Source organism: Rousettus aegyptiacus, unplaced genomic scaffold (assembly GCF_014176215.1).
Source record: "Rousettus aegyptiacus isolate mRouAeg1 unplaced genomic scaffold, mRouAeg1.p scaffold_m13_p_13, whole genome shotgun sequence".
Classification (NCBI taxonomy): Eukaryota; Metazoa; Chordata; class Mammalia; order Chiroptera; family Pteropodidae; genus Rousettus; species Rousettus aegyptiacus.
The window spans coordinates 5,235,375-5,467,848 of record NW_023416288.1 but is presented as its reverse complement, the minus strand read 5'-3'; the positions used below and the strand labels follow the sequence as shown (position 1 = coordinate 5,467,848).

Sequence of the window (232,474 nt, the reverse complement as noted above, 5' to 3'; positions counted from 1 at the left end):
GCTGAGAATATAAAGACAAACTAGGCGGGGCCACCCACCCCACAGGGAGCTTTCAGTCTTTTAACTATCAGGAAGCTAACTCCACAACCAATTACACAGTTGCAGTTATAATAAGAGCTACAAAGGAGAAGTGAGAGAGCCAGAGGTGGGTCCAGCCCAGGCCTGATGGGCTGAGGAGGCACAAATGGGAAAGCTTCTCCTCAGGAAATAAACGGTTGTTGGACTGAGAGCTGAACGTGAGCTAGTATCAGACAGGAGTGTCCGGGCCTCAGAGAATGAGGTGACCAACCCTCCCCAGTTTGCCAAGGACTATCCTGGTTTTAAGACTGTGAGTCTGTGTCCCATCAAACCCCTCAGTCCTGGGCAATCTGGGATGGTCTGGCCCCCCTAGAGGTAAGGGCACGTGGACCAGGCTAGTAAATCTGAGAGCTCAATACACACAGATAACTTGGGGGACAAAGGACGATGAGACTTTGCCAGCAGGAGGCTGGAAAGCCGCAGAATCCACAGGCGCCAACAGGCCTCCCCCAGGACTTGGGCCTCCATTCAAAAGACAGCCAGAGGCCACTGACAGGCTTTCACTGGGCTTTCACCGACCTATTGTGATGAGGTTTCCTGTACATAACTCTGGCCCGAAGTGGAGACCATTATGCTCCCTACCCCCTGCCTCTCTCCCTTGACCTTTAATCCCTCTCTCTCTTCCTCTCCATCCTCTGCTGGGAATCATCCCCCAAACAGCAGCCCCAGCCTGCTGGCTGCTGAGCTGAGCTCAGCCTCCTGGAACTTCCACCTCAGGCAGGGCGGGTCTTTCTGGGAGGGATCAAGAACTTTCATGGGCAAGTGTCTAATCAGTACACAGACTCACAGCTATTATTTTATAGGTTCTCTACTCTTTTCTGCATCATCAAGGTATAGATTGCAGATTCATCTCGTGTTTCTGCAATTAACTCTCACGGCGCCTAGCATATAATAGGCACACAGTGAATACTTGCTGAAGGTTAGGTAATTTTATTTTTAATTGGCCTCATCTCTAAATTCAATAAAGTTTCCCTTAAATAAGAATGGCTTTCAACATAAGAATGGCCCTGACTAGTCAGAGGAGACAGTTTGCAATTTTTCTCAGGTTTGCTGCTATTTCTACAAAATTCTCACAAAGGGGCTTGATATTGTTATATGAGCACCATTCGGGATGAAGGCTAGCTTCTGGAACTTAACCAGGTGCTTTATCCAAATTAAGCCCAATAACTACTTCCCCTGACTTTCTCCTTCTCACACTAGGCCTGGCCTCATCCAAAGCCAGCAACACTTGGGTGGCAACAGGCTCTGGCTCTTATTTCAGGAAGGTAAGGTCAGGACCAGAGCAGTGGTGACAGAGCAGGCCTCCTTATTCCAACCTTCCTTGCTCAAAACCCAGGAGAGACTTCCAACTAGTATCCTTGGCTGAATTCTAGCAGACTGGGTACAGCTGGTCAGGTTTCCTTAGATGAATATGGCCTCCTCACCATCAATGTTTGCTGGAAGCATACAAAAGGCTCCTGTGTATTTTGAACTTGGACTAGTCCAGACTCCCTCTGCCTCTCTGCTCCAATTGCAACTCTTCTCAATCACACACACACACACACACACACACACACACACACACACTACATATCCTATCTGACTTTTTGCCCAGACTCCTGTCACTGTCAAGCAGCTTTTGAGTGACTACTTTTGGCTGGGCTGTTTCAGCCAATCTCAGCCTGCAGCCTGTACCAGGGCCCTGATACCCCTGGCCACTTTAAGGGACTCTGAATTGACTTTTCATGATCAAAGACCTTTATGGTCTACTCTCCACTTACCTTCCCTCAAGATGAGGTAGATCATTCACAACTAATTCTCTAAACATATTTTCACTCTGTTTTTAATCTGAGTCAAAAAATACAAGCCAAATTTTTTTTCTTTGTTATTATCAAGGAGCTAATGGTATGAGAGCTTCGTAGAGTTTTGAGGTATAGTTAGGTATAAGGTTCTTCAAACATGAAGGAGTCATCTGGAACATATTAAGGGGGTGGTGGCAGCCGGGGATGATTTTGTCCTGAATTACTCTGCTAAGATACTTTCAAACAGAAGCAGTGAATCATCTGAACCACTCCCAGAAGACTAGCTGCTCTTAGGAAATAATCCCACCTTCCACTGACCAAAAGCTTATTTATCACTCAGGTGAGGTCAGGACTTGCTGGTTGAAGAAGTAGCTTTTCTTTGTTTAGCGTTTCAGAGGCACATGTTCCTTTCATCCTATAGCTCCACCATCCCAAGAACCTTGCTTCTGAAAGAGTGGTCTGAGCTCCAGCAGCTCTGTCATCCCTTGGGAGCTTGTCAGAAATTCAAGATCTCTGGCGCTGCTCTGGACCTCCTACTGTACCAGCTCTGAATTTTAAGAAGATCCCCAGGTGTGGCTGACTTGTATACACAGACGTTTGAGAAGCCCTGCCCTAGAACCTCAGCACTCTCTGCATCCAGAAAGCAGAAGAGGAAAGAGAGTGTGGAGTGAGCACAGCTCCTTTTTTGCCTCTTGAGGATCCCAGCCTACAAATGATGGGTCACTCCCAATCCCGTTCCATTGGTGAGAACTGGACACATGGCCACAACTGGACACAAAGGATCTCTGGGAAATGTAGTTCCTGACAGGGCAGCTATCTGGCAGCTACCACTCCACACTATGGAACTGGAAGGACAGATTTTAGTGGACAAACCGACATTTCTGACTCGCCATATTTTTTGTATTTTTTCCATGAGAAGAAAGAATATTTTCTCCTCTCCCCTAGAAACTGCCTTGGAAGTAAGATGACACACGAATTTTTCCCATTTTCTTTGTTTGTGTGTGTGTGTTTTTCCCTCTGCAGCTTTACTGAAGAATGACAAATAAAATTATATGTATTTACAGTGTGCAGCGTGATGATCTGATATACATATACTTTGTGACATGATTCTTGTTAATAAACACACCCATCACCTCACATAGCAAACTTTTTGCATTCACGGTGAGAATGCTTAAGGTCTATTTCAAGCAAATTTCAAGTGTACAATACCACATTATTAACTATAATCACTATGCTGCTTCCTTTGCAAAGGTGGCCCGGCCTGGGATAAGTGGACTGAGGTCTTGGACAAGATGTTTTCCCAAAACCATCACTTCCACGAGAGTCTGAAAACCTATGGTTTCCACCAATGCTGCTTCCTTCCTCACCCTAACAGAGAGGGCATCCCCAGATGACCTTGTCTTCTGAACACTTCCAAGGTATCTGGCCGAGGATTGCCAAACTTTTTCTGTAAAGTGTCAGATAATGAATATTTTGAGCTTTGTGGGCCATGCTGTCTCTGCTGCATCAGTTAGCTCTGCCATTCTAACACAAAAGCAGCCACAGACAAAATGTAAATTCATTCTCATTATATAAACACAGTATGGGAGAACTGATTGTAGTTCCTTTCACAAATCTTATCGAGCATTTATTAAGCTACTTAATGTCTCTGATCCCAGTCAAAATGTAAACTCTGTAAGAGTAGGAATCATACGTATCATTTCTTATTATAGTCCTTGAATATAACATCATAACTAGCACATTTATTGAATGAAAGAATGAATAGTAAAATGAATGTCAGACAAGGGGAAATTTACAAATTGGGAAAGGTGTAGCAAACTCTCTGAGGTCCACCCTGACCAGAGGATCTGCATAGTCAGGGTGGCTCTATAGCATAGGATCAGTATAAGACAAGAGAAAGTCATCATCAAGGTCATTAAACTTTGGCTGTCTGGCCCAGCACAGCCCTCATAGAACAGGAAAACCTGAGGCTTTCACCTTCTTGTCCAATACATCAGTCCATTTAGCATCAAGCTAGACCACCTTCACAAAGGAAGCTGCATGGTTACTGTAGATAATAATGTGGTATTGTATACTTGAAATTTGCTGAAGGTAAATCTTAAGCATTCCCACCACGCACACCTCTTCCGAGAGCAGGTGGTGAAGGGAAGACACTGCTTGTACAGCAAATATCACACCCTGCTCCTCATGTATGTGCAGAGGAGAAATAAGAAGGCCTCTATTAACAGAGGACTTGCTGTAGTGAAAGGCTCTGGACAAGCACAGAAGTCACACTGAGGGGATTGTAAAAAGGAGGAAACTTGGTCAAGGTCAGGAGCAGTAACAAATCATGAGGAAATTAACATTTAATTAGTATGGGCTGTGTGTCCAACACTTTTATATATGTTGCTCAGTTTTATCCTCGGCAACCTTCTACGTTCATAATGTTCTCCCCACTCCTGCAAAAAACTGCTTTTGTTAAGGTCACAGTGTCTCATTTCAAGATTTACTGTAAAGCTACACATGTCTCAACCTTGGCACAATTTAAGTTTTTGGCTGGATAATTCTTTGCTGTGGGAGGCTCTCTTGTGCATTGTAGGATATCACTCACCAATTATGACAACCAAAATTGTCTCCAGACATTGCCAAATACCTTGGGGTGAGGGGAGATAAAAATTTTCTCCAGTCGAGAACCACTGAGCCACAATACTCAAGACTGTGAGATGTTGCCAAATAACAGACACAGAGATCAATGGAACAGAACAGAGTCCAGACACACATCCATACGTACATGGCCAATTAATTTTCAACAAAGACTCAATGTCAATTCAAAGGAGACAGAATAGTCTTTTCAACAATTAGAGAATCATATGCAAAAAAAAAAAAGTACCTTGGTACATACATTAAAGATATTGCAGGCTTAGTTCCAGTCCACCACAATAAAGTCAATATTATAATAAAGCAAGTCACATGAAATTTTGGGTTTCCCAGTACACATAAAAGCTATGTTTACATTTAAGTGTGCAATAGTATTATGTCTAAAAAACAATGTACATACCACGATTAAAAATATTTTATTGCTTAAAAATACTAACCATCATCTGAGCCTTCAGGCAATCATAATCATTTCGCTGGTGGAAGTTCTCACCTTCAATTTGTAAAAAACGCAGTATCTGCCAAGTGCAATAAAGAGAAGCACAATAAAACTAGGTATGCCTGTAAATGTCAATTAGATCCCAGTGATCGATTGTATTGTTCAGGTCCACTATTTCCTTCCTGATTTTTGCCTTCTGAATCTGACCTAGCTGAAATTCCATGGTCAATCACCATCCTTCCTCCTTTGCACCTTGCCACTCTCTGCTTCTATGCATTCATTTAACTAAAGCACAACCCTCATTCAGTCCAGTGCTCTGCATGTGTCTTGCCTACCTTCACATATGTTGACTATAGTTGGAAAAAAACACCTCCCATGATGGTTAATCTCTTTAAATTTCACAACAGTTAACCTCAGGTGAGCCCTGCATTCTGCCCACCAAACAAGACAGACATTTTCTGGTGCATTCCCAAGAATGAGCCTATTCCCAGCCACTTTCCCGGATGACCATTTCATACTTCCACATTTCCCCTCAAATGGCTAACACCGCTTCCCTAATCCTCACTCTCAACAGATGACCTTGCTTCCTGGTTCACTTAGACTAAAGTAAAAATTCCCACCAGCGTATCTACACTTGTAGTTGTGCCCATGTGCTCTGCCTCCAGGCCTTTTGCCATGAATTACTTCTTTGTGCTAGTAGCAAATACCAGGCCCTTCACTTCTGCACTAAATTCCTCTTGCTCACTCAGAAATGATACTTCCGTATCATCCATTTGTCTCTCTGATCCTTCTCATCACCACACAGGCTATTTTTTCTTAAAATGTCAGTCATGTTCCTCAAGGCTTTGTATTTGCATTTTTATCTAGGGGAGATGCTCTTCCCCAGGATATCCACATGACTCTCTCCTCTCCTCCCCAGGTCCTTACTCAAACGATAGCCCTCAGGAATGCCTTCTCTGGCCACCCTAATTGCAGCTCCCCCATGTGGTGGATATGCCCAAGGGTAACCCTCAATAAGCCACACCTAGAATTCCTCTCTCCTTGGGTGAAAGCAGAACCTGTTTTCTTCTAACTAATAAAATAGAGCAAAAGTAATGGGGTGTCACTTCCTCGATTAGGTTACATTATATGGCAAGGTGATGGGTTGTCAACCCATAATTGCATGACATTATGTAAGACTCCATCTTAGCAGACTAGAGCAAGAGCTTTTTCTTGCTGACATGAAGAAGTAGCTGCCATGTTGTGAGAGGGCCAGTGGAATCAGGAGGCCCAGAGGAACTGCTAGAGCCCTCTAGGACCTGAGGGTAGCCTTCAGTGAGCAGCCAACAGAAAGCTGGGGCCCTCAGTCATACAACTATACAAAATTAAATCCTGCCAACATCCTGCATGAGCTTGGAAGAGGATTATTCTCCAGTTAATTCTCCAGATGAGATTTCAGCCTAGCTAGCACCTTGATTGCAGCCTTGTGAGACCCTAAGCAGAGGACCCAGCTAAGCTGTGCCTGGACTTGTGGACCTATGGCAACTATGAGATAATAACTGTGTGTGATTTTAATCTGCTAAGCTTGTAGTAATTTGTTTCTCAGAACAAAACAAACATCTCCCATTCACTTCCATTTATCCTTTTGTGTTTATTTTTCACCTTAGCACTTACAACCACTTAACATTTTCTATTTTACTTATTACTTATTGCTTATAGTCTGTGCTTCCCCCTCTACTCTTGAATATTAATTCCACTAAGACAGGGATTTTTGTCTATTTTCCCCCCACCATTATATTTTCAGTGTCTTGAACAGGCTTGACAAATGCTTGTTGAGTGAACAAATAAATTAATGAATGCTAACTTCTGTCACCTGAGCAGAGGAATTCATAAGATCACATATATCTCAGAGTGGTAAGACATGAGAGCAAAGGTCTGTGTTCTTTTTACCTCATTAGTATGGAAATGTTCAAACATTGGTTCCAGAGCCATTGTGATGTGACCAAGTAATGCCATTTTACTAGTCTGGCTTATTCCAGGGGCAAATGACAAATTCTTAAAGCAGCATTGGTTTCATTGACTCACAGTGAAAAATACCTCTCACATTTTGTCTCAGTACACCCACATATACACAAAGGTTTCACAAAATAGTACTTATCCTGATAACAGGCTCTGATGGTTTCCCATTCCATTCCATTCCATTGCATTCCATTTCCTAAAACCTGGATTAAGACCCAGGCAGATAGGTCCTCCAGGCAGTTATCCATTAAGACCAATCCCCCCATCATCAAGCACCTCTCTAGTTGGGATTACTGTTGGTCGTCATTGTTCTTCCAGTTGAGTATGATGAGGGCATCTTGTGTGCTGCCTGGAAAACAGAACCATCTACCTTGGCAGAGAAGAGAGCTGGGGGCGGCGCTGGCTTTTTCTTGTGAAACTGAAGTGCCTGAGGGAGAGCCAGCATCGTCTGCTTGCAGCTGAGCCACAGAAATTCCACGGGGCAAATGCTCATCACTAGTCTGCATGAGCGATGTGTGTGTGTGAGTGTGTGTGTGTGCGCGCGCGCGTGTGTGTGTGTGTATTTCAAAGACTACAATATCCAGTAACTGCCATCCCCAAGTCACTGGCATTTGATGCTTCAATTTCTGATTGTAAAGTGTGTTTTTAAAAAATCACTAAAACATTAGCCACCTTACATGATTCCAAATGGCATAATTCGAGAAGCTAATGAAAAATTATGGCAAAGCGCTTTTCATAGCGCGTGAACTAATCAGTGAGCCCAGACAAGCCGGTGCTGATGAAGTGCCATTAAGTTATAGTATGAAATTCCACCTGCGGGTAAATCTGGGTTTGATTCGTCTTTTCGCAAGTAGTTTTCTATTTATTCGAATGTGAAATGAATCCCGGGAATGGTAGATACTGCCCCTTCAAAATTTATTTGATTTTATTTGTCCTTTTTTTTAAGTATGTGGTTCAAGAGAAATATTCGAAAAAATAACAAAAAACAAAAAATTCTTCTTAAGTTTTAGCTCAGTGCAGCCAGAAGGAGGAAAGGCCCCTGAAACCTTACTACTTTGCTGTCCCTGCTCCCACCACTCTGCCTGCAGGTTAAGGGAGGTGCTAGAAGACCAAGAACACAGAGAAATCTGAGTCACTGAAGGTCACCTGGACGGTTTCCTTTACCCTCTCCTCTGCCCTCTGGCTCCCATTCCTCTCAGCTTCCCTGTGGGCTGTGCCTGCTTTATTGTGCTTCCTTCCTAGGGTCAGATGGCCTCATCTCTCTTCCTTTTTGTTTCCATTAAAACATTCCTTTCCATGTCTTTCTCCTGTAGGACAATATTTCAGTTTAATGAATTTCTCTGCTAAGGTAACATTTTTTGTCACCACGAGGAAGCAATAAACAAACTTGTCCCCATTGGGGCCGATGGTGTCGCCCCAATGGCAGGGGGAGGAGGAGGGATAACAATGGTGCAGACTTGTAGTTAACATTTTCCCTTGGTTCTTCCCAAATGAGGGAGTGAAGAATCACAGGTCATTGAGATTTCATTGTTTTATCAAAAGAATATTGTAGAAAGACAAAGTATGCCCAAGAAGGCACATGGTCCCAGCACTGTAATCAACAAAAAGGCCACAAAAAAGAAAGCCCAGAAGGGCAAAAAGGGCCCAGTTGTGGGAATGTCTGCCATATATTTGGGCAGTGATGAGCGGTTCCAAAGGCATTCCCAGGTGATTGGCAAGTGAAGTCGTTTTGATAGACACCTGGCTGCTATATAACTCTTTGCCTAGTGTGTACGTGCATACCCAGAATACTACTACCATAGGAGTGTTCTTTGGGCAGCCTCTAGGCTGGGCCCCTATTGCTTTTTCCCCCCTGTCATTCATGTCTGACTAGCTACCTACCAAATCACAAAGTAGGACATTCTACAGGACAAACAACCGGGATTTGCCACCACATGAATAGCATGAGGGTAGAGGGAATAAAGGTGTGGTGGGGAGAGAGGAGGAGGAACTATTATAAAATAAAAAAGACAAAAGACATATTATTTGGATTCAATCTTGTCTCACGGTAGAGACAAGAGTAAAATGGACCTCCAATTGCCCATCACCCAGCTTCAACATTTATCAATATTTTGCTTTACTGCCTTCAAATATTCACTCGAACAGATGTTTATTTATTTGTGTTTTGTGGAGAATTTTAAAACAAATCCCAGAGTTTATATTATTTCATCCATAAATACTTCAGTATGCATTTCTTATGAAAATACACTTTGGCAAAAAGTTTTCTCCCTTCAGAGAGGGGCTCTACTGGAACATCCCTGTGATGTTAGATGCAGGTTTGCTCTAAGGACAGTACTGACATTTATAAAAACAATGTTGCTCCTTTACACAAACCCTCAGGATAAAATTCCTTCCGGACTTGTCTAATAAAAATGCAATTTCTCACCAAAACACTAAAAATTCAGTAAATAATCAACTTTTTAAAGATACTAAATGTTCTAGGAAGCTTAGAGACAAATCTGCAGCCAACCATGGCATATATTTGCATGCTGTGATATGAAATTTTGCATTAACATCATTTCCAACTCTCATATATCTCTCTCCTTGTTCCTTTTCCTTTTCATCTACTTCGGATCCAGACTACTGTATCATATCTGTACACTCCTATAAGCAGAGGTGTGCTGGTGAATGTTTCACAACTGGTTCTCTGAAAAAAAAAAAAAAAGCACATATATACACATAAATTTATTAAAATTTTGCTGTTATAAATGATGTATAATGCACAATAAGCAAGTAATAATAAAATACACAATGCCCTTTATTCTAAATTCCATGCTGCCATTGATTTTCATTGAATGCTTTTGTTGATTTTTGCCCAATTTTTTATCCATAGTCAATCTATGTTTGCAATCAACAATCAAGAATAGTCCAGACATGAATGTTGGTTGACATTTTTATTTACTTTAACAAGAAATGCAAAATTGAAACAATGAAGACCTATGTCATATGTCAGAACTTCACTCATCCCTCAATGATGTGAGCAACTTCTTTGCCAAATGGATTGTTTTCAAATGCTGGCAGGGTATTTCCTCAATTCTTTGTGCTGTTTGGAATGTAATTGCTGTAGACATGACACGCTTTTAAGTTTACATTACACTATTGCCTTTCTATTCATCACTTTGTGAAGTCTAGACAATCAATAAAGCAGTAAATACAGCCTTGATTTGTAGTGTTTGCCCATTTCCATAACGAAAATAATCCCATGATGTCCAATTTCAAGATACCAACATGAGGCTGCCGAACGTGTATTTAGGAAGAGATAGATGTGTAGCAGGACACCATTCTGTAGCATTTTCACCATACAGATACAATAGACATAAATAACCTCAACAGTATAAATAATAATGAAACATAAATAGGAAGTGATGAATGTTAGTATTTATTACCTTTATTTTTAATATAATTTATTTAATTGTAAGTTTATTGAATTTAATTTTTAATAATGGCTATATTTAACAAATGACTTGCAAAATTCCTAAAAAATCAACAATACATTTTTCATAAAGCTGTTCAAGATGACTCTAGCACACTACAGTCTGTAGGCCACCTAAAATAATTTTGGAATTAGTTGCAGTATGCAAAATGAATAGCTTAACACACTTGCGGAGATTGCTCTTCTGGTAGGATTATGTATTATTATTATGAAACTCCCTCTCTGAGAATATGAGATACTGGATTAATCATAACAAATATACTTTTTAAAGTATTGCTGAATTATTTATAATAGCCAAGACATGAAAATAACCTAAATGTCCATCAAGGGATGAATAGATAAAGAAAATGTGGGACTATCTTTTAAGAAGATAGGTGAGAGTAGACCATCAACAAGACCTGCACCAGAGGAAAAATATACTTTAGAAGAAAAGACAAGTCTGAGAAAGGACTGTGAATGAAGAAACTGGTAAACATGAAAGTAAGTATAAAAACTAACTATATACAAGAATAACATTTTTTAATTTTTAAAGTTAAAAAAGGAATTAAAAACCTTCGGCAATATCTTGGAAGTAAGAAGAGGCAGATCTGAGGTAGAGTCAAATGTCCTTATATAGACATGAAAGGAATTAAGATATGATCGATAAGTATACAAGTTAAAGTTTTGAGGACAAACACTAAAAAAGTAGAAATAGAGAGTATAACCTCCCAACCAGTAAAGGGGTAGAAATGGAATAAGAAAAATGAGCACACAAGCAAAGAAAGGAAAAATTCACAAGAAGGTAAGAAAGATAAGAAAAAGTAGATGTGTGTTTAAATGGTGAAGTTGAGGCCAGTCACCAGGAGGAAGGGACTGATTTGGGGTGTCTGAAAGAGCAGTATTCCTTCCCTTGACTTGTGCGCAACACCCACCCCTCTGCTTCCTTAAGCCAGGCTAACTCCAAGCTCAATAGCCTCCCAGCAGGCGGGCAGGCAGGTGGGAGGCAAAGAATGGGCAGGCAAGGTATACAAGCTGTAGACATTTTTCAAAGAAGAAGGAGGCTCTGCCCTTTGGATTCCATATTCATACCTCTCCAAGATCTCCTGAGCAACTTTGGCTCAGTCCAATTCTCCCTCTCCCAGCTGCCTCCCAAATCTTTTTGTTGTAGTTACATCGCGGTAACTTGAAATATTTGTTTACAGCTCAGGCTCCTGCAGCACAATAACAGTTAAGTAGATGGGCCTGGACAGAGTCAAGTGGCCCCGCCCAACTCTCATGATGTGTACACTCAGAACACAGGCGTCAAATCTGCATTGATATTCCTCATATGTGCAAACAAGGAGGCTGAACCAGGCAATCAGCCAGGTCTTTTATAGCTCTAAAACCTCTTGATTATGCTCTCCATTAAATATGTATCAGATACACTCAGTTGTAAGCTTTATTTTCTGATAACAGTAATCTCCAAGCTTTGTGCATAGCCCTTGTAACTTACTGCCTATATAACTATTCATTTGCTCACAAAACACAATAACAATACTTCTAATAGCCTTGAATTTGGTTGTTGCCTTTCTTCATTTCACTTTTCTGGGATGTCAAATGAGATCTCTAAAAAATAAAAAAGTAAAAAACCCTCAGTAACTCCACTTCTCTTTGATATATCTCCTTTTGACTTTTCTCGTGTATTCAGCTGCATCAGGTCTGTCGAGTAGGCTCAAATCGTAAGTCCTCCTCTCCAGGGATTTAATAGACCTTTATCTGTCTGGATTTAGAAGCTAAGTCCTACCGACAGTGCACTACTAAGAGTTCCATTTTAATAGTTCCAAAAATGACCTTTAAGTAGCTAAATTAAATGGTCGTTGTCCACCATGAATCTACTTGATTTAAGTGGTGCTTCTGATGCAATTAATCACAGGGCATTGCTTCACTAACTGTCCTCATTAAACTCTCAAGGTTCTGTACTCCCGCCTCTGATGAGTTTATTTCTGTCCATACCTTTCTCTCAGACAGGTTTTGTGCCCAACCTTCTCATGCAGAGGGTACCCCAAAGCCTAATGCTCCCAGTTATTCTCCTTGTTTATTATCTCTCAGGCTCAAATTCATCCACTAGTTTCACTAGAACATCATTTGAGAAATGGAGCAGCCTTCCCCTTGACTGACCACTCCCCACCACCCTTACTAGCCCTCTTCCTTGTGTGCATGCATTGTGCTCAGGTGGATGGCCCAGATGCCACGACGTTCAGAGTCCAAGACCAGGATGCCAGCCTCTCTCCCTGACCATTCTGGATTTCTTCTCCAAATGTGTGAGGGTATTCTCTCTCTTTCAAGGTCTTAGGGGTTTCTACAGAATTCTCACCTTGATCTCTCCACTGGCACCTTGTGTAATCTCAGTCGAACCTCACATGTGATATGCACCCAAGACCATTATGATAACCTTCGCCACTTGGCATTACTGTGCCAACCCCATTTTATTCTTGTAAAACTGCCAAGAGTATTGATATATAGCTTGATATTGGCACCAGTTAGTTCTAATGAGTGATTTACAATCTATATCCATCCTCATTGGTCTGTGACTATGCCACACTAGTTGCGAAATGTATTAAATATAACCTGGAGGTAGATGTCACTCACGGTTTATAAATGAGGAGACTGAGCCTCTAAGTTAAATGGGAAGAGGCATCCATTTTGCTGGTGCAGACTGTGGCAGAGGTGGGGTGGTCCTGGAGCTAGAGGGGTGCAGGAGCTTCCTAGTCATAGTCAAGACAGCAAGTCCTCAGCAGCCCTGTTCTATAATGTGGTCCAGAGGTATGCTCCTTTATAATGCTGCAAAATACTTCCCTTAATAAATGTCTTTGTGTATAAAGTAGTCCTGGTGGATTCTGTATCTGCAACTTAGTACCTGGCCAATATACCCAGTCACAGACATGTTTCAAGGATCAGAACTAAATTATAACCTGGTATTAGAGCAAAGAAGATGGTGGAAGTTATGGCTAGTAGCAGGATAAGGGGAAATTAGAGATAAGAATAAAGGGCATGGTGGGTTTCCTTCTTTTGACATCCTGAAAATAAAATAAATAACAGATCATAAAATATTTTGAGGTCATTAGAGAAAAAAGAAAGCCGTATTTAAGATAATATTAATATGCTCTATTACAATGCATATATTGCTGCACCAGGATTGCTGCACCTGTCCTCTTTACTGTAGTTGTTTGAAAACATCACACATATGCTCCCTTGAGAGGAACACATTGTCTATTCAATTTGGTACCCAGAAACTTTTGTTTTGTCCTCTTAGGATCAATCCCCCAGGGTCCAGAACTACAGTGGCTGTGTGGTAAAAACTTATTAATTTTTATGAACGAATGACAGAATCGACCACAATGCCACACACAGAGCAGTTGATCCAGTTGTATTGCAGAAAAAGATGATGCATATGGTTATTGTCTCTAAACACTTAGGGAGCCCCAGTGGAGAAACATGTCTTTATCCTAGAAAAAGATTGGAAAGCCTGTCAGCAATAATGAAGCCCTGAATGAGAACCAGAAGTGGGCAGAAAGTTGATATAATAAGGTTAGTAGACAGTAAGCAGTGAAGAGATGGTCAGAATAGGGAGAGATGTTTTCAAAATGTGGTCTTCAGGTATCTGGCACTACAATTAATTGGGAAATTATTTAACATGTAGATCCCTGTGTCCATACAAGGCACACTTAATTGCATTCCCTGTCCACCTGATCCTTACCCATAGTAGTTTGAGAAATTGCATATTATTTTCTGGATGTGAAAGTAATGCTATGTTACACCTGGCAATGTTACCTCTGCCAAACATGAGGAAAGAGACGGAGAGCCAAAGCAATGCATTTAGAGACTAGATATTGATCTTATCTCTTCAGACAGAGACCTCCAGGGAATTAAGGGGGAACCTAAAACAGAGGTAACAGTAGGTATATAAGTTAGGTTGGTTTTAGCTCCAAATATCAGAACCCCCGCCTCAGACTGCCCTGTTCTTATAGTAAGTACATAGTCCTCCATAACTAAAAGTCCAGTGTTAGGGTCAAGTTTCAGGATTGGCTTGCACCATAATCCACTCTAGATTCTTCCTGCTGCTATTTGCTGTTTCGGGTCATAGTTTCTAAGCCAAGAGTTACAAGAACCCTCATAGCATTGGATGGTAAGGTTCTTTTATTTTTAAACTTGAACATTGCTCATTGCATCTTCACAAGTGAGTTTCCCTCTTGGTTCCCAAAAGACATAGTTCCTAGTTCAACTATATATCCCTTACTTTGTGTTTTCAGAAATATAATCTGAACCCCAAACATAACTACTCTGACTTCAGTACTCTTTTCCTCAAACCTTAATTTGGTTGATTAGTTTAACCACTCTATTGGAAGAAACCAAGAAAACTTATTGAAGCAGATGAATCAGAACAAATTGAGTGGTATTAAATCCTGAAGTGATCTCAATATTCCCTACATGCAACATCTGCTAATTTCAAGCTGAAATCACTCTTAAAGGTGGGATTAGTAAAACTGAGGACTATCAATGAATTCAGTTATACTCTCGTACATACACATGGTTACTGTTTCTCAACTTTTCCTGTGTAATTTTGTTAATGAATGTATAAATCTATTTATTTTATAATTAAACAAATGTGTATGGAGCAAGGAAACCCAAAGCAAGGAAGAGGAAGGAAATAATAAGTATTAGAGTTAGAAATTAATGGAATAGAGATTAGAAACACCTAGAGAGCATCAATGAAACTGAAAGTCGGTTTTTCGAAAAGACCGACATAATCGACAGATTTTTAGCTAGACTAATCTAGAACAAAGAGAGAAAACTCTACTAAAATCTGAAATGAAAGAGGAATATTGTTACCGACTTTACAGAAATAAAAAGGATTATAAAGGAATACAAATGTATGCCAATGAATTAGATAACTTAGATGAAATGGACAAATTTCTAGAAACTGATTCAAGAAAAAATAGAAAATCCAAATAGATCTAAAAAATATAAAGAGATTTAATTAGTAATTTAAAAACCACCTACAAAGAAAAGTCCTGACCAAGATGGCTTCAGTGATAACTTCTACAAACATTTAATGAACAATTACTACCAATGCTTCCACAAACTCTTCCAAAATATAGAAACAGGAATAGTTTTCATCTATTTTATGAGGCCACTATTATCCTGATACCACACCAGATAAAAACATCAAAAGAAAACTATAAACCAATATTTCTTGTATATATAGATGCAAAACTCAACAAAATACTGATAAATAGAATCCAGCAGTACGTAAAAAGCATACACCATGACTAGGTGAGATTTACCCCAAGAATGCAAGATTGTTTTAACATCTGAAAAACATTCAATTAATATAATATATAGTATAGTAATAGAATAAAGGGAAGGAACCATGTGATCATCTCTATACACACAGAAAAAAATTTTTGAATTCAACACTCCTTGATGATTTTTAAAAAATATATTTAAAAAAATCAACAAATAAGAAATGGAAGAAAATGTCCATCAACCTTATAAAAGGTATCTATGAAAAAACCCACAACTAGCATCATAATAATGGTGAAAAACTAAATGCTTTTCCCCTAAGATTAAGTACAAAACGAAGATGTCTGGGTTTTGATGCCAACATCGTACTGGGCAATTTAGAAAGAAAAAAAAAGGAAGGTATCCAGATTGAAAAAGAAGAGATAAAATTATCTCTATTTGCAGGTGACATGATCTCGTATATAAAAAATCCTAAGAAACCCACTAAAAAAACTATTAAAACTGCTGAACAAGTTTGGCAAAGTTGTAAGATACAAGATCAATATGCAAAAATCAATTGTATATATCTACAGTGGTAATAAACTAAAAGTGAAATTAAGAAAATTTCATTTACAATTCAAAAAAAATATTTTGGTTAAATTTAGCAAAAAAAAAGTGCATAATATACTCTGAAAGCTACAAAACATTGTTGAAAGAAATTAAGACCTAAATAAATGAAAAGAAATATAATATTGTTAAGATGGCAACACTTCCCAAATTGATCTATAGAGTCAGCAAAATCCCAGCTGGCTGTTTTGCAGAAATTGAGAAGCTGACCATAAAAGTTATGTAGAAATTCAAAGGACCCAGAATAGCCAAAACAATCTTGAAAAATAGAAACATAGTTGGAAGACTCACTCTTCCCAATCTCAAAAATTACTACAAAGGTACAGTAATTAAGACAGTGTGGTATTCAAATAAAGATAGACATATAGATAAATGGAATATAATTAAAGTCCAGAAATAGATACTTTGCATTTACAGTCAACTGATTTTTGACAAGGGTGCCAGGACAATTCAATAGGGCAAAAATAGTCTTTTTAGCAAATAATACTGAGACAACTAGATATTCTCATGCAAAAAGACAAGGTTAGACCCCTACCTCACACTACATTAACAAAATGAACTCAAAATGGATCAAGACCTAAATGTAAGAACTAAAACTATAAAATTCTTAGAAGAGAACATGGGCATAAATCTTTGTGACCTTGGACTAGGCAATGGTTATTTAGGTATAGTATCAAAACACAAACAATAAAAGAAAAAAACTAAATTGAACATCACTGGATTAGTTACAAGGAGGTCTTTGATGACCTTGATGAGAACACTTTTGAAGGAAAGTAAAGGCAGAAAGGTTACAAGGGTTGTGTATGGAAGTGGCAATGGACATAGAGAAAATGTAGGAGACATGGCAGGGGGAAAATCAGCAAGACTTGGCAAGAGAGAGATCTTTTCCTGTGGTACAAGAAAGAATAAAAACTCAAATATGGCATATATAGTGGGTTAACAAAAATGCTTTGTATAAAAAAAGGCTTTATATCCTGACTTGGTTTGCCAAGTATTCAACCTCTCCAGTGCTGTAAAAGACAACAACAAAACAACAACAATAACAACAAAAAAACAAGTGGTTCAGTACTAAATGTGCACTGCAAAAATAAATAAAATAAGATATCCTCATGGGATATATATATATCCCAATTTGGTTTACACACACACATGCATGCATAGAAATCAGAAAGTATACAAAAAAAAATTTTATAGGGCTTCTTTTTGATTGGGGGATAATAGACTATTTAATGTTCTTTATATTTTTTAATCAGAAAAGGAAGTAACTTTTAAAGAAAAAAAATCAGAGCTGTTTAAATTTTATAATATACAATAGGAGTAAGTTAGCTTTTCATTTTCTTTCCTCTTTGCTTTCTTGCGTCCTTACTTTGCTGAGAAGTCACAGGTAGTCCAAACCTCCAGAGGTAAAGACATTTCTAACAACTTGGAAAGTTTAACCCTCAGCCGCAAAATAAGAAGGGTTTTATCTCACATTTTTCCGTTTGGAGTAGGATTGCGCATGGGTTAAGAGCAAACCCAGAGTTCCCGACCGGCTCCGCCCCTTACTCCTGAGCGGCCAAGACCACATATGTAATCTTTGTAACTGCAGTTTCCTTGGGTGAAATGGGCTAATTTTATTGGGGTCTTTTGATGATAAATTAGTGAATGTCTATAAGGGATTAATATAGTGCACACAGTAAAAGTTGGCTGGCACCACTATTATTGTGTTATCTGCGTGAGATTATGAGTTTGACAGATTCCAAAGGGTAGCAAAAACCTCTGAATGTTAAAGTGCATGTACCTAATGACAAAGTACCAGAATTTAGAGGTTTTACGATATCCTGTACCTTACTTTACCTGATCAACAGAAGACTAATCGAGCCCTTCAAATGCCGCTCTCCGGCTGCGCTTCCCCCTGACGTCCACATGCCTTTTAATCAACCAACATAATAGGAAACTTGATGATCAAAGTTACCCATAAGGCTAGGGAGCTGCAACCACAGGAGAATTCCTACTTCTAAGATGACTTGAGATTTTAAAGCCTACTATTTAAAAAACTGCTCAAACTTTAAAAATTCAAGCACTCCAAAGAAAAAAAAGAAATGTGATTTTTAATATTAGCAAGGGACTCATAAAAGTGTAACCTGCAGATCTGTCAACCGCACGCCAAATGAAGTGGGGGCGGGGGGATTGGGACTCCCCATCGAAATGAGAAATGCAAGGTAGACTAAATCACCACAAGAGGCCACCTCCAGCATGAGTCAGCCTCCCCTCAGGGACTCCTTGGCTCCTCAGACTACTGAAGGGGGAAATTTCCAGAATTCATCAATAGCAGGGAAGTTAGAAGGGAGAGAAGCGCTCCAGTTTGTCATTAGCTAAGCCCATCAACAGAAAAGCGGAAGACCAATTAATACAGGAAAAGTCAAGAACAGAAAAGAAACTAGGGCTTCCCTGCCCAAAACTTTCCCCAAAGCAAACTCTGTTTTCCATTCAAGGATCTCCACTGGGCGGCTCCAAACTACTCCTCTCATCTTACTCCAAGGGCTCCTCCTCCTGAATGAATATTGCTGGAATCTTCGAGACACTTGCCATCCCCGCTCCCCGGAAGTGCCACTGCGCTGCGCGTTTCCACGTACCAACGTCCTACTTATCCCTGAAAACCCATTTCAAATCACTGTTCTTCACGAATTCATCTTTAATCACCCCAACAGGAAGCAGGGGCTCTCCTCTGAAATTCAGAGAGAGTCCCTGGTTAAGCCTCTGTAATCAACTGAAGAAGAATATACATGAGGAGGGACTCCATTCTTAAATACTGAGGGAGAGTGTGAAGCCATAAAGATTAGGAGCTCTGTTATTGTGTTAATACCTCCCCCACAGTACCAAGCACAGAGGAGGTTCATCATGAACAAATGAATGAGTGAACAAACATAAGTCAGACTTTCATGTTCTATCTTCTCAGCTCGAGACTATAACCCCTTAAAATGAGATAACTCTCCTCTTAATGACAATTTTAACCCAGCGCAGCTCAGACAATATGCTGATGGACAAGAGAGATCATCAAAATTGTGAGGCACTTTGTCATCGACAGTAAGTACAAAAATTTTTTTACTTCTGTTTTTTCCTTTCCTTTTCAATGATGAAATGAATTCCCTTCCCAGCAAATGGCAAATCTCTATTTTTAAAATGTGGTTGAATTTTATTAATTTACTTTGCTTATACATAATTCAAAGAGAGATTTTCATTCAGTGCTGTATTTGTGCCTTCTAGTTATTATTCCTGCTGAAAATGGTTCTTCATATACATTAGTTCTAAAGCTCTACTAAAGAATTTGGGTGTCTGTGTGTGTTTTTAACTACATTCTCTTAAGCCTGCAATGTGGAAGAATCCGTTTGGTTGATTGCTTTGTGATGCTGTTCAATTTCTAGGACAATATGAACCCTAGTGAAGAGTGGGAGAGGATGCAGGATAAAATGTTGAAATAGCAGAAGAATATTGACTTAGGGTTTCTTGGAAAAGATCTTGTTGGTGCCAAAGGTGTCTAATTGCAGAGAAAATGGCCTTATTCAGAATTTAACAGGCATCTTCTCTTAAATGCCAGGAACTACACTCCCCACTGCCTGAATAAACATGATTTCTTTTTAAGACAAAAGAAATCCATCTTACCCCAGCAATGAGAGATGTAGGGAACTCTCTATACTGTGAGGAAACTATGACAAACATCTCAGCAACTTAAGAGAAAAGCAATGAAACTCATAAGAAGGGCAGGCTAGGAAGATAGCCACCTCACCATCTCAGCTTCCCAGGCCACCTGTCAACTTAGGTATTGTGCTGTCAGAGTTTCCTGTGTCTCTGTGAGAGCAGAGATAACCCACAAGAAGCTTGGATAAAACTTGACTACAAAATAGTATTTAATTGCATGCCCAGGGCACTGGGAAGGGTTTATGGACAGAGGGGAGAAGGGATAAAAGAGGCAGATGGTCAGACTTTGGGGGCATTGACTATATTCCAGGTAGTCTGGCTCCTTGTGAGGGGCCTTCTAAGCCATCAGCAGACCTGATAATGCCACTCTAGGTGTCCTTTCACAATCCCTTACCAAACAGTGCCCTCCAGGCCACCTCTATGGTTACCCTCTTATCTCAGGCTTTCCGGAGTTCAGTACAGATTTCCCCTTGACACAGATCAGGGAGTCAGAGTCAGTGGCAAACAACAGGAAGCTGTGGAGACCAAGGAGAGCTTTAGAGACCCTGTGAGAAGGTGAGAAACAGGCTCCAGGTGGGGCAGGAACAAAGGGAGGCTGCACAGTGAGAGCATAGTCAGACTATTATCTGAGAACCATCTAGCCAGAATGCTGCCATGGGATGCCAGATACGTGTTGCTTCAGGCTGACCTCTGTTGCTGAGGCCACCTTAGAAAGCTCTACCTCTTTCTATGTTTTTATGTCTGTACCTCTGCTTGGCTAAGCTCTGGCACATGCTCACATCCTGGCTGCCCCTGCGTTCCACCTAATTTGGAATTGTTCCTCAATAGGAAGGGTATTTGGATACTGAGCAGCCAAAAGCAAGCAAGCAAGCAAGCAAGCAAACAAACAAACAAACAAAAAACAGTCCGAGGAACTACTTTGCAAGGTCTGGGATCTTGCATGCCACTCTCAAGCTAGAAGTCCTTGGCACTGTGGCACAGTTACTCAGTCCTAACCTCCTTTTTGGGGAGGTGACCCAGGGCTCTCTTTGCTGTTCAGTGGTGACCTCTACTAGATCACAGCACCGTAGACTGAAGGGGGCTTGGAGACCACCCAGTTCAACAGCCTTGATGAGGAAACCGAGGCTTCCGGAGATCAAGTTCCTCCTCTCATCCTCTGCTCTCTGACCCCTGAAAGGCAGGGCCCAAATTCCCTGCATGTCAGCAGAAGCATGCACCCTCTGACTTTAACTTGCATGGTCACTGACTATGAATCAGTCTGGACTTGAATGCATTAAAACATAATGGTTTTATAATCCTCAAAATAGAAACCCAATTTCTCTACTGACATTTTCCATCTAACATTCTCCTTGCTGAGTTTTTTCCTTGGCCTTCCGCTTCGAAAGTCTCTTGCTGAGACAATTCTGCCTATTATATTCCTGAAGAATATGCCATAACTGCCTGGGGTGAATTCATTACTGTTAGCCTAAATCTGGAGCTCTTCTGTGACTGGGTGGTGGTTGTGGTTGTGGTATTACCCTAAGGATTTGTTTGAACAAGTGCTTAAGAAGGTAAGAATAAGACAAAATGGCATTTCTATTTACAAATCCTTTGTACACTGTAAGACCTAGCCAGTCCTGCTGACGATGTCCATCTTAATCTGCCAAATGACTGAAGCTTTTAAAAATTTTATTTAGTGCTTAAAATGACTTTAAGATTAGGGCATTCATCGGTGAACAGATCTATTTGTGTTGTATAAGTGAAACATCTATTTTAATTGTGATTAATGCTGTCAAACTAGTCAACTAATGTCTTTAAGTATTAATGGGAGGTAGAAGACACAAAGGATGTTAAAATGAGCTCATCAAACATAGACAGACATACCATATTAGATTGATTTCATGACTTACTTTTTTGCATATAACATCTTCAATCAGTGTTAGTGCTTTTTCTTTCTTAGTAACATACAGCATAAAGATATATTTTACATAGATGGCATTTTAAATTCAATAAATGCTGTCTGGCAAGCTGCATGTTCATGTGTAATTATTGGGTGATTTATGTATGATTTGGAGAAAACTAAAAAGTAGCCATGTCCTTAAACTAACATTTGCATGTAGAAAATAAGATTATCCATAGTGTCTATGATGTAATGGAAATTCCAAGGATGCTTGCCTTTGCCCCCTTCCTCGATGGCCCACTTTACATTTAGCTTCTGGCAAGACCAGGCACTCAACAGCCTCCATCATCTCTAACATGTTTTACTCTATTAGAGAAACTAATTTGTCAAATTAACCAGAGAAAAGTAAAGTATATGTTAACCTAGTTATAGTAGAATACAACAAAAACTGAAGCCCTAACTTCCACTACAGGATCAGTAGACCCAGTAGAGTTTTTTTCCTTAACAAAAAAACAAAATGACTACCAAAACAAAACAAAAAAACACAGTGATACATTTTAATTTTGGTCTAGTAATGATGATCTTCCCTATTAGTACCTGCTATAAATAAACATGCTTAAGCCTCCCAAGGTGATAAAAATCATTCCTAGAATCCAAAAGATAGATGTCAAGCCATTTTCAGCTTGTGTGTTGTAGCAGAAGCATGATAGACAACTTAACAGCTGGCTCAGAAATGAGCAACAAACGGTTATGGTTTTACTAACAGGTTCTTTGGGAAACTTAAAAAATGGGGTTTTTGAGTCCGATAGAAATGGCTGTGTGGACTGACTTGGTATAACATGAGTTAGCATTTACTTGTAATGACTATTGTCATTTATCGAGCAGTTTCTATTGCCAACATCTCACCCCATTTTATGTCTGGTAACCTTTCTAAAAAACTACCCACTTATACACATTAGGAAATTAAGTCTCAGAGTGGGTGAGTGCTTCCCCAGTATCTCACCACTGCTGAGCAAGAGCCGGGTCTCACACCAGGCCTGCTCCCGAGGCCCATTCATGCTCTTAACCTGATGCTGCTGGTGGGCGGTCATAGCCCCTCTGCAGGCTTCTAATTGTGACTTTGTCCTTGAACAAGTGTACTGTACGTCATGAAGAGCAGTCCCCACAGGCTGGAATGGAAAAGATTTGATTACACCACACTGCACTGTTCTCAGGAGCACTGTCACAGACAGGACTCTGTGTGACCCTGTCCAAATACGACATCCAAACTTAGAGGCCTTTGGAAGGGATAGCCAGCGCTGGCATGTGGTGAGTGCAGAATAGGCAAATGCTTGAAGAGAGGGCTTGGGAGTGAAGGGCCTGCTTTCAGGGCCATGTGCCTGTGGCTCTCCCACCTCACTTACAGAGACATGTTCCCACCCCCTACCCTGCCCCTCACTCCCAGAAATTGAGAGAAATTCTCCTTTTTGACACAGTCTGAAACCTTGGGAAGTAGAGACCTGACCCTAAGCTCCAGAGTGCCCTCTGTGCTTGTCCTGAGAGGCCTTAGGGTGCTTGTACAGACAGAAATCCTACAGCTCTAATGGCACAGCAAAGGGACCTGAGGTGGGCATACATGCCAGACTCACTGGACCCTTCCTGCAGAGTCAAGGCAGAATCAGAGTGCCCCTAAACGGGGTTCAGGCCAAGCAGTTTTCTGGGTGCCAGTTTCACTCAGGTATATCTTATTCAAACATAATTTGGTATATACCAAGAACTTTTACAATTCAGCATAGATGGAGCTTTTTAAAAATTATTTTTATTATAAAAGTGGTATGTGCTCATTGCAGAGATCTTGAACAGCAGATAAAAAAGAAATTTAAGATTACACATATTTCCATTTTCAGAGACAACTTCGGCTAACTTTTGGAGTGTTTCCCTCTAGCAGCACACCTGTTTAAGGGTACACAAAACTGGATGCCAGATTCTGTATCTTACTGGACTCTGAGCCTTAGCTGGATCTATGGAAGGCCAAGAGCCTTGTAATTAATTCCAAAGGCAAATTTCTTTGCTAGAATATAATACCTGGCATGTTGCTTTTTCATTTTGATAGCACCAATCTAAATATAACATGCACATGACTAAAATAACACTATAGATCTTATTTTTTAGGTAAACAGACTTAGATTCTTATTTTTTATTCAGTCCTTCTGGACAAAAGGGAAAAACACAGGAATGAGATTCCAAAGTGGATTAGTGGAGAGAGCTTTTCACCAGAGGCTGCTATTTTAGGGAAAGCACAGTTATGTCTTGCATACTAAGCTTTTCTGGAGCAGTGGATAAATCCCACACCTATGTGTCACTCTATTTTGCACTTCCAAGGAGGGTGGAGGTGACTGCCCAACAAAATATTAAATCTGACAAGGACTCCATATCAAGAGATAATATTCTTTGCTTTTTAAAAATGATTTGTAGTCTTTTTATAACAACACTGACTCTACATCTGTTACACATCAGGATTAAAGAAAAGATTCAGGTAGAAAGGATATAGACTTGAAAGGAAGTGTAAATTTGTTGGCAGGAATCGGAGTCACCGTCTGGGAATGCTCTGGGTGCAGCTGACTCTATTCCAGACATAGCGAAAGCTGGTAAAGGGCCTCAGAACAAAGATGAAATCTAAACCATGCAGACAAAATGCCTGAAAAGCAACAGGAGATTAAATTGTTTCTAAGGAGAGAATTGGGGGAGTCAGAAGAAAACTTCAAACCCTCAACAATGCTGTAATAGCCGCAGACCTGTATTTCTTTTTAAAACCATAAACATAACAGGCATAGTTTGCCCAGCACCCTAACGTTCACTGAGCTTCCCATCTCATTCTATGTGGTTCTGATGGGACTGAAAATACCCATTTGTCTTCAACTCCCTGCCAAAGAAGTGGGCACATAACCCAGTCTGGACAATCTTGGTTCTCCATAGCCCTATGGTCACTGGTTCAAAGGATGAGCATGTGATACAAGTAAAGCCAATGAAAGAGTCTTCAAGGCATTGGGCCTGTGGATGCAGTTATAGTGCATCTGTGTTTCTATCTCTGAGCTCATGAGCTCAAAGATCCATGTGGGCTTAGAGCTTCTGGGGGCTTGTTCTGTGGCCAAATGAAGAACAAAGCAAACAGAGGGTGGAAGGGAATGGGCAGAAAATGGGAAGTAAAAGAGGGAGGAAAGAGAAAATAGAGCGAAGTTCTGAGGTACTATTTGAATGCCTGGTTTACATTATCTGTCTACCTAACCTTTTAATAAGATGCTAAAGAGGAAACAAAAAATAAGTTGTAAACGGAAGGTAAAAAAAAACAATGCACAAAGAGCCAAGTGCAGAGGTTCTGTCACTATCTGGCAAGGTGGCATTCAGAGCCTAGTAGGGAATGGAACATGGAGGGGAGAATCCCATCTCCCAATCCTCAGATTCACCTATTTAGAATGAGGCAAGCCTGTAGAAAGTAAGAAAATGTTGCCACCAAGAGCTACATTTTAGATATACGTGGGAGATCAATGGGAGAAAATTCTGTCCCCAGGGTTTTAAATAAGGGCCTACTAATGAAAGATGATCTGATTAACCTCATGGTCAGATGGTAAAATGGCTGAATCAGAAACACGTGGAACTGAAGAGGGTCTTGCCTGAACACCAAGGCTCTGTTTTAAAGTGCAGCTGCCTAATCCCACCAATCCCAAACCAAGAAATGCCTAATTTGCTAAAAAGATGGACCTCAGTAAGAAACAGAAGTGTTCTAAACTACCTATTCCATGAAAAATAGTTTCCCTCAAATTAGAAAAACTGATTAAAAGAGACTTCTGTTAGATTAATGGAGTAGCTAAATTTCTCCACAGGAAAACCTTTTAATTTTCTTCTAGAAACTAATGCTCGTAAACTAAGTATTTACATTAGGAAATTACGACTGCAGTCTACTCTCTGAAAATAAAAGAATTCTTCATTCTTTGGCCTGTAGTAGCCATTTACCCTATATGTGAATAAAGATGGGATGGAAAGCAAAGATACAAACCTAGGTTCCTGATACTCAGAGTAGCACCTTTCTTTTATGCCACATCTCACTGAGATGAAAAACGTACCATTGTAGATGAGAAAAAATGATTTTCAGGATCACCCGCTAAGTGACAAAGGCACGTGCAAACATAATGCCGAGGAGGACCCAATGCATCAAATGAGCCAGTACTGTTTCCAACAACTGAGCTCAGAAACTGCCTAACGCATCTCGAGGGCAGGAGCATCTACAACTCTATTACCGTTCTGTGCCAAGTACTTGATACTTCTTGTGTGTGTGACTAGCTTGGACTTCACAGTGCAATTCGAGTTACTCTCTGGTGCTTCACATCCTGGGGTTGATGAAGAACAGCTGATTGGGACCTTCACTGCAAGCTGCCAAATGCTTTAAGACAAATGTAAGCCTTCCCTTTTTTTTTTTTTCATTCCCATATTGAGTAATCCAAGTGCTTTCTTCCAAAGCTTTTATTTTTCAATCCCTTTAAAAATTTAGATTTCTTTCTTTAGACAGCTTCAGTTTCTCAAGTTCATTTTCCATGTGAATAATTTCTTTAATTTGCTGAGATCACTAAATCCTTACCTATTATTCAAAAGGGATGCTAATAAAAATAATAATGCTAATAATTAATAGTTACTGTGAGATGACTTTGTGCCAGGCACCAAACTAAGCACTTTCCCTATGTGGCAGGATAATTTCGGATACCTACTTCTGGAAGAAACTCAAAAGAATGAGTGATGTCTTTCCCTGCCTTATTTCAAGAAGATAGCCACACAATCTTATTTTGAGCTTGACTTCCTCCCCTCCGTGGTATTACTGCCTTTGGAGCTTCTGGACTGAAAATAGTTGCCAAGTCCCAGAAGGCAACTCCTCAACCAGGCTTTGGCTTGGGAGTCAGATGGATTAAGAGCAGTTAGTGGAAATGGAGAAGGTAAGAGGTGCTGGGACAGGGGCTCATCCCCCAGATAGACTGCAGATGTGTCCAATGGGGCATGGCGGTGGGTTGTGTGTGGAAATAGCCAGGCCTTGAGGAGAGATGAGGAGTCAGCAAGGGAAGACCTCCATGGGGAACATCTCTGAGTGGGCTGAAATATTATACAGACTGTCCCCAATTTCATACCACAAGAATGGCATCAGGCCCCAGTGTTAGCAGCTTTCCACCTTATTTTATAGATGAGGATTAGGAAGATTAAGCAACTTGTCCAAGGTTATACACATGCTGCAAAGAATCTCAGCTCTGCCTGATTCCAGAACCCATGATTCCTATCACAGTGCAGATGAATTGGACTATTCTGCAATTAAAAAAAAAAAAAAGATTTCACTTTGCAAAAAATTATAATTTAAGTCCATCATCCAAATGTGAAGAAACTGAGGTCAATTTAATTACATACATTCTTGGATATAAATTTGTACAATGTCAGTTTTTAAAACTTGCATAAAAATTCTAGCCTAGAGTTCTTAACATGTAGTAAAATTTTAAGTAAAAAAATTAATTCTCAGACAGGAACTGTTCACTAAGTGTCCCAGCGAAGAATGTGACACCTCAGTTTAGTTAGTATTCACCAAGCAACTACATGCCAGCACTGTACTAGGCAGTCCTAATCTTTGAGGATAAAATTTGAATTCTTTGGCTTTACAAAGTCATCTCCCAGCATTACCTTCCATCCCTTGCCAACATACATCATTTTTTTCTAGCCATACTGAACTGCTTGCATGTGACACTTATACTGACAATGCTATTACAGCTCAAACCCTCCGCAAACTATAATTTGTTTCCATGACTCTAGCATCTTCTAGCTTCCAAGTTAAATGAAAAGAGGGACTGTATTTTAATTTATGTGTCCTTAGTGCCTAGCACATAATATTAAAAAACCATTCATGGAATGGATGAAAGAAAAACTGAATAAAATTGAAAATTTAAAAGTACTTGGTCTATTTCCCATATTTCCTAACCTCTCATCCTAATGTCTTCCCCAAAATACCAGAATTCACACTGTGAGAATCTTTCGGCACCACTAATCTGGCTGAGAGCAAGAGGAAGGAAGGGTACAAATAGAAGACAGGATAGCTGCTAGCACACAACTGCATTTCCAAGCGAAAACAAGTAAATGCATTTGCAAACACTGGGTATGTATCCAATGGGATGTAAATTGGCGATGGCCTTTGGCAACAAGTCTATTTTGCCTTAATGCACATCTCTGAGTATGAAACTTGAAAAAAATAAAAAATTCCCATATATAAATAATTGATGAAAACTTGTAAGAAATTTAACTAAGATAACCCAAACTCCTGAAAACCTGTCAAGGAGATTATTGAATAACTACAGAAAGTCAATGATTAAATTTAGCGGTCAGAGTTGGATTTAGCTTTAAAAGGCAAAAAACAAGCTACTTTAAATTTTAGATATTGTTGAATACGCAAAGTTGAATAACATTATAAAAAGAAACAAGCAACACTCTTAGCACTGAGATAATATTCTGTATATATAAGGAGGCCCAAATATGCCAAAAGAGCAGATAGCATAGGTAGCCAAGTACTACACTTTAACAGGTACGAGAAGAAAGATATAGAGGGAGATATAGAGAAAAAATGGGCTTAAGATTAAATAGCTGGGCAAATGTGTGGGCTTGCCCAAAGGTTGAAAGCCATCCTTTGGTTACTTCAGTTTATCATAAGGACATCTGGCCTTCTGAATCAGGACACAAGATGAAGCTACCAGTCTGAGACCAGCTCTAATGAACCAACAGCGCACCTGCCAAACTATCATGTAGTATTTGCCTCCGCCAGTTTGGGGCAGTTTCTGTTAGTTTTCTTCTCCCTTCTCCACTATCACTACTTCTTCTCTAGTACTTTATGGCTTTGCTTTATTCATGGCTTCTTTTGGGTCTTTGCTTTTCTAGCAAGTCTCCCTAACACTGTGTTGACCCAAACTTGCAATAACAGATTCTGACTGGGTCAATGAGTCACTGTCGAGGACAGAGCGAGTGCCCCTACCAGGCAAAGCTCTCATGCCAGTGGTTCTCATGGGTTACTCATAGCCCATAAAATGGCTAATTGCTTTAGGGCCAGGCACCAATCACTGACCCATTCAGCTGTGGCTGAGAGAGAAAAGTGCTTTAGTCCCAAAAAATTTGATGAACACGAAGAAGCAACTTCCAGCTTTGTTTAGGAAGTTGAGACTTTACAGTGCCATCTAGTATGCAATGGTTCCATCCAACCTATCAACCTTACACAGTGCTCACATACTCTAGATTCAAGCATCACCTCTCACTGAAATTTAAATGGTCTGTAACAAAATTGGGACCGGAAAAGATCAAAGATGACGGCAGGGGGAAAACTGAGGAGGTATCCTGTAGTAAGGCAGAGACAGAACTCTGAGCACTACTAGGAAAGCTGGCCCCAGGGAGCAATAGAGCCAAAGATGATAGACTTCATAAGCAATAATTTTTATCTTTTCAGTAAAGTAAGAAAAATGTTGATAGTTATAGGATGAGGGATAAGGTTGATGATGATAAAGGTTAGTAGAGCCACTGTAGAGAGCATAGAAATGGACAAGAAACCAATTTTTAAAAAATTGTCAAATATGGGACCCAGAAGTTCCAGTAATATCTTGATAAGCATGATTTGTAGAAAGTCAAGTCAGATGTTTTCCAGAAACTCAAAGCATGAACAATGAGCAGACAACTTAAGGTTGAGGGCTGAGACCAGGCAGAAGATAAAAAGACCCTAGGTGTTACTCGTGAGGGAATCCACATATAATGAGACAGAGATCTAATAAGAGAAGATATGAATGAAATACGCACCTGAGATTTTAGTGTAATTGCTCAAAACTGGATATGTACGCAATAAAATGTCAACTCCTTGTGAAAGAATTCATGTATGATAATTTGTACAAAGAATGATTCTCAATGAGGTTTCATATTTGGCAAGGATAAATATGACATTTTATATAATATGAATGATTTAGCTTGGAAATTTTGGTGAATTGTTCTAGGCCATTACTTATTTGAAGAAAGAAGAGAACCAGTATTTCTGCACAACCAATACATGTCAGTTCCTGTGCTGGCCGCTTCACATGTTCTCCCATTAATCCTAATAGCCCTTTAATGTAGGTGTTACTCTCAGTAATTTACAGCTGAGAAAACCAGAGCTCACAGACGTTAGTAATTTGCCCAAACAAGTCTGATTCCAAAGTATGTTCTTTCCACAGGCAACACTGCAGAGTTGGATAGGGAGATGTCAAATGATTTCTGACTTTTTCTATTGCCAAAGCCTATTAGTTAATACATGACTTCACTACAGATATGGAGATAACTTATCAATATCTTTGCGCTCCCAATAAATCTTTTGCCTATGATTAAGCATTTTGATCAGTCAAGAGGTACAGACATACTATTACAGACTATACTTTCAAAGGGAATAAGGGAGAGTGTGGGTTCTATCATTAACTAGTTAATGCAGCTTTGAGTAAGGTTCTTAACCTTTCCATGGCCTCACATTTTTTATCTGGTAAAATGTGGGCTTTGACTAGGTGGTATCTAAAGTCCTATTTGATACCAGAGAGTGGAGGAGGGGGGTAGAAGAAGGTAGGTGGGGTAAAAGGGGTCCAATATGTGGTGAAATTAAAGAATTAAAAAAAAATAAAGTTCTATTTGAGTCACTTCATTCACTCATTCACTCACTCACTCATTCAGTAAATAGAGATTTTTCTATGTATCAGGCACCATTTTATGTGCTAGGGATACAGTGGTGAATGTAGCTGAAATCTCAAAGAATTTACATTCTATAAAATTCCTGATCTTAAGACAATAATTCTCAGCGTGGTGAGGAGCAACAGGTGGGAAAAATTTTCCGAACTGCTTGGGGAATATTATTTTGAAAGTATACCTGTACGGCCTCCTGGATCTGCAGTCTGCTCCCCAGGAAGTAAGCACTGTGGGGAGCCAGTGCCTTGAAAAACGTTTGTGGTATCCTTCGTAAATACAGGCTTGGCAGAATAAAGGTTGAAAATTAGTGTTCTAAGTGATGGAGCACATTAAAGGGGTGCCAGTCACATTGCTCTATTTTGAAGTCTGAAGGAAGACTCATTAAAAGAGCCAATTCTGACTCTCACTCTGCCATGTAAGAACAAAGCAAGAAGACAGCTATCTATAAGCCAGAAAGACGGCTTCATTAGAAACCAAATTGTCAGGCACCCTGATCTTGCACTTCCCAGCCCTCAGAACAATGAGAAATAAATGTCTGTTATTTAAGCTGCCAAACAAACAAACAAATAATACAAGTGCCAATTTTAGATTTAAAGTAAGCTTGAAAATGCACTTGAATTAATAGCCCCTGATTAAGGCCTATGAACACTTGTACCAATCAGAATGCTTACCCATCTTATTGTTGGCCAACATCTCTCATGCTGAATTCACATGGAAAAATTGTTTGATTAAAAACACCACTGTCCACTACAGTATGTTTTAATATGTCAGGCTATACAGGCAGTTTTCTATATTTAAATACAAACAAACAAGCAAGCGTTAATGATGTCATAACATTTTGGTGATGAAAGGCCTGCATACATATTATGCATTCATGTTCTGAGAATCATAAAAGAATCTGAAATGTTAGGAATTTTTTAAAAAATCGTTTCCACCCCACTCAAATCTAACAGTTATAATTAAATTTATGCTATAATCAACAGAAATTACCATAAGCATGTATATGACTTATTAAAAAAAAAACACCACCTCCAATTTAATTTAACACTGTCAGTCAGAATGTTTTATTTTAAACTTGCTCTTCAAACTCTCAAATATAACATATGTGGCAAAGAAACAGTTAACACACAACATCTGCCATAACTCTATCTTTGAACTGCCTTTTCTACATTATGTGATATGTTACAATTTCTTTCAATTTCTTACATTCATGGGTATTCTTAAAGGCAGCAATGTCAATTTTTCTGCTTTGAAAACAGTTCCATTAACATTCTGAAATTGCTTAAAATGACAACTTTTTCCCTTTAGAATTCTGCTGCCCACATTAGTGAAATAACTCAACATATTAAGAAGTTGTTGAGAGGTATATGGTACTTAATAAGTCAACTCCCAACTCTAAGTGAAAATGAACTTCAATCCAAAGCAAGCATTTTCCTAAATCAATATACTTTTGTCAAAAATATTTCCATTCTGAAATAAGCTTTTTTTGTATGTGTGAGATACAATAGTTTCATCTTTTATTCCTAACAGAACTCATGCTGTACTTTTTTTCTCAAAATATATTTGACAATTCTGTGCAAAATGTTAAGTTCTGTATAGGCATGTACCTTATTTTGAAAAAGTTTATAAAATATAATTCCTAAAAACAACATCAACATTAGACAAAAGAGGAGGAAGAAACATATCGGACAAAGCCTAATTTTTTACATGAGAAAATAAGTATGTTCTTAAAGCTTCAGGAATACATTCCTTGAAAAAACTCAGAATGCACTTTGGTCATTATTAAACATATCAAAACATAGGCAAGTAAAACAAAATGCTTCTGATGCTTTTTACAGAAAGAAAATTTACTGCGGAGGCTGAATTGAGGCTGATCAAAAGGAATGGTAAGAGCAAAGTGATATAACATGGCTCTGTTCTCTACACATTCCTGATCTTAAGATTATGATTTGGGGATTAGAACTGCACCAATCAAATAAATCATTTACAATTAATTATTTTAAATGTCTTAAAATGTGGTAAAAAACGTGAGGATATTCAACACGATACACCTTGCACCAAGAAAAGTCTAGATTTTTTCAAATAAATTGTTTTAGAAACTAGATGCCGTTTTTTAAAAAATGGCAAAAACATTTTATGTTTCATTTCCTAAAATATTCTTGATTGTACAAATATAACAACTTAAAATCAAGGCCCAATGTAAGATACCATCATATTTGCCCTATTTACCTAACATGTCAACATGATAAGTTCTCATTTGGACACTTGGCAAATTATTAGGGGGTTGTGGTGAATTTTTCCAGGTTTAAAAGCATCTAAAATAGCCCTTATATGACGGGAGGGGGTAAGGAGGGATGTACCAGATTAAGTTTAGAGGACAGAATTTGCAAACTGAAGCTGTTTTTCCTGAAAATTTAGATACACAGTACTTTTAAAATTATCAGTCAGAGAAATATTTTATTGGTTCTTAACCCTAAGTTATTCATTTGAGTATGGTATGAATAGCATACCCTATAGTGTACCATGGGGGAAAAATTACTTTACTTGAGTAAACATAATGTACTTTAGTAATATCAATAGGCACTTCACTTGTGAGATGAGTATATACCTCACTCAAAAGGATACCACATCATGCCCTAGTACACTATAACATATTCCATATAAAGATACGCATTAAAAGTAACAATTTTAAAAAGTGCACATTTTGAGCATGCACAGTTAGAGCTGTGCAAACAGCCCAGTGTTTCAAATAAATACAATTATTACAAGTAAATTTTTATCAAAATATGTTACAGTATGGTAACCATTTACAATTATTGCTCTATTAAGAGTTTTATCATCAAAGAGCACTTTGTTGACCTATTATGTAATACCATATATATTAATACTGAAGGGTGCTTAACTGCAGCTTAATCAGTTTAGATCCTGGCATTGTTCCAAAATAATTCAAGAGAAACCCTGACCGGATCTTGATTTACTGAAGAAACTGCTTTGTGTGTTTAGCTGAGTCCAATGCAATCGTCAGAAGTTAAAGAAGTCTCCCCCGAGTAAGGCAAGTTCACGGCATCGATGGAGAAACAGTGCTTAGCAATGGCTTCATCTCACGATTTGTTGTTTTGTCAATTATTTATAAGCAATTACCAGGATCTCAAGTATCTGGATATCAGTTTTATCACCCTTTCATCAACAACTAAGTACAGCAATGCTAAAAATAAAATATAAAGACTAAAATAAATGTAAAAAAAAAAAAAAAACAGTGAACAAGTAAAATAAATATAAGAATTGCACAAGACAGTCTGATGTAAACACTTCAATTTCCCAGCTGAGACTTCTGAAGCAGCGTCGGTGACTGCTTTCAGGCAGCTTAGTTGGTACTCTTATTCTGGAAAAGAGGCTACATCTTTTTTCTGAATTGTCATGACTTAATCTTCCACAGCTAGTGAAAAAATAATAAAAGTAGTGACCATTAGAGTTCAGTTTTACTACCACAACTTATTAAACTGTATCACATAATACTATTTTTAATCTAAATTTCAACCATGAACACGTGCAGGTTCTACTATTTTAAACTCCTTTATCCTTTTATTTTCAAGAAAAATTCACTTTAAACAAAGTGATAATCAGATTTCTCTTGCTTTCTTTTACAGGGAAGTGGCAATATACATATACTACTTGTTTAATGTGAATATTTTAAACCTTATTCACTAACAGTTGAACAACACTGGAGGACATATGCATTGCTATATAGATAAATAATATAACTTTGGGGCCAAAAAAGAAATAGGGCTCTTATCATCTAAATTAGGTTCAGATTATATGAGTAAAAATAAATTACCTCCACTTATCCTACACTGAAGTCCTATTTGTAATGAATACTGTTCCAAATTAGGAGCTCTGATAGTCTTATAAACCAAGAATGTTTATCGTTCGTTGAAATTAAATGTGAAACTATTTTCACTAATTGTATATACAACATTATCAAAACAATTCCATTACTGTGCATGTGAGATCTCAAAGGAGTGCTAGGGTTAAATAAATGTCACAAAAATGTAACAAGGCACTAAGTAATAAAAAATACCTACAAACTCTTACCTTTAAATTAAATCCAAGCAAGTCACTGATAACACCAGAAACAGCTGACAGAATGACAACCTGGGTGATGTTATAAAGCAGTGGATTCATTGTAAGTCCATATAGTCTAAAGGGACTGTCCAATTCCTAAAAGAAGAGAAAAAAACCATAAGCCCAGATTCATTAAGAATTACCTCTATTCAACTAATTCAGGGCAATATACAATGAGGATTAAAAAACAAAACAAAACAAAAGTTACTAATTACGGATAGTTTTAGAAAGGATAAACTTGGTTAAACCTGAAATAAGTAAATATACTTTTAGGGTTCCCCCCCCCCACCCCAGGTGACTTCCTTTAAAAGAACTCCAAAACCAACTAATAGTTGCCAGATGAGAAGGGGTTGGGGGCGGGGTGGGGCTGGGTGAAAAAGGCGAAGGAATTACCAAGTACAAATTTGCAGTTACAAAATAGTCACTGGGATGTAAAGTACAGCATAGAGAATATCGCTTTCAATATTGTTATAATTATGCACAGTGCGAGGTGGGTACTACACTTACTGGGGGGGATCACCTCATAAGTTATATAAATGTCTAACTGCTATCTGTACACTTGAAAATAATAACATATTGAATGTTGAGTGTAATTGCAGAAAACAAGAACTTTGCAGCCTAAATGTATAACTCCAACTTCTATCCCAAATGAATGGCCAATAAAGTACCGATCTAGAAGCTACAAGGAGGTTTGAGAACATTTTATAGTATAAGAATAGAAAGTGAAAAAGAACAATATCTTTTTGCAGTCTCTAGCCAATTTTCTGCCAATATTAATACATATGCAAAAACTTCCTTTGAGACAATTTCTGAATACATGGATTAATTAATTAATAGACTGATTCAAACATTTAAAGTTTTCTGATATTCCAGGCCCTGTGCTGGGCTCTGGGAAGTTAAGATTCAGTTCCTGTGCTTAAGGACCTCACAGTCTAATAGACATGCAAGTAAATAATTTAAATAGGCCATAGAGGAAGGTCCTCCTGAAACTTAGTGGGTAGGGGAGAGTATGTATTTCATCAACACACACAAGAACATGGTACCTCTGAATTGCTACAGGTTGCTCAACATTGTTAGAGACCAAGTCCAAGGGAAAAATACTTCGAATTTATAAAACTGGCTACTTATGTAAGGGTCATTCTTTAGGCAGACTGTATTGACAGACTGGCACTAAAGGAATTTAATTAAAGGAACAGTATATCGGATGTGCATGTGACAAAGATCACCAGGTTAGCAATGTGGAAGGAGAATGAGAGAGTGGTGAGACCAGAAGCCTTAAGAGTTCAGTGTATCGAAAGCTTGAGAGATGATGAAAGTCTGACTTGGGGCAGTATAGGAAATGAATTGGAAGATATCTGAGAGGCTAAATTAATGTGCCTAAGAATTCCTTGGCTGTGAAGAATGAGCGAGAAGGAGCAATCTAGATTAAGTCTCAGGTTTCAGACTAAAAGACTATGTATGATCAAAAAGAACCATGCTGTTTTGCTTTGTATTTTAGTTATTTTTATACTTCTATCTTCTCTGAGACAGACGCTGCTCTTAAATCTCATCTCTATACCCTCCTCCTGTCTAGCACAGTGATAACACTCTGAAGATATTTGACATATATATCAAAAAAACCCACCCTCCTCTTCTGAACCCTTTCAATGCTTAATATATCGTGAGGCGCAGTCTATACCTAATAAATACTTTTTAGTTGACTGAAGAAGTAACACTGAGAGACGACTAATTTCACACCATTCTCTGAACACTTATAAACAGCACTAAGAATTATAATTGTTATAGAAATTGAGATTTTAAAAAATATTTTCCTTTTAAGAAAAAAAGCATTGCACTGCAAAGCAGTGATAAAAATATTTTATTAAATTACCTCCAAAGAGCTATTATTATGAGATCAGAGATATCAAAATTATATTCTTTTTGATTACCAAAAATGATTTGAAAATATAAATGTTTATTGGTAATATATAGTACTAATTATGTAATACTACTTTTTAAGCTAACTCAGGCCAAGCAGAAGAGTGCTGAGAAAGACAAGATTAAAATATTTCAAAATTAGTATCAAATCTTTTTAAAATCTATTTTAAGTTCTAACAGGCAAAAATGTCCAAAGATGCCAACATCTATAATACTTCTAAACATTATTAGAAATCTTAAAATTCTGAGTTATTAAAATAATTACTTTGGTTAGTTTTGCAATGAGAATTGTGAGAATGTGCTCAAATATAATTTGGAAACTAAGTGGATAATCATGAAATCAAAATACAAGGTAGGATCTACAAGCAAAAGACTAAGGAAGATATAATGTCAGAACAGCATATTCTACATTACATCCATTTTGAATTTTATTTTTACCTTTAGCAGTTTAGTAGCCAGTTTTAAAACATTATTCACTAGTGTCAGTTCCTCTTTTTTGTTAGGTTTCTTCTCCATTTTCAAGTATAGGTTTATCTTTTATTAAAAAAAAGAATTAAAAATACTTAACATTGTAACACATACTCATTTTTAAAAGAAACTGAAAGCTATTCACTGAAATATTCATGCTCTGGTTATTGAGATTATAGGGGATAGTAATATTTGCTATACTTTACTATATATTCCAAATTTCCTACAATAAACATTATTTCATAAGAAAATAACTATTTTAGCTTTTCAAATATAATTAAAAGATGAAACAAGAAAACTGGATGTCATTATTTAAAAGGTGAAATACTGTAGTCCCAGAGCCAATTCGACCTAAAGAATAAATAATAACTATAATAATAAGTAAATCGGGTTGTTTGCTACTTTTCTCTTTCATTTTAATTGAACTCATCCGACAAGGTTACAATTTTTAAAAATCAAACTATCCCTGACAAAAATACTCAAGTTCGTTGGTAATACCTTTCTTTGAATAATTTTTATGAAATGGTACAAATTCATACAAAATAAAGTTAACCATTACATTATTATGCTTTATCCTTTCTATTAAATAAAGATTCATACTTATTCAAACGTAGCTCTGCTATCCTGCAAACTTAACTCATTAATGGTTTAAAATCAATCATTTCTATAAATAGTACTTCTTATCCAATGAAAATGAGACAAAAACAGTAGATTAGATTTGAAATCTGCATCAACACGGGAACAAATTTCATTTTGCTTTCTCACACAAATGATCTTAATCTAGTAACACAGGTTCCTCAAAAACCTGAAGTAAATGAAATATTTTAGATTCATATGTGGACTACAGACATTAATTTATAACATAAGAAACATGTATTCTCACCTGTTCTGTAAGTAATATTGAGGTATTGCTATATTTTTTACTTGTTTCTGATCCAAGGGTAACAAATCTTAGGAGAAAAAGTGTTAACGAGATGCACCAGATTACCAGTTCCCAATTGTAGTGACAATCAAGGAAGATCTCATGCACATGAAGCAACTAGAAGGTTTTGAAAGAGGCAACATAAAGCAGTAATGTGATTCAAGCAATTTCTTTTTAAAAGAAAATAACATTTTATTTCATACAGATTGATCATGAATGTAGTATGACATTTTAAAAACATTTCACATTATTATGAAATATTTCAAGCACATAAAAAGTACAGAGTATAATGTAATCAAATCCAACAGGGCCTCTACCCATTTATGTCAAATCTTAATATTTTGCAATATTTCTTTTCAGATCATTAAAGAATAAAAGATTAAAGATTCAGTTAAAGCCCCTTTAAACTTTTCCTTCATCATTATTCTCCTTCTTCCCCATTCCCTCAATAGGGGTAATAAATTTTCTGTTTATCTTTCCCATATAGATTTTACAGTTTATCTAAATATATATATCCTTAAACTATGTGATTTTATATATTTTAGAATCTATAAAAAATGTCATCACATTGTCTACATCATTCTTCGATTTGATTTTTATTCTACTGAACTTGGTTTTCCAGATTTATCCATGTTGATACATGAAGCTCAAATCCATTCATTCTAACTCCTATAAGGTATTACAGTAAAAGAATCAACTACAATGTATTGGCCTCCTCTATCCATTAACATTTATTTTGCTGTCAATTTTCCTCATTATAAACAATGCTGCAATAAACATTCTTTTATGCATCTCTTTGTACACACATGTAAGACTCTCTAGGAGTTAATATCTAGGAGTAAAATTGGCTAGGTCCTTGGATATTCACATATTCAACTACATTAGATATTACAAATTTGTCTCTAAAACAGCTGTATCAATTTATACTCTCAGCAGTGTAATCAGAGTTCTCTTAGCCTCTCATTTTTGTCCACACTTGGTATTATCCAACTTCTTAATACCTGCCAATCTGATGGGTGTAAACTGTTTTCTTATTGCTTTGATTTTATTTTTCCTGATTACTTAGGGATAGGATGAATATGATTCATATGCTTATTGGTCATTGTGTTTCCTCTTCTGTAAGTTAACTTTTTCTAGTTCATATCTTCCTTTTCTATATTAGGTTGTCTGTTTTTCTTATTGATTTGTAGAAGTTATTTATATATTCTAAATAACAATACTATTTAGGTCACATATTTTGCTAATATCCTTCCAGACTCCATTTTATCATTATAGTGTCTTCTGTAGTACTTAAAATTTTAAGGGAGGGGTGTTGGAGAAGAATAATATATGAGAGACTGCACGTACCAGGCAAAAAATCTAAAATATTTACTATCCGGCCCTTTACAAAGAAGTTTGCTGATCTGTCTTATAGGACTAATTGATTTGTTTATATTGATGTTGTATTCATTTGTTGATCCTGATCGTCTAAAAAATGTATATTTTTAATAATTTGTCTGTAAATTCACTTGGATCTTCTATATAGATAATCATAGTCTGTGATTTTGTTTTTTCTTTTCGAATCTTTGTATCATTTATTTTTCCCCCCGTCTTCAATGGTTAGTGCCCTCTATCAAAATGCTAACCAGAAGAGGTAAAGAGGATAACTATCTTATTTCTAAATTACTACCCTAAGGTAACAAACATCATATGTAAAATGTTTGCTCCAATTTCTGAAAGATATACTTATTAGATTAAGGACTACTTTTCAGTCATAGCATTATAAATCTCCACTGAAATTTACCAATTTGTTTTCTGCGTCTATTGAAATGAGGAGGATGTTTCCTCCTCTTTTAATTGACTAAAGGACCTCAAACTAGATTAATGGATTTTCTAAAGTTGAAAATCTTTGCCTTCCAGGAATAAACTGTCTTGATCATGGCATCTTCATTGTTATTAAATTGCTGGCTTCATCCTCCTTGTATTTTGCATCTAAGTTAATAAGAGAAATCAGCTCATATTTTCCTTTTCATATTCTCTCTGGTGTTGGTATCAAGGTTATATTAGCCTCACAAAATGAATTGGGGGATGACGCCCTGTTTTTCTATTCTCTAAATATTCTGTGTAGAATTAGGACTGTTTGTTTGAATAGTTGGCAAATTTCACCTGTAAAACCACATGATTCTAGAGGATTTTTGTTGGTAGCAGATTTTGAAACTACTAAATCAATATTGCTTTGGTGATAGGTCTCCTTGGATTTTAACTTTTTAAGTCAGTTTTAATAAATTATGCATTTCTACAAAACTGTCCACCTAATCTTTCAACTTTCATGACATAAAGTAACTAATACTGGTATTCTTTAAAAAATCCTCCACTGTGCCAGTATTTCAGTTTAATACTATGCTTTTATTTTTAAACATTTGTTATTTATATGTTCCAAAATTTCCAAATGTATGATTTTTTTTGTTGCTATCACTGTTTTATATTTTAAGTGCATTACAGCTAGATAAAGTGGTCTATATGGTATCAGTTGAGAAGAATTACTTTGCGGCCCAGTATGTGGGAAAGTATTATAACCATCCCTACACCCAAAAAGAATATGTATTCTCCAATTTGAGAATAAAATTTTGACTATTTTATTTAGATACATATCTTCATTATATTTTTGTCTTGCTTAATCTATCAATTACTAAAAGGTGTTGAAATCTCCCATCATTGTACTTTGTCAGTTTCTCACGATACTGTTATTGATTTTAGATGTATATAGATAAATTTGAAATTATATGATTACATGCATACGAGTTTGGAATTTTTAGATCTTGAATTATTCTTTTAATTTGTCAGGCTTTTTGGATTACAGTCAACTTGATCTGATAGTAATGTAAGTTTACCAGCTGTCTCTTGGCTAGCATTTGCCTACACCTTTTTCTATCCTTTTACATTCTCAACCTTTCAATATTATTATGTTTCATATGTCTTTTGTTGATATAGATTTTATATTTATATGAGACAGAAGAACTACAGAATGTACTTCAGGAACATGGAAATTAAACCTTTAAGAGAAGACTAAGATGTAATAAGAAATTGTGAGTAAAAAAAACCCAGTCTTTTCCTTTTGGTTACTTTTAAAATTTTTCTTTGTTTTTGGTGTTCTGTAGTTTCTTTGCACAGAGTCTAAGTGTGGATTTATTTTTATTGTTGCTTTTCTTATTCTTGTTATGCTCCCTAAATCTGAAAATTACTGCTTCTCATCAACTCAGAAAAACACATAGCCATTATCTCTCCAAATACTTTTTTTCCTTCTTTTTGTCTGGAATTCCTGTTAGATGTATGCTGGATATCCCATCTGTCTCAATTTTCTTTTCATATTTCTATCCCCTTATCCCTGTCCTACATTCTGGGTAGTTTTTTCCATCTCCTAGTTCACTACCTTTTTAGTGTCAATAACCCTAATTTTCATTTCTCTGAAGTACTGTTTGATTCTCTTTCAAAATTTTTTTTTCTTCACAGTGTTATTTGTCTTTAATTATTTTAAACAAGCTTATCTTATAGTTTCTATCTGATCAGTCTATTATCTGAAGTAGCTGAAGAGCTAATCCCGTTTATTCATCTGCTGACCCACACCTGTTGGATTGTTTCTTCATATGTTTTGAAACCCAAAGAGGCTCTATCTGTGAATATCATGTGAAGCCTAGACTGAAGTCACATAGCCCAGAACAATCTTGGTTTTGTTTCCGCCAGGTATCCAGGATCCTAAGATCACTTTTTATATTAACTTCTTGACATAGGGGTTACAGGACAAGTTCTGTAATATACATATGAACCCTGCACCTGAAATAAGCGCAGACCTACAGTTACATACTCTTAGGAGAGACTATTCCCCACCTTCTTGTCAGAATCCAGGCAGAGTCAGACAAGCTTCCTTATTATCTTCCTGTCCTGGTGGGCAGACTGTGTTTCGTATTGCACCTTTTCACTGAGGATTCTGGCCTTATGATGTAAGCATGTACAGAATGCATGTAGGTCAAGGCCTCATCTTCTGTCCTCATATGGGCATAAAATCTCAAATCTCTAAGATACTAAGATGGACAATGTACCTCTCCTCCTTATGCTAGGACTGCTATAGCATTAACACATATACTTAATTGCTCTGCTTTTCAGTTTTGTCTTCAGTTTGGCTCTTTTATTGTCTTATAACCTCAGACATGCATATAATGTGTATTAAAAAGCTCATATATAGATATAAAAAGCTGGATTTTATTTTGCTAGCATTGTATGATGTTTTAAAGCAAAAGAATTATCGGGTAATCTAATATGTCACATTACTTGAAATGGAAGTTTAAATTTTATAGCAAAGAATATATCCTGAGGTACTTTTGTGTTTCCTGATTAATCTTGGTCAATGAGAATTCTTTTATAGAACATGAGGCAGTCAAGTCACAGTGACAATTCAGATATAAAATAACTAACATTAACTGTGAATAAAGCAGAGGTTCATGGAAAATAGCCTGAAACAATTTCAAAACCATAGTCACTCATAAGTTTGTCTTGGGAAATAAAGATAACCAAGTGAATTGTAGACAAAAACTATTATACAGCCAGTGAACAGACATCTGAGAATATGCTAGCCACTGTTGTAACACAGAGATGAATAAGATACATTTATTCATTCTACTGAAAAAAAAAAAAAACTATAAAAAGTCAGTTTTAAAATCGTGTAACTAGGCTTACTTATATTACTACTTTTATTGTTTATTATTGAAAAGCCTATTGAAGCTGCATATTTATAGATCAGATTACCTAATTTCTACGCAAAACAAGTTAACTCACCTGGGCACAACAGATAAATACAACTGAGATAGTCAACAAGAAAGCAGAGGAAACTATTACATCAACTGATCGTTGAGGACCTCGACGCTGGGGGGGAAAAGGGGAAAACAGTTTTAAGTATATTTACTAATTAGCAGTTAATTCCATGTTTTCAATTAAGGTGCCGATCCATCACTGCAGGTTCATCATAACTTACTATGTTGAAAATATACCTAATTTGTCAGATGAATTTTAATTATGAAGTGTTACTATTTCCAGAGGATTTGTAACACAGTGAAAATGGTAAATATATAGCCTAGAATCCTTAGCATAACTTCCAAATATTTCATTTTTGTCAAACACTAATCATTCAATCAACAAATGTTTCTTAAGCACCTGCTCAGAATGAGGCACTGTGCTAGGTACTGGAAATATGGCAGAGAACAAAACAAACATGGTCTCTACCTTCATAGGAACTAGTAGGGAGTCAGACAGCAAGCTCATGATCACAGGTCTATGTGATTAAGTTGTGATGAGTGCTATGAGGGAAAGGTATAGGATGTTCTCAGAAATTTGGAAAGGAGTTTGATATAAACATCACTTCCTTAGAGAGCTCTTCCTAGGCCCATACTTCTAACTCCCAAATATGAGATTGTGCAGGCCTAAGAAGATCTCTCTAAGTTTGGTGATATTTACTCCAAACTAAGGCGCAGGAGCAAGATGGCACATGGCAGTGTTCTCGGCAGAAGGAAGACCACGTGCAAGAGCACAGAACAGGAAAGATCACAGTGCATTCAAAGAACTGAAGCAGTCCAGTGTGGCTGGAATGTAGGGAGGAAAGTGTTTCAAACTGAGACAAGAAAGACAGGCTATTGGTAAAACTTAGGTCATGTAAGCTATTATAAGGCCCATTAAGACTTTGTTCTTTATCCTAAGAACAATAATCTCCAAAACGTTTTAAGAGTTATGTGGTCAAAACTACATTCTTAAATGATCTCTGGTGGCAGACTGAAGAAAGTATTGGAAGGAGGAAATCTGACTGCTGGGAGGCCAATTAAGAGGCAGCTGCTAGCCCAATGCAAAATATGACTGGTTTCAACTAGGGTGATGGAAACAGAAACAAATGAAAGTAAATGAATTCAAGTTACATTACGAAAACAGAAAGAGTAGAAGTTGGTGATTACCCTGATGCTGGAAATGCAAGAGAAGGAGTAAATACCAAGGATAATTCCTAGGTCTGGAGTTAAATGCTTCCCTCACTGAAGTGTAAGCTAAGGGTAGGGACTTTCATCTCATGAACGTTGACACATGGTTAACATTAGATAAACATTTATTGAATAAAGTTGATAGGGATGATATATAGGGTTGATAATAAAGGGAAATTTAAGTTGACATCTTGCTGAGCCACGCAACGAATATACTCATCCCTCCATACGACTGAAATGTCACAGTGAGAAAAAATAATCTATGCCAATTTCTAACATTTCCCAATAGAGACTAAGTTGGTTGAATTTAACAAGTTAAATAGACAAAATGATGAATTTTTTAAATAGAAGGGTAGATGAATAGTGCAAACTTTTTTTCAACTTTTCATTGTTACTTCCAAATAAAAAGCATTAAAGATCTAGGTACACTAGAGGATATCTGGCCTTTGGGCAACTTATTAAGACATGATTACTCCATACATAATGAAATTCATTGCTACTTAATGCAACAAAGCAATAATCCACAGAAGGTGTTTTCCTAAAACTAATTCAAACGTTTCCTATTTCTCTCCTTTTTTCTCTTATTTCCATAATTAGGAAAGTTATTTTAAAAGATTAAAGAAAAAGAACAGCATGAAAAGAATGGCTTAGAATTGAAAGCTAATATTTTTAAATAGTAATAGGTCACTTCAATAAGGGGACTCATTGATTACAGGTTAGTTTTTAAAAATTCTTTTTAAAGCAGTGGGCTCCCTCTGCTGGCTTGCAGTAACCATTCTAGCTTTTTAATGAATAATAGAAGTTGGTGAGATTTATGAACACAGATAAATTTAGAACAATCTGATCTTGAATCATCTACCTCAAATGCATTCCAGTCTTTTCAACTTCAAGTGTTTTACTCTAAAGAAACAGTTAAACATTTATTTTGGATTTCTGTAGAGGGATCTAAAAGAATACAAATTATGGCCACACAACACCATGAGAGTACCTATGTGACTATACAGCTAACTCATACATATAGACAAAGAAATTGGAACTCTGAGAGGGAGCCAGCACCTTGAGAACACTTTTATCACTCATTCTACCTTAAGATAGGACCGGAGAGATAGCCACATTTTTATATTCTGTACTTTCTTCAACCGGAAATGAGGAACCTCGGATTTTCGAGCCCTCCTTGCCGATGTTAAATGCCCAAAGAGTTTTGCAAAAAGTAATCGCTAAAAAATATAAAGGTAAGAATTAATTTTCAAAGAGATTACCACAGAAAAATAAAAATCAACAAAATATGGATTGCTATGATTTTATTTGGTTAAGTACTACAAAAACAAAACAGGAAAATAATTAGCAGGTAAGAATGAAATATTAAATACTTCGGGAATACTTTGAATATTAGAAAAAGGATAAAATAATCTCTATTTAGAAATCTATATTATACTCACCTGTTTATAAGTTCTTTCTGCTACACAAAGCAAAAAAAAGAAAATCCACACAAGCGACACACGAACCACAAAACTTATAATAACCATAGAAAGAACTACAACGTCTTCATTAGAACCAAATGCAATCACATAAAGTTCTGAAGCAGAATGTGCTGTGATTTGTTCCAAGTCTGTAGCTTGAGAGAGTCGGAAAACAAATGGAGTTAAACCCAGGATTAGAGAGATTGCATTTCCAAAAATCTGGTATCCTATTCCTGGTATATGGCTGTTAACCTTTATAGAGAGAAAAGAAAAAAGAAAAAAACTTACACAAATGTTACCTATAGTAAAATGAGTTCCTCTTAAGCATGGTTTTTATAGCAATATGAAGTCATTTTATTAAACTATATTAGTTTTAATACATAGGTAATAAAATTAAAATTTACTCAAAGGCCAAGAGCCTATAACATGTAAAAAGTAAGTCATTATTTCTTCAGTTTTTTAAAACAGTTCAGTTTCAAGTGTCTAAATCACTAAGGAGATGCAAAAGAATTAACTACCTTGGTCTTACCCAAATCTTGAAAAAAATTCTATGTATCTCTCATTATTTCAAAAGTTAGAAAGATTCACAAATACTGCAATATTAAAAAAATTTAAGTGGATGTGAGCATCCACTTAAATTCAGTTCATTAAAGAAAAAATCTAGAATTTTACTTATGTGATAAATTTGTAATTTGTTTTTCTTCAAAAAGCTCAATATACAAATGAATGTTTCCTTAAACTCTAAATCCATTTTAGGAGAGTATGTTAGAGGGGAGAAAAATGAGAGAGGGGGAAAGAGGGTAGGGGAATTATACAAAAGGAAACTGAAAATTAAATAATAGGTAAACATAAGACTAGTAAACTGAGAGGTACAGTAAATATCATCTAACTAACTTTTTATCATCATATTATGCATTATGATCTGCTAGTTCACAGACAGTCAGGGTGTAGGGAACCAACTAGATTCAAGTCTCTAGAGACTCCATGTGGATAGCTTTTCATTGCTCACACTGAAATATGTAAGAGAAAGTAGATCAATATCTATACCCAGTTATTTTAATTTCTCTCCTACATAAAGTGTGTACAACAGTTCTAGCATAATAATGCACAAGAAATTTAGAACTGCAAATTAAATCATGACTAGTTATCCAGAAGAATCAGATAAAATTTGAAAAGTGGCAATAATTTGACAAAAGAAACAATTTGATAGAAACTGAAATTAAAATTCATAGTATTTGTACTCTACTTCAAACTACTCAAGATATTTACCATTCATTGCATTATTTCTATACATTTAACTAGGTAAGCACATATCAATACAAATTTTCCAATTTGAATTTTTTAATGTCTTGAGTACTAATAAATAAATGAACCAGAAAGAATGATAAAGGAAAATAAATCTTCATCAAACTTGTATATATCTATCCAGCAGCTCAATTTGATCCACCGAAAGCAAAAGAAAGAATAACATAAAAGAAAATTTTAGATTGTATCTATTCTTGGTCACAAGAATGAAAACACTAAAAGACGAGAGTGGTCTGCTGACAAATCATTGTTTAAATCATTGACAGAGTAAATACTATTAATTTTATTTTTCATATTGAAGAAATGAGGGGAGTAGGTTATAAAAATATAACACTCCAGTAAATACTTACTATATTAATTATTTAATAATCAGTCTTTTCTTTGAACTAAAATAATAAAATTTAAAAACTTACTCTGTTCATTATCATTCCACTGATTTCAAGTACAGACATATCTGCTTTCTTGCAGTCATTACCTTCCCAAACTATAGCACTTATTTTTTCTAATCCTGGGTGGGAACTATGGAGCCAGGGCAAATGACTCTATAAAAAAATAGACAAAAATTGGTGAATGTTGATCACATTTCATGAATAAAACATAAACATGTAAATACATATATATAAATTTAACTAAAAAACAGAAACTGATTAATGCATTTATATTTTATAAGTATATATTTATGTATCTGTGCACAGCTATATCTGTACCTATACACACCAAATTTCAATGACACTAAAATTCTACCTTAAAATTAGCTAGCATATATATTGAACAGTGACATAGATATCAGTTATAAAAACGTGTAAATTAAGAACTTTCTTTAACAGATATTAGGCAACATACTGTTTAAAAATACTTTAAAATGAGTCAGCAAAAGCACTTACTTGTCAACCTGTCTACATGGCTACTGATTAATACTAAAGATCAAAGACAAATAGATATCAAATTATTTGTATTACCAATTGTCCAATTTATGATCATTCAATACAAAAAATTATGAGCTGAGATTTGAACCTCTTTGAAAGACTAAAGAGTGATACAATCTCATCCTGAAAGAGACTCTTCCTCATATAGCTATCCTTAATTTTTGACTTAAGTTACATTTCTGATATTTTAATGTAGCATTTCTCCAAAGGATTTTTTTCTTAGATCAAATATTGCAAACTGAAGCACACAGAACTAGAAGTACTCTCTCAAGTAATATAAAGTATTTCTCACTGTTTCAAAGAATAAAAAAGGTAAAAAAAATCCTGAAAGCTCTAATACAAAAGATCAGATGCTTAAGTTTGTTTTAGGTCTATAATTAAAAAAATAAAACTTCAAAATATTAAGGGTTAAAGATGGCAACAAAATTGGAACAGTTTCCTTTACATTATCAATATTGAAATGAATACTAAAAGATTAGATGCAGAACAGAATGAATGTGTTGATATTACAGTATTTCTAACTTATTTTTATAACACACTTCATTAAAATAACTTTTAACAATGTACAGAATAATCTACCCTAGTTATATCTATTCAATGGAGGACAAAATGTGATTAAAATATGGTAAATATATGACTGTAAACTTAAGGAATATATTTTCCCCTATGGGGAGTAAAATTGCATTGACTCATTTCATTAAAGGTATAAAATGATAGTTCAGTAATATGCTAGCAACAGATGAAGAAAATTATTCTGACCTCATATATTAATTTTTTAATGTAAAGCTATTTATGCCATGTTTATTATAAACAAAGTAAAAACTGATGAATAATTATAGGCAAAGCATAATGCCAGTAGTCATGTGATTGGCAAAGCTCTTTTACATTTAATTATTTAAGAAAGTCTTCCTCTAAAAATTTATCTTACCCAAAGATACAGTATTTTAATATACAATAACTTTCACAGTATATATTTCACTATTAGAGAGCCTTAAGAGTTATAGGATACTGGTTATTAACTATCCACCTAATTTCCCAAATAATGTTTCATAATTTACCTCCAAACAAAATATTCTGGTTTGGGACAGAAATGATTTGCATCAAAATTTGTATCAAACTTTCCCTGGAAGTTTAATTATAATAAAACAATGAAACTAAAAAGCTCGGAAGGAACAAGTTGGAAAAGCGGAATGGAAAGTGTTAAGCCTGAGAGGCAACAGATTTCAACCACTGATTTACAGGCTGCTGCTGCTTTTTTTTTTTTTTTTAATTTAACACTCAGTCTGTAATAGTAGATTACAGGTTTTTCAATTACATGAAGGAAGGCATATCAATACCACGAAGGTCCATCGAGACAGAAACAGGAAATCAAGAAGTTCCTCACTTTCCTTCCGAAAGTACTCATATTGCCCAGCTACTTTCCCAGTTACTCTAACTAGAATTTGAAACCATTTTCCTATTTCTAGAAAGTCAAAAGACAAGAGATAAGAGCAACAAGCAACATGTGAATTTAAAAATAATTAATTGAAAGAACCCTATACCTATGTGTGTGTCAAATGTATGTATTCTGAAAAAGTCTTGTGAAAACATACACATACTGCCTAATCGTATGGAGAGCAGCATTACAACAAACACTTTCTTAAAAGGCCTCTGGGAAAACATCAGAACAAATAATTCCATTTAATTTTACAGCATAGATTCTTCTTAGTATGTTTTTCAAACTAAAATTTGGAACTCTTTTAATGATTGTTCTTTATCCTCATTCAAAATCTCAACTGCTTTGCTCCCGTTCATTCAAAACTGCCTTAAAACGATACTCAAGTAGTGGCAGGTTTTATTTGAAATGAATTCACCATGACAATTAATTGCTTTACTGGAGTTCCTACCTGTGGGAACTGTATACATTAAAATCTGGCTTTACCTACTAAAAGATGATTTTCAGTTGAATATAGCTTTATATTTTATTATATACTCAGCCATGACTAGAGGAGGAAAATTTTCTTCTGTATAAATGTTTCAGCTACTAATTACAAAGAAAATAAAACAAAACTACAAATTTGGTAATATCCTGACTAGGATACCTGATTCAAATGCTAGTGTTTCTTCATGAGGAGGGATTTTTCAGTGTTTATGGCAGGCAGAAAAGGGTCCTCCATAACTAATACAGACCTTAGTCAAACAAGAAATAAACTGGTAGCTTTTCATTAAAGCAAGCTAATTTCTATTACATGGCTACTAGTAAAACTGGAAACTTGAGCTTATTTTTTAGAAGTCTAAGAATAAGAAATATGTGGAAAATCAAGTCTTTCAGCAAAACAAATAGAAACCTAGGGATACTACAGTTAGATATGCAGAGTAGAACATTAAAAAAATTTCATATTAACCGAAAAAAGGAGAGGAATGGTGTGACAGATTTAGGGCCAATTTATTCTGTATAGCAGTATTTAAAAACAATTTTAAACATTTAAGAAAAGCCTAATTAGCATGTTTTTAAAAATATTATTTCATTTCATTCAGTCACTCAACTTATATTTATTTACTAAACACCTACCATGTACCAGGCACTGTATGACACAACAAGGAGCAAAAGAACACATGGTCCCTGCTTCTATGCTGCTTATGGTATCGCTGGGAAACAGCTCACAAGGATTTTCCTAAACCTCAATTCCATTCCAGTTGTTACTTCAGTGACTTAGATGAATATGCAAATGACTGTATATTCTCATGGATTGATTGTTCATTGCTTTTTTCACTTCTTAAATTCCAGGGACCTTTGACTGTTCCCACTGCCATACCCTGAACCTTGTCACCACAGAATTGCTCTACTTCTGATGAGTCTTCAACCAAAACCTCTCATCTTACCGAGTCTCCCAAACCTTCGATTTTAAAACAGTTGTTTTCTTGAACACATCTATCTTTTCTTGGTTTTGTTTCCTTCTCAATCTACCAAGTCTAGACTCTCAACATATCCATCACTTCAGTCTATCATCTCCTCTCCTGTCTCTTGAATAGCAAGTATTTATTGAGCACCCATGCTGTGTGACTTTGAGTATATTATTTAATCTCGAACCTCAATCTTCTCATTTATAAAATAAAAAATAAACCACTGTCATAGGTTTTGAGGATTACAGGAGATAATGCATCTAGATTATTTTGCATAGTGCTTGGCATATAGTATATGCCTATTAAATGTTTGCTATTAGTATGATTATTACAACTATATTCCAGAGAATATTACACAACTGTGTGGGATGGGCAACTACAAATTCATGGTTTCATATTCCAGTTGGATCCTCAACAATGTGAGTGTGGCTCTTAATATGTTAATTGGCTTGAATACATGTGCATACATACTCTGTCTCCACTATCTCCATTTCCCACAAATAACTTCAAGCCTTCACCATCATCCACAAGTCCTCTATCCTATCATCTCACTTCTTACTGTTAATAGACCCCAGACCTGCTGCACTCACAGAATACAGATCAGGCAGTAACTCTCTCATCATCTTACTTGGTTCATGGACTCTTCCTCCTCCTTCTATTTTAACAGAGGATGTGTTCCTCTTCCTGTCAAAGGCCAATTAAGCTTCCTAATTATGGTTCCCCTCCAAAATCCTAAGAAACCTCATTCAACTTTTTCTCTTGTACCTCTTCAATTCTTCCCTACTGGTTTTCTTGTATGTATATATGTGTTCAAATATTTCACATCTTGGGGAGGGAGGCACTGAAACATTCCTTCAGCTCCACTTCCCCATCTATTGCTTCATTTTTTCCGCTTTCATGGCCATGCTTCTTAAACTTCATTCCTCATTCTCACTCATCAACCCCCTGTAGCAAAGCTTCTTTCCCCTGACACTTTTCCTATAGCTAAAACCAAAACTAATGGATATACTTTATAAATGAAACATTTCAGAAAATACACTTGGCTTTATCATATTTTATCTTCCTCCCTTATTTGCTCCAGATATTTTAATTAAAAAATATTACAGGCAAAATTTAAACTCACTTTGTATCATTCCCTGCTCTCAGCCCCTTCTTTTATTCCCTGGATTATCCTAAATTTGGTGTTTATTATCCCCTTGCTTGTTTTTATACTCTTACTGTATATACTCTTATCCATAAACAATACATAATATAGTCTTACATGTTTTAAAACTTTATATAAATAGTATGTTGTACATATACTTCTGCAACTTATTTTTCATTCACAATTATATTTACAAGGTTTATTCCTTTTGACATATGAAGCTGAGTTCACTAAATTTCACTGCTATATATTATTATATGTCATGATTGATTAATTCTATCATTTGGTATATTATTTTAAATTTTTCACTATCATGCAATATCATACAATATCACACATACAAAAATTGATTTTACATGTCTCCTTGTGCCCATCTTCTAATGCTTCCTTGAATGAGATGAAAAAGTCCTAGGGTATGCAGACCTTCAATTTTCAATATAATGACTAACTACTCTCCAAAGTAGTTGTGCAAATTTATAGTAACATCAGCATTGAATAAAAGTTCTTCTTCACATTCTTGCCAACACTGAAATTTATCCGATTAAAAAATTTTAAGATATTCCAATTTGTTGATTCCCTCATATTTGATATTTGTGCTTTTTGTGTCTTATTTAAAGAATTCTTATATGTGAAACGGAGAATTTTCTCTATATTTTCTCCTAAATATTTTAAAGTTTTAAATATTTTAAATATTTTAAAGTTTTACTTCTTCACATTTAGGAATTACCTGGAATAAATTTTTAGGTATGGATAATGATTTGACCCACAATCATATACTGAAGAGTCTACCTTTTTCCCACTGATCCGTAATGCTGCTTATGTCATATATTAAGGATCCATATAAGCATGTATCTATTTCTGAGTTTTCTATTGTGACCCACTGGTCTATTTGTTTACATACGGTCTTAGTCTTTTGGGGCTGCTATAACAAAATACCATAGACTGGATGGCTTAGAAACACTAGAAATATTTTTTTCACAGTTCTAGAGACTGGGAAGTCCAAGATCAAGGTGCCAACATGTTCGGTGTCTGGTGATCCCACTTTCTGGTTCACAGATTACCCTTTTTGCTGTAACTTCGCATAGCAGAAGGAGGATGGGAGCTCTCTTGGGCCATTTTTATAGAGGCACTAATCCTATTTATGAGGGTTCCACCCTCATGACTTAATCATCTCTCAAAGGCCCCATCTCCAAATACTATCATATTGGGGATTAGATTTTTAAAATATATACTTTGGTGGAGACGCAACAATTCAGTCTGTAGCATACACTTATATCATACTGTTGCGGAATTCTCAAACAGAGAGCACACAGAGGCTATAAGGAGGAAGCAGCATTTATTGATGCCAGGACCGGCTCAGTGGATTTTTATATGAAGGTTGAGCCCTGATTATAACATAACGGGCAGTTTTATACAGTCTTGTCATTCCTACATAGCTACAGATATAAAAAAGAACACTGATTGGTTGGCAAGCTGTGAGAAAACCGACGTCAGCTGGAGAGGCCTAGAGGTGGGGGAGGGAGCCGGGAGAAAATTGATGTTAGCTCAAGAGTCTTCGAAGGGGAGAGGCAGTCAGGAACGAATCTGTTCCAGCAGGAAATGGCCAGGCAGGGTCAGGTTGCCACAATACTATCTTAATTATTATAGCTTTAAAGTAAACTTTTATAACCAGTAGAGAAAGTCCCCTAAAGTTCTTCAAAATTGTTTTCACTATTGGCATCTTGATCTTTAATGTGAAATTTAAATCAGTCTAAGTCCAATTGAAAACAGTCAGACAAACATAACGGTAGGATTTTGATAGAAAAAGCAGTGGGTATCTCTGTTTTGTTCCTGCCTATAATAAAAATGCTCCTAAATTTAATCCTTAAATATATAGATTTTTAGAAGGTTCTTTGATAATTATCTTTTTTTTTTTTTTCAGATTGAGGAAGGTCCCTTCTATCTCTAGTTTTCTAAGAGTATATTTGTTGGTTTTATTATTAGGATCATGTGAGGACTTGGATAAGAGAGAGATGAAAGTGGAAAAGAGCAGAGTTTGTAAATAACCACTAGGTTTCTGGAAAGTGAGCAGATGGATGGAGATGTCATTAACCAAGATTCTGAATGCCATAAGAAAAAAAGATTTATCAGGTAAGATGGTAAGTTTGGTTAAATCTGGGGTACTGGAGGGACACACAAATGAAGATTTCCTATAGACCTGTGTTTTTCAATATGGCACACCATACTCACTTGAAAGTGGCTAGTCCAAATGAGATGTGCTGAGTGTTCAGAATAGATATGGAAGACTTATTATAAAAAAGGTAAAGTATTTCATTAATATTTTTCTATTAGTTGAAGTGATAATATCAAAAAAATTTTTTTGAAGCGGTAATATTTTGAATATGCTGGGTTACATAAAACATTACAATTAATTTCACCTTTTAAAATGTTTTTAATGAGGTTATCAGAAAATTTTAAACTACACATGCAACTCATTATATTTCTATTGGATAGCACTACTACTGGGAGATACAAATCTGATATTCATAAAATGAAGATTTGTGAATTATAATCTTATAGCTGGAGTTAAAGCTACATGTGCAGATAAATCTGACAATGAAGTATGTTGAGTGAGAAAAAGACTATTGGTCTAAAACAAAATTTGACTTTACAAAACTCCAATTACCAACAATTTCTCAGGAACATATGTTTGCAAGGTGAGAGACATAACTGTAACATAAATACTGAGATTCTATGTTCCAATGAAGCCAGACTATAGCTCACATTAAAAAAAAAATTACAGAAATATTATTTTAATTTCATGTAAGCTTTTTCTTCACCTCTGTAAAATCTGTGCATACATTCAAAGGAGCTGGACTGATAGCCCCACATAATCCAAGACTGTAAACCAACCTGATGAAAAGGATCGTCTCTATATTCTTTTTTCACACATGGATTAATCTGAGGGTTTTCCACATCTGTCTCACTGGTACAAGATGATCGGCATTCTGCACAATGTAACAAGTCTTCCCATAAGACATCTTCTGTTTCAGATTCTGGCCTTGTGCTCTCAGAATCCTGTCTGGAACTTGAACAGCGAGAGCTGCAACTAGTACCCGATTTAGGGGCATCCTGAAATCAAGATATTCTTTGACATTAATACAATTTTATGTACCCTTTCCATCTCAAAGGGTTCTATTAGAATGATATATTGCTGCTTTTTACTAAAACAACAAATACACTGTCAAATGACAGTGAAATAGCAAAACATTAAAAATTCATATTAGTCTTTAAGGAGTAACAAAATTTCCTCATATCAAAATTTATTTTATTTCACATTTCAGCTCAAATGTTATTTTGTATGCAAAGACTGTGCATGTTTTCTCTTAAACTTCACATAAAGTTCAGAAATCAGGCAGGCAGAGATCAGCCTAAATTCACATGGACTGCACAGTCAGTGAGTATTAACCCACTTTAATTGATGTGTTCAAAGGAGATTTTTTTACTTAGTCTTTTTTAAGCAACAATAGATTTCATGTGTCTACTGTTTCTGTTTCTCAAACAGAAGTTCAATAAATTGACATAAAATTCACAAATAACCTATACTAAGAAGATAATTTGCCAATTCATGTTTCTGAGATAACCTATGGTAAAAAAGTGAAAAACTAAAAGGTACAAGTTAAATAATTTCTAATAAATTTACTTTTTTCCTAGGACTTCTTAATATATAAAACAAATAATTTTGAGTAAAATTTTAATTTAAATAAATGCAAAATAACTTACTGAATAAAGAATGGTAACAGCTATCCTTATAACTATGCTGAAATTTTTAGATTTGTTTTTAGCTTTCTCATCACTAAGATTTGTCAATCTACCTTTAAAATGTTTTATAATCACCCCTTACCTCTTTCCTGTGTTACCACAAGAGTTTAGACTTTTATCATTCACACTTGTTGCTATAAGAGCTTCCTAAATTACCACTATGTAAAAGCCCTTTTCTCTTTCAAGGTTAATCTTCCCAAGTACAGCTGTCCTTTCACTCCTCTGACCAAAATCCTTCTATAGCTTTCCACTGCTCTCCCAGATAAAGGTCAAATTCCTTCACCTAACAATGCTTGTCTTCAAATATGCTACTTTTGTACCTTGTTTTCCACTTCTCCATACCACAACCTTTTCCTCCAGTGACAAGGCTACTCCCTAGCCCCTAAACATAGCTTGTTCTTTCCCACCTCAGCCTCTGATTATGTCCCTACCTCTTATTAACAATCCTACTCTCCTTTAAAGCCTACTCAACAAAGTGTCAGGAAATTACCATCTCTACCACTTTCTAGCTGGCTTACGTTGTTTCTGAACCTTAATTTAGTCATTTATCAATGGGGGAATAAAACTACCTAAAGAGATACTGAAAATTAAATAAGCACTATAGTTTTTAATGCAAACCTGTACAAAGTGGGGTCTTAACCCTTCTATTTAGAGTGAACACTTGTCCCTGAACTAAGTTATTATTTATATTTATTTGACAATAAATTTTGCCTTGCTATCCAGCATCTACAATATTGTCTCAGTTAATTAAATGTACATGTATATCATATTCTCAAATAAATCATAACTCTCAAATATAAGTCCACAAAAGACAGAAACCAAATATGATATACTTTTTTGCCATCTTTAACACAGTAACAAAATATCTTGAATGAATGATATATTATTAATAATTTATTGATATTAGAATGGGCTACCATAAATATTTAGGGTATGACAGAATATTTGTGTGAGGAGGTTATCTGAGAAAGATATAAAAATATTTTAAAATTGAATAGGAAATTGAATAAAGAAATAAAGAGAGAAAAAAATTATAGAAAAAAGGTGAAAATTATTCTATTTCTCTTTTACAAAAAGCACGGCAAAAACATTTCAGATTCATTAAGGTCACAAGAAAAATACTTGAAGCATAAGCAATTTTCATCACAACAGTTTTCATTAGATAGCAAGGCACAGAATGTATTAAGCAATCAGTAGCTGTTAATTTAAAAATTGTTGATAAAGCTAGCTTATTATTTATCACTAATTTCTGATGCAGACTTGCTAATCAGATACAGATGTAAGTAATAGGATTAAAGGCTTGATGACTGTTTAACTGAAACTAATGAGTGATTTCGATGATAACGAAACATCTATAATTCCTTATAAAAGTATTTTGCCAAATACTGATTAATAAGTGGGCCATTTTACAAATATAAAATCTAAAAAGTATTGCCTATAATTGCTTACATTTCAAACAGTATTTTACCAGCAATACTTACGAATTAAGTGGCCACTTTGAATTTCACTACAAATTGCTGAATAAATACTAAAAATAGGAGATTTTGGAACTGAAGAAATAGCTCAAGTTAATAGCTCATTTAATTTAGTTTGCTCTGCTCATTTCAAATCTTTAGACAAACAGCTAAAACTGAGCACATAATCCAATTAAGAGGAGAAAATTATTTATTTGAAAGAAAAAAGCAATATAACACAAATGCTTTGTGTCAGGCAATTATGCATTAACTTATTTAATCCTAACAATGTGATAAGGCTGTTTTCCATCTCTTCCCATTGTACAGGCAGAAAATGAGACTCAGAGAAGTTAAATAATTTTATCGAAGTCACTTAAATAGTCTGACTCCAAGTTCATGGGTTCTTTATAATGCTTTCCACCAAATGTTACCTTTATTAGATGTAATCTACAATAGGGAATGAAAATTGAAAGATACTTGTAGAGTTAACAAAGCAGGACAGGGTGGGAAATAGGACAAGTGCTTAAAAGGAGCTATCTTCCCCAAGATACCTTCTATATCCCATATAATCAAGTTATTCTATCTTTCTAACAGGAGACTGGAAGAAACCAACCCAGATATAGCAGATAGTAGAAAAAGGCAAGAAACTAGGGTAGCAGCAGAAGAAAGGAGGTTAAGTGAAAGTCTACACACTGAATGGCAAGATTACCACCTCATCCTCAATCCCCTTAGGGCTGAACACCATGGCAGCCTAACAGAATATTTGGCACTTCTACACATCAAAGACTGGATGATTCTTCCTGAAAAACTAAATTCCCCTAAAAAAGTAGATCTATAGATACTGATATCTGGGAAGCTTATAATGATGGCTGGATCCCTGCACTTGTAATAAAGCCCACCAGTCCCACCTATAAAGTGTTCCCCCAAATTACTTATTTGTGCCTTACCCTTAAAGAAAGAAACATTACCAGTAATTTGAAGAGATATGGTACTATATACATAAAGATACAAAACAACACTACAAATCTTCTGTCTCAATTCCATTAATTCAAAGGAGGTTTTGTTTTGCTTTTTTTAAATACGCTTTGAAGTTGGCTTGACTTGATAGTCAAAATTTTTGGAACTGAAATGCAGCTTTTTAAATCTTCTAAAGTCCCTCACCTTACAAATGAAGATTCTTTAGACTTAATCTTTACGTAATCATTCACACCATTAAAAGAAAGATTTAAAACAACCAATGCCAACTAGCTAATTATCAGCCTTACTTAGCATGACATCTAAAAGATTTTAAGGAACAGCTTATTTAAAAGTTAATAGTGGATAAAAGTTAAGATTAGTTCTGCCCTTCAAGAATCTCAATAGTTCAAAACACACCTGCAAAGCAAGAAGAGCAAAAATTATGGGGTGAGAAAAGTATCTCTAAAGCAAATAATTTATTCCGTAGAAAGTAGAGATCTCCTTCTACAAGAGATTCTGAATTCCTTCCAGGACCAACTGTACATAGACTAAGACTGGATCTCACAAGCATGATTATTTGGTTTAGGAAGAGGGGACAGCACAGCACATGATGCGGTGGGCAACTTAATAAGTGGTGACAGAAACATGAAGGAAGTCCCTTAGAATAACTTCACTATAATCAAGAAATTATAAAGTCTTTCAAATTGTGGAAACACTAACATAGGAGCCTACGGATTGTCTCCCCAGGATGGTCTTCTTTAAAAGTAAACAAAAAACATTATGAGTCCTCAGAGATAATGTACAAAATGAGTACAAATGTGGCTATCAAGTTTGTAACACATAAATCTAAAACTGCTACTCCATAAATCCAGATTATATAACAATAAGATATTAATATTGATGGGAAATGTTATTTCAATAATTACATTCGATTGTTGAAAGAAGTTGTAAATAAGTAATATAGAAAATAGACATGTATGTACATACATAAGGCCAAAGTATATACCTCATTAGGGTAATGCTTCTTATAATGGTGTGACTTCCTATTCCGAAGAATGCTCTCAGAAGTCCTGTCCACATGATGGCGTAACGGGTATCCTGTTTCAGGACCTTCCTCACTGGAAACTTCATCGGAGACATTTGTTATTGTCCTTTGGGGATCCTAAATTGGGAGTTCACACAGAGGATTATTGGTAATTTCTAACTTACCTTGTAGTTTTAAAAATGCAAAAATTTAAATTGTACACACATATACAAATATCTTCAAAAACCTCAAAATAATTGATTAGTATCACCTGAAAAAAAGTCTTAAATCAGTGACCATACTGGAGTTCTAATTTTAAGAGCAATTTAACAGCCATTTGTCAAATATTGTCCTATAATGTTTCTGTCCACAAAAGGATCCGAAATAACTTACAAGTTGAAAAATACAAAGTAGGATAAAAGCAAAACAAAGACCATTTAAAAGAAGCTGAGAGACCTGAGATGAACTAATTATATACGCTGCTTTCGCAAGCTGAAAATGTGGTCAAGTATAAGACCACCACTGATTAAATAATGGCTTATGAAACCAGAAGAGGTTAGCTGAATATGTGCACTTAACAGACATTATGTACACAGCAAGTTTTAAGAGATATCCAGATTTCAGAAATTCTGAAATTGATAGACTCCAACATTAATTTTATTGACGCTTTCATGTTCCTTTCACGTAACTTTAGTTTTTTAGATAATACATACTGAAAATGTGTTTGAAATCTGCATGATTGGAAACTTATTTGTTGAGTGATGACAGTGATGTGAGGCTCACATTATCAGAGAGCTTAATGCTCCAAAAATCTAAAATCAAGTAAGGGACTGACTATATTTCACTGCAGCCCTATGCTACTTATTGTGTAACTACTGGTACTGAAAATACATGTACTGTAAAGTAGTAACAGATACTTCATTCAAAATTAGAGAATCCTCTTTTTTAAATGTATTTTCCTCAACACAAATGTTCATGCTCACATTCCTAAATATAATAGAAGGAATATCTTTTATTTTGATCACATTTTTTTTTTATGGTAACAGCTTTTAGAGAATATTTTTAACTAAAGAAAAAAAAATTGGTGAAACAAAGAGACAGAAAATACTACATAGGCTTTGTAACAACAAACCCATGGTTTCTTTATTATTTTGGAAAAGTAAACAATTATTATCTTAAATTTGCCCTCAGTAAGAATTTTTTTCAAATTAAAAACAAAACAAATGTGCTAACATCAAAGGTAATGAAGATAGAAAAAGAAGGTAGTATTTTCTTATGAAGAACATCAATGGAAAATCAGTTTCCTAGTTCACTTTCCAGAATAATTCAGATATTCCATTTAAAGCAAATTCTTACACATAGGGCAAGAAAACGTAAGGTTTAATAAGTATCAACTATAAATTATTAAGTGCTTTAACACTTTGGAAAAATTGGAGTCTTTAATTAATTCAAGAAGGTGCCAAGTTATACTGGCAATCAAATTTATTCACCTATTTTATCTGATTTTCAGTTTCATCTGTGTGATTTATAAAGGCTCACAGAATAAATTCTGGAGAAAATACATAGTCCAAAGGCAACTATTATATCTAAGTCACTTCCCATTAGTTAATATAAAATCACACAAGCAAACTAGTTTTAACAAATCTTACTGACTTTGCTGGGAATGTTCCTTGGTGTTCCTAGGTTCCAGGTTGTCTCTTCTGATCGGAGAGTTTCACACTGAGGTTCATGGCTTTGTACTCCATCTTCACTGCTTTTAACAGTCTTTTTCCCATCGAGGGATACATAGCCATTATCAGTCTCAGTTGATTTATCAATTGAATTCTTTGCTTTCTTTGATCTAAAAAAGGAAAATATGCAGAAGCACATTACGTAGATTTAATTTATTTTGGATGGATTACTGATAGAAATTATGATCTGTTAATAGTAAAATCTGGTAGTTATTTCTCAGAATTTTAATGGCTATCTTATTTTTACAACAAATAATTTACAAATATAGTATCCATTATATAAAAATATGGGTCAATCAATGTTTTAGTTCAGCTTATTTTATAGGTTCTGAGGTCTCTGAGCAAAATTTAAGATCAAAATTTTGCCCATTTTATTATGGTGAGTGATGTATTTTTAAAGGTTTACTTTAAAAAAACTATACAGTAATTATCAGGTTAATTTGCAGTTAGCGGTTTAACTTAGTTTTAATACTCTCATTTACCCAAATACTTTATCATTAGTATATATACATAAATATGTCTGATAAATTCATTTTAATATGCAATGAAGACATAGGAACTTTGTTACACAAAAACATGATAAAAGGGAAAACCTTATACAAGGTTCTAAACAATGGAAGAAGTAGATATAAAAACATGTATAAAGAAGTAACCTTTCACCCACTGAAATACACTGAAAAAATATTAGTAAGCATATAAACACCTAAAAGGCTACAATTGAGGTTCTTTATTTATAGGAATTAAAATGTTCTCAATATATAAGATACAACATAGGAAATAATACACAAGACATTTCTGATTAGTAGGCAAATGCTTGAGGTGTTCTCTTCAGAGACTCCAGTGAGTGAAAAAATGGTTATCCAAAAGAAATGGTTAGTAGAAATATAATGTAAGTGCCACACAAAATTAAAATGTGCTCAATACAGATTAAGTCTATCACAAAACATTATTAAAAAGCAGTTATGTTTAATTATATTTAAGTAAATCTTCTTGAATTTTCTCCAGAGTATCAGTTCTACAAAAAAAGAAAAAGAAAACTAGTATATTGCCTACATGTAGGCCAAAAAACAAAAGTTTTTCAAACCGCTCCAAAAAAGTTATCTTTAACACTAACGTTACTCAGTTCTATTAGTATTTTTTTGGGCTGTGCAGGCTTAGAATTCCCCTATTCTAAATGTTCATTTTGGAAACAAAGAATCAGAAAGAAAAAGAGGTCTAACTGACTTATTCAAAGTCACATAGCCAGTTAGAAGCAAACACAGCACTAGATTACAGACCTTCTGATGAGGAGGTTAATTATGTTCTCCATATTAGCTCCGACCGCCCACTCTTTGGGAAACTGCCTGCTAGTATTTCTTCCTAACACACGTATCAAAGCCTAGAAAGTTTCTGTCTTATACTAACAGGCCCCTCCCTCCCCTTCCTGACCTTCTGCAAGGATACTGAAGGCGACAGACCATACTTCTCATAAGCTCTACAGAGCTCCAATGCTTTCTAGTCATTCAGAACACATCTCTACAGAGTTGCAAGACTCAGAAGCCCAATCTTCTGACCTTTTTCTTCCTATATGACTCTAAGAAACATGGAGAGACCAAGGGAATGAGCCATAGAACAAAGATCATTTATGTAGCAGAGGGAAGGAGAAAAATGGATAACAGTGGAGAGGAGAGGAGAAAGGGCAAAAAATAAAATAAAAGCAGAGACCTTCTCTGCATGAAGAAGAAAGTGACAGAAACATCAGTTATCAACTATTCCTTTTATCTCTCCTGTAACTATTGTGCAACATGTGTCTGTGGAAAAAGACCAAAGGAAGTGAAGTTACTTGATATCCTGAAAATGTGAGAACCCAAAAATAAGGAATTTTCTGGAAAGGTTCATGGATATTACACTAGGCTGGTAAGGGAGGGAGGAAAAGGTGAAGGAAGACTGGAAAATTAGTAAAACCATTAATCGGACAGGATATGCAAGAGGAAAAAATTATTTGGGAAAGATGGAAATCTTTGGACCTGAAGCACCCAGAATATCCTAAGATCAGTAGGCAGCTGAAAACAGGCCTGGAGGTCAGTATTCAAAGTAGAAAAAGTGGCTGAAAACTTGCAGAATGAAACAGAACCCAAGGGAAAAAAAGATAATGGCCCAGTGAAAAGGGCTTTGAACCAGTAATAACTGACATTTTAAGGATTATCCTTTCCTTACCAGGACAGGATAAAGACTATGTTCAGAGGGGAAAGAGTATTAATAGCATCCATTCCATATGACACTTTTCAGCTGTCTCCCATTTCCTCCTTTCCTTATCTCTGCCTCCTTCCAATCTTCTCTGAGTTGTTTCTCTCCCCACTATTTCCTCAAAGTATGTGTAACACTATCAGAAGACATGAACAAAAAATTACTAAGCTACAGTAGCTATCTGGTGTTTCTCATGAACTAAATGTAGATAAATTACAAACCAAGCTGAAATGACAAAGAAAATACTAAATATAAGTACCATCCTCAGAGTTTATAAAGAAACTCAAAATATAAAACATGCAGCTTGGCAGTGGTAATAACAGCACTTGCAAGAGTACTATTGGAGGGACAGCAGGGGCAGCCTATTCGAAGACAATTTTAGGGCAGGGTGCAAGGTGCAGCCCAGCAGGTGTGGGAGATGGGCTACATACAGAAGATTAATTGAATAAATGAGTACATTGAGCACAATGGGAACTTGTTTTTCAGTGACAGAGTAGAAAAATATAAATAAATATAAATAAAAAGAGAAAAAATAAAATTAAGCTATCACTGCAAATTCATGTGTTTATATTATATCTAGATAGATATGGAAATATATGTAAATCTAAAAGGATATATACATACACACATACACACATTAGCTGTATCTACTGAAAAAAGCCTGGAGGTAGCAACATCTCAGTAGTAATGAGCACACCTAACACTCAGATCTTGGTTTCTACATACTACTCTCCTTTAAGAAACAGCTGATTCCAGGGCTAAGGCAGAGGAAGTACAAGGTAAACCTGAAACATTTCGTTGTGCCAGGAGGTAAAGAAGTACTCAAAGAATGATACAGACTAACTGCTCAAAGGGGCTCCACTGGCCAAATTTAGGACAACCTGATCATCAAAATAAATCATAGTAACCAACTAAATAAAATAGAAATCCAAGAATAAATAAATAAGTAAATGCTTTTCCTTAAAGGAGATGTCAACTAATAAATGCAGAAGGAATGATGGAGTTGCAAAAATCACCATTTGTCTACAGCCTTGCCACCCTGAACATGCCCAATCTCGTCTGATCTCGGCAGCTAAGCAGGGTTGGGCCTGGTTGTACTTGGATGGGAGACCATCTTAGAATACCAGTTGTTGTAGGTGTTTAAAAACAAACAAACAAACAAACAAACAAACAAACTCAACCAATTGTGGAAAAAAAAATCAACATCTGAAAACCATTATAATAATTCAGACAAGAATCATCAATGGAAGTTAAAACTAAAAGGTAAGGTGAGATGAGAAATGACCTCTTTTGATAATATTATTTGTACCCCTACACAAGACACTTACTGATTAGCAGACACTATCTTAATCAAGAGATTAATGTACATATCATTAGTAAGGGAACAAATTTACATTATTTGCCACCTGATAGAATGCAATAAGAACGATGTATCAATTCTATGATATTTCTGCCAAAAATACATAACTTCATGAAAAAACATCACACTATTAATCCAGTAGTGCTCTTGCTAAATGTTAAACGACCAGCTCTCCGGGGGTAAAGAATCCTTGTTTGTAGTCTTTCCTTATTTATATGGTGTAAATAATCCCTCTTTCGCAAGACACTTGCAGCCAGATACAAAACATCACCGGCACAAACCCAAATTAAGGGACATTCTACAAAGTGACTGTCCTAAATAGTCTTTAAAAATGTGAAGAACATCAAACTTGTTTTTACAAGTACAAACTGATTAGGGCATTCTTGGGATGTGAGCATAGAGTAAATGCTGAAAGGAGAAGTGGTAGGAGAGCTAAATTCCAATTAATGTAGGTAAAAAGGGTCAAACACTGTGACTGCTCCAGATGAAGTTTAGTTTTACCTCTAACTATACTATATAATTCATATTATAATTAATAGTTGAAAATTAAAACTTCACAGAATATTAATTTCTCCTCAAAAGTAACCAAGAATTACTTGATAACAGGTTACCAAGAATTACTGTTTAAGTAAGTCCTCCCATTACCTTGTTTTAGGAAGTAAAAATATTAGGGCAAGGCAGTGGGAGAGGTTTATTTAAAAAAAAAGAAATGTTGCAAATTTCTACTTAAGAGTATTTTTTAAAGAGAAGTTACTTCTATTTAAGTGAACTTTAAAACATGTACAAAAATAAACTGAAGCAAGGTAAATAGTATTTTGATTTTAAAATAAACACATATATCTAAATCATCATTCCCTACCAAAAATAAAAAAGCAGAGTAGAAAGAAGTTGGTATTAAAAATTAAAGTACAGAAAGAAATGGTACGCTTTAGTACTATCCACAAAATATTCATCTTTTAATGGCATTCCATGAGTCACAGGCATCTGGGCAGTGAGGTTAGTGGTATCTTGAAAACAGGAGACATATAAGTCTATACTGATTTTTACCTATTCCATGATAGAAACTGTATTTCCTGCACTAGATTTTGAACAAAAAGCATTTTTAAAGAAACAATGTGCAATCATTGCCATGTTTGAGGCTTACAGTTTTATAACTAGATCACAACTTTAATTTTTGGATGGCATGACCTGTATAGAGTTTTCTTTAAAGTATTATGCTTGACATTCAAGTGGGATAGCTCTATGTCAAAAATACTGACCTTTAGAAATATATGTAAAAAGTCACCTTAGTTTCTTTGTGAGACAAATAATGATTTTGGCCTTTTCTGAAAAAAATGCAAACAAACGTACACTCTACACCATAAAGAAATCATAAAAGTGAACATGTTTTTCACATTAAAAACTTTAACCAAAAAGTTAACACTACTTTTAAAGAATTTGCTGGCTTATAAAACCTCAAATCTATTGTACCAAACATGAAAACCAGTGTTTCTATATCAAAACCTAATCAGGTAATCAAAGACACTTATGGTACTCTGCACTGCCAGAGGAAAAAAATGTTGAAAAGTATTTGTTGGTGCTCTCGAAAATATTCAGAGTTATATAAATAGATGCAATTGAGGATCATTCTTTCAGTAGTAAAAGACATTAGAGAGTTGCTAGGGGGCAAAGTTAACAGTAGCAGATAACTCTTGTTCTAGAACACAGTATAAAATTTCTCATTCTGCTCTCATTTCCACAAGGTTAGGCATCAAGGGGATGGAGAAATAAGAGAATGTAGAAAATCTCATATATACGAAAACGACATAGGCACCTATGTATGACCATAACTGCTATCTGGAGTTATCCATAAACCTTGATTATGTGCTAACATAGACCTCCAAAGACTTTTGGGCCCATAAGTGTCCTCTGTAACACATACGTTTGAAAAGTGTGTATCAAATTAGGTTTAGTTATAGTACCTGTAATCTTTCTAGGACCAGTCCAACCCTAAAGTATAGTGACTAGCGAATTTAAGGAGTTATCTACTTATGGCCATAAGACAGTCTTTAAAAATCTAGGATATACTGGTATTTACATGGTCTTTACCCTTGTCTGTGGAAGACAGGTTTCACCTAATTTATAGCTTAAATGACTGAACTATTTAAACTAAAGTCACTAAAAACCAAATTTTAATCCTTGTACCAAAAATTTCTGTTGGGACTGCCTACTACTTTATATTACACAGTGTACTCTATTATGTGAAGAAAATCAATTTGTTAAATCTTTGACTTTAGTTAGTATTAAAAATGGTAAATATGAAGGCAAAATGGGATGGAAGTCTTTAAGGTAGGTCACTGGACACATGAGTTAACATATGACCTGGTTTTAATCTGGTATCTGTGTCTTATGCATCAAGTCAATTTATACGTTACTTTTTCTACTCAAAAAGTGTAATTCCTATTGACTGTTTTTCAGTGTTGTGACGGTCAAACAAATCTTAAAGGACATGAAAGAAAACTTAGGATCTCTCTCAATTCTGAAATAGGTATTATGCTGAAGAGATGTACAATCTAGAAGTAATTCTTCCTATTCAATATTTTTAATAGAAACTATAATTATGCTAATTTAAGACTATAATTAACTGAAATTAAAGTACTAAATCCTTAGGAAATATGGTTGATTTCTACATTATTTTAAACTGATACTTTCTTTGGCTTTGTTTTCTCTTTTACAATAATTCCTAATTTATTGTGAGAAATGCTATGTATGTCTTGTTTTAGAAAGAATAGTTTCATCTTGAGAATGAAACGTACTTAGAGATAAATAAAGCCTTCCCAACTTATAAATACAGGTTGTAAAAATAATTTTTATCCTAACAGCTAGAAAACCAACAAGACATCATACTAAAAGCTTAGATATTTGTGTGGTTATGCATTTATTTTTCCATCAATTATGTTAATTCAGATAATTTAATGGAATTATTCAGCTTTTCAATTTTTTATCACCAGAAACAATTTTAAGTTTCAGTTGATATTTCAGTTTAAGCCCTTTTTGACATATTAAAGCCTGAATGAAAAAAACATCAAAATTTCAGAATTCAGTTTAGAGTTTCTAAAATTAACATTTTTCTTAAAATCTTTTTGTACTTAATATTTAAAAGTTTTATTCATATGCTGGCAATCCAGTACCAGAACAAGGTAGATGAAAACAGTGCATCTTTAAAAACATTTACATTATAGCTATCATGATTAAAGGGAATAAATTCAAAGGGATTTAGTCATTATAATATCAGTGACTGGTAGTCAAGATCATACTACAACCCAAAGGAGGGAAAATGAGGTATGAATCTCATTTGAGAAACATGGTAGATACAGTAGAATTCCAAAGGCACCAACCTACTAAGTTAGGGACATTCTGAATACAATTTCACTTCTGAGCAACCAAACAACCTTGCTTTCCCAAAAGCAAAACATATCAATTATATTATTTACAACTGTTTATCAAAAAGTCTTGAGAAATGTTTAAAAAACTGACTTTGCAGTGATAAAACTGTCACATTCTCCTATTTGAAAGAGTTATTTATAAAAAAAAAAGAAAAAAAAAAAAAGACTAACAGAGAGATATAGACAGAATCCAATGCAAGTTAAAACCCAAAAATGCAATGTTACTGCAAATTACTAAAATTATGGAGAATTGCCCCCAAAATTATAATCTATGAAAATACGTCCAGGACATAATTGCTTAATTACATAATGCATGATAAACTTTATCATAAAAGCACAATCACAAATCAATGAAACAATGATATTAGTAAAGGAGTTAACGAGCGAATAACCAAAATAGTTATTTGCAGTATTCTTTTTCTTGATTTATTAATTTAGCAACTTTTATCAGTTATATTCAGAATTTTTAGCACAATTTTTAACTTGTTTCTAATTTATTATATGTATATGTACGCTAGTAATATAACCCTTAAATTTTTTGAATTAACTATTTGAAATAATAATATAAGACTGAGTTAGATTTAATTTATTTTTGAAGTCTGCCATAATTATATTTCCTTATCTGGTAAATCTTTAATGTGGTACAAACCATACAAAAAGCTCTATCTATAAAAATAGAATTTCATACTATGATGTACATTTTATTCTTTTAAACAACAATGCCTTTATGTTTTATTTCAGATAATTTTAGATAATTGAGGAAGGCTTAAATAATAAAGTATCATAAACTCTTTATTAATATGTTATTAACATGATATACTAATAAAGCCAATTTGATCTACAGTGCTGGCAAAAATAAAATAACCAATTTAATAAAGGTAAAAGAGTACTTGAGGAATCACAAAAGAAACCAAAATCAAGAAATCCTAACTAGTTATACTTTGATGGTATGTATATATTCACGCTCAAATATAGATATGTTAACACATATCCCAAAGTAAACTTTATGGTCTCTATTTCTCATTATCTATAGCATTATAATTTAAAAACAAAAAATATAATAGGGCCGTCATATTTAAAGTCATTAATATTCATTATTGGAGAGTGAAGCACCAGAAAAGGGATAGTGCATCTCTACATCATATAAAGCTTTGAATAAATACAAACCCTGATAAAAAGAAAGCAGCATGCCAGAGATCTCTGAAGACAGCGCCAACGCTGGAGGAGGTGCTTGTACTGAAGCTCGGAACTGCTCCCTCTTGTGAATTATCTGTGGTACTAGAACCATCTCCTTCCCTATGTACTTCCAACTGGGCTGCTTTTCTTAATTTCCTTCATTAGAAGAGATTGAGAATGGAAGGTAGCTTTAATATTCTAACAACCAATTTCTAGGTAGTATGTTCAAAATTTTGGTAAACATAAACACAGGAACTTTAATACATAATAAAATTCAGATTTACTGGATAAAAGTTAATCCAAATATAAAGTGCATATTCAAGACCAATTTCTATAAATGTCAAGGTATTGTTCCTTGCTCATACTGACAGGTCAGTGGATACCGGGTTGTAAATATAGCATTGGACAGATATTTACAAAAGCATTTATTTCTTCCCTATTTGAACGCCACTTATCTGCAGATGAAGAAAGAAGAAAATTTAGATTGAAGAGAATTATTACCTAACTGATCAGCAATGCTATTTATCTAATGTAGGTATTATCTTTTCAAAATGAAAAGAGCTCAAATCTCAACATCCCAAACTGCAAATGTCACAATCTCTTGGCAACAATATTCAAGAAGAAATGTTCCAAAAGGCCCTTAAAAGAGAACTCCATTGTGCTGATTGGCCAGTGAGAATTGCTATGTTTATTTAATCTAAGGGACAATATTTAACAGCTTCAAATAGTATTTAATAAATAGAATTTAGCTAAAATTTTTTCTTTGCTCTTGTTTTTGCCAAAGCATCTCACAAGACTTTGTAAATAGTGGGTATTATTAGCAACTCCACCTAACATATATATATTCCTTACATTGATATTAGGTGCCTCAGAAACGAGCTTCAAGAAAGAAAACAAACAAATGAAAACAAAAACAGATAAGATATATGGTCTCAAAAAAGCCTTGAAGCAAATATAGAAACTAAATCATTTGGTAGCTGATTCTGAAAACTGCTTTATTTGAAAGAGCAACTTTACAAGATCATATTTCATTCAAATCAAGAACAATTCTGGATTCAAATTACAGAAATCTACAAAAAGATTACTTTTAAACAGACAGTACCTTCTCCTTTTACCCCCTGTACTTAAAGGAGGCTTGGGTGTTCTTGTTGAAACAATCTGACAGTGCACAGTTCCCAGGAGCAGCATCAGCCATACTGGCCCAATCACTTCCGTCAGAGGTATGCTATGTGGGCTAGAAGCGGAACAGAATAACACTATTGCGGCAACTACAAAAGGGAAAGAAAATACATTTAATTATCGATCTGATAGTCACTTCTTCAAAACTTTAAAATTCATCTTAACACTGCTCCTTCCAAGATCATTTTTCTAAAATCAAATGAGTTTAAATGTTACTCCAGACAATCTCTTTTAGACTATCTTATTGTTTGCCACTGGCTAACCACGCTGTTCAGTAATAAACTCTTGGAACAAGACAACATCGAACAGTCTCTAAAGTACACACCTTAACACTGCAATAAAAACTAGGTGCATATGAATCTAAGACCACTCTTGGTAAGATCCCAGACAATCAACAGAATCACACTAACCTCAAGTGCACTTATTTCTTTGTTTAACAAACAAGGAAGTCTATGATAAGTAGATAATAAAGCTATAAAAAGCTTCCTTTCAACAGAGGTCTTTCTACTCAGATTTAATAACATAAATTTACTTGGGCATATTTTTCAGGGAAACCGTTAAACACCCATTAATGCTAAGTGTTACCATATTCAGAAGAAAAAAAATTTTTTTTTGCCTGCTCAGTATCCCTTAGGGTTTGTAGATATAAACTCTCGATATTTTGGGAATCTACCTCCTTTATCTGTCAGTCAAATGGTCTTATTTCTCCCACCTCAGGGATAAACATATAATCTAGGCTTGCCACAGCTTTAACTCTGGGCACAGTAATTAATAAAAAGATGGGCATGTGACCTAAGCAGGGCCAATCAGAATTTTTCCAGGATTAATAGAGGCACTTGAAGAAGCCCTTTTCTAGCTCACAAACACTCTAGACTATGGAAATATGAAACTGCCAAGGGCACCTCAGCCACCACTCAGAAAAAGTCTCCCTAAGAATGAGACCAGCATGAGGAGAGCAGAGTTGAAAGCATAAAAAGTGAAGACATCATCTGAACTTCAAGATCTAATAATGCTTGAATCAAGGGCCTAGGAGTACCTGATTCTGTTGAGACAATTCGAGAATTGTAGTTAGGAGATTTTTGTTCATTTTGTTAGATGTGATCATTGTAATAGGACTGTGTAATATACATATTTGAAGAGATGTATATTGATATATTCAGGGGTAAAATATCATGATGTATATAATACACTTTAACAAAACATTAAGCAAATATGCCAAAATGTTAATAACTACTTAATCAAAGGATAGACATGTGAGTATTTAGGCTGACTGTGTAACTGATCATCTACATCAGGACTCTTTTGAGAGTAAGATGAGAGCTGTTAATAAAAGCATGAGGACAACACATAAGCTCGGATAGTTGGACAGTCCTAGCCAAATCGAAACATATGGTCACTTTGGTTACTGTACAAGTCTATCTAGTTTCCTGGGTCTTTTTTTTTTTTTTTTAAATAAAACTTTAAAGATAAGCAGTACACATTAAATTAAAAAAAAACATTCTGCAAAAGCTAGTTTGTAGTTAGTTTCTGCCACCTGCAAATGAAAGAATCCTGGTCTAACACACTAAGATTTAAGGTTGAAACATCACTTTATCTTCTAATATGTTTAAGAAGTATTATAAAACAAATTTTAGCTTTATATTCTCCTGAGTAACAAAAGTTTCTTTAAAAAGGAAAAAAGACTTAAGTTTTTAAAATGCCTATCATCTTTATGAATTCCAGAATTTAACTCAGTTTTATAACAGAATCTGGAATTTGGAACAATACAGAGTGTTTGTTGTTTTTAATATGAACTCTAACGTGACCTTTATCAAATTCCTTAACTTTATGGAGCCTTGGTTTATTCTTCTGTACCAAAAGAAAAAAAAAAAAAGTAATAGGTACACAGATTTCGACTGGGGTAATACACGGGAAAACACTTTGAAAAGTTCCTGACATATAGTAAATGTGTACCTAACATTGGTAAAAGGTACTTTTTTAGTTATCATTAACTTAACTATGTTTTAATAGGAGTGGAATGCAAATGCTGCTTAAGAGATTCAGAATTTTAGGCACAAAACGAACATTTTAAAGAATTTCAGATTTGATATAACCTCTTATTGGTTATTTAACTGTACTCTTTCAGCCCTATGACCACCATTCTCTGTAAGACTAGGGCTGGGAACCTAAAAACTGTATTTTCTATCTCAACAGAAGGCTGTGAAATTCTTCCAACAGGAAGCACTAGAAAAGGGGAGGGAAAAGCCACTTTATTACTCTCTTTTTTTCCTTCTTTCTCCTTGCTATGCTTCTCAAAGTGGTCCTGTCCCTTCCATGGCCTTAGTTCCTGAGGCAGTTGTTCTGGTATCACCTTTCGTTCCCCCCTTGAGTTAAGAGTTAGAAGATAGTAGGAGAAACTGCCCACATCTCTAAGTTACACTTTTTAATTATTGAATGAAGTCCTGTGAACTAGACAGTACTGTTGAAGATTTACTAGATGATACTTCTAGGGATTTCTCCAAGAGATCAACTAAGACAAAATGTTGTTTTTCAGACACAAGTAGTTCAAAGGCAGGGTTTTATATTTTGGCGAAGCAGAACTCTAGAGACAATCAAGAGGAAAATGAAATTTCTAAAGTTCAATTTTTAAATATGTCAATCTTGAGGATTTAGTAGCAGATGTTAGGCACTGAGAGTAGAAAGACAAATAAGACATAGTCTATGTTCCCTGCCCCTCCTCAGTTTAGAGGAAAAGGTGGACATATAAAGAAACAATGAAAATACCTATTGTATTGTATATTTCCACCCTCCAAATTCATATGTTGAAGTTCTAACCCCCCAATGTGACTATGTGCATAGATAAAGCTTATAAGGATGTAAGAAGGTTGACTAAAGTCATAAGGGTGGGGCCTTAATCCAATAGGACCAATGTCCTTATAAGAAGAAATACCACTCACACACAGAAGAAAGGCCAGGTGAGGACACAATCAAAAGGCAGTCGTCTACAAGTCAGAAAGGGAAACCTCACTAGACCTCAACCCTGATGGCAACTAATCTTGGATTTCCAGTCTCCAGAACTGTGAGAAAATAAATTTCTGTTGTTTAAGACACCCAGTCTGTGGTATTTTGTTACGGCAGCCCAAGCAGACTAATAGAATACCTATGATTAATGCCATAATATACATAGGAAAGATATGCAACTAAATTGGGAGGTTATGAAAGGCTTCTAAAAGGAGGTGATGTCTGATGCCTAATCTAACTTTAAGAGAACAAATAGAAGGTGACAAGGTAAATAGAAGGGCAAAGGACTACCTAGGCAAAGAGTTCCATGTCCAAAGGCATACAAGCACCCTCTCCCCCTCCCCCGCCCCTGCCAAATAACGAAATAAAAGCAAGCAGAGAATGTTTAAGAAACAGCAGAGTTAATTTAGTAAGGTCAAAGTTGGGAGAGAGATACAACAAGGATCTGGCTAAAAACTTGGCTTATATCTTAAAGTCAATAACTAGGGAACAATTTAGTCCTTAAGTGGCTGGTTTGAATTTGTAATTTAAAAGGTAAATGGAGTCTATGGCCATGCCACTCTGAATGCACCAGGTCTTGTCTGACCTCAGAAGCTAAGTTGGGTCGGGCCTGGTTAGCACTTGGATGGGAGACCACCTAGGAATACCAGATGCTACAGATGTTAAAAAAATAACAATAAAAATAAAAATAAATAAAAGGTAAATGGACAGAAAGTAGAAGATATAAAAGGCTCTTGGCAGTAATCTAGACAAGAAATGATATAAGCAAAAAAGTAGGGATGGAGCTGAGAATATAAAGTTGAGATACTTAAAAGACTTGTAATTGAAGTAAAAAAAAAAAGTGAATTTCAGGCACAATTTGTAAACTTCTAGTTACAATGGAAACTTATTTTTTTCAAATACTAGAAAGCAACAGTGGTTACAATCAATGGTACTGATTATTACCCTAATAAGCAACTATATTTCTGACTGATTTAGAACAGTTTTCTCTTTAGGTAAGCTTGAAAGCATTACAAGATAACTATACTTAGACTAAGCTCTGTTAAATCCTTTTGGAAACAAAGCAAACACAAGAAAGTAAATCAATAAAAATTAAGCTAAAAATACATTTAGAAGAACTATCATAAAATGTAATGGCATTACTTAGCAACAACAAAGGTCAACTTCTTGAAAGCAACTATAAGCTGTATGAAAATCCTTGGAAATGTTATTAACTTAATTGTAGGCATTCTAGAAATTGATCATAAGAAAATAATTCAATATATAAAAATACTCCACAAAACTAATATGTTCACTTCAGCATTAATTATAATAGGAAATGATAGCAAAAAGCTTAAATGCCTGATATTGATGTAGGATAGGATATTTTCCAATAACTGAAAATTGTATATTTGGTGACAGAAGGAAATCTACCTCTGGGTAGTGAACACACAACACAATATATATACAACATACAGTTGAATTATATACTCAAAACTTATTGTTTTTTTTTTAATTAAGTTTATTAGAGTTACATTGGTTAATACAATTATATAATTTTCAGGTGTACATTATAATTTAACATCTATAAATTCTATTGTGTGTTTATGACCCAAAGTCCAGTTTCCTTCAGCTACTATATATTTGATCCCCTGAAACTTACTGGATTTTGTTGATCAATGTCACCGCAATAATTTTTAATATAAAATAAATCAGTTACTGCAAAAATATATATATTTATAAAGACTCTGACTGATACTTGTTATGACATAAGGCAAGAAAAATATAATTGTTTATACAGAACAATCTCAACTATATTAAAAATGTTACGAAGTAAACTGAAAGGCAAGGTTATGGGTAGATTTTTTTCTTTAGCGTTTTCCTACATTTTCCAAATTTTGTGCAATGAACATGTGTAATTTCTTCAATTAGAAAAACACAGTCTATTAACAACAATCGCAAAATGTTCATTGTCCACTCATTCCCTTTTATGTACATAAGATATAACCTGTCTTAAAGGAAATAACTTTACCTAATTAAAGGTATGTAGTTTTTATTACATTTTCATTTACTCAAAAAAATTATCTTTTACTTAGAGTTTATTGATAAAACATTTAAGTAATCATTCAGAATTACAATCTTGTTTTTAAAAAAGACATTAAAAAGACTGAAAGAGTACCAACTAAATTAAGATCACTGCTTTGTTAGATACTTCTAAAGATATGCTTTATTCTATCATACTAACTCAAGTGCTTTGAAAATAAATTTTTTAACTGAAATAACAACAGAATTTCCCCCACACATTTTATAAATATAAGACAATATTGAAATATCAGTTCCAGTCAGGAATTTTAAATTACCACTTTAACCTCTGAAATTAATATAAAATTGCATGTTGACTATCATTTAAAAATAAAAATTAAAAAATATTACCACTTTTTTTTTTTTTTATAACCAAGCCTTATTGAATGTGAATGGATTCTTCAATACTACAAACACTTTAGAGTGATGTATATTATGCATTGTACACTGCTGCTATGACTTGCATTAGAATGCTGCTGTGCTGGGAAGCAGTATAACAGAGTTAAGAGCATGTGGCTCTAAGTCAGGTGGCTTAGACTTGAACCTGGGCTCTACCATACTTGGTGATTATGGTCCTCAGGTCCTTCAGGGTCTCAAGTCTATAAGCTAGGCATAATAACAGTACCTATACTTCACTGGGTTGTTGTGAGAATTAAATAAAAATCTATAAGAAACACAACAGTTATGGTATGCAGAATTTCAATACAGAATGATGACGATCTCTGATCACAGTGATTAAAAGAAAAAATAAAGTATAGCTGAGTCAGGAAAAATGAACCTGTATTAAAAAAAGACTGGTGAGGTACATATATGTGGGGGGTATATTTTGAAGAGACGTTTAATCTTTAAAAATTCTTAATTTGTATTTTTCTTAGCCATCTACAGATTCAAATTTTTATTAAAATATATTGAAAAAAACTGCTGTTTTCTCAAACATTTTTAATATCGAATCACTGTCTTATTAAATATTACAATAATGGTAGATCTTTATACTTGGTAGTACTATATGTTTTTTATAAAGCCTTAGTAACACTAAAAATATAATATCCTGAAAGTTAAAAGCAAAATATATTTCTATTACTTAATTATACCTTGAAGAAGATAAAGGACAAGAAGCCAGAAAAAGATGACTTTTGATGTTACTTGTAACCACCACCGGAAGAAAAAGGGGAAAAATACAACTCGAACAATTCCCTTTCTAGTCAGAGAAGTCCAAGGACTTTCAGGTTTTGCCTTAGCAAATGCAGACCCTGAGAAAAGTAAAATAAAATGACAGAGTACATTTATTATTCTTTAATTTCCTTAGAGAAAAGATTTCAACATTTGAAGAAAAACAAAACATGTACAATTTTATTTTGTACTACACTATGAATAAGAAATGTCCAATTTCGGGTAGTAGACACTTCTAAAGATATTCTTCATGCTATCATATTAACTCAGGTACTTTGAAAAAAATTTTTTAACTGAAATAACGGAATTTCTCCCACACATATTTTATAAATATAAGACAATATTCAAATATTTGTTCCAATTAGGAATTTTAAATTACCACTTTAACTCCTGAAACTAATATTACATGTCAACTATCATTTAAATTTAAAAAGATTTTTTTAAATGTTATTACTTTAATTTTTATAACCAAAACTTACAGTTTGCTAAGCAAACACAAGCTGTTTTTCTTTTGTACTTATTATTTCTTGGAATGAGCTTTAGTGGGAGAAAAACTAGTCAATGGCATCTAAATGCTTCCATTCTCTCTTACACAGTTCCTGCCTTCATTTAGGCTCACACTGCTTTTTCTTTTTTCTTTTTTTTCTTAATAAACATATATATCTAACCCATTTGGAATTCTGTTTCTTCAAGGTCAATTTCTAATTGCATTAAGCATTTATTTATTCAAGGCTCACCTCTTACAAGATCAACATCTATGAGGTCTGGTTTCACATGCGCTGTTTTCTTTGGTTTATTCCTTAAACCCTATAATATATTAAAAGTAGTATTGGTAAAAGAGTAGATCTTGAAAGTCCTCATAGCAAGAAAAAAACATTTTTTATAACTATGTATGGAGACAAATGTTAACTAGACTCATTGTGGTGATCATTTCTCAATATATTCAAATATCAAAATGTTATGTTGTACACATTAAACTAATATAATGTCTATTAAACCTTAATAAAAAAGTAGTATTGGAATTTTATGTGTGTGTATGTATGTGTGTGTATATGTACATACATATACATATTTATATATGTACACATACATACATACACAGAAGAGCAGGAAAAAATCAACTTCTAAAGATTTCAATTAAAAAAAAAAACCCTTCAAATGACACAGTGGACAAAAATATAACACATTATATATTTGTTGTAAATGGAACATAACTTATTACATAATTGTAATAAATTTTATTACTTTCCAAAAAGATAAATTTAGGAATGTGTGTAACATATGATACCTGTTTATTACTAAAGGTAAAATTTTAAAACCAAGACTATTGCTACCAAACAATTTGGATGTACAACGTGAGGTGGTCCAGGAGACTATTTTGGCCCCAGATATGCATAGGAGAGTGTTGAGGCTGGCTGAGGGAGCAGTGGCTCTGAAGGGCCCTCAAGGTGTGATGCTGGAGGCATTGCTACAGAAAGTAGTAGACCACAGAGCTGAGGACAGACAGGGATGCAGACTTCCCAGCAGATGTCAGCATGTAGGGGTGATATCAGCTGAGACCCAGAGAGGATGATGCATATCACAGGGCTGCCACTATGTTCACATGCCAACCACTAACCAGACCACAATGCCACCTAATTACTTTAGAACTTAGATGCCATGCACAGGAGGTGGAAGAGGGGGGAAAGCAGGAATGGTAAAATGAATTAGTTTAAACTCGGAATTACTAAGTTTCTGCCATTAGTGTATAGAATGGGAGTAGGGGTGAAGATCAAAATCATTGAAAAAAACTATAAAATAAATTACACTTTGTAATTTAAGAGTAGGATATTAAGAATTGGAAGAGTTTAGGCTTAACTCCTGAGGAGCCAAGTGCTAAGAGATAACACAGTGTTTAGATGATTTATTATTCATTCAATTAACCAATTAATTATGCAGTGCTTCATGTGGTCCTAATCCCAGTGACAATGGCCATCTAAATAAAAATCTGACTAAGCACTGTCTGCATCTAAAACAAAGAGGATACTATCTGAGCTCAGAATTAACTGAGATGAGATGTTTAAGCCAAAAATGTACCCTAAAATCAAGATGCCATTAACCTTTGAACTCTTGCAAATATTCTGTCCAACTGAAGTTACAAATAACCCAGAGATACAAAAGCAAAAAAGAAAGAGTCAGGGTTGAAGATAAAGCCATGAAAACTTACATACAGTTGCTACTCATACTCATAGATTCTATATTTGCAAATTCATCCACTCATTAAAATTTATTTGTACTCCAAAATCAGTACGTGCAGTGCTTCTGCCATCAGTTGCAGATATGTGCAGTGGCTGTGGCAAAAAATTTAAATCACCCCAAGGTGCATATTCCCAGCTGAGGTCAAACAAGGCAATGCTCCGCTTTCTTGTCTCAGCTCTTTTATTCTAAGTATCCTAAGTATCCTTTTCACAGTCTATTCAGTACCATGATTTTTTTTTTTGCATTTTTTGTGCTTTTCATTTTTAATTCTGTTGTTTAAAATGGCCCCAGAGCATAGTGCTGAAGTACCATCTAGCACTTCTAAGTGCAAGAAGGCTGTGATATGCCTCTGAGGAAATGTGTGTTAGATAAGCTCTGTTCAGGCTTGAGTCATCGTGTTGTTGGCCATGAGTTCAATGTAGGTGAATCAACAATGCATATTAAATAACGGGGTTTTCCACAGACACATACATAAAACAAGGCTAAGTATTGATCAGCTGACAAAAGGGTTGTGACTAGAGGCTTGCATGAATTTAACTCTGTATTTCCCCTAAGAGCAATGATCACTATTCATTAATTCAGTGTTCGAGGTGACTCTACAGAATATAACTACTAAGAATAATGAAAATCGACTATATCTGTATTTCATTTCTCATTTTAATGTCATGATAGAGTGGCTGATAGACTATAAATCATTCCTGATATTTTGCAAATTAGAAAGGTAATTCTAATAATACATACATTTAAACAAAATTTCATTAATAAAGCACTACTTAGATTTGGTATCAAGTTTATTATGAGATTTTTACCTTTATAAGTGCCAACAAATTTGAAAACAGTAATATTTTAATTTACTTGTCTTTTATATGTTCTTTTAAAAATAATTTTAAAATAACCTTCTTGCTAATATAACAAATCTAAAATTTAATTTACTGCTGTATACCTAAAATTTTAATTGAATGTTTTAAGAACTTACAGACCTTACTAGAGAAACAGTAAATTATCTTGTTTTACACTAGGCTCATTCTCTTGACTATTTTGTATGTGGCTAATTTCCTATTTATATTTCATTAAAACACTTGCTTTCCATTGTAGACTCACAGCATAATTGCCAGTTTTGATAAAACTTCCCTTTCAAGGGAGCCTATCAAAATATTTGAAGGTTTAAAAAAAATAATTGCCAGTTTTGATAAAACTTCCCTTTCGAGGTAAACTATCAAACTATTTGAGGGTTTAAAAAAATAAACGAAAAAACTAAAATTAAAAAATTTTTAAAAAGAAATCTAACATTGATGATTTTATTCACAAAAATACAAAATATTAGCACCAAGATGTAAGCATTCATAAAATCTGATTTTAATTAAGTAGATATTTTAAGTTGGAAAATTTTAAATTCATTTAGAGTAAACTACATTCGCACCAAATAACATAGCTTTCAGTACTAACTATAATTACGGAACTTTAAAAAATTTTACATGGGAGAAATAGACTTTAGTTGGTGAGTGTGCATATATAGACATTGAATTATGTTGTACACCTGAAACTTACACAATGTTATTAACCAACATTACCTTGATAACTAAAAAAGAAAATATAACAAAAAAAGTTTACGTGAACAAAAAAGAGCACTAAGTTAATTTAAAAACATGATTTTAAAAATAACTAATTTAACTAGAAAGTATAAACAATCATTAATAAAAGTCAAGGATGAAAAGCAGAAATTAAAACAGACTGTAAACTACAAAGGGATCATGCAAGAATACTATGAAAAAGTATATAATACCAAATTTAATAACCTAGAAGAAATGGACCAGTACTTGGGAAAATATAACCTTCTCAGACTGAATCCAGAAGATCTGGAAAATCTAAATAGCCCTATCAGCAGTATGGAAACTCAAACAATCATTATAAACCTACCAAAAAGTAAAAGTCCAGGACCAGATGGCTTCACCAGGGAATTCTACCAAACATTCAAAGAAGATCTAATACCTCTTCTCCTTAAACTCTTTCAAAAACTTGAAGAAAAGGGAATACTTTCCAACTCATTTTAGGAGGCCAATATTACCCTGATACCAAAACCTGGTAAAGATAACACAAAAAAAGAAAACTACAGACCAATATCTCATAAACACAGATGCAAAAATCCTAAATAAGATACTAGTGAACTGAAGACAGCAACATACCAAAAAGATTATACGCCACGATCAAGTGGGTTTCATCCCAGGGGCACAGGGATGGTTCAACATATGCAAATTGATTAATGTGATACACCACATATACAAATTAAAAAATAAGAATCATGTGATCATATCAATAGATGCAGAAAAAGCCTTCGACAAGATACAGCATCCATTTATGATCAAAACACTTCACAAAATTGGTATACTTAATGGTGAAAAACTAAAAATTTTCCCTCTAAGATCAGGAACAGACAAGGCTGTCCACTATCACCACTGTTATTCAATGTAACATTGGAGGTCCTAGCCAGTGCAATCATGCAAGAGAAAGATACAAAAGGCATCCAAATAGGAAACGAAGAAGTCAAACTGTCACTATTTGCGGATGACAGGATTCTCTAGATAGAAAACTCTAAAGACTCCACAAGAACACTACTAGAAACAATAAGCAAATACAGTAAAGTCTCTGGATACAAAATCAACATTCAAAAATCCATAGCGTTCCTATAATAATGAAGTGTCAGCAAAAGAAGTGGAAAAAATAATTCTTTTTTCAATTGCAACAAAAAACATAAAATACCTAGGAGTAAATTTAACGAAGAGTGAAGGACCCATATAATAAAAACGACAAGACCCTATTAAAAGAAATTGAAGAAGATACAAAGAAATGGAAAGATATTCCGTGTTCTTGGACTGGAAGAATCAACATAGTTAAAATGACCTTATTACCTAAAGCATTATACGGATTTAATGCAATCCCCCTCAAAATCTCATCTGCATTTTTTAAAGAAATAGAACAAAAAATCATCAGATTTGTTTGGAAGCACAAAAGACCCCAAATTGCCAAAACCATCCTTAGAAAAAAGAACGAGACTGGAGGCCATCACTTTGCCCGACTTCAAATTGTACCACAAAGCGACAGTAATCAAACCGGCATGGTATTGGCAGAAAAACAGACACACAGACCAGTGGAACAGAATTGAGAGTCCAAAAGTAAACCCATATTGGTATGAACAAATAATTTTTGACAAAAATGTCAAAAACATACAGTGGAGAAAGGAACGCCTCTTCAATAAATGGTGCTGGGAAAATTGGAAAGCCACCTGCAAAAGAATGAAAGTGTTGTCTATCACCACACACCAAAATTAACTCAAAATGGATTAAGGACCTGAATATAAGACCCGAAACAATAAAATGCATAGAAGAAAACATAAGAACTAAGCTCAAGGACCTTGGACTTAAAGAGGATTTTATGACTTTGACCTTAAACGCAAGGGAAGTAAAAGCTAAAATAAATGAATGGGACTGCATCAAACTAAAAAGCTTCTGCACCGCAAAAGAAACCATCAACAAGGTAAAGAGACAACCGTCTGAAAGGGAAAATATATCTGCAAGCAACGCCTCTGAAAAGGGCCTAATATCCAAAATATACAAAGAACTCATTTGACACAATAACACCAAAAAAGAAATTATCCAATCAAAAAATGGGCAGAGGACCCGAACAGACACTTCTCTCTAGACGACATACAAATGGCCAGCAAATATATTAGGGAAATGCAAATCAAAACCACAAGGAGATACCATCTCACACCTGTTAGAATGGCTATGATCAACAGAATAAGTAATAACAAATGTTGGGGAGGATGCGGAGAAAAAGGAACTGCTGGTGGGACTGCAAATTGGTACAGCCACTATGGAAAACAGTATGGAGGTTCCTCAGAAAACTAAGAATTGATCTACCATATGATCGATCCAGCAATCCCTCTACTGGGCATTTACCCCGAAGACTTGAAAACCCACATCTGAAAAAATATTTGCATACCAATGATCATAGCAACACTATTCACAGTGGCCAGGACATGGAAGCAACTGAAGTGTCCCACAATAGATGACTGGATAAAGAAGCTGTGGTACATATATACAATAGAATATTACTAATCCATAAGAAGAGATGAAATATTACCATTTGCGACAATCTGAATAGACCTGGAGATAATCATGCTAAGCGAAATAAGCCAGACAGAAAAAGTTGAAAATCACGGTATCACTTACATGTGGGATATAAACCTGAAAGCGATGAATATATAAGAACAAACAAACAGAAACTCATGGACATTGACAATAGACTAGTGGTTACCAAAGGGTTGGCAGGAGGTGGGAGGGTAGACGGGGTAAAGGGGGTCAAATATGTAGTGACAGAAAGAAATCTAGCTATGGGAGGTGTATATATACGCCTTACTGCTAAAGTATACAGCAGAAACATTTTGGATTTCGTTTACCAATGTCGCCATAAAAAAAATAATTAATTTATAAAAAGTAGAAACAATCAAGTACTATGAATACACTTTATCTCTAAGAATTCAAATAATATATTTTTTACTGACTGTACATTTAAATTCCTAAATTCCTCAATTTCAACGACACAAATAGTATGAAGTTTTGAATTGAAAGAAATTATAAATACACAGATAATGTTGAGCCAAAAAGCTTAAAGTGGCTGTTTAAGTTTAGAAAATATTTCTGTTCAATGATCCAGACTTCCTGTGCATGGAACTATTATAACACTTAGACTCCATTAAAGAATGTAACCATCAGTTTCACTTTCTCAACATACTGTTTAGTTCTCCCATTCCTTTTTTTCCTCTATCATAAATTTAAAGCACAGTTCTTTTCACTGAAGCTTTAAAACTCTTGTAGGATTAAAACAGAGGGAAATTCCACATTTAATTTTAAATTTGGGTCACAATGATCAGAAAATAAAAATTTTCAGTTATAATTTTTAAAATGCTAATAATTTTAAATAATAATTTTCAACTTAACGAAAGATTTAAATAATGCTCTAGCAATATAAGCTCCGGGCCTTTAATTAAAAAAAAAAAAAAAAAAAAAAACATTTCCCAGAAATATAGTTTCATGGGTTTCTTTGATTTCTTTAGTTGTTGCTAACTGCTTTGACAGATAATGAGCCAACTGATAACACAGAAGGGTGAATTCAATACATTTGGTATAGTGTGCTTTATGCAACTAGTACAATGTTTTTGTTTTTTCTACATCAAATGTTAACATTAATACACCAGTTATGCACTTGTCTACTTTCCTCAGAATAAATGCAAAATTACTTTACACTATAAATAGATCTCTAGAATGTTTAGCAAGAATGGTTTTAGGCTTGTCGCAAATTGACACTTTTAATTTAAAAAAAAAGTAAGTTTTAATTCTTCAATTAGTATTACAAAGTGTTATCTTTAAAGGCAGACATATTTCAGAAACAAGTTACAGGTCTTAGCCTCCCTAAATTCATCCAGTCAGTGCACCGGGTAATGATTAATATAATCCTTCCTTACCGTAGCCACTATTTAGGCACTAAAACAGTTATTTTTAAAATGAGGAAATTACATAGATAAATGTAGCAATTTGTGATGAATGGCTTAAAATTTTAAAAAAGCATACATATATTTTAAGGTTTTTAAATTAAAAAAAAAAATCCAAATGTGTCAACTGGTAACACGACCTCTCAAAGTACTTAATATTCCCTGTCCAACAAGTTAAAGGCTATCAAAAATAAAAGATTTTAAGGCATCTTACTAGACCTCTCTGCTGCTCTTTATTTGCTTGACTATTCCAACTCTTCACAACACGCTGTTGTCCCATGGATCTCTCCTCTTTCCTACTTCACTTACATCTTTTCCTTTACCTATCCATTAAATACTGATGTTTCCCAAAATTCTATTCACAGTTTTCTTCTTTCATCATTCAATGTAAATCTACTCACTCCTATAGTTGTATCTATATAATGTGTAGAATATATAATGCAGATAACACACACACACACACACACACACACACACACACACACACACACACACACTCTTTATATTGTGAGGACTCCTAAACATCTCACCCAAGTACTACCCTGGGTATTTCTAAAAAAGAACTCTTTATCTACTCTTCTAATTTCTCATCATACTTAATGCTGTTTGAGTAAAGTTGTTAAAATGTAAATTTAATCAGGTAACTTTTTCTGCTTAAAATCCTTCAATGTCTCTCTCATTGTTTTTCCAGATTTGTCTAGACTCTTGGGTAAGGCAGTCAAGGCCCTTTACGATCTGACTTTCATTTTCATTTCTTGTTTTACTCCTAACCACCTTAATCTCCTTCCTCCATCCAACCTATTACCAATCAAACATCTTCTTGAGGAGTCATGCTCCTTCTTTTATGTATAATTTCATATGCTCTTCAATCTGGAATGCTTTCTTCATTCTCCCTAATGTCTCTCAAACTTAGCTCATGAGTCATTTCCTTTGTGAAATCTTTCCCAACCTCACCAAGGCTGCTTCTCCCTGTACTTCCCCAAAGAAACCTATACATCCCTCTCTTAAATGGATTAGTCTCATTTGTAATTATGTATCTCATCTACAAAATTATAATCTATTTCATTTCTTGCCTCCTGTGATTTAATCCTACATTTAACACACAGTAGGTACTTACTGAAAACAGTTTAAAGATTAAAACTAACAAATGGCAAAGAATCTTACTCTTCCTTACAGATGACTAAGTTATCTAAACACAGATTTTTAAATAACTAGAGACATTAGTTTTTAATCTAATGTAAAACCTTTCTGAACAAAACAGAAAATGTCAAGCAACTAAAGTAACATTCTCTGGGCTCACATTAAATTTAGCTCGTGCAGAAACACACTGATTAGTATAATCTATGCAAATTAAAAATATAAATCTTATCAAAAAGTGATTGCTGAGAAACAATAAATTTAGTTTAAAAATAGTTTTCATGCTAGCAAGGTAGCCTATGAGAATGTTTCAGCATAAGTGATTATATGTTCCAGAAGAAACTATCTACCGCAAAAACATTTAAACTAATGCTTTATTTTCCTGAATTCTTTTTTTAAATGACCACTTTTTCAGCAACTTTATTTGTGCCCAAGTCATTCTGTTAGTAGCACCAAAAAGCAAATCTCAATTAAGCAGAGAAACATTTGCACAGGACCACTCAGGCAGGAAAAAATCCTGAAACACTTACCAGTTTAATAAACTGTACAGAACAATGACAGCATCAAAAGGGAGGAAAAGCAAACTAGAAGTATAAGGTGACAAGTAAAAGGGGAAAAGAGCTGACAAAAAATAATCATTAAAAATTAAATTTTAAAAGAAAAGAAAGATACCAGAAACCAAAGAAAAAAAAACAGAGGTAACAACACAGAACTATGCCATCAGAAAAGAGTCTATCTTCTTTAAAGTCTGATTAGAATAAAAACAATTTATATCTTAAAAGCATGTAGAAAGGTATTAAATAAAATGTGGTAAATAATCAATTTATAGAACTATATTTCAGAATATACAAAATAAAACTAATTACCTTGATTTCTCTTTGTTCAACAGATTTTTCCCATATTTGTTGATCATATGCTCCAATCTATGAAAACAAATAAAAGATAACACTACATTAAATGATCATCGTGAGTACACGTCCAATAGGTATAACTCTTCTTGCATTACTAGCAACTCAGCAATAATTCAGCACAGATTAGCATCAGCTCTGTCTCACACTTCTGTGATAAGTGCTGCAGCAGTTCTCAAAGTATGGTTTTAGGACCAGCAGTTTCAGCATCACCTAGGAACTTATTAGAAAAGAAATGTAAACTCTCTAGCCTTACCCCAGAGTTTCTGAATCAGAAATAGGGGTGTGGCACCCAATTTTTAAAAATTCCTCTAGAGATTCTGATACATTACTAAAGTTAAAAAGCCACTGTCTTATGGAATCTTTTATTTTAAATAAATATAATTGCTACATTTCTGAGACATTCAAGAAAAAACTTCCGGACGTGGTTCCATAGTGTAGCGATTAACACGTCTGCTTTACATGCAGAAGGTCCTGGGTTCACGCCCCAGTGGAGCCATGGTCCTTGATCTACGGCCATGCCACCTTGAACAAGCCTGATGTCTGATCTCAGAAGCTAAGCAGGGTTGGGCCTGATTAGTACTTGGGTGGAAGACCACCTAGGAAGACCAGGTGCTGCAGGCATAAATAAATAAAATAAAATAATTAATTTAAAAAAACAAAAACACGCAACACTCCCAAGTGATAAATTCTTTATGGAGTTATTTTTAAAGAAAAAAAAATACCAATATTCTACAGGATTAAAAACTGATAAACACATAGACCACAATTAACACTTGAATTAAGGTTTAAATTGAAAATAAAGTCATAAAAGCAATCAAAGATATAGGGAAATCATCAAGAAGTACAATCCCTTGTTGTTTCTATGCCTATTACTCTTAGATGCTAGAAAGTTCTCTAAACTATACATCTTTCCTTGGGCAAAATGAACAAACCATTTTTTCTGTTCTTCCCCATGTTCTCTACTATTAGCTCCTATTGTCTCCAGTTTACACTAAATTCTCTATATCCAACAGGTCATTGAAATGGGTCAATGGTCTACAGTTTTAAGAATTTTCATTATTAGCATTAACAGAAAATTAGAATCCTAAGAAATTAAAATTACTCCAGATAATTATAATTAAAAGACGAGAGACAGAGACCAGACATAGGCAGATATATTATAAGAAAATTTCAGGAAAATATTTCTTGAGTCACAATATCATTCTATCCCACAGATGTTTTATTTCTTAAAATCTTATTTTGAGAACTGAGAAACTGAGATAATGAGAATGGTTTAAAGGTAGATGTGAAGGAAGTAGAATAAAATGATTTATCAAATGCTTCTATAAAGAGCCCCTCATTTCTATTACTCTCTCTTACACATTATTAATTCATATTAATTTCTTTGGTCCTTTAAATCCTGCTTTATTTTTCATCTCTTCTCTCTCTTTTCTTATTGTACATAATATACCCTGCAGATTAAAATCTTGTAACAAACACATAGATCAACTCACGCAGACTGAACAACTCACTTATATGTAACTACGACTACCATTGGTCTCCATATAGCAGGATTAAGAAGCCCTAGGTAAGCATTGACCAATTAGTCAGGCCTAATGGTACAGCTGCCTTGCAGCTACTATTTGCTCCTGATCCTCTTAAATTCTGAATTCAATCAATCATTTTCCTTAAAGGCAAAATAGAAGTATGAGGACACATATTCCGCAGGAGTAATTCTGCTTTAACTTGATTAATTCAGAATGACTAGGCTTAATTCAACCAAAATTTATTTTATTATTTTTATTAGATTTATTAGGGTGACGTTGGTTAATACAATTATATAATTTTCGGTGTGCATTATAATTTGTCATCTATATATTCTATTGTATGATTACTACCTAAAGTCCAATTTCCTCCAGCTACCATATATTTGATCTCCTTTGACTTAACCCTCCCCCAAATCCCGTATATTTGACCCCCTTTACCCTTTCTACCTTGTCTGTTTTCCTACACCCCCTACCTTCTGGTAACCACCAGTCCATTGTCCAAGTCCCTGAGTCTCTGTCCTGTTCATTTGTTGCTTTTTAGGTTTATAACCTACATGAAAGTGATACCGTGATTTTCAACTTTTTCTGTCTGGCTTATTTCGCTTAGCATGATTATCTCCAGGTCTATTCAGATTGTCGCAAATGGTAATATTTCATCTCTTCTTATGGATTAGTAATATTCTATTGTATATATGTACCACAGCTTCTTTATCCAGTCATCTATTGTGGGACACTTCAGTTGCTTCCATGTCCTGGCCACTGTGAATAGTGTTGCTATGATCATTGGTATGCAAATATTTTTTCAGATGTGGGTTTTCAAGTCTTCGGGGTAAATGCCCAGTAGAGGGATTGCTGGATCGATCATATGGTAGATCAATTCTTAGTTTTCTGAGGAACCTCCATACTGTTTTCCATAGTGGCTGTACCAATTTGCAGTCCCACCAGCAGTTCCTTTTTCTCCGCATCCTCCCCAACATTTGTTATTACTTATTCTGTTGATCATAGCCATTCTAACAGGTGTGAGATGGTATCTCCTTGTGGTTTTGATTTGCATTTCCCTAATAGCTAGCGATATTGAACATCTTTTCGTATATTTGCTGTCCATTGTATGTCGTCTAGGGAGAAGTGTCTGTTCGGGTCCTCTGCCCATTTTTTGATTGGATAATTTCTTTTTTGGTGTTATTGTGTCAAATGAGTTCTTTGTATATTTTGGATATTAGGCCCTTTTCAGAGGTGTTGCTTGCAGATATATTTTCCCTTTCAGACGGTTGTCTCTTTACCTTGTTGATGGTTTCTTTTGCGGTGCAGAAGCTTTTTAGTTTGATGCAGTCCCATTCATTTATTTTAGCTTTTACTTCCCTTGCGTTTAAGGTCAAAGTCATAAAATCCTCTTTAAGTCCAAGGTCCTTGAGCTTAGTTCTTATGTTTTCTTCTATGCATTTTATTGTTTCGGGTCTTATATTCAGGTCCTTAATCCATTTTGAGTTAATTTTGGTGTGTGGTGATAGACAACACTTTCATTCTTTTGCAGGTGGCTTTCCAATTTTCCCAGCACCATTTATTGAAGAGGCGTTCCTTTCTCCACTGTATGTTTTTGACATTTTTGTCAAAAATTATTTGTTCATACCAATATGGGTTTACTTTTGGACTCTCAATTCTGTTCCACTGGTCTGTGTGTCTGTTTTTCTGCCAATACCATGCCGGTTTGATTACTGTCGCTTTGTGGTACAATTTGAAGTCGGGCAAAGTGATGGCCTCCAGTCTCGTTCTTTTTTCTAAGGATGGTTTTGGCAATTTGGGGTCTTTTGTGCTTCCAAACAAATCTGATGATTTTTTGTTCTATTTCTTTAAAAAATGCAGATGAGATTTTGAAGGGGATTACATTAAATCCGTATAATGCTTTAGGTAATAAGGTCATTTTAACTATGTTGATTCTTCCAGTCCAAGAACACGGAATATCTTTCCATTTCTTTGTATCTTCTTCAATTTCTTTTAATAGGGTCTTGTCGTTTTTATTATATGGGTCCTTCACTCTTCGTTAAATTTACTCCTAGGTATTTTATGTTTTTTGTTGCAATTGAAAAAAGAATTATTTTTTCCACTTCTTTTGCTGACACTTCATTATTATAGGAACGCTATGGATTTTTGAATGTTGATTTTGTATCCAGAGACTTTACTGTATTTGCTTATTGTTTCTAGTAGTGTTCTTGTGGAGTCTTTAGAGTTTTCTATCTAGAGAATCCTGTCATCCGCAAATAGTGACAGTTTGACTTCTTCATTTCCTATTTGGATGCCTTTTGTATCTTTCTCTTGCATGATTGCACTGGCTAGGACCTCCAATGTTACATTGAATAACAGTGGTGATAGTGGACAGCCTTGTCTGTTCCTGATCTTAGAGGGAAAATTTTTAGTTTTTCACCATTAAGTATATGTTGGCTGAGGGTTTGTCATATATGGCCTTTATTATGTTAAGGTACTTTCCTTCTATACCAATTTTGTGAAGTGTTTTGATCATAAATGGATGCTGTATCTTGTCGAAGGCTTTTTCTGCATCTATTGATATGATCACATGATTCTTATTTTTTAATTTGTATATGTGGTGTATCACATTAATCAATTTGCATACGTTGAACCATCCCTGTGCCCCTGGGATGAAACCCACTTGATCGTGGCGTATAATCTTTTTGGTATGTTGCTGTCTTCAGTTCACTAGTATCTTATTTAGGATTTTTGCATCTGTGTTTATGAGATATTGGTCTGTAGTTTTCTTTTTTTGTGTTATCTTTACCAGGTTTTGGTATCAGGGTAATATTGGCCTCCTAAAATGAGTTGGAAAGTATTGCCTCTTCTTCGAGTTTTTGGAAGAGTTTAAGGAGAAGAGGTATTAGATCTTCTTTGAATGTTTGGTAGAATTCCCTGGTGAAGCCATCTGGTCCTGGACTTTTACTTTTTGGTAGGTTTATAATGATTGTTTGAGTTTCCATACTGCTGATAGGGCTATTTAGATTTTCCAGATCTTGATTCGGTCTAGGAAGGTTGTATTTTTCTAAGTACTGGTCCATTTCTTCTAGGTTATTAAATTTGGTGTTATATACTTCTTCATAGTATTCTTGCATGATCCCTTTGTATTTCTTTGATGTCAGTCATAATTTCCCCTTTTATCCCTGATTTTATTTATTTGTATCCCTTCTCTTTTTTCTTTTGTGAGTCTAGCCAGTGGTTTGTCAATTTTATTAGCCTTCTCAAAGAATAATTTATATTTTCTTTTTTTTGTTTTCCATTTCATTTATTTCAGGTCTAATTTTGACGATTTCTTTCCTTCTGCTGACTTAGGCCTCATTTGTTCTTCCTTTTCCGGTTTTTTAAGATGAAGCATTAGGTTGTTTATTTGGGCTCGTTCTTGTTTTTTGGAGATAGGCCTGTAATGATATGATCTTTCCTCTTATGATCGCTTTTGCCATGCCCCAAAAGTTTTGACATGTTGTACTATTCATGTCATTCGTTTCTATGTATCTCTTGATCTTCCTTTTTATTTCTTCTCGGATCCAGTTATTCTTCAGTAGTATGTTCTTTAATCTCCATTTATTTGTGGCTCTTTCCCCTTTCTTTTTACAGTTAATCTCTAGTTTCAAAGCATTATGGTCAGAGAATGACTGGTATGATATCAACACTCTTATATTTGTTGAGTCTATTTCTGTGTCCCAGTATGTGGTCGATTCTTGAGAATATTCCACGTGCACTAAAGAATGTATAAGCAGCTTTTCTGCAATGGAATGTTCTATATATGTCAATTATGTTCAGTTGGTCTAATGTGTCATTTAAGGGTGTTATTTCCTTATTGATTTTCTGTTTGGATGATCTGTCCATATCCGACAGTGGGGTATTTAGGTCCCCTACTACAATAATGTTTTGGTCTGTTTCTCCCTTTTGTTCTGTTAGTAATTGCTTTGTATATTTTGGGGATACCTGATTGGGAGCATAGATATTAGTAAGTTTTATATCTTTTCAGTGCCAGATTCCCTTTATCACTATGAAGTGTCCCTCAGTATCTTTCTTTACCTTTCTTACTTTGAAGTCTATTTTGTCTGATATTAGTATCACTACTCCTGCTTTTCTCTGAATGCCGTTTGCTTGAAACATCATCTCCACCCTTTCACTTTGAGTCTATATTTGTCAATGGAGCTGAGATGTGCCTCCCGGAGACAGCATATGGTTGCATTTTGTTTTCTGATCCATTCCTGAAACTCTGTGCCTTTTTATTGGTGAGTTCGGTCCATTTACATTTAGGGTGATTATTGAAATATGAGGTCTTATAGCCATTTTATCTTTTGCTTGTTGGTAGTTTGTGTTTCCCTTGCTTCCTTGTTATTATGTTTCCGTTTTCTTTATTTTGGTTGTTTTTTTTGGGGGGGGGTTGCTTCTGGTTCTTCTTGTTTTATTTTACATACTTCAGTTCTGAATCTTTGGTGTGTGATTACCATTACAAATATGAAAAGAATAGTTATTTATATACAGTCATCCATTTTCTTCTGCATGTGCCTTATATCTCCTTTCCCCTTTGCAAATCTGGATCTTTGAATCCTCCCCTTTTCAGTATTGTTATCTCTATCTGTCCCTATGTATGCTGAACATTCGTCACTATCTTGCTGTAGTAATACTCTTCTTATTATTTAAACTTATAATGCCCTGTTCTTAGTAAGGGTTGCACTGCTCTGCTTCTATCTGCCTGACAGTTACTTAACTCCTAATTATGGGTTTTTTTTTTTTTTTGGTCTTGTTATTTTGTTTTAGGTGAGCTGACCCCTTTCAGTATTCCCTGTAGTGCAGGCCTTGTAGTGGAGAATTTCCTCAATTTTTGTATGTCTGGAAATGTCTTAATTTCTCCTTCATATCTAAAGGAGAGCTTAGCTGGATATATTATTCTAGGCTGGTAGTTCCTTTCACTTAATAGTTTAAATATTTGATTCCATTCCTTTGTGGCTTGTAAGGTTTGTGCTGAGAGGTCCAATGATAATCTCACGGGTTTTCTTTTTAAGTTACTGCCTTCCTTTCCCTGGCTTCCCTGAGAATTCTTTGTCATTGATTTTTGATAATTTTAATAGAATGTGTCTTGGTGAAGGCCTTTTTGGGTCGAGATAATTGGGTGTTCTGTTGACTTCTTGAATTCCAAGCTGCAGATCATTCCTTAGATTCAGAAAATTTTCGTCTATTATTTGTCTAAAACTGCTTTCTAGTCCCTGCTCCTTTTCCTTACCTTTGGTAATGCCCATTATTCTTATGTTTCCTCTACTGATGGTATCTACTAGTTCTTGTATTTCGCTTTCATTATTTTTTATTCTTTGGTTTCTCTCTTCTTCCGATTTATTTCTAGATTTCTGTCTTCAATATCACTGATCGTTTCCTCCATTTGGTCGACTCTATTATCCAAGCTTCCTATTTCATTTTTCAACTCTTGCAGTGTTCTTCATCTCCAGAAGTTCTATTTGGTTCTTTTTGAGGGTTTCCACCTCCATGTTCTGCTCATCTAGTTGTTTTTACAATTCCTGAAATTGTTGATTTGAGTTATTTCGGATCTCATTGCGTTTGTTCCAAAGTACCATCCTGAATTCTGTCATTTAAGTTGCATATTTCTATGTCTGTAAGCTTATTTTCTGGAGATTTTTCTCTTTCTTTCTGAGATACCTTGTTGCCTTGGTTGCTCATGATGTTTAATGGACTATTTTTCCACCTGGGCATTAATGGAAGTATATTCTGCTGTTTTTTTCCGGAAGATTTATTATATAAAGGTCTCTCTTTAGCCTACTGAAAAGAAGGTGTTTTTCTTTTGGTTTCCAGTAGGTGGCACCTACAGCTTTTAGATCTCTGCTTTATATAGCCTAAATATCTTTATTTTCTTGTAGGCATTTAATCACACTTGCTAGTCTCAGTTTCAGTCCCTGTCAGTGTTAGCAACAGTCTCGGCAGATTCATCCTGTATCTTCAATGTGTCTGCCAATCCTATATGGATCTCTTACCATGCTCCCCATAATGACAAGAACAATTCTAAGTTTCCGTCCTATAGGTTTATTGTTGATTACTGTGAACCTTACCACTCCTGAAAGAACATCTAGCCAACTACTTCAACTAAGACTGAAAACGTAAGATGCAAATGTCTTAATTACCATATTCTCCATCTTGCATTTGTTTTCTTATCTAATTTATTTTTTTTCCTATCTTTATAAATGAACTTTGAGCCATTACAGAGGTTTAAGATTGATAGAAAAAAAAAAATAAGTAAGGGTACATCTTGAAAGTGAAAAAAAATTAAAAGAATAAAAATGAGAAGAAATTGAGATACTATAATTTAGTAACACAAACTGTATTAAACTTCAACCAAATGAATACACTAGATCAGCGGTCCCCAACCTTTTTGGCACCAGGGACAGGTGCTCCTAAGAGTATCTCATGATCTGAGGTGGAGCTGAGGTGGTGATGATCTGAGGTGGAGCTGAGGCAGTGATGCTAGCACTGGGGAGCGGCTACAAATACAAATGAAGCTTCGTTTGCTCGCCTACCCACCACTATGTGGCCCGATTCGTAACAGGCCATGGACAGGTACATATCTGTGGCCCAGGGGTTGAGGACCCCTGCTCTAGATGCTTTCTGATGTACTGAAGACTGTTATATGCTACATTAAATATATATGTAAATATATACAGCAAACATTTAGAAGGATACTTGAAAACAATGAATGGTGATTATCTCCAAGAAGTATAGATGAGAACAGCACTTTTTCTTTCTGCTTCGTAATCATTAATGCTATATTACACCCCCGCTCCCCTAACAATGGATATATACTACTTTTATACTGCAGGATTCTAACCCAGGTCTGGTGACTCCAAAGTTATTTGAACTAGTTATCTTAGAAAATAATATGTTTCTGTTATTGAACAGTTTCTTTACAGGGAATCATCTACCCCCATCTATCTTCCTATACATTGAGATAAACAAAATTGGGAAAGGGAAAAGGAGGAGAGGATAGGGAGAGGGAGATGAAAGAGGGAGAATTCAGGGATACAGAGGGAGGGTGAGGATTATAGAGAAAAAGATTGTCTAGGTATGTGCCAGTTAGCTCTAGCTTCTAAGGAAAAAAAAAAAAAGCGTTTGTTAATGAAAATGATGGTATCAAAAGTATGAATGTTAAAACCTAGATAATTAGATGGCGAAATGGGAAACAATTAGCACTTAGGAATTCCAGAAAAGTAGCTCTGAAAAATAATTTGAAAAGCTAGTCTTAGGCAATCTGATTATCCCTTAGGTCATCACACTCAGAAAAGCACTGGCTCAGATATCAAAAGGCTAAAGAGAAGGTGTCTTGCTTCAGAAAGGCAGTTATCAACAGTTTAATTAGCGTAAGTGCTTAGATAAAAGATTGAGTTCACAAATAAATATAAACAGGGCAAATGGAGGCACAGATTTGCACATATATTTTAAGTACTTAATTTCCTTAACTAACGAATAAACATACAATAATACTATGTCAACGTCTTAATTTTTCCTAGTGCTAGCATGCTCACAGTTTCATTTTTTGGAATCTCATTTGAGAAGTTCTGAAAAGCAAGCTATTAATCCTCACAAACATCAAATTTAATTCAAAAAGTTAACAGAGTCCAAATCATTTCCTAGCTTGGCTCATCCCATTCACCAAACTTCAGAGGCCAATCACATAACAAAACAAATGTCCTCTACCTGTATTAGCAAGAGTATGTCTGTTAAAAGAATGACAAGAATACCCTCAGGCAAGAGGTTAAAGAATATCTTGAGACTAATTCTCCTTTAAAAAAAAGAAAAAAGTAAAAGAGATGCCTGTGTTCTTGGTGACCCTTTTCATTTCTAGGTTGATAGTAAATATATTCTACAATTTTTGTAACTATTTTTTTGCACACACATCACCAATTATAAGATCCTAATAGGCAAAGATCACGTTGCCTTTACAGCTATGGCAAGCCCCATATTTTAATAATGATTTAACAGCTGTATGAGCAAATATAATTCATTTTTATCTTTGAGTCTTTTTATAAAAGTAAAAGTTATCAATCAGAATACACCCTTTGTTATATTTGGAGTGTTATTTTTTAATCTTTTGTTTTCCCCACTGCCTTAGTTGATCAGTTCTTAATGTTTGCTGACAGGGGTAGCAAAAAAAGACCCTGGGCTGGGAAAGGGAACTGGATTTTCATCCTGCCTTCACTATGACTAAACTTGGTATCCTGGGCAAGTTCTTTGACAACTGAGCCTCGGTAAAATGGGGACGACACCTACTTCACAATCTGGAATGTAAAAAGACTGTGTCTGGTATGTAGTCAGTCCTCCTTTTAAATATTAGTTCTTTCCTACCTTGGAAAATCTTAATCTCTCTAGGCTCAATCACCTCATTTTTAAATTGATAAGTTAAACTATATTTAAATTAATTTATGATGACACACTCACTAATGATGATATGGCCATAATTTGTTAATGTTTCAATATACAGAGAGTAAAGATTCAATGTACTGCAATCGCCATCAAAATCTCATCGGTATTTTTTAAAGAAATAGAATAAAAAATCATTAGATCTGTATGGAAGCACAAAAGACCCCGAAATGCCAAAGTCATCCTGAGAAAAAAGAACAAGGCTAGAGGCATAACTCTGTCTGACTTCAAATTAAACTACAAAGCAACAGTAATCAAAACGGCATGGTATTGGCAGAAAAATAGACACACAGACCAGTGGAACAGAATCAAGAGTCCAGAAGTAAACCCATAGCAGTATGGGCAAATTTTTGACAAAAAAAACCCAAAAACATACAGTGGAGAAAGGAATGCCTCTTCAATAAATGGTGCTGGGAACTGGAAAGTCACTTGCCAAAGAATGAAGTTAGACTTATCTATCACCGCACACCAAAATTAGCTCAAAATGGATCAAAGACCTGAATATAAGACCCGAAACAATAAAATGCATAGAAGAAAACATAAGAACTAAGCTCAAGGACCTTGGACTTAAAGAGGATTTTATGACTTTGACCTTAAACGCAAGGGAAGTAAAAGCTAAAATAAATGAATGGGACTGCATCAAACTAAAAAGCTTCTGCACCGCAAAAGAAACCATCAACAAGGTAAAGAGACAACCGTCTGAAAGGGAAAATATATCTGCAAGCAACGCCTCTGAAAAGGGCCTAATATCCAAAATATACAAAGAACTCATTTGACACAATAACACCAAAAAAGAAATTATCCAATCAAAAAATGGGCAGAGGACCCGAACAGACACTTCTCCCTAGACGACATACAATGGACAGCAAATATACGAAAAGATGTTCAATATCGCTAGCTATTAAGGAAATGCAAATCAAAACCACAAGGAGATACCATCTCACACCTGTTAGAATGGCTATGATCAACAGAATAAGTAATAACAAATGTTGGGGAGGATGTGGAGAAAAAGGAACTGCTGGTGGGACTGCAAATTGGTACAGCCACTATGGAAAACAGTATGGAGGTTCCTCAGAAAACTAAGAATTGATCTACCATATGATCCAGCAATCCCTCTACTGGGCATTTACCCCGAAGACTTGAAAATCCATATCCAAAAAGAGATATGCATACCAATGATCATAGCAGCATTATTCACAGTGTCCTACAATAGATGGTTGAACAAAGAAGCTGTGGTACATATATACAATGGAAACAATGGAAGTGTCCTACAATAGATGGAAGCGACCGAAGTGTCCTACAATAGATGACTGAATAAAGAAGCTGTGGTACATATATAAAATAAAATATCACTCAGCCAGAAGAGATGAAATACTGCCATATACAACAACATGGATGGACCTCGAGATAATCACGTTAAGCGAAATACGCCAGAAAGAAAAAGTTGAAAATCACATGATATCACTTATATGTGAGATATAAATCTAAAAGCAACAAATGAGCAGGACAAACAAACAGAGACTCATGGACATGGACTATAGACTAGTGGTTACCAGAGGGTAGCAGGGTAGGAGAGGATGGGGTAGGTAGATGGTTAAAGGGGGTCAAATATAGGGGGGGAGGGGTAGGGTTAAGTGGGTAAAGGGATATGATAGCTGAAGGAAACTGGACTTTGGGTGACGGACACACAATAGAATATATAGATGTCCAATTATGACATACACCTGAAAATTATGTAACTGTATTAATCAATGTTACCCCAATAAACTTAATTTAAAATAAAATAAAATAAAATGTTATTTAAATTAAAAAAAAAAGATTCAATGTACTATGAAAAAAAAAAAAAGAACCAATAAGGATAGCTAGAAATGTTCGGCAAAAGAAACAAAGATGAAAACAAAAATAATCATGTGGAGATAAATGTGTTTCTCTTAATTTATAACCAATGTAATACTTTGTAAGAAATGTTAATCGTTTATAAATGAAAATAGAGGTGTCAACACCCCAAATCTCATTTTCCCAGACACCTACACTTTCATTCTTACAATGACCTATCTATAAATTTGATAAAAAAGAGAAACTGACTGACTGAGCAATATAACAAAATTAAAGTTACTGAGCAAAATTAGAGAATAAAATATTAATCACCAATGAAAGAAAACATACATATAATTCCCAAAATTATGTTCTTATGGTGCACACTCCAAATTATATCCAGTACTTCTGTTCATATTGCTAAAACATACCACAAAAACAGTTAGGACCACTTAAAACCATTAGGGTTACTTATTAACATTCAGATAAATATCTATCCAGAATTACTAGAAACTAATTCTTTTGACTTTTTTAAAATTTTAATTCTAAAGTAATACTCTTTGAATATCAAACAGATTTTCACTTTTTTTGCTCATACCTACTTTCTCTCAAACCAATTTGTCTACTGAATGCTCAGGAATATCTGAGTTCTTATAACTACCCCTAAAACACTGTTTCTACCCTACTACCTTGCCTAAAAATTCCAATTACATCTCCATTTATATGCTATCCTATTCTATTGTTTGTTCACAAGGTCCTATTTTAATCAAAATATAGTCCAATGTTTCTGAATGCCCATTACCTCCCCCACACTCACACACACCTACAGAAGTCAAACACTCAGGTGACTTTAATGATGAGGATCAAATGAAGAAGTGGAATCATTTAATCACACAATACAAACTATGTAAGATGATGATGATGATGTCAGACAAAAAGTAGTCTGAGGACATAGCAAGAACTAGTAACTCTTTTGAATGTAAAACTATCAAATTATTTTACCAAATCTTTAACTCTTCTAAATCAGTCTTTGCTTAGAACTCTAAAAAACATATGAGAAGCCAAACTATAGAAGCTTTTTAATAACCCAATCATTAAAATATTCCCCTATAATTCTAGTGTTATTTGGGAGAGAAGACATGAAATAGGTAAGTATTCAAAGTTGAGATATCCTAATTGGGGAAAGAAATCTAAACCATGAAATAAATATGAAAATTATTAGCAACATCTTTGCTTCAACTGCCATTAATTTCTTCTGCTATCAATTACTGGCAGAACTGTATCATAACCAAAAGTGTTACTAAAGTCAAGCTGCTTGAATAGAAAGAAAATTAAAATAAAAATTTTTAAAAATATTAAAATCTTTTTTTGGGGGGGGAGAATATAACTTTTCAAGGAAGAAAAGATTTCTAGAATTCAATTTTGAAATTGAATACATGTGTAACTTACCTCTGACATTTGGATTAAAACATGAAAACACGTTCTCATCTATAGTACTAAAATATAGCTAATTAGCAAAGATTCCATTCACTATATGTAATGCCAGCTAAATCCACCTAAAATCTTCCCACATATTCTGTCAGGTTATGCATCGACTAAAACCACACCTTTTCCTGCATTAACCCTAAGAATAGTGTATTACAGGCCACACACATATAATCAAATCATGTGAATCATGGCCAAATTCCTATTGCCTAGGGAAAGCCAGTTAATGACAGAGTAAGATGCTGGCTCAAGTTTAGAAAAAAAGCCTCAAAGAGTATCCTTTAATTCAGCAAAGAGAGATGGTTATGGTAGAATCTGCCTCTAAGAAGTTTCAAATCCAAAGAGTTAGTTATAATTCAAAGCAGAATAAAATAGGCATTATTGTACTATGCATGAGTGAGAAATAGTGTGAAAGAACAGTATTTGTGAGGAAAAATGTACAAGAACAGTAAATTTACTAGATATGAGGGCTTGGAAAAAAGACTAAAATGACAATTGCTGGCTCAAGTACCTGAACTGCATCAGTATCATTAACCATAACATGGAATAAAACAGGTTTAAAAAAGGCTGTTGGAGCTACATGACAACTACATATGGCTAAAGTTCTGGAGAGTTGGGAAGGTACAAAATTTGGAACATAGCAGCATAAACTAGGTGTTTGGACATTATGTGGGCAATCTGACAATCTAGGGAAATACAACAGCTTAAGGAGATCAAGAATAAAATATTAAGAGAAATATATATTCAACTGGAGAGGAGAAGTATCAAAGTCAGATAAGGAGACAGAAAAATTAGTCAGATAGATAGGAAGAAAACTAGGACAATATACTACAGTAAAGCCAAACAAGGAAAGAGTTTCAAGAAAGCAGTAAAGTCGGGAAAGCTAAAAATATTCAAACATTTGAGGTGATTAGGTAGCTAAACACGTTTGTGTCAAATAATCTTGATCTCATTTAAACAGTAGGCAAAACCATTAGCTTAGCTATGGAAGCTGGTGAGTTTGGGGAATGGGTGACAATAGAAAAGGTAAGAAACAAACGCTAGGGAAGATAGGATGTAGTGTTAACTATAGTGTTAGATTGGGGCAACAGGAAGAGCAGACACACTTGAGTTGGTATTAGAAGCAGTCAGCTGGGTTATGTTTGTTATTTTTCCTTTTACCACCAAGGCTCAACAGCCCAGGATCAGGAGGGGAAGAAACACACATGCACACACACACGCATGCGCGCGCACGCGCGCACACACACACACACACACACACAGTGGGGCTGAGGGGCACCTTGCAGGTTAAGGAAAGTCAGAGCCTGAGCTGGGCGAGAAGCAAATCCACTTGGAGGATATCCTTATATGGGGTGGCAGAGCCCAAGAAAGATGAAAAGGTCTAGAATAAAGAGCTTGAATGGCATGAAGGCATCCATACACAGGATAAGATGGCCACTGAGATGGGAAACTGGTTACACATGTGGGAACTGATGTCTCAAGAGTCTGAAAATGTTCTTCTCTGTTTACTAGAAATTTCAATTTATAAAGCCATTAAAGAAGAAAAAAAAAAGAGGAAATAAGAGACTAGTTTAATGGCATTAATGCTATATGTAAAAGAAGGGTTTAAAAACAAATCATGGCACATTTATATAATACAATATTACATTCATTAAAATTATGTTTTAAAGGGATATTTAGTGATGTAAGAAAGTACTTTTGTTATGTACATGAAAACAGAATAATAAAAAAACTAAATATAATATATTCTAATTTTGCTGGGGAAAATTCACAATGTTAACAGTAGGGTAATTGTGTTATTTTATTTTATTATGCTTATCTGCATTTTCCACTTATGTTAGACATTGTAATACTTTTAAATTATGATAAAAACATCATTTTAAAAATCAAGAACAAAGGAAGCTAATATCATCTAAGTAGCATCAAGTGTTAGGCACTGGGCTAGGTGCTTTTGAATACATTTTCTCATGGAAAAGTACTGGGAGTAGAGGGGGCAGGTTGTTAAGAAAACAACTGCCATCGCTCAGAATCAGTTTAATTAAGTCTCATTATGAAAATAAAGCTTTTCGTATGAGTTATATAATAGAAATTTGCAGCTAGAAAGTTATATCTTAATAACAAAACTGTCAGAAATGCTAGTATTATAGAACAAATAGACAGATACCTACATCACAGGATATCAAGGGAAAAAATGAGTTAAAGAATCAAAATGCTAAAATTTACCAAAGAAACAATAATATTCCATAGGTGCTCTTGTAGCAGAAGGGTTACTTCAATTGGATTAGGTGGTAATGGAAGGAATTCGACTGGTTCACACAGGAAAGGGAGGGAATGGAAGGAAGAGAACCTGGCAAACAGCCCTGTGGTAGAACTGGTAGAACTCCAAGTTCTGGAAGAAGCCAAGGAGAGAAGGCCATCACCAGCAACCTTATAAGAAAAAGACATAGCCATGACTGTCTCATCTGACTCCTCTCTTCCATTCTCCTTCAGTCCTCAAGAGATTAAAAAAATTCTCAAAGCTGGTGATACTAGATATGGTATGATTGCAGGGGTCTCTCCATAACTCCTAAATGCCCAAGTCCCCATCTTCAGTAAGGAACTGAATCTTTTTTAATGATTAAAAAGTAAATAGCTAGTTGATTCAATACTTGTCATTTATACTTAAGTAAAATCATTATCTCACTAAGCATAAAGTACTGAAGGTCTGCCATATTATGAGGGGAACTCCCTAGGCCCATGTTTATATATGAACGTGCACACGCCCTCCCCCACAATGATCTAGGCAGCTGACCCAAACTGAGCCAATCAGATTCTCTCTCCATTCTAAATGTCAGATAAACAAGAGAAACAGATATGGCTAATAGAGGGAAATAAAATTAACACTAACAACAGAACCCTACAAAAAAGTTTCTAGAAATTCTGCTACTGAGAGGCCCAACACAGACCTGGTTTGCCTTTCTTTCTGAGGTCTTGGCTGTCTGCTGTTGGCATAGTTTAGGTGTAATGAAAAGTAGAAGCAGAACACACTGGTGTTTTTTTTCCTGGCCCAACTTTAATGGGAACGTTGCTGTTAATGCAAACCAACACCACTCTGCATAATTTACAAAGTTTATTTTCCAACCTGCTGATACATGGCAGTATGTTCTGAGCGGATTTATTAACCAAGGTTGTGCCCGATTAACAACCTTTCCTGAGAAGTCATCTTGGCAAAGATAATTTAACATCTCCTTTCTCCTTAACCTAACTTTGTGTCATGAATTGTGAAGATTCTGCTAGTGAGGAAAAAAAAGATCATTAGTTTCTTTAATTAATCATATGAAATAATTCAAATATGCCTTACTTAATCAGAGTTGAAAAATTATACAGAGTATATATTAAAGTTCTATTAGCAAACCCATAACATTAATTCCCAGGTGATAAACTTTTACAGCCAAACACATAAAATTTAACAGTATGCAATCAATAATTATTTGGATTTTTAAATGAATGTTATTTCGATGAGTGGAAATTATTTTTAAATTAGTTAATATAAATTATTAAACTATTTAAAACAGCTTTTAAAAAGCTATTTGTTACTTAAAATAAACAGCGTAGTTAAAAAAATACTAAGGGTTTGCTTCTTAAGCTTCTAAATCATCAAAATACAGTAAAAGATCAAAAAAACTTTACTTTGTTTTCATTTTACCGCCAACTGTGCTGCTCATATTTTATATATCAAACTTAAGAAAAAAACCTCCAAAAAACATGAACTTAATCTTCCCGCCTGGTCAAAGAAAAGGCATTGATAACATGGGTCAAAATTCTCTTAGCCAACCATGCATATGAGAATTAATTTACTTGGTTAAATAATAATGACCCAAACCAAGCTAACCAAGCCAAATGTGCAAGACTTCCAACAGACTAAGCAAATATGTTTAAGCTAAAATAATAGTTGTATGAATAAACAATAGCTGCTGCTCCATTTATTGCTGTTCATTCACAGACTGCAGCCCAAGCAAGGATATAACACAAAGAACATGTTTAATGCCACCACCCACAACCACCTGAGAGTCAATGGCCAGGGGAGGGAAAAGCAGAATAAATAGGCCAGATGTAGACGCAAAGAAGTGGAATCACAATCAGTTTAGGAGTGCAGATTCTATAGCCCATTCTAATTGGGTTTAAATTCTGACTCCACCACGTATTCGCTCACTGTGAGAAAATTACTAGACTTCTCTGAATCTTAGTTTCCTCAGTTACGAAATCAGGATAATGGCAGTAATGGGTTGTTGTGATGATTAAATGCATGTCAAGCACTTAAGACAATCAATAGCACACAGCAAGAGTTCAATAAACATCACGTGTTATGTTCAACTAGTACAACAACCATGACATAGTAAGCTCTGGGCCCACTACTTTACTTATACAAAGTTATTTAATCCTTGTAACAATCCTTGAAGTAGACTGTGTTAACTCAATTTTAAAGAAAATGAAACACATAGATAAGTTCAATAGTTGCTCAAAGTCACAAGATAGCAATATGACAGAACCAGATTCAAACACAGGATGTCTGACCCGAAGGGCCTGTGTGTGTTTTCCTGGTTGATTTTTAAGTTATTAAGACTCATAGAATATTTATGTGTGATACAACTTCAAACTGTTTGTGCCAAAATGAAAGGCAATGTTTATTTTAAAGATTCTCAGGAACCATGTTAGAACTTTCTAAAAAAAAAAATTCAAAGCCAACATTTTCACTTCCATTTTAAAAGTGAGGAAACTGAGTCTCAGAGAGGTTGAAATAACTTGCCCATGATAGAAAGCTTTTAAGATACAGAATTTGCCCATGGTCAGAAAGTTAAGATACAGAATTTAGATCCCATCCACAGGTATAGATGCTAATAGGCTGGCTTTCCGTCACATAGCACTATCTTCCTAAGACAGCAACAATCTTAACTGTCTTTTCTCAAAATAATAGCAATCTGTGGAAATAGCTATGTTATAGTAGCAAAAAAAAAAAAAAAATTTATTTATTTAGTTAAGAATTAAGTAAGCATATCACCTACTTCAGATATATCCATTTCTGACTTGCCAAGATTTGTTTTTAATTCATCATATTCCCAAGAATACCACTTTTTCTTTATACTCATGATTATAATTAAAAGTCTAATTTTATTATTTCTTTTGTATAAACACCATCTTGGAAGAGTGGGGAAAAGTTTCCACCAAGCACTTCATGTAGGGTAAGAAAAAAAAGAAAACATTTTCTTAACCTGAATGTGTATATTTATGATATCCTCTCAACTGTATTGTTTATAAGAGGTATTGGACATGATTTATCCTAAAAACACTAGCTGTTTTTAAAGTTCTGCCAACTTGGTAAATTCTTTAAACAGGGTTTCACTAGTCTAGTAAAACCAAAAGAACACATATATAAGAAAATTCCATAGATGTTTTACTGTTTCAAACTGTAGATTAAATATTACTTTACTACACCTTTTATTGCCCAATTGAAGATGAAAAAATGAAAGCTCTCACATATTTCTTGCCAAAGGATGTGTTAATATTTAGTAGGTAGAAGAAAAATTACAGACTAATTCATCAATTATCACATTTTTAGGAAACTGGAATAATATTTAATTATAATAGGTAAGATCATGACCAAAAAAAAAAAAAACTCAACTAGTCAATGGCAGAACTAAAGCAGGAAATGACTGGTAATATGCCAAACAACTAGGGTTGATTATTATTTTTGTAACAAGTAAATAATCTCTTTTCCTTTTGATTTTACCTGAAAAAACCTAAATTTTAAATGACAACAATTCAAAAGTTTTATTTCTCCGATCTCAAAGAATGCAGTCAGAATCTTCTGGGACACTGATGCTTAACACGGCAAAGATCATGCCAGTTGAAGGTTTCCAGGATTTCCAAAGCTATAGTAAATTCAAACTAAATTATAATACCCAAAATAGAAAATTAATTAAAAAAACTGGCTGTGCAAATTAAACCACAGACAGATAACAATTCGCACCCATTAGAATGGCTATAATCAAAAAGACAGACAATAACAGGTGTTGGCATGGATGTGGAGAAACTAAAATCCTCATACATGCTCAAGGGAATTGTAAAACGAAGCAGCCACTGTGGAAAACAGTTTGGCAGTTATGACCTGGTAATTCTACTCCTAATTATCTACTCAAGAGAAATGAAAACATGTCCATAGAAATATCTTTACATTAATGTTTACACCTATATTATTCATAATAGTCAAAAAGTGGAAACTACTTTTGTACATCAATTGTGAATAGATAAAATGATACAGCTACATAATGGGATTCTACTCAGCAATAAAAAGGAAGTACTCACACATGCTACAACATGTGTGAAACTCAGAAACATTATGTTAAGTAGAAAAAGCCAGATAGAAAAAGCCACATATTATATAACTGCATTTATACAGAAAAGGCATATTTTGTAGAGACAACAAGTAGATTGATTAGTGGCTGCCTGGTGGTGGGAGTGTAAATAAGGAGTGACTACAAATGAGCAAGAAATTTCTTTTGGGAATGATAGAGATGTTCTGAAATTAGACTGTGATGATGGATACAAAACTCCTGAAATTTAATAAGAATTATTGAATTTTACACTTAAACAAGTGAATTTTATGGCATGTAAGTTATACACCAATAAAGCTATTCTATAAAAAATAGCTATATTATTGAAAGATTTCTTTAAATAACATGACAAGCATTTAAAGGAAAGAAATATAAATGTATTCAGAAGGCCTTGAATTCTATGGTAATTTGGAATCAAAAAAAATTTTTTCCTGCCAAGTTTTGACTCCAGAAACCTGACTCTTCTTTTTCTTTTTTCTTTTTTTTTTTTGGGGGGGGGGGGGCGGGGTGAAGAGCTGGGGGAATAGGTTAGATTATTAATTAATTTAAATACTAGCCTAACACTAACTTGCATATTTATAGGCTCTACTTCCCAAGGTTTGAGATATTTAGACATTACCAGTACAAATTATAGTTCACTGCAACTGAGAAAAAAATGTCAATAAAAAGAAACTCTCTATGCTGTATATAATAGTTGCTAAATTTGCATTATTCTGAATTTTAGGATTTATTTAAAAATATGTATATAAAATTTGCTTCAAATTATTAAATAGATAATTTTTGCTTGAATAGCCAGGTAATTGCTGACAGTAAATGGTGATGAGACTTTTTTTTAAAAGGGCAGGGCTTTAAAGACAAGACCTGGGTTCTACCATTTACTCAATGACTAGAGCAAATGAAACCTGAGTCTGTTCCCTCAGTGACGTTATGGAAATTGGACAGTGACTGTAAATCACTTAGTATATAGTAGACATTTATTTTTTTTTTAACCTCAGCTATGTCTATCATTACACAAAAATAACATCACATACAATTAGAGAAAATCTGTATAATTGGACTTCATCAATATGATCTCTCTTGAATTTTTAGATCAACACTATAAAAAAAAGTATGAGTGCTTGACTCCATGACATAATATTTCAAATACGATGAAAAGCTGAATAAATTTCTGATCTTTAGACAAACTGTATTATGGTATGAACTTGTAAACAGAGATGACAAGTAATAAATATTCATATTAAGAACAATTTAAGCTATGAATGAATTTAAGCTCATGATAAATCACTTTGACAACAAGCAATCCCTAAATTGAAGTATTTATAGGAAAACCTAGCTCTCTTGGCCTTCACTTCTTGATTTGTTCAACAAATCAAAGCATATCAGAGCATTTTTCTAAACATCACAGGTACAAAAATAATTTCCGTTAAGGAAACTTTCCAAAGAACAAAAGCATCAGCAGACAGACAGGACACACTGAGAAACAAATTAATCTGAGTAACTGTTACATGAACATTCTTTCATGCACTCTAAGAATTCCTCAACTTCTTATTTCGCAATGGTCTGCATTTCCTGTGCAGTCACTTTCGCTTGAGGGTAAATGAGGATTTTCCTCATTCACAGAAACTTCTTAAACGCAAGTAAATGAAAAAGGAGTCTTATACTAACTTGCATCATACAAAGACATCAACCATAGACATCAATACATAGGATACACTACACATCAGACTGAATATTAAATTCCATTTTGATTTGATTTTTTAAATCTAACAATATAAGACTATAGTTTGTTGATACCACAGTATTTGCTTTACTGTCTCCAAGATGCTTTAAGAAAAGAACCCTTCTACACTTAGAAATGGAAGCAATTAAAAAAACGGAACCTAGTCCCATGACTAACTTAGGACGTTACCCTATTTACAGAGAAAATTATATCAGAAAATCTATATTCACTCTAAAATAATGTTTTATTGTTTGTTTTTTAAAAGCAGGGGAACTAAGTAGTAAGGGTACAGAACTAAATTCTTGGATTTAAACTCCAGCCTTACCACTTACTAACTCTACAACTTCAGTCAAATTACTTTGACCTCCCTGAGATTTCTCATTCATTGTAGTAAAAAAAGGTTTCTGAAAATTTTTCCATTTTCCAGAAATCTCTCTCTCAATCCTTCTATTCAGGAAATCATGTAATGATAACATTTACTTAAGAAGTTTTATTTGAGAAATAATATGTATAAAAATTATGGGTAACTTGAAAGTAAAAAAAGTATTGGTACTGGGTAATATTTATTAAAAAAAAAATCAGAAAAACAACATTTATGCCACCCAAGATGGCAATAACACGTTGTCTATTATTAAAATAACCACCTAAACACTGCAGCATGGACTGACTGGGATCTGACTTGGATGGAAGGCCCTACCCCTGGTTACTGAAATATATTAAGGTCTCTGGTTCTACTCCCCTTTGTCAAACCAGGCAGTTAATATTGTTAATAATAATAATAATAATAACAATAAATAGCACTTACTATTTATCAAGTGTCATATATATTTTTCATATATAAACTCATTTAATCCTCACAACTCTATGAAGTAGGTATTACTGCTATCCCTATTTTATAGTTACGAAAACTTAAGTCATACAAAGTTAAACAGTTAAGTAGAATAATACAGGAATTCGAATCCAGCTCCACAGCTGAGCCCTTACCAACTAGTAATTTCATTCACATCCTTACACAAAAACCACACTACATGCTCTCACATTGGCTCTGATCACCAGACAAGGGGTAGCATCTAACCCCTAGTCATTGCCTCTAATGACTCCACGGCTGCCTTGCCAGGAGAGAAGCTCTCAGGCTCTGTTAAGAAAGCAAATGAGAATATACAAAACTTTTCATGAAGTCCAAATTACTCAGCCCTAAAAGTATGTCAAACATTTAATATATTATTAGTAATCCTAGGGTAACTATAAGGATTAAAGTGCTAATGAGCTAACACACATAAGAGCTTAATGTTAGCTATTATGTCATTTTGATGAATTACTTAATGCTTCCTTTTTCTTCATATTGCAGCATAAGACAAGAAATGCAGATGCCTTATTTGCATTCCTTTAGTATTTATCATAGGATATACTCTGGTTTGTTATTCTAAAACATACCCCTGACTAAATCATGTGTACATAATATGACTCAAGACTACAGCACCTTCCTTGTTTACATATTTCTAACCATTTAATATAAATAGCATAAAAAGCTGCATACTTTTAAAGCAATTTAAATACCAAGACTAAAACATATCTTGGTTATTTAAATATCTTATTTTAGAAAAATACCTAACATATTATTGCTGTTCATTCAATAATATGAAATAAAAAATGAGACTATAAAACAGATCTAAATTATTCAAAACTGCTTAGCTTTCTTCCACTTACCTGCATAGGGTAAAATTAAAATGGAGAAACAGTTAAGATAAATTGCTCCTGGGTGCTTAGTCCGGATTCCTCAGAATTAGTATCTAAGGGACCTAGACCATAGTTATCACTGGTCAAGAAAAGGTTTGTTGTAATTGCAAGAATCCGGATGGCTACAAACTTGCTACTGAGAACAACTACAGGTAGGCCTGCTGGTTATACCTTTAATCTTCACTAAGCATTAGGAAAACCTGTGCAGAGGAAGAAATAAAATATTCACTTACAGTATTTGTTAAATTTATAATGTACCACTTAAGTAGATAATAAGACTCCTAAAGTACTAATCTTTGTCAAGTGCTCTGTAAAGAGTTTGCAATCTTATGCTGTACAGACCATTATTAACCTCCTGCACTAATGGGACAACTGAGCCTTTAAGAGGTGTCAGAAGGTTCCACGTCTAGTATCTAGGGGAAGGAACCCAAGTTTTGACTTACAACCCTACACACCCTTTCCACTGCACCATATTCATTTATATAACTTGGCCAGCATTTTCCTAAGTATGTTCCACAGACATTCAAAGAAAAAAAATTAAGTCAAATAAATTGAGAAATGTTATCTTCACTACCTGTCTCTTAGGCAGTCTGTAACACCTCATGTCATTCACACTATGAAATCCTGTTACCATAAAACTTGTTTACCTTTGTCTAACTCAGTATTTCACAAACTTATTTGACCACAAAATCCCTCTATCCTCTTAACATGTATTAACATCACACAGAACACACTTTAGAAAATGTTCCTTGCATAGATGTAGATATGAACAAAAACCATCTCCATCTTTCTGTCCTTTCATGCTGTGACCTTTGCCCAACTTTACTCTCCTTAGTAAGCATATTGAAGCCTTCCAGTTAATTATTATCTGTGCTACTTAAAATGTCACTTTAATACTTCTGTTAGTAATGGCCAGGATAACAACCAAGATGAACATCAAACTAGTAACGGTATCAACCACCAGGACATATGGTCCCTGGAGTTACTGCATTCTTCGTCCTTTTGTTTTTTCAATCATTTCTACTTGAGTTATACTATAAAAACAGTACAGTAGCAGGAGTCTTCAGTGGAGAATACTTGTGCAAAACTGCTGGGCCCCTTGTCTGCTCTGGCCCAATCTTCCCATAAGTAAATCACCCTATAATAAATTCTGTTATATTCTGTGGAGTTGCCTGCTTTGTGTTTTGGTCTGAATATACATTCTCATTGTAGTGGCCATTATACCTTTGCCCCACCACCAGACAATTGCTATAAGCTAAAGTATTATGTTTAGTACTTAATGTAATAGATATTCAGCATATTACATATTACAACTAAATGAGTTAAATCAAGTCACCTGAAGTAAACATATGTGTTGGTGCATGCCACCTCACAGGAACTCAATACAATAATGAAGAACTACATGCACTAAAAATTTAATGTAAATATTATCTCCTAACAGCACTGTTGTCAAAGCATCAAACACCTACCAAGTACCAACTATAAGGTAAGGCATTAAAATAATGAAGATACAAAGACAATGATTTCTACCCTTTTTGATGATACTGAAAGTCAAGCTGTGATAAATGCTTGAATAAACAAAATGCCACTGTACCCCAGAGGCAGAAGGGTAACTGAATTTATTAAAGAGATTCCCCTTTAACTGCTATTAGATGGAGTAGAATGAATTTTGTTTATAACTATACCATAAACATTCCAGGATGTATGTATCTAGGATGATCCAAAAAAAAAAAAAAAAAAAAAGGATCACGATCTCTCTGTAGCTTTCCCCAACCCTACACAGAAAGGACTGCTCCCATTTCAAATTTGTATCCTCAAGGAATACAGTCACATACTACTAGAAACTGTCAAAGAGACTCAGAAGCCAACCAAAATAAGCTCTTATTGGCAAAACAGAACAACCTGAGCATCAATAGCTGCAACAAGGTGAAACACATCAAAAATCTTTAAAGCCAAGAGCTCACAAAGATACAACGAACAAACAGTGGTGACTCTGGAGGATGCTAGGTAACTACCACATCACTCTGCAAACTCATAAAGAGAGAAAGAATCAAGAAAAGAAAAAAAAAAGCAGAATACTACTGCCATGAAAGGAGTACACATAACTTGTCTGTAGAAGCATGACAGGGGGTGCCTAATCCAGTCTCCATGGGATTATGAAGGACATCCTTGAGGGGAAGATTCTAACTTTGAGTTTTAAGGACTAATTTGAGTTAGTTTTCAAAAAGAGCAGAAGTGGGCATCCCACGCAATAAGGTGAAAACAGTATGGGGACACTTCAAAAAGTTGTATTTGTTGGGGGGGATAGAGTAGGTGAGTAAAAGTTGAGAGCAGGAAGAGGCTAGAAAGCTAACTGAAATAAAATCAGAAAAATTCTTAAAGGCCTTGTGAAGAAACTTAGAGTTTATACCATATGCAAGAGGGAGTCTTCGAAGAGTGTATTAAATAGTTGAGTGCAAGGTCAAATTTTTAATTAAGATAAATCACTTTAATGGCTGTGAGGGGAAAATATTTAACTGGAACAAGAATGAAAAAAACAATAAAGGAAGGTAGATCACAGCAAATTTGAGCAATATTCAGGAGACCAGTAACAGAAGGGTAATTGGAAGAAGGAATCTAGATGGAACTTTATGGGAGTTCCATAGTGCTTTAAAGACAATTCTAGTGCAGCACTGGGGACAATGATGCAGGGTTGTTTTAAGATAAGTACTCAGTGCCTGACACATAGAAGGTTTATTATAAATACTATTTAAATGTAAATGGGTGCAAATTCTACCAGGAAATTATTTTTTTAGAGAGAGAAACAAAGTCCTGGTAATAAAAATCTTTATCCTAAAAGTTATACTGTATTGGTAAAACTAAATATATTGATTTTTCCTATATAAAGTCAATGTACTAAGACTTCACTTGAATGGGAAATTTTTAAGTTGTATAACTTCTCCAGCATTTTAATTCTTGTGAATCAATCCCTGGTTCTGAATTAACAACTTTCATTGAATAAACTCTATGGGCCATTTGACAAAGAGCAATTTAGCTTCTAAGTTACCCTGTTATATAGTATCTATAAATGTCACTCTTTGTGGAACTATAAACATAGCAAGTTAACACCAGTGTTTTAGACACTCTCAGGCCTTTTCAAAGTTGGTACATTTGCCTAATTTTAGGCCGCCAATGGCAACCTACTAATTTGTTTCACCACCATGTCTGTTACCATGGTTAAAGATAAACTAACTGATTGCAAGATATTTGGCAAACGTTACATCCTTGGCTAAATTTATTCAGAAAACAAAAAGAGTTAGAGACTAGTTTCAAGTAGTATGTCATAAAATATTTTTCTTCCTAACTAACACCAGGAACAAGCAGCTTTATTCATTAAAGAACTTCAACTCTATTCAAATAACATTGTTTCCTGGATCTCCTCATACCTGTGTAAACAACTACTTTAATTTCTAGGCACTGTATTTGGCAACTGCTGTACACAAATCAATGTTTCCTTTTAATGGAATAACTATTCCATTTATCAAAGAAAAAAATCATAAACAAATTAAGAGAACTGCAGCATTTCAAAGAAGTTATGTACTATGTAGAAATTCCTAGTTCTGCTATACCAAAGTATCTGCAAAACAAATACAAAACCTTCTATTACCAAATACTCAACTTCTAAAGAGGACAAACAAAATAAATATTAAGCATTTGGGTGTTTATGTATTCTGAACATGGTGAAAAGATGTCTCAAAAATCTCAAATAAGATAAGAATTTTCTACTGATAATGTTTTTGTAAATCCAGTACTTTCACACTTAGGAGTACTGACTATAGATCTCTTTGGAATCCATAAACGTTACTGTGTAGCAGCCAATCAGGATATTGCTAGGGAACAGTGCAAGGTATATTTTTCTGTTTTCCATTTTCTTTACCCATGGGATTTTAATCTGTTATCCCAATTAAGTACAGGTATTGCTTGTTCAAAAAGTGAAATTCTGTAACTTAAGATCTCTAGATTGGGTAAAACAAGAACAAAAACAAAAATAAGACCTTATTGAGTTTCCTTATCTCTCAGTGTCTCCTCATCTGTAAAATAAACATAATAGAAAGGTTAATTTCTAAGGTACCTTTCCCTCTCTACATTTCTGATTCTTTAGCAAGAAGTTAAAATTCTAGCACAGGTAAAGTCAGTGACAACCTCGGGCAAAAAACCAACCAACCAAACAAACAAAAACATGGATAGAAACGAGGTTTTTCTTTTCTTTACAATTCATAGCTGGTTTTATTTTTTAAATGAAATTTATTGGTTAATGACATTATTTAAGTGGCAGCTGTACAATTCTATATCATCTGTATATTACACTGTCTGCTCACCACTCAGTCTAGTCTCCTTCTGTCACTATATATGAGGGAAGGCTCATGGGAATTTCTCCTTGGTAAAAATTAATGTACTTCAAGGAACTGATTTTGCTGACAGCTTCTTTCAGTGAATCAGTGGGTTTCTCCAAATTACCATGTAAAATGAGATATTAAACTTAAAAAATCTATATCTATCCTTCTCTGTATTCTATCCACTTTTCAATGTATCATTTGTTTTGTTCCCTCCTAAAACACCTCTCCTTACCATGAAAAAAATACTTCAAATAATCCCAAATAAAGAATGACATAAGCTGAGAAAAAACTATTTGTGCTAGAAATTAAAGCAAATAAGGGAGAGAGCAATTAAATTTAAGTACAGAATTCTCAAAAATACCAAAGAAACCTGACCACTTCTTCTAATGGTGTTTTTCCATTTTAACGATACTGAAATGTTCAATTTAAAAGAACTAATAATCCAAACCTTTAATTATCCAAATATATTATTAATGAGACTCTATATTTCGCAAAAGGGAAAAGAAGGCAGAGGAATTGCTATAGCAGTATTATTGAACACCCACCGTATGCCAACACTATACTTAGTGTTTACATGTTATCTCATTTAATCATCATAGCAATCTTAATAGAATTCTCATCTCAATATTATAAAGAAACTAAGGCTTACAAAATTAAGAAACTCATGAAGCTTAGTAAATAAAAATAAAATCAGCTAATCTAAGTTCATTTAGGAAAGCCAAACATGTCCTCCAGCACATAATCAGTCTATAGTGTTCTACAGAATTAGTTCCAAACACAAAATCCTGCAGCATCAAAGAAATGAATTGTTGTTCAACAGCCTGTGGCAATTATGGAAAAAAACACATCTCATATACTCAAATCATTAAGAGTTTGAATATTTAAAACTTCATACTTCAACTCAATTGTTACAATTTTACAACTAAAATAACAGATTAATATTATATACACCTTGAAATATTTAGTTTTATATACAATATTGTTTGATCCTAAAAGAAACAATCGGTATTTTGAGATAGTTAATAATTTATCGAAAAGTAGACCTGACAACCCTTCAAGACTAGAACATTGAGAAATATGTGGTTTAACTTACATGTACTTTTTTAAAGGGGAAAGAATGTTATTACTTATAATTAAGACATTAAACCTCATAATAGTTGGATTAAATAAAGAACCCAAATATATATTATATATATATAATATATATATTTAATAAGAACTGGAAGCAGAAAACTGTGCTTAATTCTGCATAAATTTATCCCTTAACATTTCATAGAGAAGTTAAGTGATCAACAACTTTAACTTTTAAGAACATGAAGAAAATATTAAAGATTCTGGTCCTCTTTTACTCAGTTCAATACTGGTAGTCCAGGATACAGCTACACAGAAGGAAATTAAGCTACACATCTCCACATGAAATCTACTAAAACGAGTCATATTCTTTAGTTATACTTCTGTAATGGGTAGAATAGTGTCACACAAAAATTCATGTCTGCCCAGAACCTTGAAATGTTACCTCATTTGGAAACAGGGTATTTGCAAGTGTAATTAGTTAAGAATCTCAAAATAAAATCGCCCTAGATTTAGAGTAGACCTCATGTCCAATGACTGGTATCCTAAAAGGAAGAGGACACAGAAACAAAATGAAGATGGCAATGTGAAGACAGAGGCAGAGAGTGGAATGATGCAGCTACAAGGCAAGGAACACTAAAGACTGTGTTCACCAGAAGCTCGGAGAGGCACACGGCGCAGTTTCTGCCTCAGAGCCTACCTATGGAAGAAACCAAGCCTGCTGACACTCTGATTTTGGACTTCTGGCCTCCTGAACTGAGAAAAAAATAAACTTCTGTTGTTTAAAGCCATCTAGTTTCTGGTCATTTGCTACAAAAGTCCTAGGAAACTCATACAACTTTTAAAAATTTCTTGATATAACCACTGAGTTAATCCATTTCATTATCACAATATATCAAACCATAAAAATATAGAAACACTCTGAAAAATAAATGTTATTTAAATGTGTGGTGATACTATAACATCATCATCATCACCACCATTACTGTTAACTCAACACACATACATATATATATATATTACTTAATCCTATCTATTTTAAAGATGTATACCTCCCCAAACACTCTCACATCAGAAGTCACCTGAAAAACACAAAACTCTCAAATTAAACAAATAAATTTTACATAAGTTATTTTTGTCTTTTTTTTTTTTTTTTTTTAAAGTGACTTCTGTGCAGAAGGAAGAGTGAGCTGCAAGTAAGCAGACCCAAGCTTTGGTTTTATCACTAATTCATGACTATGATCAAAGTATTAGGTCTACGGGCATCAGGTTTCTTATCTATAAAGCAAAAAGTTTAACAAGAACTAGATGATCTCTGAAATCAAACTATCTTGACTACTATATAGTATAGTTTCTTACAAATAAAACTAAAACTTAAATTATGTATGCTAAGATACCTAAAGTGGAGAGAGTGTGAGGGTGGAAAATTAAGAACTTCTTGACCAAAATAGTGGAGAAAAATCTTAAGTGAAAGTACATATTTCAGCAACTAAACTAACCAATCTATTTCGCTAGCACAATCTAACTTTTTGGCAAGTGACATTAAAAAGGAAGAGGTGGAAAAGCTGATCACTGACTGAAGCTAAGGAAGTTGAGGTTTATAAATTACACTTAATCATGACTTTGCTCTATGGCTGTCAGATTACAAACATCAATTAAATCCCTACTGCTCTAAAATTGGAAATTAGAAGTCTGACATTTTAGGTTTCTCATTTATAAGAATTATTTTACAGTCATGAAAACTTTTAGAATGCATGAAATAAAGCACTCTGATAAGTTTGGGAATAATTTCTCTGATAAGTGTGGGTAATATGAAGTAATAATAATAGAGATAAGTCTTTACTGAAGAACACGTACTCATATCATCAATTAATCCTCAAATAAATATAAAAGAGAGTATTTATATACATAAAGAAGGTGAAAATTCAGAGAAGTCCAAAATCATAAAAGGCTTTCAAGAATAAGGATTCAAATCTCTGCTTTCCAACCCCCAAGCCCAGAAAGATATACTGCCTCGTATGGCAATCACCCTCAAAGAAGACAGGTTGTGACTGAAAGGGAGTATGAAGGGTTTTGTAGAGCTGGTAACATTCTCTTTTTTGATCTGAGTCTTGTTTTGCAACAGAACACAAACTGTCCTGAACACAAACAGGTGTTTGGTTTGTAACATTCATCAAGCTGAACACTTAAAATATGTGTGGTTTTCTGAATATATATTATACCTCAATAAAATTTACAATAAAATGTAGCTTCTATGCATTAGTTAGGACTCTCTCTTTTGTAAGTAAAATCCCATTCAAACTAGCTTCAACAAAAAGGGGATATTTACTGGCTGACATGGCTAATAACTGAAAAGTAAGATGAAGGTAATCTCAGGGTGGAGTGAATCCAGAAAACAGAGCACACCATGCTGGTTGTCTCTCTTCCCCATTCTTGACCCAATCTGCTGCTGTCTCACTCTCTTCTTCTGTCCAAAACTTTCTCTAAGTTTTGGTAACAAGCCTATAGCCTGCTCCAGACTTTCATCCTTCCAGCTCCTTGATGAAAGAAGCAAGAGTCTTTTCCATCAGTTCTAATTTAAAAAAAAAAAAAAAAAAGTTTGTGTCTATGGCCATGCTATCTTGAACAAGCCGGATCCCGTCTAATCTCAGAAGCTAAGCAGGGTCAGGCCTGGTTAGTACCTGGATAGGAGACCACCTAGGAAGACCAAATGCTGTAGAAGTAAAAAATAGGGGATTGTAAAATAACAAGGTCCTTGCGATCTGTGAGGTCAATCGAGGGTTGCCTTGACTAAAAAAATAAAATAAAATAAGAAGTCTGTAGAAGGACAGTTTGGGTCATGAGAAACCCAAACTGGACCGACCACTGTGGCCAAGGAAATGAAGTACCATCTCTGGTCTTGCCTTTGCCTCAATACCTACCTCTTTGGCCAGATGGAAGAGGGATTATGTGCAGCACAAACTTGTGGTCATTAAAGAAACTGTTGAGTACTGAAAGCTACTCTAACTTCTTATCTATTATATTCCAATTCATAAGCTACATCACTAACATTATCTTAAAGAGGTACTTCACATTTATTTGAACAATTCGTAAACCACTTTAAAAACTTTTTAAAAATCATACTTAAAGTTCATTTACTTCTGCACAACACTGTGAGGCACATAGGGAAAGCATTACTATCCTCAGTTTGTAAAAAAAGTTTATGTTATCCTTAGTTTATAAAAGAACTGAGGTTCAGAGAGTTTAAGCAAAATATTCAATCATACAAGTTGGTAAATACCACAAAAAATCAAATAAAAGTGCTCTTTCAACAACACCGTACTATAAGGCACAGTAGTTTAAAAATACACCAAAGATTTAATGTACATATGAGAATGTGGTTCAAGAAAAAAAAAAAACTTAATAGGGAAAATGTAATAAATCCTCTTGTCTGAGGCTACGTACCTCTATTTTGGTAGATCTTAATTTTTTATCTATGACTATAACTATCCAAAAGCAAAAAAGGACAGCATTTCTTGGGTATCACTTAGAATGCTTTCAGCTGCAAGGAAATAAAACTCAACTTCAAGTGCCTGAAAAAATAAGGGAATTTATTTATTCAAAGGAAACAGAATTCCATGATTGGCTTAGACTAATCAGGATTCATCCCCTCTGAGACTTCATACTCCCTGGCCATTAAGGCTCCATGGAGGATAATGAATTCCATCACAAAGTAGTTCTTCCAGCAGGGAAAAAGGTATGGAACATTTTTGGGTAAGAAACCTACTTTATTCCACTCCACACATCCTTTCTTCTTACAGAGCTAAAAAAAGGAGTCTGGAGGTGCCTCAGGGCAAGTTCCCCCAAAATGGAGAACATTTGTACGAAGAAATAAACCAGCTTCAGGAAAGCAGAGAAGGAAAAAGAAGTGGACAGATATATTTGATGGTGCTCTGGTCTTGGGATTCTATCAGTTCTGAGATAAGCTTCATCACTTTGCATGGTTTAGTTTGAAAACCAGTAAATGCCTCTGTTTTGCTAAAGATAATCTGAGCTGAATCTGTCTTACTTGCCAAAGAACCCTGAATGATACAGAATAGAAAATCATAAAAGTAACAGCACAGTTTTGGAGTTGAAAGCTGAGATTTAATACTTCTTAACCATCTGTACGACCATGGGCAAGGTATCATTCTGAAATGTCCTACTTTTGTACTTAGAGTACACACACACACACACACACACACACACACACGTACAACTGAACTTTACTTAAAAGGGAGAGAATTTAAAGTTCCCAACTATTAATAGTTGACAGTAGTTATCAGTTGAGTTGAAGAAACTCAGGCTAGTTTCCCATTTATATTACTAAATAAATCCCACTGTTGGCTCCTATTTAGAAGCCATTAAACATATTTATTCAAGTTTTCTTGCTGACTATTAACTCCATAAAGGCAATGACCAAGATCTATATCATATAGTTCTTCCTTAGTTCTGCAAACTAAGTTCACTATTTTACTAACTCAATACAGTGTTGCTAGTGCTTTCCTTCTCTTTAAAATTTGGGTCTTTTTTCTGGGCCACCTTCCCTTATACATTCATCTCCTGAAAATACCACCTCATTCTCTCATAATTTCACCTGCATATTTACAACAGAATCCTAGGAGTCATTACTTTTTTTAAAGAAATACTTAGTGTGTCAATTATCTGAACCCATATAACTTCAGGCCTCTATTTAGGATGCCTTCCAAAAGATAAATAATGCCCTCTCCTCAGAAACAAAAAGCCAGAAATATGACAGCAGAGAACTGTGTTATAAAAAAAAAAAAAAAAAAAAAACATTCAATTGCCCAATATTAACCAAAAATTACTCAGGTTTCTCCTGTCACCATTCTTAAGGCATTAATTGTTCTTCTAAATTAGTGACTGCAAATTTGTTTCAACAAGAACATTCAAATTAATCATGACTATAGATGACTACAAGTACAAAATGAAGTTTAAAATTAGATATCAAAGACTTTCTGTCAGTGGACGCCGCCAGGTAAACATCGTTAAAATCTCCCCACCTACAGCCACTATGTCTCCTAGTCTCCCAAAGAGGCTGAAGAGCTGCAGAAGCTCTTCATTGGTAGTCTAAGCTTTGAAACAACCGATTAGAATCTGAGGAGCCATTCTGAACCATGGGGAATGCTCACAGACTGTGTGGTGATGAGACATCCAAGCATCAAAAGCTCCAGAGGCTTTGGGTTTGTCACATATACCACTGCGCAGGAGGTGGATACAGCCATGAATGCCAAGGCCACGTGAGTTGGATGAAAGAGTTATGGAACCAAAGATGGCTGTCTCAAGAGAAGAGTCTCAAATAGCTGGTGCCCACTTAACCATGAACAATATATTTCTTGGTGGTATTAAAGAATACACTGAAGAACATCAACTAAGAGATTGCTTTGCTTTTGTAACCTTTGATGACCATGGTTCTGTAGACAAGGTTATCATACTAGAATGGCCATGACTGTGAAGTAAGGAAAGAAATGGCTAGTGCTTCATCCAGCCAAAGAGGTCAAAGCGGTTCTGAAAACTTTGGTGGTGGCCGTAGAGGTGGTTTTGGTGTGAATGACAACTTTAGTCATAGAGGAGAAACTTCAGTAGTCAAGGTGGCTTTGGTGGCAACCATGCTGGTGGAGAATATGGTGGCAGTGGGGATGTCTGTAATGGATTTAGTAATAATGGAAGCAATCTTGGAGGTGGTAGAAGTTACATGATTTTGGCAATTACAACAATCAATCTTCAAATTTTGGACTCACAAAAAGGAGGAGACTTTGGAGGCTAAAGCTCTGGCCTCTACAGTGGTAGAGGGGCAATATGTTGCCAAACCACGAAACCAAGTCAGCTATTGCAGTTCCAGCAAAAGTGGTATCTATGGCAGCAGCAGAAAGTTTGAATTACTACCAGGAAACAAAGCTTAGCAGGAGAGGAAAGCCAGAGAAGTGACAGGGAAACTACAGGTTACAACAGATTTGTGAACTCAGCCAAGCACAATGGTGGCAGGGTCTAGCTGCTACAAAGACATGTATGTTTTAGACAATACTCATTCTATATGGGCAAAAACCTCGAGGGCTGTATTAGTGACTAATTGAATAATAGGTTATTATAGATTCTGTTCTGTGAAAAGTATAAAGCATTCCAACAAAGGGGTTTAACATAGATTTTTTATTTTTTGCACCCATGCTGTTGAGTGCTAAATGTTAATAGCCTGACCATGACACTGAATAAATGAGTCTTTCAAAAAAGTGTGCTGTGTAAAGTTAAATCTACTCTGAAGACATCTTGGGAAATTAACCCAACAGTGTGAAGTTTGAATTCCTTCAGGATGATGCCAGGTCCCATTTGAAATTTATTTACAACCTGCTTCGGCATAGAAGCCATTGTCTTCAGAAACCTTGGTGTAGCTGAACTGACAATTACTGTGTTGTGTCCTGGAGTTCATCATCGACGTTAAAAGGGTCACTCAAGCAGAGTCATGGAGTTTACTTGATTATTAATGATGGTCAGCACATCCTATGCAATATATCTAAATTGAATTATGGTACCAGAATAATTATAGATGGGAATGAAGCTTGTATATCATCTATTATCATGTGTAATCAATAAACAATTTAATCTTCTTACAAATAAGTAAAATTAGATATTAAAGGACTTTTAAAAATCTCAAAATAAACTATGTAAAGAATAATCTATTAAAAAGTAACTGATATTTAATTAGATCTACACATACTTTAATACTTTAAAACAATTTTTTTTATTTATTTTCTCCTAGAATTTTCCCATCTGATAGTAGTGCTCATGCTTACAACAGTCCACAAATCAAGTAATAGTCTTTAGAACTAGTGTTCAGTACTCAAAACAAAAGTATGAAAATGTCACCATTTTCCGGTGGGAAAGGTGACTCTAAAGTGAGTTACGACCAAACAAATTTTAGGAAAAGAATGTGAACATTCCTTGGTTTTCATTTATAGCAATACCTCCTAGTATAAGCTGGATACTACGAATGATACTAACAAAATCAAAGAACGTTAAAATATTAAACCTTTTTAAATCATCTAATTTGGGACTTCTTCACCTGGGGATCAAATCAGATGTGAAAGTCTGTATACATGTGTGTATTGTGTGTATGTAATATTATATACGCTTTTCTGCCCTCTTTTCACTGAAGCATAAACACCTCTAAAAGGACTTTTTCTATAAACAGATTTTTAAGAGAAAAACAAATCTGAATGATTTGTCTAATCGTTAAAGTATTCTAATTATCACTTATATCTGATTCAACTAAATTTTAAATTGTATGATTTTCCCATACATAGGAAAAGCTTGAAATACATATTTTATTAATAGGGATATGAAGAATAACGATCAAGAATGTTTGAAACTGTGAAAACAAAAATAATTCACTACACCAAAATCTAAGATACTACATATACAATATACATTTCAAAGAATGTAAACAACACTCTTCGGGAGTAAATAGTATGCTGTATTTTCAAAAAAGCATTTATTACCTTATACTTTATAGAGAAAACATTACATTGGAAAGCTACTTTGAAATGTATAGAAAGACACAGCTAGATAATCTTAAAACATGAAAATAAACATTTTAATATTTCAGTTTTGGAAAATACAGTTCTCAAAAGTTTATTTTACTAAAAAGACTCAGCTGTTGAATTGTAACTTATAAGAAACAGATTAAAATTGTTTGATATTAAATAGTTATAAAATTATAACGGCTCTATTAACCTAGCTTTCTTTTCAAAGAACTTAATACAAGAAAAATTTTAATGCTTTTATAAAATGCTAATTATATTCATAATCCTGGAAATTCGGTTTATATTATAACTCAAAATAATCTAGCTACTGTGAAAATGTGGAATAAAAAGTGGAGAAAAAAATACTTTTAAGCATCATCTTTCTAATTTAGAGTAAAACTGGCACAAAGAAAATCAAAATATTCTTCCCCTTCCACTCAAAACTCCATAAATCTATTTGTCATATTTTAGGTAATATTTGACATCAATCCATAGCACGCACGCACGCGCGTGTGCGCGCGCGCGCGCACACACACACACACACACACAGAGAACATTTTTAGAATTAAAACATTTAAAAGGTTAAAAGTTTTAACTATCAACTTACCTTTTTTTGATACCAGACTATAGCATCAGTGACTTTGGACGCCATTTATTCCACTGAAATCATACACTAGTCATTTTAAGCTGTGCAAGAGAGAAAAACATAAAAACGACTTTACTTCCCCCTTCCAACAGGAAACTGAACAACATGCATATACAGCACTCTGGTTACTTGAGCAAAGGGTGTATGACTACACTTATATTACACCCTTCCTCATTACTATTTTAGCAACGGATTTTCTTAAGTAAACAAAATCAGTTGCCATAATAAAAGAAGGATCTTTCTATGTGAATATAATGCTTGAATTTTCTTACAAAACAGTTGAATTGTTTCTTTTAAATTAGCCTCTTAAATGAATACCAGATTTCCCAGGTTATACTGAAATTTTTTCATTTATAAATTCATATAACAGGAATCAATTCACTTAGCAACAGATCAGTTTTGCTGTCTAGAAACTAGTGTCAATTACTGTTTCTAAAGGATGGCTTGATAGAGATGCCAAAATTTATAATTATATTTAATTTTCCCTGATTATCAGTAAATAAACACAATGTTGAACTAAAATCAAATAACTGGAGAAACCTAATGAATTTATATTAAAAACTAATTACATAGGAATAATTAATATGAGAGATATCATAGTTTGTTAATATTTAGAAATTTACTAGACCATTTCATAATCATCTTTTTTCTGTTTGTCTAAAAGAGTTTTTTAGAGAAGAATTAATTCCTAGAAAGAATTAATTACAGACTGACTCCAGTTAACTCTGGAATACTTTTCTAGTTTAAGACTAGGCTGGATGAAGGACATCTCTGGTATAGTGTTAAGGATGAGTCTAAACAGGTTCAAAATCAGACACAATTCATAATAAATCAATATCAATTCAAGCCACCAGGATCTCAGGAAAACCCTGGGAGTAAAGCACCTTGCTGAGCTGATCTGAGTACATGCATATCTGCAACTGTATAGATGCTACCACTACACAGATTGCCCACAGTAAACAAAATACTCCTTAAGATTCAAATATAATAAAAATTATTATTAACAAGTTCAAATGTTCAGATGATTAATCTCTAAAATTTAAGGCAGAATTTACCTAATACTTATATTTTTTATAGTTACAGATCAGATTATTTTATACCTTTCCTAAGATACTGATTCCATCTTTATCTGATCAAATTCAAGCAAACCATGTTTTGAAATTCCTGACAAATGCCCCACAGAGTCAAAAGACCTGGATTCAAATGTTGTATTCCTCTAATATGTAATACTGAAGGAGTCACTTAATCTCTTTGGTCTCAGTTCCTTTCACTTCTATGATAGGAATAACTGTACCTACCTCTTCCTTGACAAAAAGAAAAATTCTGAGATGTTAGTAATTAAACTTACAGCTGTCAGAGGATGAGAGAAAGTGACAGAAAAGTTAGCCTGTTAATAGCTGTGGACCAGCTCTGACAAAAGATGCTCACATTCCTGTATATCTGCTGGACTTAGGATTAATTTCTAGGTGGTTATTCCCAAAATTATTCAAAAGAGAGAAGAGCCAGGCACCATAGAACCCCGCCCAAGTGCCTCTACTTCTTATTTACACATGAACTTTCCAATCTGCTGCTTACAGTTAATCCTCAGGAGCAGCAGCCACTTGTTCCTTGAGGACTCTGCTATGTCAAACCCAGAACTAGCCTCACTTGACCTTCTTTCATCTTCTTAGTATACAGCTAATGTAAACCCCTTCAGAACAGCTTTATGTTTCTCCCCACTACCTGATGTATAAAAAACACCTGCAGAACTCCAGAAAGATGGACATGTTGTCTTTCCTACCTAGCCATGCTGTTGATAGTTTAGACTCCATAACCAAAACCGGTCTTCGTCGTAGTTGTCTTTTTTCTTCTTCTTCTTCTTCTTTTTTTGGCTAGCAATGGCCTAGTAAACCCTTTCTTTTAAAAAGAATTTCGGCCATGGAAATTAAAATTTTTTATTTAACACCCTTATAGGGGTATTGTGAGTAATAAGTAAGATAACACATAAATGCCTACCACAGTCCAGTTTATACAGTAGACGTTCAATTATAATTACTTTTATCATTAAGTTTTATATTTAAAAATTCTGCAATCCAGGAACTGCCAAGTATTTGTATTTTCTTTTTTAAACATGGAAAGCAGTTTAGAGAAGGAATACATGAAATCAGTTTTTGTTAACATTTAAAATAAAAAGTCACCTGATTATCATAAAATCACAATGTCAATTCTCAATTACATTCATATGAATTATGAATTAGATTTCAAAGTTCATCTCCACTAAAAGTTACTCAGTTAGGTATGACTACCTCCATTTCTCTCACAAGAAGTGTTTTGTTTTTCTTTTTTGGAAGCTTTCCCTAATTGACTTAAATTTCCCATTTTGGTTTTCCTGTCCTAGAGGCTTCTAGGAGTGATTCGTTAGCTTTAACCACATTTCATCCTAGAGGTTTCCTCCACTGATTCTGCTAGGAAACTGACTATTCAGTACAATATTACACCTTCATTATATTTGTCAACGGAGTCATGTATGTTTTCTAAACTAGTTATACCTCTCTTCCCCACTCTGGGACTTGCCTTGCCAAATGCAAACTACAAAAAAAATAGTACAAAAAATGGTACAATTAACTGTACTTCAACCTCCTTTCACTTTACCCAATCTTACCTGACAAAAATTCCAGATTATCAAGATCCTCTCTCCTAATTTCCCAGAAGTGTAAATACCATGCATTTCATATACAAAATGTTAAAAGATTTTTTATTCACTCAATCTATTAAATGTATAAGACACAATGTATCTGGGGAATAAATGGTCACAAAAATAGTAATAATTTTTTTAAAAGCTTCAATGAAAGTGAGGAAAATGTTACATGCTTCAAATATAATGATCTGAAATACAATTTTTTATATGCTTTGGTTTACACCAAACTACACTTAAAAATAGATTTCAAAAAATCGACTAAACAGTACATAAAATGTTCTAAGTATTTCTATTATACTTGGATTTACAGAAATAAAAATTCAGTTTTAAAAAAACCATTCTTTAGTAATGGTTAACTTTACTCTGCAAACTCATTTAATAGCTATTCCACTGTGTCAACAACATTTCAGTGACACTGGGTGGCTCATACCTATTTTTACAACAGGTTTTACAGCATGCTGAGACAGATTTCTGAATCAGACATCTGACAAAGTGTACTCGAAGACACGTAAAATTTCACAAGTATAAACAACAAAAATTAATAAATCAATAAATGATTTCATGAATAAAGATTATTTTAAAGCCTTTCCAACTTCTTTGATTCTGACAGTCCAGGTATACAGGTTTATAGTCTCTGTTTCATGATAGTTTATGTTAAATAACTTTTAATGCTAAATTATGACATTAAAGTTAATTTAAAAGAAAAAAGTAGCATAGAAAGCTTATTGGGTACCTTGAACAGAAGATCTTAAACTTTTTTTGATCAACTGATCTGACAGAAGGATGGGTATTAAGATATGGAAATAACCCAATTGTAAAACCATAGAGCATAACATTTCAATTTTACTATAGTTACTCTGAGGTAATTCTCTATGACACTGCTTTAATTATTATACCTTGTCAAAACATCTGAAATTATTCTTTACTATGTAAAGGTCCACACAAAATGCATTTTAGATTTCAGAGACCACGGTGGAGGGAAAAGATGACTATTAAGAAATAGTATGTAGTATGTTAAGTGTGTCTTATAGAATTTCACTATCGAATACAGTAACGCCCAGAAGTACTCTTTGTACAGATGTAGCCAAAGAAATTGTCAGGTTTTTAACCACTGTTTGTTTAAAAAAAAAAAAATCACTCTATCAAACACTACATAATGTTACAATGTACTTATCTCATTATTTTAAAACAAATTTCTCTGTTCTAGCATGACTCACACTATGCTCAGAAAACAATTATGCCCACTCTGACACTTTGCTTGTGCTATTATTCCCATTCCTTTTTTCCACTCATTCATTCATCCTTATAAATCAGCTCAAATCCCACTTCCTCAAAGATGAAGTTTCCTGTAAGTATATAGACTAAAAAATGTTGAAAATGGATATCTCTTCCAGTACTGATCTATACTAATAAATCTGTCATTTAAATAAAAATGGCAGGGGGAGAAAGATGGGGTAAAAGGGATCAAATATGTGATGACAGAAAGAAATCTAACTGTGGGCAATGAACATACAGTGCAACGTATATATGTGCTTTACTGCTGAATTGTACATCTGAAACTTACTGGATTTTGTTAAACAAATGTCACCATAATAAAAATAAATAAATAAAATTTAAAAATAAACAAATAAATAAAAATGCAAAGTAGTATACCCAAAGATGTCATTTGATCATATGTAAACACTCTTAAAGAAAAAAAAAATAAGAGGCATCTTTCATCTTTGCGTCTCACTAAGGACCCAGTAAATTATCATACGCAGTAGAGGAGGTAAAGCAGAGAAAAATCAATGACTAGCTTAAGGAGAATTAGGTTCTAGTTCCAAGTTCTGACATTAAGAGCTATGTGCTTTTGAATAAATTACTGAGTTCTCTGGGCCTGTTTATCATCAGTGCCATCTAGCCAAAGGTTCCACAACTCAATAAAGGTTAAACAAATGGCAATTTGAATAATGTACAGGTGTTCTCTGAATTCCTTTACTAATATACTCAAAAACATTAATATTAATTTTAACCCAGTATCATATACATGGAATTTAACACAGGAGAAACTGTTAGACAAAATGGAAAACATGTTATTTTTAAAAGGTAGTTTATGTGAATCCCTTTAGGCTCTGAACTAGTAATCCTAGTTAATAACCTTCTATCACTCTCTACTGCCCTTAGTATCATATTTAGATTCTACCCTTTAGAATTGTATTTAGACCCTCTAAAATCTCACCCTAACCTACTTACCCAACCTTATGCTCTCCGTCTTCTCATACATCTATGTTTCAATCACACAACATTTCTACCTCTGTGCCAAAATTAACACTTCTAATCTTTCCAAAGCAAGGGAGATTTCAAGAAGACCTCTTAATTTCATCTTCTCTACAAGTTTCTCTAAAATTCCTCCATTAAAGATTTCTCATCCTATGTGCTATTAGAATTACTATATTCCATTCTATATAGATTTGGGGGTCTATATGTGCCCCCATACCCATCCATAGTTTCTTAAAGAGCAAGCCCAAGGTCTTCATTTTCTCTGCATTCTCCTATAGCTTTCTGTATATACAGCTGACCCTTGAACAATGTGGGAGTTAGGGGTGCCGACCCCAGTGCAGCTGAAAATCTGCGTATAACCTGATTCCCCCAAAACTTCAGTCCTCCCTCTGCATCTGCAGAGGATAGGACCCCCACAAATACCCAAATCCACGTATGCTCAAGTCCCTTACATAAAATGGCACAGAACAACGCATACGACTGACCCTCTGTAACTGCAGATTCCCGACCGCTGATCAAAAATACTGTCTTGGATCTGAGGCTGGTCGAATCTGTGGAAGTGAAACCCACCAACATAGACAGCTAACTGTATATTTACTGAAAAAAAAATGCTTATAAGTGGACCCATGCAATTCAAATACAAGTTGTTCGAGGGTCAACTGTATTAAACACCATGTTTACAAACCAAATAAAAAAGTTGCCAGCCAAAGCACCATCACAAATAAATGAATTTAAAGACCAGAATCGAAAATTCTACTGGTCCAACTCCTGTACTACTCCAACATGAGCATAAACACAGACACTATTCTCTTTCCTAATACTAAAAGGTACAACAATATTGTGAAGTATTATAAATATGGCTAATTTATTTACTGAAATATGACTTAATCAACCAATATATATGATTTGCAGACCTAAAAAGTACAATGAAAAGGAGCTAAGGTACAACCTGCCAAGACTAGTCTAACTCCATTCCTAAATGCTAAAGTTAAATATAACCCAGCTGCCTCCATCCTCCACAGCTAAAATTGGCAATGTTTAGACTTCAGAAACTGGGAATGAAGCTGTTCTGCCCTTAATAAGGTAATAAATGCTAAGGTTCAAATCAAATTTTTCATACTGATATTGAAGTTAAACTCTCGTAGAAGGAAATCTTCTACAGCAGTCTCCCCTCATCCACAGAAGATATGTTCCAGACCCAGTGGGGGTCTGAAACCACGGACAGTACAGAACCTTACACCCACTATGTTTTTTTCTACATATACATACCTATCATAAAGTCTAACTTATAAATTAGGCAAAGTAAGAGATTAACAACAATAACTAATAATAAAACAGAAAAATTATAATAAAATGCTGTAAAAAAAATTATATGCATGTCTTTGAGGTCATTAGTAAGTAAAAAAGGGTTTCTTGAACACAGGTACTGTGATACCACAGCAGTACATCTGATAACTGAGATGGCTGCTACGTGACTAAGAGGAGGGGAGCATATACAGCATAATCACCTTGAACAAAGGGATGATTCATAACCCCCTGAACACAGCTGAATGGTATGAGAGTTTATCATGCTACCCAGATAAGCAATTTAAAACTTATGAATTGTTTATTTTTGAAAATTTTCCATTTAATGTTTTCATGAAGCAGTTAACCAAGTCATTGAAACCATGAGAAGCTAAATATGGATAAGGGGGGACTACTTCACTAGTTTCAGGGCTACTACTTTTCTAATTGTGTGACCTATAACTGGTCACAATGCTTGGCAAGTTTTTTTAATTCTTCGTCTGGAATAAGGATATTATTTCATGGAAATGTTGTGAAGAATAAATACCACACACTATATGTTTAAGTTGTTTTCAATCTTAGAATAGAAAAATGAAATGCAAAATAAACAGAGCTATACATTTTCTATTATATCAGTTCATAAAAGGAATATTTGTAATTATTGTCCTTCATGGAACCAGTGCATACTCTGTATTTTGGGCTAGAGGATTACAACTATTCTAAGAAGAAAAATTATAGGCAAGTAACTTCTCTCGAAACCTATATTTACAAAAACAATTGTGAAACAATTGTGAAATCTAATAGAATTGCTAGTTATAATCTTAATACTACACATGAATCCCACTGTAGAACTTCTTGAAAGGTAGAACCAGCCTACACTGCATGTCCTTTAAAGCAACTTTTCAAAATCTAAGGTTTCTTAAATTTATCATGTACCCATAAAATCTGTACTATTTCTTGAGCATTCTTTTGGACACACACACACACACACACACAAAATACTTAAAAGGTCCTTTAAATACTAAACTGACAGTGTATTTCCTGACAGTGAACTTCTTGAAAGGTAGAACCAGCCTACACTGCATGTCCTTTAAAGCAACTTTTCAAAATCTAAGGTTTCTTAAATTTATCATGTACTCATAAAATCTGTACTATTTCTTGAGCATTCTTTTGGGCACACACACACACACACACACACACACACACACACACAAAATACTTAAAAGGTCCTTTAAATACTAAACTGACAGTGTATTTCCTAAGTGCTTCTAGTCTTATTTGACTGTTGTGCCTTGTGGAAAAATCAACAATGACATAAATCTATTTAAATGGTTTAACTACCAGATTAACTCACAAAAATTTTTACCATCAACCAACCAGCTGGCAATCATATATGGATATGTTATTACTGGCCTCTAAACAAAGAAACATTAATTAAGTGTTTTAGGTACTCTTTATCAAAATGAAAATTCACTAAATGATGTTAAAATACCTTAAAACTTTAATAGATTTTCAAAATAATTTTACTTAGAGGTTAAAACTTGCTAACTATACTTATCAAAAATGCTATGAATAAAATCTGAAAAACATTACTTTAGAGGTGTTTCAGGCAGTATCTGATCATTTAATAAAAATATTTATTTACTGAGCATTACTAATACTGCACTGTTCTAGGCACTGAGGATACAACAGTGAAAAAGAAAGGCCCTGCCCTGATGAAACTTACATTGCAAAGAGAGAAGACAGAAAATGAACATCAAATAAGATAATTTTGTGTTGAGGAAGTACATGAAGGAAGTAAACAGGGAGATATGATTGGGACAGGGTGGGGTATTTTTGAAAAGGATGGCCACAGAAGTCCCCTCTCAGATGAAATGTAAATTGAGATCTGAAAGATAAGCACAGCCAGCTATACCATGAACTGAGGGAGGACATTCTAGGTAGAGGAAATAGTAAACACAAAGCCACTGAGTACAAATGGACTTAGTATTTTTAAGGAACAGAAAGAAAACCAGTGAGACACAAGTGTAATAGACACAGGTGAAAATGGTTCAAGATGAAGTATGAAAGGGAGGTAGGGGCCATAGGGTCATAGATGCCATAGCAAATAATTTTATTATAAAGATAGGAAGTCACTGCAGTGATTCCAGCAAAGCAGTGATGATCAAATTTGCAAAGACCACTCTGACAGCTATGTAGTGAACAGACTGGACTGAAGAGCTCAGAGTGGAATGGTAAGGCTAGTTAAGCAAGTCTTTGTCCCATGTGAAAGCTGACAGTTTAATAAGCTCAGGAGCAAGCAGTAGAGGTAGTAATAAGAAGGTAGTTATGAGTTTTATTTATAGATTAAATCAACAAGATCTTGGAATTGACTAGGATGAGGGAAGGTTGAAGGAAAGAATCAGGGAGAGAAATGTGGGTTTTGACTTGAACCAGGAACCTAGATTTTTGGCTTGAACCATTTTCTGAGATGGACACGCATAAAAAAAAAAATGGTGTATGAGAGTAAATACAAAAATTCAGTTTTAGATCTGTTAAGCTGACAATACCTACTAGACATAAAAATAAGTAAGTCAAACAGATAATTAGATATATGAGTCTGAAGCTGAAGATAAAGATAGGGGATGGAGACATTATTTTGGGAGCCATAAGCATATAGTCAACATTTAAAATCAGAGGCGGGTTACATATGTGTATGCATTCGTCACAAATGAACACGTAAAATTAAGATCTATGGCTTTCGCAGATCGCGAAATCATGTGACTGAATTATGTCACTCAAGACATAAAGAAGAAAAAGGTCCAGCCCCAAGTTTCCTACTATTGAGGAAGTGGAATGAGAGGACAAAAACAGTAAATGAATAGAAATAATGTAGAGAGGAGGCAAGAGAATTAAAAAATGTGAATCGAGCTCTATTCAGACTGCAATGTACTGATCAGCCCTATAGCCTGTCCAGGAGGACACCTTCAGGACAAAGGAAGATGTCTGCTGGATTACTAACAACTCATTCTCCACACCTGTGTGTCATTCCCTATGGCTAAAACCATGGGAGAACCTAGGGATTAAAGGCTAGGAACTGCCAGCAGGCCTTTCACTCTACATGTTACCTTTTCATGCTACATACTCTTCCCCTTCCTCACTGTATGTCCATATCAAGGGAATGGGAACTAAAGAATGACATATAAACTGAATTCCCTGAACACTCAGGGTCCCTCTCAGTGCCTTTACTCTGTCTCTCTCTCACTGTCCCCTTCACTTGTCCCTCTTACTCTCCGTCTCTGAGAGGAGACCACAGTGTCTTTGGAGTGTTACTCCTTTTCTAATAAACTTTCCTTTGACTCTAACCTTGGTGTGTGTTAAAGTCTTTCTATGTTCTCTGTCAAAGGACCCTCTTCTCTTGGTACAGGGGTTAGTCTCCCTGTCACTTGGGGGAAATCTGCATTGTTCTGCGTCAGAAAGAAACATGATGTAATGTTACAGAATCCCAGAAAAGAGTCTTCCACAAAGTATTAAGTAGGCTGCTAAGAGATCATTGGATTTAACAAAACAGGAGTTAGAAATGACTTGTGTAGGAACAATTTCATTGGCATAGAGATGGAAGTCAGAGTGGAATGAGAAGAAATGGTTGATAAAGAAGAGGACGTGTGTAAAAAACTTACCAGAAATTGCTAATTGATTCCCAATACTCTATCATCTTCTTCCTTTTGCAAAAATTTTGCTAGGCACATAGTTACCCAAGAGATAGTGCAGACCTTTCTTGCTTCTAGGTGTGGCTGTGACTATGTTCTGGTCCCAAACAGAAGTATTAGGTGGAACTTCTGGTTAGGCCCCTTAAAAGAATCTCAGTTAGAGAAAGCCCTTTTGTTCTTCCCTCCCTTCCCATTTCCTGATCCCTGGAATGCTGTTTTAATGGCTAAAGCTCCAGCAGCCACCATGGACAGTGACATTGAGAAAAGCAGCCAGGTGAATTTATAGAAAATTACCTGCCTAAGCTGACTTTGGAAAAGCCACCATACCAGTTCAGGTCTGCCTATCTCAACTTCTTATATCCGAGGCTATAAATCTTTATAGTTTTAGCCATTGTTATTAACAGACAAACCAAATCTAGCTGATACTGCTGAGTATGTGTATATATACCCAGAATGAGTCATCCCCCAAGATGTGCCTCTATGGTATGCAGATTGTTTTGAGCTAAAGGCAACTAAGACCCTGTGGGCTCAAAAGAAACTTCTGCCTCCTCTTAAATATCTAGAAGAATTTTAATTAGGAGGCCTGTCCATAATGAGATTATTAGAGATAATCTTTTTTGACCTATCTATAGAACAGGGCAAACTTCTAATTACTGAACAACTGCTCTTAACATCCTGTAACTTCCTGACTTTCGCTCTGAAGCCAGAATGTCATATATACTTAATTTTTCCCTTTGTGTTTTTGAATCTCTCATGTATACGGGATCTCTGACTCTCTCGTGTATATGGGGTTTACACAATATGTCTGTAATTAAATGTAGTCATTTTCCCTTGCTAATCTGTCTCAGGTTAATTTATTAGCTCCTGAAAGAATCTTGAGGGTAAAGCTTCCTCCTCCCTGTGAACGAAAGAGGGTCTACGTAGTAAGTCTGACAAGCTAATCCCCCGCACATGTCAAGCCTGACAAGTTCAGTGACCCAAAACAAAGTAAGCTCACAGGAAGATCTGGTCATAAACTCCCAACTCGGCAGGTCATGGTGGGTAGTTACACACTAAGCCTGTAATTTTCTTAGTAAAAAGGGTTCACTGTCCATTGTTCTTACGCATCTAGTAAAACATACATTTGAAATGTGAGAGTACATCGTAACCACCTTCACGGGAGCACATGATCTTGTTGCCCATATACCATCTCGATTTATTGTAAATGTTAACTATCCTGTACCTACCAATGTAAAAGATGTATCTCTCCACTTTACTTTTTATTCATAGATATTTCGCCACCTTGCTTTCTCCTAACTCCTTAATCTACCCCCAAGGGAATACATATAACCTTCCTTAATCTCTCCAATGCATAAAATGATTCCAAATGCATAAAAAGAACCGCAGAACTGCCATTCTAGTCCTTTGAGATCTTGTTTCCAGGCATGTCCTCAGTTTGGCTCTAATACACTCTTACAAATTTTTTTCTATAGGTTTGGATGTTCTTATGTTGACATTACCCACATATAATACTTTTATTTCACACTTTTTTTTCCCCGTTCAAATTTTGTAAGCATTGTTTTATTGTTTTCTGGATTGACCATAACTGAGAAATTTGCAGCCAGCTAGATTTCATGCCCCTTCCTCCCGCCCTTTACATAGGTCATGTTCTCTTTTTGGCCGAGATGCCAAAATAATTCTTTCATTTCTTTAGTAACTTAAGGTATAGTGCTTTTCAACCTAAAAATGTACTTTATATTTCAGAAATTTTTGTCTGTATTGTATTTCTAAATATTGTTTTTGTTCCATTTGTTTGAGTCTCTATTCCAGGAATACAAGATATTCTTATGCAGGACAGTCTTTTCATAGTCATTTCTTTGTTTCCTGTGATATATTTGTAAAAGTTGTCATGCCATTTTTTAAAAAAATCTTGATCATGTTTAACATGGAAAGTGCTAAACGGAGGTCCTACTTATTCTGATATACAACAGGTCTTCTTAACAACCTCAATACTCTTCTCACCATTTTTATTTCTGTGCACACAGACACACCCGCCCCAGTTTGAGTACTGGTTACTGATTTTATTCTATTTCTCTATAACCCAGAAATGCAGGCTATAAAGGAAGGGAGAGATTAATGTTTTCTAGGCCTCACCTTTCCTTAGCCTAGCTTCTGGGATGTGGGACTGGAATTATAAGCCTTGTCATATACATCCTATATCTCATCATTCTTTTCTTGGCCTCCACTTTTTGAAATATTTGGCATAAAGTTGCATATATCCCTTTTTTATCCACTTCCATTCCTTCTTTTTTTCCCTCTCCTTCACTACCCACTTTTGCTTCTTTCATTTGGTTTTAGTGGAGGAAAATTCTGTGATCCTACTTCACTTTTACTCATAAACCCCTACATTTATTTTTTAATATTTATTTTTAAGTATCAAATGCAATATTTTGAGTAACAACGGTTGCACTTTTACTTCTGTTATTTTTAACAGAAGGAAGTAAAGAGAAAACAACCAGTTTCAAGTCTTTTATATACTAAACAGAAAATATAAGACCACAAAGTTCTTCTGTGAACTTTACAACTACACTGTTAGGTCCAGGAAGGCCCTATCCCCACAGTGAGAGAACCTGACTTTTGTGTCTCCCACACAAAAGTAAGGGAGAAACCCCTATCAACCCCAATACCCCTTATCCTTAGAAAGCAGACAAAGCCTCCAACCCATTATACAACATCTTCTATCCCCAAACCTCCTCAGACCCACATACTTATCATTCAACACCTCAATTCTGCCTGTCAAGAAATTGGATGGCTCAAATCTAATTGCTGACCTGTCTAGGACCTCCGTATCGTAAACCAGGCAGTTCTCCCGACCCAACCGTTAGTACCCAACCCTTACACCCTCCTATCCCTTATTTTTCCAAATACTTCCCATTTCACGGTAATTGACCTAAAAGGTGCATTGTTCACCATTCTTCTACACCCAGACTCCCAAAATCTCTTTGCTTTTACCTGGACAGATCCTGTCATCCATCCATCAGTCCCGACAACTTACCTGGACTTTCCTTCCCCAAAGGTTTGCAGGATAGTCCCTACTTCTTTGGAGAAGCATGAGCATCAGATCTAGCAAAACTAGATCTCCATCCACCACTTTTCTCCAGTATGTAGATGATCTCCTCCTTTGTAGTCGTTTTATTCTCTTTCTTATGAACACACAGCTAAAAACGGGTATCGTGTCTCTCCCAAGAAGGCCCAACTTTCTTCCCCTCAAGTCATTTATCTCAGTCTCTTTATTACCCCACAACATCGCTCCATTACTTTAAACGGAAAAGACCTCATCGCTTCCTTCTCATCTCCCATCTCAAAACAAGAGCTCTGATCTTTCCTCGGTTTAGCAGGGTTTATCCATATTTGGGTTCCTAACTTTAGTATTCTAGCTCACCCTTTACACCTGGCCTCTAAAGGTCCTTTGACTGAACCACTAGATCCCACCATTTATATTAGCCCTTACTTCTGAAAGTTACAGCAGGCCCTTATATTGGCCCTAGCTCTTTCCCTTCCCAACCTCTCCAAACTTTTTACATTTTATACTACAGAAGAGAAAGGAATAGCACTTGGGCTCTTAGGACAAGTCCAGAGACCCAACACTCAGATAGTTAGCTACCTATCTATCAAAACAGTTAGATACTACAGTCAGGGGTTCGTCAGCCTAAAAGCCCTGGCAGCAGCCGCTCTTCTAACTCTTGAAAGTCAGAAACACATTTAGGCAACCCATCATGGTTTATTCTTCACATAACATTTCTGATCTCATAACACACAAAGCAACCCAAAATCTCTCTCCCTCTAGAATACAAACTTTTCACATATTCTTTATTGAATCTCCCTATGTTGCCCTAGCTAAATGCCCTCCACTCAATCCCGTCACTCTTTTACCCATCCCCAAGAAAGACGCTTCACACTCCTGTACAGAAATCCTCAACCTCAAGAATCCCTAATTCCCAAATATAACAGACTCCTCTACCCAATGCCTTACATACTTGGTTTATTGACAGTAGTTCTTTCTCCCAAGATGGAAAAAGGTTGGCAGGCTATGTAATAGTCTCTCTCAAAGAAGTCATAGAATCTAGTCTCGTTCCTGTAGGAACTACCTCTTTAAAGACAGAATTAATCGCCCTCACCAGAGCATTTACTTTAGCACCAGGACAAGAGGTTAACATTTATACAGATTCCAAATATGCCTTCCATATTCTCCACTCACATGCCTCAATTTGAGAGGAAAGAGGATTTCTCACTACAAAAGGCTCTCCTATTACCAATGCCCCCTTAATTCTTAAATTTCTTCAGGCTGCTTGTCTTCCCAAGGCAGCAGGAGTAGGTCACTGTAAGGAGCACCAAAGAGGAAACAACCCCATCATACAGGGTAATAATAAGGCAGACACAGAGGCCAAAAGGGCAGCACAGCAACCACTCGCTTCCTCCCAACTCACTCAGCTATTCCTCATTTCACGCCACAACACTCTCCTAAAGAGTCTCATTCTCTCCTCAGGTTTGGAGCAGATAAGGAAGATCCTTGGCTAAAGATGCAAGGAAGGTATACTTTACCACACGGCCAAGCTCAAAATATCCTGCAAGATATTCATAACTCCTTACACACTGGACTTAAACCACTTTTACAACTCCTTAAACCCCTTGCTACCTGTAATAACTTTAATACTCTCTTTCAAATTTTACAAAAAAATTGCTCTATCTGCTCCATAGTCTCTCCCCAGGGATCTATACGTCCTCCTTCCTTTTCTACCCATCAAGCTATGGGCAGCATCCCTGGACAGGACCAGCAAATTGATTTTACATACATGCACCCATCAGGAAAACCCGATACTTACTAACCCTTGTAGACACCTTCTCTGGATGGGTTGAGGCTTTCCCCGCCACCTCTGAGAAGTCTTCCGAAGTTACCCAATCATTGCTCAAAGACATTATCCCTTGCTTTGGATTACCCACCTCATTACAGTCAGATAATGGCCCAGGCTTCATATCTCAAATAACACAGGAAGTCAGCTCCACCTTAGGTATTCAATGGAAGGGACATACTCCTTATCGACCTCAGTCCTCATGAAAAGCTGAAAAAGCTAACTCTTTAATAAAAACCCAGTTATCTAAGCTTAATCTAGAGATTAAGGAACCCTGGACTTCACTCTTACCCCTTGCCCTCATGTGCACTAGGACTTCCTACAGCCCCCTCCTTCCTCAGCCCCTTTGAACTCATGTACAAAAGGCCTTTCCTTCTACAGAACTTCCCAACCACAACATCCCCCTTAGGAGAGCACATACCCATACTAAATCTAGTTAGACAAATACTAAAAGAACCAGCAGATCGCATCCTGCCAAAGCCCTTCACAGGAGATCTTCCACCCACTCCTGTAATCCCTCAGGATTGCGTCCTACTTAAGAATCTCCATTCAGATAACCTTAAACCTAGATGGCAAGGCCCTTACTTTTATCGATCCCCACTACTGCTAAGATTACTGGACACCCAACCTGGTTCCATCTTTCGAGGCTAAAATGAGTCTCCAATAGTTCACAAAGTATGGCCGGACACCCCAATATACTACAGCTATTCCATCAGACCTACAAAGCTTTGGCTAACCCGAATTCCTTAAGAAGAGGATAAATGAGTAACCTTTACTGTCTCTGTCCCTTCTGTTCAGGTTCAGGCTCTCCTCTTCTTCCAGAACAGACAACACTCCAACAAATTCTTTCAACCTTAACACAATCTCCCCTTCCTCTCTGTCTTGAGATTTTAACTTTTTTACGGGAATCACTTTTACAGGGACATTTTGATTTCTCTTAGACCAGTATCATTCACCTGTTAGATCCATGGAGTGAGGTTCCTCATTATGTAGATCAAGAAGACTTCCCATTTCCACCCTATTAATTCTACTTATTTCTATTTCCCCTCAATCACCTTTTCTGCGCCCCTGCAGAGCTTTCTTACTACCACTCATCTTGAGCATTCTCTCAATCTCACCCATTCTCTCCTCAGTAAGTCCAACCCTACATTAGCCAAGGACTATTGGCTCTGCCTTTCCCTCTATTCCTCAGCATACCCTGCCCTCCCCATTCTCCCCACCAAATAGGACCATTTACAAATGACCCTTTAGTATTGAAAAGGGCTCCATTTTCCTTGAAAGGGCAGATATTCTCTTTAGAAGTTACTCCACAGCACAAGCTAATCAAGCTTCTACTCTCTTCCACACCTATACCCAGTCCCTTGCAAAGGTACCACATCCCTCCATACTTGTAATAGGTCCCACTACCCTTTATATCCCTTTGATTTCCAAGGTTACCCTTTGTTTCACAAGAACTAATGGCAACACAGCTATAGAACACCTACCCTCCAGTCTAGGCACTCTCAGCCACAATTCAACTACCCGATGGCCACTGGACTCAACAGATGACTACCAAGTTTCTTCAGAGGCTAATGGCCTCTTTCTACAACCTTTCCCACTTCATGGGTTACCCTACAGTCCTGGCAACCTCTTACAACTATTCCATACCCCCCTCTCCTTCTTTCCTTGGATTACAACTGTCTCTGCAGTTCCCCAACACTTTCACTGCAGACCTACTAGTCCCCCTTCTCATCTATCCCCCTTGATTGGAGCTGCTATAGTTACAAATCATGGCCTGGAGTTCTGAGCTTCAGAGAGGACACAATGAAACAATCTATGCTCTAACTCATTTGTTCTCCATACATGTTTCCACCTGTATACCTGACAAAAGGGTCTTCTTTCTATGAGGAACTAGCACTCTTCTCTGCCTTCCCACTAACCGCACCAGAACTTGTACTCTAGTCTCTCTCTCTCCAAATATTGATATAGATCCCAATAACCAGTCCTTACCAATTCCCATCACACACTTTATAAAACATTAAAGAGCTATTCAGGTCATCCCATTGTTGGTTACACTGAGGGTCACAACTGGACTAGGCACAGGCATGGGGGACTTGCCACTGCTCTACCCTATTTCGAAGCATTGTCCAATGATCTCCAAGAAAGCCTAGATGAGATTGCAAAAAGCATATCTAAATTACAGGATCAAATTGACTCCTTAGCAGCTGTCACCTTACAAAACTGACGAGGGCTAGATTTACTGATACCTGAAAAGGAGGTCTCTGCCTCTTTTTAGAAGAATGTTGTTTTTATGTTAACCAATCAGGACTAGTAAGAGATGCAACTAAAAAGCTAAAGAACAAAGCCAAAAAATAAGAGCATGCCAAGTAAATTCTTGGAACACCTGGCTAAAAACCAACTGGGTTACCTGACTCTTAACCTTCACAGGGCCTCTAACCTTCATTTTTCTCATTTTGGGCTTTGGACCTCGCATTCTGCACCAAATTTCTTCCCCCCTCCAGGACTGTTTTCGCACATTTACCAACCGGTCTATAGCAAAAGTCATGCTACTTCAATCTACACCACACTATCAAGCCCTCCAGACAGCTGAACCCACCAGTCAATGCCACACTCCAGTTGACTATCCACTACTGAACCCCTTTCCAACAGATCCTGCTGCCCCTACTCAGCAAGAAGCAGAGACAGAAGACCACGCTGCCATCCTTATTCCATAAAACAAAAAGGCTCGAATGTTAGGTCCAAGAGGCCCCTATCCCTACGCCCACAGTGTAGGAATCTGACTTCTCTCTTACCTTTGTGTGGGAACCAGACCTTGCATCTGGGATGGCAACACTACATGCTCGCCTCCTGCTTCACTGGGCTCTCCTCCCTTCCCTACCAATTTACCCGCCCAAAATATTCCCGCCAAAGGCCCACTTCAAGCTCCATATAAGTTTCCTGTCCCCTCACATTCAGGGCTAATGCCATCTTTGGCTCAGCCAGTCTGTCACTCTGCTACAATAAATCTTGCTTAACCCCTCTGACCTTGTGCATTCCTCCTTCAGTGAACCTAACATCCTCCGAAAAAATAAGATGCATTTTCCGCTCTCAGATATATTCCTCTTTACTCTCTATTCAATTCAGTACTCAAGCAATGAATCCTAGAATCTTTCTTGTCTCCTTACCTTTCCCGCCACCACCAATTCTAAACCTAGCACACAAGAACCACTCGATAAATATGAAGGAACAAATTAATAGTCTATTTGTTATACTGCCAAAAAGATCTCTCTTATAACCCCTTCTTGGTCCCACTACTACAGACTTACTACAAGCTCATATCACCGTATTATCAGGATTATTCTTAAGTCTCTAACCATTTCTTCACTTTCACCATTTATCTGTTTAAAATACTGAGCTTATCAAGTTTCTCTCCTCAAAAATCTCTAATGATTTTTCATTGCTCAAGAAACGGGTTTAAATCAGCACAGTATAAAAAAAGCCCTTCTTTTACAACCTGATCATAGATTTATTGCCTGTATAATCAGTAGCATCCATCATCTCTGCCTTTTTCCACACATGACCCTCTTATCTACCCTCTCCAGTGTGTCTTCCATACACATATCCATCCAACTATCCCAAATATACCATATACTCTCATGCTTGCCCTCTACTCCTGGTGATATTTCCTCTATCAAAAATAACTTTCTCCTTGTTCTAACCTATTTGACAAGTTATTTCAGATCCTTCTAAGCCCAGATCACCACATGAAATTAAATTCTGAGAACATCTAAGCAATGGTGTTCAGATTACTTAATTACTCAAAGGGTAAGATTTAAGTATTTCAAATTTCCAGGTAAAAAAAAAGTTAGACTAAACCCAGGCACTCCCTTACAATATGTACTTGAAACTAAAACAAAGGCATATACACACAAGGGCAGGAGAATAAAAAAAACAAAAATGAAGCTTGAAAGAAGGTATATGGCTAGTAACTGACTTAGCAGATCTCAGAAAACAGAAGACAATATCAACCCAATTTACTTCATAAAATCAAGTTTCAGGGACTGTGACGCAGGCACTATTGGAAGTGAAAGTAAGGCTGAAAGCTATTGTCACTCCATGCAACTGTGTAACTATTTCCTCATACCCCTCTATATGACTAGAAGTCACATTTATCTCTACAAATGCAAGTAAATAAAATATCAAATAAAAATTGAGAGTATTTGCATTTGGGAAAGGAAAACGTGAAGAAGGAGCTCTAGGGCTTCTATTTTTCCTAAACTTTGTGTAACTAACAATCTCTTTGTGATATTTTGATTTACAGTAAAAAAAATATGTACTTGGTATCGGTCTCCACTCCTGGGACAGAGCTCCTAAAAAACCTTGGAAATTTCCTATGATGAGAGTGACAAAGGTCTTTTGTTATGTTAATAAGGTGACTTTTGGAAAATGCCTAAACAGGGAAGTTGGTACCCAGTGGAGCCAATCATGTGATTAGAGAGTTGAGACTTTCAGTCCCACCAATGGCTACCCAACCCCCAGCCTCCTGAAAGGGGTGAGGAGGTGGAGATTGCATTCAATCACCAATGGTCAATGATATAATCAATCATGCCTACGTAATTGAGCCTCCATTAAAACCCAAAAGGACAAGGTTTGTTGACCTTCCAAGTTGATGAACATGTGGAGATTCCAGGAGAGTGGCATGGTAGCTGCACATCCCTTCCTATCTTGCCCTTTACATCTCTTCCATCTGGTTGTCCTTGAGTTTTATCTTTTTATAAAAAACTGGTAATCTAGTAAGTAAAATGTTTCTCTGAGTTCTGTGGGTAGCTCTAGATTTCAAAAAACCCAAGGAGGAGGTTGTGAGAACCTCTGAACTATAGGTTGGTTAGAAGCATAGGTGCCAACATGCGACATCTGAAGAGGGCAGGGGGCAGTCTTGTGGGACTAAGTCTTTCGTCTGTGGGATATGATGCTATCTCCAGGTAATGTCAGAATTGAGTTGAATTAAAGGACTCCCAGTTGGTGTTGAAGAATTGCTTGATGGTGTGGAAAAAACATACACATAGAATTGTTACCAGAATTGTACTCTTAAAACATGTATCTGTAGAACTTTGATAAAAATTACAACCTGAAACAAGTTTTAGTTTTCAATTTCCAAATAGCTATAGCTTCAATAACGTGGAGTCCTAACATTCATAAACGTTTCAATTATGTAAATATAAAAAAAATCATTTAATATATTGGACCGCTTATCTAATGCAGTCTATTTTTTGTTATTTGCAAATTCTGTTATCTGTAAATTTGTCGACTGACAAAACTTTATTTGTAAGCTCAAAATCAATACTCACAATACTTTCCTCCTTTGTAGACATGTACAGAGTTACAAAAATTTGAGTTGCTTCATGTACATGTTCCAGCTAAGGTCCAACAAGGTGATGTCTTTTTTGTGGCCTACTTAGGAACACTTTTTTGCCTTTTTTTTTTTTTTGGCCTTTTGTTTACTTTTTGTTTAAAATGCCCACCAAGAGTAGTACTGAAGTGCTTTCTAGTGTTCCTAAATGGATCATAGCTATAGTCTTAGTCACTGTTATATTTTCCAATGATGATAAAAACTAAATTATTATACCCTTAGAGAAATAAACACTTCTCTTAATTTCCCCTAGTAATAATCTAGTCATGTATTTTGCACTCACTCTTTTTGTCAAGAAAAAGTGGATTTACAAAAGAAGAAAATGCAAAGATATTTGTTTCAAAAGAAATAAGAATGTTGAGAAAGATGAACAAAAACAGGGTCATCCAGTCAAAACATATAGAATACTTCGGTTCTTGCTATGCAAAGGTAAACATTCTAAAATCACGGGATTTAAACTAAAAAATACTAAAAACGGCACTTTATATATTTTCTATTTAAATTATTACTTTAAAACTTAACATACATTTCACTTCTAGCTGATAGAGTATCAGGGACCAGATTAATCCTCCCATCTGAAAAACTAAAACAAATGGACAAAATATGTGAAATGCACTGGGCAACAGTAATGCAAATGACTTCCCAAGTGTATTGTTTATACAGGTTCCATGATGTAGTGCTAGGAGAGGAAAACCAGAGCCTGGTTAAGAATCCCAAGTTGAGAAGACAGATTTGAGTGTTCCAGGATACTAAGGCAGCTGGAGTTCCCACGGCAAAGAATCAGAGGAGAAAGTGGCGCGAAGAGAGGCTGGAGCTTTGCAGGACTTCCCAAGTTTTTAGCTGAAAATTGATCAGCATGTGTATGTAAGAAAACTACCTAGCCCAGTGACAGAAACACAAGGAAAAAAAGCAGGCAGAATGATTAACCAGAGTTCACAGTCAGAGTGGAGAAATCTTGTAATAATGAGCAAAAGCTAGAATATCCAGAAGGGCATTGCCTCAGTAGTAAATCCTTATTAGCCTTGTACGAAAAGATGCTCAGGTTTCACCTAATAAAGCTTAAAAAGCAAGCTGTGGGGGGTTAAACTGTTTCTAAGTAACTTGGCTGTGTCCCAGCACAAAGCTCAAAATGTTTAAAAGAATACAGAGAAAAGCCAGCTCCAAACAACAAAATTTACAATGTCTGGCATCCAGGCAAAAATGATTAGGCATGAAAACACACACACACACACACACACACACACACACACACACACACACAAATATGATCCATAATGAGAAAAGCCAGTTATTCAGAAAATGATAGGATTAGTAAGCAAAGACATTAAAACAGCTATTGTATACAAAACATTGTTGAAAGGAATTAAAGAGACAAAAATAAATGGAAAGAAATGCTGTGTTTATGGGTTGAAAGACTTAATATTATTAAGATGTCCGCACTACCAAAAACAATCTACAGATTAAATGCAATCCCTATCAAAATTCCAATGGCATTTTGTGCAGAAACAGAAAAACCCATCCTGAAACTCATACAGACTCTCAAGGGACACGAATAGTCAAAATAATTTTTAAAAAGAAAAACAAAGTTGAAGGAGTCATACCTTCTGATTTCAAACATATTACAAAGCTATAGTAATCAAAACAATCTCATACTGGTATAAAGACAAATAGACTGATGGAATAGAATGGATCCAGAAATAAACTCTCATATGTATAGTCAAATGACCTTTGACAAGAATGCCAAAATCACTCAATGGGGAAAGGGCAGCCTCTTCAATCAATGGTTCTAGGAAAATTGGATGTCCACATGTAAAAGGATAAAGGCATGCCCTTATCTCATACCTTAACTCAAAATGGATTAAAGACCTAAATGTGAGACCTAAAACTCCTACAAGAAAACAGCAAAAAACTTCATGACATTGAACTTCACAATGATGTCTTGGATACAACAATGACACAAAAAAAAGAATAAACAAATGGGACTATATCAAACTTAAAAACTTTTGTGCAGGAAAGAATACAATCAACAAAGTGAAAAGGTAACCTATGAAATGAGAGAAAATATGTGTAAATTATATATCTGATAGTTAATATCCAGAATATATAAAAACTACAACTTAAAACAAAAAAATCAGATAACTCAAAAAATGAGCGAAAGACTTGAACAGACATTTCTCCCAAGATAATGGCCAACAAGTATATGAAAACATGCTCAAAATCACTAATCTTCAGGAAATGCAAATCAAAACGATAATGAGATATCGAGATATCACTTCGCACCCATTAGTATGACTACTATCAACAAAACAGAAAATAACATGTTTGGGCAATGATGAAGAAAAACTGGAATCCTTGTCCACTGTTGGTGGAATGGTGAAGTGGAGCAACCATTATGGAAAAGAGTATCACTAGTCCTCAAAAAATTAAAAATAGAACTACCATATGATCCAACAATCCTACTTCTGGGTATATATCCAAAAGTGAAATTAGTCTTGAAGAGATACTTGCAAGTCCTTATTTATAATCAGAAATTTCAACACTCCTCTCAAAAATTGATAGAACAAGCAAACATAAAGTCAGTAAGGACAAAGAAGACATGAACAATGCTCTGACTGACATTTATAGAACATACAACATTCTTTTCAAGTGCCTAAGAATCATTTACCAAGACAGACTAAGTCTGGGCTATAAAACCATCTCAATAAATGTAAAATGATTCAAATCAAACAATGTATGTTTTCTAACCACAGTGAAATTAAATCAGAAATCATTATCTGAAAAAATCCTCAAATATTCAGAAACTTGGGTACATACTTCTAAATAACCAATGGGATCAAAGGAGAAATCATGAAGAAAATCAGAAAGGATTTCTCAACTGAATAAAAATAAAAACAAGACATATAAAAATTTGTGGAGGCAGCCAATGCACCAGAGGGAAATTTTATAGCACTAAACATTTACATTAGAGGACAATAAATTAATGAGCTTGGTTTCCATTTTAAGATTCCAGCCCAATCAAAAGCAAATAAACTGCAAAGTAAAACAGCAAAAGGAAATAATAAAGAATATAAATCAATGAAACTGAGGACCAGAAAATCAATAAAGAAAAACCAAATGCTGACTCTTTAAAAAGAGAAACCTCTAGCCAGATTGAACAGGAAAAAATGAGAAAATACAAATTATTAGGAGTAAGAGAGGGGACAATGCTCTGGATCTTACAGACATTACAAATATAAGAAGATATTATAAACAATTTTATGCCAATGAATTTAACAACTTAAATTGATAAATTCCTTGAAAGATACCACCTATCAATGTTCACTCAAAAAGAAACAAATAGTCTTCTATTAAAGAAATTGATTTGCAGTTAAAATTTTTTGTAGTTCCCCCCCACCCCCCGCTCCGGACCCACACACAAACCCAGGCATAGGTATGCAAGTCATTTAGTACTGTTTTAAGTTTAAAATCCATGGAGGGATCAAATACATATTAACTATAATGTGCAGGGACAAAGGATATAATTTTGATATAATTCTGTTAGCATTTAGGCAAAATCATTGTGGAAGGAAGCTTTGTGAAGAACTGATTGGTATGAGGCTTAATTAAAAGTAAGGACACTAATGACAATAATCTAGGGAAGACATAATGAAGGTCTGAAATAAATCAATGGCAATGAGAATTTTTTTAATTGGAGTGGGTGTTGGGACAGGCATGACTAAAAGATAATTAGTAGAGCAAATGACCAGATGTAGTGACTGACTAGACATGAAAGGTATAGGAAGTAAAAGACAAAGATGCTCCATGATTCTTGGCTTGAACACTAGAAGAACCATTTATTAAGACAGGAAATATAAGAGAAGAAACAGATTAGGGGACAAGAAGATATGTTTTCAACATATGGCATCTTTAGACATTTAGTGCCCAAAAGATACATAGTAGGCAATGGATTATATGGAATCAACACTTAGGAAATATGTGTATTTAAATTAATTTGCTATATCCCAGGATTACTTGCAATTAAAGCCTTGTTTATAACTGTACAAACAATGGCTTTTCTCGGTTAAAAGAATTTTAGGGATAAGAAAGTAGTTGAGAGATTTGAGAAAGTTAAGTCCCTTTCCTTATACTTAATTTAGAGTACAAAAGACCCAATTTCAGTGATCTTTTTATTGTCATTTAGAAAAGCAAAATGCTATTTATTTACTCTATTGGGTTTTAATGAGCTTGACCTACTTTATTCAGAAACACTTTGAGAATGTGAGGCTTTCCCTCTATCTCTTCTCTTTTGTATGTGGCCACGATAATTCAATTCTTCATTCAACTCTACCTGTAACCTATGTAACATCCTATTGCCTCTTTTTAAGGTTTTGTTTGTTTGTTTGCCACTTTCTGGCTTTCCTTACTCTATTTCAGAATGGCATTTAAATACACAGGTATGCATGTACATGTGTGTACAGATATATACATATATACACACATATATATCTGTTCAACTTAGTCAAATAATTATAGCAACCCCCCACCTTTTTTTTTTTTTACTAGGCAGAGAATTTCATTAACCTTTGTTTCAAACTTTATTTCCAGGCTTCTTCACGTTAATTACCTGCAAAAAATGATTTGTGTCTAAGGAAAAACTGAAGAGAGCTGCAGTGTCCAACGGGCTTGGGCTTAAAAATATTAGAGATTGAGATTTTATCAGATCTCTGAACAACATTTTAAAAAGCAGTTATAACATAAAATAGCAGTTCCCAGTAACTTCCTCAAGTTTTATCTTCTTCAGAAGTTGGCTTGATTCAGTTTGCTTCATTTTTGGAAGCCTCATTAAAATTCTCCACAAAATCTGGAACTTCATCATCCTCCTCCTCTCTGGTAGGTAGCAAGCGATGCTTTTCTATCCACATACTGGGCAGAACTTCAGCCAGTCTCCTTAAACTAGTCAGATTCTCTGTACCAAGCTGGGTAGCATTTCTGTCAGCTGCTTTGTCTCAGCATGCCCTGTAACAGTGAAAGTGTTTGCTGCCAGAGATGTCCAAACTTTAGGGTTATTAAAGTGTATCACTGTTCCTTGGATTGTGAACATATGCACTTCTTCAGTAACAGAGATATTGTTTACCCCAATTTCTTTAAGGAGAACCGAAATTTATCATCTGCTGTAGCTGTTCTATGAACCAACTTCTTTCTACAAGCAGTTTCTTTGCCACCAGTGCACATCTGTGCCTGCAGTTTGGTGAGTTTCTTCTGGTTTTTGATAGTTTTTCATCTTGTTGGGGAGGAAAACAGGGCCCGGGCAGGAGACTAGGGTTGGTGCTCAGGGGGTCTTGGGCAGACCACCTATGAATCAGCGACCATTTTTTTGAGCAAGTCTTATAAACCAGGCAATGTGTCAAGTGCTTTCCATATATTAGCTCATTTAATTTTCAAATTCTTGCAAAAGAGCTTTTCCCAGTTTATGATTAACTACAACTGAACCTAAAAAAGATTATATAATGAATCCAAAGTCACACAACTGCTAGACTGCACAATTGAGAGTTGAACCTAGGTCTGCAAGAGCACCAAAACTTGTGCCACATAAATTTCATAAATGTGTTACCATCTGTTAACAGACCTTTTACCAAATGTTTTATTAAAGTGCTTTCATTAATGCAACAGAATACCTACTAAATGTCTTCAAAATTTCTGTAGATACACTTTTAACAGTCCCTTTCCTCTACTGTTTCTAAAACTAGAAAGCTGCAAACAGTGCATTTTTCCCCTTTACTTCCTCTCATTAAATGTCAAATTTAATCATGTTATGATTATTATCAGGTAGTGGTTCAGCCACAGCCATTTCCTGCACCGGTACCTATTCGCTATGCAGAATGAAGTCCAGCATATTTTCTTTCCTAGTGTTCTAAAACTACCTGTTCTAGGAAGCAGTTGATTTTTCTCATCTGAAAACTTATCTCTATATTTTGTGTCATTTTAGCAAAAGGCTAACAAATTGGACCAAAAATGCAGCTTTCCTAAATGTCACTAAATATTTTCAAATTAATCATAGGATTCTGGTCATCAAGTGATCCACATTTATAAATCCAATATGAGTATTTATGGCTGTGTGCTAATCTAAGGAGAAGATATAAGCATGGGACTTTTTCTTGGATTTTCAAGGACAGTCCTAGTTTAAAACATTCTGTCCTACCATCACGTCTCAAGTTTGGGTTCAGAAAAGACAGTCAACATAAATTTAAAGGGTATTTTGTACTTCGTGGCTACGTAGAAAAATGGATTAAGAGAAGGCAACAGTCACTTTAAGATTCTTAAAAAAAAAAAAAAGAAAAAAATTTTTCTTCTTTTTAAAATAATCCTGAAATACATTCTACCAATTAGGTGCAAATGCCTTCAGTGGTATTAGTTTTCTTTTACAGCTTAGAATAAAATATCACAGTAGAATAATGAAATAGTTACTTAGCTGGACGGGTTTGGAAATGAAGTTTTAACTGACACTGGGGAAAATAAATATTAAAAGGTAAATATTAAATTAAAATATAGCAGTGCACAAACTGTTAAGATTTTCCTATAATTTTACTACATATGTACGAAATTTCCAGCCTCCAAAATTAGGTAGTACTCACTTTGTCCAACCACATTTTGAATATTCAATTACCATTTAAATTTAGCCTTCACAAATAGTTTTTATGTAAAACCACAATTACCTTCCATTTCTTCAACCACCCATATTCCTGTTCAGAGACCCTGCCTCCTATTCTATCTGTATAAAATGCCCTTCTCCTCAAATGAACACTACCACTCACCCTTTAAGGCTCCAGTGATAGCTCCCTGCTAAATCCCCAACCCCTTCTCTTGTCTCTAATTATTCGTTCTTCTTTATCCAGGGATTACCAATGTCTGCCAGTACTTACATATTTCGTCTAATGCTTAATATTTTTCTTTGAAGTATTACCCTCTTCACTTAACAGATAAGGAAACTAAAGCTGAAAAAGGTTCAGTATCATGTTTAAGGTCACAAAGCCAAGCAGGAGTTAAAACGCTTATCTGTCTCAACTTTAATTGAATTCTCTTTCTATGAAACCACACACTGTAGCACTCTCTTATAGCATATATTATCATTATCTGTTCCATATCTATGTCCCACTAAATGAAAGTTCCTCAAAGACAGAGAAGCTGACTCCATCTTAATAATCCCAGGAACACTCAACAATGGCTATTATACAATAATCTCAAAGTGTTACTGAATATGTACAATAGTCCTATTCAGTCTATATAGTTTGGCAGCATTATTTTCCACTTATTAGTCTCCTTCTACCAAGTCTCTAAGAAATCACTTTTACTTAGCTTGGAATGTAGGCTTGGTAATCAGACTGCCTGGATGTGACTCACAATCCCACCAATTTATTAGCTGAGAAATCTTGAACAAATAAGTTAACCTAAGTTTTGGTTAACTCACCTATTATATAGAAAGCACAGTAATCACAGTACCTACAACATAGGATTATAAGGATTAATAATAAATATAGAAGCACTCAAACTATTTTTTTCCATTTACTTTTATTTATTTCAAAAAAAAATTTTAATTTATTATTTTTTATGACGACATAGGTTAATGAAATCCAGTAAGTTTCATGTGTACAATTTACCAGTAAGGCATACATACATTGCATTGTGTGTGTTCACCTCCCATAGTTAGATTTCTGCCACCACATATTTGACTCCAACTGTTTTTTGATCCCCATTTTTTTTTTGACATGTCACCCTGAATGTTCTTTACCTCCAGTCTAGTGAAGCCTTTTGTGTTACAACTTCCTTGCAATTTTGCATTAAATGGACTAACCAAAAAAGTTCATGGTTTAAAAATTGCTTAGGCCACTGACTTGATTTTTAGGGCCAACTGTCCAGTCCCAGTTTGGACTCAATAAAAGTTTACTCTTGGAAGCTTGACCATGCTCTCATTGTACACTAAACTTGATTTGTATTTGCTTACTACATTTTCATTTACCAAATGTGGTAAAAATGAGAATACGGATACTTCCTACCTTACTAACACCTAACTTAATACCATCTGATGCAGGCAGGCAACTAACCTGTGTGGGAGGCAGGCTATTTCCCCAGCAGGAAACTTTCCTGGAACCAGCTTGTGTCTGATCTCAGGCATGGCTCATTCTCCCTAGACCTCATATTCCTTTCCTCTGGAATCTAGAAGTTGAGCAACTACATCTGACAGAGGATACCCATTTCCTTTTCCTAAACTTAGCAACCCTTACTCCAAAAAGTTACAATTTCAAATAGTTATGCTATTTTAAGGTATCCTAGGCTAAAGTGCATAGTTTCCAAATTCTCAGAATTCCCATTTCCAATTCTTAAAAATGTTATGGAAACATCCAGTTTGGGAGAAAACAAATTTTTCAAAAATACATAATCTCTAAAAACAAGAGCAAATACTAAGGCTATAGCCAAAGTCTCAGAGGGGAAAAAAGAAAAAAATATTAAAATGTCCAGTTGGCTCAAGCTAATCAAAAACTATAAAAACAAAGCACCGCGAATAACAAAAAAATATCTCAAAGTAACCCGGGTATACCACTAACAAAAAGAACAAGTGTAAATTACCAAATATTTAAAGACTCACAATGAATTTAAAAATTATTTGGTATGTAGATACTGGAATTAATAAATTGTTCCAGATTCTGTACTTCCCTAGTCAGTATATGTTGCTATAAAGCAGTTCCTTTTTTTCTTGCCAGGTTAAAAATAAAGAGAATGATAGATTAGTGACAGAATGATTCCTCTAAGTTATAAAGAAGGCGTTGAGTTAGAAAGCCACGCCTAGGAGGAACAATACCAGAACACTGTCAACATCAGGCAGATAAAAATAAAAGGTGAAGCACCCTGAAGAACCACCGTATGGCTTCCAGACGAGAAATATCCCTTAATGCTGGTGCAAAGGATTTCAGCACCCGCTTGGTAGTCAGTGAGTCAGAAAAACAAACTGTTGCCTGCTCAGTGGGTGCAGGGCAGCGACCCTCCCTCCAACCTGCTTCCAGCGCGCAGAGACACCCCTCCTCCCGAGCCCGCTCCTCCGGCCGCTAGCTGACCTCTCCCCGCTGGCCTGGACGCCGAAACCTGATGCCCCTGCACGTCCTCCAGGACCCGACGCACCCCTAGCACAGCGCCAGGGGAAGGAAGCAAAGGAGAGGGGCCGCGGGAGGGGCCGGAGGGACGCGAAGCAGTGCTGGGCTTCCGCCCCTCACCATCAAGTGCTGAAGACCGCGATGGCTCGGGAGGGGGCGGCTAAGCCTCTGCCACCGGCCAAAACATGGGAGGCGACCGCGACTGACCTGCGCGCAGGTGCCATTGGCTGCCGAGGAAGTCACCGGCGGTAGAGGGCGATGCATTGGCCCCAGAGCCCCCACCTCCATCCCGCCCGCCGCTCTCCTCTCAGGTTCTGCTCCATCCTCGGGATTGTGTCAGAACCCAACGACCTCCACACCGCCCGCCCAAGCGCGAAGGTGATGCCAGCTCTTACCGTAGAAGCGGGCGCCGCACCACTAGGAGGCGGCTGGAGTGCGCGGGAGACACCGAGGAGAGCACCGTCTCCGCCGCGGGAGACCTAGGACTCACAACGAGGCTGCCGGCGAGCGCGCTGCCTCCACAGCCGTCGCCCCACCCCTTCTCCCGCAGGATTTTGCGCCGGAGCTTGCAGTCTCCGCGCGCTGGCGGGGAGCGCGAGAGGAGGGGCAAGGCGGCTCGAGGCGGGGGGAGGACCCGAGCGCTGGCTCTTCTGATTGGCATCTGTGGGCCCAATGGAACCACGGGCACGCCAGGCTGTACTTTGACTGACTTTCCTTCTAGCCTGTAGCAATGGAGAGGCGGAGCAAGTGGCTTTTTTTTTCTATTGCCGCCCTTTTGGCAAACCCGAACGTACGGAAAGGTCGGTTGGTTTGCACAGACGGCCAAATGGTCCAATTACCGCAGGGAGAGGGGGCTCTGAACCCAGATTGGCCGCCTCTCTACCTATAGGGTAGGCCCAGGGTCGGTGAGGCCCTGCCCCGGATGTGGGCGAGGCCCTGAGGTAGAAATGAGAAAGCCTCCGCCGCGTTGTTTGAGGAGGCGGAACTGAGAGCTTTTCCTTGATTGTCATGTGACGGGTTCTGGATTTAATGGGGGAAAAAGTGTGGAATAGGCCAAGGATCCAAACTGGCGAATTTCCTGATCTTCGTGCCCCTCTCCGCTCTCTGGCCAGCGGCCCTGCCAGGTGAGTCCGGGGTTCCGACGGGTAGGCATCATCCCCAAAGTGCGCTCGCCCCTGGTGCCCCGGCGCTGGCCTCTCAATGCCTCGGTGGGTTGTTCCGTGCCCCCGCCCCCCCCCAGACTTCCGGCCCAAAACATACATACACCAGCTTGTCACCAGGCTTCTGTGTGCATTGTGAATCATGTCGTGCAAGAAACGCGTTTAACTCCAAATGTACTGGGCCTACAGAATGTGGGGAGAGGGGGTCGGGGTAGGGCGCCGCGGGCCGAGCCTCGCCTTTTGAAAACGGAAGGCAAGGATAGTTTCGGAACGTTCTAAGTTGTAGGGACACGTAGGCCCGAAAATCAGATCAGTTATAAGCAGAACGCAGTTCCTTTGAAGGATGATTCAGTTGGCCAGTGCTGTAGCAGCAGGGGTCTTTTGAAAGCGACTAGTTATTTAGAGGAATTCTGTGTTGCGCGCGGCTCATTAAGCAAAACTGCCTTTGGCATGAGGCAAACTCACTTGGAAGAGCCACCTGCAATAGGAAGAGAAGGAAAATGAGGGTGTTGTGAGAATCACCATGTACAAATTAATGAGTCCACACACAACTGGCACCAAGACGTTGGAGCTGTGGGCAGGGCCTTTTATTTTTCCATTTTGGGGCAACACGAAAGTTTTAACAATGGATAAGGAAGCATATAAACTAATACTTAACTATTTTCAAGTTACCAGAAAGAACCATTTTAAATGGGAAATATTTAAGTTGAGTAGATTTTTATTTTGGAGTAACCCCTCCCTTGAAAAAAAAGAGTAGTAGTAGGAAAAAATACAACTGCTTAAATTAATAAAGATTCATTAATAAACAAAATTGAGGTCTTATGTAATCATTGTAGCCCAGCATCCACAATCCTTCAAGTGCCTTTAAATATCAGCAAAGTGCTTTCCGGTTGAGGGCATTTTAGTACAAGTACATGCAGAACTTCGTTGCATCCTATATTATGAAACTTGTAGCCACAAGGCTGTTCTTTGCATCTTTTTCATTCCAGTCCTAAAGTACCTGTGTTGAGTGCAGCTTCCCTTCCTGTGACTAGTTGCTACTCAGTCCTACCTGAAAATAATGAAGCTATACGCATCCAGTGACTGATGGAAAAGTTATGTGTAAGCAAGTATATTATCGTAAACTTTTTAAAGATTCACAAAATGGCCAGATAGATTGGAGATGGAGATTGAGCAAACTTAATCTACAGGATGAAATCCTTCTGTAGTTATTAATCAGTACACACCACTCCAAACCTTCCAAATTCAGCCCTGCATCCCACTATGGCAGCCTCTGCCCAGGAAGGAAACCAGCGCAGAAAATGCCTTCCTAGAAGTAAAAGTTTCCGCTTTTCATACTGCGGTATGAGGCATCTGCCAGCTAAGTAAAAAAGTTGAGTACAAAGCAAATGGGTATATGGAGAAAGAGAGGAATTATATGATTCATAAGTCACTATTGAAATAAAACATATATACTTAAACAATGACAACCACCCACTGTTTAAAGTAGTAGAGATATAGCAGAGAACAAGGTTAATTCTAAAATATGATTTATTAAACGTGTTGGTCTAAGGCATTTGATTTCTCTAGCCAATTTCTTCACCTTTTCTTTGTTTTCTTGTATTTCTGCATTTTTATTCCTATCACCCATTCTTTTATTATCATCACAACCACCTTCAGATCTTTTCCTCTTTCCATCGGGTCTCCTCTCATCTTCAGTTAATCACTTTAATCTCAGTTCATAATCATACTTAGATTCCATTCCGCCTTTACTGAAAATTTCTTGAACCTTTCTCAATCTCATTATAGATCTTTCATTTTCTCCAAATGTTTCAAGGGGAATCAAATTTTGTCAGCTGGTGTTATCCTCTGTTAACTCCTTACCCAACTGTATGTAGTTTGGCTTCTGATTTCCCCATCATATTTACCCTTTTTCCAGATGCTCACAGATTGATATAAAAAACTCGAATAAGTATAGAACATATTGTAAACCTATTAAATGCTTATACCTAAGTGTAATAGGGTTAATGCTTTCCCAAACAAAAGTTGAAGTTTTTAAGAATTAGTGGAAAAAACGAAAGGACAGGTAGTAGAAAATATTCTGGAAAATAAAACAGTGAGTAGGTACCAGGCCTTTAGATATCAGACCATATCCAGTAACAATTATATAGTACTAGTACAAAACAGAAATATAGATCAGAAAGACAGAACAGGGATATAAGAAATAGCCCCAATTATTGAATAATTTAGCATCTACTAATCACAAAATGTTGAAGGTTTAAAAAATACCACAAACCAAAAAAATGAGTTATTTTTAAAAATTGAGCTAAAATGGGCATTTATAAGAATTTAAATGAAAAAGTTTAACTTAAAAATATAAGATCCACAGGTTAAACTTTGTGAAATTACAGTATTATCATTGTGTTCTGTATTATTTAGCTCTATGACCTCTTTATGATCTTAATTCTACTTTTTTTATTAACCATTCCCTCCTTACTAAAAATCTCTCAGCTTGATACCACCTCCTCCTTTTTCACTACTTTTTCTTAGTACTCCTTCCTTGAAATTGAATGAAAATTTGTAGGTGTGCAAATATATAAAAAGAAGTTAAAGTCTACAGCCATGCCACCTTGAACGTGCCTGATCTCGTCTGATCTTGGAAGCTAATCAGGGTCAGCCATGGTTAGTACTTGGATGGGAGACCACCTACAAATACCAGGTGCTGTAGGCGTAAAGAAAAAAAAAAATGTTAAGAACATCCCTGAGGTGCAGGAATAAAGTCATGAGTGCCTGGATTTGAGTGATAGCAATGAAAAGGAACAGACCGTTTTTGAGACACTTTGAATAGAGCTTATACCCAGTTGGTATACTAAACATTTTATTGTATTTTGTCATGTGCTAAAAGGAATGATGGATATAATGTCATTAAAGATGGCAATGAGTTTTACAGGTTTGAAAGGAAGAATGGTAGAATATTTTCAAAATTAGGAAATCTGTGAGTGGGAAGGAGCTAGCTTTGTTCACCAGGAATGGAAGTGATTTTTTTTTTCTGTTATCAAAACAATCTTGACTTTTTTTCCTTCTCTTAGGGTTTATTTCCCATTTTTCGACTCTGCAACAGCCTCTTTAAACTGTTTAAATGAGAATGTCCTTGGCTCAGAGAGTACTACTCACCTGGCTTTTCACGTTACTCTTCTTGATTATGTTGGTGTTGAAACTGGATGAGAAAGCACCTTGGAACTGGTTCCTCATATTTATTCCAGTATGGATATTTGATACTATTCTTCTTGTCATGCTGATTGTCAAAATGGCTGGGCGGTGTAAATCTGGCTTTGACCCTCGACATGGATCACACAATATTAAAAAAAAAGCCTGGTACCTCGTCGCAATGTTACTTAAGTTAGCCTTCTGCCTTGCACTCTGTGCTAAACTGGAACAGTTTACTACCATGAATCTGTCCTATGTCTTCATTCCTTTGTGGGCCTTACTTGCTGGGGCTTTAATAGAGCTTGGCTATAACGTCTTTTTTGTGAGAGACTGATTTCTAAGGACATCATCTCATTATATTGCTTCAACAAACTATCATTAAAGCATTCTGAATCCTTGCAAGCTTGAAGAATACCAGAAAACTGAGGAAAATACCAAATGTAGTTTTATACTGCTTCCGTAAAATAGTCTTGGTGAATCAACTTCTAGTCAACTCAAAGCAATTATTCAGTATTTGATTTATATCTTATTATCCCTATTTAAATAAAGTTTGTTTTGGACCTTATATTTCTACTTGACTCATAAGTGATCTGGTGTAAGTATAGATTAATATTTAAAGTAAGTAAATATAAACCTTTTAATCTACATAGTTGGGTAGAAGTTTAATTAATACATCATGGCCCCATTACAACCAAATGGTCATTTGTGCTTCTAAATAATTATCAAGGAAAAACTAGTTACTGAAATAGGGGTGCCACTTCATGTTTACATTCAGAAAGAATCTGAGAATTTGACAAATTTTTATCTAGGCTAAGTTCTTTGTTACCTCTGCCTTTGATTTGGGACAAGTGAGTTAGAGGTGGCATTTTAAAACAGAACAGAAGCATGCCTCTTCCAAAAGTTAGGGGAACCATACATCTGGTTAAGTCAAGATAGATCCAGTTCATGCCTATTGTCCTGGAGTCTTAGTGAGTTAGTGCCCATTTTACTCTTAGAAGTATCCTGGCTTGAGAAATTCGAGATCACTGTATCAAGGTTCTTACGCACTTCCAATGAAGCCTTAAGTATCTTACAACCCTAAAGCAGGGTGATTGTTTTTGCCCTATACAGCCCTCCCTTTTAGCTTTGGGAGGAATCTAAGTATTTTATTCATTTAAAAAATATCAAATGAACAAGAAAAGTGATACCTGGCTGCTAATAATTGAAAGGATTGCTTGAATATACCATTTTGGTCTAGCTTCCCTTTGTAAAGACAGGTAACATGACAAAGTTTCAACCACTGCACCACAAATTAATACATCTTAACTTCTTGTTTGAAACTACAGAGCTAGAATAAATAAAAATTAACCAGTTATATGATTTATTATAATTGGTATATATCAGTATTTTGGGTATCTAAAAATAGGATTGAAAAGGATAGCTAATATGGGGAACATAATGTTCCAGACTTGATCGACTATTCTTAATTCAGTTGAGAAAACCAAACTATTTGGTCTCTGGAATCTATAATTAGTCAAAGTAGAAGAAAGCTTTCATCTCTGAGAAACCAGACAAGAGGATTTTGTAGTTCAGTAAAAGCTGTATTCGTGTAGGTATTTTCATGCAAGTGTTATCTAAATATCTTCTCAAAGGGAAAAGGGAAAGAAGGGACAGCTCATATGCAAACAGTCAGCTAGGCCAGGAGTCAGCAAAGCTGTTCTTTAAAGGGCTGTATGGTAAATATTTTAAGCTTCTGTTGCAACTCTGGTCTTGTGGCGAAAAAGCAACCATAGACCATCGGTATGTTCCAATAAAACTTTATTTATGGACAGTGAAATATAAATTTCATATAATTTCCTCATATGACAAAATATTCTTTTGATTTCATTTCAACCATTTAAAACTCATTCTTGCCTCACAGTCCATACAAAGAAAAGGTAGGCCTGTGGGCAGTAGTTTGCTGACCCCTCAGTTTGGTCATAAAACAAGCAAAAGCAGAAATTATGTATGAGATTGCTAAAATGAAAGGTGGGACAGGTCTCCAAGGAAAGAAGGGAAATTGGGTAAGAATTATATGTAAAAGGCACAGAAAAACCAACCTGTTCACATATGAGGATCGATCACTTAAAATAGTATCAGAAAGTTTCCCAGAAAGTAGAAATTTTTTTCTTATTTTAGTATAATGCCACACTAAACTTGAAGCAGCACAATAAGTTATTGATGTGTGCTTTTGATTATGACCCCAATTCAGATGGGTGTTTTTTCCCTCACCACCAAGGAATTACCTCAGTTCTGACACTACCTGGACGTAGCATTCACATTCATAAGTTAAGGGTTCAGTTCCAGAAGACTAATTCCCACCCCAAACTTCAGATGCCAGGCTGTCACTTCTGCTTCTGACCAGCTATAGATGGGAGGTTCCCACGACCCCTACTCAAGTGAATTTGCTAGAGCAGCTCCTGGAACTCAGAAACATTTTACTTACTTGATTAGCAGTTAATTATAAAAGGATATAATTCAAGAACAGCCAGATAGAAGAGAGACATAGGGCAAAGTATGGGGAAGGGGCATGAAGCTTCCATGCTCTCTGGATGACCACTCTTCCTCTGTCTTATGTTCACCAACTTGAAAGCAAGCCAAACCCTGTCCTTTGGGGATTTTATGGAGGCTTGATTGCAGAGTCATTAAATCATTGGCCATTGGTGACTGAACTCAATCTCCAGCCTCTCTACCCTAGGGGTTTAAAGGGGTACTGAAAAGTTACAGCCCTTCCATAACAGCGTTAGTTCCTCTAGAAACCAGCTCCTGTCCTTAGGTAGTAGGAGCTTTCCTAAAGTCACCTCATTAACATAAGCTCAAAAGACACCATTATCACACATCACTTATGAAATTCCAAGGGTGTTAAATTTTTGTGCTAGGAATAGGGATGAATACTAATATGTTTCTTATTATAAATCACAAATTTACAGCCTCAGTAGTTGGAATACATTTAAAATATTAAGTAACGAAAGACATAAATTATGCTCACAGAAGAAAAAGCAAAATTAATGGAATAATATGTAAACAATTAGTACTGTAGATAAATATCTTCCTAGGTTTGTTTTTGGTTATAGAGTACTTTAGGATACAGAGATGTTTACTAATGGTGTTTATGAAAAGAACTAATAATATACTCTGCCTTAAGAAAGAAACTTGAAAAATGAAAGGTTCTTAGTGAAGCAATTATTTTGCAGATCAGCATGGACAAGAAATAATCTAGTTTGGGCAAAAGATTTATCAAAAATTCTGAGTAAAAGCACCTTGTGAACAAAACTAAGACTTGAAAATGTGAAAAGTAAAAAATCATAAATGTATAGCTAAATAGCTATTTAGTAAATAGCTAAAGCTTACTGTAATTTTAAGTTATTAACCTTACAGATTTGGTCATCTAGTTTCCACTTGGCTTTTTTACAGTGCGGCAAATAAGTAGAACTGATGTTGACTGATGAACAGAAGTGATGGCAAAAAGGAAAGGAAACCATAGAACCATTTTTCACATAGGGGCATCTCACCAGGTACCTGTGTCATTAAAAGTATAGTTATTTCTCTTTCAAGAGGAAAATTATCAGAATCCTTTTAGCATTACATTACAAAACACAACAAAAATTATCAAAAGTTTCTTTTAATCTTGGTCATGTTTGCACAGTAAACATCACTCTTCCTCAAAGTATTACTGGTGTCCTTATAATTCATGACATAGACAGTGAAGATACACAGAATTATAGAATGTTAGAACCAAGGGGAAAAAACCTCATTACAGTGTTGGAGAAACTAAAGCCCAGATAAATGAAATTAGCTCATGGTCAACAATAAATGGAGTTGTTTAACTCCAAATGCTATTTCCACAAACAGGTTTCCTATTGACTAAACAAATAGAAAACCTCAACAAAAGATAACACTTATCAAACGCTAGATAACACTTGATTAAAAGCCTTTATGAGATGGATCTACCTTACACATTCATTGTTTTACTCTCATTTTGTTTGACTTGTATTCAAGTTAGCTCAATCAGATTGGAATGTTATTCCACAAAGCAAATTTACTACCACTGTCATCTTTACACTACAAATTTGTAATTCACTTGTATCAGGGAAATGCAGTCTGACATGATTTTGAATTGCCAGATCTGGGCAAAGTAGTGAACTAGGAAGTAGTTTGTTTTGATGTCCACCTTTCTCCATACTTCACCTTGACCATTGATGAAACTTTTTTTCTCCTACCAGATGCCTATCCTCTGCCCAAAATTAGAGAGAGAAATACATAGAAGAGACAGTGAGGAAGATGTGAAGATTAGGGTGACCAGCACATATCTGTTCTTTTTACTTCGATTCCAGGATTATAAGCTAATATTTGTAGTGTCTACAATATGCAAAGCAATGTGTTAAGTAAGCGTGTTCCATCATTTATTTTCACCACCATTTAACAGTATAGGTATTACCCCCACTTTACATGAGAAATGCAGACTAAGTGAAGTAATTCCTCAACATTATACAAGTGTATAATTATTCCCCATTCAATGACCCACAGCTGTACTGCTAAATGCCTTCAGCTTATCATCCCAGTGAAGAGGCTTTACAGAAAATCTGTCACTTTTGTCCTTGTCCCACTCCTGCAACAGAATAGACACTACAGACTAGTTGTCTGATTCAGTAGTCAACTTGTGTTTATTTACATCAATAGGGAGAATCACACAAGCTTAGAGTAAATCTGTTAACCGGATAACCACACTGTCTTGCCTAATAAGACTTGAGAATAGTTAAACTCTGCTTCAGATTTTGAGATATATTTGCCATTAAAATTGTTTTACGTATGTAGTTAAATTTTATCCTTAATTTGTAGCAATTTTCAGTGTATCTCTAGTTGAAGGGGGAAAAGTTGGGTAAGTTTTACAGGTCTAATTATCTTTACAACACTTACTGTCTCCATATTGCTCAATGGGCCTAGATATCAAATAGATATCTTCTTAAGCTTTATCCATAAGGCCACAGTAGGTACAAAATAGAAATTTGTTTCTTTATAGTGCCCACTGTTCTAATTTTCTCCACTTTTCCATCTGTCATATTCTAGAATTACATTATGAATTAATGTCAGAGATGGACTTTTTAAATTACAGAAACCTACATAATTTTTTTTCCACTCCCAATAAAGTTAAGGTTCAACTTTTGTCCCTTCAAATATTTATGGAATACCAAGTGTACTACATATTAGGTGTTGGGGATATAGAAGGATAAAGAAAATCCATAACATCTAACTCATGGTTTAGGTAGAGCTCAGCATGTATTTAATATGTGTGCTAAATGATGTGAGCAAAGAGACACAAGAAGCAAAGAGAAGAATTGGTTGTACACCAGTTGCAGGGTAAGAGAACAGTTGGAGAGAATGAGATCAGTAAAAGATACACAAAAGAGATGCTATTTAACTTGAGTTTTGAAGAGATTTCACTATATTGTATTCCGGACAGAGATTTCCCTAGCAAAAGCAAAGAATTTTTAAAGTACACAAAGGGAATGGCAAGTACTGACATCTAGTAAAGCCAAAAACTGGGCACATCAAATGGAAGAGATTGTAGATGACACTGGAAAGGAAGGGCCATATCATGAAGGCTCTTCAGTGCTGTGCTGAGCATTTGGCCTTTACTGTTCAGGAAAGGAGCCATGGAATATTTCTAAGAAGAGTAACAATCATGTCTTAGGAAGGTTAGTGTAGTGTTAACATAAAGAATGGATTGAGATGACAGTTACTAGACTTATTGTGGTGATCAGTTCATAAGGTATATAAATGTTGACTCACTATAGTGTGCACCTGAACCTAATATATGTTAACTATAATTTTTTTTTTTTTTAAAGAAGGGCTTGGAATGGGCATAAGGGCAGAGGTGTGCAAGCAGCCTAGAACATTTTAGGCTATCCTAAAAGCCTAGGTGAGATGAAAATCTACAAGGACTGAACATCTATAACAAGAGCATAAAAATTATAAACATTTCCAGAGTAAACTCAAGACAATCTCATGATACACTGTACACAAAGGAAAAGGTTGAAAAATCAGCTTACTATGAGATGACTGTATAGAGATTGTGATACCAATTATCAAATGAGGAGAAAAAGGAACAACTAATGCTTGGGGCAAGAGAGAACAGTTTAGATTTGATTACAAGGGTCATTAGAGCTTAAGTGAGAAGGCTGACTAAAGTAATGGGGCCATGAAGACTGTAGAGACCTAAAGGAAAGACCCATGGAAACTGCTTTAAATAAGTTAATAGACAAAAGAAGCCATGCAAAGAAATGGAAAAACAACAAAAAAAGAACAGGTAGATAAGTCATGTAGAGTTGTAAGGAGTAAATAATATATAACAAGTACTGCGAGGATTAAACAGAAGCATTAAAAAACTAGCAGCCTCTGGATTTGGCAGTCAAAACTGACCTTGGAGAGAACCACTTCGGCTAAGTGATTAAACTTGAGGACTGAAATAAAATTTTAGGGAGATGAGGAAGTGAAGGCAGGCAAATTTCAAGGAACATTGTCAATCAGGAAGACAGATGGAACAATAGAATAAACAAAAGCAAAATCAAGAAAAGGGTTTTGTTTTGTTTTGTTTAAAGGTGACGGGCCTGAAATTTTTCACAAAAAAATCTGACTCAAAAAAATTTGAAGAAAAAAACTTGGTTGGGGAAGAGCTCAAACTGTCTAGATAGAATTATAAACCCTGGCAAGTGACCAGAAATATGGCAGACTGAGACACGTCCCCAGATCTCTCCCTTTGAAACATACCTGAATATCTAAAACTCAGCAAAAAACACCCAAACTGCACACCAGTACTTCTGAGCATGGGATCTGCACATATGAGAGTTACCACAGGTCAGAATGCTGGATGTCAGATGGTGGACTGGGAGAAACAAAAAACTGCCTCTTGCAGCCAGAGCTCCCTGAAAGAGGAGGGAAGAGAGAAGGTGCGGCAAGATTCCTGAACAGCCCTGCCTGGGAGAGCTGGGAGCTCCACATGACCAGCGACACGGCCCAGTCATCACAGAAAGCAGAGAAGTGGGAATGGCAGAGAAGCAACAGTTGATTTTTATCAGCCACGGTTGCAAAACCGAGGCTGAGACGCAGCCCCCAACTCCCACCCCAGAGGGCCCCTCCCCCCATATCCTCCAAGACCGAACACCATGGATCCCCAGGGGAATTTGAGCAAACATACCAAAACTGTTGCTAACACTAATAGGGACTTAGACTCAGGGTACCGAGTGTGACTGAATATAAGGAAAAAAAGGCATTATTAAGACTTTATATAAAGCACAGATCCAAGAAGCTTACACACCACCTACTGGAAACCAAAAGAAAAACGCTTTCTTTGTAACAGGCTAAAGAAGAGAACTTTATATAATAAATCTTTCTGAAAGAAAAGCAAATACACTTCCATTAATGCTCAGGTGGATAAATAGGCCATTAAATACCATGAACAACCAAGGTGACAAGGTATCTCAGGAAGAAAGAGAAAAATCTCCAGAAAATAAGCTTACAGACATAGAAATATGAGACTTAAATGACAGAGAATTCATGATGGTACTTCTGAAAAAATTTAGATCCGAAAAAATTCATATCAGCAATTTCAGAAATTGAAAAAAACAACTAGATGAGCAAAATGAGTTCTTTAGCGAGGACACTGAAACCCTCAAAAAGAAGAGAATAGAACTTTAGGATATAAAGAACAAACTACAAGAGATGAAAAATGAAATAGCAAGCTTGGGAAATAGAATCGACCAAATGGAAGAAAAGATCAGTGGCATCGAAGACAGAAAATATAGAAATAAATCAGAAGAAGAGAGAAATTGAAGAATTAAAAATAAAAAAATTCAAGAACTAGCTGATACCATCAGGAGAGGAAACATAATAATGGGCATTCTGAAAGGGGAGGAAAAGGAACAGGGACTAGAAAGCATTTTCAGACAAATATTTGAAAATTTCTCAAATCTAAGGAATGAGCTGGGAATTCAAGAAGTCAACAGAACACCCAATTATTTCAACCTAAAAAGGCCTTCACCAAAACACATTGTATTAAAATTATCAAAAATCAACAACAAAGACAGAATTCTTAGAGCAGCCAGGGAGAGGAAGATGATAACCTATAAAGGAAAGCCCATTAGATTATTGTCGGACTTCTCAGCACAAACCTTACAAGCCACAAAAAGAGTGGAATCAAATATTCAAACTATTAAGTGAAAGGAACTACCAGCCAAGAATAATGTATCCAGCTAAGCTCTCCTTTAGATATAAAGGAGAAAGACCTTTCCAGACATACAAAAATTGAGAGAATTCTCCAATACAAGGCCTGCACTATAGGAAATACTGAAAGGGATCAGGTCGCCTAAAACAAAATGGCAAAAACATATGTACATAATTAGGAGTAAGGTGACTGTCAGGCAAATAGAAGCAGAGCAGTGCAACCCTTACTGAGAATAGGGCATTAAAAGCTTAAACAATAAGAAGATAATTGATATAGCAAGACAGTAATGAATGTTCAGCATACATAGGGACAAATTGAGACAGCAATGACTGAAAAGTGAAGGATTCGAAGACCCAAATTCGCAAAGGGAATGGAGATACGGCACATGGCAGAAGAAAATGGACAACTGTGTGTGTCTGTGCGTGTGCATCCCTCTTTTACATATTCATAGTGGAAACTACACACAAAAGACTCAGCACTTAAGTATATAACATAAAACAAGAAGAACCAGAGACAAAACCCACAAAAGACAATGAAAATAAAGAAAACAAAAGCACAAGGACAAGAAAGCAATGGAACACCGAGCTACCAGAAAGCAAAAGATAAAATGGCTATAAGAAGACCTCATATTTCAATAATCACCCTAAATGTAAATGGACTGAACTAACCAATAAAAAGGCACAGCGTTGCAGAATGGATCAAAAAACAAAACGCAACCTTATGCTGCCTCCAGGAGACACATCTCAGTTCCAAAGACAAATATATATTCAGAGTAAAAGGGTGGAAAATGATATTTCAAACAAATGGCATTCTGAGAAAAGCAGGAGCAGAGGTACTAATATTGGATGAAATAGACTTCAAAATAAAAAAGGTAAAGAAAGATACTGAGGAACACTTCATAATGATAGAAGGAATCATGCACTAAGAAGACATAACACTTATTAATAACTATGCTCCCAATCAGGGAGCCCCAAAATATATAAAGTAATTACTAACAGACCAAAACACTATCGTAGTAGGGGACCTAAATACCCTACTGTTGAATATGGACAGATCATCCAAACAGAAAATAAGGAAATAACATCCTTAAATGTCACATTAGACCAACTGGACAAAATGGACATTTACAGAGCCTTTCATCTCAAAACAGCTGCTTATACATTCTCCCTGATTGGGAGCATAGTTATTAATAAGTGTATGTCTTCTTAGTGCATGATTCTTTCTATCATTATGAAGTGTTCCTCAGTATCTTTCTTTACCTTTTTTATTTTGAAGTCTATTTCATCCAATATTAGTACCTCTGCTCCTGCTTTTCTCAGAATGCCATTTGTTTGAAATATCAAACAAATGGAGTATTCTCAAGGATTGAACACATACTGGGACACAGAGACACCCTCAACAAATACAAGAGGGTTGAAATCATACCAACCATAGTCTCTGATCATAATGCTTTGAAGCTGGAGATCAACTGTAAAACTAAAAGAAGAAACACAAATACATGGAGATTAAACAACATGCTACTAAAGAACAACTGGGTCAGAGAACAAATAAAAAGAGATCAAGAGATACAAAGAAATGAATTATAATAATTAAAACAACATCAAAACTTTTGCGAAATGGCAAAAGCAGTCATAAGAGGAAAGTTCATATCATTACTTCCCTATCTCCAAAAACAAGAATGAGCCCAAATAAACAACCTAATGCTTCATTTAAACAAACAAACAAACTAGAAAAGAATAAAGGAAGCCTAAAGTCAGAAGGAAAGAAATAATAAAAATTAGAGCAGAAATTAATGAAATTGCAATTGAACACAAAAAAAGCAATAGAAAAAATAAATGCAACAAAGAGCTGGTTCTTTGAGAAGGTTAATAAAATTGATAAACCCCTGGCTAGACTCACTAAAGAAAAGAGAGAAAGGACACAAATAAACAAAATCAGGGATGAAAGAGAGGAAATTATGGCTGACATTGCAGAAATACAAAGGATCATAAAGAATACTATGAAAAAGTATATAACACCAAATTCAATAACCTAGAAGAAATGGACCAGTACTTAGGGATGTACAAGCTACCTAGACTGAATCAAGAAGAACTGAAAAATCTAATTAGACTGATCAGCTGTATGGAAATTGAAACAATCATTAAAAACTTACCAAAAAGTAAAAGTCCAGGACCAGATGGCTTCACCAGTGAATTCTACCAAACATTTGAATATTGAATACCTATGCTCCTCAACCTCTTCCAAAAAATCAAACAGGAGGTAATACTTCTCAACTCATTTTATGAGGCCATTATTACCGATACCAAAACCTGGTAAATGTAACACATAAAAACAGAACTACAGACCTATAGCTCTCATGAACACAGATGCAAAAAATTTAAATAGGTTCTAGAGAACTGAATACAGCAACATATTAAAAAGATTATACACCACAATCAAGTGGGCTTCATCCCAGAGGCACAAGGATGTTTCAACATATGCTAATTGATTAATGTGATACATACACCACATAAATTAAAAGAATCATATGATCATATCAATAGATACAGAAAAGGTCTTTGACAAGATACAGCATCCATTTATGATCAAAACACTTAACAAAATCAGTATGCAAGGAAAGTAGCTTAACATAATAAAGGCCGTATATGACAAGCCCTCAGATAACATTACACTTAATGGTGAAAAACTAAAAATTTTCCAAGATCAGGAACAAGGCAAAGCTGTTCACTATCACCACTGCTATTCAATATGACATTGGATGTCCTAGCGAGTGCAATCATGCAAGAGAAAGATACAAAAGGCATCCAAATAGGAAACGAAGAAATCAAACTGTCATTATTTGCGGATGACAGGATTCTCTAGATAGAAAACCCTAAAAACTCCACAAGAATACTACTAGAAACAATAAGCAAATACAGTAAAGTTTCTGGATACAAAATCAATGTTCAAAAATCCGTAGCGTTTCTATACTCTAAAAATGAAGTGTCAGAAAAGGAAGTGGAAAAATAATTCCTTTTGCAATTTCAAGAAAAAGAATAAAATATGTAGAAATAAACCTAACAACACACGTAAAGGATCTATATAATGAAAACAATAAGACCCTATTAAAAGAAATCGAAGAAGATACAAAGAAATGGAAAGATATTCTGTGTTCTTGGATTGGAAAAATCAACATAGTTAAAATTACCATATTACTTAAAACATACAGATTCAGTGCAATCCTCATCAAAATCTCATCTGCATTTTTTAAAGAAATAGAACAAAAAATCATCAGATTTGTATGGAAGCACCAAAGACCCTGAATTAAGAAAGCCATCCTGAGAAAATAGAATGAGGCTGGCGGCATCACTCTGGCCGACTTCTAACTATCCTATAAAGCGACAATAATCAAACCGGCATGGTACTGGCAGAAAAACAGACATACAGACCAGTGGAACAGAATCAAGAGTCCAAAAATAAACCTATGTTTATATGGGCAAATAGTTTTCAACAAAAAAAAAGCCTAAAACATACAATGGAGAAAGGAAAGCCTCTTTAATAAGTGGTGCTGGGAAAACTGAAAAGCCACGTGCAAAAGTATGAAACTCAACTGTTGTCTATCACCGCACACCAAAATTAACTCAAAATGGATTAAGGACCTGAATATAAGACCTGAAACAATAAAGTGCATAGAGGAAAACATATGAACTAATCTCAAGTACCTTGGACTTGAATTTGACCTCGTAGGTAAGGGAAGTAAAAGCTAAAATAAATGAATGAGACTACATCAAACTAAAAAGCTTTTGCTCAGCAAAAGAAACCATCAACAAGGTAAAGAGTTAGCCATCCAAATGGGAAGTATATTTATAAGCAATGCCTCCGATAAGGGCCCAATATCCAAAATATACAAAACACATAACTCTATAACAACAAAAAAATGGGCAGAGGACTTAAACAGACACTTCTCCCAGAGGACATACAAATGACCAATAAATATTTGAAAAGATGCTTAACATCGCTAGCTATTAGGGAAATGCAAATCAAAACCACATTGAGATACCTTCTCAAACCTGTTAGGATAGCTATAATCAACAGAACAAGTAATAACAAATTTTGAAGAGGATGCGAAGAAAAAGTAACCCTTATATACTGCTGGTGGGACAGCAAATTAGTACAGCCACTTAGGAAAACAGTATGGAGATTCCTCGAAAAACTAAGAATTGATCTACCATACGATCCAGCAATCCCTCTACTGGGCATTTACCCCAAAGACTTGAAAAACTTATATCCGAAAAGATATTTGCACACTGATGTTCATAGCAGGACTATTCACAGTGGCCAGGACATGGAAGCAACTGAAGTGTCCTACAATAGATGATTGAATAAAGAAGCTGTGGTACATATATACAATGGAACATTACTCAGCCATAAGAAGAGATGACATATTGTCATTTGCAACTACACGAATGGACTTCAAGATAATCATGCTAAGCAAAATAAGCCAAAGTTGAAAATCACAATATCACATACATGAGATATAAACCTAAAAGCAACCAATGAACAGGACAAACAGACACTCATGGACATGGACTAAAGACTAGTGGTTACTTGGCGAAGGAGGTAGATGGGGTATAGGGGGTCAAATATGTGGTGGCAGAACAAAATCTAGCTATGGTTGGTGAACACACAGTGTAAGTATATATATGCCTTACTGTTAAAGTGTACAGATGAAAGTTATTGGATCTAGTTAATGAATGCCACCATAAATAAATTTTTAAAAAAATTTAACCCTATATTACTCAAAATATTTGCAACTATATTGCCTTGGTTCTGAGTCTGCATACTTAGTGTTCAGTAGTACACCACCAATGCACTTTACAGGAAAGTGTAAGCACTTAACATTTTAAAATCCTGGATGCATAAATTCTAAATTTCCAAGTATAGAATGTCTCATATTTCAATACTGCAGTCATCAGAAGGCAAAAAATAGTAATAAAGCATACTAACAAATTTTACTTTTAATTTCTATTTATATATATCGTTTGCTCATATTTTATTGAGTTCATTGGCATTCCCTGACCGGGTCTGAAGTCCTGGAGAGGAAGATAAGCTAAAATGCAAGCCAGTTTCCTCTCCTTTCCCCACTCTCCCATTTAGATATGATATAAAATGTCTGTAAACTTAAAAAGTAAAGATATTGCCTTTTAGCCAGAACCACCATCTTTCAGTAATTCTCCAAAATGATCAACACAAAGGAAAAGAAGAGGCACCTGCTCCAAGTTCTCTAGGCCTTTTAGATAACATGGAGTTGTTCCTTTGGCCACATGCATATTACAGACATCAAGGGAATGAGCACTTTTCAAAAAGGAATGCCCTACAAATGTTTCTGTGGCAAAACTGGAAGTCTACAGTGTCATCCAGCCCATGTCTGGCACTGTTATAAACAAAGGACAAGATTCTGGCCAAGAAAATTAGTGTACATATTGAGCATGTTAAGTACTCTAAGAGCCAGAATAGCTTCTTGAAACGTGTGAAGGAAAAATGGAAGGAAGCCAAAGAGAAAAGTACCTGGGTTCAACTGAAGTGCCAGCCTGTTCCACCCGGAGAAGCACACTCTGTGAGAGCTGCAGGAACCCATTCCCCATGAATTTATGGCATTATAAAGCGTTAAAAAATAAATAAATGAAAAGACCTCTGTGCTGTTGAAAAGAGCAAGATATCTCTGCTTTATGTAAGCTCCTTGTACTTGACATTGTAAAAAGCGATCACTTCCATTTTCAATATGCAGTGGGTTTATAGTAAGAACTGAACAGAAAAGCCAGGACAGAAAAAAAGGGATTTATACCTTTCCTGAGTCACCCTCTTAATTTTCTTTCTGAGGTGTACTGTCACTGCCAAACAGATCAAACACAGCTCATGAAACAAGATAATCCATTCTAAAACCAGTAAAATTCTGTTTACATATTGTAGTTACATCAGGTGGGAGAGCTATTCTACTACTCTAAAAATGTAAAATCCTTCATGTCACTTTTCACCAACATAAAGGTATTCTGAAAACAATGAGACTTTTGTCCTCTCCTCCTAAGATAGAAATACTCACGTCTAGAAGGAAGGGAGGTGACTTACTGTGCCATCCAGGCACTCATACCTAACTAGTTTAGCCATCTTGTTTAAGGTAATCTCAATATTCTCTGTTGCCATGTCAACTTTTGATAGTTGAGAAAGAAAAAAAAAAGATTTTCTGACTGGAATCACTTTCCAGACCTAATGGCTTCTGTTAAAGAGAGAAACAAGAACTTTTTAAGACGACGAGATGAAAACAAAATGTAAAATGTAAGAAAATAATTACAAAACAAAGGTAAGAAGACTATGGTTATCAATTTTAGTATTTATTGAAAGGTGGAAGGAAAATGCCTCTCCAATTTCAAAAACAAATCTTGCACCTGTGCTAAATGTAAAATGAATTTTTAGATTTGCTTTACATGACAATGAACTTGTCCAAAAAATAACTGAATGCAAATTTATGAAAATAATACTAATCTATTATTTACAAAAATGATCTTATCTGCCATATGTGTTTGAGAAAAAAATAATTTTACGCTCTGGAACACTAATGAAATACCTTGAAGACTTAAGCGAAAAATAAAATCTTTCCTACCCTCCAAGACCCCTTTCCCCACCAGTTATAGAATGGATTAAAAATGAATATATGTGGAAACAAACATATTTCCAAAAATCTTATATACACATGTGCATGTGTGCTAACACACACACAGTGTTGTGCTAGATCAACCTAATCTTTATTTAAGGTCAATAGCCTTAAGTGACAAGGAAGATAATGAATATGGCTTTTGTAAAGTTTTCAACTAATTATCACAAATGCTTAATTCTTTTGCTAGCTAACCAGCTAACCTGAGTATGGAATATTTATTACTTAGATAGCTCAAAGGGGATGAACAAAATTTAAAAAAAAAAAAAAAAAAAAAAAAAAAAGCACTGTAGCAGACACCACTGAGGTACCTTAGTTTTTTGTAAAGGTCTGTGTATCAATTTAATAATTTACATAACAACTATTCTATATAGTATAAGATCATATAGAAACTATATCTCAAGTGCTTTATTGTTCTGGTCCAAGTAATTGGAAATAACAGCAAAAAACTTGTGTTCAGATAAAGAACTGGAATGTACTAACCAGGAAACCATTAATATAATGCAGTATCGAAATAGAAATTATTTGTGTGTACCAAAGGTAGTTGACAAGTTCTCAGATTGCATCTGAAGAGGATTTTTAAATTACAACCCGTAAGACAAGGAACATAAGCATTATTCAAGGTAACAAAGCTGTATCTGGAAATCTAAACCCACTGATTTATATTTCACCTCCAGAAGGATGTATGCATTGTACAAAACAAATTTTCAAAAGAGGGAGAAGTTTGACTATAGGTTATACAGGAAACTATACCTAAAAGCAACCACTATTGTTTTAGATATATCTTTAAAAGTTTAAGGCTTATATATTTTGGAGGGATACTCTAAAAATATTTTATTATAGTATCATCTATCTATGTGTATGCTACTGGAAATTGGAACTAAAACAAATCTTGTTAAATATATCACCCTTCAATTAAAAAAAGAAAAACATTCCTTTCTATTTCTCAATACTGGTTATGAATTGTGTCTCCCAAAATGGTAGATGCAAATACATAAATTTAGTTAAAAAGAGAAGATTAAAGTGGTGAGGAGTAGAATAAGATGGTAACATATAACACAAAGACCTTATTTACATTATCATGATTTATACTTTCCTTATCCCATGAAAATTCCTATGCTGCAAATATACTGATTTCGTACAAACCATTGAGATTTCCTACAATATTTGTCTACACTTGTAAACCGGGGGCTAGAAATGGTATCACTGCTACAATTTTTTTCTGGTGAAATACCTCTTTCTAAGTGGCTTCTTCCTAACCAGAAAAGTAAGTTTTATGGGTACCACAAATGAGGCTGAAGCAGAAACTACTGAAATAGGAATAGCAACTCTAGCCCAAACAGCAGCACAGTCATCAGTTGAAAGCCATCAAAGTATAAGCCCAGAAAAAATATCAAAGACAAATAAAACAGATTTGCAATGAGCAGAGTTCCTTATATCAAAAGCATACATTAAAGACATTTGTTTGACTTTCAATTACAGTAGTGGAAGCAGTCAAAAATAGTGAAGTCCATCATTGAACAAATTTGTTTTAATCATCTTTAGCTAGGCACTGGCAATCCTGTTTCCTACTCCAATTTTACTTTCTAGAGCTTCTTTTGAAAAAGCAGTTGACCCTTGAACAAGGGTTTGAACTACACACACAGGTCCACTCGGGGATTTTTTCAACCTATGCAGTTCAAACTCATGTTGTTCAAAGGTCAACTGTACTCTAAGTTATTTACCTTGCTAAGGTAGAGAAAGGGGTCCTTAGAAAAAAGAGGTAACACATCTTATTTTGTTAGAAATATCTCTTTATACAGCAGCTGAGTCATTGCCCTTATTTTAAGATTTTATATTTGCCATATTTTCCTCCTGTTCTGCAAGAAAAATGTAAACACATTTTAATTGCTCACAATTAAACTTTTTGTAACTAAAGTCAGCTACTATTAAGTATAGCATAGGTGCCTATTAGTAAGAAAATCTCAACCTATCATTCTGTACACTATAAAGAAAATTTATGTCAGGGCCTGGTAATCTGGCCACAAAACTTCATAATTATAAGGGTTAGATATCACTAACAGATCTTGTTCCTCCCAACTTTACAAAATTATTTCTATTACCTAAACAGCTTTCTTAATGTTGAATATAAATATTTTAAAATGTATTCCAGGGAACAGGGCTAGGAAACTTCACATATTCATCTTATTCAGCAACTTAAGTTATATAAAATATGATATACATATATATTCCCATACACACACACATATAAATATATGCTTTCATAACTGAATCTTGGTTTTAAAAATGCTTGCACAATGTGGGGAATTTAAATATTCACTAGATTTGAATATGTACATTTGCACTCCTTTACCACTCTAAATGGATATACCAGCAGACACATAATAGATCAAATAAATGATTTAACTGAATTGTCAGTTTCTTTTGCAGACCCAACAAAAAACATATTTATTATGAACCTTTATTAAGTGGCTCACATTTCAGTATAAATCACACTAAAAAAAAATTTAAAGCTATTTACACTACAGTGCTGACACATTTATAATGAAAAAGAAATTGGTATAAATAAGCTCTATGGAAAAGCCTTAAATTGTCAAAAAAGAATTCTGGCTCATATTACAAAATATATAGATATATATGTTAATGTCAGCTCTATTCTAAAATCTACAACTCCAACTCTAGTGACTTTTGAAAGACTCCATTTGTTTAAACCTGCAATGTTTACAGTGCATCTGGCCTTAAGTGCTTTGATACTTCACAGTTATGGACAGGCACTGAGGAATGTTACAAAGCTACATAAACTATATTTTGTAACAGACTTGGGGGCAAGTCCTTGGCTTGCTTTCAGAATTCATAAATCTTTATTACATTGGTGTGTGTGTGTGTGTGTGTGTGTGTGTGTGTGTGTTAAGGATTTTAGATGGTATGTACAAATTTAGCACAAAATGTCATCATCTTTTCTATCTTGATTTGAATGTGCTGAACTATGTTGCCTAGTATCAACGAGACTTTTGAGACTTCCAGGACACAATTCTTCCTTTAAATCTTTGTTGCTATTTTCAAATTTGGAGTCCACATTAATCTCAAATTCTGTAAACTGAACATGATCCAATTTTGTTTTAACATTCTTGCCATCCATATTATTCGGTGCTATAGTCTTTTCAGGAACATAAACATTCACAGGTTCTTCACTGATTCTTATAGATGCAATAGGTTCATGTTTAATCTGCTGTACTTCATATTTAGATTGAAATTTGTCGGAAAAAACAGACTCCAAGGAGGTTTTGCTTACAGCACAAATCATGTCAGTATGAGGTCCAAGAACTGATGATATGGAATCTGGTGATGTGCCTGTTTCATGAGGAGCTGTATTCTGAGCAGTGTCCTCCTCTGAGTGATATAACTTGAGCCGAACGTGCCATGCTAAACTGCATACAGCTGAAACTGTCTTGAACTGATGAACAACATTCCGTGGAATAAAATAAATGTCATTATCATACAGCTGAATCCTGGCATAGCGAATGCCTTCTCTCCTCAGTTGATTAAGTTTTGCATCATCAACCCACTGGACACACTAAAAAAGGAAACAAGGAATACCGATAAGTCTTTTCCAAAATAAAAATTAAACTGAAGGCAATTAATGGTTTAAAATATATCTGGTATTAACCAATGTTACCCTAATAAACAATTTAAAAATAAATAAAGATGTAATCAGAAAAAAATAAAATAAAATAAAATATACCTGGGACAGTGGAGGTTCATGTAAATCTAACTGCATTCGCTGAACTACTTCTAAAAAATCTTCAGCATGAAAACAAATCACATCTTTGGTTATTCGGGGTTGATTAGGCCTAAAAAAGAATATGAGATAAGGAAAAATCTGCCATTAATCTCTCATTGCATTGTTCTATTAAAGTCAAAGCAAAAATAGTTTACAGTCAAAACCAAAGTATTGTCTTAGAAATAGTTAAATTGTAATTAGAAGACCACTTTAAATATTTAAACAAAGGGAAAATGCCATGAGTTTGGACTTAAACAGATAAAAACAACTCACCTCATTTTATTATAGTTATGAGGTAAACATATTTTGAAAAGTTAAAATGATTTGAATTGGTAAATTACGCAAATCAAAAAAATGAAGTGTTCTGTCTTAAAGTTAAGGTCACTATTTCAACAAATTAAGTGCTAAAGCTGAAAATACTACATAAAAATTAAGAGTTAAATATGGGGGAAGGGGATACTTTCTTTCAATAAAGACATATGTAACAGCAATGGTACCTAACTCCCTTACATAATTCTTAATAAACTAAGAGACATTCATTTTAAAAGTACTGATAAAATAAACTATTACTATTACCACTCTATTTGCTAGCGTTAACAAAAAAGTACTAAAATAAAAACTGTGATCACTCTATTTTCTTGTCTTTAAATACGATTCTAAAAAATCTCTGCTTCTTCAATCAATTAGAAACACAGATCTTTATGGATGCTACAAAATGTATTTTGGAATGAAATTACAAGCAACTAAATACAAAAAAAGGAAAAAAAAATACCAAGGCAAATTGTAACCAATTGTTTAAAAACCAGTGATAAAGAAAAAATCCTAAAACTCATGCATAATATTAATACATGGAGAAAGAAGAATAAGAATGATTATCTCATCATATAATACAAGCCAGGAGAGAACACACCATCTTTAAAAAAAAAAAAAAAAAAATGGAAGAAAAAGTCAATCTAGAATTCTATATCCACCAAAAATACCTTACAAAAATGTGAAATAAACATTTTCAGACAAACAAAAGCTGAGAAAATCAGCATTTTGTTGTACCCAAAGACCGGCACAACAAAAAAGGCTAAAGGAACATCTTCAGACTGAAGGAAAATGATATTTAGATGCAAATGTAGAACTGATCAAAGAATTGAACACAAAAGGAAATATGAAAGGTATTTTATTATCATATTTAAAATCTCTTTAGAAATAATTCCTTATAGCAAAGGCATACTGGGGCGTTTATAGAGTATATAAAGTAAAATGTATGACAATAATTAGTACCAAGGCCAGAATTGGGGGAGGGGGTATAAATGGCAGTATACTACTGAAAGGTTTTTATACATCACATATATAAAGAAGTATAATATTATTTGAAGGGAGACTGTGATAACTTCAGAGCAACTATTTATTAATAAGCCAACAGTAGAGGTATAATGGAAAGCTAAAAAAGATGAGGGAATAAGGAACAAAAAAAAAACAAGAGGCAAATGGGAAAAAGATGGTAAATTTAAATCCAAATTTACTGACAATTACATTATATGTAAATGGTCTAAATACCCTAGTTAAAAGACAGATTATCACTGGAATTGGAAGATATATGGTATCCACATGAAACAATAATATAGACACACAAGTGAAAAGCCAGAGAATGGAAAAAGATATAACATGCAAACACTAATCATAAGAAAGTAGACTGGCTACGTTAACATCAGACAAAGTAGATTTCAGGACAAGGAACACCAAGGATAAAAAGCGTATTTTATAATAATAAAGAAGTCAATTCATCAAGAAGAAATAATAATTCTAAAATGAAAGGAGCTAATCACAAAAAAATATCATTCCATATATATGAAATATCTAGAATAGACAAATATAGAGATAGAAGAAGTAGATTAATGGTTACCAAGAGCTGGAGGATGTAGAATTGGGGAGTAATAGCTAAAAAATCCAATCCATAAACAAGGTGTATCTCTTTTCAAAGTGATGAAAATATACTATAATTGTGCTGATAGTTGCACAACTCTGTAAATATACTAAAAACTACTGAATTATATACCCTTTAAATGGGTGAACTGTATGTCATGTGAATTATATCTCAATAAAGTTTTACCAAAGAAAAATCCATGAAGAAAAAAAAACAACTAGCAAAACTGAAAGGAGAAACCAATCCAATGTTATAGTTAGAGATTAGTAAACAGACACAAATCAGTAAGACTACAGAAGCCTTGTACCATATAATCAATAAAGGTGACTTAATTGGCATTAAGAAAGCACTATATCTCCCAACGAAAGAATATAAATTCTTTTAAGTACACACAGAACATTCATCAAGATAGTCCACAAAACAAACCCCAGGAAATGAAGAAAAAGAACAGTATATTCTCTGACTACAAGGAAATTAAATTGGAAATCAAAAACACTCCAAGAAAATCAGGAAAAAATTCTCAAATAATGAAACGTAAACAACGGTCTTCTCAATATTCTGTGATTGGGGGAAAAAAAAGACACCGAACAAGAAATTAGAAAAGTTATGAACTGCGTAATAATGAAAACACAGTATCAACATTTGTGGATTATACCTAATAGAGTGCTTAAAAATTTAGTTTTAAATACAATATCAGAAAAGACGAAAGGTCTCAAATCAATAATCTAAGCTTCTAATTTAAGATAGAAAAGAGTAAATTCTTTCCTTAAAAGAATAAAGATCAGAAATAATAAAATAGAAAACAGAAAAATAGGGGAAAAAAATCAATGAAATGGCTGATTCATTAAAAAAACAATAAAATTAATAAATTCTGGCAAGACATTAATATAAATACAAAGATCATTAACAATATTAGCAAACTGAATCCAGAACTGTTTAGTGTTATCATAAATGTTATCACCTGTATTATATCTATGATATACCATTTATAATCATGTATAAAATCATGTATAGTTCAGATATACAAACATTTTTCTTGGTTATTCCATATTGTCATATATGTATACAATCATATATACAGATGTGATATGTATGATAATACAGAATAATCAACAGAAGTTTTTAATCTCAGGAACAGGAATGGAATTATGGAATTACAGGACCTTAGGGTAAGTTATGTTTAATTTTATGAGAAACTGCCAAACTTTTCTACAGTTTCCAGAGCACTGTATAAAAGTGCCAGTTAATCCATATCTTCACTAGCTATTGGTATGGTCTTTTTAAAAACTTGTTAGCAATTTTAGTGGGTATGTAGTGCAATTTCATAGTTGTTTTAATTTGCCATTTCCCTTACAGTACAATTATACCGAACAAATTTTAATGTGCTTATTGGCCATTTGTGTATCCTTTGTAAAATGCCTGTTTAAATATTTTGCCAAATTTTAACTGGATTGTTTGTTTTCTTAGTCTTATAAGACTATATACTTGAATACAAGTCATACACAGAGAGCGGCAAGGTAGAACAGTATAAAGAAAAAACACAATATCTGAAATTAAACTCAGCTCTACCAATTATTAACTATACAATTATGATAATGTTCTCTAACAACCCTGAGCCTCAGGTTTCCCTGTGTGATGTATATGAACCTAAAAGTAGATGAGAAAATTAAATGAACATTTGTAAATGGGCATACAGTAAACACCAAGTGAATCTTAGTTTTTCTTTTACCTTAGATAAGACAATTATTGTCACCTCTAGTCACTTAGAAAATGAAATTATTTCAGTCAAACCCAAAAGACGAAAACTAGATTTCAGCAACTGAAAATCCTTAGTGCAGTGATATAATTACAATATCCAAATACAGGGAAAAATGAAACGTTTTTATCCACAGTAAGAATTACTGAGCAACTTCCCAAGAAAAATTTCAGAGGCCAAGAAAACCTTTCATTAAAATAGCAAGTTAATATATACCACTCTCCACAGTGCACAGCCTTCAACACTCCAACAGCAGCTGTCGTCTGTCGTTCAAAACCTTGTCCTATGTGATCGGCATGAGCTCTGGTCCTGTCTTCAAAGAGCATCTCACGTGGCTCACTAGTCCGAGGTAGGTACTGCAGGTTTTTTATTTCATTGGTAGTTCTGTTTTAAAAAATTACATTTATATTTTATATATATTTTAGAGAAGAGGAAGGGAGAGTGAGGAGAAAGCAGGGTAAGAGAGAGGCTTATATATTAAGGTTTAATTGCTCTCAAACATTTGTATTAAGGCTTAACTGTCATCAAGCATTTAGTAATCACATAATTCAGATTGAACGAAATTTTAAATCGTCTGCTTCCAAACCGAGTTTTATTTTTAAAATGAGTAAGTACAAACAAGAACCCATATATAATCCACTCCTTTTCTTAACACACCTTTCATAAAAGTGGCAAGTTTAAAGCAATATATACTTGGATAAGAAACTAAATTATGGGTGGTTGTGGTTTACCCAGGGTTCCCTGTACCCAGAATCTTTACCTGATACCCCCAATCAGGTCACCTGGCTAACAGGTGACTTTAAAAAATTCATTAATTTAATATTTATAGACCACCCACTATATGCCTAGGGACTGGAGATAGTCAACAAGACAGTAGTAAGACAGACAAGTTCCCTACTCTTGTGGGAGTTTATACTCTAGTTAGAGGAAGATAAAATAAATAAATAGCAAGAAAACACAAGGCATACGTGCTTCTACAAAACATGCATGGTTTATTGGAGGTACAAAGTTAAATCTTAGCTCCCTCTTAGAAAACAGTCATCTCCCACTGGCCCTCTCCTCCACAGCTCACCATCTAGAATCCATATGCATACAGAAGCTGCTGAATACTTTTAGCCTCACTCATGGCAAAAACCCTCTCCAATTTTGCTGTAGAAGGGGAAAAGGGTGAGAATAACTTCTTTGATTGGGAGACATAATCTTATTCATCTTCTAGTATGGTTTTTCTGTTATTTCCAAAGCCAAGTCCAGGCTGTCCCATAATTTCTCCTCTCATCCTAGTCTATCCCCTAACCAATCTTCTTTATAAATTCTCTAATTTCCCACCCTCGGTCTCTACCATTTATTGTTCTTTGTGCACTCCAGCATTATAGTCTCATTACACACTTACAAAAATACGATGTTATAACATACTTTTTGCTCTTTGTGATTATGGTTTTATAGGTGTCGGAAAGCTAGATGATGATGTTGCTTCCTGTGGAAAGCTAAGAGGCTTTCCAGCCTCTTATATAAAGCACTTGGCATAGTGCCTGGGGTAGTGTTGTTATTAGTTTGGTCAGACTATAATGTGATGTGAAAGCATCCCACGGATTGTAATTCCTGAGGTGTACGCAAATCTTTAAGGGGCTGCTGAACTCCCTTAAATTTCATATAAAAGTTTGTACATATCTGCATTGTTCTGGGGGAGAGGCTTTCAGATTCTCAAAAGGATTTATAAATCCTAGTTAAGACCCACTGTAAAACACACCAATGTTACCATTTATTACAAACTTATAAATTCACTTAAAAAAATTTCATTCAACCAATTAAAATTTATTAAGCACTAGGCACTCTGTTTAGGCACTGGAGACACACTGTAATAAGCGCAACAAAGTCCCAGCCCTCATGCAACCTACAGTTTACTCAAGGACCATTTTTCTCTGTGTGTGTGTTGTTTTTTTATTTTAATTAATCATCACTAAGCCCAGTAAAACTATCTTTAGGTATCTAAGAAAAGGTATCGCCTCCCCCAGGATTATCCACTCCATCCTCACTAATGTTAACATAGTGTACATCATTTCACTTTTCTCTGTGCTCACATACACATTTATGCATGTTTTTCATTTATTCTCATAAAAAAAGAATCATAGTGGATATATTACTTTACAGTTTGCTCTTTCAAGTGTCATGGATATCCTTCCAGATCCACAAACATATATGATTCATTTATTTTAATTATTTCACTGTATTCTTAAATAGAAATATATTAAAATGTAGTCAACCATTCCCCTGTTAATTAGCATTCAGACCATTTTAAACTTTTTTCTCACTACAAATAATGCCGCAATTAACATTCTTATCTATTTAGTGCTTTTAGCGCTTTTATTTTGGGGACAGATTCTAAAAGGAGGGTTTAAATCAAAGAATATATATGTTAAACTTTACGAGCTATTGCTGGATTACTTTCACAAAATAATTATAGCTTACTTTTCTACCAACAATATATAAATGACCTATTTTCTCACATACTTAACAGCCTGTAATATTACTGTTCTATCAAGAAATTTTTGTCCGTGTAATAAGTAAAAAGAAAACCTCCTATTTTAATATACATCTGATTGCCTGAGGCCTACTTTTATACTGGGTTGTTTTACCTTTTTTGTCAATTTGGGAGTGCTTTGTCCTCAGTCTGTCACATGCTACAAATGTTTTAGTCAAGACTTTCATAGTTTTGAATTTTGATGTTTTTTCTCTCACATACTATTGACATTATTTTTTATATTGCTGAGGAAGGTCTCTCCTAGACTTAAAAAGTTTTAGTCTAATATTTTTATTTTTTTCTCTTATTAAATCTCAAACTTACTTCTTGTATGAGATAGGGGCTATGGCTTTGTTTTCTTTGAGATGGACTGCCAATTATGTCAGCATTATTCATTAAATAAATCTTCCTTTTCCTATCTCATATATTAAGTTCCCAATATACTTAGATCTATTTGTGTACTCCATCCTATTCTAACAATCTTTTTGAGCTTTATAATAATTTTTACTAATAAAACAAGGTCCCCTTCACTTATCTTCTTTTTCACAATTTTCTCGGCTAGCTGCCAGCTTTATTTGTTCTTCCATATAAACTTTAAAATCATTTTATCCAGTGCTAGAAGTGTGAGTCTAATTGAAATGCTGAGTTTCAAAGGACTATCATTTTTATCCAATCCAGAACATTGTAGGGTTTTCCATCTATTTAGATCTTATTTTATATCCTCTATGTTTCAGTTTCCTTAATATGGGTTCTGAATATTTATTAAATTATATCAGTTTATAATGTCTCTGTTGTGAATGACATTTTTTCCATTCCTAATCGGTTTGTTATTTACCTACACTTTTTGTGTCTTATTCATATTTGATGTTTTTTCAAAAATTTTATCAGCATGTGTAGCCATTTTTGAATTTGTATTCCAATTATGATGTAAACTTTCCCCTCCTTCCACTAATTTTCGACACACACATAACCCAACATACAAACACCCATCCTCCACAAGAAAAATGTGTATCCAACATACCTTTTTCTTTTGAAAGGTGACTTTGGCATATCAGCCACAGGGATCATTTGTTCTCCTGGGCGTACCCACATGATGGGTCCATCATCACTATCTTTTCGATTCTCTAATTTTAGACTAGATAGTGTCCCCCATGGCAGTGTACACTGGAGGCAAATAATTATATAGAAATCAATTATATTTTAAATGTATCTTTAAATATACATTAAAGAATATTGCCCTGTGACGATCTTTTATCTATATCTTTATACTTACACATTTGAAAAACATACTCATATTGAATATGTGCCTATATATTCACACATTCTTCATCAAAAAATTCTATTTCAAACACATGAAGAGAAAAATTATTCTTCAATGATATCTCCCCCAACCCTGCCACAGATGATTCACTATATTCATTACTTGTTATTCTTCCTTCTACCAAATACATGATATTAATAAGTTGGTAAAATAAGCAAGTGTTCTCCATGAGAATCTATAAAAATGATCAATTAAGTTTAAAAAAGTGGCTACGTAGAAAAAAAAGATACCTCTTTGATTAGTTATAATGAAAATCTAATAAAAAAGGAAAACCAAACCAAAACCAAAATTTATTTCTGTTTAGTAGTTGCTTGAAGAGACTGCTGGTCTAAAAGCAGAGAACAATTCCTTGAAAAGGGAAATGACTAAGGGTCCATAGACTGGTGAGAATGGTATTTTTAAAAAGCATTCATCCCATATCCCCTTTTCAAAAAGAGGAAAATTTCTCCAGAAAGAATGCATTTAATTTAGCTCATTTGCTTTTAAAATTGAAATCTGAAACATAAATATTTGAATTAAGGGTATTTTTTAAATACCATTAAAAATAAATGAAACCAAATTCCATGTTGTCACTAATTTGGAAAAGTAGAAAAGGAAAAAAAAGTTTAAAATAAAAAAAGATATGGCTATGCCACCTTAAATATGCCCGATCTCATCTGATCTCAGAGGCTAAGCAGAGTCGGGCCTGGTTAGTACTTGGACAGGAGACCTAGGAATACCAGTTGCTGTAGGCATGAAAAATAAATAAATAAAAATGAAAAAATAAAAGAATAAAAAAAGAAATGAAAGGGAAATGGAATGGGATAAAAAAGGAAGAAAAAGATACACAGATTAGAAAACTGAACAAGCAGAAGAAAAAAAACAGATTAAGTGGTAAATACTAGTGACAAACTGATCTTGTTGCATACTAATTAATTAACCTAACTACATAGCTCAGAGAGTTCTCTCTCAATGGGGCAGCCCCAGCAGCCCACAAGAAATAAATGTTTTCTGAAATTCAGAAACTACAGAAAAAAATTAAGAAACCTATCTAAAAACCATTTAAAGATTTAATGGGCCTTAAAACTACATAGTTTAAATGCCTTCTTTTATGTATGACGAAACTGAAGCCCAGAAAGTTTAAATGGCTTGCCCAAGCCAGCCAAGAATGAAATACAAATGTGCAACTTCCCATGCCAGTTTTCCACAATGCCAAATTGCCATTCCCTTCTCCTAAGCACTTCGATTTAGTAGACTTTCTTCCTGTATTTCTTAAATCCTCTGGTACTCATTTATAAAAAGCTAATAAACAGATGAAACCTAATTTCCTAAAGTGACAGCAACAGGCTTATTTTCTGGTGCACCACTTAGCTTTGCCATTATAACTGGTACCGAAGTCATACGTACACACTACGCTACAATTTACTTTTAGTTTTTCATCTCTTCCTTTCCTTCCTTCCAATTCAAATGAAGTAAAAAAATTTATAGTTCTGAAACAGCCATCTGTATCACCTGTAGTACGGAAGTAACACCCACAAGTTAGACTTCTTGATAATGTTTTCTCTTACTTTTAAAAACGGTGAATCTTCCAACATATCAAGGAACTCAGGGAAGTAATCTCCCACTTCTTCATCAACTGCTCCTACCAAGCTGATCTGTCGCATTGGGCCAGCTCTGTAAGTACCATGAGAATATGTTCTTTTTACCTGAAGGATATGATATTGATTAAAAGTTATACGTAAGATAATGCTTGCTATCATTGTATAACACTAAATTATATAATACAATATCAGAACATACTGTGAAGTAAGCAAAAGAAAAACCTTTACAAGCAGTAAAAAAATATTTTAAAAAATCTGTACTAAATCAAGCTATTTTACCTTTAGTTATTCCTATACATAGCTTATGAAAACAATTGACATAAACAGTATAATTCTAGACAACTGACTATAACTTCTTATAATACACGAGTTCATTATTTGATCACTAAAATTATATTCAAAATAGGTATACCTACATTTTCCTAAACAGTTCATGTCTTTTTAACAGAATTTTCAAAAGTACACACTGAAAATGTTCCATTAAACCACTGTTAGTGGTTTGTATGTCTAAAAGGTCATCAGGAATGACCTTTCCTTCTAGATCTTACCATTAATCAGGACACAGTTTACATTTCTAACTCAGATGAAAAATCACTAGAGATTGAGAACCAGGTGTCCTAGATTCCAAATCTTCTTTTGCTATCTACCAGCAGTGTGACCACCAGAAATCACTCAAATTCCCTGAGTTCTAGTTTCCTTAATTGGAACAATTTACCTCAGATTGCTGAAGAAAACTTAATCGTGGCCACTAAATTTAGAGAGATCAAATTACCTGGGCCTATATCAGTTTTAAAAAACAAAACAAAACCCTACTATAACATTATTTAACTACAGAGAAGGAATAAATACAATCAATAATCAGAAAACCAAAACTAATCATTAACAAATTTAACATTCGGCCCTCTTAGAGTAAAATCTCTGTTTAAATGTTAAGTAAAAACATGTATCATTTGATAACAAAAAATGAGTAAAGCTCCTTGGGTGGTAATATTAAAGACATGTTTCATCTTACAATTTAAGTACTTCACTAACTTTGATTTAACCAGATGTTATCTTAGGTTAGAATGATCATTTTGTTGATTGAAGAGAATATTACTGATTTAGCCATGTCATCTCATTCAAATTACACCTTTACATTAATTTCCAAATTTGCAAACATTCTTTGTTTAAAAATAAAATAAAATGAAACTCATGTCTAAATTAGTACAGACCCAAATACTAAAAACTTTAACACAATACATTAAATAGAGATAAACTTGATTTTTCCCTCTCTACTATGTCTATGTTGGGGCTACCCAAAAAGAGGCTATATCTTTTGATGATTTTTTTAAAAGTATATTCTTATTAAAACTCATAAATATTTCAAAGGATATTTGGGAGAAACTGAACTTTAAAGAGTAAAGTAACATAGACTCTACCACTTGCATTATAATCTTAAATACTGTACTTGAATCTTTATAGTTAGTTCTTGTCACTTCGTGGCAGAATACATCCATATTATATGTAAAATTCACTTACCACATAATTTGCTATAATAAAAGTACAGGTCTCTCTCCCTTTTCACCAACATGTGCTAAAACTGTAAAGTACATCTTGTTTGTCCACTATTAAAACTGCCGGTAAATTCCACTAAAACATATGGTGTTTATAAAAACGACGCATACTTAACTATCTTGTTTAAAACAAGATAACAACTTTCTTCTAAAACACTTATTCTCTAGATATCCAAGGTAATACTATAATAAACCAATAAGATGAATACAAATATATTTAAATTTAAAGCCAAATTTTATAAATTAAATTGAAGTCATTAAATCTTAGTTTATAAAACTAATTTGAATTTTAAATACATTGTAATATAACTTTTAATTACATACCATTTAACACAATTTTCTAGTGTAATAACCCAGTACTTCGAACATCTACTAAATCAGTTGGAACCATTAATATTTTAAATATGGCAAATTACATTAAAAATGTATTCAAATTCAAAAAGTACATAGCTCTTAATAAAATACTGAGCTGGAACTTAAGCTGTTAAAACAAATATAAGAATACAATCTACACACTTCTCACTTCTTGATTTACGTAACTACTTTATTACAATATTATATAGCAGTCATCCCCATCCTTTTTGGCACCAGGGACCAGTGTTATGACAATCTATTTCCTGATGATCTGAGGTGGAGCTGAGGTGGTGATGCTAGTGCTGGGGAGCAGGCTTGCTACTCACCTCCTGCTATGTGGCCTTATTCCTAATAGGCCACAGACTTAAGAATCCCCAGCCCAACGGTTGGGGACCCCTGCTACAGCAAAAACCCAATGAAAGCAAATCCACAATATCTTAAGGAAAAAAAACCTCAATTCTCCTGAACTCTCCCACACTCCACAAAGACACTGACCTACAAAAGGGTACTCTTCTTACATGTCTGTTTCCACATTAGGCATAATTCTAGTCTCTAAAATGATAAAGGATAAAAACCTACAAATTTAGAAGAGGGAGAGAGGCAAGAGGCAAGCAGTTTCAGTTCCCCTAGGACATCAGCATTATAACATAATAATGACAAACCTAGACTGAAAATAAAGAGTTAAACTAAGTTGCATATGCTCAGTAAAAAGGATATCTTCATTAAAATCTTGGTATTTAAAATTATATGCTTCCTTTGTCTAGAAAAATCACTTATCTAGAAAACGTCACATCTTCATTACACGACACAAGATTACTATATTTGCTTCTACTCAGTTCAGTAAACATTAATCAAACTATCAGTTTTCTAATGCAGTTAAAAATTAACCTAAAAATACCAAAACATGTCACTGCTTTAAAACATGACCTATATGCTTCCTATAAGAGAAATGCAGAGTTATAAGGAATATACATATTGTTCCTCCCAATAGTTGTAGCGCTCTCAAAATGACAAAATAAGATGGGAATGAAATTCATATATTTGCAAAAGCTTATATTTCAATAGTAAGTTGATATTTAGATTGTGCCTTTTAGAACAGATATAACATTTTTTATCTAAATCTCCTCCCTATAGGCCTTGTACCCTCAAAAAACCTGCCACCATTGTGACTGCATTTTCACTTTTCCCCTCATATGTTCTCTGTGTTATAAAGGGAAAGGAAAAAGCAGAAAATAGGAGACTTCTTGCACCCACTGCCAGTAAGTATCAATAATGAAATCTCAGAAGTTTTAGTTAACAGAAATGAATTATGTTTAAACTAAAATCCTATTCATTACTCTTCATTTAATCCTTAAAAAGAAAAAAAATCTTATGATTCTGAGGTCAGCATGCTCAAAAACAAACAAAACGTAGCCTTCCTGACAGGAAATACATTGCCAAATATAAATCTATAAAATACTGCTTTCTCTTATTTTACTTAAAAATTGCTGCAACAGAAGCAACAAATATGGTAATAATTCAAAAACTATGAAGAATGACTCACTTGAAACAACTTGCTGTTTCCCAAAATGTGTTCCCTGATATGTCAGTCCCTGAAGAGGGGATTCTATAGTTCAGTAAGTTTGGAAAGCTCTTCCTATTTAGGAAGTTTACCACATACACTGGCTATTTAAGTTACTGTAACCCATCACAGTCAATAAACATAACTTTTTTGCCCCAGCATTACATAAACTATTTTGACTTTAAAACCCGTTTGTCTTATAGTTTCAGTATAACTATCAACATCCACGATATTAAAAGTTCCACAGAATACCTTAATAGTGATCCATAATAAATACAGAAGATATTATAGATGTTCCTAGCTAGTATCAGCATCAATCTAATGATATACAAAAATAGGTTAGTTATTGGAGCCAAAAATTTTAAGAGGGTAAGGGAAGAAGAGGCTGTTAGTTCAATTCCGCTTGTTAGTTTTGGGGGTGAGGTTGGAGAGAGGGAGGTTAGATGAGAGAAGAGAGTCTCTTATTTTTAAAAAACAAGGCCAGCTCATCATATCCTTACTGAGAGGCAATCTTAACATCTTAACAAAAATGAGACTGCCACAAGGGGGAGCCATTCCCCATCACATCTAGCATATCCTTTGGAATTGAAATAAAAGAGGCAATGGCATTTAATCAACATTTTATTTCAAAAATTTCCACATTACCTCAACTAAAATAAGAATGAAAGTGTTATTCATTTTAAAATTAGTACAATAAAGGAAAAAGTTTCCTTTCTCAATTAGATCATCTGGTATCTGCCATAATATTTTGTATAGACTAGCTCATAAGCATTCAAGGATATAACAGGCACACAAATGGTCAAAATGAAAATTCACTGCAAAGGCAGGCAATGGTTCAAAGATAGCACATCAATTCATCTTTATTGGCCTAGCACAGTGACTGACCCCAGCATGAATTCAATTTGAGTTACTCTTCTCTTCTCATTCTGTAGAGAGGCAAGGATAACAAATGAGATTTGGTTTCATAATTGTTTCACTATTAATATATTAGCCGTTTAATTATGAATCAACACCCTGACATGTTATTTGATACAAACAATTTAGAACCAGTTTTACTACAGGGATGTGCTGATTAAATACTGAGTGATAAGACAGAAATCTTACTTATTTATTCCTTAACAGATAAAATTCTTGTCTAACTTGCCTTTTAGTTTCTCTACCATCAAAGAAATAGAAGATTAATAAATGTCTGAATGAGTATTTGAACAAAATAAACATGGTATAAAAACTAGGATGTGTGTCAGGAGATTGCAAAATTCTTGGCCAAAACTTCTCAGGTATGTAGGCTGAGCAATATGTGACTGTGTGCCATGGATCTTCAAGAACTGAGTCTGGGTTTGGCCATGTGCTCCCTTTAACCAATGGGACATTGTACAACAGAAACAAAGGCTTATGCACTGGGGATTGCTCTCTTTCTGCTCTATGGAACCCTTCAACTACCACCATGTGTATGAGCCCAGGTTAACCTGCCAGATGATGGGAGAAAAGTGATCATCACGCCAGTTGACACTGCACCAGCCACGAGACATGGGAATGAGGCCTTCAAGCCCTAGCAGAGCTAACAAAGACAAAAGTGCCCGTTCAGCCCAAAGAATGGTGAGAAATAACTTTAAGCCACTATACTTTGGGGGTTTCTGTTTGTTTACTGAAGCAAAAGAACTGATACAGATACATCACAAACTTTCAACAAAAATCATATATGTTTCTATTCTCAAACAGACTTTTATCATACAGTTTGACAGACATTATACCATCACCACAGGGCCACAACATTAGAGAAATGACATGACCTATTAACACAATATATAATTCCACATGGTCTTCAAAATTTTCAGGCAACCAATATGGATACACAGATGAAGATGGAAGACAAAAGAACAGGATATCCTGATCCTCGATTGCTGTCGTGTGTGTGTGTGTATCTGTGTGTACACACACATGAAACTCAACATGTTTCAAGAATAAAGGCTGAACAGGTACAAAATAAGTTTTCCTAAAAACTACATACAGAGTAACAGTACAGAGGTAAACACCATTACTATAAAGATGACAGAAACAGCTACATAATTTGTCATTTTTTTTGTTTCCACATAATTTATGGCAGATTATTTTGGTTGCTATGATCTTAATATTAAAAAGAAAAAATGAGAGAAAAAATCTAGTCTCCTCAGGATGCAAATCCAGCATGAACTAAGTTTGGGTTTCACAAGCCACTGGTAGTCAGCACCATCGGGTTACGTAATCTGGGGAATGCTACTCACATTACTGTAAAAGGCTGCAGTGACAACTTATGCCCTCATATATACCACAGTAGCCATGCTTTTCATATTGATTCTTTTGAGTTTGATTTAAATCTGGACAAATAAGGACCTGTCTTAAAATTCAAACTAATGGATTTTTATTTACAACATTATAAGGTTCATTATTTGCACCGTTCACAATATTAGAATACGAGAAAAACCAAAATAAATATTTTAACATTATATACTCTATTTTATCCATTAAAAATAGTGTTAATTACATATAATCATTACCATTATCATGAATTCTTTCTTTGATGCTCCTAAATGTATTTTCCAAAGTAAGATTAAATAAAAAGAATAAAGGTCAGATTCATACTCTATCGACTCTCTGTTACCTCTTCTCACATGTTTCAGGATCTTTATATACTCCTTATTAGACTAGTTTTGACTGGATCAAAGGTATTTCCTAATATAGAAGGCAGAAAAATGAATTAAAGGATAGTTACTAGATTACAACATTTTTAAATTTGAAGCTTTTCGCTATAGGTCTGCTTTCCTCTACAACTAAAGCAAGTTCTACTGAACCTAACCTATTGAACTTAGTTAATGAGAAGTCATGAAATCATCAAGCTTTCTTTCTGGGCAACCACTGGAACATGAATTTGGCTTTACTTTACTCACAACTTGTCTTTGTTATAGTTGATATTAAGTCAAACTACATTCCAATATTGATAACTCCCTTTCTTCCCCTAGAATACTAACACACAGTAGCTCAAAATAATATTATCATCTCAACCAATTCTTTGAAGACAAATTCACATGGTAGTATTGTAGACTAATTCATTTGACATCACCAAAACATACAGCTTCACTATGTGTTTCTACTAACAAGCATACATAGATAAGAGGGAAAAGGGATGCTGGAAGAGAAAAATGAAGAACAAGGTACAGTCTCAATTTCTGAAGGTGTTAACGTCAGACTCCAGGAGGTGCTCCAAGCTTCCAAGTTCTCAAAGAGAGTAATTAACAAAATGAAGTTCTCAAATACCTAGGAATAGGTCTAATAAAAGATGTATAAGATGTAGGGTGAAACCCAAAATATATTGAGAAAAAATAAAAAGGCAAATGAAGGGAAAAACCATGATCATAGATTGGAAGAATCAAGATTGTAAAGATAGCAATTCTACCCAAACATCTATAGATTCTATGTAATCCCAATCAATATCCCAGTAGGCTTTCCTATGGAATCTGACATGTTAACTATAAAATTTATATGAAAATATAAAGAACCGAGGAAATCTTAAAGAACAGCAAAATTGATAAACTTATTCTACTAGACATCAAGAGTTATTATAAAGCTACAGCAATTAAAACAAATAGAACAATAAAAGTAAAGAGAGTCCAGAAATCCACACATTCCTGATGAACTGATTTATGGCTAAAGTGACAATGCAATACAATGAATAGGAAATTAATGTCTTTTTGATAAATGATTGTGTTTACTGAATATTATATACAAAAATTAATTCCTGAAGAACTGTAGATTTAAATGTGAAAAGTAAAACAGTAAGTTTCCAGGAGAAAACTTTGGCGAATATATTAATTACCTTGGGGTAGGCAAAAATTTCCGAAATAGGACATAAAAAGCACTAGCCATAAGTGGAGGGGGGAAAAACCTATATATTAGATTATATCAAACTTAAGAACATCTGGTCATCAAAAGACACTCTTAAGGGTGAAAAGATAAGTCACTAACTGAAAGGAAGTATTGGCAACACATATAGCTGACAAGATTCTTATCAACAATATGTAAAGAATTTCAATAAATCAATTAGAAAAAAAAATAGAAAAATGTGCAAAAGAGTAGACCAGTGATTATATAAAAAGGTGCCTGACCCTCTTAGTCTTCAGGGAAATGTAATTTAAAACTACAATGAGATACTACTACACAGCCACCGGAATGGCCAAAATGACAAAGACAGATACTACTAAGTGTGGCCAAGGATGTAGAAAACTGTTGGTGGGAATGTAAACCAGTACAATAACTTTGGAAAACCTGCAGTATCTGGTAAACCTAAACATCTGCATACCTTTTGATCTGAAATTCCAATCTTATGTATATGCACAACGAAAACAAATACAAGTACAAAACTATTCATAGCACCTGCTACAACAGCCACAAACCGGAAAGAATCCAAATATCTACCCACAGTAAACAAGATAAATTGTGATATATTCATAAAATGGGATAGCATACAGCAATGAGAAAATATATAGTTGCTACACACAAGACAGATGAATCTCACATTGTACTGAAGGAAATAAGTCACACGTGACAATGTACATATTATTTGATTCTATTATATAAAAGTTTAAAACAGGCAAAATTTATGTTTTTCAGAGTCAGGAAGTGGTAACCTGGGTATCTATCTGTGAATGCATGTGGTAGTAGGGGTAAACTGAGTAGTGATAAAGACAGAGTTGGGGAGGGCTACTAGTAATTTTCTACTTTTAAAAATCATAAGTGTGTTCAATTTGATTCATCAAGCTAGACATTTATAATGTGTACATTCTGTGTACATATTCTACTGTAATAAAAAGATGACTTAAAAATCACTTTAGAAGTTTTTAATAGTTTACTTTTTAAAAAAATTTTAAATAAAAAATAGAACTGCCATATGATCCAGCAATTCTACTTCTGCGTATTTCTCCAAGGAAAACAAAATCATTATCTTGAAAAGATATATGTAACTTCCATGTTCACTGCAAAATTATTTATAACAGCCAAGACACATAAATAGAAACAATCCAAGTATCTATTGATGGTTGAATGGATAAACACACACACACACACACACACACACACAGGAATATTATTCAGCCATAAAAAGGAGGAAATCCTGACATTTGCAACAATATGGATGGACCATGAGGGTATTATGCTAAGTGAAATACAACAGATACTGTATGATCTCATTTACATGCAATATCTTGGGAGTGGAGAACAAATTCAACAGATTGGTAGTTGTCAGAGATGGGGGGAGGGGGGTGAAAGAGTGAAGGTGGTCAAAAGGTATACACTTGTTATAAGATAAATATGTCAAGAGGATATAATGTTCAGCATGGTGATTGCAGTTAACAATAATGTGTTGTATATTTGAAAGTTGCTAAGAAATTAGAGCTTAAAAGTTCTCATTACAAGGAAAAAAATTTGCAACTATGTGTGATGATGGATATTAACTAAACATACATATATCAAATCATTATGCTGCACACCTAGAATACAGTATTGTATGCCAATTATCTCAAATAATCTCAATTTTAAAAAAGAAAACAAACCCCATACCCATTAAGCAGTAACTCCTCACTTCCCCCTTCTTCCAGGCCCTGGTAACCACTAATCTGCTTTGTTTCTATAGGTTTACCAACTGTGACTCTCTCATACAGAAACAGAATTATACAAAATGTGACCTTTTCTGACCAACTTTTGTCGCTTTTCATCCACACTGTAGCATGTATCAGTATTTTATTCCTTTTTATGGCATGTATCAGTATTTTATTACAATTTAATCAACTCTTTATCCATATATGAAGTATTTATGGCAATTTCTGATCTTCAATACTTGCTCAACTCCCTACCATCAATTAACACACTCTTGGGTCCTCAGTCAAAAACTAGTTATCATCTTCGACAAAACGAAAAGCTGCTGAGCTGTTGTAATACTGCACTAAGCCAGTATAACAACGCTCTGTATATAACCTGTTATATTTCATCGAGCATTTATAACCACCATCCTGTGACTGAGTACTATTGTCATCATTATTTTGTAGATAAGGAAACTGATAAAGAGCTTAAGTAGCTATTCAATGTCACAGCTAGTAAATGTCTAGACCCCTTCCCCTTATCATCCACCCTATATCAGAGTTCATTCAGCTACCACATTAGCCCAGTCGCAACTCACTTTTTTTTAAATTGTAAAATGATTCTACAAATTAAATTTGGAAGAAAAGTTCTCACATTCAGGACAAGAAAAACAGCAAGTTATAAACTAGTTTATCTCTAAATATATATCTGTCAGTCTTGTAATTAATAAAACATTTCTCAAACAGAAAATTGTATAAATTGTTTTCAAAATCACTTTCTGATTTTTATCATCCTGTGGCCAATGCTCACACACAGTTATTGACTTATGTACTACTGTTGAAGTTAAAAAAAAAATAATGAAGAGCAAGAGAGCAGGAAAAAATAGTGTAGGTGATAGAGGCTCTGTTCATCCCTCTGGGATCTAGATGAACAAGCCATATGCCTAGCGAGAAATCCAAAAAATCACCCTGCAACGTAGATGGTAGGACAGGGCAAGGACTCACAGCTGCTGACTGGTCTTGAGCAGCTGAGCGAGATAGAGACAGCGGCAACAGCAGAAGCCTCTTAAAGGGGCCGTGTCCATGAGTGGATTTTCCTGGTGACAGACCTGCTCACTCTGAGTACAAGTACTGGTTCAGCTGCACGCAGAGGTGCTCCAGGGATGTACAACGAGACACTGTCAAAGTGAGGCCCAAACAAGACTCGCTCTCTACAGAAGTGCCAGAGGTATCCACTGTTCTCTGTGAAGCTGTCCCCTTTCCTAGTGCGCAGACACAGCGCTGCCACAGCCCTGACATCAACAAACTGGATAACAGAGGTTGCTCTGCCCAGAGGAAACCCTCGAACCCTGCCTCCCTCAACATGCAGCCTCATCCAACCCACATTCAGGTGTACCCTCAGTGAGTCAGGTGCTGATTGCTGAGCAGCGCCTAGACTCACACTGGAGGCAGCTGGCCTCGGTTTTTGGTGTGGCCTTTTCAAGCAACTAAGCACAGCATTCATGGATTGATTGCTGAATTTCAACAGGTAGCCACGGAGGGGTACAGGCTTTGGCTAAATTTGGCCTGCAGCTGAACCCCTCTCCGGACTGTGGCACTGGACACCTACTTCACAAATCCACACTAATAAGACCGGGAGACTTAGGAGCTTTGCTTAGTGCATAGAAATAGACACAGAAAGGCAGCCAGAATGGGAAGACAAAGCAGCAGAAACCATGTGAGAGAACAGAACAGAGATCCAGATATAATGGAGTCAAGTAATCCACCAGGTGCAGAGTTCAAAACACTGGTTATAAAGATGCTCAATGAACTTTTGAAAGTGTAGATAAATTCAGTGAGAACTTCAACAAAGAGATAAAAAACATAAAAATGGAAACTATAAAAGGGAACCAGTCTGAAATGAAGAACACATTATCAGAGATGAGAAGTATGTTAAATGTACTAAACAAAGGAATAAACAAGTGAATAAAGAAAAGAATCAAACATCCTATCTAGAGGACAGGAAAGCCAAGGACACTCAATCACAATTGCAAGAGATAAGATGCCAAGACTATAAAAATTATTTAAGGATCATATGGGGCATTATTAAGGGTCCAAATATCTATCTGATCGGAGTATCTGAAGAAAATCAAGATGCTGAACAGCTGTTTGAAGAAATAATGATGGAAAACTACCATAACCTGGTGAAGGAAATGGACATAAAACCCCAGGAAGCTCAGAGAATTCCAAAAATCGGAGATCCAAAGAGCCCCACACTAAGACACATCATCATTAAAATGCCAAAGGTTAAATACAAAGAAAGAATATTAAACGCAGCAGGAGAAAACAGATAGTTACCTACAAGGGAACACCCATAAGACTGGCAGCTGATTTCTCAACAGAAACTATGCAGAATAGAAGGACTTGGCACAAAATATTTGATGTGAAGACCCAGGATCTACATCCAAGGATACTTTATCCAGCAAAGCTATCATTTAGAGTTGAAAGACAGATAAAGAGCTTCCTAGACAATAATAAGACGAAGGAATTTATCATACCAAGCCAGTATTACAGAAAATATTGGAGGAACTTCTTTAAGAAGAAAAAACATGTATCAAAAACAGGAATAAAGAATGGTAACAACTACATTCCTATCAGTAAGTACCTCAAATGGAAAAGAATTAAGTGCTCCAACCAAAAGACATAGTGGATGGTTGGATAAGAAAATAAGACCCCTATATCTGCTGCCTACAAAAGACTCACTTCACCTTAAAAGACACACACAAACTAAAACGAAGGGGATGGAAAAAGATATTGCTTTGATGAACCTTGAAGGCATTTAAGTCAGACAGAAAAAGATAAACACTATATGATTTCACTTAAATGGGGAATCTAAGGGATAAAAAGAACAAACTAATCAAAAACAGACTCACAAATATAGTGGACAATTTGGTGAAGGCCAATGGGAAGGGGGGATTTGGGGGACTGGGAGAATGGGGTGAAGGGTTAAAGAAGTACAAATTAGTAGCTGATGGATGGTCACAGGGTAGGGGAGCACAGCACTGGGAATGTAGTTTGCATTAATATAATGGCTAGGTGGAGGGCCAGGGGAAGGAGGGAGCAATTGAGGGAATCATTTTACAAACTACATAGATGTCTAACCAATGTACTATATACTTGAAACTAATTTAAATAAATTTCAAAAAAAAATTCACTTCCTGAAGGGCTACCACAAATTAGGTTAAGAGATGGAGCTTTAGTGGAAGAGTCAAGAAATCTGGCATAAAACTAAATGACAAGTATGATAATTTTTCTCCTACTTCTCTCCTTTGGATCCCATTTAGTTTCATAAAACCAGTGTATAAGGACAAACCCAAAGCTACCTTCCAGTCACAGAAAACACTTCTGTAGTCTCCTACACTCTTAAAAAAAAAAAAAAAAAAAAAAACAAGCAAATTAAGAATCTAGTGTGGGGGAAATACCAAATGAGCTGTTGTTCAAGACAGCTTTTCATTAGATATTCTTCCCCACACCATATGAATGAGTGGGTATGAAGGGTCTTGGAATAAAGGAACATGGACTTTGCATGGGCAACTTCCTACCATTCAGTCTAAAGCTAAAGAAGTAAAAGCAGTCCTTACAGCTGACAGGTGGCATAGAAGTGGGCCAGAGCCACAGCTGGTAACAAAGATGATACATATGCCTAGGTTTTCCTCTGTGCTACAGTACACATTAGCCAAGCACCCTGAACACATGATAGCAACCAGGGACAGCAACTCTCAGAAAGACTTGAGACCCACCTATCCATATACTGGCACGATGAAGGAGTCCCACTATGTTGTTTCATTTAATAACAAAAGCATGGTTTTCATGTTGTACTTATTACATAGTTAAGATGAAAAATCTTATCATTTAAAAAAATTAACAATTCTTAACCTTACAAGCTATTTGAAAAGTAAATGTTACCCCCAATAAACTTAATAAAATTAAAAAATAAAAAATAAAAAAACATATAGAGAAAATATAAATTTAAAAAAACAAAAACAAAATGTAAAAAATAAATAAAAAATAAAAGCAAATATAAGAATTATAACACTTAAAAGTTGGCTAAAATAAATTTGCATAGTACGACACTAAGAAAGTATGATATAGTGGAAAAGAATGGGATTAGAAGCCAAGAGGCCTACCACAAAACATGGCACTTTAGCAGACATAATAAATGACAAATGATCTAGTACCGAAGGACTGTATACAAGTTATTTTTCTTTCACTGTATCTGCTTCTTCATTGCTAAAGTTAAACTGTAATGAAAATTAAATGAGTTATTAATTATAAAGTGCTTAGAGCAGTTCTTGACACAGTCAGTACTCAATAAATAGCAAGACACTATTACTAGATGTCAGTCTGGTTTCACCACTAAACTCTTGACAAGTTACTCACCATTCCGGAATCCTAGAAAACAGGGCTATTGTTGGATGCTCTATACTCTCTTTCCTCTAAAAACATATTTAAATTCCAATTCTCAAACATGTTATATTAGGGAATAATTCCTCAAATCATTAAAACTTTAATATTACCATATTAAAGGGAAGTTTGGTATGTATAGATCTGATTGGACATCCAGACTATCACTTAAGGTGGAAACTGTAACTTGAATACATCAAATAATAGGCGTGCACATACATGTGCGTTCGTGCACGCACCCACACACACCCACACACCCACACACACACTTCGAATAAGGAAAAGATTCCTGGATAAAGATTAAGATTTTGTTCTACTCCTGGCACCACTGCCAACCTTTAAACAGTAAGTTACTCCTACTTCTGTTTATTTGCTTAACTGTAAGTTGAGAAAGGTTGGATAGATGATCACTAAGATCCCTTTGAGAATTTCTTTACTTTTTTCCTCCCTCCAAACTAGAACGATGTCAATTATTACTTAGAAAATCAGACATTTTAGCAACAATAAATGTGAGAACTTAGCTAATCTCCTGGCCTAAGCAGTCCCTAATCTGAAATGGATGACAACAGCACCGGCCGTTTAGGTGGGCCTGCATTCACTTTCAAAAGCCAGCAGACCTGATTCTGCCTCTGCTTTCTAAAATAATACCTATTCTACACCATGGAGAAAGACTGGTAATAGCAATTAGCTCAATATATATACTGACATGTAAACTTTCTCACGGTCAGACAATTAACTGATTCCCTTGTAAAATATATTTAAAAGTCAGCATTTATTCAGCATCTACTATGTAATGGATCCAATGCTAAGCACTTTTAAGGCATTATCACATAAACCAAGAAGATAACTTTAGGTGATTTTTAGGTAAGAGAACTATTTTAAGAACTGGAAACTATGTGGCTAAATTCATCTTATTCATTTCATTTTCAAGATAAATCCTTGCAACAAAAGACAACAGAATCTTAATTACCTTTTAAGAAAAAAGATAAATAGAAACATTTAAATTATGATGTTCACATCGAGAATGTAATTTATTCTTAATATTCCCAAGAGGCTTCATTATAATCTTATCTTTTTATTTCAAACTTATAGCGAAATGAGAAACAAAGAACAGAAGCTTGTCTAAAATGTATAATTAAAAAGTTTCTTTTTTAAAAAACTAAAATCCTCTTACCTGAGCATGAAAATTGGACATAGTCGTTGTCTCTATATCCTTCTTTCCCAATATCTCCATTTTCACTGGTGAATTGGGAAAATTAAATGAAAAGTAGTCTAAAAAGTCAGGTAAATAGGTAGCTGCCCCATGAACAATACCCATTACATAAAAAGCTGCAGAATTTTCATTTTCACTGAATACCAGACCCACAAACTCTTCTGCAAACCTCTCCATCTCCATAGGAGACAGGTGGGAGAGTTCATTACTGTAGGCATGGATAACTGATGCACCTCCATTAGGCTGGTGCTCAATATGAATGAGCTGTTTGAACTCCAAAGTGTCCAACCTTTTGAGGTTATTCTGAACCCGTGGCTCCTTTAATGAGACAAATGGAAACTCACTGTTCTCTGGAATTTTGGAATCATAGTTCTTGGTATCCAAATTCTTTCCACTGTAATCCTTTATGTTATCATTTAGGATGCCTTTGGTTTCATGATCTTCAACATCAGATAGCAATCCTGAGCAGATGGTTTGAATAGATTTGCTATACATTTTTGGACGCTTCCGTTTTTCATTCTCTTTGTGTTTCTTTTTCTTTTTCTTCTTCACCTTTTTAATTTGTAAGTCTTCTACATTTGTTTTTGGCTTCTCCTTTCCACCTGTTGGGAAAAAATTTTTTTTGAAACTCCTTATTTTGGTTACTTAAAAAAACATGCTTTAGGAACTGTTTTATAATAAAGTTTACCCAAACAAATAGAATTTCATTTGAATGAAAAAATAAGCTTAATATCCTATTATATATATGCCTAACACATTTTTTTGAAGTTTGAAAATACCCAGTCATTACTATGTTACTCTGAAATAAAATAGGCACGACAGTGTATTTCTTAATCCTAAGAATGAATGAAAAAGGTAATATAATAGTCAGAAACTAAAAAAGTGCAAACTAATAAGAAATCAGTCAAGAGATTCTTATACTGAGCATCAAGGAATTAAATTCCCATGACAAACTACTCTGTAATTAAATACTAATGTGAACACAGCATGTAGAAAGAGTTTCATAACATTCCTGAGACTGCTATCCTTATAGAAAGGCCTGCTCGCGAGGCGGGCCCTTAGCTGGTATCTGAGACCTTGTATGTTGGAAAGGGTTACCCACCATCCCAGTAAGAGTGGCTTACTATGCCTAAACTGTTTGTGCAAACAACGTGGTTTATTTTGAACACTTGTTTTCCTCCTGGGATTCTGGAATTTTGTTATATGCCATAGAGAGGAACCTATGTGACCAACCCCAATACAAACCCTGGGCATTTAGCCTCTAATGAGTTTCCCTGGTAGACAATATTTCACACATGTTGTGTAAGTCACAGACAAAAGAATTAAGTGCATCCTGTGTGACTCTACTAGCAGAGGGGAGGACTCCTGGAAGCTTTTGCCTGGTTTCCTTTAGACATTGCCCCATATGTCTTTTCTCTTTAATGATTTTACTTTGCATACTCCACTATAATAAATCATAGCCACAAGTCAACTATATAGTGAGTCCTGTGAATCCTAGCAAATCATCAAAACTGGGGGTAGTCTCGAAGACCCCTGATGGACACAGGTAAAATTCATTCTTTATATTTAAACTAAAGAGAGGTATCAGTATTCACAAGAAAACTTTTTAAGTTTTATATAACCTCTTTCATTTCCTGTCTTGGAATGACATACAGAGTACAAATGTATATGTAGGAAATTATTAAATACTTTAAAAATAAGACCGTTTTGAATATCAATGGTCTTCTCTTATACTAAAAGATATTTCGAGTACATATTATCATGAATTTATAATCTTTCAAACAAAGCCCAATAAACCAGACCTACGTTTTTTTTTTTGTTTGTTTGTTTGTTTGTTTGTTTTGTTTTTTTTAAGTATCCTGATAAATATCCATAACAGAAGGAATAGAATTCTAAGTAGTTTGGACCCTCAAAAAATATAAATGTAAAATGCTGATAGGAGACTTTCCTCCCACAGATCCAGACATATGCACACAGTGGACCCCAGATACACATACGCAGAGCACCACGGACGCACACAGAGAGAGCCAGAGAAAGAATCGGACAGAGAGATGCAGACATACGCAGCCAGAAAGAGACAGAGACAGGAAAAAACCAATCGCACACACAAAAGATACAAAACAGCATATGTTGTTAATGGTTAATTATAGTAAAAACAACTTAAAAAATCACAAATCCACTGGCATTAATTTCCACCTTTAACCTTAGTATACTTTGTGTTAATAAAAAATAAAAGTTGCCCAGAAAAATTGGATCTGATTTCATATCTAATATGGGAATTAATACATATAACTCTATTATCATAAAGAGAAAAAAAAGTAGAAATTAGCTTAGCTATTTTTAACCTTTGGTCTTTGAAGAATGACTGCTTTTTTCACAGCACAATATTTTCATTCTTCCTGCCATGAAATACCTGTGACCTTTAATACACTACCAATAACCTTGGACATTAGCTTCTTTAACCCTCATTCCACCTGCTCACCAGTAAGCTTCTTTGATATGCTATAACTATAAAATGTATTCTCAAACATACTATAATCATAACATCTATGTTCTTAAAACTTATTAATAACAAAAAATAGCTGTAACATATAAGTGTGCTCAGAAAAAAGGAACTGGTAGACATTAGACACAAAAGGATGAGCTAAATAAGCTTATGTTTCAAATTTGTTCCTTTAAACTATTTTTAGTAAAGCAAATAATCCTATGTTTATCAGTGACAAACATTTATAAGATTTCTGTATTAATAAAAACTTTTAGCATATATATAATTATGTGTGTATATATACCTCTGATCACATTCAACTTGATGCAGTTTTGAATGAAAACGTGTAGGAAATGAGACTGTTGTGAAGTAAGAGTTAGCATCTATTTTAGATATTCAAGTGCCATCATCAATCAATCAATGCTTGCATGTGCCATAACTTGTGACATTAGCATTATTAAGAAGGAGAAGACTGTAAGGAGAGAATAAAAGTCTAAGGCCATAAAGGAAAATAAGGCATATAGTAAGTAGTAAATAACAGTGAACTGCCCCCAACAAATTGATTTTGGTGTTGCCCAAAGACAGCAATAGCAAAGGATGCCTTTCAGGCTCACTTGGGAAATGGCCACAAACAGAGCAAACTGTTTCTGCTGGATATTAACAACAGCTAACAAAGGGCTCACAATGGGACAGGCACTGTTTCCCAAAATGAATCATGTTTTTAATCACGTAATTATCTATACACTACACACTGAGGACTTTTGTTGTTGTTTTTTAATCACAAGGGAATCTTTCATACATGTTTATAAGAAAGATTCTTATCTACTTATTGAATATCTATGGGCCAGACACTGTAGTTGGCACTTCCCACATACTTTATCTCATTTAATGTTCACAACCCTGTAAGGCAGTAATTATATTATTATTTACCTCCATTTTACAGTAAACACATTTTCCCACTGTCATCCCAAAGGTCACCAATTCATTTCCAAATCCACCTCGTTTTCTTTTCCTTATCACTGGGTTTCAGTTTAACACGACTCAAAATATCTCCTAAATTTTTCATCAACTTAAAGTCAAAGCTACCACTGAATATTACTTTAAAAATCTCCATTTTTAGGCTATTTTAAATTTTGTTTGCATATGTAATCTCTAGGTACATACATTTTACAGTAATGGTTTGGTAGGAATCTAACATTCAACCAAGTGACAGCAATTTACATCACTGGACATCCAAATGGATAAGAAAATTACTAAACCCATAAAAAAAATGAGTATTTACTAAACCAACCCTTTTAACCAAGGGTAAAATAAACATTTCAAGCATTAATCATTAGCTACTGTACAGCACTGGTGTGGTTAGATTCAGTTCCTGCCTCAAAGGCTTACAATCTAATTAAACAATACAGATAACACACACTGGCAAAAGAGAACAAAAGGAACATGAGCATTAACTAAGTGGCCATCAATTTAACCCCTGGCATGTTTCTTCAAGATCAAAACAATTTTACAGAAAATAAAGCTCTGACAAGTAGAAAATAAACTGCTACCAAAGAACGGCTGGAAACATGACAGAAAATGAAATGAAAATACAGAATCTAAAACAGTGTTTATCCAAAATAATATAACCAGTTGTTTTGTTGCAAATGCAGTGCTAGGCCTTTTCTCCCTTATGGAGATACAAAGGCTTATCAACACAAATTCAATATGAAATTAATCAAAGTCAACATGTTCTGCTCTGCAAATTATCAACTTGACAGGTCAGGCTAATAAATTTTTTAGCTGTTTAGCAACCAAATGCCATTGATTGTTCTTATCTTGCTGAGTGAATTTAAGACTGCCTTTACTTTTACCACAAATTCTCTCTGAAATAGTTCAGATTTACTGATAGGATCTGTACTATTATCCAAAGGCCTAAGCTCATATAAAATCAGCAACTAAAAACAACAGTAACAACAGAGAAAAAACAGGAAACAAAAAGGAGATATTCTTAAGCATGTTAGAAACAATAAAACAGATAATTTAGCTCTGAGTAAAATGTTCCCTTTACAACCCAAACTATGATATGATTACTGTCAAATATTTGTAAGATCACTTCTTCCACCAACTCTTATTATGATAAAAATCGCTTTAACCTTTTATTTTAGATTATCTAAATATGAAGACTAGTAATACAAACACAGAATCAGACACCTATTTTTAAACAATTTAAGGAACCTAAGCGTTCAATGAAGCTTAACCTTTACTACTTTTTAATGACTAAATATAAAGATATGTTACTATTCAAATTCCAACTCCCCACTATTACATTTACTTTGTTTCCTGACCATTAAAATTTTTTATTCTGAGCAAAATTCAGCACCTTATTTCTTACTTTAATCACTAACATTCTTATTTTAATCACTAAGCCAACAAGTATACTGAATATAATATAGTGCAACTAAAATCACTGAATTTTATAAACTTACTTTTCAGCAAAATCTTTACTTCACCATTTTCTTTCTTGATCTCATTCATTACTTTATGCTTCTTTTTTTCTCTCTCTTTTTCCTTATCTCTCTCTTTAACTTTGTCTTTGAGTTTATCTAAAAGACAAAATAAACAAAATGTTTTAACCTATTTTATGATTTTATTTTTTTTCCCATGAACTATAGTGCAGTGTCTAGAATTATAATACACCAAGAAAATCAGAATGAGAAAAAATGACTTTTTTCTTCCTCTCAGGTTTTGGGAAACATTTTTAAATTTCCTTTCACATATTGAACATAAAATACATAATCGCATGTCATAAACTGTCAAAATGTATCACACATTTCACTCTAAAGGTTATTTTTCACTTCAACTCAACCACAATATTAAACTAACTTCAAATCACTTAAAATAATTGGCTAACTTTAATTGATACACTAAACTACAGTGGAAAAAGTGCTAGCTTTGAAGTTGGACATATCTAGATTGGTAACATAACACTGGAAAAATTACTCCGTCTCAGTTTCCTAATCTGCAAAATGGTGGTTGATATCTTTCTCACAGGTTACTATAAAGACTCGATGAAGAAAGATATTAAATGACTACCAGTGCCTATTATATATTAAAGACTAGATGTTAGTTCCCTTAACCTCGCACCTTCTAAAAAGTGTATGACTGCTGTGGCTCTAGCTGATATTATGATATTAAAACAAATGGTATAAGAACTCTAAGAATCACTGTCTGAATTCTAAAAATTCAAACTTAGAGTTTATAAAATTATTTGATGTCTTACTGATTCTTATTTGTTCAATTGTGCGCGCAACAAAAATAATGTAGAGGAGAATTTTAAAATAGTGATGTAGTCCTTGCCCTGCAGAAGTGTACTATTGATTACAAAGTCATGATGGAAGCACACAAAAACCATAAAATATGTTTCGATTTAACAGAGATTATATAGTATATATGCATACTACATAATTTCTTAAAATCCCTCCTTACTTTCCTTTCTAAGTATAAATACTACCCTCATTCAGGTCCTAATCACCTAATGAGTATATTACTGTTTAGATCATCACTGACAAATAGAAATACATTTACCACATTTGTAAATTTAAATTTTTCTTTCAGTCACATTACAAACAAAAAGAAATGAAATTAATTTTAATAATATATTTTTATTTAACCAATATATCCAAATATCATTTCAAAATGGAACAAATACTATAAAATTGATATTTTACATTTTTACAAGTAAAATATACACTGAATTTTAAAATCTTATTATAAAAAATGTAAAGTATCAATTATTTTATAGTATTTAACAGCACAGTTCAAAGTATTTATAGTATTTAACAGCACAATTCAAAGTATTTATAGTATTTAACAGCACAATTCAAAGTAGCGCCACATGACACAAGTGGCTATCATACTCAAAACAACTCAGATCTAGACTACTTAAATAGATAATTCTCAAAAATATTTAACCCATGTATTTAACAACTTACATTCAATAAAAAATATATATATATAAATTCAAATAAAACATTTTCACTGTCACTTGACAAAGTGCTTGTTTAAAAGTGATTAATACTGAAAGCATATGAGAGGACAGTTGATGGTAGAGCAAACTCAACACAGATTCAATGACAAATAAATATGTGTTGCTGAGTATAAGGAAAGGTTTAGAGTACAGAGGTGAATAAGCTAAATAAGGTCCTCATATGTTCACATGTAACTTAAATTATAGAATAAATTAAGCTGTTCTCATACTTTAAAAATTAGTTTGCTACTCATGTTTTGTTGTTTAAAGTCCTTAAAATCCTATTATAGGCTATCATCCAGCCATGAAATGTTAGTCCAAATAGCTGGAACTTAGACACATAATACGCTATTATTTTCTAAGTAACCACACACCCTTAAAAAAAACTATTTATATAGCATTTAAAATCACAACTAAAGTTTATTAAAGTATAATATATATACCGAAAAAAACATGTAAGTAAAAAGCTCAATTTTCACAAAATGAATAGCACCTCAGAATCCCTCTGTGCTTCCCTCCAGACTTTATGCAGCACATGGTTACTCAGGGTAACCATGATCCTGACTTCTAACCACATAGATTAATATAACTACAGAATTTTAATGGCGTAAAGAATATGATATACTTTAAATCTATTATGGTTGCAAAATATATTTTTCAGGATAAAATTATATTAGCTTCTCAGGAAATAAAACTAATACAGTATGATTCTAGTTTTTACACTTTATTCCAAACTATATTTATTTGTAGACTTCATAGACTTTTTTAGAGTAGTTGAACAGAGATTTCCCACATGTATCTCCTACTCTTACACATCCCAATAAAATATTATAAAGTTGAATGTGTGAAGTCATATAAAACATCTACAGAAACAAAAACAATCTCACTGCCAAGATAACAGTGACTGACAACATAAATTTAGTTACCTACCACTCCACATCCAAGCATTCCAAGCAAACAAAGCAAACACAAACCATTATATAAGCACACAGAAAAGCATTTCTGTGATAGAACTGCTGTCCTAAACGACACACCTGTCTCGAATTTCTGACTTACCTTTCGCTCTTCCTGGAATTTTTTGCTTGTTAGAGCATATACTTTTTGAAAATCCAACTTTAAATTCCTCCATTAATTTTCTGTAATCATGTTACAGAAAGCATAAAAATGTTATATCACAGGTAAATATGTTACAGCTACAAGAAAGTGGGAAGCCTACAAGTCCAGAAGACCTAGGTTGAAGTTTAAACTCTTCAACCTTGATAACTAATGACCTAGGTTCAAGTTTAAACTCTGCAACCTTGATAACTAATAAACTTTCAGATCTCCAGTTTCAGCTGTAAAATGAAGTTTATGTAAAGATTAAACAGAAAATATATACAAAAGGATTTTTTAACTATATAAGCTTTATGAATGTAAAAAATTATCATCTCCATCTAGACAGACAAAGATACCTATCCATAAAAGCAAAACATAAACATTTTTGGCCATAAGAACTCAGACCACTCACTGTCCAAAAAATCTCAAGGCTGCTATTACACTGTAATGCATTCATATTTATAAATATCACTTCTGGATCTTTTCACAAGAAAAATGGCTACTTGGCATGTTTACTACAATACATTACTCTTCTAAAAACTGTCATTATTAGTTTTTATTCATTTATTTTCATAACCGAGAATTTGTATCGTTTTGTCCTTCACATTCTAATCAAAGGCTTGGGAAGAATCTCTAGCTTGCCTTCCATCACAATTCTTAGAATTATTTCACCACAAGAACAAAAAATATCTATTTTGAAAAGTCCAACTTAAGGAGTAAAGGTTTTATTTAAAAATAAAAAGGGGCACAGAGGGAGAACAAATGCAAACAAAAACATGATAATTTGAATCTGAAGAGGCAAAAGAAATAAATGACTAAGTCATTATCAACACAGAACAAACTATAAGTTATATATGTGGAAAAATACACATGGGCTAAAAACATACCTTATACATAAAGTTAATATATAAAAAATAAAGTTACTTAAAATTCTTTAAAACAAAGGATGTCAAAAACATGAGAGTAAGAGACATCCCCAGATGTCTCCCCTTGAAACAACAATAGGCTGAACATCTAAAACTCAACAAAAAATACCCAAACTTCACACCAGCACATCTGAGTGTGGGATCTACACATACGAACTACCGCAGGTCAGAACTCCTGTGTGGCAGGGTAAAGAAGCTGCCTCTTGCAGCTGGAGCTTCCTGCAGGAGGAGGGGGAGGAAAGAAAGTGCCACAGGTTCCCTGAACAATGATACCTGGGAGAGCTGAGAGCTCCATGTGGCCCACGGCACTGCCCAGGGATCATGGTAGAAAGCAGAGAAATGAGGAGGGCAGAGAAGCGGGGAGGGCAGAAAAACAACATGTGATTATTACCAGCCACGGTTGCAAAACGTGAGGCTGAGCTGCAGCCCCTATACCTCAACCCAGAGGGGGCACCTCCCCCCATTTCCTCCAAGAATGAACTCCACAGAGGCCCAGGGGAATTTGAGCAAATGTTATTGAAACCATCACTAATACTGAAAGGGGCTGAGACTCAGGGTAGTGAGCATGACTGAATATCTGTAAGGAAAAAAAAAAAGGCATTTCAAAGACTATATATTAAGCAGGGATCCAAGAGGCTTACGTGCCAGCTATAGAAAACCAAAAGAAAAACACTTACTTTGTTACAGACTAAAGAGAAACTTTTATATAATAAATCTTTCTGGCGGGGGTGGGGGGCAGAATACATCTCCATTATTGCCCAGGCGGAGAAATAGTCCATTAAACACCATGAACAGTTAACTGAGATGGCAAGGCAGCTCAAAAACAAAGAGAAAAATCTTCTGAAAACAAGCTTAAAGGGATTAAAATATGTGACTTAAATGACAGAGAATTGAGGATGGTACTTCAGAAAAAACATAATGAGCTCCAAAACAATTCATATCAACAATTTCAGGAATTGAAAAAACAACTAGATGAGCAGAGCAAGGAGACTGAAACCTTCAAAAAGAACCAAACAGAACTTCTGGAGATGAAGAACACACTGAAAGAGATGAAAAATGAAATAGCAAACTTGAGAAATAGAGTCAACCAAATGGAGGAAAGAATCAGTGATATCGAAGGCAGAAATCTAGAAATAAATCAGAAAGAAGAGAGAAACTGAAGAATGAAAAATAATGAAAGAAATACAAGAACTGGCTGATACCATCACGAGAGGAAACAAGAATAATGGGCATTCTTGAAGGGGAGGAAAAGGAGCAAGGATTAGAAACCATTTTCAAACAAATAGTTGATGAGACTTTACCAAATCTAAGGAATGAGCTGGAGTTGGGAATTCAAGTCAACAGAACACCCAATTATCTCAACCCAAAAAGGCTTTCTCCAAGATGCACTGTATTAAAATTCTCAAAAATCAATGACAAAGAAAGAATTCTCAGGGCAGCCAGGGAAAAGAAGATGGTAACTTATAAAGGAAAACCCATTAGATTATCATCGGACTTCTCAGCACAAATCTATTAACCCAGAAAGGAATGGAAACAAATATTTAAACTATTAAATGAAAGGAACTACCAGCCAAGAATAATGTATCCACCTAAGCACCCCTTTAGATATGAAGGAGAAATAAACTTTTCCGGACATACAAAAATTGAGGGAATTCTCCACTACGAGGCCTGCACAACAAGAGATACTGAAAGGAGTCAGCTCATCTAAAACAAAATGACAGAAAAAATAAAATAAAAAACATAACTAGGAGTAAGGCAACTAATAGGCAGGTAGAAGCTGAGGAGTGCAACCCTTACTAAAAATGGGGCATTATAAGTTTAAACGATAAAAAGAGATTTGCTATAGCAAGATAGTAATGAATGTTCCGCATACATAAGGACAAATTGAGACAATGATGACTGAAAAGCAAAGGATTCAAAGATCCAAATTCTCGAAGAGGAATGGAATTAAGGCAGAAGAAAAAGAAAATGGACTATATACATACATGTGTGAGTGTGTGTGTGTGTGTGTGTGTGTGTGTATCCTCTACATAATCATAATGGTAACCACACACCAAAGATTCAGAACTGAAGTATACAAAAGAAAAGGGAGCAGAGAAAACACCCATAAAAGCCAACCAGAAAAAAAAAAAAAAAGACACACAAGGACAAGGAAGCAATGAAAACACTGAATTAAGAGAAAGCAAAACATAAGATGGTCACAGGAAAACTTCTTATTTCAATAAACATTCTAAATGTAAATGGACTGAACTCGCCAATAAAAAGGCACAGAGTGGCAAATTGGATCAAAAAATAAAATCGATATGCTGCCTCTGGGAGACACACCTCAGTTCCAAAGACAAATATAGACTAAAAGTGAAAGGATGGAAAATGGCATTTCAAGCAAATGGCATTCAGAGAAAAGTGGGAGTAGTGGTACTAGTAGCGGACAAAACAGACTTCAAAATAAAAAAGGTAAAGAAAGATACTGGAGGACACTTCATAATGATAAAGGGAATCATACACCAAGAAGACATAACAGTTATTAATATCTATGCTCCCAATCAGGGAGCCTCGAAACACGTAAAGCAATTTCTAACAGAACTAAAGGGAGAAAAAGACCAAAACAATAGCGTAGTAGGAGACCTAAATACCCCACTGTGGGATATGGACAGATTATCCAAACAGAAAATCAGTAAGGAAATAACACCCTTAAATGACACATTAGACCAACTGGACATAATTGATATTACATACAGAGCCTTTCATTCCAAAACGGCTGCTTATACATTCTTCTCTAGTGCACATGGAACATTCTCAAGGATTGACTATATGCTAGAACATGGAGATAGCTTCAACAAATATAAGAAGATTGAAATGACACCAACCATATATGCTTTGAAGCTGGAGATCAACTGCAAAACAAAAGTGAGAAGAACCACAAATACAATGAGATTAAACAACACGCTACTGAAGAATGAGTGGGTCAGATGACATGATTCTCTACATAGAAAACCCTAAAGAATCCACAAGAACACTACTAGAAACAATAAGCAAATACAGCAAAGTTTCTGGATACAGTCAACATTCAAAAATTCATAGCATTCCTATATTCTAATAATGAAGTGCCAGAAAAGGGGAAAAAATCATTCCTTTGGCACTTGCAAGAAAAAGAATGAAATACCTAGGAATAAATCTAATGAAACATGTGAAGGACCTATATAATGAAAACTATAAGACCCTGTTAAAAGAAATCGAAGATACAAAGAAATGGAAAGATATTCCATGTTCCTGGACTGAAAGAATCGACATAGTTAAATAAAATGACCTTATTACCTAAAGCATGATACAGATTTAATGCAATTCCCATCGAAATCCCATCAGCATTTTTTTAAAAAATAGAGCAAAAAATTCATCAAATTTGTACGGAAGCACAAAAGACCCCTAATTGCAAAAGCCATCCTGAGAGAAAAAAACAAGGCTGGAGGCATCACTCTGCCCGACTTCAAATTATACTACAAAGCAACAGTAATCAAAATGGCATGCTATTGGCACAAAAACAGACATAAAGACCAGTGGAACACTTGAAATCAAGAGTCCAAAAATAAACCCATGTTCATATGGGCAAATAATTCTCAACAAAGAAGCCAAAAGCATATAATGGAGAAAGGAAAGCCTCTTCAATAAATGGTGCTGGGAAAATGGGAAAGTTACCTGCAAAAGAACGAAACTAGATTGTTGTCTATCACCACACATCAAAATTAACTCAAAATGGATTAAGGACCTATATTTAAGACCTGAAACAAGAAAATGCATAGAAGAAAACATAGGAACGAAACTCAGGGACCTTGGCTTTAAAGACAATTTTATGAATTTAACCTCAAAGGCAAGGGAAGTATAAGCTAAAATAAATGAATGGGACTATGTCAAATTAAAAAGCTTCTGCAAAAGAAATCATCAACAAGGTAAAGGACAACCATCCAAACAGGAAAATATATTTGCAAGTGGTACATCCGATAAGGACCTAACGTCCAAAATATACCATTCAATAACAAAAAACAAAATGGTCCAATCAAAAAATAGGCAGAGGACCTGAACAGGCAAACACTTCTCCCTAGAGGACATACGAATGGCCAACAAATATATGAAGATGCTCAACATCTCTAGCTATTAGGGAAATGCAAATCAAAACCACAAAGAGATACCATCTCATACCTGTTCGAATGGCTATGATCAACAGAACAATAACAAATGTTGGCGAGGATGCAGAGAAAAAGAAACCCTTCATACATTGCTGGTGGGGACTGCAAATTGGTACAGTCACTATGGAAAACAGTACGGAGGTTCCTCAAAAAAAACTAAGAGTTGATCTACAATGTGATCCAGCAATCCCTTTACTGGGTATTTACCCCAAAGACTTGAAAACCCATATCCGAAAAGATATTTGTACACCGATGTTCACAGCAACACAATTCACAGTGGCCAGGGCATGGAAGCAACCGAAGTGTCCTACAACATATGATTAGCTAAAGAAGTTGTGGCACATATATACAATGGAATATTACTCAGCCATAAGAAGAGATGAAATGCTGCCATTTGCGACAATATGGTTGGACCTCTAGATAATCATGCTAAGTGAAATAAGCCAGACAGTAAAAGTTGAAAATCACATGATATCATTTATATGTGAGATATAATCCTAAAAGCAACAAATGAACAGGACAAACAAACATAAGCACGGACAATAGACTAATGGTAACCAGAGGGGACAGCCAGGGGGCAGGAAGTTAGATGAAGAAAGGGGGGTCAAACAAGTGGTGAGAGAAAGAAAGCTAACAATGGGAGGAGAAGATACAATGAATATATATGCCTTACTGTTAAATTGTCCACTTGAAACTTACTGGATTTCATTAACCAGTGTTACCAAAAAAATAAAATTAAAATATACTTTAAAACAAAATATAAATGGGATTTTCAAATACATGGTTAAGTTATGATTTAGCAGTATATCATCAGTGTAACATGTATTTTATTTACCAAATAAATTTCTATTGAGCACTTATGCACAAGAGATAAAAATGAATAATACTGCTGTACTAAAGAATCTTACAATCAATAAGATATTAGTTCATTCTTATTATAAGTACCACTTTGGAAAACCGACTCTTAAATAATAAAACCTTTTTTTGCCTGGTTATAATAAAATTCACTAGTCTCCACCAGTATTAAAGTCATTATAATAATGTAAAGATAAAACTATACATGCACATATAAAAATATAAAAATATTAGATGAATCACTACAGTAAAACATAAAAAGCATTAAGAATCCTTTTAAGAGATTTATTTAATACTACATCAACAACTCACTTATCTGGAATTTTGAGAATAATTCACAGACTTCCACGTAACAAAAGACTGTCAGTTTTTTAAACCATTCTAATAAGTTTTTAAAATGTACTAAATACTGCTATAAAAACATAAGAAATAAAAGTCTTTTTATTATAACAAAAATACTACATTTGATGACATCGAAAACAAAGAAAAAAATTTTTAACTGGTCAAAATTAAAAAACAGTAATTGAGTGTAATTTAATTTTTATTGTCTAGATGTCATTTTTCATTCCAGAGAGGTGACAGCTGTAACTTCTGGCGGCCAGCGATATGCTCATTCTCATTTGTTCTGTGCTGAGACACTAGACCAGGTCCATTACTACTATACTGTGTAATACAATAAGCAGGTTCTCTAGCTCTACTACAGCAAATTTCACACTGCATTCTAGTTAGTTACAAACATATCATTCTTCTTATCATCATTCCTGCCCCAACCTGTATATGGTCTTTGAAGGTAGAGACGGCTCTCCCTCAATGAATGCTTGTTTGATACATGAAATAGGTCCAATGATAGTGTACATCATAACTTTCATTCCTATAAGGTGCTCTAGATTGACCTCTGTTAATCCTTTCTTCTTTTCCTCCACCATGCCACAGCAAAAAAGAGAATTCTTAGTTCTTCAAACCTTCCAGAAGTAGTTCCTCAAATTTATTTCTCTTTTCTAACCAGCCTGGTCATTTTTGTCAAAAAGCTCTAAGATTTATTTAAGTTACTTCTCCAATAATATTAGGTACCACTATTTTTCTGGGTAAGTCTCAATACAGACAGATAATTTTCCCCATTAGACAATGGGCTAATTTCCTTTTTATGTAGAGCTCTTTTTATATAAAGTACTCATAATTTAATACCTAAAAAGAACTAAAAAAATAAAAAATAGAAAAATTTAAAAAGAAAATAGGTGAAAATTTCAGACTGTTCATGTCAAATAAACATGAAAAAAAAGTTCAACCTTATCAGCATTCAAAATAATACAAATTAAAACAATGTTAAACCATTTTTCACCTATCAAATTGATCATTTTCCTTAAAAATAACAATAACCAGTGCTGGCAAAGGTGAAGTGAAACAGGCACTCCTACACAAATATAAGAAATATAAACTGAAAGTCTTACTAGAGGACAATTTAACAATATGTTGAAAAAGCATTAAAATTAATCATTCTTCTAATGCCGCTATTCTACTACTAGGATTTCATAAAAATAACTAGGCCTATATGAATATACATGAACAAGGGTCCTCGCTTCATATTATTCATAGTAGCGAAAACCTGTAAATAACTTAAATGTTTAATATGGAGGTCAGTTAAATAAATTTGGGTATATTCATAAATGGAAAATTATGAAGCCATTAAAAATAATATTTGAATAAGTTAACATCATGGGGAAAAATTCTGTTAGAGGAAAACTGCAAGTTATTATATATATAAATGTAAATCTATGAAAGAGTACCAAGTCTGTCATATATATGTGTGTATATGCATACCTGTGTACACACACACACACACACACACACACACACACACACACATACACGCATCTTAAAACAAAGGAAACTGCTCAAAAGTTTATATAAGAGTAGGACCTCCCAGTCTTCCCGCCCCTACCCCAAACAGGCTAGTAATCATTTTAATCTCAAACCTTAAAACAAACATTGAATTTTCATTTTCTGGAGAAACTGAATAGGCTTGAAGACTCAGATACCCCAGGCAAGGGTGGAGCTAAAAACAAGCTGACTGTACTTCCCAAAAAAGTTTAAACCAAATTGAATTAGGAAATTAAAAAAAGAGAACTTTTGGAAATTAAAAATACAATGGCAGTCTATGGCCATGCCACCTTGAACGTGCCAGATCTCTTCTGATCTCAGAAGCTAAGCAAGGTCGGAAGATCAGGTGCTGTAGGTGTTAAAAAAAATAATGCGAAAATATAATGGCAAAGTCAAAGGCTTAATTAAAAGTTTAGAAGGTAAAGTTGAGATAATCTTTCAAAAAAGGTAGAGCAACAACTTAAAGAAGTGGAAAATAGCAGGAAATAAGGTGATCTAAAGGATCTACTAAGGAGATCCAATATCAAATTAACTGAAATTTCAGAAAAAGAACAGAATTTTATAGGGAGAAAAATAATAAAAATAAGTAAGTTTTCTCAGAGAAGATCAGTCTCCAAAATAAATATTCCTTCAAAAAATGAGTACAAAGAATGGAATTCACCACCATAGCCCCCCTTCCCATACACATATCAGACACACCATCATGAAATCTCACTGTACTGGAAATACAGAAAAGATTTTAAAAGGCTCCAGGGGACGGGGACGAAAACATCACATATAAAATATTAGGCAACCGTGTGGAACCGGACCCTTCAACACAACAGTAGATGTTAGAAAGCAATACAGTTAAGTAGGGCCTTCAAAATTCTGAATGAAAATAATTTTTAACCTAGAATTCTAAAATCTGCCAAACTATAAAGTATGAGGGAAGACATTTTCAGACGAGCAAAAGTTTAAAAAATTTTTACCACACACGAATCTTTTCTTAGGAAGTTACTTGAAGGTGTACTCAAGTAAACTGAGTAAATAAAAAAGGAAGACGGCATGGGACCCAGGAAACAGGGCAAACACAGGAAAGCGCACTAGAGAATACTACTATGATAGCTGTGTAGCTGGCTCAAATGGTGAACACCTCAGGTCAAAGCACAGGAAAGGAGCACTACAGAAACAAGACCTCCAGGAGTAAAGGAGAACTATGAGATCAACTCTTACCACAGAACACAGAGAACAGGGCAGAAAATGAAGAAATAGGTATATGTTGTAAATGAAAAAGAGACATCTTTAACTACATGAAAGTGAACCAAAAACAGAAAAGCATCTCTGAACTGCATTGAATAGTATTTGCAAAGTCATAGTAGGCACTGATTATTGCTTCAACTGAGGTTTATGAAATTATCAAAGAGAGAGAAAAGCTAGGTTATAAAAGTGCTAAACTTTTATTTATCTTAAGAATGCAATACCTCAGTCTAGAACCGATTGATCAAAAAATAAAAGGTAGTATGAGCATGTAATTTAGAAATTTGGAATTAAAAGATGAGAACCAAAAGAAAAAGAGTTACAGGGGCAGGGAATGGAGAGAGTTAAGACTATTTCTCATTACGAACCTTTCAGTATTGATTTTTTAAAATTAAATCTTATTATTATTATTATTTTTTTTTTTTAGAAATTTACAAAAGTCATTGTCTTCCTCTCAAACACCTATAATCCCAGTGGAATCACAAGAAAAAAAAATCAGACAAATCCCAATTAAGGAACATTTTTCAAAATACCTGACTCATCAAACTGTCAAGGTCACCAAAAGCAAGACAGGTCTAAGAAACTGCCACAGCCAAGAAGAGCCTAAATAGACAGGTTGACTAAATGTAATATGGTGTCCTGAATGGGATCCTTGAACCAAAAACAGAACTTTAGGTAAAAACTAAGGAAATGTGAATATAATATGAACTTTAAGTTAATGATAATATATCAATATTGGTTAATTGTGCCAAATGTACTATACAAATGTAAAATTTTAATAATAGGAGAAATTCAGTGTAAATGGGAGCTCTGTACGATCTTTGAAGCTTTTCTGTAAATCTATTACTATTCTAAAATTAAAACCTTACTAAATAAAGGCAAAACTTAAAAGAAATACACAGACTCACACAGATGCGTACATATGTGTATAAATTTAACACTATGTAACAGAGCTCCAAGGCACACTGTTAAGAAAAACAGAGCAAGTTATAGAAAAATGTGCAGTTTTTAAGTTTTTAAAAATATAGTTTTTGTGAGTGTGTATGTGTACATATGTATATATGTTAATGCAAAGAAAAAGTTCTGGAAGGACAAATACAAACATCTAACAAGAGTTTACTCCTGGGGTAGGAACAAAACAAACTCTTGTTTTGGTTCTCAGGGTTCTTAACATGTATCCATTTTTACAGTTCCATAAGGACCATTCAGCCTTATGGAACTGTAAAAATGGATACATGTTAAGAACCCTGAGAACCAAAAGACCTGTGCAGATCTAGTCAACTAAGAATATAAAAACGTATGAATTACTGAACTGAGAGAGTTGTGGAGCTTCTGCTGCTTGTACTTATAACATTGGGGGCTTGTACTTCTACTCCAGTTACTTATAAAATAAGGGGCTTATGCTAACTTATCTCTGAAGACCCTCTTTCTTTCCTAATATTCCCTGATTCTATGTTTCTATTTTTCTATAAAGGGGAAAATTTAATACAATGATCATACAGTAACAACTTCCCACGTTTTGCACAGTACTGCAAAATGTTTCTTCCTAAAGATATTATAAGGTGTTCAAAATGTAAAATACTTATCTCTTTTAGGATTCAGGAACAGACAGATTGCTATGGCTAACATATTCAAGCTCGCCCCCACCCAACCAAAAAAAAAAAAAAAAAGAATGTTGAAAATGGAACAGTTTAAGACAGCTGGGGATTAATAAACCCTAAATGTATTGTAATACAGTGGAAACAACTGAGGCTTTGTAGTTAGACATGTTTAAGCTTAAATTCCACCTCTGCCACCAAGTAACAAAAAAGTTACTTACATGTGCTGTGCCTCGGTATTCTTATCTGTCGAAAATAACAAAACTTATCCTTTAGTTTTGTGAGGATTAAACGCATGTGCATTATTTCCAATACTATGCCCAGTATATAACAGGCACTTGACAAATGTAGGTATTACTAATACATTATTAGAAAAGCATCTAGTAACATGCACAGAGTGATAAAACAGTAGAGTAATAGTAGTCACATGAACACAGAAAAAAGAGTAACAGGAAAACGAAATAGAAATAGAAATATATATATTCATATATATATATGTATGTATATATATATATATATGAATATGAAAGCCGACCCAGGCATAACATGAAAAAGCAGTTTGGGCTCTCTCTCCTGCCATAATGAAAACTTTCAGGTCAAGTTTTCTTTACTGACCTGTCAAGAAAGATTTGCCTCCAAAACATGTATGATTACTCCCTCTTTTTTCAATTTATTGTAAAACCAAGACATGAAGTAGAGAGACATTATTCTTGGTATCTAGGTTACAGAAGTAAATCACTCTAGTCACTGAGTCTTATAGTTGTCATATAAAACATGACTCATATATAAAACTGGGGGCATTCTAGACCTCTAAATCAACATTTTATGATTATATAATTTAATTAAAATTATCCTCTATAATGGAAACAGTAAATATATAGTTCTTTCTGGTTAATGATAACATATGTGGGAACCACTGCTCTTGTTTTATACCCCTAATTATATTTTTTCATACAACCAATTAAAGTTGTAAATGAAAAAAGATATGTATTTGGCTAATATCACCAAATAACTCTCCTATAGATGCTTTATTTAAATTCAATTTAGAATATGCTCTAAAGGAAATTTTATAAAACAAATATATCTATTAAGGTCTAAGGCCCCAATATGTGCAAAGGGAGAAACTTGTTAGGACTGCCAAAGCTAGGTTCTAAGAATCCTTGCTGTTCCCACCCAGGTCTCTTGGAGTCCTGAGCTGCCATGTAAGATATCTAACCATCCTGATGAAGAGATAATATGGAAAGGCTCTGAAACTACATGAAGAGAGGACTCACTTCAACATATAGTCATCCCTTATAACGCAACAACACGCACATGAGTAAAGTCATCTTGGACCTATCAGATAGACAAGCCACCAAGTGAACACCACTGAGCAACTCCAAGTGAAGCAGAGTCACCTAGCCAATCCTGCTGGAATTCCTGACCCACAAAATCATCAGGTATAAATAAAATGGTGTACTTTTAAACCACCACATTTTAAGATACTTTGTTATACAGCAACAGATAAGAAAACCTTTACACAAAGTCTTCTTATGGTTAATGAAAAAGTTGTTTGGGGCAAGTTATGTACATACAAGACATGCAATGACTTCAAAGAAATGTTAAAATAGAATGTCTCATAAAACGCACCGCTTTTTGAAAATCTAAGAGTGAAGGGCTAGAATAAAGATGCTTAGCAATACATAATGTCAGACCTACAGAGAATCAAAGATCTCAAAATATCCTCCCTTAGCTTCTGTGACATTGCATAGCTGTTTTCCCATCTAGTTCCCATGAATTTTACACGTCATAGAACCTCTCTACCTAGAACTCCTCTATCTCTTTATTGAAATCCTACGACACTGTCCTTTGAAGTTTCTCTTAAACATCCCTTCCTCCCTCCATCCCTTCTCCCTTTCTTAATATCTGCCTGCCACTACTCCCAGTAGAATCATCAGTACTTTCCATTTGTCTTATGATATTTAACTCAGTGCACTAAATGTTATAATTACTTTTCCAGTATCCTGCTAGTATGTCTAAGCTACATGAAGGCAGCAACTGTATTTAATGACTTTGTCATTTTTGTTAAGATCTACCAGAGCATTAAGTACTAAAAATGTCAAGCTGAAGAGTTAAACTCTGGTAATAGAGACCTCAGATTTCAAAGACAAACATGTTTGAAGCACCACAAAGAAATCACTTCCTACAGCCTTCTCTGGTGTAGCCCATTTCTCTCTTGCTTTTCCTTAAAAAGAAAAAGAAAAAAGAAAAAAGAAATCACTTCCTGAATATTACTAAGTATCTTACCATAATTCGATCTGTTCCTGATTAAAAATAATCGATAACCTTTCACTGTTATAAAATTATATACCAATAATCAAGTATACGTAGAAAAACCAAAAGCTTTCTTATATATCAGTAATAATCTCCAAAAAACCTCCCCAAAATAAAACAAAATACCAGAAGAAAACTGATCATCTGGAATAAATACCAATAAATTTTTTGGAGATATAAAAGAACATAATAGGTAGAGATACATGTAGCTTTTAAATATAAAGATAATTCTATAAAGATTACAATCTGCCCCTAATTTTAATCAATAAATTTAATAAAAATCCCCTATGGGATTGTGGAGGGTAGAATAACTTTACAAAATAATTCTCAAATTAATCAAAAAGGAAAAGTAAGAGCAAGGGAATCTTAATCCAAACCTCACATACAAAAATTTTCAAAGTGCACCATAGACCTAAATGTAAAATCTAAAACTATAAAGTATCTAAAAGTAAATATAAGAGAAAAGCCTGTGTGTTACCTTGGGTTAGGCAAAACTCTCTTGGTTAAGACATAAAAAGCACAAACCATAAAAGAAATTATAAAGTAGACTTCATCAAAATTACACAATTTCTACTATGAAAATGTGTGAAGGGCCATATTAAGAGAAGGAAAAGTAACGGGATGGGAGAATACATTTACGAAATACATACCTGATAAAGAACTTGTGCATACAATATTTATAGAATTTCCACAATTTAATAACACAGCCAGTAACAGACAACTTGAATAGACACTTTGCCAAAGAAGAGAGTCATAAAAATGCATGAAAAGATGCTCAACATAACTAGTTATTAGGGAACTGCACATTAAAAACCACAATGAAATACTACTATATATCCATGAGGATGACTAAAATTTAGTAAACACAACATGAAGGGCCAGTGAGAATGAAAACTGGTATAGCCACTGTAGAAAAGTTTGGCAGTTTATTGTGAAGTTAAACATAAACTTAACATATAACCTAGAAATTCTCTTTACTCAAGAGAAATAAAAGCATATGTCTACCCTAGGATTTGTATGTGAACGTAGCAGGCTTATTATAACTACCAAACACTAGAAACAATCCATATGTCCACCAATCGGCAAATGGAAAAACAAATTGTGGTATCTCTATACCATATAAACTACCTCTCAGGAAAAAAAAAAAAAAAAACTGATTAATGCAACAACACTGATGAATCTCAAAAGCACTATGCTGTGAAAGAAACCAAATCTGAAGAAGCCAGAGAGTACACTTGACTTATATAACATTCTGGAAAAGGCAAAACTATTGGGACAGAAAAAAAGTCACCCCTGAGACTGGAAGTAATGGGAGAGCAGTGAGTGGCAAGAGGGAACTTTTTGAGGCGACAGAAAATTCAGATTAAAAACACAAAATATCCTCTTTGTGCAATGCACCAATAAGTTTTCTTTCCTTCCTTCCTTCCTTCCTTCCTTCCTTCCTTCCTTCCTTCCTTCCTTCCTTCCTTCCTTCCCTCCCTTTTTGAGGTTAAGAATATACAAAATGGCAATTCTGATAACTCAAGGTTGGACAAACATAATTCAATTAGCATTATCCACACGGTTCATTTTCTTTCTAGTTCTCATCCCATTAATACTTGCCTCTTTGGATTACTTGACAATTTACCCATTGTCTGTGAGCTGCTGATCAACTTCTCATCTCATTATTACCTTTCTGGGGTTCTCACTGAGATATCTGCAAAAATTTTCCTGAATAATAATCAGACGTCTCTTCTGAGAAGGCAAAAAATGCCGAAATGAAGTGCAACTCATCCATTTCCAAATAGTTATCGAGTACCTAGAGCAGCAGTCCCCAACCTTTTTGGTACCAGGGACCAGTACTATGAGAATCTGATGATCTGAGGTGGAGCTGAGGCCATGATGCTAGCAGGAATGCAAATACAGATGAAGCTTTACTTGCTGACCTGCTGCTCACCTCCTGCTGTGTAGCCTGATACCTATCTAACTAGCTAATGATGGTAGTGGTCTGCAGCCTCGGGGCTGGGAACATCTGACCTAGAGGACGAGGGCCTAACCTGAAACAAGATTATCACAGCTCCAGCCTTTACAGAGCTTACAGTCTAGTGAAGACAACAAAGTGATTAATGACAACAAATGTGATTAAAATGAAATGAAGAAAGTAAAAATAGAAGTACAAAGTGATATGGGAAGAAACAGTAAGAGGACCTAACCTAATCCAAAGAGTAGCAAAGGCCTACCCTTCCAGCTGAATCCTAAAAGGTGAGTAGCCATTAGCTTGGTGTAGAAGAAGTATGGAACTAGGGATGGAAAAATAATGGGTACAGAAAAGTTCTAGGCAGCAAGGAGCAATGAGGAGAAGCTGAAAAGCTGAACAAGGAAATGACCGCCCAGAGCTGTAAGACATTTTAAATTTGAGTATCATCACATTAACAGAAAAGTGACATATCAAAATATACATTTAGATCTCTAGTTATTACTTATGTTCTGGTATGAGGAATAAATTGAAAGATCACAGATCTGAATTGAAGCAAGGAGCCCAATAAGGAGGCAGTTATACAATAATCAAGCTAGAGGTAATGGTAATTTGAACGAAGACTATTAGAAAGAATGCAGTGAAAGTAGATACATATGAAAGATAGTGACAAGACCTGGCTACAGCTTGGATGAAGGTAAAGTATAGAATCCAGTTTCTAAGCTTGAGCCACTGAATATACAATGGCACTAAGATAAGGAACACACATAGTAAGACAAATTTGGGTAAGGAAGACTATGAGTTTTGAACGTTAATTTTACAGTTCTAAGGGATATCTAATAGTGGTTATGTCAAGAAGGCTGTTAAACAAGTGTATCTAAAACTCTGGACTAAGCTAAGATTTGGGGAGTGCTAACAACAGACACTAGAAAATAACAAGGCGATTAGCAAACCCAGATGAGAAGAGTACTATAAATGGGCCAAAACTTAAACCAAATGCTAAAATAAGTAGAAGCGGAGATAAGGAAAATGGCAAGGGAGTTCAGGAGGAGGACAAATGGAAGATAAATTGTTAAATTGTTAGACCAGAGTAAAGGTTAAGAATCCTTGCTTCATTTTGAGTTTTTTTTTATAGTCCTTTTAACAGCTGTGAACAGCAGTTACCTAAGAACTAAGAACACACAAGACTATTTGCTCCTGAGAGAAAAAGTAACCATCACTATCTGCCACTGTAAGAAGACTTAAAAGGGTCTCCTCCACACATACATACTGAAATACAGACACTTAACTAAACAGAACATTTTTAAACCTTAGCTACACTGACTCACCACAAATTTGACTTGCATCTGGTAACAGAACTCTCATATAAGGTACTTGCCTGCATCTCAAATGCACAGCCAGCTTTTAGAACCAGTTCTCCTGAAGGCCTATCCACACTTTTTCAACTATATGCTTACTTTATTCATCTGAAACCATAGAATTATAAACCCTCCTTCCTTGCTACATGAATATTCGATAATCATGATGCCCTATCACATACTCCCATTCAAAACCTTTTCCTTTTTGTGTCTAGGAGTACCAATCATTTTATCATTAAAATCACTCAATTTTACTACTATAGTAGTTTCCAACAGCCCTGTCTCTAATTTTTCTCTCAGACAATTCATCTTACACAATGCTATCAAAAATACCTATCTGAATATACTATCACCTTACTAAAACAACTGTGCCTTGCTGTTCTGCCCACAGAACAAAATCTGAACTCCTTTTCCAGGCAAATAAAAGGTAGACTGTAGAAGACTTTCAAATGCCATGCTGTCCTATCTCCCAACTTTCTACAAAATCACCAACCCAGACAAATGGTTCGATTCACAGACCACTGAACATAGATACATACCATGCACAATTCAGACTCCACAAATTTGCTCCCATCAGCCCCTTGCCTAACAATCCAGTCTTCATCATCTCCATTTACCTAAGTCTTACTATTCCATCAAAGCCCAATTGATTTATTTGGCAAACTGTCTCACAATGAAAGGTGACATTTCTGGAAGGAGATTTAAAACAGTAACACAATTTGCATTGTAGCTTACAGCTAGAGAGCTATGAAGTAAAACTATCTAAAGACCTGAAACCTAGATTTACTGCTTATTGTATACCCTTGGGCAAGTTACTTAAATCTTCTAGGCTTCCATATAGTACTTATAAAAGATTAAGACTTAACTGAACTCTTAAAAAGTTGTGAAAATTATATAAAAATACATAAAGTGGAATACAGTTCTATGAAAATTAACTATCGTTGTGTCTGTCCTCAAAAAGCTCATATTCTAGCTCAAGTTGCACCCAGGAACTTGTACTCACTGCATCAGCCTGTCACCCATCTCAAAAAAGCTTGACAGAATTTTTAATTCTGATATTTTTATTATCCTCAAAGGAGAAAACTGAAAAAATGGTGAATATTTATTTTTTTAAGATACAAAATTCATCAATGACTCAGCCAGAGAATGAACCCTGTCTTCTAGAATATTGTTGCATACGTCAAACCAGTGAAAATGGCTCTGAATTAAATTATATCTAAAGAAAATGTATACCCTTTCTATAAAAAAGTTAAAAAAAGCTACTTAAATTTTTAATGCAAAGAGGTCAGATAAAATTAATTTTTTAATAAAAAAATATTGCTTTTTTTCTATCATTCATTGAGTGCATGGCAAAGATCTTTAAATGGCTAAACAAATACCTGCTCTGAAAGAACTAATATAATCTAGTTAAATGGGAATTCATCTAGGTATACGGTTAATTTATATTAGTTAACAGAGGGCATGGTGGAATAGAGATAATTTTGAATTCTATGTAGTATTTAACACACTTTACTAATGTATATTACTATATTTTTTTAAAGTTTTTTTTATTTTTGGCATGTTACCAATATTGTAATAATTATCAATTGTAACTGACCTAATACAATCAACCTTTAACTATCAGCATTCTGCAAGAAGCTTTCCAAAATTCAAACTACTGTGAATAAGCTATCAAACTATGGTTAATTAAGAATTGAAGAAAAGTGCTTACCATAAGATTCTAGTCACAACAACGAATTTACAGTATATACTTTGGTATCGAAATCAAAACAGATTGCCAAATTTTAATCTAGATATGAGTAACAATTTATTTTGAATTCTCCATCCTCAAAACTAATTCATTTTTTATTTAGAAGTAGTTTGGCATCATTCTTTAACCCCCAGTGAAATGGGTGACTAAGGCAAGGATCATTAACTGATACTAAAGCAATGAGGGGAAAGATAGTAAGGGAACTGGATATTCACAAAGCACCACAAAACATCAAAAACTATACACTAAATTCAAATAGAAAATGAACTATCACAATGTTGATAATGGTCAGTTCAACCAAATGGTCAAATTTAGCATAATTACTAATGGCACAATCAATATTATACACCTCTTGATTGAATGTAATATGATGTACACTTATAAAACAATCTTACCAAAACTATTTAAATGGAATTTAACCAAGGTTCATACCAAATTCTAGTTTATAAGAAATACAAAGAATCAAGTTAAATAACACCACAATAACACAACTGTTTAAAAATCATGAATACAGGAAAATCTACAAGATAACAGCTTTATTAAACTGTTATCTTCAAGAAGTCAATGTCATATTAAAAAAGCTCTAAATTAAAAAAAAAAGCTCTAGATTAAAATAATTAGATGTAGTGTGGTTGGGATACAATAGGGAAATTGGGGGGAACTAGAAGAATCTGCACTGGGACAGGCAATATGGTTATTTTCCTAAATGTTTTAATGTTATTGTGGTTATGTGATTACATTTAGGAAATGAAGGCTGAAATAAGAATGCAATATCGTGATATCTACTATTTACTTTCAAATGATTCAGTGCATATCTATAACAAAAAGTTATAGAGATGGATAGTGGTGATTGTTGCACAACAATGTGAATGCAGTTAATGTCACTAAACTACACACTTAAAATAGCTAAAACAGTAAAATTTATGTATTTTATCAAAAATGTAAAAAATAATTTTTTAATAAAGAGTCAACCTAAAAAATATACAAGCACATCTATTCCAGAAGAGAGATGTCAAACTGTTAATGACAGTTTGGAAGTGGGGGAGAATTTCACTCTTTAAAGGATACATATGTGTTGTTGAAACTTTATAGTTCTGTAATGAAAAAAATTTCAATCCTAATTATTTGGGGGTGAAAATTTTGGAAATATGCTTTAAAATACTAGAGCAAAAAATAAAAATAAGTGAAGGAGGGGAAACAAAACATGAATTGTAAACTGTTTATAATTGTTGAAGGATAATGAGTAGACCCAAAATTCATTATACTATTTTGGTTTCATTTTGATTAATTAAAAATTTTCATGATAAAAAGTTAAATATTTTCAATCTACAATTCAAGAAAAAAATAATAGGTACAACATAAAGTTTAATGTACCTTCACACATAAAAATATTTGAAATTATAAAAAAGTACTAGTTTTAAAAAATATTAGTTTAATTGGTAAGACTGCACTGTTATTACTGATTCTCCTCAATCACATACAAAAAGATTTTATATAAGCCATAATATTTTGTCATAATTCTTTTTACTCTAACACAAATTAAATATCACTATTTTTCCAATATTCTATTTTAAACAGTTTATCCATAATTTGAAAGTTTAATTCATTTGAGGATGGTGAAAAACTAATGCCATTTACTATAATAACTAAACAACTGAAATACAAATTTCTTTCAAAAAGTTAGTATGGTTCATACTAATACGCAACAGAAATTCCGAGAAACCAGGATACCAAAGGGAAAACTGTACAGGTTATACCTATCCAAGAATTCAGTGAAACTAAATGTCTCCACTGTGTTAAGCAAGAAACATGGTTAGGAACTAACATCCCTTTTGAATGCCTACAATATGCCAGATTCATATAATTCTAACCATGCTGTGAAAAAAGTATCCCTTTGCAACGCATGAGTCTGGGCACAAAAAGATTAAGACTTCACCAATGTCAGACAAATAGGAACAAATCAAAATAAGGCTAAAATTTAAGATCTCTTCTTGAAAAACATACCCAAACAATAGAGAGAAAAAGAAACAAACAGAAATTTCATCTTTGATGTAAATAGGAAACACAGTAACTTGGAATACAATGTATAATTACAGAAAGCTGATGGTGGAATGGTAACTTAGCATAATAGGTTAATGTTAAGTCCCCACAGAAGGAGATAATGACAGACAATCCTGCAGTTCTCATAAAGACTTAGAAACTGGAGACGCTGAGAGGCAAGATGAGAGAACCAAAACCACACCCCCTTCCCCTGCCAATGCACACGTATATGCATGCAAGCATGCGCACGCGCACACACACAGTCCTAAGGGAATGAGAGGTATGGTCTCCAGCAAAACTGAATCAGGGTAATTCCAGGCTCAGGGGTGTCTCACAAAGAAGTGAAATGTTGGTATGAAAACATGGAGACTAAGTAAAAATATATAAACGAAATGGTGGGACTTGTAGCTTTCTTCCCCTACTCAGCACTAGATCCCTCCTGTCAAAATGCATTACGTGTGCCAATGCCCTCCTCTCTCCATTATTCCCTTACAGAGACAGAGAAATGAAGGACTTTTATCAGAAGAAAACAAAAGCTTTCTTATCCACCATCCAGAGAAAAGAAATAAAGGTGAAAACATGGGAGTTCATTAGTCACTAAGCCATGCTCATGCATGCCCAGGGAGCTTTCTATCACCTCTGGAACTTTCTACTTAATATGAAAGAACTGCTAAGGACCACACAGATCTGAAGAAGGCCTCCAACAGAAAGAAACAGAAACCATAACAAACAGAAAAAAAGTTAGAGGAACCAAAACGACACAAGGAACAGAAGAACATGTCAAAGAAACTACGTTGCACCAATGAAAAAGGAACAACATACAGGAACAATGAACAAGAACAAGCTCATAGAACATTTTTCAAAAAGGTACCTGAAATTTTAAAATTCACTGAAAGGGTTAAAATCTCCTAGATAGCAGAACAGAAGACAAATCTTTGGAGATCAAATTTTGCAACAGCAACACTGGAAGCCCGGCAATAAGGTGACACCTCCAAACTTCTGAGGGAAAATGATTTCCAATACAGAAATCTCTCAACAGCCAAAGTCAAGTGTAAGAGTAAAAATAAATTTCCAAAAAACATTCCCATTCACTGTTTCACAGTAACAGTAAAGGAACGCAATGTGAAGAATAAACCAAAAGCAAGGCATGGGATCCAGAAAAAGAGACTACAAAAGTGAAAGAAATTCTCAGAACATCAGCTAAGGGAAGTCCCAAGATGACAGCTTTGCAGCAGGCCGAGAAGGAAATAATCTAGAGTAAAGCAGGAAGGACAGCTATATAAGGGATGGATGACTACAGGAAAAAAATGGAACTGATAAGTTTATCTGACAGATCTGACCATGTGGAAAATTGTACTGAGAATCATTTTATGAAGCTGCTGGAGGGTACAGAAAGGCTTTGCCAGACAAAACTAACCAAATGAAAAAACAATGCATGAAAAACAAGATTACACAAGCAAATGAAATCACAGTAAACTATCCCAGCAGTGACAAATATCTGGTCATAATGATAACTCTAAATATGAATTTAACGTAAAATTGTGGAATAACAATATTAGAAAGATGGGGGAAAGTCTACTTTGAAAAACCTTTGAATATCTACCCCTTTAAAAATCACTGACATTTATACCTCAAATTATTCACTTCTAAGCAAAGCCTCTATTTTCATTAAGGTTAAATTCTGTAACTACACTCTCAAGGCAAAAATTCAGTGAAATGCCTTGGTTTTGTCTTGGGACAGTTCACCAGGTCACTCTAAAGGAAATAAAAAAAATAATAAATGCAAAGCAAAGACACTAATAAAAATTAATTCTATGCAAGTTTCATTGGTTACTGGAATCAGTTAAGATATTTTGTTATCTAATAAAGTGTTCTGCTATTGTTACAGTATGATTCCATATGCACCATTTCAGTAATTTATCCGGTCCTACAGAAAAATAGTCTGTGAACTCTTCAGTAGATTACCTCTGTAAGCACCAAAGCCTAGTCATTTTCAAGTTTTAAAAAATCTAAGATGTCTTTGCACATTTTTTTTATAAAATATAATGTAACTTTTACTTAATGACTCAGGCTATCATGGGAGTCAGCTACAGCACTATGACTAGATGGCCTCAGAGGTTTTAGGTAAGGCATCAACCCTCACACTAAATGGACCTAGACTGGTATGTTTATAATTCTCTAGTTCATCACTCTTAACTTTCAAATCTTCTATCAATGATCCTCTATCTAAACTGACCCAACTTTTAATGTTATGGGGTTAAAAAAAAAAAAAAATCAAGCTTCTGACTCAAATAACATTTACTAAAGCCCTGCCAAGCTCTTTCACATACACTTTCATTTAATACAAATAATTTATTAGGATGGTAGCCAGTGATAAAATTTAGCAATTTTTAATAAAGACATTATTTTAAAAAACATACTACAAATAAATAGAGAAGGTTAACTGCTTAAAGAAGTTGGAAGGCTAGATCTTTTGGATGTTTTGTTTGTTTGCTAAAAGAAGGATCTATTTTCCTTGTTTAGGTGTCTTTATAGCTAACTTCTGGTACTGATTCAGACTGTACAATCAATGGGATAATTGAGGGGGTCACTAAACTATTCTACGTGCTGTTCGTTCTCTGAACTATCCAATTAGAGAGCAACACTAAAAAGTGGTATATACCTAAAAGCAGCGGTACGCAACTTTTTTGGCACCAGTGACTGGTGCTCCTATGACATCCAATTCCTGATGATCTGAGGTGGAGCTGAGGCGGTGATGCTAGTGCTGGAGAGCAGCTGCAAATACAAATGAAGCTTAGCTTGCTGGCCTGCTGCTCATGTCCTGCTGTGCAGCCCAGGGGTCAGGGACCCCTGCATAAGACAACTGACACTTGGTTATCCATTCACTAAGATTTTTACAAAAAGCCCAGTGAAGTAAGTACTATATTACAAATGAGGACTTTAATATTTGCAATTATATCTATATTGAATGCATGCATGTAATCTTGCTATTTTAATACCACTGTTGCTTGAGAATCTTAATTAAAACAGAACCTCAATTCAGTTAAACCTGAACTTTAGAAGGATTAGCACTTCCCAAATTAAGAGGGAAAGATTTTCTCCATTAAATTTACCATCAAGACACTGAAAAGCAATCCTTTCTGTCAAAAAAAAAAAAAATAGAAAATCGTACAAGTGTTAATATCTAGTCACTAAAAAAATAAAGAAACTAGGTCACGGAAAAACATCTTCCCTATATCTTAATGTAAAGCTATCACTGCTTATAATCAGGTTTAACAATGTAAGGATGCGGCAGCCTTCAAAAAGAGAATTTTAAATGTAATTTAAAAGACTCGAAAAATTTCTCTTTAACAGCCATTTCACTTTAAGGGCCATTTATGTGCTCCATATTTTAAGTCAGAATTGTTAAAGAATACTTATTTATTTTCAGCCATTCCAATATACTGACAATGTTATACCTACATTCATTTTCTCAAAGAACTTAAAAAAGCAAATACCCTGTTTACACATCACAAGTAAGACTGATACCTAGCTGCAAAGGCAGACTTCCAGACATAACTCTTAAATATAACCATTAAAACAAATAGCTTGCCTTAAAATACTAACCACCTATAATCCAGATTTAAAGCAGTATAAATTCCATCCTCAAAACCACTTTCCTAAAAGCAACACTCTCCAGAGCTGAGAGGTCCTTTACCTTGTGCCAGAATACCTGATGGCTATGCTTAGATGTCAAAGATTTGCTACAGGCAAAACATCAAGAAGTTAACTGTTGCTACATACTCATGTACAGAATTTTTGAAGATTGTGAAAATAGCCATGCTAATTCAAATATACAGAGAACTTTTTATGACCTAAACTACCATTAAATTAGCAATGCTAAAACCACTTGACATTTCATTTTTCCTTTAAAAACGAAAGTATTTTGACAATACTGTATATTAATGTATATTTATAATAAAGATTATTGATTTGTTTTTGATCACATAAAGATGTTATTTTCAACCCGACACCACGTTGTGCCACTGTCAGATCCTAGTGTTATCAATAGGTAGGACCATTTATTTTAAAGAAATATTTTCTGAAAATTTTATGACTAGCCTGACTTTAAAAATGTCTAGCCGTGTCTGACAAGGACGCTTGAAATTTTGCCTCCACTGATGCTAAAACATTTTGCAACCACTTGCTCTGGCCCCAAAACGTCAACGTTCCTGATTTTATCATTTGCTGCAGGAAAAAAAGAATATGGCTGAAAATTCTTTCTGAAGAGTAGTATTTCAGACAGGACCACTAAAACCACTTAAGACTACGGAGCGGAAAGAAGGGTGGAGGGAAGGTACCTTATGAAACAGCACACTTCGGGCCTTGCACACTACTACCTCATTTCCCTAATAGGGATGAAAAGCTCAGGCCTCTGGTAGCTTCCAGCTGACGCCAATGCTCTCCACACCCCACCTTTTTTTTTTTTTTTTTTTGACAGGGTTTTCTGGCGGTGGAGCCTGTCACAAATATGAATTCCATGATCAAGTGTAAACGATCTAATAATCAATACCAAACCCTTCCCGACCCCGTTCCCTTCCGTCTTCCTCCGTAGCCAAACACACGTAGGCGAGTTCTTTACATCGAATTCTACGAATCCTGCAGTGCAGTAACTGGGAGGCAGAAACGATGTAGAAAATAAGAGTTTCAGCCATTCCCGTCGTTGCCGCCGAAATTACAGACTCCGTTTCCTGTACCCATGTGGACTGCAAAATCTCCTGCTGAGAACGGGAAACCTCCGGCCCCCTCCAGGCTGGCGCACGCGGCCCCCACTCTCGCCGTCTCGGCCCCGCGGGCGCGAGGGGGTGGCGGGGGCCGGGACGCCCTCCCCTCCCCCATCCCGGCGCCTGGACCCACCTCGCGGCAGCGGCTTCACCTCCCCGTTCTCCTCCCGGGCGGCCCCGCCGGCCTCGCCCGCCCCGCCGAGGCCGTGCCTCCGCCTCTCCTTCTCTCGCTTCTCCTTGGGTCTGCGCGGCTTGGCGCTGGCCGAAGAGGCGGCGGCCGGTGGCAGAAGACGGTGAGGCTGAGCGTGCAGCAGCGTAGGAGGGACCAACAGTTTGCGCGGCACCGGCTGAGACGAGGAAGCGGAGGCTGGGGAGGGGACGGCCGTGCCCCCGGAGAAAGAAAAACTGCTCCGAGCAGAGGACGGGGAGGGGGCAGCAGACAGAGCGGCAAAGCTCCAAGACGTGGAGCTGCCATAGCTTTGCGGGGAAGGTGCCGCCGGCGGCTGCAGCTGTCTGCTGTTCCCGCCGCTGCTCCCTTCTCCGTTCAGTCTCCGCGGCGCCTTCTTCTCCTCAGTCCGCACCTTCTTGGCGGACAGAGGACCCGGTGGGTCTCGGGGAGCGGGCTGCAGCTTGCCAAACAGGTCTTTCTCCGAGACGGCAGTGGCGGCAGCAGCACAGCGTACTGAGCTCGGCGGCTCCGCCATTTTGCGCTCCTGTTGTATTTACTCTCCTCCGCTCCCGGGCGCGGGGCGGGGGCGGGCCCTCCACGAGGGGCGGGGAGGGTGGGGCGTCCGGGCCGCCGGCCGGGCCCTCCATTGGGCGAGCCACGCCGAAGGATCCCTCTAGAAGCCAATCAAAGGCCCAAATCTCGAGCCGAAGAGGCGGGATCGCCAAGCGGACCCGCTTTGGAGGTCACAGCTCCGCGGGGCGCGGCCGGTGGCCAGGGGAGCTGCGAGGGGTGGGTACTCCAGTTGTCGCCAGCGTGAACTCGTGTGG

At 35.1% G+C, this 232,474-nt stretch overlaps 3 protein-coding genes, 1 long non-coding RNA gene and 5 pseudogenes across 11 annotated transcripts; 7 read left to right on the top strand and 2 right to left on the bottom strand.

The window, feature by feature from the left end:
- Positions 1–31,306: 31,306 nt before the first annotated feature.
- Positions 31,307–152,756, bottom strand: PHTF2 (putative homeodomain transcription factor 2). Of its 6 annotated transcripts, XM_016145956.2 has the most exons (18): positions 152,559–152,755; positions 122,816–122,895; positions 86,056–86,112; positions 77,004–77,073; positions 76,188–76,346; positions 69,959–70,124; positions 68,848–69,012; positions 60,593–60,779; positions 58,922–59,077; positions 54,596–54,814; positions 47,164–47,292; positions 45,425–45,697; positions 45,071–45,202; positions 42,802–42,888; positions 37,954–38,109; positions 37,041–37,136; positions 34,656–34,781; positions 31,307–33,999 (listed from the first exon to the last, which is right to left on the bottom strand). In XM_016145956.2, exons 2-18 carry the CDS (start codon positions 122,858–122,860, stop codon positions 33,979–33,981), a joined length of 2,244 nt encoding a protein of 747 aa, XP_016001442.1. In that variant the 5' UTR covers positions 122,861–122,895; positions 152,559–152,755; the 3' UTR covers positions 31,307–33,978. The 6 variants fall into 6 exon arrangements, with proteins under 6 accessions (XP_016001442.1, XP_016001445.1, XP_016001444.1 ...); XM_016145959.2 differs by lacking the exon at positions 54,596–54,814 and having other exon boundaries at positions 152,559–152,756; XM_016145958.2 differs by lacking the exon at positions 68,848–69,012 and having other exon boundaries at positions 152,559–152,756.
- On the top strand, positions 63,917–64,034 carry LOC118611093 (annotated as a pseudogene).
- On the top strand, positions 73,579–73,697 carry LOC118611280 (annotated as a pseudogene).
- On the top strand, positions 86,606–86,721 carry LOC118611161 (annotated as a pseudogene).
- Positions 117,256–117,374, top strand: LOC118611283 (annotated as a pseudogene).
- LOC118610691 lies at positions 129,875–130,275 on the top strand. Its single transcript, XR_004953887.1, has 2 exons — positions 129,875–129,936; positions 130,138–130,275. It is a non-coding gene; the product is annotated as an uncharacterized LOC118610691 (long non-coding RNA).
- Positions 152,757–152,948: 192 nt separating the features above from the next.
- On the top strand, positions 152,949–157,074 carry TMEM60 (transmembrane protein 60). Of its 2 annotated transcripts, XM_016145965.2 has the most exons (3): positions 152,949–153,287; positions 154,313–154,424; positions 156,392–157,074. In XM_016145965.2, exon 3 carries the CDS (start codon positions 156,442–156,444, stop codon positions 156,841–156,843), a length of 402 nt encoding a protein of 133 aa, XP_016001451.1. In that variant the 5' UTR covers positions 152,949–153,287; positions 154,313–154,424; positions 156,392–156,441; the 3' UTR covers positions 156,844–157,074. The 2 variants fall into 2 exon arrangements, with proteins under 2 accessions (XP_016001451.1, XP_016001452.1); XM_016145966.2 differs by lacking the exon at positions 154,313–154,424 and having other exon boundaries at positions 152,951–153,287.
- LOC118611217 lies at positions 155,915–156,033 on the top strand (annotated as a pseudogene).
- A 14,026-nt stretch (positions 157,075–171,100) lies between the features above and the next one.
- Positions 171,101–232,220, bottom strand: RSBN1L (round spermatid basic protein 1 like). 2 transcript variants are annotated; one of them, XM_016145955.2, is made up of 9 exons: positions 231,612–232,220; positions 203,991–204,107; positions 199,382–199,639; positions 198,999–199,063; positions 184,275–184,412; positions 182,428–182,570; positions 179,105–179,272; positions 175,179–175,287; positions 171,101–175,010 (listed from the first exon to the last, which is right to left on the bottom strand). In XM_016145955.2, the coding sequence occupies exons 1-9, from the start codon at positions 232,180–232,182 to the stop codon at positions 174,372–174,374; spliced, it is 2,208 nt and encodes a 735-aa protein (XP_016001441.2). In that variant the 5' UTR covers positions 232,183–232,220; the 3' UTR covers positions 171,101–174,371. The 2 variants fall into 2 exon arrangements, with proteins under 2 accessions (XP_016001441.2, XP_016001440.2); XM_016145954.2 differs by having other exon boundaries at positions 198,999–199,639.
- Positions 232,221–232,474: the final 254 nt, after the last annotated feature.

Excerpts from the sequence above, each read along its gene's own strand:
- PHTF2 (XM_016145956.2), bottom strand. The coding sequence starts at position 122,860 with ATGGCGTCCAAAGTCACTGATGCTATAGTCTGGTATCAAAAAAAG. Across the intron at positions 77,074-86,055 it reads TTGAACAAAGAGAAATCAAG|GGTTTAAGGAATAAACCAAA; the intron begins GTAATTAGTTTT and ends AATATATTATAG. Across the intron at positions 45,698-47,163 it reads GTGGAATGATAATGAACAGA|GTTAACAGCCATATACCAGG; the intron begins GTAAGTTTTTAA and ends CTCTCTATAAAG.
- RSBN1L (XM_016145954.2), bottom strand. The coding sequence starts at position 232,182 with ATGGCGGAGCCGCCGAGCTCAGTACGCTGTGCTGCTGCCGCCACTGCC. Across the intron at positions 199,640-203,990 it reads AGTAAAGATTTTGCTGAAAA|GTGGAAAGGAGAAGCCAAAA; the intron begins GTAAGTTTATAA and ends TTTTCCCAACAG. Across the intron at positions 175,288-179,104 it reads GCTGTGCACTGTGGAGAGTG|GCCTAATCAACCCCGAATAA; the intron begins GTATATATTAAC and ends ATTCTTTTTTAG.
- TMEM60 (XM_016145965.2), top strand. The coding sequence starts at position 156,442 with ATGAGAATGTCCTTGGCTCAGAGAGTACTACTCACCTGGCTTTTCACG.